This window comes from Ranitomeya imitator, chromosome 7 (genome assembly GCF_032444005.1).
Source record: "Ranitomeya imitator isolate aRanImi1 chromosome 7, aRanImi1.pri, whole genome shotgun sequence".
NCBI lineage: Eukaryota > Metazoa > Chordata > Amphibia > Anura > Dendrobatidae > Ranitomeya > Ranitomeya imitator.
The window spans coordinates 64,282,499-64,570,856 of NC_091288.1; the positions used below are offsets into that span (position 1 = coordinate 64,282,499).

The 288,358-nt window shown below is 44.0% G+C and overlaps 1 protein-coding gene and 1 pseudogene across 2 annotated transcripts; one reads left to right on the forward strand and one right to left on the reverse strand.

Moving 5' to 3' along the window:
* Positions 1-108,454: 108,454 nt before the first annotated feature.
* On the reverse strand, positions 108,455-139,416 carry LOC138646094 (uncharacterized; annotated as a pseudogene).
* Positions 139,417-139,999: 583 nt separating this feature from the next.
* Positions 140,000-234,165, forward strand: MREG (melanoregulin). 2 transcript variants are annotated; one of them, XM_069733394.1, is made up of 7 exons: positions 140,000-140,272; positions 144,597-144,671; positions 182,426-182,519; positions 190,054-190,207; positions 224,934-225,024; positions 232,114-232,277; positions 232,359-234,165. In XM_069733394.1, exons 1-7 carry the CDS (start codon positions 140,206-140,208, stop codon positions 232,458-232,460), a joined length of 747 nt encoding a protein of 248 aa, XP_069589495.1. In that variant the 5' UTR covers positions 140,000-140,205; the 3' UTR covers positions 232,461-234,165. The 2 variants fall into 2 exon arrangements, with proteins under 2 accessions (XP_069589495.1, XP_069589496.1); XM_069733395.1 differs by lacking the exons at positions 140,000-140,272; positions 144,597-144,671 and adding an exon at positions 182,294-182,348.
* The last annotated feature ends 54,193 nt before the right edge of the window (positions 234,166-288,358 follow it).

The following is a 288,358-nucleotide window of genomic DNA, read 5'->3' on the forward strand; positions in this document are numbered from 1 at the left end:
AACTCGTCCTGCAAAAAACAAGACCTCAGATGACTCTGTGGACCAAAATATGGAAACATTATAGGTCTCAAAATGTGGAGACGCAAAAACTTTTTTGCTATAAAAAAGCGTCTTTTAGTGTGTGACAGCTGCCAATCATAAAAATCCAATATAATAAATGCTATAAAAGTAAATCAAACCCCCCTTCATCACCCCCTTAGTTAGGGAAAAATAATAAAATTAAAAAAATGTATTTATTTCCATTTTCTCATTAGGGCTAGGGCTAGGGTTAGGGCTAGGGTTGGGGCTAGGGTTGGGGCTAGGGCTAGGGTTAGGGTTGGGGCTAGGGTTGGGGCTAGGGTTAGGTTAGGGTTGGGGCTAGGGTTGGGGCTAGAGTTGGAGCTAAAGTTAGGGTTAGGGTTGGGGCTAAAGTTAGGGTTAGGGTTGGGGCTAAAGTTAGGGTTAGGGTTTGGATTACATTTACGGTTGAGATTAGGGTTGGGATTAGAATTAGGGGTGTGTCAGGGTTAGGGGTGTGGTTAGGGTTACCGTTGGGATTAGGGTTAGGGGTGTTGTTGGATTAGGGTTTCAGGTAGAATTGGGGAGTTTCCACTGTTCAGGCACATCAGGGGCTCTTCAAACGCGACGTGGCGTCTGATCTCAATTCCGGCCAATTCTGCGTTGAAAAAGTAAAACAGGGCTCCTTCAGTTCCGAGCTCTCCGGTGCGCCCAAACAGGGGTTTACCCCAACATATGGGGTATCAGCGTACTCGGGACAAATTGGACAACAACTTTTGGGGTCCAAGTTCTCTTGTTATTCTTGGGAAAATAAAAATTTGGGGGCTAAAAATCATTTTTGTGGGAAAAATAAGATTTTTTTATTTTCACAGCTCTGCGTTGTAAACTGCAGTGAAACACTTGAGGGTTCAAAGTTCTCACAACACATCTAGATAAGTTCCTTGGGAGGTCTCTTTTCCAATATGGGGTCACTTGTGGGGGGTTTGTACTGTTTGGGTACATCAGGGGCTCTGCAAATGCAACGTGACGCCTGTAGACCAATCCATCTAAGTCTGTATTCCAAATGGCGCTCCTTCCCTTCCGAGCTCTGCCATGCGCCCAAACAGTGGTTTCCCCCCACATATGGGGTATCAGCATACTCAGGATAAATTGGACAACAACTTTTGGGGTCCAATTTATCCTGTTACTCTTGTGAAAATACAAAACTGGGGACTAAAAAATCATTTTTGTGAAAAAAAATTTTTTTTATTTTCACGGCTCTGCGTTATAAACTGTAGTGAAACACTTGGGGTTCAAAGCTCTCAAAACACATCTAGATAAGTTCCTTAGGGGGTCTACTTTCCAAAATGGTGTCACTTGTGGGGGGTTTTAATGTTTAGGCACATCAGGGGCTCTCCAAACCCAACATAGCGTCCCATCTTAGTTCCAGTCAATTTTGCATTGAAAAGTCAAATGGCGCTCCTTCCCTTCCGAGCTCTGCCATGTGCCAAAACAATGGTTTACACCCACATATGGGGTATCAGCGTACTCAGGAAAAATTGCACAACAACTTATGTGGTCTAATTTCTTCTCTTACCCTTGGGAAAACCAAAAATTGGGGGCAAAAAGATCATTTTTGTGAAAAAATATGATTTTTTATTTTTACGGCTCTGCACTATAAACTTCTGTGAAGCACTTGTTGGGTCAAAGTGCTCACCACACATCTAGATAAGTTCCTTAAGGGAAAAAAATGTATTAACTAAATACCCTGTATTTTTTTTCATTTTTTGACTAGCACTTGCTTATTTACTGTGACTTTTTTACAACAGAGTATTTTTTGACCTCTCTGTGCGCTTTTGTGTTTTCAAGTTCTTTGGTGGTGTGAACAGGTTCCTACAGACTTGTTCGCTATGCAGGTGGCTCATGTGTTTTTGGTTTTATAAAAGTTCCTTAAGGGGTCTACTTTCCAAAATTGTGTCACTTGTGGGTGGTTTCAATGTTTAGGCACATCAGGGGCTCTCCAAACACAACATGGCGTCCCATCTCAATTCCAGTCAATTTTGCATTGAAAAGTCAAATGGCGCTCCTTCCCTTCCGAGCTCTGCCATGCGCCCAAACAACGGTTTACACCCACATATGGGGTATCAGCGTACTCAGGACAAATTGCACAACAACTTTTGTCATCTAATTTCTTCTCTTACCCTTGGGAAAATAAAAAATTGGGGGCAAAAAGATCATTTTTGTGAAAAAATATGATTTTTATTATTACGGCTCTGCATTATAAACTTCTATGAAGCACTTGTTGGGTCAAAGTGCTCACCACACATCTAGATAAGTTCCTTAAGGGGTCTACTTTCCAAAATGGTTTCACTTGTGGGGGGTTCCAATGTTTAGGCACATCAGGGGCTCTCCAAACGCAACATGGCGTGCCACCTCAATTCCAGTCAATTTTGCATTGAAAAGTCAAATGGCACTCCTTCCCTTCCGAGCTCTGCCATGCGCCTAAACAATGGTTTACACCCACATATGGGGTATCATCGTACTCAGGAAAAATTGTACAACAACTTTGGTGGTCCATTTTCTCCTGTTACCCTTGGTAAAATAAAACAAATTGGAGCTGAAATAAATTTTGTGTGAAAAAAAGTTAAATGTTCATTTTTATTTAAACATTACAAAAATTCCTGTAAAACACCTGAAGGGTTAATAAACTTCTTCAATGTGGTTTTGAGCACCTTGAGGGGTGCAGTTTTTAGAATGGTGTCACACTTGGTTATTTTTTTATCATGTAGACCCCTCAAAATGACTTCAAATGAGATGTGGTCCCTAAAAAATAATGGTGTTGTAAAAATGAGAAATTGCTGGTCAAATTTTAACCCTTATAGCTCCCTAACAAAAACAAATTTTGGTTCCAAAATTGTGCTGATATAAAGTAGACATGTGGGAAACGTTACTTATTAAGTATTTTGCATGACATATCTCTGTGATTTAAGGGCATAAAAATTCAAATTTGGAAAATTGCAAAATTTTCAAAATTTTCGCCAAATTTCCGTTTTTTTCTCAAATAAACGCAAGTTATATCGAATAAATGTTACCACTATCATGAAGTACAATATATCACGAGAAAACAGTGTCAGAATCGCCAAGATCCGTTGAAGCGTTCCAGAGTTATAACCTCATAAAGGACAGTGGTCAGAATTGTAAAAATTGGCCCGGTCATTAACGTGCAAACCACCCTCGGGGCTTAAGGGGTTAAACAAATCATTTTTTTCATAAATTAGATAAAAAAGAACCTAGACATGTTTGGTGTCTATGAACTCGTAATGACCTGGGGAATTATAATGGCAGGTCAGTTTTAGCATTTAGCCCTTTAATCCCATTGGACGTACTATCCCGTCGAGGTGACCTGGGACTTAATTCCCAGGGACGGGATAGTACGTCCAGTGTGATCAGCCACGCTCACGGGGGGAGCGCAGCCAATCTTGGTTGGGTGTCAGCTAACTATCGCAGCAGACATCCGACACTATGTGCCAGGAGCGGTCACGGACGGCTCCTGGCGCATTAACACCCGGAACACTGCAATCAAACGTGATCGCAGCTTTCCAGCAGCATAGGGAAGCATCGCACAGGGAGGGGGTTCCCTGCATGCATCCCTGAGACCTTCGGAACAACGGGATGTGCTCGCATTGTTCAGAGGGTCTCCTACCTCCTTCTCCCTTCAGGCCCCGGATCCAAAATGGTCGTGGGGCTGCTTCCGGGTTCTGCAGGGAGGTGGCTTTCAAGCGCCTGCTCTGAGCAGGCACTGGTAAGCCAGGAGCACTGCCTGTCAGATCGCTGACAAAAAAACAACGCTTTATTATCATACCGCCTAACAAAAAGTGGACTAACACGCAATCAAAAAAAGGATATAAATATCCATGGTACCGCTGAAACCATCATCTTGTCCCGCAAAAAACAAGCCGCCATACAGCGACATCAGCGAGAAAATAAAAAGTTATAGTCCTCAGAATAAAGCGATGCAAAAATAATTATTTTTGATATAAAATTGTTTTTATCGTATAAAAGCGCCAAAACATAAAAAATGACATAAATGAGGTATTACTGTAATCGTACTGACCCGAGGAATAAAACTTCTTTATCAATTTTACCAAACACGGAACGGTATAAACGCCCCCCCAAAAGAAATTCATGAATAGCTGGTTTTTGGTCATTCTGCCACACAAAAATCGGAATAAATAGAGATCAAAAAATGTCACATGCCCGAATATAGTTCCAATAAAAACATCAACTCGTCCCACAAAAAACAAGACCTCACATGACTTTGTGGACCAAAATATGGAAAAATTATAGCTCTCAAAATGTGGAGAGGCAAAATCTATTTTTTGCAATAAAAAGCGTCTTTTAGTGTGTGACAGCTTCCAATCATAAAAATCCGCTAAATACCCGCTATAAATAGTAAATCAAACCCCCCTTCATCGCCCACTTAGTTAGGGAAAAATAATAAAATTTAAAAAAGTATTTATTTTCATTTTCCCATTAGGGTTAGGGTTGGGGCTAGGGTTGGGGTTAGGGTTGGGGCTAGGGCTGCAGTTAGGGTTAGGGCTAAGGTTAGTGTTAGGGTTTGGATTACATTTACGGTTGGGATTAGGGTTAGGGGTGTGTCAGGGTTAGGGGTGTGGTTAGGGTCACTGTTGGGATTAGGGTTAGGGGTGTGCTTGGATTAGGGTTTCAGTTAGAATTTGGGGGTTTCCAGTGTTTCGGCACATCAGGGGCTCTCTAGTGGCGACATGGGATCCAATCTCAATTCCAGCCAATTCTGCATTGAAAAAGTAAAACCGTGCTCCTTCCCTTCCGATCTCTCCCGTACGCCCAAACAGGGGTTTACCCCAACATATGGGGTATCAGCGTACTCGGAACAAATCGGACAACAACGTTTGGGGTCCAATTTCTCCTGTTATTCTTGGGAAAATACAAAACTGGGGGCTAAAAAATAATTTTTGTGGGAAAAAAAAAGATTTTTTATTTTCACGGCTCTGCATTATAAACTGTAGTGAAACACTTGGGGGTTCAAAGTTCTCACAACACATCTTGATGAGTTCCCTGGGAGGTCTAGTTTCCAATATGGGGACACTTGTGGGGGGTTTCTACTGTTTAGGTACATCGGGGGCTCTGCAAACCCAATGTGATGCCTGCAGACCATTCCATCTAAGTCTGCATTCCAAACGGCACTCCTTCCCTTCCGACCTCTGCCATGCGCCCAAACAGTGGTTCCCCCCAACTATGGGGTATCGGCGTACTCAGGACACATTGGACAACAACTTGTTGGGTCCAATTTCTCCTGTTCCCCTTGGGAAAATACAAAACTGGGGGCTAAAACATAATTTTTGTGGGAAAAAAAAGAATTTTTATTTTCACGACTCTGCGTTATAAACTTCTGTGAAGCGCTTGGTGGTTCAAAGTGCTTACCACACATCTACATAAGTTCCTTAGGGGGTCTACTTTCCAAAATGGTGTCACTTGTGGGGGGTTTCAATGTTTAGGCACCTTCAGGGGCTCTCCAAATGCAACATGGCGTCCCATCTCAATTCCAGTCAATTTTGCATTGAAAAGTCAAATGGCGCCCCTTCCCTTCCGAGCTCTGCCATGCGCCCAAACAGTGGTTTACCCCCACACATGGGGTATCAGCATACTCAGGACAAATTGCACAACAACTTTTTGCATCCAATTTCTCCTGTTAAAAATAAAAATAAAACAAATTGGAGCTGAAGTAATGTAAAAAAAATTAAATGTTCATTTTTTTTAAACATTCCAAAAATTCCTGTGAAACACCTGAAGGGTTAATAAACTTCTTGAATGTGGTTTTGAGCACCTTGAGGGGTGGAGTTTTTAGAATGGTGTCACACTTGGTTATTTTCTATCATATAGAGCCCTCAAAGTGACTTCAAATGTGATGTAGTCCCTAAAAAAAATGGTGTTGTAAAAATGTGAAATTGCTGGTCAACTTTTAACCCTTAACTCCCTAACCCCAACAAAATCTGGGTTCCAAAATTGCGCAGATGTAAAGTAGACCTGTGGGAAATGTTACTTAAGTATTTTGCATGACATATCTCTGTGATTTAAGGGCATAAAAATTCAAAGTTGAAAAATTGCGCAATTTTCAAAATTTTCGCCAAATTTCCATTTTTGTCACAAATAAATGCAAGTCTTATCGAAGAAATTTTACCACTGTCTTGAAGAACAATATGTTACGAGAAAACAGTGTCAGAATCATCAGGATCCGTTGAAGTGTTCCAGAGTTATAACCTCATAAAGTGACAGTGGTCAGAATTGTAAAACTTGGCACGGTCATTAACGTGCAAACCACCCTTCGGGGTTAAGGGGTTAGGGAACATGATGAAAAAAAAAATAATAATAAAAAACTGGGATTGCATTTTTTTGCAATTTCACCTCACTTGGAATTGTTTTCTAGTACATGATATGTTAAAACCAATGATGTTGTTCAAAAGTACAACTCGTACAGTAAAAAAACAAGCCCTCACATGGCCATATTGACCAAAAAATAAAAAAAGTCATGGCTCTGCGAAGAGGGGAGCAAAAACAAAACTACCTCTGGGGCTTAAGGGGTTAAAGGAAAATTCCAAATTCGGCATTACAATAGTGATTTACGCTCATCTCACATCACTTCTCCATATCTACTGCCATCATAAGCTGTGAAGGCTTGAAACAACGTTCATTCCACAGTTTTGGGAAATTGTTCTGCTCCTATCACACCAAGTGAACAAGGATGTTCAAAACGTGGAAATTAATGTTTAATAGTTGACGAAGTTCTCTAATCACTAGTAAAGGTCTTGATAGACCTGCGAGAACAGTTTATGTGAGCTAAAACCTCTCAACGTTTCTGAAAATGTTTGTGAGCATGTTGAAAAGCGTTTGATTTTCAGGAAACTTCAACCTGATGAGACATGTGATGGTGAAGTTTGTTTAAGCGGCAATAGCAACTTTCCACTCAATACATGTCTAATAACATTTTTCAAGGGTGGATTCGCAGAATTATGTGCTTTGACCTAGGGTAGACAGGTGTATTCCCAGCCCTGTGAACAGCCATTTATCTCTCCAAGATTCTGACAGTTTTCCTTTAACTGATGGCTTTAGAAAATGCTTTCTACTGGAATTCCAAGAAGTAGTTCCAGTTTATGTAACTCCTTTCTTTCCGGAGCTTCACTTTACATATTCATAGGTCACAAGTCAAACCAAGTGGTGTGACCTATGTATATGTAAAGTGTAAAATCACTTTGTATGATTTTTATTTTTTACATAATTAATTTTGCATTTTATTTCATGAAATAAGTAGAAAAACAGAATCTAATATTTGGTACGAAACCAGTGTTTGCAATTACAGAGGTCAGTGTTACACCCGGTCTGTTTACTGTACCTCCAGGGGGTCTCCGTCAGGACTCTCGCTCTGTGCTGGCTTCACCTGTCTGGACACGGCCCCCACCCCTCCTCCCTCTCCTGCTTCCTGGCATGCGGCCAGTAGGTTCCCTGGCAGGGTTCTTAGGCTGCACGCGCGCTCGCTCCCGGTCTCTTAAAGAGACAGTGTGCATTTTCCAAATGTTGCCTCTAACCAATGGCGTGTGTTTAGCTATTATTTCTAGCCCTTCCTCCATAGGGAGGGCGCCGGAGCAACAAGTATCTACTGTTGCTAACTTCCGGTTCCTGTTATCTTGCGCATCTGTTTCTGAAGTATCTGCAAGGAACTTCGCTTATTCTGTCTGTCTCCACAGATCTTCTGCTACCAGTTACCCGGTTTTTCTGGACTTCATCCGCAGTATCTACACTGGACCTGTCTAGTCCTGCCAGTCTGCCAGCCTCACTTCCGGACCACACCAGTACTCTCTGTGCCGGCTCCTACACCCGGTATCCTTCAGTCGGCTCTGCAATACCCACTAACCTTGCTGGTCCGTCTGTTCCGCTGGGACAGCTGCCACGAGTACGGGGTCTAACTGAAGGTAGCATCCGTGTCCTCCAGGCATTCCATTCTGTCCCTGTTGGAGGAGACATACTACGGGTGTCTGGGGCTCACGCAGTAACGCCCCCTTCGGAGCCCCCTGGACTGTGGTCTAGTGGTTCCACATCAAACCTTAATAAATACGAATGTGATCTTCTACATCTGTGCCTCCGTTTCCATTCGTTACAGTCAGACATTTCCTGTAGTTCTTGACCAAGTTTGCACACACTGCAGCAGGGATTTTGATCCACTCCTCCATACAAATCTTCTCCTGATCTTTCTGGTTTTGGGGCTGTCGCTGGGCAACACTGAGTTTCAGTTACCCCCAAAGATTTTTTTTTTATTGGGTTCAGGTCTGGAGACTGGCTTGAAATGCTTCTCACAGAGCCACTCCTTAGTTGCCCTGGCTGTGTGTTTCAGGCCATTGTCATGGTGGACGACCCAGCCACGACCCCTCTTCAATGCTCTTGGTGATGGAAGAAGGTTATTGTCAAAATCTCATGATACATGACCCCTTCCATTATCCCTTCAATACATTGCACAGTCATCCTGTCCCCTTTGCAGAAAAGCACCACCAAAATATGATGGTTCCCCTACCATGCTTCATAGTTGGGACAGTATTGTTGGGGTACTCGTCCTTCTTGCTACAAATATGGAGAGTAAAGTTGAAACCAAAAAGTTCTATTTTGATCTCATCTGACCATATTGCCTCCTCTGGATCATCCACATGGTCAATGGTGAACTTCAAACAGGCCTGGACATGTGCTGACTTGAGCTGGGGGACTTTGCGTGCACTGTAGGATTTTGATACAAAATATATATATACATTGTATGTAATGGCAGGGATTACCAATTAAGTGTAAGTAGTTTATTGTCAAAAAAACAGACCAAACAGAACAAGTTAAAATCAGTTAAAAAGCACAAGTAGCTATAAGAATTTAAAACACCATAACATGATAAAATATGGCTAACCCCTTCCTGACATTGGACATAATAATCCATCCATGTGATCTGGGTCTATGCGATCATGGATGGAAAATTACGTCATTTCGTAATTGCGATCGCTTGCGATCATGGGTGAGGGGGTGCGTGGACAATTGCCACCTGGTGTCAGCTGATTCTCTGATTCTGACAGCTGACACCTGGCACTAGGTACCAGAAGCCATCGAAGACGGCTCCTGCCACTTTAACCTCCCCGAAATACTGCTATTGAAAATGATCACAGCATTCCAGAAGCTGACAGAGGGCTGACAGACCCACTGCCTTAGGATCAGAGACCCCGAAGCATGACGTGGGATCCCGATCTTTGCCATGGTGATCCGATGTTGTCATGACGACATCCGGGTATCCAGACCTAGTAAACTTGCTGATCATGCTCAGTGCATATATATATATTAGGTTCTATAATTCTAGAGGATACACCGCTCTATTTAGTTTACTCGGTTTAGCAGCTATGATGGTCACCGTTTTCTCTACTGCAGATCTTGCTGTGCTGTGTATAACCCCACTAACACCACAGCTTTCTGTGTACATTGTATAGTTACAGAAAGCTGCTAATCAGCACTGCGGGTGTGGCTGGATTACGGAGCATGTGCCAAGTTCTGCTGTAGTGATCATCTCCTGCTGATAAAACACTGACTTGTATTGAAACAGCGAAGCATAGCTCAATAGGTGACACATCCCTGTAATAAGGGACTCTGCTACTTTATTGTGCTCTCAGATTACATAGCAAAACTTCCTGGTAGATTTCCTTTAAGAACTGCTGACGTTGTAGTGGTTCCATGCTATAAAGGAGAACATGGCAATTGTTAACTATACTGTAGTGTTAAAAGGTTATTAGGAGTTATACCATGCCTAAGGAAGGGAACTAAGATGTCCCGGAAGCTTGCTTTTGCAACATCCTTTATTTTATTTTTGTTAGCCTTTAAAAGGTGTCATCATAACTACAATCTTGTTTTTCACACTGAGAGCATTATTTAATGATAGTCTTAGCACTATGTTTCCAAAGTGGAAAAAAAACATCTTCTTGTTTTGGAGTGTCTTCTTGACTCTAAACTATGTGGAAAAAAAATGTAGTGAGATATCTACACATTACACCTACAGGAGCTTTTATAACCCCCCATTCCACACCCATACCCATTAATAATGGATCAGTCCCTTCTTTGCAGCTATGGCACCTTCACTCTTTTCGGAAGGGTTATTTTTACAAAGTTTTGGAGTATGTCTGTAGTAATGTTTGCTCTTTCATCCAGAGAATTTGTGAAGTTCGACATTAATGCAGGATGAGATGGTAGAATTTGCAGTCTTCTCTGTTGGAGGCATACAACGGCCCAAAATGATTTGCTGAAGAATTGAGTTTCGTTGAACTAAGGGGCGAATGCTGAAACCACAATCTCTTAGCATTATTCCTTCTTTAGCAAAACACAGACTCATCCATCAGACTGCCAAAAAGAGAAGTGTGATTCCGAACTCCAGAGAACATACAGTATTTCTTTTGCACCACAGTCCAATGGCAGCTTGAACTACATCACTCCGTGTGATGCTTGGCATTGTGCTTAGGCTACATTCACATTTGCGTTGTGTGGTGCTGCGTCGGCGACGCAATGCACAACGCAAACCAAAACGCATGCAAAACGCATTGTTTTGCGACGCATGTGTACTTTTTTGGCATGATTTTGGACGCAAAAAAAAATGCAACTTGCTGCGTCCTCTGTGCCCTGACACGTGCGCCAAAAAAGACGCATGCATCACAAAACGCTATGCAACGCATGTCCATGCGTCCCCATGTTAAATATAGGGGCGCATGATGCATGCGTCGCCACGGCTGCGCCCGACGCAGCCCGGCAGAATGCAAATGTGAACGCAGCCTTAGTGATGTAAGGATTACATGCTTTCTGCTCGTCCATGGAAACCCAAATCTGATGCTTCAGTGAGGGAGTGCCAGGGCCGTAGTCTTGGTTGAGAATATCGACTCTTGCGCACTCTGGTTTCCCTTCACATACAAAGACCGTCCTGTAGTCATTGTACTTGCCTCTCTGCACCTTCAGGATCTCCTCTGAATGATTGAAGGTCTTCTCCATACATTTGCGCACAAACAGAGACACAGTCCAATTGTAACTTAAAACGTAGAACTTTACTTTTTTTTCTGTTCGCAGCACATCCTTATTAGAAACAACATCAACATAGGGTTCCAAACAGAACTCATTCTCCACTTTCCCTGCACTTCTTCCTCCGGCCTTCAGTACGTGCCCAGGTCTTACCGTCTCTTGAGGTACTGCAGCATCCTCTCTGTTCAGCCTCTCTACACTCAGGAGTTCCCTCATTCGTTTTGCCCTTGATCTGAGGGCATCTGCCCATGCAGTAAGCTGCCACGTTATAGAGCCACCTGCCTCCCTGTACTGTTGTGACCTCCGCTGTAGCCTCCGTCCACCACTGCTATCACACTGCTGCTAAGGCTGTACTTCTGGCCCACTGGGCCCTGGATGGCTGGGTTCCAAGCTTATAATGTTACAGAGCTAATGGGTAGCTCGGGCTCTAAAGCCCATCCAAACAGTCCGGGCTCTCTAGCCCCTCTGACCCTGACCAGGAAACTGTTCCAGCCTTACCCCAGTTAGCCCCTCCTAAGTTAACTAGTTCCTAACTCTATGTCCCTACCTCTATAGCATTCTACCTCTTGTGGCTGAATTGTGTACTGCGCTTTCCCTTCATAACTAAACACAGTATTATAAAACATTCATATAGCAGCAAATGGTTGGCAAACACTATCTACATAGCAGATTGAAATCATTTACATAGTGCAGTCACACTGTCACTACATTAAGAACCGGGATGTGCTTAAAGAGGTAGGGGTGTGTACCAGTCTTTGTAACCCCCTTACACTTCCACCATACTGTTTTTGTGCTTATGTTAATGTCAGAGGAAATTTGGACTCTGCAGTTATGGAGTAAGCAGAGCATTGGTGATTTTTATGTCCTCTGCTCCTCCGCACTTGGCGATTCCAATTTGCAACTTTACTTCATGGCTGAGTTGCCCTGTCTCCTTCCACTTGTCAATAATAACAGGTGATTGTGGAATGTTTATTAGGTCAGAAATGTCATGAATGGACTTGGATTGCGCTGGTATCAGTGAGCGCTTTACAATGACCCATTCTTTCACTTTTACCCCTGTCGGCAAAATGACCGAATGAGAAACCTGAATTTTGAATACCTTGTGGTGAACATTACAGATGAACAACAGGACAAAGTGGGTAACTCCATCTTCCTGGTACAGGGCCACATGGGTTAATGTGATTCACTGTCACCACTGCACTCTTGTGAAATGTGTAAGGCAGCTGTAGAGATGGCCCTAGGGAGTTTCATCAAACATAATTTACTGCCTTGATTCATCAGGGGCTAGCAGTGTGCAGCTAGAATACTGAAGAGCAAGGATATATCATGCAGTCTTGGGGTTATGATCCTGTGACAGTGAATAGTGCTGTTAAGGGTCATTGAGCACCTCTTAACATATCAAAACAGCAATGGTGGCAAATGGCTATTTGTTGAACAATTAGTTGTCCGCCAATCTTATGGTTTAGTTATTGATCTAGATAGTATTGATTTATAGTGAACAGTTATTATATCGTTCAATATAGCTGATATCAAAATTTCAAACTTTAGGATAGTAGTTTCTAGTTTAATAGGAGATTTAGTGTCATTAATGTAAATAAGTGGTTATGTTTGACCAGGGTTATTGAGATCAGAATATTAATGTAAAAACCATGCCATATACTTGGGCTCAAATAATATCTTGTTACAGCAATAGGATCATTCAAAGTCTGTGTACTGTAAGATTTTTTTTGCACTTTTGCAAATATCTATTGATGATGAGGAAATGTGTGTTTATCCTTTTTAAAGTTAAATATTAGGTTAGGTTTTATAATTCTATTTTTTCCTCCAATTGGATTAGACAGTGAATTTTTGGTGATATTAAGATCAGGGCCGGAGTGCGACAAAAAAGCAGCTCTGCCACACAAACCCCACCAGCCCACAAACTATAACACTCCTCACCCCAATCAGTCTCACTCTCCTAAAAGGAGATATTTGAAGAACCACATGTGAATGGAGCCACAGTGCGTATGATCGACCATGACTGCATTTACGAGCTCGTACATGGTGCTCTACAGAGCTCCGATTTTCACAATCATGGATGTCCCAGCAGTCGGATCTCCTATCCAGAGGAGAAGGGATTACTTGGGATAATCCATTTAAACAACTTTTCCAATATTTTATTTTTATTTGGCCATAGTAATATTGAAAATACTAAACCAATATTGACCCTCCCAAAGTTCAATGTCGCCTGCCACAGGACAGGAGAAGTGGTTCTGTGCAGTGTATACAGTGCCGGATCCAGGTTTTTGTGGACACCACATAGCGCTCCATACAGTATTATGGGCACCACATTGCACTAAATACAGAATAGCATGCCCCATATATTGCTCCATACAGAATAATGACCCCCATATATTGCTCCATACAGTATTATGGGCACCACATAGTCCTCCAAACAGTATAATGAGCCAAATATATTACTTCATACAGAATAATAAGCCTCATATAATGCTCCATTAAGTATTGAGTACCACATAGCGCTCCATACAGTATAATGAGCCCCATGTATTGCTCCATACAGAATAATGAGCCCCATATATTTCTCCATGCAGAATAATGAGCCTCATATAATGCTCCATACAGAATAATGAACCCCATATATTGCTCCATGCGGTATAATGAGCCACATATAATGCTCCAAACAGTATAATGAGCCCCATACCTTGCTCCATACAGAAAGGGCCCCATATAATGTTCCATACAGAATATGATGGGCCCCATATAATGCTCCATACTGTATATGATGGGTCCCACATATTGCTCCAAACTCCAAACAGAATGGGCCCCATATAATACTCCATATATAATGGGCCCCATATGATGCTCCAGTATACTGTATAATGGGCCCCATACTATGCTTCAGTGTAATGGGCCCCATATGATGCTCCATATAATGCTCCAGCGTATGATGGGCCCCACATATTGCTCAAAACATTTAAAAAAAAATAACTGAAATCCTCACCTCTCCTTGCTGGCCTCTGCTCTGCTCTGGACTCCTCAACGTCGGCGTCTTCCGGCTGTCTGCACTGTGACTATTCAGGCAGAGGGCGCACAGACGTGACATCACTGCACCCTCTGACCTGAAACGTCACAGTCAGAAGACACCGCAGCGGAGGAGCTGGAAGAGGTAAGTATCGCAAGTGCTGGGGCCCTGAGAAAGCGGGGGAGGGGTGGACTCTTTATTAGCCCATGTTGCAACATTTCAGTTCCACAGCAGAGAAAGGTTATGTTATGGATCTGAAACATTGCCACATGGGCTAATAAAGAGTCCGACACTTTTTTACAAGCTATCGGAGTGACATATATCTGCAAAACCCTTAGTCCATGCCCTCATCACATCCAGCCAAAGCAAGAAAAAAGAGACTATGCAAACAGGGCGCACACCCAAAAAATACTATAAAGTTACAAAAGTACAAAACTTTATTGAGAGCAAGACAGAAAACACAATCGAAATAAAAACATGTTAAAATACAACTAACACACAACTGGTCCCATAGTGTGTAATCATATAAAGACGGCCCAAATAACAATAATGTATAACACAAGGCAAAAATACACCACTCATAAGTTGTTAATAAGACACCAAGAATACTACACATATATGGGTGAGCTATGGCTAAATTCTTATATAGACAAGGTATAACAATATATAAATATAAATAAATAAATCAAATCTGGGCGTCCCCAGAAAACCATATAATAAATAAAGTGCCCCTATATAAATAAAGAGGCTAATGCTATCTCTGGGGCCCCAATAAGCCTATTAGAAACAATGAGAGGTGAGTGTAGTACTCCTCCATACATCTGTGACCTCGTCTCCCGGTACTTACCTGCACGCAACCTCCGATCCTCACAAGATCTTCTATACTCCTCTTCCCACAATCGCATACAAGATTTCTCCCACGCACCCCCCATACTCTGGAACTCTCTACCCCAACACATGAGACTCTCACCTACCATGGAAACCTTCAAAGAGAACCTGAAGACCTACCTCTTCCTACAAGCCTACAACCTGCAGTAGCCACTGATAGACCAAACTGCTGCACGACCAGCTGAACCCTCGCCTACTGTATTCTCACCCATCCCTTGTAAATTGTGAGCCCTCGCAGGCAGGGTCCTCTCTCCTCATGTACCAGTCATGACTTGTATTGATTAAGATTATTGTACTTGTTTTTTATTATGTATACCCCTCCTCACATGTAAAGCGCTATGGAACAAATGGCACTAATATATATATATATATATATATATATATATATATATATATATATATATATATACTAATTGGTTGATTGCTGATTGGGACCATTTGGCTCCTGATGCTAGCAGTCACTCCATTTCATATATATTTAGTCTGGCTGGGATAGGACGCGTGCGGTTCGCCTTTGCAACAGATTTTAAGTGCAACAGTTTAAAGTGCTTAGCAGTTAGAAAATGGCATTGAAGCTGATGTTCCTCTCTTCTCTTCTTCACACAGGTATTTTATCCATCCATCCATTTGTGTGCTGACTGCAAGTGTGAACAGATTCATATCTAGCAAGCTTTGCTCAGGGTATTTTAATCCATCACTCCTGTGTTTTTTTTTATTTTTTCCCTCTGTTTTTGGTTTCTGATTTAAAGTATCCAAAGCTATTTTTTTTTTCTTTCTTCCTCTTTCCCACTGTTTTATGGCTTTGTTCAGCATTGGTGGTTTACCCTCCATAGTAATGCCTGCTCTGGCCTTATGCTAATTGGTTGATTGCTGATTGGGACCATTTGGCTCCTGATGCTGGCAGTCACTCCATTTCATATATATTTAGTCTGGCTGGGATAGGACGCATGCGGGTTCGCGTGTGCAACAGTTTAAAGTGCTTGGCAGTTAGGCAATGGCAGTTGGACAGGGCAGGAGACAGGCAAGGTGCATAAGTTTTTCAAACAATCATGCTTCTTGGTCAGTCATACTACATTATGCATTGATCATATCAATCTGCTTCTTATTTGTTTTTACTTCTGCTTTCTCACAACTCGCCCGCCCTTTAACACATTCTGGGCACTCTCTCTATATCCACCCCACCCTTCTCCCCTCTCCCATGTATAACTCTGAGGCTCTACTGACATTTCTTACCCACTTCAAACCAGCCACTACCGCCATGCAGCACTCAAAACGTTCATACAAATCATCCCACCACCTGCTTTTTCTGTTTTTTCTCCTTCTACTAGTTGCAGGTGACATCTCCCCAAACCATGGACCTCCCTCCACCAGCATACATTACTCTCCTCCAGCTACATATAGAAACCCTGCTAATCTTATTAACATTCAGTGCATGCCTTCTTCTATTGCTTTCCACTGTGCTCTCTGGAATGCACGGTCTGTGTGTAACAAACTAACTTACATTCACGATCTTTTCCTCTCTAATTCCCTTATCCTTCTGGCTATTACAGAAACCTGGATCCAGCACTCAGACAGCACCGCCGCTGCAGCTCTCTCGTTTGGTGGGCTGAAATTTTCACATACCACCAGACCTGAGAACAGACAGGGAGGAGATGTTGGTTTACTCCTTTCATCAAAATGTGCTTTCCAGGTCATCCCCCTTGTTCCCTCACTTACATTTCCTTCCTTTGAAGTCCATGCTGTCAGACTCTTTAAGCCCTTCCCCTTGCGGGTGGCGGTTGTTTATCGCCCTCCAGGCTCCTCCTGCCTGTTTCTAGACCACTTTGCCACCTGGCTTACTCACTTTCTATCCTGTGACATCCCCACTCTCATCATGGGAGACTTTAACATCCCCATCAATGATCCCCTCTCCCAATCTGCCTCTCATCTTCTCTCTCTAACTTCTTCATTCAACCTCTCACAGTTTACTAATTCTCCTACGCATGAGGACGGGAATACTCTGGACCTGGTTTTCTCCAGTCCCGGATCGCTGCACGACTTTACTAACTCCACTCTCCCGCTCTCGGACCACAACCTTCTTTTCTTCTCTGTCAAGAATTGTCTCCTCACCCGGGACACCGCCACTTACCACACTTATCGGAATACACGTACCATTAATACCCAGCAGCTTATGGACAACCTACACACATCTTTAGCCCCCATCTCCTCACTCTCCTGTCCAGACTTAGCATTGTCACACTTCAATATTAACGTAAAGAAAATCAGATATGTAATAGAGAAATTATAAACTGTGTAACATATTATCCCCTTAAAAAATATAATTTTTAATTAGATAACCTTAAAAATACCAATACCCAGTGAAACACAAAAAAAATACTCAAAAAGATCTAATAATGCACCTAGCCTAATACAATGACCCTACGCTTAACTGCTATCCCTTCCTATCAGTGGAGGTTGGCACCCTGATAGAATTTTTGGCGCCCCCACTCCGCGGCGGCTCTCACCTGCTCACCCTGTTAAATGACTAGCAAACTATAGGTGGGAAAACAATGAGCATATAAAAGAGATGAAACAAAGCGTAAGGTAAGAAAAACTAAGGTGCACAAAAAGTATATATAACAACCCCCTGTATTCAAGTCCCGTATAGCACAGTCAAAAATGCTGAAAAAAAATTAAAAAAATTTTCAGCATTTTTGACTGTGCTATACGGGACTTGAATACAGGGGGTTGTTATATATACTTTTTGTGCACCTTAGTTTTTCTTACCTTACGCTTTCTTTCATCTCTTTTATATGCTCATTGTTTTCCCACCTATAGTTTGCTAGTCATTTAACAGGGTGAGCAGGTGAGAGCCGCCGCGGAGTGGGGGCGCCAAAAATTCTATCAGGGTGCCAACCTCCACTGATAGGAAGGGATAGCAGTTAAGCGTAGGGTCATTGTATTAGGCTAGGTGCATTATTAGATCTTTTTGAGTATTTTTTTTGTGTTTCACTGGGTATTGGTATTTTTAAGGTTATCTAATTAAAAATTATATTTTTTAAGGGGATAATATGTTACACACACACTTCAATATTACACTGAAGAATACCCTGGATGAAGCAGCACCTTCTACACGCAGAAAGACCCGACACAGACAACGGCAGCCCTGGCACACTATGCAAACATGCTTTCTTCAGCGCTGCTCAAGGTGTGCAGAGCGGCAGTGGAGAAAATCTCTCTTAGCAGAAGACTTCATCCACTATAAGTTCATGCTCAAAACCTATAACTCTGCCCTTTCTCTGGCCAAACAATCCTACTTCACCACCCTCATCACCTCACTATCCAACAACCCAAAACGACTCCCTCCTGAAACCTAAAGTACAGGCCCCCATCTCCAATCTCAGTGGTGAGGATCTGGCCACTTATTTCCTAGAAAAAATCAACCACATCCATCAGGATATCTCAGCCCAATCTCCTCAGTGCCTGGATCCCCTTCCCTGCCGCACCTCAAGCTCATTAGACATCTTTGAGCCTGTTTCAGAAGAAGAAGTTTCCAAGCTCCTCACTTCTGCTCGGCCTACAACCTGCAATAGTGACCCCATTCCTTCACCTCTCCTGCAGTCTCTCTCACCAGTGGTCACCACTCACCTGACTAAAATATTTAACCTCTCTCTTTCCTCAGGCATCTTTCCCTCCTCATTTAAGCATGCCATCATTACCCCTTTATTTAAAAAGCCATCCCTAACCAGAACTGCACGGCTAACTACAGACCTGTCTCTAACCTTTCCTTCATCTCTAAACTCCTGGAACGCTTGGTCCACTCCCATCTAATCCGCTATCTCTCGGATAACTCTCTTCTTGACCCCTTACAATCTGGTTTCCACTCTTTACACTCCACTTAAACTGCCCTCACTAAAGTCTCTAATGATCTAATAACAGCTAAATCCAAAGGTCATTGCTCTCTGCTGATTCTCCTGGATCTCTCTGCCGCATTTGATACTGTGGATCACCAGCTCCTTCTCACCATGCTCCGCTCCATAGGCCTCAAGGACACAGCCCTCTCCTGGTTCTCCTCCTACCTCTCTGACTGCTCCTTCACTGTATCTTTTGCCGGCTCCTCTTCCTCTCTTCATCCCCTTACTATCGGGGTTCTGCAGGGCTCAGTCCTGGCCCCCTCCTCTTTTCTCTATACACTGCCCCTATTGGTCAAACAATCAGCAGATTTGGGTTCCAGTACCATCTCTATGCTGATGACACCCAATTATACATTTCTTCCCCTGACATCACCCCTACCCTAATTCAAAATACCAAGGATTGTCTGTCTGCTGTCTCTAACATCATGTCCTCCCTCTATCTGAAACTAAATCTCTCCAAAACTGAACTACTTGTGTTTCTCCCTTCTACTAACCTCACTCTACCCAACATCAAAATTACCCTGGAGGGTTCAACCATAACTCCCAAACCGCATGCCCGCTGTCTTGGGGTCATATTCGACACCGAACTTTCCTTTACTCCTTATATCCGATCACTCACTCGCTCTTGTCACCTGCATCTTAAAAACATCTCCAGAATCCGACCATTTCTCACCTTTGAAACTGCTAAGACTCTTACTGTTGCTCTTACTCATTCTCGTCTGGACTACTCGAACTCTCTTCTGATCAGTCTCCCTCTTTCCAAACTTTCTCCTCTCCAATCCATCTTGAATGCGGCAGCCAGGGTCATATTTCTGTCCAGCTGCTTCACCGATGCCTCCATCTTGTGCCAGTCATTATACTGGCTACCCATTCTCTACAGGGTCCAGTATAAACTCATCTCTCTCACCCACAAAGCTCTCCACAGTTCTGTACCGCCTTATATCTCCTCTCTCATCTCCGTCTATCGCCCTACACGTGCCCTCCATTCTACAAATGACCTAAGACTAACATCCCCCGTAATCTGAACTTCGCACCTCCGTCTCCAAGAGTGTTCTCGTGCTGCGCCAGCTCTCTGGAATGCACTTCCCCAGACGATCAGACTGATACCTAGCCTCGACCTATTCAAGCGCACTTTAAAAACCCATCTCTTCAAACAAGCCTACCACAAAAACTACTCAGTAAACTAACTTTGCCCTGTTCCCTCCTTCCAAATATTATCTGCATGTGAATCTGCACCCTACTATTCATCTGTCTCCACACCCTCCATGCACATGATAACTGCACTTGATACTTGACTATTGCACTTAAACACACGGGCTGATGACCGGATCATGCAGCTTCATATGAAAATCCCTATTTATTATAATTGCCAGACCTGAAATAACAAGCACTTACACCTATTGTGTCCCCCCATTTCCTTGTAGATTGTAAGCTTGCGAGCAGGGACCTCACCCCTAATGTCACTGTTTAAGTTGTCTTAACTTGTACTGAATTTATTGTCTGTACATGTCCCCGCTTAATTGTTAAGTGCTGCGGAATATGTTGGCGCTATATAAATAAAAATTATTATTATTATTACTGTAAACGTGATGGAAAACTGCTACGAATCCGCAGCAGCCGATCCGCTGCGGATCCGCAGCCAAATCCACACCATGTGCACATAGCCTAATTCTGACCCTAACCCTAGTTCTAACCCTAACCCTAGTTCTAACCCTAACCCTAGTTCTAACCGTAATTCTAACCCTAGTTCTAACCCTCACCCTAATTCTAACCCTTGTTCTAACCCTAACCCTAGTTCTAACCCTAATTCTAACCGTAGTTCTTACCCTAGTTCTAACCGTAACTCTAGTTCTTCTAACCCTAACCCTAGTGGAAAAATAAAACTAAATATATTTTTTTAATTTTATTAGTGTCCCTACCTATGGGGGTGATAAAGGGGGGGTTCATTTACAATTTTTTTTATTTTGATCACTGTGATAGGTTTTATCACAGTGATCAAAATGTACCTGGGATGGATCTGCCGACCGCATGCACCCGCCATTTTGGAAGATGGCGGCGCCCATGGAGAAGATGGGCGGACACCGGGAGGGACACGGAGCTCGGTAAGAATGGAAGGGTGAGATAGGAGCACGGGGGGAGCAGACAGGAGGATGGAGGGGAGCGGAGCACAGTACAGGACAGGATGGAGGAATGGGGAGGAGAACGGTGGCGGGGCAGATCAGGGTTTCCAGCCATGGCCGATTATATTGCAGCATCGGCCATGGCTGGAATGTAATATTTCCCCAATTTTTATTGGTGAAATATAACAATTGCTCGGATTGACTGTTTCACTTTCAACAGCCAATCAGAGCGATCATAGCCACGGGGGGGGGCGAAGCCACCCCGCTGGGCTGAAGTACCACTCCCCCTGTCCCTGTAGGTCGGGTGAAATTACAGTTAACCCTTTCACCCGACCTGCAGGGATGCGAACATTCTGTGACACAGCATATGCGTCACAGGTCGGATTGGCACCGACTTTCATGACGCATAAGCTGTGTCACGGGTCGGGAAGGGGTTAATTTTTCCTTGTGGGAGGACTGTCCAACAGTACTGTTTCCACTCATGAGCGAAGGCAAAAAGATACAGTCAGGATGTTATGGGACAGAGAAAAAATACATTTGCCAAATCAATTACTGTGAACATTTGGAGGTCACTGGGATCTGTGACAGTAAGGTGTGTGGGTTACGAACAATTGAGGTCACAATCTCTGTAATATCATTAACAGCTCTCAAATCATGAACCATTCTTTAAGTGTCAGGGGAACCTTTGGGTCCTGTTTTCTTGATGGGATACAAGGGTGTATTACAGGGGAAAGATTTTTGCACCTGAGTCCCTATCTTAACATACTCTTTCATATCCCTGGTCAGGGCCATTGATTTGGCTAGGCTTAAGGGGTATTGTTTTAAGAAAGGAGGAATGGTTCCCTCTTTTAATTTAATCTTGACCGAGGGGATGAGGAGCCTACCCATATCAGTTTTCCCTTTGCCCAAAAAGTGTCTGGCACATGACTCGTTTCCTTGTTTTGAGATATTCTGGTCCAGGGGCGTCCTCCATAGTTTGCGCACTATGTTCCGGAAGTATTTCTCTGTGTTCCGGGACACACACGGGGGACCTAGTGAATGACCTGGGACCACCGTAACAAAGGCTACCATCAGTAACACCCTACGCTGCCAGGGACACAGATCCTACAGTGCCAGACGTGTCCCCCTGATTAATCCAGTACATGTCCGGGCCCATCTGAAGTTTGCTAGAGAGCATTTGGATTATCCAGAAGAGTATTGGGAGAATGTAATATGGTCTGATAAAACCAAAGTAGAACTGTTTGGTAGAAACAGAAAATATTTTACGTGTTTTGGCACGATAGAGTGCAACCTTTTGTTGTATATTATATATGGAGGTAGCTGCTCCTGGTATGCACCTATTCACACTAGTTTGGATGTGCCAGTCGTTTTTCTGTCATTTCACTGTTGTGGAGAAGTTTAAAGCCGGATTTGGATAAAAAATAATTTCCAAAACTTTAAACAACCCAAGGAGCACTGTGCAAGCGATCATATTGAAATGGAAGGAGTATCATAACACTGCAAATCTACCAAGACCCGGCCATCCCTCTAAACTTTAATCTCAAACAAGGAGAAGACTGATCAGAGATGCAGCCAAGAGGCCCATGATCACTCTGGATGAACTGCAGAGATCTACAGCTGAGGTGGGATAGTCTGTCCATAGGAAAACAATCAGTCGTACACTGCACAAATCTGGCCTTTATGGAAGAGTGGCAAGAAGAAAGCCATTTCTCAAAGATATCCATAAAAGTGTCATTTACAGTTTGCAACAAGCCACCTGGGAGACACACCAAACCAAATATGGAAGAAAGTGCTCTGGTCAGATGAAACCAAAATCGAACTTTTTGGCAACAATGCCAAATGATGTGTTTGGCGTAAAGGCAACAAAGCTCATCACCCTGAACACACGATCCCCACTGTAAAACATGGTGGTGGCAGCATCATGGTTTGGGCCTGCTTTTCTTCAGCAGGGACAGGGAAGATGGTTAAAATTGATGGGAAGATGGATGGAGCCAAATACAGGACCATTCTTGAAAAAAAACCTGTTGGAGTCTGCAAAAGACCTGAGACTGGGACGGAGATTTGTCTCCCAACAAAACAATGATCCCAAATAAAAAGTAAAATCTACAATGGAATGGTTCACAAATAAACATATCCAGGTGCTAGAATGGCCAAGTCACAGTCCAGATCTCAATCCAATCGAGAATCTGTGGAAAGAGCTGAAAACTGCTGTTCACAAATGATCTCCATCAAACCTCACTGAGCTCGAGCTGTTTGCCAAAGAAGAATGGGCAAGAATTTCAGTCTCTCGATGTACAAAACTGATAGAGACATACCCCAAGTGACTTGCAGCTGTAATTGCAGCAAAAGGTGGTGCAGCAAAGTATTAAGTTAAAGGGGCCGAAGAATACTGCACGCCCCACTTTTCAGTTTTTGATTTTCCACAAAAATTTAAAATAACCAATACATTTAGTTCAACTTCACAATTGTCTTCCACTTGTTGATTCTTCACCAAACATTTTAATTTGGTATCTTTATGTTTGAAGTATGATATGTGGGAAAAGGTTGAAAGGTTCCAGGGAGACGAATACTTTCGCAAGGCACTGTATACTATATTCAGGGCTTGAGGATGACAAATTAATTGTTAATTATATTATATTATGTTAGATTTTTTTTCTTATTTAATGACTTCAGGTTAGTTATTAATAGTGTTGAGCGATACCGTCCGATACTTGAAAGTATCGGTATCGGATAGTATCGGCCGATACCCGAAAAATATCGGATATCGCCGATACCGATATCCGATACCAATACAAGTCAATGGGACATCAAGTATCGGAAGGTATTCTCATCGTTCCCAGGGTCTGAAGGAGAGGAAACTCTCCTTCAGGCCCTGGGATCCATAGGGATGTGTAAAATAAAGAATTAAAATAAAAAATATTGATATATTTACCTCTCCGGCGGCCCCTGAACTCAGCGCGGGTAACCGGCAGGCTTCTTTGTTCAAAATCAGCGCTTTTAGGACCTGAGAATCACGTCCCGGCTTCTGATTGGTCGCGGGCCGCCCATGTGACCGCCACGCGACCAATCACAAGCCACGACGTCACCGCAAGCTATTAACGCGCTCATTTTTAAAAATGAGCGCGTTAATGACTTTCAAAGACGTAGCGGCTTGTGATTGGTCGCGTGGCCGCGACCAATCACAAGCCGCTACGTCTTTGAAAGTCATTAACGCGCTCATTTTTAAAAATGAGCGCGTTAATAGCTTGCGGTGACGTCGCGGCTTGTGATTGGTCGCGTGGCGGTCACATGGGCGGCCCGCGACCAATCAGAAGCCGGGACGTGATTCTCAGGTCCTAAAAGCGCTGATTTTGAACAACGAAGCCTGCCGGTTACCCGCGCTGAGTCCAGGGGCCGCCGGAGAGGTAAATATATCAATATTTTTTATTTTAATTCTTTATTTTACACATCTCTATGTATCCGATACCGATACCCGATACCACAAAAGTATCGGATCTCGGTATCGGAATTCCGATACCGCAAGTATCGGCCGATACCCGATACTTGCAGTATCGGAATGCTCAACACTAGTTATTAATTGTCCGCTCAAATAATTCTCAATCTATTTTATGGACATTCTACCAAGACAATTTTTCAGATCTGTGTATCTGCAAAAGTAAAGCATGTTACATGTCATATCAAGCATCAGAGGTGAAATTAATCCTCATAATATATGGCACAACTGTAATGATATATTTATGTCATGCATTATAAAGATATATCAAATACTGTAGATAGTTTTAATACTAATGGGATATTAATAATTTCCTATATCATAATGGGAGTAAGGATCCCTATATCATCTCTATGTACACGACATTGAGATCCCCAATATTTGATATTAATATGATGTTACTGAGTGCATATACCAAATTTTATTGAATCTCTCACTTGAAATAATAATGATACATTTATTTGGACTTATTGGTCATGCATGTCATTTCCTTTCCCCTACACGATTGTTCACAAGAAGTAACCAAAATTGAAGTTCTCATTCAAACCGTAAAGGTTAACCATATTGAGTCAAAAGATCCACTCACTTTCTTTCTTTAAAAGTAGTGAATCTAGATCTCATCTCTGATATATAGTTTGATTTGGCAAATTGCCAATCCCGGGAGTTCTTTCCAGCATAACCCAAGCATATTTTTTAAATGTTTAGCGATAGGAGTAGGCTTAACTACCGCATTAACTATAAGACGCACCCCAAATTTTCAGAAAATAGGGCAAAATTAATAATGTGTCAAATGGGGTCTGTCTTACAGTGGAAATGCAGCTTACTGGGGGGGATTGGCACAAGTGGAGTCGTAGTCACAGGGGAACGTGGTCACAGGGGTTGTTAGGTGGTCCAGGCTGGGGCGGTGGCCTCCAGTAAATTCCATCCCAGGCGGTAGTGCTCTGGGGTTCCCGGTGGCTCCGCCGGCATTTTGCCACAGTGATGCTCTGTGGTGCGATGGGGCTCCACCGGCATTTTGTGAAAGCCCAGAGGCCCTCGCAGATCCATTGCTGTAATGCGGTGGCCTCCGGGAAAATGGCTGCCAGAGGCGGCACATGCTCAGATTCAGATCTCGGCACCAAGATCTTGTCCCGAGATCCTTCATTCTCAAAGAACTGCAGTTGCCTAGATTCTGTTCCATTATTGTCTCCTGTTATTGTTCATGTTTGAGCCCCTGAACCCACAACGACCTCTGTCGTGTAAAAAAAAAAAAAAGGTGCATCTGAGTTAGTAGTTGTTTAAATAAAAAATTCTCCTATGTCGATCAGGGGGTTTTTCAGAGTCTGATTCTGAGACATTACTGCTCTCCCCTTCAGTCGCAGAAAATTCCTGTCTGATCCGCTTGTCTTTTTGTCGAATATTTCCTAACCCACTGTGCTAAATTTTTATCCCAGTTGTAGATCTGGCCTTTCAGGTAATCTGATTTGTCTCTCAGGTATTAATTTCAATTTTATCAATATATTTTAGGGTTTGTTTTAATCCCGTTTCAAATTCTGATTTTCCTTCTGATTTGTCCTTTTGCGGAGTTATATCATCTAGTTCCATCTAGTTTTTCTATGATATATGTTTCATCTTCAATCAGGATGTTCATTAATTTTCTTGAACATTCCGTTAAAGTGGCCTCCCATTTTTCCTTAAGATCTGGTTTAGTAAGATCATAAGAGGAGAAAATAGAGATGTGTAGTCCCCTTGAGCTTAAATCCTGTTCTAGATATTTTTCCAAACTGGATTTCGCCAAGGTCACCTGCATATGTTTAACTTGAATGTCACTGAATTTTTTATAAAGATCATCTGTTTCAAGATTCTCTATGGGTATTTCCCCTCTCGCTTGTGGATCTTCATTGAAGATTGCTTTCATGTCATTTTTTGACATGCTAATCTAGATTGCACTTGATTAGATATTTTAGATGTAGCCATTGTAGAATTAGGTTTTGCCCAAGGTCACAAAATTATCACAAGAATAATTATTTAATACATATATTAATTTGATCAATTCCTCTAGTAATGTTTCTCCCAGAAAGAGAGATAGGAAGATGTGTCCAAGCAGGACACTATATACGTTATATGATTTAAATGTCAAATCTGACTGGATATAACTACACATTGGTGTACACCACCATTAAGTCATGGTTCATAAGAAAGGGGGAAAGAAGGGGAAAGGACGTGCATTAAAATCTATGCTTTATTTATAATTAGGTAAAATGCATAGCGCTAGGTCATGAATACTCCCATCAGCTGCCACCAACTCTCACTTTTACCTCTGGCAACAACTGCGGGCTCACGCTGTCATATGACAGAGCGGGAACCGCAGGCTTTGACTGGCGGTAATGATCTTAACTGGCAATCAGAGCTGTCAGTGTTTATTACGCTGTCACGCGAGAAACACTCGGTGTTCAGGGTTCTGAACCCAAACAGTAACACGGTCTTCCTGGTGAAGTCTGTGTTTGGGGTCCATGCCCAAACAGTAGGTGTTCGGTACGAGCCTCAAACTTTACTATTTGGGTTCACCCACCTCTACCTACAATAACAATTACAGACCTTTCCATTCTTTTCAGGGAGGAAAACTTGCAACAAAATCAGCAGTGTATCAAATATTTATTTTCACCATTAAGGTCAAAGATTAAGGTCAGGACTTTGACTAGGTCACTCCAAAGTCTTCATTTTACATAGTTACATAGTTACATAGTTATTAAGGTTGAAGGAAGACTTTAAGTCCATCTAGTTCAACTCATAGCCTAACCTAACATGCCCTAACATGTTGATCCAGAGGAAGGCAAAAAAAACCATGTGGCAAAGAGTAAGCTCCACATTGGGGAAAAAAATTCCTTCCCGACTCCACAAAAGGCAATCAGACTAATTCTCTGGATCAACGCCCTATCAAGGAATCTAGTGTATATATCCTGTAACATTATATCCGCGTCTGTTATTATGCTTAAACCTTTTTTCCTCCAGACGTAGAGGATGTCCCCTTGTCCCTGTCTCAGGTTGTTTTTCTTAAGCTGTTTAGAGGTGGACCTGCTGGTGTGTTTTGGATCATTTTCCTGCTGCATAACCCATTTGTGTTTCAGCTTGAGGTCACCAATACATGGCCAGACATTCTCCTTCACGCTTTTATGAAAGCCATCAGAATTCATATTCCCATTTACAACAGCAAGTCCTCCAGGTCCTGAAGCAGCAAAACATCTCCAGACTATCACACTACCACCACCATATTTTACTGTTGGTATGATGTTCATTTTCTGAAATGCTGAGTTACTTCTACACCAGATGAAATAGGACATACACCTTCCAAAAAGTTCAACTTTTGTCTCGTCAGTCCACAGAGTATTCACCCAAAAGCTCGATCACAGGCCGAGCTTCTCACAGTCTGCTCAGAATGTTCTGGCTGGTGTGGAGAGCAGTTGCATCACTGATGTTAGTGCTCTCCAAATCATACGGATTGTTGACGGACACATATAGATTATCTTCTCGTCGGACAGGTGAGGAATATGGTGTTTTATTATTTTTTGTCTTTTACAGGTGACAGGGTCATCGATGGATTATCTTCTCGTTGGACAGGTGAGTAAAAGAGGGTGGGGAGTTTAATTTTAAGTAAATACTTTATTCTTGCTGTCTTTATTACAATAAGACTATAGGGGTTAGTAATTGAAGCTTCTTATAGACGCCTTTCCATTACTAACCCCGGGGCTTGATGTCACCTGACAATACAAAGGTGACATCAACCCCCCCCAACTATCACCCCACTTGCCACCACTACAGGGCAAGTGGGAAGAGCGAGACTAAGTGCCAGAATTGGCGCATTTTAGAGATGCACCCTTTCTGGGGTTGCTGAGAGCTGATATTTTTAGCCTGGGTGGCAGTGTCCATGGCCCCTTTCTAGGCTATTAATATCAGCCCACAGCTGTCTGCATAGTCTTTGCTGGTTATTAATTATAGGGTGACCCCACCTCATTTTCTTTTTAGGGTCCCCATTTTAATAGCCAGTGAAGGCTATGTATACAGCTGTGAGCTGTCAGTGGCCATAAAACAACTGACATCAACCCCACAACTATTACCCTCCTTGCCACTGCACCAGCACAAGTGGGAAGAGCCAGGCAATGTGCCAGAATTGGCGCATCTAATAGATGTGCTTTATCTTGGGCGGCTACGGGCTGCTATTTTTAAGGCTGGAGAGGGCTAATATCCATGGCCCCTTCCCAGTCTGAGAATACCAGCCCCCAGCTGTCTACTTTAGCTTGGCTGGTTGTCAAAAATGGGGGGACCCCAACATTTTTTAATTTTTTTTAAAAGAATTAAAAAATATGGCGTGGGGACCCTTCTGTTTTTGATAACCAGCCAATAGAAATCTGACAGCTGGGGGATGCAACCCGCAGTTGTCAGCTTTACCTGTCCTGGTTATCAAAAAAGGGGAACCCACACAATTTTATTTATTTATTGCACAGGCACCAGGTGATGAATACTCTCGTCAGCTTCACCTTCTTTCACTGCTATCAGCGAGAGCAGATGTAGGATGATGTGTAGTACTCTCATCAACAAACCACTGTGATTGGCGGTAACTTTTTTACCTCCAGTCAGATCTGCTTAAAAAATACGGCGTGGGGACCCTTCTGTTTTTGATAACCAGCCCATAGAAATCTGACAGCTGGGGGTTGCAACCCGCAGTTGTCAGCTTTACCTGTCCTGGTTATCAAAAAAAAGGGGAACCCACACCATTTTATTTATTTATTGCACAGGCACCAGGAAATGAATACTCTCGTCAGCTTCACCTTCTTTCACTGCTATCAGCGAGAGCAGATGTAGGATGATGAGTAGTACTCTCATCAACAAACCACTGTGATTGGCGGTAACTTTTTTACCTCCAGTCAGATCCGCTCTGAGCAGCAGCATCGATCTTATCACCGATCAGAGCCAGTGTTTCCCCCGCTGTCACGCTGATTACTGCGTGGGAAACAATGGATGTCTATATTAAGTATATACTTTTTATAAATGTTAGGCCAAACCCACCGGATCCGAACATCCACAGGTTCGCCCATCACCAGTTATAATCACCATCTGCCCACACTTTAACCCCTTAATGACCGCCAATACGCCTTTTAACTGACCTGAGATATAAGAGAATAGCCTCCCCATACAGGTAACAATCCAGAAGCTGTCGGCTGTCCACTATAGCTGACAACTTGCTGCATCAGCCATGATCAGTGTTTGCACCATCCAACTCTGTTTAACCCCTTAGATGCTGCTGCCAATAGTGACTACATCATTATAAATGGTTAACAGAGTGTGGTGGCTTCCTATTTAACCAAATTGGTGCCCTCAGATCTTGATTTTGTGGTCCTGATGTTTGCCATGGCAATTCACGACCAAATAGCGGCCTTAGAGTCTGACGGCTATAGTAATCTGTTCAGAAGTTAGAGACATTTAGGTGGTAGAAATGCACATTTTCATTCCTATCATGCCACTTTGCATTAATTCCTGTAAAGCACTTAAAGAGTTAATAAACTACATGACTGCAGTTTTCAATATGTCAGGGGGTGCTGTTTTTAAAATGGTATCATGTTTGGGGGTTTCCCAATATATGAGACCCCTAAAGTCACTTCAAACATGGATAAGTCCCTAAAAAAATAAATTTTGTAAATTTCCTTGAAAAAAATGAAAAATTGCTGCTACATTTTTAATCCTCCTAAAATGCAACAAAATAAAATAACATTTTACAAATGGTGCTGATGTAAAGCAGACATGTGGGAAATGTTATTTATTAATGGTTTGCTGTGGTATGGCCATCTGGATTAAAGGGATAATCATTCAAAGTTTGAAAATTGCTAATTTTTTAACATTTTTCTCAAATTTTTGATATTTTTTAAAAATAAACACAAAATATATTGACCTAAATTTACCATTATCATAAAGTATAATGTGTCACGAAAAAACAATCTCAAAATCACTGGGATTTGTTGAAGCGTTGCAGAGTTATTACCACATAAAGTGACACTGGTCAGATTTCAAAAATTTGGCTCCGTCACTAAGGGGTTAAACCTTGGTTCATTAGACACATTAGTATTGACTAGAGTTGAGCGACCTTGACCTTTTTAGAGTCGAGCCGGGTTTTGCGAAACCCGACTATGTCCAAAGTCGGGTCGAGTGAAATCGGCCGATTATGACGTAAAGTCGGGATCGACCGAAACACGAAACCCAATGCAAGTCAATGGGGCAGCATAGTCGGCAGTGAGTGGGGACCAGGAAAACACCTAGAGTGCCCATTTTAATGTCAAAACCATCCATTCTTCTTAATGAAGCTTGTCAAGCGTAATTTACCTTATAATAATTGGAAGGCATTTGAAATTGGGGGTCATTTGGCTAAAGTTGTGGGGGGTAGGGCTGGTTCAAGTAATTAGTGGGCCCAGGAAATCTGGACCACGTCACGGCAGTGGAGCAGGGAGAGGTAAGTATTTCAACTTTGCAAGTGCTGTGAACCTGAGCAAGCAGGGGGGGCCCACTCGTTGGCATTGGCACTGGCACAGGGCCCCTCAAAGTACAGCGGTGTGTTTGCACGGCGGGGGCGCCTCCCACTGGCAGCAACACTTTTGCGTACTATGAGAGGCCCTGTGCCAGTGACGTCGCCAACTAGTATTCCTCCCCCCACCTGATGAAGGAACCTGCACTTTCATCTGCACCTTCCTCTTTGTCCCCGTGTAAGGTGGTATGGTATGCGGGAAGAGCAACCTGACTTTCAGCAGGGTCACAATGTTGTTGTGTAGCGTGCACGGGGAATGTTGCGTTATGGGTCAATGTACCAGCAGACTCATCTATCACTGGCTGGGCAATGGGCAGGATGAGGAGGAAACACAGATATAGACCCAAAGAATAAAGTTGGCTAAATGCAGTTCAAAATTGGTAACACAGGAATAACCAGGGGGCATTGCAGTGGAGGACAACTGGAATGAGAGGCTGACACAGAGAGTAGGGCCAAATCAGTAAGTAGTCGAAATGCAGTTCAAAATTGGCAACCGTAGTAAACAGGCGGCACAGCTTTGTTCAGTGGAGGAGAACAGCAAGGAGTGGCAGACACCGATAGTAGGCCCCAACCCAACTAGTAGGCCAAATGCAGTCTAACATTAACAACTACTTAACGAGAGGCTGAAAATGGTATTTCAGGACAGGAAACCAGGAGAACAGCAAGGAGTGGCAGACACCGATAGTAGGCCCCAAACCAACTAGTACGCCAAATGCAGTTGTTCCATTTAACCACAATTTAATGAGAGCCTGAAGATAGAAGCTCAGGAAAGGCAACCTGGGGAACACCTTGGAGTGTAACACACCATCTCTCTCCACCCCATACCCATTTTGTAGGCCTAATGCAGCCTACTTTCCGACACCTACTAAACGAGAGCATGAAGATCGAAGCTCAGGAAAGGCAACCTGGGGAACACCTTGGAGTGTAACACACCATCTCTCTCCACCCCATACCCAATTTGTAGGCCTAATGCAGCCTACTTTCCGACACCTACTAAACGAGAGCATGAAGATCGAAGCTCAGGAAAGGCAACCTGGGGAACACCTTGGAGTGTAACACACCATCTCTCTCCACCCCATACCCATTTTTTAGGCCTAATGCAGTGTACTTTTCTACAACTACTAAACGAGAGTCGGAAGACCGAAGCAATGGCAAGGAAACCTGGGGAACACCTTGGAGTGTAACACACCATCTCTCTCCACCCCATTCCCCATTTTTTAGGCCTAATGCAGCCTACTTTCCGACACCTACTAAACGAGAGCATGAAGATCGAAGCTCAGGAAAGGCAACCTGGGGAACACCTTGGAGTGTAACACACCATCTCTCTCCACCCCATACCCATTTTGTAGGCCTAATGCTGTGTACTTTTCTACAACTACTAAACGAGAGTCGGAAGACCGAAGCAATGGCAAGGAAACCTGGGGAACACCTTGGAGTGTAACACACCATCTCTCTCCACCCCATACCCAATTTGTAGGCCTAATGCAGCCTACTTTCCGACACCTACTAAACGAGAGCATGAAGATCGAAGCTCAGGAAAGGCAACCTGGTGAAAACCTTGGAGTGTAACACAACCTGTCTCTACACCCCATACACAATTAGTAGGCCTAATGCAGCGTAGTTTCCAACAGCTACTAAACGAGAGCCGGAAGATCGAAGCTCAGGAAAGGCAACCTGGGGAACACCTTGGAGTGTAACACAACCTCTCTCTACACCACGGAAGGGCTGATTCTTAGGAAGGAAGGCTGTTGTAAATAAGCATTGCGCGTCCGAGGGTGATTATATTCTTATTCGGTATCTACTCACCCTCGGACGCGCCATGCTTCTTGATTTGTAATTAATGTTTATTTGCAATGTGCTTTTGACTTACTCAATTATTTTTTTAATTATTGATTTTATTAAATTAATAGTTTAACATCTTATTGGAAATAATTTAAAGGAGACGCGACAGGACAACACTCGGTGGATGCCATATCTGTGTTAACAACTCCAAAAAACTTTCAGTTAACTTCTTGCAGGAGAAAGAAATTGTAGCTGTTGGACCTTTGTAGTACAGTTCCAGATATTTGTTGTGTGTTTGTTTTGATTGTTAAAATGTCTGCATTTGAGATCTCAACACGATCTTATTTTTTATAATCAAATTAATTTTTTAAATATTTTATTAGGTTGGTTCAAGGGGTACACGGGCCGCAGTAGACAGGTCAGTCGAGGCCTAGTGGAAGGAGGGACCGCAGATGCGCCACTGTTTCACCCATACACAATTAGTAGGCCTAATGCAGCGTAGTTTCCAACAGCTACTAAACGAGAGCCGGAAGATCGAAGCTCAGGAAAGGCAACCTGGGGAACACCTTGGAGTGTAACAACAACCTCTCTCTACACCACGGAAGGGCTGATTCTTAGAAAGGAAGGCTGTTGTAAATAAGCATTGCGCGTCCGAGGGTGATTATATTCTTATTCGGTATCTACTCACCCTCGGACGCGCCATGCTTCTTGATTTGTAATTAATGTTTATTTGCAATGTGCTTTTGACTTACTCAATTATTTTTTTAATTATTGATTTTATTAAATTAATAGTTTAACATCTTATTGGAAATAATTTAAAGGAGACGCGACAGGACAACACTCGGTGGATGCCATATCTGTGTTAACAACTCCAAAAAACTTTCAGTTAACTTCTTGCAGGAGAAAGAAATTGTAGCTGTTGGACCTTTGTAGTACAGTTCCAGATATTTGTTGTGTGTTTGTTTTGATTGTTAAAATGTCTGCATTTGAGATCTCAACACGATCTTATTTTTTATAATCAAATTAATTTTTTAGATATTTTATTAGGTTGGTTCAAGGGGTACACGGGCCGCAGTAGACAGGTCAGTGGAGGCCTAGTGGAAGGAGTGACCACAGACAGGCATCGAAGGCCTAAAATAATAACACATGGCTGTAGGCAATTTTAAATTGGTTCCAGGGGTACACGGGCAGCAGTGCCCTGGTCAGTGTAGTAGTAGTTGAAAGAATGGACCGCAGACAGGCATCGAAGGCCTAAAATAAAAAAATTGGGCTGGCTGTAGGCAATTTTAAATTGGTTCCAGGGGTACACGGGCAGCAGTGGTGTGGTCAGTGGAGGCCTAGTGGAAGGAGTGACCGCAGAAAGGCATCGAAGGCCGAAAATAATAACACATGGCTGTAGGCAATTTTAAATTGGTTCCAGGGGTACACGGGCAGCAGTGGTGTGGTCAGTGGAGGCCTAGTGGAAGGAGTGACCGCAGACAGGCATCGAAGGCCTAAAATAATAACACATGGCTGTAGGCAATTTTAAATTGGTTCCAGGGGTACACGGGCAGCAGTGCCCTGGTCAGTGTAGTAGTAGTTGAAAGAATGGACCGCAGACAGGCATCGAAGGCCTAAAATAATAACACATGGCTGTAGGCAATTCTAAATTGGTTACAGGGGTACACGGGCAGCAGTGGTGTGGTCAGTGGAGGCCTAGTGGAAGGAGTGACCGCAGACAGGCATCGAAGGCCTAAAATAATAACACATGGCTGTAGGCAATTTTAAATTGGTTCCAGGGGTACACGGGCAGCAGTGGTATGGTCAGTGGAGGCCTAGTGGAAGGAGTGACCGCAGACAGGCATCGAAGGCCTAAAATAATAACACATGGCTGTAGGCAATTTTAAATTGGTTCCAGGGGTACACGGGCAGCAGTGGTGTGGTCAGTGGAGGCCTAGTGGAAGGAGTGACCGCAGACAGGCATCGAAGGCCTAAAATAATCACACATGGCTGTAGGCAATTTTAAATTGGTTCCAGGGGTACACGGGCAGCAGTGGTGTGGTCAGTGGAGGCCTAGTGGAAGGAGTGACCGCAGACAGGCATCGAAGGCCTAAAATAATAACACATGGCTGTAGGCACTTTTAAATTGGTTCCAGGGGTACATGGGCAGCAGTGTATGGTCAGTGGAAGTCTAGTGGAAGGAGTGACCGCAGACAGGCTTCCAAGGCCTAACATAACAAACTTGGGCTGGCTGTAGGCACTTTTAAATTGGTTCCAGGGGTACACGGGCAGCAGTGGTCTGGTCAGTGGAAGTCTAGTGGAAGGAGTGACCGCAGACAGGCTTCGAAGGCCTAACATAATAACATAGGGCTGGCTGTAGGCACTTTTAAATTGGTTCCAGGGGTACATGGGCAGCAGTGGTGTGGTCAGTGGAGGCCTAGTGGAAGGAGTGACCGCAGACAGGCATCGAAGGCCTAAAATAATAAAACATGGCTGTAGGCAATTTTAAATTGGTTCCAGGGGTACACGGGCAGCAGTGCCCTGGTCAGTGTAGTAGTAGTTGAAAGAATGGACCGCAGACAGGCATCGAAGGCCTAAAATAAAAAAATTGGGCTGGCTGTAGGCAATTTTAAATTGGTTCCAGGGGTACACGGGCAGCAGTGGTGTGGTCAGTGGAGGCCTAGTGGAAGGAGTGACCGCAGACAGGCATCGAAGGCCTAAAATAATAACACATGGCTGTAGGCAATTTTAAATTGGTTCCAGGGGTACACGGGCAGCAGTGGTATGGTCAGTGGAGGCCTAGTGGAAGGAGTGACCGCAGACAGGCATCGAAGGCCTAAAATAATAACACATGGCTGTAGGCAATTTTAAATTGGTTCCATGGGTACACGGGCAGCAGTGCCCTGGTCAGTGTAGTAGTAGTTGAAAGAATGGACCGCAGACAGGCATCGAAGGCCTAAAATAAAAAAATTGGGCTGGCTGTAGGCAATTTTAAATTGGTTCCAGGGGTACACGGGCAGCAGTGGTGTGGTCAGTGGAGGCCTAGTGGAAGGAGTGACCGCAGACAGGCATCGAAGGCCTAAAATAATAAAACATGGCTGTAGGCAATTTTAAATTGGTTCCAGGGGTACACGGGCAGCAGTGGTGTGGTCAGTGGAGGCCTAGTGGAAGGAGTGACCGCAGACAGGCATCGAAGGCCTAAAATAATCACACATGGCTGTAGGCAATTTTAAATTGGTTCCAGGGGTACACGGGCAGCAGTGGTGTGGTCAGTGGAGGCCTAGTGGAAGGAGTGACCGCAGACAGGCATCGAAGGCCTAAAATAATAACACATGGCTGTAGGCACTTTTAAATTGGTTCCAGGGGTACATGGGCAGCAGTGTATGGTCAGTGGAAGTCTAGTGGAAGGAGTGACCGCAGACAGGCTTCCAAGGCCTAACATAACAAACTTGGGCTGGCTGTAGGCACTTTTAAATTGGTTCCAGGGGTACACGGGCAGCAGTGGTCTGGTCAGTGGAAGTCTAGTGGAAGGAGTGACCGCAGACAGGCTTCGAAGGCCTAACATAATAACATAGGGCTGGCTGTAGGCACTTTTAAATTGGTTCCAGGGGTACACGGGCAGCAGTGGTCTGGTCAGTGGAAGTCTAGTGGAAGGAGTGACCGCAGACAGGCTTCGAAGGCCTAACATAACAAACTTGGGCTGGCTGTAGGCACTTTTAAATTGGTTCCAGGGGTACATGGGCAGCAGTGTATGGTCAGTGGAAGTCTAGTGGAAGGAGTGACCGCAGACAGGCTTCCAAGGCCTAACATAACAAACTTGGGCTGGCTGTAGGCACTTTTAAATTGGTTCCAGGGGTACACGGGCAGCAGTGGTCTGGTCAGTGGAAGTCTAGTGGAAGGAGTGACCGCAGACAGGCTTCCAAGGCCTAACATAACAAAATTGGGCTGGCTGTAGGCACTTTAAATTGGTTCCAGGGGTACATGGGCAGCAGTGTATGGTCAGTGGAAGTCTAGTGGAAGGAGTGACGGCAGACAGTCTTCGAAGGCCTAACATAACAAAATTGGGCTGACTGTAGGCACTTTTAAATTGGTTCCAGGGTAACACGGCCAGCAGTGGCCTGGTCAGTGTAGTAGTTGTAGAAAGAAGGGACCGCAGACAGGCTTCGAAGGCCTAACATAACAAAAATGTCAAAACAATGGTATTGTCAGTGCCAGGCATTGAAGGATGTCAGCGCCTAGACTACACATTGGTGAAGCTGTGAGAGATAATTTTGCTAGTGGTAGAGCACTGTTTGAGCTGGGGGGGGGAACTGTCTTGTGGCCGGCGGTACAGGCACAGGGCCCCTCATATTACAACGGTGTGTCTGACGTTGGGTGCGCACCACCACCGCCAGAGACACTTTATTGTACTATGAGGGACCCAGTGGCAGTGCCGTCGACCAAAAGCGGCCACACCCACCTCTTCAGACAAACAGCACTCTCAAGGGTCCAAGCGCAAAGTGGCGATAGCACGGCCCCGTGTGGGGAGTTTGGCCATTTCGTGAGGTGGAAACATGTCGTATGCTGGACAATCAGGTGAAGAAAATTACGAGATTGGAAAAGTCATTCAGAATAGTCCACAGGCAAGACCTTTTCATAGGAAAGCTAGGTGTCAGCCGGGCAGGGTGGGGCAAAAGATTTTGAAATCCAGTTGTGGTTCATTTTAATGAAGGTTAGATCATCTACATTTTGGGTAGCCAGACGAGTCCTTTTTTCTGTTAGTATTGAACCTGCAGCACTGAATACTCTTTCTGATAGGACACTAGCTGCCGGGCAAGCAAGCTCCTGCAATGCATATTCTGCCAATTCTGGCCAGGTGTCTAATTTGGATGCCCAGTAATCAAATGGGAATGACGGTTGAGGGAGAACGTCGATAAGGGATGAAAAATAGTTTGTAACCATACTGGACAAATGTTGTCTCCTGTCACTTTGAATTGATGCTGCAGTACCTGTCCTGTCTGCGGTCATAGAAAAATCACTCCACAACCTGGTCAGAAAACCCCTCTGGCCAACGCCACTTCTGATTTCTGCCCCTCTAACACCTCTGGTCTGCTGGCCCCTGGAGCTCGTGTGAGAACGATCACGGGCGCTGTGTGCAGGGAATGCCAGAAGCAAACGGTCAACAAGAGTTGATTGTTTTGTTGCTAATATTAGTTCCAAGTTCTCATGTGGCATAATATTTTGCAATTTGCCTTTATAGCGAGGATCAAGGAGGCAGGCCAACCAGTAATCGTCATCGTTCATCATTTTTGTAATGCGTGTGTCCCTTTTGAGGATACGCAAGGCATAATCCGCCATGTGGGCCAAAGTTCCCGTTGTCAAATCTGCGGTTGTGCTTGGTTGAGGGGCAGTTGCAGGCAAATCTACGTCACTTGTGTCCCTCAAAAAACCAGAACCCGGCCTTGCCACGCCACCAATTTCCCGTGCCCCCGGGAAAGCTTCCTCATTAAAAATATACTCATCCCCATCATCCTCCTCATCCTCCACCTCCTCTTCGCCCGGTACCTCGTCATGTACACTGCCCTGACCAGACAATCGCTGACTGTCATCAAGGCTTTCCTCTTCCTCTGGTGCAGACGCCTGATCCTTTATGTGCGTCAAACTTTGCATCAGCAGACGCATTAGGGGGATGCTCATGCTTATTATGGCGTTGTCTGCACTAACCAGCCGTGTGCATTCCTCAAAACACTGAAGGACTTGACACATGTCTTGAATCTTCGACCACTGCACACCTGACAACTCCATGTCTGCCATCCTACTGCCTGCCCGTGTATGTGTATCCTCCCACAAAAACATAACAGCCCGCCTCTGTTCGCACAGTCTCTGAAGCATGTGCAGTGTTGAGTTCCACCTTGTTGCAACGTCTATGATTAGGCGATGCTGGGGAAGGTTCAAAGAACGCTGATAGGTCTGCATACGGCTGGAGTGTACAGGCGAACGGCGGATATGTGCGCAAAGTCCACGCACTTTGAGGAGCAGGTCGGATAACCCCGGATAACTTTTCAGGAAGCACTGCACCACCAGGTTTAAGGTGTGAGCCAGGCAAGGAATGTGTTTCAGTTGGGAAAGGGAGATGGCAGCCATGAAATTCCTTCCGTTATCACTCACTACCTTGCCTGCCTCAAGATCTACAGTGCCCAGCCACGACTGCGTTTCTTGCTGCAAGAACTCGGACAGAACTTCCGCGGTGTGTCTATTGTCGCCCAAACACTTCATAGCCAATACAGCCTGCTGACGTATGCCAGTAGCTGCCCCATAATGGGAGACCTGGTGTGCAACAGTGGCAGGTGCGGATGGAGTGTTTGTGCGACTGCGGTCTGTGGACGAGCTCTTGCTTCTGCAGGAGGACGAGGAGGAGGAGGAGGAGGAGGGGGTGCGAACGGCTACAGACAACTGTTTACTAGACCGTGGGCTAGGCAGAACTGTCCCAAACTTGCTGTCCCCTGTGGACCCTGAATCCACCACATTTACCCAGTGTGCCGTGATGGACACGTAACGTCCCTGGCCATGCCTACTGGTCCATGCATCTGTTGTCAGGTGCACCTTTGTGCTCACAGATTGCCTGAGTGCATGGACGATGCGCTCTTTAACATGCTGGTGGAGGGCTGGGATGGCTTTTCTGGAAAAAAAGTGTCGACTGGGTAGCTCGTAGCGTGGTACAGCGTAGTCCATCAGGTCTTTGAAAGCTTCGCTTTCAACTAACCGGTAGGGCATCATCTCTAACGAGATTAGTCTAGCTATGTGGGCGTTCAAACCCTGTGTACGCGGATGCGAGGCAAAGTATTTCCTTTTTCTAACCATAGTCTCATGTAGGGTGAGCTGGACTGGAGAGATGGAGATCGTGGAACTAGCGGGGGTGCCGGTGGACATGGCAGACTGAGAGACGGTGGGAGATGGTATTGTTGCCGCCGGTGCCCTAGATGCAGTGTTTCCTACTACGAAACTGGTGATTCCCTGACCCTGACTGCTTTGGCCTGGCAAAGATACCTGCACAGATACAGCAGGTGGTGCGCTAAATGGTGGTCCTACACTGCCGGAAGGGATGTTGCGTTGATGACTAGCTTCATTGGCCGAGGGTGCAACAACCTTAAGGGACGTTTGGTAGTTAGTCCAAGCTTTCAAATGCATGGTGGTTAAATGTCTATGCATGCAACTAGTATTGAGACTTTTCAGATTCTGACCTCTGCTTAAGGAAGTAGAACATTTTTGACAGATGACTTTGCGCTGATCAATTGGATGTTGTTTAAAAAAATGCCAGACTGCACTCTTTCTAGCATCGGATACCTTTTCAGGCATTGCAGACTGAGCTTTAACCGGATGGCCACGCTGTCCTCCACCAGGTTTTGGCTTTGCCACGCGTTTTGGGCAAGATACGGGCCCGGCAGATGGAACCTGTGGCGATGTTGATGCCTGCTGCGGCCCCTCCTCCTCCTCTGCTTCAGAACTGCTGCCGCCTGCACCCTGTTCCCCCAATGGCTGCCAATCGGGGTCAAGAACTGGGTCATCTAATAACTCTTCTTGTACCTCCTGCGCAACTTCGTCTGTGTCACCGTGTCGTTCGGTGGTATAGCGTTCGTGATGGGGCAACATAGTCTCATCAGGGTCTGATTCTTGATCAGCACCCTGCGAGGGCAATGTTGTGGTCTGAGTCAAAGGACCAGCATAGTAGTCTGGCTGTGGCTGTGCGTCAGTGCACTCCATGTCAGATTCAATTTGTAATGGGCATGGACTGTTAACTGCTTCACTTTCTAAGCCAGGGACGGTATGTGTAAAGAGCTCCATGGAGTAACCCGTTGTGTCGCCTGCTGCATTCTTCTCTGTTGTTGTTTTTGCTGAAGAGGACAAGGAAGTGACTTGTCCCTGACCGTGAACATCCACTAACGACGCGCTGCTTTTACTTTTACCAGTTTCACGAGAGGAGGCAAAAGAGCTAGAGGCTGAGTCAGCAAGATAAGCCAAAACTTGCTCTTGCTGCTCCGGCTTTAAAAGCGGTTTTCCTAATCCCAGAAAAGGGAGCGTTCGAGGCCTTGTGTAGCCGGACGACGAACCTGGCTCCACAGCTCCAGACTTAGGTGCAATATTTTTTTCCCCACGACCACCTGATGCTCCACCACTACCACTACCCTCATTACCAGCTGACAATGAACGCCCCCGGCCACGACCTCTTCCACTAGACTTCCTCATTGTTTTAAAAACGTAACCAAACTAACGTTATTTGTTGCAGTCACACAACTTACACGGTGAGCTATAACTTCAGTATGATTTAGCTACCCCTTTACAGGTTGGTGAGACCACAGCGAAAATCAGGCCCAATGTTACACACTCTTTTTTTGGTGGCTGCAAATTAGAGAGATGCCCCACACGCAGGACTGTCACTGAAGCACAAATGTTAATATTAATGTCACACTATTATTTTTTTTTTATTTTTATTTTTTTCAGGAACACTTTAGAAACCCCCCCCCAAAAAAAAATTGATTTTTGCAGGGAGAATTTAGAAAACAAATGTAACAAACTATATGCTTTCTATGGGCCACTGAGTGAGAGATGACGCACACAGGAATCAGGAGTGGCACACAAGCCCAGAGGCCAATATTTTTCTACCAATGATTGATGGAGTTATTTTCTCTGGTAGATTTTGGAACCCAAATCAAGGGAAAAAAATATAGGCTTTCTATGGACCACAATTGGAGAGAGAGAGAGAGAGAGAGAGAGAGAGATGGCACACCCAGGAGTCAAGACTGGCACACAAGCAGAAAGGCCAATATTAATCTCCCACTGTTTTTTTTGGTTGTTTTTTTTTTTTTTTTTTCAGGGAGACTTTAGAAAAAAAAATAATAAAAAAAATATGATTTTATCAGGAAGAATTTAGAAACCAAATAAAATAAAATGATTTTTTCAGGGAGAATTTATAAATCAAATAAAAACAAAAATAGGCGTTCTATGGCCCACTGACTGAGAGATGACGCACACAGGAATCAGGAGTGGCACACAAGCCCAGAGGCCAATATTTTTCTACCAATGATTGATGGAGTTATTTTCTCTGGTAGATTTTGGAACCCAAATCAAGGAAAAAAAATATAGGCTTTCTATGGACCACAATTGGAGAGAGAGAGAGAGAGAGAGAGAGAGATGGCACACCCAGGAGTCAAGACTGGCACACAAGCAGAAAGGCCAATATTAATCTCCCACTGTTTTTTTTTTTTTTTTTTTTTTTTTCAGGGAGACTTTAGAAAAAAAAATAATAAAAAAAATATGATTTTATCAGGAAGAATTTAGAAACCAAATAAAATAAAATGATTTTTTCAGGGAGAATTTATAAAACAAATAAAAACAAAAATAGGCGTTCTATGGCCCACTGACTGAGAGATGACGCACACAGGAATCAGGAGTGGCACACAAGCCCAGAGGCCAATATTTTTCTACCAATGATTGATGGAGTTATTTTCTCTGGTAGATTTTGGAACCCAAATCAAGGAAAAAAAATATAGGCTTTCTATGGACCACAATTGGAGAGAGAGAGAGAGAGAGAGATGGCACACCCAGGAGTCAAGACTGGCACACAAGCAGAAAGGCCAATATTAATCTCCCACTGTTTTTTTTGGTTGTTTTTTTTTTTTTTTTTTCAGGGAGACTTTAGAAAAAAAAATAATAAAAAAAATATGATTTTATCAGGAAGAATTTAGAAAACAAATAAAATAAAATGATTTTTTCAGGGAGAATTTATAAAACAAATAAAACCAAAAATAGGCGTTCTATGGCCCACTGACTGAGAGATGACGCACCCAGGAGTCAGGACTGGCACACAAGCAGAAAGGCCAATATTAATCTCCCACTGTTTTTTTTTTTTTTTTTTTTTTTTTTTCAGGGAGACTTTAGAAAAAAAAATAATAAAAAAAATATGATTTTATCAGGAAGAATTTAGAAACCAAATAAAATAAAATGATTTTTTCAGGGAGAATTTATAAAACAAATAAAACCAAAAATAGGCGTTCTATGGCCCACTGACTGAGAGATGACGCACCCAGGAGTCAAGACTGGCACACAAGCAGAAAGGCCAATATTAATCTCCCACTGTTTTTTTTTTTTTTTTTTCAGGGAGACTTTAGAAAAAAAAATAATAAAAAAAATATGATTTTATCAGGAAGAATTTAGAAACCAAATAAAATAAAATGATTTTTTCAGGGAGAATTTAGAAAACAAATAAAACCAAAACTAGGCGTTCTATGGCCCACTGACTGAGAGAGAGAGAGAGATGGAACGCTTAGTACTGGCACACAAGCCCAAAGGGCAATATTAATCTCCCTTTTTTTTTCCAGGGAGAATTTCTAAAACCCCCCAAAAAAAAAAAATTGGCTTTCTATGGCCCACTATTTGTGAGAGAGATGGGACGCTCAGGACTGGCACAGATGGCACGCTCAGGACTGGCACAGAAGCCCAGAGGCCAATATTAATCTCCCTTTTTTTCTGGGAGAATTTATAAAACCAAAAAAATATTTAAATAGGCTTTCTATGGCCCACTATTTGTGAGAGAGATGGCACGCTCAGGACTGGCACAGATGGCACGCTCACAACTGGCACACAAGCCCAGAGGCCAATATTAATCTCCCTTTTTTCAGGGAAAATTTATAAAACCAAAAAAAAAATTAAATAGGCTTTCTATGGCCCACTATTTGTGAGAGAGATGGCACGCTCAGGACTGGCACAGATGGCACGCTCACAACTGGCACACAAGCCCAGAGGCCAATATTAATCTCCCTTTTTTTCAGGGAGAATTTATAAAACCAAAAAAAAAATTAAATAGGCTTTCTATGGCCCACTATTTGTGAGAGAGATGGCACGCTCAGGACTGGCACAGATGGCACGCTCACAACTGGCACACAAGCCCAGAGGCCAATATTAATCTCCCTTTTTTCAGGGAAAATTTATAAAACAAAAAAAAAAATTAAATAGGCTTTCTATGGCCCACTATTTGTGAGAGAGATGGCACGCTCAGGACTGGCACAGATGGCACGCTCACAACTGGCACACAAGCCCAGAGGCCAATATTAATCTCCCTTTTTTTCAGGGAGAATTTATAAAACCAAAAAAAAAATTAAATAGGCTTTCTATGGCCCACTATTTGTGAGAGAGATGGCACGCTCAGGGCTGGCACAGATGGCACGCTCAGGACTGGCACACAAGCCCAGAGGCCAATATTAATCTCCCTTTTTTTCAGGGAGAATTTATAAAACCCAAAAAAAAATAAAATAGGCTTTCTATGGCCCACTATTTGTGAGAGAGATGGCACACTCAGGACTGGCACACAAGCCCAAAGGCCAATATTAATCTCCCACTGTATTTTTATCAGGGAGAATTTATACACCCCACAAAAAAAAATACAGAAAAATGAAAAGGCTTTCTATGGCCCACTATGTGAGAGAGATGGCACACACAGGGATGGCACTCTAGCAGAAATGCCAAATTGCCAATCTTAATCTCCCACCAAAAAAAAAAAAAAAAAAAAACAGGGAATGTCCTACAATTACTATCTCCCTGCCTGCAGTAATCTCAGCCAGGTATGGCAGGCAGCTACTATCTCCCTGCCTGCAGTAATCTCAGCCAGGTATGGCAGGCAGCAATAAGGAGTGGACTGATGCACAAATGAAATAAAAAGTGTGGACAAACAAAAAAGATAGCTGTGCAGAAAGGAAGGAACAAGAGGATTTGTGCTTTGAAAAAAGCAGTTGGTTTGCACAGCGGCGTACACACAGCAATGCAGCTATCAGGGAGCCTTCTAGGGCAGCCCAATGAGCTACAGCGCTGAGGGGAAAAAAAAAAAAAAAAAAACTTCCACTGTCCCTGCACACCGAGGGTGGTGTTGGACAGTGCAAATCGCTGCAGCACAAGCGGTTTTGTGGTTAATGGACCCTGCCTAACGCTATCCCTGCTTCTGACAAAGCGGCAGCAACCTCTCCCTAAGCTCAGATCAGCAGCAGTAAGATGGCGGTCGGCGGGAACGCCTCTTTATAGCCCCTGTGACGTCGCAGACAGCAAGCCAATCACTGCAATGCCCTTCTCTAAGATGGTGGGGACCAGGACCTATGTCATCACGCTGCCCACACTCTGCGTTTACCTTCATTGGCTGAGAAATGGCGCTTTTCGCGTCATTGAAACGCGACTTTGGCGCGAAAGTCGCGTACCGCATGGCCGACCCCGCACAGGGGTCGGATCGGGTTTCATGAAACCCCGACTTAGCCAAAAGTCGGCGACTTTTGAAAATGTTCGACCCGTTTCGCTCAACCCTAGTATTGACACCTTTCTGTATTCTTCCAGAATGGTTCTGAGTTCCTGCAGTAAGTTTAGGCAGAGGTTTTGTCTTTTGTGTAGAGACAGACATGTGGATGCAGATCTAACTAGTAATTTTCTTGATGTTATAGTTTCCCTTACACAATACTTCACTCAATAGCTTACCTTATTATCATACTTTTCCTTTCACAGAAGATAAAACTATATTAATAATTTCATCAGAAACTGAAATCATATAATTTTTTTTACGTTAAAGTGCCGACTTATTGAACAAGTTGTTCTGCCATGCTATGTGCTTGTTCTTGTTGTTGCTAGTTCTGATGTAAAAATCTGCTGAGTGCAGTGAAAACATTACTATTGCATTGCGCAAGTAGTTCCCTTTCCGTAATTTCAAAAGGTTTTCATTTGATTTATTTTTTTGTAGCTAGAGAACAGAGCACAAAAAGTACAAACAGTGCAGAGATAACAGAGAGCGAGGTTCAACAGTTTCAACTTATTAGAGATGTTGAGCTGCTATAATGACATTTTTTTTAAAAAGGGTTTTATTAAAATTAATTTTAAAAAACTATAGTTTAACACCGCAATCCAGTAGTGTTTGATATACTTTCATATCTTCATTTACAGAAACCTTATCATGTCTGGCACTCAGGTGAGTAAAAGCTTAGCTTCATTTTTCAGAATAAAATATGATGAACACACATGGACCAAAGCGATTCCAATGTGACGCGTTTCGGACACCCGTGGTGTCCTTAATCGCAACATAAGTAAGGACACCATTTGTATCCGAAATGTGGCAGATTGGAATCGCTCTCGTCCATGTGTGTTCATCATATTTAAATTCCCTCCTTTGATACACCCATAGATATTACATCTCTACAGACATATCATCCTCCAAACCCCGTTTACTCAATCACGTCAGATCTTGTGACAGACAAACCAATCCATGTCCTTACAGCACTATGTCATTTGAAGCAAGCCAACTTCCCCGTGTTTTTACAAATTTGTATGCACTCTTTACATATACAATTTTTTTCATTGGGACATATGTGTTGACCATTTGTATCTGGAGGGATAATATTCTAAGAAACTCTTAATTGCTCATGCGTGAACAGAAACACTTCCGAACAAAATGGAAACATAGCACTTTAAGAAATGACAGCACCGAGTGAATAAGTGACCCTGTTTTTGCCCTGCACCTACATCTCACATCAGGTGGAGAATCTCCTATCTACTTTAGCCTTTCAGCAGCATAGTTATCTCTATTTACGACCGGATATAAATATGTGCAGTATCAAACTGGGAATTGCATCGCAAGATGGAGCTGTGTGTATGGAATGTATAGAAAGTTGACATTTCCCTATCGCTTACAGAATTCATCAAATGGGAGTTCACAAGAGCCTGAGAAAATATGATAATACAGATAAGGTAGGCGACTGTTAAACCACACTAGTTAACTATATGTACAGTAGGAGCATAATAAATCCCCTTACATACAGTAGGAGCGTAATAAAGCCCCTCAGATATTGCTCAGATTAATATCAATCAACCAATCAGAGTAAACTAGCTGGAACGCAAATGCAAGAATAGTATAAATTAGAGGTTACTATAAATGAATCCTGTCTGATTGGACGAATTAAAGATTAAATTATACCGTTCAAATGAGTACTTATGCTAAAGGATTTTAATTTCTGTATTGAATAAAGATATTGGTAGATAGAATATGGAGATAGCGGATCCTTCCCATGCTTCAGCAGTACAACCACAAGACCCTCTCTCATGGAGTTAGGCAGTCTTCCTTGTTCAAAAATTGCTTTATAGAGCTCCGACAAATCATATCAAATGAATTATATCACAGTTGATCTTATATCAGTCGCCAATTAGTTGTTTTTTACTCCAGCTAGGATTTTGCCTGAAGGTAAAGATTTGATGGCATCCTTTGTCTTCCTCTGTATTTGGGGCATCCAGAGCTTCTGGTGGTTCACTTCTCAAGTGCCATAAGAGAAAAAACAAAGTTTAGGGTATGTTCACATGATGTTTTTTCAGGCAGGTTTAGAGAACATCCACTCTGAAAAATACCTGAAAAATCGCTCAGAAAACATTCCAAAGAGTTTTCTAGTTCATTTATATTTAAAAGCAACTTGCTGTTCATATATTCAGGCTTTTGAGCATTTCTTAAAAACTTCAAGTTACAAAAATGGAAAGCAGTTAAAAGTGAGTTGACCATTCTTCAGGTATTTTCTACTTGGACGGAGCTGCATACTTAACAAAAAAAGGCAATGACAAGGGAAAAAATGCCAAGAAGACACCTGAGCATCTACTAGAAGATTCTGTGAGTGTTTAAGCCTCAAAAAATTCTTGCACTTTAGTCGTTGCTAAATGGTCTTCAAAAAACAATTGAAAATTGCTAAACAAAATCACTCCCAAAAATGCTTTATAAAATGCCAATAAAAAACATTAACAAACTGCTTCAGGTATTGTTAACAAAACAGTAACAAAAATGCTTCAGGATTAAAGAAGTAGACATTTTCAGAAACATTGCCACTTTTCAACGTGTTGTATGCCAATTTTCTGGTCTAACACTTTGATGATTCATGCCATGGGCCAGACATGCCAATAGTTTCCTGATTTTTCCACCAACAACAAAAAGTGCAATCTTATCTCTATTTTACATAGTTTTTTCTGAAATTGTTCTTCGGCTAAAAGTAGTAACTCTCTATCAGCTTGAGCCCAAAATGAAGGTGGTTCTGACATGTTCAGTACTTAAATTTATTTTGTATTCCCTTTTCATGTATCGTGCAATTCTGCTGTATGATGCATACAACCATAAGCAACATGTAGCATATAGTAATAGTATATGTGTGACCCGGATGGAGAAATATAACAATATACCTTAATATGGACAGGTAAATTACAACATGTATACATTATACAGTGGGGCAAAAAAGTATTTAGTCAGTCAGCAATAGTGCAAGTTCCACCACTTAAAAAGATGAGAGGCGTCTGTAATTTACATCATAGGTAGACCTCAACTATGGGAGACAAACTGAGAAAAAAAAATCCAGAAAATCACATTGTCTGTTTTTTTAACATTTTATTTGCATATTATGGTGGAAAATAAGTGTTTGGTCTGAAACAAAAGTTAATCTCAATACTTTGTAATATATCCTTTGTTGGCAATGACAGAGGTCAAACGTTTTCTGTAAGTCTTCACAAGGTTGCCACACACTGTTGTTGGTATGTTGGCCCATTCCTCCATGCAGATCTCCTCTAGAGCAGTGATGTTTTTGGCTTTTCGCTTAGCAACACGGACTTTCAACTCCCTCCAAAGGTTTTCTATAGGGTTGAGATCTGGAGACTGGCTAGGCCACTCCAGGACCTTGAAATGCTTCTTACGAAGCCACTCCTTCGTTGCCCTGGCGGTGTGCTTTGGATCATTGTCATGTTGAAAGACCCAGCCATGTTTCATCTTCAATGCCCTTGCTGATGGAAGGAGGTTTGCACTCAAAATCTCACGATACATGGCCCCATTCATTCTTTCATGTACCTGGATCAGTCGTCCTGGCCCCTTTGCAGAGAAACAGCCCCAAAGCATGATGTTTCCACCACCATGCTTTACAGTAGGTATGGTGTTTGATGGATGCAACTCAGTATTCTTTTTCCTCCAAACACGACAAGTTGTGTTTCTACCAAACAGTTCCAGTTTGGTTTCATCAGACCATAGGACATTCTCCCCAAACTCCTCTGGATCATCCAAATGCTCTCTAGCAAACTTCAGATGGGCCCGGACATGTACTGGCTTAAGCAGTGGGACACGTCTGGCACTGCAGGATCTGAGTCCATGGTGGCGTAGTGTGTTACTTATGGTAGGCCTTGTTACATTGGTCCCAGCTCTCTGCAGTTCATTCACTAGGTCCCCCCGTGTGGTTCTGGGATTTTTGCTCACCGTTCTTGTGATCATTCTGACCCCACGGGGTGGGATTTTGCGTGGAGCCCCAGATCGAGGGAGATTATCAGTGGTCTTGTATGTCTTTCATTTTCTAATTATTGCTCCCACTGTTGATTTCTTCACTCCAAGCTGGTTGGCTATTGCAGATTCAGTCTTCCCATCCTGGTGCAGGGCTACAATTTTGTTTCTGGTGTCCTTTGACAGCTCTTTGGTCTTCACCATAGTGGAGTTTGGAGTCAGACTGTTTGAGGGTGTGCACAGGTGTCTTTTTATACTGATAACAAGTTTAAACAGGTGCCATTACTACAGGTAATGAGTGAAGGAAAGAGGAGACTCTTAAAGAAGAAGTTACAGGTCTGTGAGAGCCAGAAATCTTGATTGTTTGTTTCTGACCAAATACTTATTTTCCACCATAATATGCAAATAAAATGTTAAAAAAACAGACAATGTGATTTTCTGGATTTTTTTTTCTCAGTTTGTCTCCCATAGTTGAGGTCTACCTATGATGTAAATTACAGACGCCTCTCATCTTTTTAAGTGGTGGAACTTGCACTATTGCTGACTGACTAAATACTTTTTTGCCCCACTGTATATATATATATATATATATATACATACAGTGGGGAAAAAAGTATTTATTCAGTGACCAAGTGTGCAGGTTCTCCCACTTAAAAAGATAAAAAGATGAGAGAGACCTGTAATTGACATCATAGGTATGTGGTACACTTGGTACGGCTTTGTTCCCCCTAGCTGGTGGACCTTTTAGTTTACATCACTTAATTTTTTGACCACATTTTATGGCCTTTGCCACTTGGCCAGGAAACTTACTTTCAACAGTGGGGATCAACACCAGCACCCAGTCTCCAGGGCTAAACTGTCTCAGTCTCGCCATCCGATAATCAGGAAAGCCTGACACATCTCCCTCATCACTCTTGACATAAAAGGAGTTACTTGGTCTGTCAGGATCCCCTTTGGCAAGCCCATCTGGAGGAAAATATGGACCAACTCTTGCTCTATACTCCAGGCGGAAGAGTTTCTCAGTGGTACCGCCTCTGGGTACTGTGAAGCGATGGCCGGGGGACCACCACGGTGCAGGAAGACTATTATACACAAGATGAGGAGCAAACAACAAAGGGTAGATTTATTGGAAGGCAAAGAATGAAGGGAATGAGGAAGATGCAAACAGGGGTATACAATGACAAAAGACAATTTACTGTACAAGAGTAATAAACTTTTTCTTTTCCGTAAAATAGCACGGTGCTCCAACTATTGCAGACTCAAAATATGTCTAACAAGCAAATGTAAACAATAAACAAGTGATGATGCTACTCTACGTATAACCTCCCTGGCCTTTACTAAGCAGGCCACATGGCTCCCGTGTACTGACTATTGAAGCCTACACTAGGCCCTAACAGGTGCACCAAACAGGAACAAACTCACGGTGATGTTGGAGAATCAGGTCCAGTCCCAGGGGGGCCCCCAGCAGTCCAATACGGTGGTGCGCACGGCTTTCTGTCAACTCTGTGAAACGTGGTCTTCTCCTTGCTTCTGGATACTTGGGATGCTCCTGGAAACTGTAAATCCCTTTCCTGTATCTTCGTGGCTCTCTTGCAGCAATATCAGGACACAGTTCTCTCTTTCAGCTATCAGCACAAGTCCTCTCTCCAGCAGCCTCAGCTCACACACGCTGCTCCAGCTCCACACCTGCACTCTGTGCAGACTAGCTCATTACAACAATTATTGCAGGGGAAAAGCAGAACATTCCATCACGCCAGACAAGGGGGTGCAGCCTCTTAAAGTGACAGCGTGTTCCTTACTGTCCATAACTGCACCACCCTCTTACAACTGTGTTGCATAGTCCATCACCAACAGGATGTATTTGTGCCCCCTGGCAAACTTAATCAAGGGCCTGACAAGGTCCATGACAGTCTGCTCAAATGGGACTTCTAGTATGGGCAATGACACCATGGGACAATGACACCACGGGACTGCTGAAGTGGTATACGGGAGCAGTTAGCTGACAGATAAGGCAGGATTGGCAGAAATTAACAATGTCTCTGTGACACCCAGGCCAGTAGAACCTTTGAAGGACCCGCTCTTGAGTTTTGTCTACTCCCAGATGCCACCCCAAGACATGAGAATGGACCAGACCAAATACCCTATGCCTATAGGGACCTGGCACCAACAACTGCTCTATCGCTTCCACTCTTTGTTTAGTGACACGATAAAATAGCTCATCATTTAAAGGGAAATATGGAAACCTGGTGTCGGCCCCTTCTCTTGAGCAACCCCATTTTTCATAGTCACATTATCAAAAGCTCCTTTCAACATAAAATCTTGCATTTGAGCAGTCCCAAAATTCCTCCCAGACATATGAGTCATCACTTGGACTTGGGGGAGGGACTGCCAGCCTCCCCAAATGGCCTCTACGAGGAGTTCCATCTACCTTGTAAGCACCTCATGTTGCTGTCACTGCTGCTGCTGTTGGAATTGCTGCACCAAGAGTTTTTCTCCTGTTGCACCAGTTGCTGCTGTTGATGCTGCTGTTGCTGGACCTGGACAAGGTGCTTGATAAGCTCCTCCATGTTGTATGTCATCATCTCCTTGCTTATGTCAGCCTTTACCAAGGACATGCGGTTTGTCCACAGCTGCTATACATGTTCCTGGAACATTGCCAGCATTCTAAACATCACCTGTGGTTGATCGACTCACTCAGTTGTGCACGGAGGTAGACACAGGAACACTGTCTTCTTAAGTCCTTCACTGGTTTGAGATGTACATGCGGCATAAACCATGATGAAGTAAAAATAAACATGGCCCTTTGGGAAAAACAGGAAAACAAAACAAACTTGTGTATCACAATCCATACATCTGTGGGGATCCACCAGCTCAGGGTTAGGAAAACCACATGGTTCAGCTTAGCACCAATATGAGCATCTCTCTGGAGTTAGCCTCTCCAGACACACTTCTGGGCTTCACAACACTGAAGCTAATAGCCTCAGGGAAACATATCTCCCCTTCAGTACCTTGCCAGTGACTTTGCACAATATACAGTTAGGTCCATATATATTTGGACAGAGACAACATTTTTCTAATTTTGGTTATATACATTACCACAATGAATTTTAAACAAAACAGTTCAGATGCTGTTGAAGTTCAAACTTTCAGCTTTCATTTGAGGATATCCACATTAAAATTGGATGAAGGGTTTAGGAGTTTCAGCTCCTTAACATGTGCCACCCTGTTTTTAAAGGGACCAAAAGTAATTGGACAGATTCAATAATTGTAAATAAAATGTTCATTTTTAGTACTTGGTTGAAAACCCTTTGTTGGCAATGACTGCCTGAAGTCTTGAACTCATGGACATCACCAGACGCTGTGTTTCCTCTTTATTGATGCTCTGCCAGGCCTTTACTGCAGTGGTTTTCAGTTGCTGTTTGTTTGTGGGCCTTTCTGTCTGAAGTTTAGTCTTTAATAAGTGAAATGCATGCTCAATTGGGTTGAGATCAGGTGACTGACTTGGCCATTCAAAAATATTCCACTTCTTTGCTTTAATAAACTCCTGGGTTGCTTTGGCTTTATGTTTTGGGTCATTGTCCATCTGTAGTATGAAACGACGACCAATCAGTTTGGCTGCATTTGGCTGGATCTGAGCACACAGTATGGCGGCTCTGAATACCTCAGAATTAATTCGGCTGCTTCTGTCCTGTGTCACATCATCAATAAACACTAGTGACCCAGTGCCACTGGCAGCCATGCATGCCCAAGCCATCACACTGCCTCCGCCGTATTTTACAGATGATGTAATGCTTTGGATCATGAGCTGTACCACGCCTTTGCTATACTTTTTTCTTTCCATCATTCTGGTAGAGATTGATCTTGGTTTCATCTGTCCAAAAAGAATGTTCTTCCAGAACTGTGCTGGCTTTTTGAGATGTTTTTTAGCAAAGTCCAGTCTAGCCTTTTTATTCTTCATGCTTATGAGTAACTTGCACCGTGCAGTGAACCCTCTGTATTTACTTTCATGCAGTCTTGTCTTTATGGTAAATTTGGATATTGATACGCCTATCTCCTGGAGAGTGTTGTTCACCTGGTTGGCTGTTGTGAAGGGGATTCTGTTCACCATGGAGATTATTCTGCGAGCATCCCCTACTGTTGTCTTCCGTGGGCGCCCAGGTCTTTTTGCATTGATGAGTTCACCAGTGCTTTCTTTCTTTCTCAGGATGTACCAAACTGTAGATTTTGCCACTCCTAATATTGTAGCAATTTCTCGGATGGGTTTTTTCTGTTTTCGCAGCTTAAGGATGGCTTGTTTCACCTGCATGGAGAGCTCCTTTGACCGCATGTTTACTTCACAGCAAAACCTTCCAAATGCAAGCACCACACCTCAAATCAACTCCAGGCCTTTTATCTGCTTAATTGAGAATGACATAACGAAGGGATTGCCCACACCTGTCCATGAAATAGCCTTGGAGTCAATTATCCAATTACTTTTGGTCCTTTTAAAAACAGGGTGGCACATGTTAAGGAGCTGAAACTCCTAAACCCTTCATCCAATTTTAACGTGGATACCCTCAAATGAAAGCTGAAAGTCTGAACTTCAACTGCATCTGAATTGTTTTGTTTAAAATTCATTGTGGTAATGTCTGTAACCAAAATGAGAAAAATGTTTTCTCTGTCCAAATATATATGGACCTAACTGTATACAGCACTGGCAAAAATTAAAAGACCATTGCAAAATTTTCAGTTTGTCTGATTTTTCTCTTTATAGGTATATTTTTGAGTAAAATGTAAATTGTTCTTTTATTCTATAAACTACTGACAACATGTTTCCAAAGTTCCAAACCATAAATTTTGTATTTATTTTCTGAAAATGAGAAATGGTCAAAATAACAAAAAAGGCATTGCTTGCAGACCTCAAATAATGCAAAAAGAACCAAACAATTTTATGATCATTTAGAAACAACAATACTAATGGCCAGTCCAATCTCCAGACCTGAACCCCATTGAAAACCTCTGGAATGTAATCAAGAGGAAGATGGATAATCACAAGCCATCAAACAAAGAACTACTTAAATTTTTGTTCCAGGAGTGGCTTAAGGTCACCCAAAAGCAGTGTGGAAGACTGGTGGAAAGCATGCCAAGACGCATAAAAGCTGTGATTAAAAATTATGGTTATTCCACAAAATATTGATTTCTGAACTTTTTCCGCGTTAAAACATTAGTATTGTTGTTTCTAAATGATTATAAACTTGCTTTTTTTGCATTATTTGAGGTCTGCAAGCATGCATTTTTTTTGTTATTTTGACCATTTCTCATTTTCAGAAAATAAATACAAAATGTATTGCTTGGAACTTCGGAGACATGTTGTCAGTAGTTTATAGAATAAAAGAACAATTTATATTTTGCTCAAAAATATACCTATGTAGAGAAAAATCAGACAAACTGAAAATTTTGCAGTGGTCTCTTAATTTTTGCCAGAGCTGTATGTATGTATATATATATATATATATATATATATATATATATATATATATATATATATATGTATATATATATATATATGTATATATATACAGTGGGGCAAAAAAGTATTTAGTCAGTCAGCAATAGTGCAAGTTCCACCACTTAAAAAGATGAGAGGCGTCTGTAATTTACATCATAGGTAGACCTCAACTATGGGAGACAAACTGAGAAAAAAAAATCCAGAAAATCACATTGTCTGTTTTTTTTATCATTTTATTTGCATATTATGGTGGAAAATAAGTATTTGGTCAGAAACAAACAATCAAGATTTCTGGCTCTCACAGACCTGTAACTTCTTCTTTAAGAGTCTCCTCTTTCCTCCACTCATTACCTGTAGTAATGGCACCTGTTTAAACTTGTTATCAGTATAAAAAGACACCTGTGCACACCCTCAAACAGTCTCACTCCAAACTCCACTATGGTGAAGACCAAAGAGCTGTCAAAGGACACCAGAAACAAAATTGTAGCCCTGTACCAGGCTAGGAAGACTGAATCTGCAATAGCCAACCAGCTTGGAGTGAAGAAATCAACAGTGGGAGCAATAATTAGAAAATGGAAGACATACAAGACCACTGATAATCTCCCTCGATCTGGGGCTCCACGCAAAATCCCACCCCGTGGGGTCAGAATGATCACAAGAACGGTGAGCAAAAATCCCAGAACCACGCGGGGGGACCTAGTGAATGAACTGCAGAGAGCTGGGACCAATGTAACAAGGCCTACCGTAAGTAACACACTACGCCACCATGGACTCAGATCCTGCAGTGCCAGACGTGTCCCACTGCTTAAGCCAGTATATGTCCGGGCCCGTCTGAAGTTTGCTAGAGAGCATTTGGATGATCCAGAGGAGTTTTGGGAGAATGTCCTATGGTCTGATGAAACCAAACTGGAACTGTTTGGTAGAAACACAACTTGTCGTGTTTGGAGGAAAAAGAATACTGAGTTGCATCCATCAAACACCATACCTACTGTAAAGCATGGTGGTGGAAACATCATGCTTTGGGGCTGTTTCTCTGCAAAGGGGCCAGGACGACTGATCCGGGTACATGAAAGAATGAATAGGGCCATGTATCGTGAGATTTTGAGTGCAAACCTCCTTCCATCAGCAAGAGCATTGAAGATGAAACGTGGCTGGGTCTTTCAACATGACAATGATCCAAAGCACACCGCCAGGGCAACGAAGGAGTGGCTTCGTAAGAAGCATTTCAAGGTCCTGGAGTGGCCTAGCCAGTCTCCAGATCTCAACCCTATAGAAAACCTTTGGAGGGAGTTGAAATTCCGTGTTGCCAAGCGAAAAGCCAAAAACATCACTGCTCTAGAGGAGATCTGCATGGAGGAATGGGCCAACATACCAACAACAGTGTGTGGCAACCTTGTGAAGACTTACAGAAAACGTTTGACCTCTGTCATTGCCAACAAAGGATATATTACAAAGTATTGAGATGAAATTTTGTTTCTGACCAAATACTTATTTTCCACCATAATATGCAAATAAAATGATAAAAAAACAGACAATGTGATTTTCTGGATTTTTTTTTCTCAGTTTGTCTCCCATAGTTGAGGTCTACCTATGATGTAAATTACAGACGCCTCTCATCTTTTTAAGTGGTGGAACTTGCACTATTGCTGACTGACTAAATACTTTTTTGCCCCACTGTATGTATATGTGTATATATATATATATATATATATATATATATATATATATATATATATATATATATATATATATATATATATATATACTGTATATCTATAATATAATGCCGGGAGCATCACTCTGTCCGAAGCCTTTATAGACTGCGCAAGCGCCGACGCAGTCTGGGCCTCACAGAGTGACGCTCCCAGGAGATCGCGGTATGCGTAAGCACTGAATGCACATCGCGATCTCCACCGGAGAGTCAGGGACCGCCAGGAGGGTAAGTATGAGCTATATTCACCTGTCCCGTTCCACCGCTGCGCGCCGCCATCTTCCCGGTCCTCGGCCTCTGACCTTCAGTTTAGAGGGCGCGATGACACGCTTAATGCGCGTCGGTGCCGCCCTCTGACTAACCAGTCACAGCCAGAGGACCGGGAAGATGGCGGCGCGCAGCGGTGGAACGGGGCCAGGTGAATATAGTAAGTGCTGGGGGGCCTGAACTAACGGCGTTACCGGCACCTGAACCCCACAGCGCGCCACTGTCCCCGCCTGCTCAGGCCACCCAGCACTCGGGGGGACCCGGGACAAGTTACTGCGGCTCTAAGGTAAGAGCTCCCCGGCTGTGCTGCCCCGGCACAGAGCACTCGGTGTACTCACCAGGGCGGCTGTACGCCGGGCACACTGCTAACTACGGGAAACTTCTGGCCGTCACCGCCATGACTCACATCGTCATATGATCTCACTGTGACACTTGTTGTGGAACTACAACCCCCAGCATGCAGCACAGATCTACCCTACACTAATCAGAGTGCAGAGCACAGTAATGGAGTTTCCTTTCCACAGTCCTATATAATAACGCTGCAAAACCGGGAGCCACTGTGCCGTATGTACTGTGTCCATATACACCCGACTGCCCCCTGTATAGTGTATGTGTGGGGATTGCGGTGTGGCCCCCTATACACAGAGGAGCCCCCATTACTGCAGGAGGAGCCCACACAGCACGGGCTGGTGACCCCGGGAGATGATGACTGCAGATACCAGCATGGATGGCAGGAATATACACCCCTGCCTGCTGCTAGAATGATCCTATGTATTTCTATAGCGCCAACATATTCCGCAGCGCGTTACTAGAAATAGCAGGGGAGAAATATGTAGAGATAAGATAATGTGTGTGTGACATATGTAATATAGACCCATAGATTGTGTGTGTGTATATATGTATTTGTATATGTATGTATGTGTATATGTATGTATGTATATCTATAATATAACGCTGGGAGCGGTCACTCTGTCCGAAGCCTTTATAGACTGCGCAAGCGCCGGCGCAGTCTGGGCCTCACAGAGTGACGTTCCCAGGAGATCGCGGTATGCGTAAGCACTGATCGCACACCGCGATCTCCACCGGAGAGTCAGGGACCGCCAGGAGGGTAAGTATGAGCTATATTCACCTGTCCCGTTCCACCGCTGCGCGCCACCATCTTCCCGGTCCTCGGCCTGTGACCTTCAGTTCAGAGGGCGCGATGACGCACTTAATGCACGCCGGCGCCGCCCTCTGACTGACCAGTCACAGCCAGAGGACCGGGAAGATGGCGGCACGCAGCGGTGGAACGGGGCCAGGTGAATATAGTAAGTGCTGGGGGGCCTGAACTAGCGGCGATACCGGCACCTGACCCCCACAGCGCGCCGGTGTCCCCGCCTGCTCAGGCCCCCCAGCACTCGGCGCCCAGCGACCATAGGTGAGTATGGTATTTTTTTTTTTATATATTGCAGCAGCATACGGGGCATAAACAATGGAGCATCTTATGGGGCCATAAACCATAATGGAGCATCTTATGGGGCCATAAACCATACTGGAGCAGTGTACGGGGGCATATACTATGGAGCATTTTATGGGGGCCATAAACCTTTATGGAGCAGCGTATGGGGCATATGGATGGGAGCAGCAAATTAATGAACGGTGGCGCAGGATGGGAGCAGGACATGACAGAACGGGGGCGCAGGATGGGAGCAGCACATGACAGAACAGGGGCGCAGGATGGGAGCAGCACATGACAGAATAGGGCAGCACATGACAGAACGGGGGCGCAGGATGGGAGCAGCACATGACAGAATAGGGCAGCACATGACAGAACGGGGGCGCAGGATGGGAGCAGCACATGTCAGAATGGGGGCGCAGGATGGGAGCAGCACATGACAGGATGGGGGCGCAGGATGGGAGCAGCACATGACAGAATAGGGCAGCACATGACAGAACGGGGCGCAGGATGGGAGCAGCACATGTCAGAATGGGGGCGCAGGATGGGAGCAGCACATGACAGAACGGGGGCGCAGGATGGGAGCAGCACATGACAGGATGGGGACGCAGGATGGGTGCAGCACATGACAGGATGGGGACGCAGGATGGGAGCAGCACATGACAGGATGGGGACGCAGGATGGGAGCAGCACATGTCAGAATGGGGGCGCAGGATAGGAGCAGCACATGACAGGATGGGGACGCAGGATGGGAGCAGCACATGACAGAGTGGGAGCGCAGGATGGGAGCAGCACATGACAGGATGGTGACGCAGGATGGGAGCAGCACATGACAGGATGGTGACGCAGGATGGGAGCAGCACATGACAGGATGGGGGCGCAGGATGGGAGCAGCGCATGACAGAATGGGGGCGCAGGATGGGAGCAGCACATGACAGAATAGGGCAGCACATGACAGAACGGGGCGCAGGATGGGAGCAGCACATGTCAGAATGGGGGCGCAGGATGGGAGCAGCACATGACAGAACGGGGGCGCAGGATGGGAGCAGCACATGACAGGATGGGGACGCAGGATGGGTGCAACACATGACAGGATGGGGACGCAGGATGGGAGCAGCACATGACAGGATGGGGACGCAGGATGGGAGCAGCACATGACAGAATGGGGGCGCAGGATGGGAGCAGCACATGACAGAACGGGGGCGCAGGATGGGAGCAGCACATGACAGGATGGGGATGCAGGATGGGTGCAGCACATGACAGGATGGGGACGCAGGATGGGAGCAGCACATGACAGGATGCGGACGCAGGATGGGAGCAGCACATGACAGAACGGGGGCGCAGGATGGGAGCAGCACATGACAGAATAGGGCAGCACATGACATAACGGGGGCGCAGGATGGGAGCAGCACATGACAGAATAGGGCAGCACATGACAGAATGGGGGCGCAGGATGGGAGCAGCACATGACAGAACGAGGGCGCAGGATGGGAGCAGCACATGACAGGATGGGGATGCAGGATGGGTGCAGCACATGACAGGATGGGGACGCAGGATGGGAGCAGCACATGACAGGATGGGGACGCAGGATGGGAGCAGCACATGACAGAACGGGGGCGCAGGATGGGAGCAGCACATGACAGAATAGGGCAGCACATGACAGAACGGGGGCGCAGGATGGGAGCAGCACATGTCAGAATGGGGGCGCAGGATGGGAGCAGCACATGACAGGATGGGGACGCAGGATAGGAGCAGCACATGACAGGATGGGGGCGCAGGATGGGAGCAGCACATGACAGAATGGGGGCGCAGGATGGGAGCAGCACATGACAGAATAGGGCAGCACATGACAGAACGGGGCGCAGAATGGGAGCAGCACATGTCAGAATGGGGGCGCAGGATGGGAGCAGCACATGACAGAACGGGGGCGCAGGATGGGAGCAGCACATGACAGGATGGGGACGCAGGATGAGTGCAGCACATGACAGAATGGGGACGCAGGATGGGAGCAGCACATGACAGGATGGGGATGCAGGATGGGAGCAGCACATGACAGAACGGGGGCGCAGGATGGGAGCAGCACATGACAGAACAGGGGCACAGGATGGGAGCAGCACATGTCAGAATGGGGGCGCAGGATGGGAGCAGCACATGTCAGAATGGGGGCGCAGGATGGGAGCAGCACATGACAGGATGGGGACGCAGGATGGGTGCAGCACATGACAGGATGGGGACGCAGGATGGGAGCAGCATATGACAGGATGGGGACGCAGGATGGGAGCAGCACACGACAGAATGGGGGCGCAGGATGGGAGCAGCACATGACAGAACAGGGGCGCAGGATGGGAGCAGCACTTGTCAGAATGGGGGCGCAGGATGGAAGCAGCACATGACAGGATGGGGACGCAGGTTGAGAGCAGCACATGACAGGATGGGGACGCAGGATGGGTGCAGCACATGACAGGATGGGGTCGCAGGATGGGTGCAGCACATGACAGGATGTGGGCGCAAGATGGGAGCAGCACATGACAGAATGGGGGCGCAGGATGGGAGCAGCACATGACAGAATAGGGCAGCACATGACAGAACGGGGCGCTGGATGGGAGCAGCACATGTCAGAATGGGGGCGCAGGATGGGAGCAGCACATGACAGGATGGGGACGTAGGATGGGAGCAGCACATGACAGGATGGGGACGCAGGATGGGTGCAGCACATGTCAGAATGGGGGCGCAGGATGGTAGCAGCACATGTCAGAATGGGGACGGAGGATGGGAGCAGCACATGACAGGATGGGGACGCAGGATGGGAGCAGCACATGACAGGATGGGGACACAGGATGGGAGCAGCACATGACAGGATGGGGACGCAGGATGGGAGCAGCACATGACAGGATGGAGAAGCAGGATGGGAGCAGCACATGTCAGAATGGGGGCGCAGGATGGGAGCAGCACATGTCAGAACGGGGGCGCAGGATGGGAGCAGCACATGTCAGGATGGGGACGCGGGATGGGTGCAGCACATGACAAGATTAGAGCGCAGGATGGAGCAGCACATACCAGGATGGAGACCATATACCAATATAAATGCTCGCCACCCGGGCGTAGAACGGGTTCAATAGCTAGTGTATATATATATATATCAGTCAGTCTGAAAAATTGGGAAAACTTTAAAAGTGCAGTGGCAAAAACCATCAAGCGCTACAAAGAAACTGGCTCACATGAGGACCGCCCCAGGAAAGGAAGACCAAGAGTCACCTCTGCTTCTGAGGAAAAGTTTATCTGAGTCACCAGCCTCAGAAATCACCAACTCAGATTAGAGACTAGGTCAATGCCACACAGAGTTCTAGCAGCAGACACATCTCTACAACAACTGTTAAAAGGAGACTTTGTGCAGCTGGCCTTCATGGTAAAATAGTTGCTAGGAAACCACTGCTAAGGACAGGCAACAAGCAGAAGAGACTTCTTTGGGCTAAAGAACACAATTAGGGTTGAGTGAAATGGATCGGACAAATTCAAAAATCGCCGACTTTCAGCAAAGTCGGGTTTCATGAAACCCGACCCGATCCTAGTATGGGATCGGCCATGAGGTTGGCGATCTTCGTGCCAAAGTCGAGTTTTGTATGACGCTTTCAGTGCCATTTTTCAGCCAATGAAGGAGGACGCAGAGTGTGGGCAGCATGATGACATAGGTCTCGGTCCCCACCATCTTAGAGAAGGGCATGACAGTGATTGGCTTGCTCTCTGCGGCGTCACAGAGGCTATAAGGGGTGTGCATGCCGACCGCCTTCTTACTTCTGCCGATCGTAGCATAGGGAGAGGTTGCCGCAGCTTCATCAGAAGAAGGGATATAGTTAGGAAGGGAAGATTAAGCCCCAAAACTGCTTGTGCTGTAACGATTTCCACTGTCCAACACCACCATTTGTTTGCAGGGACAGTGGAGGCTATATTTTTGTGCATCAGCTCTGTAGCTTATTAGGCTGCCTTATAAGGCTCCCTGATAGCTGCATTGCTGTTTGCACGCCGCTGTGCAAACCAACTGCTTTTTTAAAAGCAGAAATCCTGTTGCTCCTTTCTGCATAGTTATCTTCTTTATTTGTCCACATTTTTGTGTGCAGCAGTCCTTTTTATTGCTGCCATACTTTTCCTGAGATCATTGTAGGGAGATTGAAATTGTACTACAGTCCTTGTATTTTTTTATATATCTTCCAGCCACTTTCTGCCACTTACATTGTGTTGCTTTATACACTGGGCCTGAGTTTTGCATCAGTCTCCCCCCAAAAAAGTGAGATTCAAATTCTCACAAAGTGGATATGAAGCGCCCCCAGACACAGGGCCACGCGTTTTCGGTATCGGGCCTCTCTGATTCGGTTCTGATGCAGTCACGGTGGCTATACCCAGTCCGTGACCCTGCTAAGGGGCATCCAATAAAGGTGGTACAGTCTGTCCGGGGTTCGTGACGCCACCAGTGGTGTTCGGTCAGGGTGACCGACGCTGCTGTGGGGTTCCGCTGGGGTGATGGAATGGCAGCTGGATGGTATACCTTCCCACAGGTGAAGTATGTCCCCAGGGCTTCCCAGTAAGGTGGATGGTGATGGTGTGAGGTGCAGGCAATAACGAGGACACAAGGTTGCAGTCTCTTTACCTCTTTACTGAAGACATCAGGATCCTCAATAAAGAGCACGTTTAACAGGGCTATCAGAGACCGGCCGGTCCGATGGGCACTTCCAGAATTCACTTTGCAGGTGGAAATCGTTGCCTACCACTAGCGCCTGTGTGTTGTAGTGCTACCCTGCTGAGCATTCGGAATAGTCCTCACAACTGCTGTTCTCGTTTTGCTCGTTCTTTAGAGCTCTCTCTCTCTTTAGTTCCAGATGTTGCTATTTTTTCGTCCCCCAGTATGTTTTGGCTATGACAGGAAGGCTTGGAGGTCTTCCGGGACCCTAGAGACGCCCCTCTCCCAATGTTGCCCCCTATGTCTTCTTAGAAAAAATAAGGTAGACAGCCAACCTATAATTAACTGTCCTGCGGAGTTTGAAGTAAGGCCTAGAGTCAGTTACTTCCGCGTTGTTCCGGACACCGGCTAGACGCCTCAGTAGGATGTTGCCTCGGTCTCACGGCATGACTCCTACTGGTACTCCTTTTTGCTAGATCTCGTTTACACTGTTCCACAATATCCTTCCTTTCTTGTCTCTTTCTTAGGATACCGCCGCAAGGAGGTGCAGGCGTGGTTTGGTAACATTCAGCTCTGTTCGCTAGGCACCTGCCAGGTTCCCACGCCTGACAGGGACCCCCCTGTGTCTTCTCCCTGCAACACCCCCTGCCACAGGATGTTGCCCGAATCCAACCCAGTCAGCTTCTGACTAACTTCCTCCCCAGCCCCTAGTTTTACCAGTGTGAGGAGGGGCCCAATAAATAAAGCCTTTTGCTCCCCCTAGTGGCCGGAGTGTGAAGTGTAATGTGTGCTGGTGATACCTGGTCAGTAGAATTCCTTCAGTGCCATCAGACGTACCATCACTGCCCTTAGTGGCAGAGTGTCATACTGCAACGACCAGATCTCTGGGGCGCTGCAGATATACTATCTGTCCTGTTAGTTTGTCGTATATAAGACAGCCACTTTCTGCCACTTAGATTGCGTTGTTACAGTATATACACTAGGCCTAAGTTGTGGTTCAGTCTCCTCAAAAAAGGGGAGATTCAAATTGTCACAAAGTGGATATACTTCTCTCCTGTTAGTTTGTCGTATGTCAGCCAGCCACTTTCTGCAACTTAGATTGTGTTGTTATATACACTGGGCCTAAGTTGTGGTTCAGTCTCCCAAAAAAAAGAGGGAGATTAAAATTCTCAAAAAGTAGATATAATTCTGTCCTGTTAGTTTGTCATATATCAGCCAGCCACTTTCTGCCACTTAGATTGCGTTGTTATATACACTGGGCCTAAGTTGTGGTTCAGTCTCCCCCCAAAAAAGGGAGATTCAGATTCTCACAAAGAGGATATACTTCTGTCCTGTTAGTTTTGTTGTATCCACTTTCTGCCACTTAGATTGCGTTGTTATATACACGGGGCCTAAGTTGTGGTTCAGTCTCCCCAAAAAAAGGGAGATTCAAATTCTCACAAAGTGGATATACTTCAGTCCTGTTAGTTTGTCGTATATCAGCCAGCCACTTTCTGCCACTTAGATAGCGTTGTTATTAGTGTTGAGCGATACCTTCCGATATCAGAAAGTATCGGTATCGGATTGGATCGGCCGATATTCAAAAAATATCGGATATCGCCGATACCGATACCCGATCCCAATGCAAGTCAATGGGACCAAAATATCGGAATTAAAATAAACCCTTTCTTTCCTTGTAGGTTCATTCTACATGAAGGAAAACAACAAAGAATAATGCAGGATGTATTTGGGGAGGTGGCGGAGACATTAAAGTCATAGAGGTTTAGCCCAATCAAATAGAATAGCCTTATTTTCTTTTTTTAAAGACGTTCGGAGTGACAAAGATATTGACTATGTAATTTTTTTTTTTTGTCAGATATTGATGTTTCACTATTCCATGCCCTTCCCCTTCTTTTTTTTTTACTTTTCCCACACTTTCATCTTCATCATCATCAGCATCTTTGACATCAACTTCTTCTTCACCTTATTCATCTTCTTCTTCATCTTCTCCTTTTTTTTTTATTACATTATTCATATTCATTTTCTTCAACTATTATTATTCTTCCTGTTCTACATATTCATTTTATTCAACTGCTATTATTCTTCCTATTCTACTTCTTCATCATATTCTCATTTGTGACAGGCATTCCCGTAGTTGTTATCTATAAAAGTTAGAAAATTACACCTTCCGTTCTGCCAGTCACAAAAGTTACATTTGTCCGCATTCAGTTTGGCCTGCAGCATCAGGCTTTATCCAGGGGCACCACGAGGAGGAACGGACTCACCCCCATACACTGCTTAGTCTTCTTCTGCATATAATTTAGATAATATCTTTTGCTCTGATATTAAGTGTTATGCTTAATGTTCTTCTGCTCTTTGTTCTGCAGCCTCTTGTTCTTCTGCTTCTCGGTCTTCCATGTCGTCGTCTCCAGGGTCGTCGTCTCCAGGGTCGTCGTCTACGCCGTCCTCGTCTCCGCCGTTGTCGTCGTCATCGGGGTGGTCTTCCGGGTCGTCGACTTTAGGGTCTTCAATGAGAATGAGATGACAGGTGTGTAAATAAGTATAAGGAATAAACATAAATCCCTGATTGATGAGGGGTTCCGTTAGGTGTGGTCCTCTGTATGTGACAGAAGACATTATTCAGCGCAGTTTGAGCTGAATTAGGTGGAGTGATTGAGATAAGGGATTTTCTTCTTGTAAAAATCAACTGAAAGTGGAAGGAAAAGAAACAACAATCCCTGAATGAGCATGTATGTATGAGGGATCACATAAGTATAATTACTTATCTAACTGTTGTTAATTGTCCAGGACGAATGAGTTGTGGATATTTTTAATGTACATTTAATTTACATCTGAGATTCAGTGAAACCCGTGTTATGTGTGGTTTGACATTGGATAGGTTTCTATATGTGTTTTGGCCGGACGCGGTCAGAATCAGCTTATTCAAGTTGTGCAGTGATCTGCCTGTATAGAGAAACTGTTTTTAATTCCGAGAGAATGAATGTTTTGTAGAGATTAAGTCTGAAAACTGCTGCATTCTGTTTGTGTGTGTGTAAGACAACAAGCCTATCAGAGCGAAATAGCTGATGGGAGGGGTAAGCTAAGCCCCTGCGCGACTTGCTTGAGATTTCTCCCTTTTGTGTTGTGGGCCAGAGAAAGGGGGGGGGGGGGCATACAGCCGCACTATAGAATACAGAGCTGTGCATATTTTATCCTCGGGTCAGTACGCGCTGAGAGATTTTGTGTTTAAAGCAATAGTACTGACTGTATGTATTGAAGTAGAAAGAAATATCGTAAGTTCAAGTTGGAATTTGAAAGTGAAAGAATTGTGCCTAGTATAGAGGAAAATTTGTAAGTGATTGAAAAGATTGGTAAAAGATTCTCCTGCTTCAAGTTGAGTGATTGATATAGCGAATTGAGGATCCACAGAGGAGGTAGCCAACTGCACGGCTGATGTAGTGTACGGAGTAACCTGCTACAGTCAGTCTACGGCAATAGGTGGTGTAACCTTGCCGTCCATGGAGCTGTGCTAGCCAGCTGATTTACTGAGTGGTAGGTAGTGAACCTGCTTGGTAAAATCCTTTAAGTCCACCGAGTGGTAGGTAGTGCACCTGCTCGGTGCCACCGAGTGGTAGGTAGGGAACCTGCTCGGTGTTGTTGAGCGGATAAGTTGAAGCCATGGGCAACTTATTCTGTGTGCAGTCAGGGCCCCCAATGGGATCCAAAAACCGCTGTACAGATTGGAAAAAGGAAGCAGTGAAAGATGTGAGACCAATATTGAAACAGGCAAAAATGCCAGTGAGTGGATGGATGTTTGGATGTTCAAAAAGGCACAGACAAATGAGGAAAATAGCATGTGAATAAATGGCATCTGAGAGAGTGCAGCAGGACGGAAGCAAGGTGTATTATGAATGTTTTGATGCTTAAAAGTCCGACTATGACCGACACATTACTGCTACGGTCATACCTTTGTATAACCAGAGACCAAGACAAGACAGATGGACTTGTAAACATTGCGGTCAGACAAACCAAGACTGGAGAAATACTTGTATGATCTGTGATGTAATCAGGTAGTGTAAGACAGATACAGGAGTATTATCCCTGGAAGCCCTCTGACTAGCTAGCTACGCTAAAACAATTGGCTGACCCTGAGAACAAACCTTTCCCATTTTACAGACAAAGACAATATGATGGACGTATAAGTGCACCTGAGCAGACCTAGAGAGTTGGTGAGCACCAAAGCAGGTGACATACTAGGATGCAAATTAAGACTTTTACAGATGTGACTAAAGGAGAGAGAGTAGAGATGTACTCTGGACGGTTACAGCTGAAATGGGCAGACATGGGGTACAGTCCAGTAAACCCACTCGATGTTAAAATATTGGTAAATACATTCATTGACGGTATGACAAAAGGCTTATGAGACGCAGTACAGACAGCCAGACCTAAATGGAGAAATGTAGATCCAAAGACCTCCTAAAGGTTGCTCAGGAGTTGAAGAAACTAGGACAATAAGACGACGTGTCATGTATGCTGGAAAACGAGGAAAACAGTAGAGACGTAGTAAGGGACCTAAGGACTTAGAAACAGTGAAGTGCTGGAATTGTGGAGAAAATGGACACTCAGACCAATCTTCCACCTCCTTCACCTTCAGACTAGGAAACTGACAACCCAGCGACAAATGTGTGCCCTGTTCTTGTCCCCTCCGGACCTGGTCCTGCCTTGATGACCACCATACCAATGCTGGGAGGGAAATAGACAGAATTCTTGACCGACACTGGGGCAGCTGGGACTAGTACACAAAGACTTGATACTGCCAGACATGATTACTGACGAGACTGTGGAATACGCGAGGGTAGGGGGACAAGCGACTGAAGCCCCTATGACTAAACAAGAAAAGACTAGAGTCACGAGACAGCCAAGAGGTGCTTACAAACTTATTGTTAGTGACAATACCCCTATGAATTTGCTGGGAGCAGAGTTGAGTGCTGTCTAGGCCACTATACAGTACTCTCCTGAGGGTATTACAGTCACAAGTCCACTTTCATATAAACACTTAGGGCAGAGGGACGCCAGGGTCTTCCACGTGCTCATTATACCACAGGTAAATCATGCCCTATTGTAGTTACACTTAATTCCATTCATTTGCCAGTTTTAGTAGTTTCCTTACACAAAGATGGTATAAAAAATGTGCAAATACTAAAGCGACTGCAGACAAACTCATGAAAAAAAAAAAACTGATCTGCAGGTATGGTGTCCTAGAAACCATAGACAGCGATAGGGACACACACTTCACGGGAGAAATAATGAGGAAAGTCATGCAGGCCCTGGGAGTACAGCAAGCATATCATGCACCATATAGACCACAAAGTAGTGGGAAAGTGATGAGACTAAACGGGACACTTAAACTGGAAAATCAAAGGCCATGGCAGACAAAGGAAAGAGCGGGGTAGAGTGTTGGTCTCTTGCACTCTTTTCAGTCACACACACTCCAAATAGAAAGACAGGCTTGTGTCCTTTTGAAGTCCTGTTTAGTAGTTTGCCAGAGGCTGGTCTGTACTTCCCACAGGTGCTACAAAAGCAACACGGTGCTATGACAGCCCATGTCCAGGCCGTACAGAAAAGACTTAATGTGGTGCATAAACATGTGTTTTCATCCATTCCAGATCCTAATGCCAGTGCAGACGTATATCAGCTGAATCCAGGTGATTGGTGGTCATACACAGATGTACATCAGCTGAATCCAGATGATTGGTGGTCATACACAGACGTACATCAGCTGAATCCAGGTGATTGGTGGTCATACACAGACACGTGAGAAGGAACCTAGATCCACGGTTTGACGGCCCGTTTTAAAGTCCAGCTGACCACATTCACCTCAGGGAAACTTGAGGGAAAGCCCACCTGGATCCATGCCAGTCACTGCAAAAAGATATTTTCACCAGCAGAATGACTGTTGTCCTAATCACCTTGCTGGCTGTGGTAGGATGTTTGCACCTTACAGAGACACTGGATAAACAAACTTATTCAACATCTTGCTTTTCTTATAAAAGACGCGGAAGGACAAAAACTGCTGGACTGTTGGATCTGTGCACACAGCCCAGTATCTGCAAGGACTATGCTGTACTTAGCCTTACCCCAGGACCCAAGGAAGGTATTAACACCACACTGCATGCACAAGTGAGACTTGGACTCAGATTTTCGTGGTTCCTTAAGGCTCTTAATGAGACTAATACAATATAGAGACTCCTTTTTAAATCCAGCCAATTGGCTTAGCGGCCTAGTGGGATGGATTATTTTTGGTGTTTTACAGACTTGTATGCAAATTTTGTTGCTTTGCTTATTCTTTTATGTAGCCGTAAAAGCGCTAATATATATATTACCTAAGCTATGGAATAATGTATGTGTAGAAAAAAAACCCTAAGGCTGAACCTTCTGTAGTATATCATAGGCCCCGTATGGCCACTGTTGACGGGGGAGGTGAGTGTCCACACTGAGGGTGGATGGGTGAAGCAGGTAGGAAGTCCCCTTGTGGGTACTAGACCCATGAGACAGGAGCTCCTTTGTGGACATCAGCTGACCCCGTAGCAGAGGTTATACCATTTACAAAAGGGGGAAATTGATATAGAAGGGTTAATAGTTTGCCTTTAAGTGCCTTTTGCCTTTAATTGCTACAATTGCTAGAATCTGTTGATGCAGTAGTCTTAATGTCTCCAATTCAAGGAGACCATACTTCTTATCATGTATGTTCCCAATATTCAGTCACAACATGCTCTGGGTACGTTAGAGAATAAAGGTCAGTATGACCCTGGGTGATGGAGGGGGCTACATGAATTACATTAGAGTTACAGTTGTTGTAAATGGTATATAATATTGCCTCTTGCTCTATTACTTCAGATAAAAGTGACTTGCTCACAGGATATGTGTGAGGTGTCTTTTTGTCTCCAAGCGCGCTTGTAAAATGACGGGCGTAACTCCACAATTTGGCCCTCACTGGTGATATGTCAGCTGACATTTGGGTCAGAACAAAAAACAGCTACGACAGAAGATTACACCTTCCGTTCTGCCAGTCACAAAAGTTACATTTGTCCGCGTTCAGTTTGGCCTGCAGCATCAGGCTTTATCCAGGGGCACCACGAGGAGGAACGGACTCACCCCCATACACTGCTTAGTCTTCTTCTGCATATAATTTAGATAATATCTTTTGCTCTGATATTAAGTGTTATGCTTAATGTTCTTCTGCTCTTTGTTCTGCAGCCTCTTGTTCTTCTGCTTCTCGGTCTTCCATGTCGTCGTCTCCAGGGTCGTCGTCTCCAGGGTCGTCGTCTACGCCGTCCTCGTCTCCGCCGTCGTCATCGGGGTGGTCTTCCGGGTCGTCGACTTTAGGGTCTTCAACTTGGAAATGTAGCAGAAGGTACAAGAAGGCTGAGAAAATGCCAAGAACCAGCTGATGGAACTGGAACTCGGATTGCTACACGAAGGTTCAAGAGCATATGGAACTACCGAGGACCAGCTGACGTTACTGGAACCCGGTTACTAAGCAGGAGGTACCCGTGCTAAAAAGCACTACCAAGGACCGCCTGACGTTGGCGGAACTCGGATACCCAGAAGGAGGCACCTAAGCCAAAGGCTCGGCCCGGAACCAGCTGACGGTGCTGGAACCAGGTGGTGGACCAGAAGGTCCACAGGAGAGGAGAGAACAGCTAGGCCGCGAGGCAGCCATAGTTACCGAACCCCAACAGTCCTACAGGGGGAGCTTGGCCTACTGGCACTACAGAACCAGCCTTGACTACCAATTCACGCAGCCCACATAGGAAGCTCCTAAACTGGAGGCACCATGGAGTTGGCTAACCCGACCACAACATGACGGGGCAAGCATAGGCGTCTCAGTGAGCTTGACACTACCCGGAAACAGCTGACGGTGCTGGAACCAGGATGCGTTGCCTATTAAAGATTGTCTTCCTACAGCCCCAACTAGCGGTGTTGGAGCAAAGGGTAAGCAGGGGGAGCAGAGTGTAGGCCGAAGCCTGCACTGGAGGCAGCTTTGTGTCTGCGTTGCGTTTGCAGGACACTTTGCCGGCTACACAGTGGGGGAACAACTGGCGTTGCTGAACCCCACTGACACAATGGCGGGTGTTTTTCTCTGTGCAGCTAGCACTTCCGGGCAAAAACTGGCGGTGTTAGAGCCCAGGGGCAGCAGGAGGAGGAGAGGAGCAGAGTGTAGGCCGAAGCCTAGTTGAACCAATTTCAAAGGTAACCTTTAACCCCCCTCAGGTGTTAGAAAGTACAAGAGACACACCTTGTGCAGCATTAATGCTGCACAAGTGAAAGGTTGCTTTATTAATTTGTCTACTTGCACACGCTGAATGAAAGACGCACACAATTTAGCCCATTCTACAGTCAAACTGTAGTGGAGGCGTGACTTGTCTTTTTAAGGAGACGCAGCACAGGTGTCCCAAATAACGCCTTGGTGCTTGGCGCAGCTTCCTGAGCGTTGTTATTTGCTGTACAGGAGTCTGCGCTCTTGTGTTATCCCTTGGAAATGCCCTGTTAGCGCTGCCCGTCTTATGACCTCATTTCATGTTGGCCGGTGCGGTTAACGATGGCCATAAATCCCAGACCCACAGTGCCTTTTCATAAAGTCACACTGCGGTGCTGGGATTTGTGGCCTTGAGCAGTAAATATTTTCGCTGCTCACACACGTCCTTACACCTGCTTCAGACTGGGCGGCCTCTGCTGATCCCTTCTCGCATGCCGCGGCCATGAGGCCGCACAGTCTGAAGAAGGCGGAAGGAGATGAGTGACGACAGGCAAACATATGCACTGCTCGTGCCCATAAACCACACCCTCGCAGTCAAAATCAGTAAGACAACGAGGAGCGTTGTTTCAGGCAGGGCGGACGCACAAGCGCAGCCAGCCAAACAATGATGTCAGAAGACGGGCAGCGCTACCAAGGGGGGTACTGCGTGTCATTAAAAAGGAAAGTCACACCTCAGGGACATTGTAATGGTCTGTAATGAGACACATTTTGTACGTGTTACGTTCAACGCGGGCAAGGAGAAAAAGTCAGCCACCTTGTACAAATGCAGCAGTACTGCTGTACAAGGTGGCTGTTATACATAGAAACACCTTGGGGTGGGTGGCAGGGTCCCTTTAATTTCAGTTCATGTGCCTGCGTGGCGTTTGCAGGTCACGTTGCCGGCTACACAGCAGGGGAACAGCTGGCGGTGCTGAACCCCACTAACACATTGGCTGGTGTTTTTCTCTGTGCAGCTAGCAGTTCCGGGCAAAAACTGGCGGTGTTAGAGCCCAGGGTCAGCAGGAGGAGGAGAGGAGCAGAGTGTAGGCCGAAGCCTGCACTGGTGGCAGCTTTTGTTCTGTTGTGCCAGCGTGGCTTGTGCTGGACACGTTGCCGACTACACAGCAGGGGAACAGCTGGCGGTGCTGAACCCCACTGACACATCAGCTAGTGTTTTTTCTATGTAGACAACACTTCCAGGTGGCAACTGACAGTGTTGAAACCCAGGGAATCAAAGAGGAGCAGAATGTAGGCCGAAGCCTGCAGTGGAGCAAGTTGAAAGGGAACCTTTAACCCCCCCCCAGGCATTTGTTGCTGAAAGAGCCATCTTGTACAGCAGTAATACTGCACATGGAAAATGGTGGCTCCTAACATTATGCTCCTTGCAAACGCTGAAGTACACACTCATATAATGTGTCCCCTCACACCGTCAAACCGTCACGGAAGTGTGACTTTCCTTTGTAATGTGACACAGCACAGCCGTCATTCCAACCCCCTTGGTGCCGTGCGCCACCTCCTCAACGTTGTTTGGTTCTGTCACGGAGCCCGCGCTGTAATTTTATCCCTTGGCCATGCACAGTTAGCGGTGCCCGTCTTCTGACATCATTTAGGTGTCAGGCTGGCAGTGCCTGTGTGTCAAAGCTGCCCGAGATACAACCTCACAGTGTCATCTAATGTAATCCCACTGCGGGCTAGGGATCCATGGGCATGCGCAGTGCATATCATCGCCTCTCACTCACCTCCTTCCTGCTTCTTCAGACTGTGCGGCGTCAACGCCGTGGCATGCTATCAGGGATCAGCTGACGCCGCCTAGTCTGAAGAAGCGTGAAGGAGGGGAGTGAGAGGCTAGTATATGCACTGCGCATGGGCATAGATACCAGGCCCACTGTGGGATCACATTAGACGACACTGCGAGGTGGCATTTCGGGCAGCGTGGACGCACAGGCGCAGCCAGGACGACAACAAATGATGTCAGAGGACGGGCAGCGCAAACTGTGCATGGCCAAGGGATAACATAACAGCGCAGGGTCCATGACGGAATCAAACAACGCTAAGGAAGCAGCGCACGGTGCCAAGGGGGTAGCAATGACGGCTGTGCTGCGTCACATTACAAAGGAAAGTCCCACCTCCGGGACGGTTGGACGGTGTGAGGGGACACATTACATGAGTGTGTAGTTCAGCGTTTGCAAGGAGTATAATTTCAAAAGCGACTTTTTCCTTGTGCAGTATTAGTGCTGCACAAGGTGGCTCTTTCAGTAACAAACGCCTAGGGGGGGGACAGGTCCCCTTACATTTTAGTTGTGCCAGCGTGGCGGTCGCATGACACGTTGCTGGATACACAGCTGGGGATCAGCTGACGTTACTGAACCCCAATAAAAGAGGAGCGACTGTTGACTGTGCAGACAGCACTTCCAGGCACCAACTGGCGGTGTTAGAGCCCAGGGACAGCAGGAGGAGCAGATTGGAGGTATTGCCGCACACACAGCTGGGGATCAGCTGACGTTACTGAACCCCAATAACAGAGGAGCGACTGTTGACTGTGCAGACAGCACTTCCAGGCACCAACTGGCGGTGTTAGAGCCCAGGGACAGCAGGAGGAGCAGATTGGAGGTATTGCCGCACACACAGCTGGGGATCGGCTGACGTTACTGAACCCCAATAACAGAGGAGCGACTGTTGACTGTGCAGACAGCACTTCCAGGCACCAACTGGCGGTGTTAGAGCCTAGGTACAGCAGGAGGAGCAGATTGGAGGTATTGCCGCACACACAGCTGGGGATCAGCTGACGTTACTGAACCCCAATAACAGAGGAGCGACTGTTGACTGTGCAGACAGCACTTCCAGGCACCAACTGGCGGTGTTAGAGCCTAGGTACAGCAGGAGGAGCAGATTGGAGGTATTGCCGCACACACAGCTGGGGATCGGCTGACGTTACTGAACCCCAATAACAGAGGAGCGACTGTTGACTGTGCAGACAGCACTTCCAGGCACCAACTGGCGGTGTTAGAGCCTAGGTACAGCAGGAGGAGCAGATTGGAGGTATTGCCGCACACACAGCTGGGGATCAGCTGACGTTACTGAACCCCAATAACAGAGGAGCGACTGTTGACTGTGCAGACAGCACTTCCAGGCACCAACTGGCGGTGTTAGAGCCTAGGTACAGCAGGAGGAGCAGATTGGAGGTATTGCCGCACACACAGCTGGGGATCAGCTGACGTTACTGAACCCCAATAACAGAGGAGCGACTGTTGACTGTGCAGACAGCACTTCCAGGCACCAACTGGCGGTGTTAGAGCCCAGGGACAGCAGGAGGAGCAGATTGGAGGTATTGCCGCACACACAGCTGGGGATCAGCTGACGTTACTGAACCCCAATAACAGAGGAGCGACTGTTGACTGTGCAGACAGCACTTCCAGGCACCAACTGGCGGTGTTATAGCCCAGGGACAGCAGGAGGAGCAGAGGAACAGAATGTAGGCCGAAGCCTGATTGGAGCAAGTTGAAAGGGAACCTTTAACCCCCCCCCCAAGACGTTTGTAGATGAAAGAGCAATCTTGTGCAGCACTAAGGATGCAAAAGGAAAAGGTTGCTCTTTTAATTATGCTCCTTGCAAACACAGAAGTAAACACTAAAAATGTGTCACCTTATACCGTAAAACCGTCCCGGAGGTGGGAATTTCCTTCGTAATGGGATGCAGCACAGCTGTCATTCCGATCCCCTTGGTGCCGTGCGCTGCCTCCTCAGCGTTGTTTTAAGCTGTCACGGAGCCTGCGCTGTTCTGTTATCCCTTGGCCATGCCCAATTAGCGCTGCCTGTCTTCTGACATACTTTGGTGTCAGGCTGTCAGTGCCTGTGCGTCCACGCTGCTCCAGATCTCACCTCGCAGTGTCGTCTAATGTAATCCCACTGTGGGCCTTGGATCCATGGGCATGCACAGTGCATATCCTCGACTCTCACTCCCCTCCTTCCCTCTTCTTCAGACTGTGCGGCGTCACGGCCGTGGCATGCTATTAGGGATCAGCTGACGGCGCACAGTCTAAAGAAGGCGGAGGGAGATGGGCGAGAGCCCGAGGTGAAGATATGCACTGCGCATGCCCATGGATCCCAGGCTCGCAGTGTGATTCAATCAGAAGACACTGCGAGGCGGGTTCTCGGGCAGCGCGGGCGCACAGGCGCAGCTATCCTGACACCAAATTATGTCAGAAGACAGGCAGCGCAAACTGGCCATGGCCAAGGGATAACAGAACAGCGCAGGCTCCGTGACAGCTTAAAACAACGCTGAGGAGGCAGCGCATGGCACCAAGGGGGTAGGAATGACGCCTGTGCTGCGTCACATTATGAAGGAAAGTCCCAGCGCCAGGACGGTATAACGGTATCAGTGAACACATTTTATAAGTGTTAAGTTCTGCGTGTGCAAGGAGCTAAAATAAAAGAGCTACCTTTTCCTTGTGCAACATTACTGCTGCACAAGATGGCTCTTTCAGTAACAAACGCCGAGGGAGGGGGGGACAGGTTCCCTTACATGTAGGTTGTTGTGCCAGCGTGGCGGTCGCAGGACACATTGCCGGCTACACAGCTGGGGATCAGCTGACGTTACTGAAACCCAATAACACTGGGTCGTATGTTTTGACTGTGCAGCCTGCACTTCTGAGCCGCAACTGGCGGTGTTGGAGCCCAGGAATAGCAGTTCAGGTGGTAGAAAGATGAACACATCAGGAGACCTGGATGACACCCAATTACTTAATCAGGCAGAGGAGTGGCAAATTCCTGCGAGACCCAGGCCTGGTTCATTTTCAGGAAAGTAAGCCGGTCAACGTTATTGGAGGATAGTCGCATGCGACGGTCTGTTAGTACCCCACCTGCGGCACTAAAGACACGTTCCGATAAGACACTAGCCGCAGGGCAAGCCAGCACCTCCAATGCATACTGGCTTAGCTCTGGCCATGTATCCAGCTTAGAGACCCAAAACTTGAACGGGGAAGAGCCATCTGGGAGTACACTAAGAGGGCAAGCCATGTAGTCTGTCACCATCTGACGGAACCGTTGCCTCCTGCTGACTGGAGCCACCGGTGATGGTGTAGACATTTGGGGCGGGCACACAAAAGTTTTCCACAGTTGTGCCATACTGGGCTTGCTTTGGGCAGAGGCACTGCTTCTGCTCCCTCTTTGTGCAGAGCCTCCTCCTCCACTGCCTCGACGCACTGAGCTGCTTTGTAAAGCACTAGCAGCACTCCTCTCAGTTGGACTGGAGAAGATGATGGAATTCACCAGTATGTCGTGGTACTCCCGCATTTTACGCTCCCGTGTCAACGCCGAGATGAGGTTTTGGACATTGTCACGGTAGCGAGGATCGAGGAGGGCGTACACCCAATAATCAGGCACGTTGAGAATGTGGTCGATGCGGCGGTCGTCTCTCAGGCACTGCAACATGAAATCAACCATGTGCTGCAGACTGCCAACTGGCCCAGAAACGCTGTCCCCTGCTTGAGACATGATCTCTGCCCGCTCGTCATCACCCCACCCTCGCTGTACACACTGACCACCTGACAATGGTGTAACTCCCTCCTCTGGACGTAGCTCTTCCTCGTCCATTGACTCCTCCTCATCCTCCTCACAAAGGGTCCCCTGCCAACCCCTTTGTGAGGAACCACGTGGCGCTGACTGTCCAGAAGCTGATGGAAAAGGTGACTCCTCATCCTCCACCTCTTCCACATCATCCCTTATCCCTTGCAGGGTTTCTTGAAGCAAGCAGATAAGGGGGACAGTCATGCTGGCTAGTGCATCATCTGCACTTGCCATCCGCGTGGAATAATCGAAAGGACGCAAAACCTGGCAGACGTCCTTCACAGTGGCCCACTCTGTGGTTGTGAAGTCTGAGCGGCGCTGACTGCGACTTTTTTGCGCCTGATGCAGCTGGTACTCCATTACTGCTTGCTGCTGCTCACACAACCGCTCCAACATATGTAACGTGGAATTCCACCTGGTAGGTAGGTCACATATGATGCGATGTTCAGGAAGGCGAAACCGACGCTGCAGAGCAGCAATGCGGGATCTTGCCAAGCTGGAACGCCGCAAGTGAGCACACTCTAGGCGGGCCTTCTGCAGAAGTGCATCAAGATCCGGATAGTCCCTCAGAAAACTCTGCACAACCAAATTGAGCACATGTGCCAGACATGGGATGTGAGTGAGGTTGCCAAGGCCTAAAGCTGCCACCAGATTTTGGCCATTGTCACACACTACCATGCCTGACTGGAGATTCGCTGGCACAAACCACACATCGCTCTCCTGCTTTAGGGCATTCCAGAGCTCCTGCGCTGTGTGGCTTCGATTCCCCAAAGAAACTAATTTCAAGACGGCCTGCTGACGTTTGGCCACGGCTGTGCTCATGTCAGTCGTAACAGGTAAACGTTCACGGGTCCATGTGGAGGTGGACTGTGACGGATCCTGCAGCGATGAATCTGAGGAACTGGTATAAGAGGAGGAGTCAATGCGTACAGACTGGATTCCTGCAATCCTTGGAGTGGGCAGGACACGTCCTGCGCCACTCGCATGGTCTGTACCCGGCTCAACAACATTAACCCAATGGGCAGTGACGGAAAGGTATCGCCCCTGTCCATGTTGACTGGTCCACGCATCGGTGGTGAGGTGGACCTTGCTACTGACGGCGTTCAGTAGCGCGTGTTTTATTTGTCCCTCCACATGCTTGTGCAGGGCAGGGACAGCTTACCTGCTGAAGTAAAAGCGGCTGGGCACCTTGTACTGTGGGACTGCCAATGCCATCAAGTCACGGAAGCTGTCAGTCTCCACCAGCCTGAATGAGAGCATTTCCAGGGACAGAAGTTTGGCAATGCCTGCATTCAGAGCCTGTGCTTGGGGGTGGTTTGCCGAGAATGCCCGCCTTTTCTCCCATGCCTGTACTACCGATGGCTGTAGACTAGGCTGGGAGTGTGAGGATGACTGGGAACGTGGTACTGTGGGTGGAATTACACTAGGTCTCTGGACAACAGTGCCAGAGGTTCTTCCATGGCGATCCAACGAGGAAGCCGAACCAGCTGTGCGTGAGCTGGAGGAAGAAGCAACACGAGCTGAAGAGGTGGTAGCTGCCGCTGTTGGTTGGCCTAGGTCTTCAGTGTGTTTTTGTAACTCCACCGCGTGCCTGGTCCGCACATGTTTCCACATATTTGTGGTATTGAGGTTGCTGACACTTTTGCCTCTTTTTACTTTCTGATGACACAGCTTGCATTTGACAAAACAAATGTCATCTGCAACTGTGTCAAAAAAGGACCAGGCACTGCAAGTCTTGGGAGCGCCCTTTTTGGCTTTTGAAAGAGACAGGCTCCTAACTGGTGCCAAAGTGGAGGCTACAGGCTCCGCAGTCTTCCCCCTCCCTCTCCCTTTTTGGCCCGTTAGGGGAATCTCTTCCTCTGAGCTGCTCCCACCACCTTCCTGTTCCTCACGCCACGATGGGTCAAGGACCTCATCATCTCCACTACCCTCTGCCACCAACTGCTCCTCCTGGGTAGTCTCGGCAGCACAGTACGCACCAGAAAGCGGCCCCTGAGTTTCATCATCAGATGCGTACTGCGCTGTGGTCACCGCAGGCACTGACCCACCCGCCTCTTCAGAGTCAGAGAGACAAAGCTGTTGGGCATCACTGCACACTGCCTCTTCTTCCATTTCTCCAATACTGCTTGGCTGGCCCCCTGTTTCCAATCCAAGAGATTCAGAGAACAGAAGTAGAGACGGCTCCTGTCCTGGGCTCTCTGACTGCCTGGCCAATTTGGCAGGTGGTGAAGAGACAGATGGCTGCTCTCCAGTGGTCTGTGCCTGAGAGGATGTGGCACTAATTGAAGTCGATGCGTTTGCTGCCATTCATCCGACAACGGCTTCAATTTGATCTTCACGCAGCAGCGGTGCACGGCGCTCTCCGACAAAGCTGTGCATGAAGGACTGTTCCCTGCAGAAACTAGGTGATGATGAGTCACCGGTGCCCGCAGCAGGCACAAAATCACCACGTCCTCTCCCTGCTCCTCTCCCTGCTCCACGCCCACGCCCACGACCCTTACTCCCTGCCCTCTTCATCTTGGTTGACAGATAAAGATAAGCAGAAAAGTACTAAGGCCTTAGTGTGCTTATTCCTGAAATGCTCCTCCTAACAGGTGTAAGAAGCACTAATGTTGTAAAGTGTGGACTAGACTTTATTATTGATAAAATGTGGCCTACACAAGTGTTAAGTGGTGTTTGGTGAACTTTACTTTTTTTTTTTGGGCAGATCGGGCTACAGAGCGAGTTTAACTCACACGGAGACCGTGCAGACAGCCGTAAACGGCGCTGCAAGGCCCAAAAACCCTCCTCTAGGTTATCCTATCTAGTGTTTTTCCACTATTTTGCTGGAGACGGGTGGAAAGACACTAATAGGAAATTGTTTACAAAATTTTCAACAGGCTGCACTAGTTGAAAAAAAGGACAAGTTATTTAACGGTATGAGGCAGTGACAAACCCTGAGCTGAATACAACGGGCTGTGGCTGCACACAGACTACAGGGCGAGCTGCGCTTACACGGAGACCGTGCAGACAGCCGTAAACGGCGCTGCAAGGCCCAAAAACCCTCCTCTAGGTTATCCTATCTAGTGTTTTTCCACTATTTAGCTGGAGACGAGTGGAAAGACACTAATAGGAATTTTTTTAATAATTTTTAAACAGGCTGCACTAGTTGAAAAAAAGGACAAGTTATTTAACGGTATGAGGCAGTGACAAACCCTGAGCTGAATACAACGGCCTGTGGCTGCACACAGACTACAGGGCGAGCTGCGCTCACACGGAGACCGTGCAGACAGCCGTAAACGGCGCTGCAAGGCCCAAAAACCCTCCTCTAGGTTATCCTATCTAGTGTTTTTCCACTATTTAGCTGGAGACGGGTGGAAAGACACTAATAGGAATTTGTTAAATAATTTTTCAACAGGCTGCACTAGTTGAAAAAAAGGACAAGTTATTTAACGGTATGAGGCAGTGACAAACCCTGAGCTGAATACAATGGGCTGTGGCTGCACACAGACTACAGGGCGAGCTGCGCTCACACGGAGACCGTGCAGACAGCCGTAAACGGCGCTGCAAGGCCCAAAAACCCTCCTCTAGGTTATCCTATGTAGTGTTTTTCCACTATTTGGCTGGAGACGGGTGGAAAGACACTAATAGGAAATTTTAAAAAAAAATTTCAACAGGCTGCACTATTTGAAAAAAGGACAAGTTATTTTACAGTATGAGGCAGTGACAAACCCTGAGCTGAATACAACCGGCTGTGGCTGCACACAGACTTTAGGGCGAGCTGCGCTCACACGGAGACCATGCAGACAGCCGTAAACGGCGCTGCAAAGCCCAAAAACCCCCCTCTAGGTTATCCTATCTAGTGTTTTTCCACTATTTGGCTGGAGACGGGTGGAAAGACACTAATAGGAAATTTTAGAAAAAATGTGCAGCAGGCTGCACTATGAGCAAAAAAGGACAATGGATAGAACTGTGTGAGGCAGTGTGAACCCCCCCTGAGCTGAATACAACCTGGTATATGGCTGCACACAGACTACAGAGTGAGCTGCACACACACACACACACAGAGACCTTGCAGAACGCTGTTAAAACAGCGCTGCAAGGCAAGAGCAAGGTGAACTGAACAGTGAACACAGCGTTTGCTAAATTAGCCTTGGAAAAGCAAAATAAAGCAATTAGCTATCTCAACTGGCCCACAGTTAGAACACAGCGTCCTGTCCCTAACTGAAATCACAGCAGAGTGAGTGCAAAATGGCGGCAGCGTTTTTTATAGTGCAGAGTGACATCATTTCAGCAGCCAATCACAGCCTTGCCAGTACTTACATGCCCACCATGCTAAACAGGATGTGCCCACACTTCCATTCATTCCTCATTGGCTGCTGCGTTCAGTTTGAATTCTGGGAACTTCCGATTCCGGTATCCGATACGCGGGAAGTATCGGAATTCGGTATCGGAATTCCGATACCGCAAGTATCGGCCGATACCCGATACTTGCGGTATCGGAATGCTCAACACTAGTTGTTATATACACTGGGCCTAAGTTGTGGTTCAGTCTCCCAAAAAAAAGGAGAGATTCAAATTCTCACAAAGTGGATATAATTCTGTCCTGTTAGTTTGTCGTATTTCAGTCAGCCACTTTCTGCCACTTAGATAGCGTTGTTATATACACTGGGCCTAAGTTGTGGTTCAGTCTCCCAAAAAAAGGAGAGATTCAAATTCTCACAAAGTGGATATACTTCTGTCCTGTTAGTTTGTCGTATATCAGCCAGCCACTTTCTGCCATTTAGACTGCGTTGTTATATACACTGGGCCTAAGTTGTGGTTTAGTCTCCCAAAAAAAAGGGAGATTCAAATTCTCACAAAATGGATATACTTCTGTCCTGTTAGTTTGTCAAATATCAGCCAGCCACTTTCTGCAACTTAGATTGTGTTGTTATATACACTGGGCCTAAGTTGTGGTTCAGTCTCCCAAAAAAAAGGAGAGATTCAAATTCTCACAAAGTGGATATAATTCTGTCCTGTTAGTTTGTCGTATTTCAGTCAGCCACTTTCTGCCACTTAGATAGCGTTGTTATATACACTGGGCCTAAGTTGTGGTTCAGTCTCCCAAAAAAAGGAGAGATTCAAATTCTCACAAAGTGGATATACTTCTGTCCTGTTAGTTTGTCGTATATCAGCCAGCCACTTTCTGCCATTTAGATTGCGTTGTTATATACACTGGGCCTAAGTTGTGGTTTAGTCTCCCCAAAAAAGGGGAGATTCAAATTCTCACAAAGTGGATATACTTCTGTCCTGTTAGTTTGTCGTATATCAGCCAGCCACTTTCTGCCACTTAGATTGTGTTGTTATATACACTGGGCATAAGTTGTGGTTCAGTCTCCCCAAAAAAAGAGGGAGATTCAAATTCTCACAAAGTGGATATACTTCTGTCCTGTTAGTTTGTCGTATATCAGCCAGCCACTTTCTGCCACTTAGATTGTGTTGTTATATACACTGGGCATAAGTTGTGGTTCAGTCTCCCCAAAAAAAGAGGGAGATTCAAATTCTCACAAAGTGGATATACTTCTGTCCTGTTAGTTTGTCGTATATCAGCCAGCCACTTTCTGCCACTTAGATTGCGTTGTTATATACACTGGGCCTAAGTTGTGGTTCAGTCTCCCAAAAAAAGGGGAGATTCAAATTCTCACAGAGTGGATACTTCTGTCCTGTTAGTTTGTCGTATATCAGCCAGCCACTTTCTGCCACTTAGATTGCGTTGTTATGTACACTGGGCCTAAGTTGTGGTTCAGTCTCCCCCCAAAAAAGGGGAGATTCAAATTCTCACAAAGTGGATATACTTCTGTCCTATTAGTTTGTCGTATATCAGCCAGCCACTTTCTGCCACTTACATTGTGTTGTTTTTTGCACAAGGGCTGATTTTTTGTTCAGTCTCCCCCCCAAAAAAGGGAGATTTAAAATCTCAACACGTTTATATACACCTTCTACCTTGTTTTACAGTACCATATAATGGTTGTTATTTTGGTTAGATTTTCCAAAAATGAGGAAGTCAGGTGGAAGAGGCCGTGGGCGGTGGTTGCGAGCTGGTACTGATGGTGGTGGTGGTGCATCTGGTGGTAGTGGCAAAAGCACAATAGCATCTAAGGCTGGAGGTGTTGAGCCAGCATCATCATCTGGCTACACAAGGCCTCGAAGGCTCCCTTATCTGGGAGTAGGAAAACGGCTTTCAAAGCCGGAGCAGCAGGAAAAAGTTTTGGCTTTCATTGCTGACTCAGCCTCTAGCTCTTTCGCCTCCTCTTCAGAAAGTTCCAAATATAAAGGCAGCGAGTCGTCAGTGGATGCTCCCGGTCAGGAACAAGTCGCTTCCTTGTGTCCTTCACCCAAATCAAAAGTGAAGGATGCGTCAGGCGACACTACAGGTTACTCCATGGAGCTCTTTACACACACCGTGCCTGGGTTAGAACGGGAAATTGTTAACTGCCCATTACAAGATGAATCGGACAAGGAGTGCACTGATGCACAGCCACAGCTAGATTATAATGCTGTTCCATTGACTCAGATCACTACATTGCCCTCGCAGTGTACTGAGCCAGAATCTGACCCTGATGAGACTATGGTGCCCCATTCCGAACACTATAGCACCTTACACGGTGACACAGAGGAAGGTGCACATGACATTGAAGAGGAGGTGGTACATGACCCAGTTGTTGACCCCGATTGGCAGCCATTGGGGGAAGAGGGTGTCGCTGCCAGTAGCTCAGAAGCGGAGGAGGATGATCCTCAGTAGCCATTTACATCGCAACAGCTGTCATCTGGCAGGCCCGTATCAGGCCAAAAACGTTTGTCAAAAACAAAAACAGTTGTAGGACAGCGTGGCCATCCAGTGAAAGTAGCACAGCGTGCAATGCCTGAAAAGGTATTCCATAGTAGGAAGAGTGCAGTGTGGCAATTTTTTAACCAAGATCCGAATGATCAGTCAAAAGTTATCTGTAAGAAATGGTCAAAGACCTTTAGCAGAGGGAAGAATCTTCAAAATTTAAATACAATGTGCATGCTCAGACATTTAACCAGCATGCACTTGCAAGCCTGGACTAACTACCAAACGTCTCATACCGTTGGTGCACCTGCTCAGAATTAAGGTAGTCAGCAACGCTACATTGCTTCCCTCACTGAAAGCCCACCGGTTAGGACACCACCAGCAGCAAATGTGGAGGTATCGTCGCAAGGCCAAAGCAGTAAGGGAATAACAAGGTTATTGGTAGGAAACACTGTATGTAGGCCAATATCGAGAATACCATCACCAACCCTCTCTCAATCCGCCATGTCCACCACCACCACCACCGCTAGTTCCACCATATGCACCTCTCCAGTCCAGCTCACCCTACTAGAGACTCTCTTTAGGAAAAGTAAGTACTCATCCTCTCATCCGCATACACAGGGTTTGAACACCCACATTGCTAGACTAATCTCATTAGAGATGATGCCCCACCGGTTGGTTGAAAGTGGAGCTTTCAAAGCCCTGATGGCCTACGCAGTACCACCCTATGACCTACCCAGTCGACACTTCTTTGCGAGAAAAGCCATCCCAGCCCTCCACCAGCATGTCAAAGACCCCATTGTCCATGCACTAGAGACAATCAGTCAGTAGAAAGGTGCACCTCACAACAGGTGCATGGACCAGTAGGCATGGCCAGGGATGTTACGTGTCCATCACGGCACACTGGGTTAATGTGGTGGCTGCAGGGTCCACAGGGGACAGCCATAGTGGGACAGTTCTGCCTAGCCCACGGTCTAGGAAACAGTTGGCTGTAGGCGTTCGCCACCCCTTCTCCTCCTCCAGAAGTGAAAGCTCGTCCACAGAGCGCAGTCGCACGACCACTCCATCCGCAGCTTCTAGTGTTGCACATGAGGTATCCCATTATCGAACAGCTAGTGGTAAGTGTCAGCAGGCTGTGTTAGAAATGAAGAGAGACACACCGTGGAAGTACTGGCCGAGTACTTGCAGCAAGAAACTCAGTCATGGCTGGGCAGTGTAGATCTTGAGGCAGGCAAGGTAGTCAGTGATAACGGAAGGAATTTTATGGCTGCCATAGCCCTTTCAGAACTGAAACATATACCTTGCCTGGCTCACATTTTGAACCTGGTGGTGCAGCGCTTCCTCAAAAATTATCCGGAGTTACCAGCCCTGCTCCTGAAGGTGCGAAGACTTTGCTCGCACATCCGCCTGTCGCCCCTTCCACACCAGCCGTATGCTGAACCATCAGTGATCACTGAATCTTCCCCAGCACCACCTAATAATCGACGTTGCAACAAGGTCAAACTCCACACTGCACATGGTTCAGAGGCTGTGCGAAGAGAGGCGTGCTAAAATAAATTTGTGGGAGGATATACATACACGGCAGGCAGTTGGATGGCAGACATGGAGTTGTCTGGAGTGCAGTGGTCGAAGTTCCAAGACCTCTGTCAAGTCCTTCAGTGTTTTGAGGAATGCACACGGCTGGTAAGTGCAGACAACGCCATCATAAGCATGAGCATCTCACTAATGCGTCTGCTGATGCAAAATTTGATGCACATTAAGGAGCTGGCATCTGCAGCCGAGGAGGAGGGAAGCCTTGATGACAGTCAGCCATTGTCATCTCAGGGAAGTCTCCTGGACGAGGTGGCGGAAGAAAAGGAGAAGGAGGAGGATGATGGGGATGAATATTTATGGGAGGAGGATGCTTCACGGGGGCAATAGAAACTGGTGGCGTTGAAAGGTCAAGTACAGGGTTTTTTGCGGGACACAAGTGATGTTGATTTGCAAGAAAGTGCTGCTCAACCCTGCACAAGCAGTGAATTGACACCTGGAACATTGGCCCACATGGCTGAGTATGCCATGCGTATCCTAATAAGGGACCCCCGCATTATCAAAATGATGACCGATGACGATTACTGGTTGGCCTGCCTCCTGGATCCACGATATAAAGGAAAATTACAAAATATCATGCCACATGAGAACCTTGAGCAAATATTGGCTACCAAACAAGCAACTCTTGTAGACTGTTTGGTTCAGGCATTCCCAGAACACAGCGGCGGTGATGGTTCTCACACGAGCCGTAGGGGGCAACATGGCAGAGGTTTTAGAGGTGCATAAATCCGAAGTGACGTTGGACAGAGGGGTTTTATAACCAGGTTGTGGAGTGATTTCGCAATGACCGCTGACACGACAGGTACTGCTGCATCGATTCAAAGTGACAGGAGACAGCATTTGTCCAGTATGGTTACGAACTACTTTTTCTCCCTTATCGATGATCTCCCTCACAGGTCATTCCCCTTTGATTACTGGGCATCTAAAATAGACACCTGGCCTGAATTGGCAGAATATGCATTACAGGAGCTCACTTGCCCTGCTTCTAGTGTGCTATCAGAAAGAGTCTTCAGTGCTGCTGGTTCAATACTAGCCGAAAAAAGGACACGTCTGGCTACTCAGAATGTTGATGATCTAACCATCATTAAAATGAACCAATCATGGATTTCAAATAATTTTGCCCCACCTTCTCCTGCTGACACGTAGCTTGCCTGAAAAATGTCTTGCTTTTGGCCTCCTCTTACTGACTTCTCCAATTCCGCCATTTGCAGCTGCTGAATGTCCACCATAGGCCATTTTTATACCTCCCTAAATGGGCTGACTTTCCCCACAGGGCTGTTGTCACCACGTGGCGCAAGCACCCGTGCGAGTGCCATTTGCCTGGACAGGTGGGTGCACCCACTCTTGGGCGACGGCACTGGCACAGGGTCCCTCATAGTACAATGAAGTGTCTCTGACGGTGGTGGTGCACAACCAACGTCAGACACACCGTCGTAATATAAGGGGCCCTGTGCCAGTACCGCCGCCCACAAGAGAGTGTTCCCCCCAGCTCGAACAGTGCTCTACCACTTGCAATACTTACCTCTCCCTGCTCCACCACTGTGTAGTCTGTTCTGTTAAATCCTTCAATGGAACTGCCAATACAAATTTGTTGAAATGATAGATGATAGTTAAAATATACAGGGGCCCTGGCCTCCATTTTGACCAGTTAATACTTTGCGCCTACTATCACTGTCTGCTACTCAGCAGAGGAGCCCACCCCAGTACCTAGCTATCCCGCCTGTGTAGTCCTGTTACCAATTTTCAACTGCTTTTAGCCAACTTTTGTATTTGGGCTTACTAACCGTGACTGCGCCACTCATTACAGTTGTCCTCCACTGAACAAAGCTAGGCCGCCTGTTTAGTCCTGTTACCAATTTTGAACTGCATTTAGCCAACTTTTTTATTTTGGGCCTACTAACTGTGTCTGCGCCACTCATTACATTTGTCCTCCACTGAACAAAGCAATGCCGCCTGTTTAGTCCTGTTACCAATTTTGAACTGCATTTAGCCTACTTTATTATTTGGGCCTATATCTGTGTTTCCTCCTCATCCTGCCCATTGCCCAGCCACTGCTAGATGAGTCTGCTGGTACATTGACCCAGACCACGACATTCCCCTTGCACTCTACACAGCCAGAATCTGACCCTGCTGAAAGTCAGGTTCCCCTTCCCGCATACTATACCACCTTACACGGGGACAAAGAGGAAGGTGCAGATGAAAGTGCAGGTTCCTTCATCAGGTGGGGGGGGCATACTCGTTGGCGACGACACTGGCACAGGGCCCCTCATAGTACACAAAAGTGTCTCTGGCAGTGGGAGGCGCCACCTGCCATCAAACACACCGCCGTACTGTGAGGGGCCCTGTGCCAGTGCCAACGAGTGGGCTCCCCCTGCTTGCTCAGGATCACAGCACTTGCAAAGTTGAAATACTTACCTCTCCCTAATCCACCACCGTGACGTATTCCGCATTTCTTGGGCCCACGAAAATCTTGAGCCAGCCCTACCCCCCCACAACTTTAGCCAAATGACCCCCTGTTTTCAATGCCTAACTATTATTATAAAGTAAATTAAGATTGACAAGCTTAAGAAATAAGAATTGATGTTTTTGGCATTAAAATCGGCACTGTAAGTGTTTTCCTGCCCTCCACTCAGTGCCGACTTTGATTCCTTATTGACTTGCATTGCGTTTCGTGTTTCGGTCGGCCCCCGACTTTTCGCAATAATCGGCCGATTTCACCCGACCCGACTTTTGAAAAAGTCGGATTTTGCAAAACCCGACTCGATCCTAAAAAAGTAAAAGTTGCTCAACTCTAAACACAAGGAATGGACATTAGAACAGTGGAAATCTGTGCTTTGGTCTGATGAGTCCAAATTTGAGATCTTTGGTTCCAAACACCGTGTCATTGTGTGTGCAACGCAGAAAAGGTGAACGGATGGACTCTACATGCCTGGTTCCCACCGTGAAGCATGGAGGAGGAGGTGTGATGGTGTGGGGGCGCTTTGCTGGTGACAATGTGGGGGTTTAATTAAAATTGAAGGTATACTGAACCAGCATGGCTACCACAGCATCTTGCAGCGGCATGCTATTCCATCCGGTGTGCGTTTGGTTAGACCATCATTTATTTTTCAACAGGACAATGACCTCAAACACACCTCCAGGATGTGTAAGGGCTATTTGACCAAGAAGGAGAGTGATGGGGTGCTACACCAGATGACCTGGCCTCCACAGTCACCAGACCTGAACCCAATCGAGATGGATTGGGATGAGCTGGACCGCAGAGTGAAGGCAAAAGGGCCAACAAGTGCTAAGCATCTCTGGGAACTCCTTCAAGATTGTTGGAATACCATACCCTGTGACTACCTCTTGATGCTCATCAAGAGAATGCCAAGAGTGCGCAAAGCAGTCATCAAAGCAAAAGGTGGCTACTTTGAAGAACCTAGAATATAAGACATAATTTCAGTTGTTTCACACTTTTTTGTTAAGTATATAATTCCACATGTGGTAATTCATAGTTTTGATGCCTTCAGTGTGAATGTACAATTTTCTTAGTCATGAAAATACAGAAAAATCTTTAAATGAAAAGGTGTGTCCAAACTTTTGGTCTGCACTGTGTATATATATATATATCTAATATATAAAGCTGAATGTGTGTGTGTGTGTGTATGTGTGTATGTCCGGGATTGGCATCTGCACCGTCGCAGCTACGGCCACAAAATTTTGCACAGTCACACGTCTGGACCCCGAGAGCATCATAGGCTATGTTGTGAGGTGAAATTTTAACCCCGCGCTTTCTAATTCACCAAACAATTTTGCCGCTATCTACATAATGGGGAAAAATGAAAGGAAAAGTGTAGGAGGCAAATTGACAGCTGCCAGATGTGAACAAGGGGGACTTAAAGAATGAGAGCGTTGGCGCCAAAGAGTATATACCGTACAGTTGCTAAGGTGGGGCCCCGACATGGGATACTCACCACACGGGGATATGAACACACACAAAATGCGCCACACACTACCACATGCTTGAACACATATTACCCTCAGCACACATTTCACCACAAATACACCAACCTCGCCACATAAAAGTCGAAACACAAAAGTCGCCACTCAAAACTCGCCACGCGCAGAACTCGCCACATGCAAAAACTAGGCAATTGCAAAACTCGCCACAAGTGCAAAACTCACCTCATGGAAAACTCGCCACACGCAAAACTTGCACACGTGGAAAAATTGCCACATGCACAAAAGTTGCAACACATGCAAAAGTTGCCTCACACCAAACTTGCACATACTCAAAAGGCACCACACATAAAACTCGCCACGCGCAAAACTCGCCATGCGCAAAACTTGCTGCACACAACTTGCTACACTAACCTGTCACATGCAACTCGACACACAAAAAGTTGCTACACGCATGTTGCCACACAAAACTCATCTCACAAAAGTCGCTACATGCATGTCGTCACACGCAACTCAACACACACAACTTGACAAACGAAACTCGCCCTAAAACACACACAAGTCTGGTATTATCCTTCAAAAATAAAAATCTGATTAATAAGCAGACAAACTACAAGAGCAACAAATGTACCATATAGGAAATGCGGCAGCTGTCAGTCACATGACCTGTCTATTATGTGTATGTGTGAGCTAATATATACTGCCAGGGGGAGGGCTTCCTGTTGGCTGGGGATTTATCAGGCTGCCAAATTAGCATACAAATACTGAGGTAAAAATACTGAGCAAATAACGTTTGAACGAGGTCTAATACAGTAGGAGATGACACACAGGTATATACTATATACAGGAGAGATGACACACAAGTATATACTATATAGAGGAGGAGATGACATACAGGTACATACTATATACAGGATGAGATGACATACAGGTATATACTATATACAGGAGGAGATGACACACAGGTATATACTATATACAGGAGCAGATGACCTACAGGTATATACTATATACAGGAGGAGATGACATACAGGTATATGCTATATATAGAAGATGACATACAGGTATATACTATATACAGGAGGAGATTACACACAGATATATACTATATACAGGGGAGATGACACACAGGTATATACTATATACAGGAGGAGATGACATACAGGTATATACTATATATAGAAGGAGATGACATACAGGTATATACTATATACAGGGGAGATGACACACAGCAGGTATATACTATATACAGGGGAGATTACATACAGGTATATACTATATACAGGAGATGACATACAGGTGTATACTATATATAAGGGAGATGACAAACATGTATATACTGAGGTGAAAATGAGAGGTGCGAGGTGAAAATGAAAAGGTGTGAGTGCAAAATGAGAGGAGTGAGGGAAAATAGTGGAGTGATCGGAAAATGACAGATGTGAGGTTGAAATGACAAGTGTTAGGGGGGAATGAGAGGAGTGAGGGAGAAAATGAGAGGTGTGAGGGAGAAAATGAGAGATGTGAGGAGGAAAATGAAAGATGTGATTGGGAAAATGAGAGGTGTGATGGGAAAATAAGAGAAGTGAGGTGCTATAACTAACCACAGATATTTACTATGCCCAGGCAACGCCGGGCTCTTCAGCTAGTATATATATATATATATATATATATATATATATATATATACAAAAATCCTTCTCCAAATAGCATACTACTTCATACTTGATGTAATTTTCAAGTTTTGTATAGAAAGACAGCAGTAAACAGTGCACAAAAATCCACAGAAGTTTGTTCCAATATATAACCAATTAATTGTGAGAGATTGTATAGTGTATTACGCAATTGAAAAATTAGAGATAGTATTATCTCTTTCCAAGTTAACAATGACAGATGTATTACATTGCAGTACACAATCTCCCCCTGGTGGTTTTTTAAAATAATACTAGCGTAAAAATGAGAAGGAATATACAGCAAGTGCATGTATAGCTGACATACTCTCTAAATGACAGTCTTAATACATGCTAAGTATCATAGAAGTATAAGTGTTCATGAGATTAGACCATATCATGCATACATCCACTTTCATAAATGGGTACACAGCTACTGCCTAAAGTAACCATAGTGAGTATAGGTATCACAAAAGAACATGACAGCATCATTACATGTGAATAATAATTATCATCTGTCTCCCTGGTGGGAATTTCACTCTTAGGGTAAGTTCACACAGGGGTTTTTTTCTGCATTTTTTTCTGCAGCAAAACCTGATCATCTTGGCAGGAAAGAAACTGCGCCAAAAACACAGGTTTAGGTGCATTTTTGGTGCATTTTTTGCGGTGTTTTTGCTGCTTTTTTGGTGAGTTTTTTTCATGTTTCATTTTCTCTTGTGCATGCCAAAAAAGTTGAGTGCACACAGAGAAAAAAAGAGCTTCCTGTGGATAGAATGAATAGATAGAATAGATAGATTGATAGAATTGATTGATTGATAGAATTGATCGATTGATAGAATAGATAGATTGATAGAATATAGATTGATAGAATAGATAGATAGAATAGAATAGATACATTACCTGTGGTATCCTCTTCCCCGGCATTTTCCCATGGTGTAGAGGTTACCTCAGTTCAGGCCGTGAGGGAGCGCAGACTCAATGACGTCATCGCTAGTTACTGAGCCTGCACCCGCTCCGTCTCATTTATTCCCCAGTACTTACAGCAAGGATCGGACGCATTAGCAGCGCTCCCGGTTGTAAGCTTTACCTCCCCCAGATACTAAAGAAAAAGAACACAAAAAACCGAACTAATGCCCAAATGATAAATATAAGTAAATTTATTTTGGAATAAGTACACCAAATGGTAGGGGGGAAGGAAACCAAAAAGGCGATAAACAATCCTACTGTAATAATGGACACATAGTACAATTATGTTTATATATAGCCCTGCAGTAGGGTTGAGCGACCTTGACTTTTTTAGAGTTGAGTCGGGTTTCGCAAAACCCGACTATCTCAATAGTCGGGTCGAGTGAAATCGGCCGATTATGACGTAAAGTCGAGATCGACCGAAACACGAAACCCAATGCAAGTCAATGGGGCAGCATAGTCGGCAGTGACTGGGGGCCAGGAAAACACCTAGAGTGCCCATTTTAATGCCAAAACCATGCATTCTTCTTAATGAAGCTTGTCAATCTTAATTTCCCTTATAATAATAGTTAAGGTAAGGTAAGTATTTAAACTTTGCAAGTGCTGTGATCCTGAGCAAGCAGGGGGGGCCCACTCGTTGGCATTGGTACTGGCACAGGGCCCCTCAAAGTACGGCGGTGTGTTTGCACGGCGGGGGCGCCTCCCACCGGCAGCGACACTTTTGCGTACTATGAGGGGCCCTGTGCCAGTGACGTCGCCAACGAGTATTCCTCCCCCCACCTGATGAAGGAACCTGCACTTTCATCTGCACCTTCCTCTTTGTCCCCATGTAAGGTGGTATGGTATGCGGGAAGAGGAACCTGACTTTCAGCAGGGTCACAATCTTGCTGTGTAGCGTGCACGGGGAATGTTGCGTTATGGGTCAATGTACCAGCAGACTCATCTATCACTGGCTGGGCAATGGGCAGGATGAGGAGGAAACACAGATATAGGCCCAAAGAATAAAGTGGTTTAAATGCAGTTCAAAATTGGTAAGAGGACTAACCAGGGGGCATTGCTTTGTTCAGTGGAGGACAACTGTAATGAGAGGCTGACACAGAGAGTAGGCCCAAATCAGTAATTAGTCTAAATGCAGTTCGAAATTGGCAACAGTAGTAAACAGGCGGCACAGCTTTGTTCAGTGGAGGAGAACAGCAAGGAGCGGCAGACACCAATAGTAGGCCCCAACCCAACTAGTAGGCCAAATGCAGTCTAACATTAATAACTACTTAACGAGAGCCTGAAAATGGAATTTCAGGACAGGAAACCAGGAGAACAGCAAGGAGCGGCAGACACTGTTACTAGGTCCCAACCCAACTAGTAGGCCAAATGCAGTTGTTCCATTTAACAACTATTTAACAAGAGCCTGAAGATAGAAGCTCAGGAAAGGCAACCTGGAGAACACCTTGGAGCGGAAGACACCTACACGTCTCTACAACCCAGACCCAACTTGTAGGCCGAATGCAGTGTTGTTTTCAACAACTACTTAAGAAGAGCCTCAAGATTGAAGCAATGGAGAGGCAACCTGGGGAACACCTTGGAGTGGAACACATCGTCTCTACACCCCAGTCCCAACTTGTAGGCCGAATGCAGTGTTGTTTTCAACAACTACTTAAGAAGAGCCTCAAGATTGAAGCAATGGAGAGGCAACCTGGGGAACACTTTGGAGTGGAACACACCGTCTCTACACCCCAGACCCAACTTGTAGGCCGAATGCAGTGTTGTTTTCAACAACTACTTAAGAAGAGCCTCAAGATTGAAGCAATGGAGAGGCAACCTGGGGAACACCTTGGAGTGGAACACACCGTCTCTACACTCCTGACCCAACTTGTAGGCCGCATGCAGTGTTGTTTTCAACAACTACTAAACGAGAGCCAGAAGATTGAAGCAATGGAGAGGCAACCTGGAGAACACCTTGAAGCGGCAGACACTGGTAGTAGGCCCCAACCCAAGTACTAGCCCCACTGCAGTTAGATTTACAAAAAAATACTAAACGAGAGCCTGAAGATCAAAGCTCAGAAAAGGCAACCCGGAGAACACCTTGGAGCGGCAGACACTGGTAGTAGGCCCCAACCCAAGTACTAGCCCCACTGCAGTTAGATTTAAAAAAACTACTAAACGAGAGCCTGAAGATCAAAGCTCAGAAAAGGCAACCTGGAGAACACCTTGGAGAGGCAGACACTGGTAGTAGGCCCCAACCCAAGTACTAGCCCCACTGCAGTTAGATTTAAAAAAAACTACTAAACGAGAGCCTGAAGATCAAAGCTCAGAAAAGGCAACCCGGAGAACACCTTGGAGCGGAAGACACTGGTAGTAGGCCCCAACCCAAGTACTAGCCCCACTGCAGTTAGATTTAAAAAAAACTACTAAACGAGAGCCTGAAGATCAAAGCTCAGAAAAGGCAACCCGGAGAACACCTTGGAGCGGCAGACACTGGTAGTAGGCCCCAACCCAAGTACTAGCCCCACTGCAGTTAGATTTAAAAAAAAACTACTAAACGAGAGCCTGAAGATCAAAGCTCAGAAAAGGCAACCCGGGGAACACCTTGGAGCGGCAGACACTGGTAGTAGGCTTTAAACCCAAAATTTTGGTCAATGGAGTTTATAAAATGTTCCAGGGGTACACAGGCAGCATTGGTGTGGTAAGCGGAGGACAATTTCTATTTGGGACTGCAGACAGACTTAGTAGGCTGTCCCCTGTGGACCATGCATCCACAACATTAACCCAGTGCGCCGTAATGGACATGTAACCTTTCGTGGACATGCCTACTGGTCCATGCATCTGTTGTCAGGTGCACCTTTCTACTATTAGATAGCCTGAGAGCATGGACAATGCGGATTTTTACATGATGGTGGAGGGCTGGGATGGCTTTTCTCGCAAAAGAAGTGACGACTGGGTAGCTCTTACCGTGGTACAGCGTAGTCCATCTGGGCTTTATAATTATAAATTAAAGAAAAAAAGTAGGCTGTATGCACTTTGAAATAGGTTCCAGGGGTACACGGGCGGCAGTGGACTGGTCACTGGAGGACTAGTGGAAGGAGGGACCGCAGACAGGCGTAGTAGGCCTAACATTATAAAATTGGGCTGTAGGCACTTTAAAATAGGTTCCAGGGGTACACGGGCAGCAGTGGTCTGGTCAGTGGAGGACTAGTGGAAGGAGGGACCGCAGACAGGCGTAGTAGGCCTAACATAATAAAATTGGGCTGTAGGCACTTTAAAATTGGTTCCAGGGGTACACGGGCAGCATTGGTCTGGTCAGTGAAGGACTAGTGGAAGGAGGGACCGCAGACAGGCTTCGAAGGCCTAACATAAAAAAAATTGGGCTGTAGGCACTTTAAAATTGGTTCCAGGGGTACACGGGCAGCAGTGGTCTGGTCAGTGGAGGAGTAGTAGAAAGAAGGGACCGCAGACAGGCTTCGAAGGCCTAAGATAATAAAATTGGGCTGTAGGCACTTTTAACTAGGTTCCAGGGGTACACGGGCAGCAGTGGTCTGGTCAGTGGAGGACTAGTGGAAGGAGGGACCGCACACAGGCTTCCAAGGCCTAACATAAAAAAAATTGGGCTGTAGGCACTTTAAAATTGGTTCCAGGGGTACACGGGCAGCAGTGGTCTGGTCAGTGGAGGAGTAGTAGAAAGAAGGGACCGCAGACAGGCTTCGAAGGCCTAACATAATAAAATTGGGCTGTAGGCACTTTAAAATTGGTTCCAGGGGTACACGGGCAGCAGTGGTCAGGTCAGTGGAGGACTAGTGGAAGGAGGGACCGCAGACAGGCTTCGAAGGCCTAACATATTAAAATTGGGCTGTAGGCACTTTGAAATAGGTTCCAGGGGTACACGGGCAGCAGTGGTCAGGTCAGTGGAGGACTAGTGGAAGGAGGGACCGCAGACAGGCTTCGAAGGCCTAACATAAAAAAAATTGGGCTGTAGGCACTTTAAAATAGGTTCCAGGGGTACACGGGCAGCAGTGGTCTGGTCAGTGGAGGAGTAGTAGAAAGAAGGGACCGCAGACAGGCTTCGAAGGCCTAACATAATAAAATTGGGCTGTAGGAACTTTATAATTGGTTCCAGGGGTACACGGGCAGCATTGGTGTTGTCTCGGAGGCCGATTGTAATGAGTGTCTGCCAGTTAGTAGTCCCAAACAATAAATACATGTTAATCTCTCGCATGACAACAAAACGAAACCACCAAAGGGTGCAATCATTCGGTACTGGGGTGGGCTCCTCTGCGGAGTTTCAGACCTAGTAATTTGGCGCAAAGTATTTACTTGGGTAAATATAGGACACTGCCCCGGACTATGTTAAGTACCATCATACATGTCAATACAATGGTATTGTCAGTGGCTGGAATTTAAGGATGACAACGCATAGACTAAACATTGGTGGAACTGTGAGAGATAATTGTGCAAGTGGTTTAGCAATGTTTGAGCTGGGGGTGGGGGAACTCTCTTGTGGCCGGCGGTACAGGCCCAGGGCCCCTCATGTTACAACAGTGTGTCTGACGTTGGGTGCGCACCACCACCGCCAGAGACACTTTATTGTACTATGAGGGACCCAGTGGCAGTGCCGTCGACCAAAAGCGGGCACACCCACCTCTTCAGACAAACAGCACTCTCACGGGTGCTGGCGCCAAGTGGCGATACCATGGCCCCGTGTGGGGAGTTTGGCCATTTAGGGAGGTGTAAACATGTCGTATGCTGGACAATCAGGTGCTGCAAATTACGAGATTGGAAAAGTCATTCAGAATAGTCCACAGGCAAGACCTTTTCATAGGAAAGCTAGGTGTCGGCCGGGCAAGGTGGGGCAAAAGATTTTGAAATCCAGTTGTGGTTCATTTTAATGAAGGTTAGATCATCTACATTTTGGGTAGCCAGACGAGTTCTTTTTTCGGTTAATATTGAACCTGCAGCACTGAATACTCTTTCTGATAGGACACTAGCTGCCGGGCAAGCAAGCTCCTGCAATGCATATTCTGCCAATTCTGGCCAGGTGTCTAATTTGGATGCCCAGTAATCAAATGGGAATGACGGTTGAGGGAGAACGTCGATAAGGGATGAAAAATAGTTAGTAACCATACTGGACAAATGTTGTCTCCTGTCACTTTGAATTGATGCTGCAGTACCTGTCCTGTCTGCGGTCATAGCAAAATCACTCCACAACCTGGTCAGAAAACCCCTCTGTCCAACGCCACTTCTGATTTCTGCCCCTCTAACACCTCTGGTCTGCTGCCCCCTGCAGCTCGTGTGAGAACGATCACGGGCGCTGTGTGCTGGGAATGCCTGAAGCAAACGGTCAACAAGAGTTGATTGTTTGGTTGCTAATATTAGTTCCAAGTTCTCATGTGGCATAATATTTTGCAATTTGCCTTTATAGCGAGGATCAAGGAGGCAGGCCAACCAGTAATCGTCATCGTTCATCATTTTAGTAATGCGTGTGTCCCTTTTGAGGATACGTAAGGCATAATCCGCCATGTGGGCCAAAGTTCCAGTTGTCAAATCTGCGGTTGTGCTTGGTTGAGGGGCAGTTTCAGGCAAATCCACGTCACTTGTGTCCCTCAAAAAACCAGAACCCGGCCTTGCCACGCCACCAATTTCCAGTGGCCCCGGAAAAGCTTCCTCATTAAAAATATAATCATCCCCATCATCCTCCTCGTCCTCCTCCTCCTCTTCGCCCGCTACCTCGTCCTGTACACTGCCCTGACCAGACAATGGCTGACTGTCATCAAGGCTTTCCTCTTCCTCTGCTGTAGACGCCTGATCCTTTATGTGCATCAAACTTTGCATCAGCAGATGCATTAGGGGGATGCTCATGCTTATTATGGCGTTGTCTGCACTAACCAGCCGTGTGCATTCCTCAAAACACTGAAGGACTTGACACATGTCTTGTATCTTCGACCACTGCACACCTGACAACTCCATGTCTGCCATCCTACTGCCTGCCCGTGTATGTGTATCCTCCCACAAAAACATAACAGCCCACCTCTGTTCGCACAGCCTCTGAAGCATGTGCAGTGTTGAGTTCCACGTCTATGATTAGGCGATGCTGTGGAAGGTTCAAAGACCGCTGATAGGTCTGCATACGGCTGGAGTGTACGGGCGAACGGCGGATATGTGAGCAAAGTCCACGCACTTTCAGGAGCAGGTCGGATAACCCCGGATAACTTTTCAGGAAGCACTGCACCACCAGGTTTAAGGTGTGAGCCAGGCAAGGAATGTGTTTCAGTTGGGAAAGGGAGATGGCAGCCATGAAATTCCTTCCGTTATCACTCACTACCTTGCCTGCCTCAAGATCTACAGTGCCCAGCCACGACTGCGTTTCTTTCTGCAAGAACTCGGACAGAACTTCCGCGGTGTGTCTGTTGTCGCCCAAACACTTCATAGCCAATACAGCCTGCTGACGCTTGCCAGTAGCTGCCCCATAATGGGACACCTGGTGTGCAACAGTAGCAGCTGCGGATGGAGTGGTTGTGCGACTGCGGTCTGTGGATGAGCTCTCGCTTCTGCAGGAGTTCGAGGAGGAGGGGGTGCGAATGGCTACAGCCAACTGTTTCCTAGACCGTGGGCTAGCCAGAACTGTCCCAAAATTGCTGTCCCCTGTGGACCCTGCATCCACCACATTCACCCAGTGTGCCGTGATGGACACGTAACGTCCCTGGCCATGCCTACTGGTCCATGCATCTGTTGTCAGGTGCACCTTTGTGCTCACAGATTGCCTGAGTGCATGGACGATGCGCTCTTTAACATGCTGGTGGAGGGCTGGGATGGCTTTTCTGGAAAAGAAGTGTCGACTGGGTAGCTCGTAGCGTGGTACAGCTTAGTCCATCAGGGCTTTGAAAGCTTCGCTTTCAACTAACCGGTAGGGCATCATCTCTAACGAGATTAGTCTAGCTATGTGGGCGTTCAAACCCTGTGTACGCGGATGCGAGGCTAAGTACTTCCTTTTTCTAACCATAGTCTCATGTAGGGTGAGCTGGACTGGAGAGCTGGAGATCGTGGAACTAGCGGGGGTGCCAGTGGACATGGCAGACTGAGAGACGGTGGGAGATGGTATTGTTGCCGCCGGTGCCCTAGATGCAGTGTTTCCTACTACGAAACTGGTGATTCCCTGACCCTGACTGCTTTGGCCTGGCAAAGAAACCTGCACAAATACTGCAGGTGGTGCAGAAAATGGTGGCCTTACACTGCCGGAAGGGATGTAGTGTTGCTGACTAGCTTCATTGGCCGAGGGTGCTACAACCTTAAGGGACGTTTGATAGTTAGTCCAGGCTTGCAAATGCATGGTGGTTAAATGTCTATGCATGCAACTTGTATTGAGACTTTTCAGATTCTGACCTCTGCTTAAGGTAGTTGAACATTTTTGACAGATGACTTTGCGCTGATCAATTGGATGTTGTTTAAAAAAATGCCAGACTGCACTCTTTCGAGCCTCGGATCCCTTTTCAGGCATTGCAGACTGAGCTTTAACCGGATGGCCACGCTGTCCTCCAACAGGTTTTGGCTTTGCCACGGGTTTTGGGCCAGATACAGGCCCGGCAGATGGAACCTGTTGCGATGTTGATGCCTGCTGCGGCCCCTCCTCCTCCGCTTCACAAACTACTGCCGCCTGCACCCTGTTCCCCCAATGGCTGCCAATCGGGGTCAACAACTGTGTCATCTATAACCTCCTCCTCTAGCTCGTGCGCAACTTTGTCTGTGTCACCGTGTAAGTCGGTGGTAGAGCGTTCGTGACGGGGCAACATAGTCTCATCAGGGTCTGATTCTGGATCAGTACCCTGTGAGGGCAATGTTGTGGTCTGAGTCAAAGGACCAGCATAGTAGTCTGGCTGTGGCTGTGCATCAGTGCACTCCATGTCAGATTCAACTTGTAATGGGCATGGCCTGTTAACTGCTTCACTTTCTAAGCCAGGGACGGTATGTGTAAAGAGCTCCATGGAGTAACCCGTTGTGTCGCCTGCTGCATCCTTCTCTGTTGTTGTTTTTGCTGAAGAGGACAAGGAAGCGACTTGTCCCTGACCGTGAACATCCACTAACGACGCGCTGCTTTTACATTTACCAGTTTCAAAAGAGGAGGCAAAAGAGCTAGAGGCTGAGTCAGCAAGGTAAGCCAAAACTTGCTCTTGCTGCTCCGGCTTTAAAAGCGGTTTTCCTACTCCCAGAAAAGGGAGCGTTCGAGGCCTTGTGTAGCCAGACGACGAACCTGGCTCCACAGCTCCAGACTTAGGTGCAATATTTTTTTTCCCACGACCACCTGATGCTCCACCACTACCACTACCCTCATTACCAGCTGACAATGAATGCCCCCGGCCACGACCTCTTCCACCAGACTTCCTCATTGTTTTAAAAACGTAACCAAACTAACGGTATTTGTTGCTGTCAAACAACTTACACGGTGAGCTATATCTTCAGTATGATTTAGATACCCCTTTACAGGTGGGTGAGACCGCAAGGAAAAGCAGGCACAATGCCACACACGCAGGACTGTCACTCAAGCACAAATGTCAATATTAATCTCCCACTGTTTGTTTTTATTTTTTCAGGGAGAATTTAGGAACCCCCCCCAAAAAATGATTTTTTCAGGAAGAATTTAGAAAACAAATAAAAAAAAAAAAAAAAAATAGGCTTTCTATGGCCCACTTTCTGAGAGAGAGAGAGATGGCACACCCAGGAGTCAGGACTGGCACACAAGCAGAAAGGCCAATATTAATCTCCCATTTTTTTTTTTTCAGGGAGAATTTAGAAACCCCCCCAAAAAAATTATTTTTTAAGGAAGAATTTAGAAAACCAACAAAAAAAGTGATTTTTTTTCAGAGAGAATTTAGAAACCAAATAAAAAAAAAAAATAGGCTTTCTATGGCCCACTATCTGAGAGAGAGAGATGGCACACCCAGGAGTCAGGACTGGCACACAAGCCCAAAGGCCAATATTAATCTCCCACTGTTTTTTTTTTCAGGGATAATTTAGAAACCAAAAAAAAAAAAATATTTTTTCAGGAAGAATTTAGAAAACAAATAAAAAAAGTGATTTTTTCAGAGAGAATTTGGAGACCAAATAAAAAAAAATAGGCTTTCTATGGCCCACTTTCTGAGAGAGAGATATGGCACACCCAGGAGTCAGGACTGGCACACAAGCAGAAAGGCCAATATTAATCTCCCACTGTTTTTTTTTTTTTTCAGGGAGAATTTAGAAACCCCCCAAAAAAATGATTTTTTCAGGAAGAATTTAGAAAACAAATTAAAAAAAGTGATTTTTTCAGAGAGAATTTAGAAACCAAATAAAAAAAAAAATAGGCTTTCTATGGCCCACTTTCTGAGAGAGAGAGATGGCACACCCAGGAGTCAGGACTGGCACACAAGCAGAAAGGCCAATATTAATCTCCCACTGTTTTTTTTTATTTTTTCAGGGAGAATTTAGAAACCCCCCCAAAAAAATGATTTTTTCAGGAAGAATTTAGAAACCAAATAAAAAAACAAAAACAAATAGGCTTTCTATGGCCCACTATCTGAGAGAGATGGCACGCTCAGGACTGGCACACAAGCCCAAAGGCCAATATTAATCTCCCACTGTTTTTTTTTTTTTTCAGGGAGAATTTAGAAACCCCCCCAAAAAATGATTTTTTTCAGGAAGAATTTAGAAAACAAATTGAAAAATAAGTGATTTTTTTCAGAGAGAATTTAGAAACCAAATAAAAAACAAAAAACAAATAGGCTTTCTATGGCCCACTATTTGACAGAGAGATGGCACGCTCAGGACTGGCACACAAGCCCAAAGGCCAATATTAATCTCCCACTGTTTTTTTTTTCAGGGAGAATTTATAAAACCAATAAAAAAAAATAAATAGGCTTTCTATGGCCCACTATTTGAGAGAGAGATGGCACGCTCAGGACTGGCACACAAGCCCAAAGGCCAATATTAATCTCTCACTGTTTTTTTTTTTCAGGGAGAATTTATAAAACCAATAAAAAAAAATAAATAGGCTTTCTATGGCCCACTATTTGAGAGACAGATGGCACGCTCAGGACTGGCACACAAGCCCAAAGGCCAATATTGATCTCCCACTGTTTGTTTTTTTTTTCAGGGAGAATTTATAAAACCAATAAAAAAAAAATAATTAGGCTTTCTATGGCCCACTATATGAGAGAGAGATGGCACGCTCAGGACTGGCACACAAGCCCAAAGGCCAATATTAATCTCCCACTGTTTTTTTTTTTTTCAGGGAGAATTTATAAAACCAATGAAAAAAAAAAATAGGCTTTCTATGGGCCACTATTTGAGAGAGAGATGGCACGCTCAGGACTGGCACACAAGCCCAAAGGCCAATATTAATCTCCCACTGTTTTTTTTTTCAGGGAGAATTTATAAAACCAATAAAAAAAATATAAATAGGCTTTCTATGGCCCACTATTTGAGAGAGAGATGGCACGCTCAGGACTGGCACACAAGCCCAAAGGCCAATATTAATCTCCCACTGTTTTTTTTTTTCAGGGAGAATTTATAAAACCAATAAAAAAAAATAAATAGGCTTTCTATGGCCCACTATTTGAGAGAGAGATGGCACGCTCAGGACTGGCACACAAGCCCAAAGGCCAATATTAATCTCCCACTGTTTTTTTTTTTTTTCAGGGAGAATTTATAAAACCAATAAAAAAAAATAAATAGGCTTTCTATGGCCCACTATTTGAGAGACAGATGGCACGCTCAGGACTGGCACACAAGCCCAAAGGCCAATATTAATCTTTTTCTTTTTTTTTATTTTTCAGGGAGAATTTATGAAACCAATAAAAAAAATATAAATAGGCTTTCTATGGCCCACTATTTGAGAGAGAGATGGCACGCTCAGGACTGGCACACAAGCCCAAAGGCCAATATTAATCTCCCACTGTTTTTTTTTTTCAGGGAGAATTTATAAAACCAATAAAAAAAAATAAATAGGCTTTCTATGGCCCACTATTTGAGAGAGAGATGGCACGCTCAGGACTGGCACACAAGCCCAAAGGCCAATATTAATCTCCCACTGTTTTTTTTTTTTTTCAGGGAGAATTTAGAAACCCCACAAAAAAAAAACAGAAAAAAAATTAGGCTTTCTATGGCCCACTATGTGAGATGGCACACACAGGGATGGCACTCGAGCAGAAATGCCAATCTTAATCTCCCACAGCTTTTTTTTTTTAGGGAGAATAAAAAAAAACAAAAAAACACAGGGACTGTCCTACAATTACTATCTCCCTGCAGTAATCTCAGCCAGGTATGGCAGGCAGCAATAAGGAGTGGACTGCTGCACAAATTAAATAAAAAGTGTGGACAAACAAACAAGATAGCTGTGCAGAAAGGAAGGAACAACAGGATTTGTGCTTTGAAAAAAGCAGTTGGTTTGCACAGCGGCGTACACACAGCAATGCAGCTATCAGGGAGCCTTCTAGGGCAGCCCAATGAGCTACAGCGCTGAGGAAAAAAAACTGTAGCTTCCACTGTCCCTGCAAACAAAGGTGGTGTTGGACAGTGGAAATCGCTACAGCACAAGCGGTTTGGTGGTTAATGGACCCTGCCTAACACTATCCCTGCTTCTGAAGAAGCGGCAGCAACCTCTCCCTAAGCTCAGATCAGCAGCAGTAAGATGGCGGTCGGCGGGAACGCCCCTTTATAGCCCCTGTGACGCCGCAGACAGCAAGCCAATCACTGCAATGCCCTTCTCTAAGATGGTGGGGACCAGGACCTATGTCATCACGCTGCCCACACTCTGCGTCCACCTTCATTGGCTGAGAAATGGCGCTTTTTGCGTCATTGAAACGCGACTTTGGCGCGAAAGTCGCGTACCGCATGGCCGACCCCGCACAGGGGTCGGGTTTCATGAAACCCGACTTTGCCAAAAGTCGGCGACTTTTGAAAATGAACGATCCGTTTCGCTCAACCCTACCCTGCAGCACTAAAAAAATATGTACACACAAAAAAAAATAAAAAAAAAATAAATTGCACAAAATACAAAGAAGCAAGTTATAATATATCATGCATGGCCGTGCACCTTTAAAAATGGCCTGGGATACTAAATAGGCTAAGGTGCATTATAAAGGAATAACAAATGCCATAAAAAATATATATATATGTGTGATTTTACACTGGCATAAAGTGCAACTAGTGCTTAACAGGTGCAGCCAAGATATAAATATATATGAATATAAAGTGCTGGTGTGCGGCCACCGATAATTGTGTTGATAACACAGATAACATAGATAGAGACAGGTACCTGCTGAGTAAGCACAGGCCACTAGAATTAACATATAATTATAATAATCTCTATGAGAAAATAGTAATGGGCCGGGAGCAGGTATTACCTGTGGTGCTGCCGTCTCTTGGATGTGCCGCTCCCCGACGCGCGTTTCGGCGTAAGCCTTTCCCAGTTTTTTGTGGCAAAATTAGGGGGGTCGGGTTATACTCGGGTCGGCTTATACTCGAGTATATACGGTAACCTGATCACTAAATGGCATAACGAGAAAAAAAGTCAAAACACAAGAATTACGTTTTTTTGGTCACTGTAACATTGCATTAAAATGCAATAACGGGCGATCAAAAGATCATATCTACGCAAAAATTGTATAGTTGAAAACGTAAGTTCAGCACACAAAAAATAAGCCCCACCCAGACCCAGATTTTGAAAAATGGAGACGCTACAGGTATCGGAAAATGGCACAATCTTTTTTTAACAAAATTTGGAAATTTTTTCACCGCTTAAATAAAAAAGGACCTAGATATGTTTGGTGTCTATGAACTCGTAATGATCTGGAGAATTATAATGACAGGTCAGTTTTAGTGAACATGGTAAAAACAAAAACAAATGAGCAATTGCACTTTTTTTTGCAATTTCACTGCACTTGTAATTTTTTTCCCGTTTTCTAGTAAAAGATATGTTAATACCAATGTGTCATTCAAAAGTGCAACTCACCTCGCAAAAAACAAGCCCTCACATGGCCATTTTGATTGAAAAATAAAAACATTATGGCTCTGGGAAGAAGGACAGCAAAAAATCAAACCCCAAAAGCAAAAATACCTCCGGGGGTTAAGGTTAAAGGTGTTTATCATATGAGTTAAATAATTTTATATTTCGATAGACCAGACTTTTAGGGAAACGACAATACCAGATATGTTTGTCTTTTGTGCTTAAAGATTGAACATTAAAACATGAGAATAGTTCTTGTTGGGTGGGTCAAATTCATATCCATCTCAAGGAAATCTGAAAGAAAAAAAATAGAGAAATGGAAAAAAGTTACATAATCTATATAAAAACTAACCTCACTGAAAAGGGCAAGTACAGAACAAATGTTGGCTTAAAGGAAAACCCCTTCTATGATGAAGCCATGTGTTAAGGTGCGCTCACTCATAATTTCATTCCATTATCCTTTTTTTTCCATCCTGTTGATCTATTCTTACTATTTCTTGAGCAATCCATATGGTCAAAAATCATATTGCTCCCTTCAATAAATTATTATTATTTATTGTTATAGCGCCATTTATTCCATGGCGCTTTACATGTGAGGAGGGGTATGCATAATAAAAACAAGTACAATAATCTTAAACAACACAAGTCATAACTGGTACAGGAGGAGTGAGGATCCTGCCCGCGAAGGCTCACAATCTACAAGGGATGGGTGAGAATACAGTAGGTGAGGATAGAGCTGGTCATGCAGTGGTTTGGTTGATCGGTGGTTACTGCAGGTTGTAGGCTTGTCGGAAGAGGCGGGTCTTCAGGTTCTTTTTGAAGGTTTCGATGGTAGGCGAGAGTCTGATGTGTTGTGGTAGAGGGTTCCAGAGTAGGGGTGATACGCGAGAGAAATCTTGTATACAATTGTGGGAAGAGGAGATAAGAGGGGAGTAGAGAAGGAGATCATGTGAGGATTGGAGGTTGCGTGTAGGTAAGTACCAGGAGACGAGGTCACAGATGTATGGAGGAGACAGGTTGTGGATGGCTTTGTACGTCATGGTTAGGGTTTTGTACTGGAGTCTCTGGGCAATGGAGAGCCAGTGAAGGGATTGACAGAGGGGAGAGGCCGGGGAATAGCGGGGGGGACAGGTGGATTAGTTGGGCAGCAGAGTTTAGAATAGATTGGAGGGGTGCGAGAGTGTTAGAGGGGAGGCCACAGAGCAGGAGGTTGCAGTAGTCAAGGCGAGAGATGATGAGGGCATGGACTAGGGTTTTTGCAGATTCTTGGTTGAGGAATGAATGGATTCGTGAAATATTTTTTGAGTTGAAGTCGGCAGGAAGTGGAAAGGGCTTGGATATGTGGTTTGAAGGAGAGATCAGCGTCAAGGATTACCCTGAGGCAGCGAGCTTTTCGGGACTGGGGAGAGTGGGCAGCCATTTACTGTAATGGATAGGTTCATTGTGGTAGATGGTGGATTAGTCTGAATGTATTGGGTTCATTTTTTGGCACAACTCCACACGGGGGTACCACTATGTCTTCTAAGGAAAGTGTTCTGAATGGACACGCCGCCATTCTGCCTAAAGATATTTATTTTATTTTTTTTGTCAAGATGTCTGGGTGTTGGTATAGTGAGTTTAGATTTTTCTCCAGCCTTGCTTGATTTTAGAAGGGCATGACATGCCTATATTTGTGTCTCCTCCTCCTTTTACTCCTCCAACTCTTTTCTTTTTGCATGACTATATATAGTTGTGACTTTTCCATGTGTTTGTTATGTCTTCTGAGCAGTTTGTCAGCTTTTGGACACCTTTTAAGGTGTTTTCTATGTGTTTTCTATGTGTTTGTATGTGTTTGTGTTTGCCTGCCATTGGTTTCAATGGGGTTCGACGGTGTTCGTCGAACGTTTGACGAACAGTTCGTCGAACACGTCCCTGTTCGACGAACCGAACCCAAACACTAGGGAGGTGGCTCAACACTATTCACAACATTTGTGTACACTACCGCATTACACAAAAATGTTGTAACGTTTCAATTCAATTTACACAAGAAATCAAAGTGTCATCTCTTTGAAGCGAGGTCCAGGTGTTCAGAGGCTTTTTTTTTTTTCAAAAACACATCAGTCTTAATTTACCAATGCTCTCAAGTACAATGTTTCATGAAAAAAACTCACATGTGTGAACAAGGATAAATGGAAGAATTCCAAATTTGACTTAAGTCAGATTTTAATGGGAATCTGTTGCTAGGATTTTATCCCCCCCACCCCCCCCCCCCCCCCCACCCCCCCCCCCCCCCCAAAAAAAAAAAAAAAAAAAACTACAGTATTTAGATGCACACACAGTATTTTCAAAGACAAGTCCAACAATACCTTTACATGGCCGGTCTGATACTCCATTACTAACATAAGCAAATGAGGCTGAAGAGCTATGGTAGATCTGAAGTTTTTATCACTCCAGCTCTATTGTTTGCCATGTGCACCCTCCTAATGATTGACTGATAGCCTCTATGCTTTGTGACTTCAGTCAAAAGAGCCATCAGTCAACATGAGGAGGCAACACCGGGTGAAGAATAAAGCTGGAGTGACAGAGGCTTCAGATCTACAGCCTCATTTATATATTAATTCAAACGCTAATTTCTCATAAATAATAGAACGTCCATGTAAGGTAATTGCTGAAGTCTTTCAAAGAACTACATCCAAATATAAGTAACTTGGGGTGTGAAATTCTGGGTTTAAAAAGTCTACCTGTAGCCTTTGAATTCTGGAGTCCAAAGATTCCAAAATACTTACTATGCTACTATGTCATTATATGAGAAAACCCTTTCTTTAGGTGATCTTCTCTTTTTAATAACATTAATTTGTAATTAATTTGTAACAATACTCATGTTTGGTCTGTTACAGATAATAATAATAATCTTTATTTATATAGCGCCAACATATTCCGCAGCGCTTTACAGTTTAACAGTTTCAAACACAACAGTCATAGGTAACAATGTTAACAATACAGTAATAAAGCAAAATAAGACAAAATAAGACGACCCTGCTCGTGAGAGCTTACAATCTACAATGAGGTGGGGGAGATACAAAGTACAGGTGTGTATTTACAATGATGTATTTACAATGATGGTCCAACCATCTTCATGGAGTGGGGGGTAGATGGAGATACTGAATGGGCTACACACACACACAAACATAAAATGAGTTTGATTAGGGAACGTGATAGGCCGCTCTGAACAAATGAGTTTTGAGCGAGCGCCTAAAACTATGAAAGTTGTTGATGGTCCTAATATCTTGGGGTAGAGCATTCCAGAGGATTGGCGCAGCACGGGAGAAGTCTTGTAGTCGGGAGTGGGAGGTACGGATTAGTGCAGAGGTTAGTCGAAAGTCGTTTGCAGAGCGCAGTGGTCGGCTAGGCCGATAGACAGAAATGAGGGAGGAGATGTAAGGGGGTGCCGCACTGTGTAGAGCTTTGTGGGTGAGAACAAGTACTTTGAATGGTATCCTATAATGAATGGGCAGCCAGTGTAACGACTGGCGAAGAGCGGACACGTCCGAGTAACGATTAGCCAGATGGACGACCCTGGCTGCCGCATTAAGGATAGACTGGAGAGGGGAAAGTCGCGTGAGGGGGAGGCCAATTAATAGAGCGTTACAGTAGTCCAGACGGGAGTGGATTAGGGCTACAGTGAGAGTTTTTGTTGTTTCCATGGTGAGAAAAGGGCGGATTCTAGAGATGTTCTTTAGGTGTAAGCGGCACGAGCGGGCAAGAGATTGTATGTGGGAGGTGAAGGAGACATCAGAGTCAAACATAACACCCAGACAGCGCACCTGCTGCTGGGGTGTTATTATGGTGCCACCCACGGAGAGGGAAATGTCAGATTTAGGGAGGTTAGTAGAAGGCGGGAGCAGAAGAAGTTCAGTTTTGGAGAGGTTGAGTTTCAGATAGAGAGCGGACATGATGTCAGAGACTGCGGACAGACAGTCAGTATAAGAGAAAAAAGAAAACTTTACTTTGAATAGTCAGATTCCTCAGGTTTCCACATTATTGCTTGCAAGCAAGGACACAGTAGTATTTCATATACATGTTCATGCAGGCAGTATCAGCCTCTTCTCCAAGTACCTCCTGTAGCCTGTAACAATACATGTTATTTAGTAATAGAAATGTAGCAAATGCCTTCTATAAACTAAACTGCGACATACTGCAAGTCTTCTATTATATTTCTTTATAAATTATTTGGAACATATTTAATTGGATGATTTCCCAGCAAGGTGGAGATGGTGCAGTGGTATCCAGCACAAATGACAAAATTCCCCTCCTTCCAAAATCCCAAATTTTCCATAATTTATTAATGTAGTGCCAAAGCTTGTATGTTGCTTACTGTAGTATTGGTGATCTTTTACAGGTGTAAGGGACCTGTCTCTATAATACCAGATGTGTACCCCAGATTTATAACTTCACACGTAGAAGAAATTACATGAATTCCTATGAATCTATGGCAGCAAAATACAAGTTCTGCTAAAATTAAATATAATTCTCTGTCAATAGTACAGTGGTCAGCATATAGTCTTTATTTGACTTTCAGTGGCATGTAAAAGTTTGGGACCCCCTCGTTAAAATTAATGTTATTGTAAACAGTTAAGCTAGTTGAAGAAAAAATGATCCCTACTAGAGCTAAAGTTCAAGATGACACATTTCCTTTTTACTTTAGGCAAATATATATATATATATATATATATATATATATATATATATATACATCTTTCACATTTTAAAAACCTCAAAAAGGAAATTGGACCGATGTAAAGGGCACCCTTGGAGATTTGTGTGCATAGAGAAATTTGACCAAGGGTTCAGACCTTAATTAGCCTGTTAAGGTTATGGCTTATACACTAACATCAATAGGAAACGCCAAGTGATGCAAATTTCCCAGCTTTATAAAATCCCAGCCTCCTCTAATCTTGTGCCAAAAAACAGCAGCCATGGGTTCTTCTAAGCAATTGTCTTGCACTCTGCAAATGAAAATGTTGCAGCCAATGGCACAAGGGACATTTCATGGGTAGAATAAAGCATGGATTCTATGAAATTTCACCAAATTCTTGATGCAAACGTAACACTATCTATAGAAAAGCTGAGGTAGAAAAGAGGATGGCTTCTACAAATGGATAATGATCCACAATCCCCAACAGACTGACTCAAAAGGCGCAAGCTGAAGGTTTTACAGTTGCCCTCACAGTTCTCTGATCTGAACATCATTGGAAATCTGTGGCTAAACCTCAAAATAGCAGCGCATGCAAGAAGACTCAGGAATCTCACAGAATTGGAAGAATTTTCCAAGGAAGAATGGATGAAAATCCCTCAAACAAGAATTGAAAGACTCTTGGCTGGCTACAAAAAGCATTTACAAGCTGTGATCATTTCAAGGATGCACCCAAACTCTTGCACATTTTTCTTTTTGTATGTTTTAAAATGTAAAGGATGAAAAAAAAAATATATATATATATACACTACAGACCAAAAGTTTGGACACACCTTCTCAATTAAAGATTTTTCTGTATTTTCATGACTATGAAAATTGTATATTCACACTGAAGTCATCAACACTATGAATTAACACATGTGGAATTATATACTTAACAAAAAGTGTGAAACAACTGAAAATATGTCTTATATTCTAGGTTCTTCAAAGTAGCCACCTTTTGCTTTGATGACTGCTTTGCACACTCTTGGCATTCTCTTGATGAGCTTCAAGAGGTAGTCACCGGGAATGGTTTTCACTTCACAGGTGTGCCCTGTCAGGCTTAATAAGTGGGATTTCTTGCCTTATAAAAGGGGTTGGGACCATCAGTTGTGTTGAGCAAAAGTCTGGTGGATACACAGCTGATAGTCCTACTGAATAGACTGTTAGAATTTGTATTATGGCAAGAAAAAAGCAGCTAAGTAAAGAAAAATGAGTGGCCATCATTACTTTAGGAAATGAAGGTCAGTCAGTCCAAAAAATTGGGAAAACCTTGAAAGTGTCCCCAAGTGCAGTTGCAAAAACCATCAAGCGCTACAAAGAAACTGGCTCACATGAGGACCGCCCCAGGAAAGGAAGACCAAGAGTCACCTCTGCTTCTGAGGACAAGTTTATCCGAGTCACCAGCCTCAGAAATAGCAGGTTAACAGCAGCTCAGATTAGAAACCAGGTCAATGCCACACACAGTTCTAGCAGCAGACACATCTCTACAACAACTGTTAAGAGGAGACTTTGTGCAGAAGGCCTTTATGTTAAAATAGCTGCTAGGAAACCACTGCTAAGCACAGGCAACAAGCAGAAGAGACTTGTTTGGGCTAAAGAACACAAGGGATGGACATTAGACCAGTGGAAATCTGTGCTTTGGTCTGTTCTTTGGTCTGTGCTTTGCTACCACAGCATCTTGCAGCGGCATGCTATTCCATCCAGTTTGAGTTTAGTTGGATCATCGTCATTCCACATGTGTTAATTCATAGTTTTGATGCCTTCAGTGTGAATTTACAATTTTCATAGTCATGAAAATACAGAAAAATCTTTAAATGAGAAGGTGTGTCCAAACTTTTGGACTGTACTGTATATAAATATGTATTTCTTTGGTTTTCAGGCTATATATATATATAGCCTGAAATCGAAAGGAAAGGTTTCATATTTAACTTTAGGCCTTTTAGAGATAATTTCATCTTCAACTTGCTTGACTGATCACAATGACAGTAATTTTGACCAGGGGTGTCCGCACTTTTACATACCACTGTACATTTCTTTATAGTTCACATCATGCATGTAATATTTCTAACCTCTGAAGATTATTGTATGTCTTTATATAGAATATTTGTCTGATTTGACATGTTTCTTTTTCAGTAGAGCTAACAATCAAATTTATTATTGTTAGCAATTTTCAAGTAAACCCACAAGACCATAGGAAAACACACACATACATATATCATGTAATTGCAAAAAAAACGAGTCTACCCACCTTGCAAATTAGATATACTGGCAAAATGTACTAACTTTCTACTGTTTCCAATAAACCTATCAAATAAGAGCAATATAAATATTTCAGCACTAGTGATGAGCGAACGTGCTGGGATAAAGGGTTCTCTTAGCATGTTCAGGTGTTAACGGAGTGACTTCGTGGTGATCGAACAATATGTTTGCGTCCCCGTGGCTGCATTACCTCACAGCTGTTCGACAGCTGCAACACATGCAGGCACAGGGACTCTAGCATATTATAAAAATTTTTTGCCCAAACTCCAAAACATCCCAGTCTACTGACCCCAATATGCCTAAAATCATACAAATAAGTCACAGTTAATTTGAGATTCTGTTTGGTGGAATGAGTAAACAAAACACCTTTCAGAACAGTAGATCAGCTGTATATTTGGAGACGGAAGAATGATGCTTATGCTGAATATAACGCCCTACTTATTGTAAAGCATGGCTTGTGATGCTCTGGAGCTGCTTTGCCTCCCTCTGGTATTGGAAACTTAAAATGGGTGAAGGGCAAGATGGATTCAAAATAGTATCAGGAAATTCTGGGAGAAAACATTACTTCTTCTGTGAAGGAGCTGAAGCTTAGGCATCAGTGGACTTTGTGGTATGATTGAGAATATTGTAATGTTTTTCAAGTCCACCAAGGGTTGGATTCAGAAGAAATCCTGGAAGATTCTGGAATTGCTGACTTGAACTCCAAACAAAATTTTTGGTGGAATTTGAAAGGGAGTTGTAGCATGCAAACCCAAGATTATTGGTGAACTGAGTCATTATCCATTAGGAATGAGGTAAGATTTCTCAAGAAAACTGCCAGAAGCTGAAGCCTGGTTATTGATCATGTTTGAAGCAGGTGATAACAGCCAAAAGATGATCTATAGAGATGAGTGAATTGATCCATGACAAATCAAATTTGCCTCAAATTTCACAGAAAATTTAGATTCACCAGAACCTGAACACAAAAATTATACCCACATAGCATATCACACTATCAGAATGAGTTTTTGCTATTTGATTCTCATAACTGACCCTCATCTTCTCACAGTTCCAAACACAGACCTCACAGTTGTGGTCCAGACATCTCCTCACAGCACTTTGATTTTCACAGCCTATCCTTGCTACTGACTAGGCTACATGTCATTGCAGGTCGATACAGATCATGACATCACTTGAGGCTTTGTCCATCGCTAAGCCTTACAATGTCATATTGTGCCTCGCCCCATGACAACATGACACTGTGAGGCCTAGTCGGTTTCAGAGATGCAGAAGAGTGGAATTTGTTTCCTTCAGCAAAATAGTGCAAGCACTTGCACATTAGCATCTATTGGAACACAATAGATGCTACTGCACAGTCACTGGCGGCAATTTAATGAAAATAATTTATTTATTTTTTTACCTCACAATAGTATAGGCATGTAGGCGTGTATAGGCATAAAGCATAAATGCATATAGGCCTGAATCATGCTACAGTAAAGGCGCCACTGCCCGTGCCATTTTGATAAAGCTACATTTTTTCTAACCCCATAATTGTATGTGCAGTATGTAAAATGGGGGCAGGTCACTGAAGGATCCGTGACCTGTCATAATCCAATACAGATGAATATGTTAGCAGAGCACCACAGAAGCTCAAGAATCTCATTAACTGAAAACTACAGATACAGATTAAACAATAACCACAAGATGGATTTCCTCAATCAAGGTATCATTTTAATCAGTAGAACAGCACCAATATGACAGTATCTGTAGTTTACTGAGCAAAATCCTGGTGACAGGTTCGCTTTAAATGTATTTGATTGGGATTGTACGTGATATACCAACACAAAGCTGCAAGTGTCTGTGTAGTGTAAAATGAAATCATACATGGCTTTCTAAATATTTACAAAAATATAAATCTGAAAATTGTGATGGGCATTTGTATTCAGCCCTCTGTAGTCTTATACCCCTGAACAAATTGACCAATTTCCAGAGGCGACCTAACAAATAAAGTGAGTCCAACTATTATAATTTATTCTAACTATAACTACAGCTGTTCTGTGAGGGCCTCAGAGATTTGTTTTAGAACATCAGGGATCAAACGGTATCATGAAAACCAAGGAACATACCAGTGAGGTCAGGAATTAAATTGTGGAGAAGAGTAAAGTTACCTTATAAAAAAAATTGACCATACTTTGAACATCTCATGAACCACTGTTCAATGCATCATTCAAAATTGGAAGGGGTATGGTACCACTGCAAACCTATCAAGACATGGCCGTCTTCCAAAACTGACATCCCAAGCAAGGAGAACACTAATTAGAGAAGCAGCCAAGGAGACTCATGGTCATTCTGGAGGAGCCTTAATGATCCACAGCGCAGGTGAGAAAATCTGTCTACAGGACAAATATAAGATATATAAGCCACAAATCAGGTCTTTATGGAAGCATGGCAAAAAGAAAGCCAGTTTTGAAAGCAAGGCATAAGAAGCCTTTTTAGCAGTTTGCAAAAAACAATGTAGGGGACATAGCATGCGGAAGAAGGTGATCAGGTCAAATGATAACAAAGTAGACCATTTTTGGGGTAAATGCAAAATGGTATGTGTAGCGGAAAACTAGCATTGCGGTCACCGTGAATACACAATCCCCACCATCAAACATGGTGATGGCAGCATCATGCTGTTGGGATGCTTCTCTTCAGCAGAGACAGGCAAGCTGGTCAGAATTGATGGGAAGATGTATTGAGCGAAATATAGGGAAATCCAGGAGGAAAACACGTTAGAGGCAAAAGATTTGAAAGTGGAGCGTAGGTTAACCTTCCAGCAGAACAACAAGCATATACATACAGCCAGAGCTGCAATTAAATGGTTTAGATTAAAGCACATTCATGTGTTTAAATGGTCCAGTCAGAGTGCAGACCTGAATCCCATTGAGAATCTGAGGAATGACTTGAGAATTGCTCTTCACAGACACTGCCCATCCAATCGCACAGTTCTAAAGATATTTTACAAAGAAGAATGGGCAAAAATTCCAGCCTCTAAATGTGCAAAGCTGACACATACATGGTTCCAAAGACTTGTTACAGTAATTGCAACGAAAGGGGGTCCTACAAAGTATTGACTCAGGGGGACTGAACACAACTGCATGTCACAATTTTCAGTTTTATATTTTTTTAATTATTTAAAAAACCACGTATCATTTCCTTTACAGTTCACAAATACTTGATACTTCGTGTTGGCATATCACAGAAAGTCCCAATAAAATACATTTAAGTTTGCGTAACCTGGTAAAATGTAGAAAGGTACACAAGTTATGAATACTTTTTCAAGAAACTATATATCTCTAAGAGCCCAAGAGGATGTAATAAAAGCTTGTATTTATATTTCACCTTTTTTCAGTTTGTATTAGAAATTGCTCTGCTTTTTCCACATCTTTTTCTTTGAAATTTTGACACATATAAAGTGACTCGATGAATCCAATAAATTCTGGAATAGACATCGGAACCTTCTGCGATATTTCGGTGATACTGTAACAGAAGAGATGTTTATGATATATTTTATCTGGCAAAGTACACAATTAAATATTTTTACATATACTGTATTAACAATAGTATGAACAAGACAATAATATTTTGCATCGGTGGACAAAGAACTGGGTGCAGTTGTAAGCCGTGGTCCGAGGTGGGCTCCCCAGGATACAGCAAATCCTTGGACAGCAGTAAACACTAACATTTGAAAATTAACTTTTAATGTTAAACTCAGACTTGTTACGCTTCCACCAACCAACAAAATGTTACAGGACAATTCAGAAATGGTCGGAGCCACTGTGCTGCGTCACTCAGTAGGCACAGAAATGTTGACTACGTTACTATAATTTACCTAATGGTGCACATGCCTAATGAATTACTGAGCATTTACCTGGAAAACTGTAGTCAAATGAATCCCAGGGGTGGCCTATTGGTGATGCAGCATGGCAGCTTCCAAACTTAACAAAACAACTCTAAACCCATAAGGTAGAACCCGGCTATTGAATTACAGTGGGGAAAAAAGTATTTAGTCAGCAACCAATTGTGCAAGTTCTCCCACTTAAAAAGATGAGAGAGGCCTGTAATTGACATCATAGGTAGACCACAACTATGAGAGTCAAAATGAGAAAACAAATCCAGAAAATCACCTTGTCTGATTTGGCAAGAACTTGTCTGGTTGCTACAAGTGTAGCAGATGTGTAGCATGTGGTAAGGCTTCTTTCACACTAGCGTCGGGCCGAGGTTAGCGACGCTAGCGTTGTCTCCACCGCACAACGGGTGCAGCGGATGCTACTTTTCAGCGCATCCGCTGCCCCATTGTGAGGTGCGGGGAGGTGGGGGCGGAGTTCCGGCCGCGCATGCGCGGTCGGAAAAGACGGTCCGTCGGCTGCAAAAAAGTTACATGGAACGTTTTTTGCAGCCGACGGTCCGCCACAACACGGCGCAACCATCGCGTAATGTTAGTCGTTTTCTGCAAAACGACGCATTGTGACAGATTGCAGTTAACGCTAGTGTGAAAGTAGCCTAATACTGAAGTTGGAAAATTCTTATATGCCACTATTAACGGTGATCTGCCCCTCGCAACGTACTGGAAGCACCTTCTTCAGGTATAACGGAAGCAGTATATGGGTTTCATCACTCGTGAGGTTCACGCATGTGCCCAGCCGTGGGTGCACCGGATATTGATGCAATTATCCATATATCATCATGATTGGGCGAGAGGTGTTCCCCCTCTATCCAACTGACTGCCTATTGGATATTTGTTGAACAGGTGACTAATGCCATGTGTTTTGGGTTATGCAAATGTCTATATAAGTGGATCTTGCCATGAAGTTTTCCATATGGGAGGCTCTTTCTTTCTAGCTGACATGGTGGAGCCCTCCTTTTTTGGCTGCCATATCCCATGATGATTCCTGGTTGGATGAAACGCATCGGGCATGGTTCTCTTTGAAATGGCACAAAGATCCTGACAGCTGATTGCTGCACTTCAGGTTTTGACCGCAAGTTTACCACGCTCGCGCACCACCGCAGAGAAGCCCCAGGGAGCGTGTGTCACTGTCCAGGACAGCGCTCCCGAAGAAAATTTATTCCTGAGCTGCTACTATAATTTCTACAGAGGAGGACTTGAGTGGAAACCCTTTGATTCAGACTGCAACATTGCCTCTAGCAGGTGAAATAAAGGTAACTTCAGCACTATGCACTTTCTTCAGTTTGATATGTGACTTTGCAAAACTTAAGACTTTTGTACACCAATTGCTTCATCTGGATATTCTTGGACTATATGGACTCTTCTTTGGTCTAGAGCATTGTTTCCAAAACTCCAGTCCTCACGGACCCCACGGGTCATGTTTTCAGGATTTCCATAATGTTGCACAGGTGAGACAACTCCTGATGCCTTGATGATACTTCCACTACTTGCACAATACTAAGGAAATCCTGAAAACATGACCCATGGCGTCCATGAGGACTGGAGTTTGGAAAACACTGGTCTAGAGTATAATTATACAGATTCTGTGACATTTTTATGATGTTTAATCTTACAGTTCTATTTTAAACTTTATTTCTATTAAACATTTTTTCACTCTTTCTCAATTTAATGAAAGGGTTTTTATGGTGCAGACTTTGGTATAATTGACTTTGGTTTATGAAGACGTTGTGGTATTGTCCTGTTTGCAGCTAATATCCTTTTCTCATTGATTAGACTAGCGCCTGTCTATAGATTTATACTTTATATGTAAAAACTTACTGTTTCTTGTCTTTTAGTGGAATCGCCTCATAGATGTTTTGGTACTGACAAATCATTTCATCTGTTGTATTATCAACATGGTCGAACAAAGTAACCCATGCCTGCAAAAAATGTTTTCATAAAAATGTGGTTATTAGCTATATTTGTTGACATGGTTTCGGTTTCGCATCTTCACTAAGCAATAGGTTTCTGAGATTACCACTTTTTTCACAGGTGCTTCTCTTTTGTGATTCCTACTAAAGATTTGGCTTTTTATTGACTACATTTTTCTGGTCACTGCTTGCATGGTGACAGATTATTCTCTTTAAAGTCTTATAAATAGTCCCATGGAAGGGATTTTTTTTAAATTCATATTAACCTTCTGGACTATCTCTATTCTTCAATACTTAGCACTCACTTGACATTCACATTTTTCCACCTCCCCTGTATTCACTTATATGCGGTTGTCTAGTAGTTAATACCCCTTTAAAAAACATTTTGTTTTAACATACAAACTATATTTTGTACACAGACTTCCATTATATAGCCGCTGTCACACTTGCAACTGCAACTTGCAACTGCGAGAAACTCGCGCAAGTCTCTCGCCTCAATACCCGTAACTGCCGCCAGCGGTTCAGACTGGAGCGTTCAGCTGCATAGAAATACATGCAGCCGCACACTCCGATCCCGGGTATTGAGGCGAGAGACTTGCGCTAATTTCTCGCATTGCAGTTGCAAGTGTGACACCGGCCTTTGACTGATTCTTCAGCCGTTGCTCATACACTTCTTTTGAGCACTGATCTCCAGCTATGTCAACCCAGTAGGCCCACCATTCATGCAGGTCTTGTGTCAGGCCAACAATCTTTTAGAGGGCCAAGGCTCTGACTCAGCACTTAACCCTAATTTAACATATCACTAAAATTACCGTACACAACAATCTTATTTGGGCTGAATTGTGAGCCTGTGACTTGCTACTAGAGGGTATTTGTTAAAGAATAATTCACAAATTACATATTAGATCTTAGTAATAAAAAGTTTAGTATGTAGTATACCGTAATTACAAAAATTGCACTTGAAAGTGGAATTGAGTATGTTCTGTGTAGACAAAACAGTGGACCTTCTTCTGGTGGGCCTCGGAAACCTCAGTATAAGATCCCTTTCACACGTTTGCTTAAAATAAAGTACACGTGAGAAGTTTTGTTTTTACTATCCGTGTCGTTTTCTGTTGGCTGTCCATGTGTACGCGTGTACAATCCCTGTGTAGGTTGCGTACTCTCCGTGTGACACCCAAATGCCGTCCATGTGCACGTGCTTATCATCTGTGTGACATCCAAGTGCCGTTTGTGTTACACACACCAGAATAGGATACAGAATAGAAATTACAGATTCTAGGTATTAAAGATATGCAAAAATATAGACAAGTAGCATTCAAAAACAGCATAATTGAACTATACTATTCAAAAGGATAAGAGTAGACTATAAATACTACATACATTATATCCAAACTACATCAGTAAGTTACCTCTTTCAAAACTACATTCAGGTCATCATGAGACAAATGTTTGTATTCAAGCTCAAAGAATGGTACAAAAGCGTGGAAAGCCAGGCATCCTCTCGTCTTCAGCACTCAAACTGATTCATTGATAAACTTGTCTAATGTGAACCAATGGGCAGCAAGTCCAGAATGTACCAGGTCTACAGAAGCATCCATCAGTGGTAACTTCTCAGCCGGAGCCACCCTACAAAAGACAAATGTCACTTATACCATCTAATCCTCTCATTACACCAACAAAATTAGGAAATCCAGTCTAGTACTCACAAGTACGACACATTATTTGCGAGAGTCATTCTTTTTGCCACACTTATTTGGGATTCACTGACGTCTAGTCCAAGGACCTTCTTGAAGTGAGGAGCTAGAGGTTTAGTGTAACGTCCGGTCCCACAGCCAACACCCAGCGCCATGTCAAGGGGCCGCCAATTTGTCTAAAACAAAATTAAAATATACCCTTAAGTAAGTAAATAAGTAAATAGTAACAGTATAAGTAAATGTCACAGGGTACTTGGTTGCCACTATTTTGCCAAAAAATGTGTAAAAGGCATCCCACCGTGACAAAGGTGTACCGAATTGGGACGGTCCTATCCTATCCTGTCTCTTACCTTTTGTTAGCTGACCTCAATGTGAAGGGTAGAGCAGGACAAGGACCCGACTGTTCAGACACCTATCCATGGGAAGCTATATAGATGAAATGCCTAGCTCAGGAGGGGGACCATGCCCCTTTTTGTATAAAGTGCAAGAAACTATAGCAAAACCAAAGAATTGAGCTTGAACATAAGTTGGTATACGAGCAACTTGTCAGTGCAGGTTCAGACTGTGGTCATTTCATGCTATGGGCTGTGGGGAGGCTGAGCGTACTTGTCAGAAAGCCTAAAGGGATCGAATGAGAATCCTGAAGTGTGATGCACACATTGCTTATTTGTGACTTGCAGATTTGGTGCAGATTCAAGTCTGAAGCATGTCAATTCTTTCAGCATTTTTGCTGCATTTTTAACCCATCTTTCTTTTTTCATAAATTCAGGTGCTTCACAGGAACTGAAGCAGTGTGGAAGGACAATGAATATTTTTCCCTTTTTTCACAAAAATTTTACTTCAGCTCCAAATTTTTTATTTTCACAAGAATAGGAAGAAAACAGAACCTAAAATATATTGTACAATTTCTCCTGAATACGCCGATACCCCATATGTGGGGGAAAACCACTGTTTGGTTGCACGGCAGGGTTCGGAAGGGAAGGAGCACCATCTGACTTTTTGAAACCAAAAATGGAATTGAGAGCAGACATCACGTCGCGTTTAGAGAGCCCCTTATGTGCATAAACAGTGGACACCCCCAACAAGTGACCCCATTGTGGAAACTAGACACCTTAAGGAATGTATTTAGATCTGTCATGAGCACCTAGAACCTCCAGGTGTTTCACAGAGGTTTGTAACGTAGAGCTATGAAAATAAGAAAAATCACATTTTACCCACAAAATTGTACTTTTAACCCAATTGTTTTATTTTCACAAGGGTAACAGGAGAGAATGGACTCCAGAATTTGTTGTACATTTTCTACTGAGTATTCTGATGCCCCATATGTGGGAGAATACTACTATTTGGGAGCATGCCAGGGCTCAGAAGGAATGGAGCATAGCTTGACTTTTTGAATGCAAAAACAGCTGGAATGGAGAGCGGATGCCATGTCTCATTTGAAGGGCCCTTGATATGCCTAAACAGTGGAAACTCCCTACAATTGATCCCATTTTGGAAACTAGACCTCTTAGGGAACTTATTTAGATGTGTCATGAGCACCTTGAACCCCCCAGGTGTTTCACAGAATTTTATAACGTAGATCTGTAAAAAAAATGTTTTATTTTCACAAGGGTAACAGGAGAAAATGGACCCAAACATTTATTGTACAAGTTCTCCTGAGTATGTTGATACCCCATATGAGGAGGAAAACCACTGTTTGAACCCACGGCAGGGCTGTGAAAGAAAGGAGTGACGTTTTGGAATGCAGACTTGATGGAATGGTCTGCAGGTGTCATGTCTCGTATGGAGATCCCCTGATGTGCCTAAGCAGTGAAAACCCATCAAGAGTGACCCCATTTTGGAAACTATATCCCTCAAGGATTTTATTCAGGTGTATAGTGAGCATTTTGAACTCACAAGTATTACACAGAATTTTCTAACATTAGGTCATGATATCGAAAATTTTTCATTTTTTTCACAAAAATGTTGTTTTAGCCCCAAATTTGTAATTTTTTACAATGGATAATGGAGAAAATGAACCCCATAAATTGTTTCACAATTGTCCAGGAAGCAACTATACCCCATACGTTGTCAAAACGTCTGCTTGGGCACATGGCAGGGCTGGAAAAGAGCTCTATTTGCCTGGGATAGATTGTGAATGTTATGTAGCATTTGAAGAGCCCATGACATGTGAAACAGCAGAAACCACCAACAAGTGACCACATTTTGGAAACTAGACCCCTCAAAGTCTTAATCTAGGGTTGTAGTGAGTATTTTGAACCCATAGGTGTCTCACAGAATTTTATAATATTGAGACGTGGAAATATAACATTTTAGTGGTAAAAATGTAATTTTTGTATTTGCTGCAAATTTGTCAGGTACACAAGGGTTAATAAGTGAAATTATACCCTACAATTTATTGTGCAATTTGCTATGCTGTCCCATATGTTGTCAGAAATTATTGTTAGGCCGCACATCAGGGCTTTGAAGGAAGAAGCATTATTTGAGTTTTGGAGCCCAGATTTTGTTAGAATAGTTTGCGGAGCCCTGAAGGTGCCAAAATAGCAAAAAAAATCCCAAATTGCAAATCTGCCAGTCTAGTGCATACACATTGTGTACCCAGATAGTGTAGAGCCCCCATATATTGTAGCGCCACCATACATTGTGCCCAGCTTGTGCTTCTGGTGATACACACCCATAAATTAAGTGCCTTCTCTCAATTACTATAATGCCAAACATGTGACCATTTACTGTGGCTTAGGCACAGTGGGACTCAGAAGGAGGGAGCGTTTGGATTTGGGAGCACAAAATTCACTGGATTTTATTTGAAGTGGTGGGAGACATCACTTTTCCAGAGTCTTTGTTCTAGCAGTAATGTGGGAACCCCCTATAGTTCCACTGACAGATGACGAACCTGAGAGGGGGCTGGATTTGTGCGGGAAAAATTATGGTTTTTATCGGTAACATTTTGGGGTACGTAATATTTTTCTGTCACTACCAGAATAAGGCTGGATTGCATTCTTGTGTTCTACGCTGAGCACTTTCCTCGGGGTTTCCATGTAAATCCCACAAAAAAGGAATTCAGACAAAACTCCGTTTAGCATCTGCTCCGGTAGTATCCATCTTTTTAGGCCTGCACAGATCTGTGGTCATCCACATTTGTGCGCTAAAAAGACACTTAAAATGATGAAACACGGAATACAGACCAGTCCATAGTTACTTCATCTGCCTCCTAAGTGAGTGGTTCCACCCAAATTCTGTCTGAATCGCAGTTTTGGAGAATTTACACGGAAACCCCGGCATAAGCGCTCACCGGAGAGTGTAGGATAAATGTGAGCAGTGCCTTATTCTGATTTTGGGAGGTAGAATGAACAAGTAGACAGGAGTACAAAACAGTTCTTAGGCTGGTTTCACACTTGCGTTTTTGAATGCATGCGTTTTAAAAAAAAAACGCATGGTGCAAAAACGCATGTAAACGCGTGTAAACGCTGCGGTTTTTTGACGCACGCGTTTACCGCATGCGTCAAAAAACGCAGCGTTTACACGCGTTTACATGTGTTTTTGCATGCGTTTGCGTTTTTTAGAGCATTTTACAAAAAAAAAAAAAAAATACAAAAAAAAGGTAACCAGACACAACCAATGGGAATAGAGAGGGTGTATATGATTGTCTCTCAATATATAGACCCTATGGGTACAGAAATTTTCACAGCTTGCTACTGTTTCCGGTGTCATGATGGATCTTTCAATGGAGAGCTTTTATTTCAAACTGGAGTTCAGCTTCAAGATTTTCCTTGCCTGTGTTTTTGCTTGGGAGCAAGACCGAAACCGCCAAAGATGGAGAAGGAGACAGCGTCGGCGTTTTTGGAGGCACCCCATCATTGAAGTGCGTGAGAGCCGTGGAGCATATCACACGCTCTATGCGGAGCTGAATGCCAACCCGGAGAAATTCCAGGAATACACGAGAATGTCTCAAGAATCTTTCCGGGATTTACTGTCTCGTGTCGAAGGATCCATACGACGACAGGACACACGGCTCCGTAGAGCGATTCCACCCGAGGAACGTCTGTTAGTGACATTACGGTATGTTCCAAAACTAAACCAATGACCGTCAAATTTTTTGTTATGACATGTATTTTATGTTGTTTTTTTCTTTTTCTTATTTTTAAACACACCATTAAAAGAGCCGATTTTAAATGTTTTTTTTTGTTTCTTTTTCTTCTAGATTTCTTGCCATAGGAGAGAGTTTATCTTCCCTCCACTTCCAATACCGCCTTGGAATCTCAACCCTGTCTGGAATTGTTGTGGACACTTGTCGTGCGTTATGGAATGTACTCCGTGAGGAGTTTATACCAGTACCCACCGTGGAGATTTGGCGTGAAATTTCTGAAAAATTTTTGAATGTGTGTGATTTCCCCAACTGTATAGGCGCGGTGGATGGAAAGCACATCCGCATTATAAAACCTGCCAGAACCGGATCTGAGTTTTTTAACTACAAAAAATATTTTTCGGTAGTTCTCATGGCAATAGCGGATGCGGAGTGTCGCTTCATCGCCGTGGACATTGGAGCTTTTGGCCGTGGCAATGATTCCCAGACTTTTAAGAGCTCGGATATGGGCCGTCGTGTGTATGGCAACAATTTTAATTTTCCCACTCCACAGCCTCTCCCCAACACTCAAGGCCCACCGCTGCCATTTGTTATGGTTGGGGATGAGGCCTTCCAGATGTGTGAAAATCTCCTGAAGCCATATTCTCGTAGGGACTTGGACCACACTAGAAGAATATTCAACTACAGACTGACCAGGGCCGGAAGAATTGTAGAGTGCACCTTTGGCATTCTGGTTGCTAAATGGCGCATTCTTGCAAACAGCCATCAATCTAAAAGTGGAAACAGTGGACGAGGTGGTCAAAGCCTGTGTGGTTCTACACAATTACCTCATTGCTAAGGAGCGACCCCACATTGAACTTGATGAACCAGTTTCACACCCATTGCCTGATTTTCAGCATCACCCGATGCGGTCAACTGCAGCCGTTGGTCTTATGCGGGACCAATTTGCGGCCTATTTTGTGTCCGATATTGGACGGGTGTCATGGCAGGACAATGTTGTATAAATGTCCTGTTGTATGTTTCTCTTTACCAATTATTAAATACTGATACAAATTTTTAAAATTAATAAACTTGATTGTTGGTTGTGTTGACCATGTCTCCTATCTTTTTCCTCTCTAAACAAAGGTTGACCAAAGATGGGCAGTAGATATGTATATCATATTTTGTAATCCAAAACCAGGAGTGGGTGATAGATGAGGTAATATATATATATATTTTTTATCATATTTGACCTCTTATATTGTTGCACTCCCTATTTTGGTTTACAAATAATGATATAAAACACAGGCCACATACTTATAATAATGGAAAAAAATGTTGGTAATCTTCTTGACATCATTGCGTCAAGACTGTCACGCTCTCTATACCCATCAAGTCAAGTGTAAGAAATAATGAATTCATGATAAACATATACATGCTCATGAATTCACAATTTCTTAGACCTGGCCAGGTGAGCATAGATATGTAGCGTGTGACAACCATTGTCCCATCAGTTTGACAACCATTGTCACATAATGTGCTATATAAATAAGAGAATATGGTGAATATACAAGGCAGTATTCAACTCAATAGGTCAGGTGTCTATTTTGACATCTGACCGGTTCAGTTGAGTACTGAACTTGATTTCCACCATTTTCTCTTTGTACAGTGACACTACACTAGGTACAAAAATTAGAGTATGGAAATAACTAATATTTTTTTGGCCAACTCATATCTGTATACTGAAGAAACACATATAGATGCAGTCTTGTATTTTATACTACTGGAGATATGTTTTGGCTAAAAGAATAAGTGTGTGGTGAAGTTTATTGGTGTGTATTGAGAGCGGTGAAAGACACAATAAACCAAGCATAATTGTTGCAAATAAACTTTTCTTTTATTGAGTTAACAACCAAATTTATTTTTTTGTACCGTGACGGGTTGTACCGCGACGGCTTGGGGTAGAGTGACGTAACCGGGGGGTGTTGAGAACTGAAGCCTGGCTCACCGTGGAGGAGGCAGAGGTGGCAGGAGAAGGGGCAATAAAACTGGAAGGGTCTGGAAGTTCGGGGATGGGGCTTAAAACATGAGGGGCTTGAGACACACTGGAAGGGTGAGACACAACAGACAATACAGACACATCGGTAGGTGATGGGGGAGGAATACTCAGAGTTTTTTGTTTTTTATGTGTTTTGGGGGTTTTCCTTTGGGTTTTCCTTGTAGGGGGATGTCTTCTTTGGCTAATTGGATGTTGAGTGTTGGCGGGAGACACGTCAGGATCCGGCTCCACAATAACACAGTCCGTCTCCATTGTGGAGCGCTCGGCAACGTCAGAGTCCAACTGCATCATAGTGGGGGGGGGAAGATAAAGCCCTGCCAGGGTCCTGGTGCCTCGTTGGGGGGGGAACATAAAACCCTCCCAGGATCCTGGTGCATCGTTGGGGGGGAACATAAAACCCTCCCAGGGTCCTGGTGCATCGTTGGGGGGGGGAACATAAGCCCATACCAGGGTCCTGGTGCATCGTTGGGGGGGACCTAAACCCCTCCCAGGGTCCTGCTGCATTGCTGGTGGGGGGAACATAAAGCCCTGGCAGGGTCCTGCTGCATCGGGGTGGGTCCTGCCCGGAAAGCCATGGCTTGGTCCTGCTGCATCGTGGGGGGGCCGGTGCGATACGCCATGCCTGGGTCCTGCTGCATGGGGGGGGCCATCCTATACGCCTGGCCTGGGTCCTGCTGCATTGGGGGGTGTCCTGCCCGGAAAGCAATGCCTCGGTCCTGCTGCATCGGGGGGGCCTGTTATGACCTGGTGGTTAGGAGCACCCGGAATGACCTGATAGTTAAACCTCATACAGGACGAGCTCTGGGATGTGGGAACTCTGCTGACCGCAAGCCCTAATCCTTTCACACACACTTGAAGTTGCCGTGGAGCGCTCCTGACCAGACCTAGGCGCCTCGTCACAGCCTAAGAACTATCTAGCCCTAGAGATGGAAAATAAAGCCTACCTTGCCTCAGAGAAATTCCCCAAAGGTAAAGGAAGCCCCCACAAATATTGACTGTGAGTAAAGATGAAAGTCACAAACGCAGAAATGAAACAGGTTTCAGCAAAGGGAGGCCAGACTTACTAAATAGACAGAGGATACGAAAGGTAACTTTGCGATCAACACAAAAACCTACAAAAGACCACGCAGAGTGTGCAAAATAGACCTCCGCACCGACTCACGGTGCGGAGGGACCACTCTGCATCCCAGAGCTTCCAGCTAGCAAGACAAAATCATGATAACCAGCTGGACAAGAAAACAAAGAACAAATAATGACTATCAGGAACTTAGCTTCTGCAGGAGAAGGCAGGTCACCAGAGAGATCCAGGAGCGAACTGAACAAATGCAAAAACATTGACAGCTGGCATGGAGTAACGATCTGAGAGGAGTTAAATAGAGCAGCCAACCAAAGGATAAACCACGTCACCTGTGTAAGGAACCTCAGAAGCCGCAGCTTCACTCATAGCCACCAGAGGGAGCCCATACACAGAACTCGCCGAAGTACCATTCACGACCACAGGAGGGAGCTCGACAACAGAATTCACAACAGGAGCTGGTCCGATATGCCATGCCTGGGTCCTGCTGCATCGGGAGGGGGCCGGGCCGATAAGCCACGCCAGGGTCCTTAGTCATCGTGGTGTCAGCGAAGGAGGTCCAAGCCAGAGCAGCGGTTGTCACGGTGGTGGCGGTGGGATGTCCAACAGCACTCGTCATCGTGTTGGCGCTGTAGTGGAGTACACCTGTGGAGTGAATAGAGGTGGCCGTGCAGTGGTATGCAGCAGAGGTAAGAATGGTGGTTAATCGTGACAGTGAAGGCACAGTTGGATATGCCGCCACATTACGACTCTGACTCTGCTGCATAGCCTGCACAAAAGCAACATTGCAGGCCTGCATCACACTCAGCTGGAGATCAGGGCTAAGGTGTTCCGACATGCCCTGTTGTATTTGATTAAAAAAATGATGAGCTGGCTTCTGGAGGTTGGCTTTAACTTGATCAACGCTTTTGGTGACATCCTGGATGCGGCAATCTAAGAGGTTATGGCACACATCCATTCTGTCACCTAAAGCCTTGATTGCTTCGTGTAAAACCGAGCTCAAGTGCAAAAACTCGGGCATGAGGGACCTATCCGAAGCCCTCTATCGCTGCCAGGATGAGCCCGCAAAAATGGGTGCAGTGAAAGAGGACTGCGAAAGGGGAAGACCTGATGGGCCAGCCCCCTGGTCTCCAGTGAGTGTGGAAGACCCACCTGCTGCTGCACTGCACGATTCTCTGCACGAAGGTCCTTGTTGAAGCGGTCCTTCATGGAACGCCAACGTGTTCTTATTTTGTCCACTGTGAAATAACAAAAACATATAATGGTCAGAAAAAGTACTTTTGGCCGTGCTCTCTTGACTGTGTGTGATGACAGAAACTCCGAAAAGTTTCTTTCATCACACACAGTCAAGAGAGCCCGGCCAAGGTCTCTGCTGCTTCACACTGCAGTGCAATACTTACCAAATGCATTACGGACCCGTGGCGGGGCATTCTCCCAGCCATCCCACAACGCTTGGGCCACCTCACTCCACAACCGACGGAGCGTATTATTGACTGCGTGCTGTGGATCCCGGCTGCCCCACAATGGGACTCGCTCCTGGACCAGGGTGATCAGGAGGTCATTATCGATCCGGTCGTCGTCCCGTTGTGAAATCTAAAAGTAAAAGAAAATCATATAAGTTTGCTCAATCACATTGGGAAAAAAAAAAACAGAAGATGAGAAAGGGCAGGAATATGAAAGTCAACTTTCAGAAAAGGATCATACAAGAAAAATTAAAAGAAAATCAAGGATACAGAAAGGAAGATTCAAGAATATTACAATGAGGACAGTCTGCCTTGTATACATACCCGCTGCCGTCTTCCCACCGGACCTTGACTCCGCTGCTCCGTCCCTCTCTGTCCCTCAGTTGAAGTGCTCTATAAAAAAAAAAAAAAATCAAATTGTCTCATGTGTCGATGTGACAGTCAATACTTACCAAGCTGAAGGACAAAAAACTAACCTCACTGACATGATCCACTTCTGACTGACGTGGCTCAAACTCCTCATCAGATGAAGACTCCGCAGAAGACATTCTGATGCATGTTGAAATAAAAAAAAAGAAGAAATTAGGACATGTAGATCCAAAAAATTAAAAATAAATGCATTGGCTAGGATATACTCACATTGCTCTGGGTCTTGTCCACCAATGCGTCCGAGCAGGGTCTTGTCTTCTTTGGAGTCTGATGAGAAGTGACCAGAAACTTCCCCCAACCTTCCTTTTATAACCCTGCTGCTATGGGGGAGGCTTATCAGTGTCTAGACAACCTTATCTACAGTCTATTCAACATTTGTTAAAAAAAAACGCATGCGTCAAAAAAACGCATGCAAACGCATGTACAAAAAAACGCATGCGTCCCCATTGACGCCAATGTATTTTTGGTCCAAAAAAAAACGCATGAAAACGCATGCGTTTTTTTGTGTCCAAAAAACGCCTCTCAAAAATACTACAAGTTGCATTTTTGAAAATGAACGCATGCAGTAAAAAAAAACGCATGCGATTGAAAATGCGACCGAACGCGTACACAAAAAAACGCATGCATTTTCAATGTTAAATATAGGGAAAAAAACGCATGCGTTTTTTTTGTGCAAAAAACGCTGCAGACAAAAACGCAAGTGTGAAACCACCCTTATATATATTTTTGCGCAGTTCACCATGCGTAATAAGTGATAAGGTGGATTTATTCTTTGGGTCGATGTGATTACAGCGTTACCAGATTTTTATAGTTTTTTTTAAGGTTTTGTTGCTATCACAGTAAAATGCTTTTTTTATTGCCATATTCTGAGAGCTGTAACTTCTTTATTTTTTGGCAAACAGAGCTGTACAAGGGCTTATTTTTTGCAGGTTGGGTTGCAGAGGTTTTTGGTACCATCATGGGGTACATAATATTTTTGGGTTGCTTTTTATTCAAATTTTTTCAGATATAAAAAAGTCAAAAGACCAAAGTCAAAGTAAGCACAGAAAAATACCAAGGCCGAGGAAGGCTAAAGCCTTGCTCCCTAAATAAATGCATAAATGCAAAGAAATACCTTAGTTAGTGTAATACTCCTTAGCTATAACAACACAGAGCACCATGGAGTACAAAGAACACCAAAAGGTAAAATAAAACCAAAAAATAATTTATTGAGTCAAAAATACATACAGATAATGCTAGCCAAATAATTTAGGCATCAAAGAAAAGAGGGGAATAAGTACAAGAGACATGCTGGCACAGCAGGAGGACCAAACAGTATGAACAATAAAATCGCCAGAGGTGGGAGAAACAATACCCCGATCAAGACATAGTGAGTATTTTTGACTTAATAAATGATTTTTCAGTTTTATTTTACCTTTTGGTGTTCTTTGTACTCCATGGTGCTCTGTGTTGTTATAAAATGATCAAAACCCAGTAATTCAGTTATTGTTTTTATTTTATTTTTTGTGTGCTGTTCACCGTGTGGTGAAAGTGATAAGACTGATTTGTTCGTCGGGTCGGTATGATTACAGCGATACCAGATTTACAGTGCCTTGCGAAAGTAGTCGGCCCCCTGGAACTTTTCAACCTTTTCCCACATATCATGCTTCAAACATAAAGATACCACATGTAAATTTTTGGTGAAGAATCAACAACAAGTGGAACACAATTGTGAAGTTGAGCGAAATTTATTGGTTATTTTAAATTTTTACGGAATATTATTCGGCTCCTTTACTTAGTTAGTACTTAGTTAATACTTAGTTAATACTTTGTTGCGCCACCTTTTGATGTGATTACAGCTGCAAGTAAGCAGTTGAATGATTTACAGCTATTAACCAGGCTGAGTACATGTGGGGGTTGCTTGGTTGCTAGTGAATCCCCACATGAAATCAAGCAGGCTAGTAGCTGTAAATCATTCAACTGCTGTGATGAAAACTAAATCTCTGAGCAGTCATAAATACTCCGAGGTCACCTGAGCGTGCTCTGGAAAACCCGAGCAATGAGTACACTCGCTCATCACTAGAGTTGAGCGACTTTTACTTTTTTTGGATCGAGTCGGGTTTCGCGAAACCCGACTTTGTCAAAAGTCGGGACGGGTGAAATCGGCCGATTATTTCGAAAAGTCGGGGGCCAACTGAAACATGAAATCCAATGCAAGTCAATGGGGAATCAAAGTTGGCAGTGAGTGGACAGGAAAACACCTACAGTGCCCATTTTAATGCCAAAAACATCAATTCTTATTACTTAAGCTTGTTAATCTTAATTTACTTTATAATAATAGTTAGGCATTGAAAACTGGGGGTCATTTGGCTAAAGTTGTGGGGGGTAGGGCTGGCTCAAGATTTTCGTGGGGCCAGGAAACGCGGAATACGTCATGGCGGTGGAGCAGGGAGAGGTAAGTATTTCAACTTTGAAAGTGCTGTGATCCTGAGCAAGCAGAGGGGGGCCACTCGTTGGCACTGGCACAAGGCCCCTCATAGTACGGCGGTGTGTTTGACGGCGGGTGGCACCTCCCACTTCCAGAGACACTTTTGTGTACTATGAGGGGCCCTGTGCCAGTGATGTCGCCAACGAGTATGCCCCCCCACCTGATGAAGGAACCTGCACTTTCATCTGCACCTTCCTCTTTTTCCCTGTGTAAGGTGTTATAGTATGCGGGAAGGGGAACCTGACTTTCAGCAGGGTCAGATTCTGGCTGTGTAGAGTGAAAGGGGAATGTAGTGGTCTAGTTCAATGTACCAGCAGACTCATCTAGCAGTGGCTGGGCAATGGGTAGGATGAGGAGGAAACACAGATAAAGGCCCAAATAATAAAGTAGGCTAAATGCATTTCAAAATTGGTAACAGGACTACACAGGTGGCATTGCTTTGTTCAGTGGAGGAAAACTGTAATGAGTGGCAGACAGTTAGTAGGCCCAAATAATAAAGTATGCTAAATGCAGTTCAAAATTGGTAACAGGACTAAACAGGCGGCATTGCTTTGTTCAGTGGAGGAAAACTGTAATGAGTGGCAGACACAGTTAGTAAGCCCAAATAATACAGTAGGCTAAATGTCTGCCAAAAAATTGTTCATAAATAAACAGGTGGGTGGGCTCCTCTGCTGAGTAGCAGACAGTGGTAGTAGGCTCAAAGTATTAACTGGTCTAAATGGAGGCCAGGGCCTCTGTATATTTTAACTATCATCTATCATTTCAACAAATTTGTATTGGCAGTGCCATTGAAGGATTTAACAGCACAGACTACACAGTGGTGGAGCAGGGAGAGGTAAGTATTGCAAGTGGTAGAGCACTGTTCGAGCTGGGGGGAACACTCTCTCGTGGGCGGCGGTACTGGCACAGGGCTCCTCATATTATGACAGTGTGTCTGACGTTGGTTGTGCACCACCACCGTCAGAGACACTTCATTGTACTATGAGGGACCCTGTGCCAGTGCCATCACCCAAGAGTCGGCCCACCCACCTGTCCAGGCAAACGGCACTAACACGGGTGCTTGCGCCAGGTGGTGACCTCGGCCCTGTGGGGGGAGTCAGCCCGTTTAAGGAGGTATAAAAATGGCCTATGGTGGACATTCAGCAGCTGTAAATGGAGGAATTGGAGAAGTCAGTAAGAGGAAGCCAAAAGCAAGACATTTTTCAGGCAAGCTACGTGTCAGCAGGGGAAGGTGGGGCAAAATAATTTGAAATCCATGATTGGTTCATTTTAATGATGGTTAGATCATCAACATTCTGGGTAGCCAGATGTGTCCTTTTTTCGGTAAGTATTGAACCAGCAGCTCTGAAGACTCTTTCTGATAGCACACTAGAAGCAGGGCAAGCGAGCTCCTGTAATGCATATTCTGCCAATTCAGGCCAGGTGTCTATTTTAGATGCCCAGTAATCAAAGGGGAATGACCTGTGAGGGAGAACATTGATAAGGGAGGACCGTGTAAGGTGCTATAGCGTTCGGGATGGGGCACCATAGTCTCATCAGGGTCCGATTATGGCTGCGAGGGCAGTGTAGTGATCTGAGTCAATGGAACAGCAAAATAATCTAGCTGTGGCTGTGCATCAGTGCACTCCATGTCCGATTCATCTTGTAATGGGCAGTTAACAATTTCCCTTTCTAACCCAGGCACCGTATGTGTAAAGAGCTCCATGGAGTAACCTGTAGTGTCGCCTGGCACATTCTTCACTTTTGGTTTGGGTGAAGGACAGAAGGAAACGCCTTCTTCCTGACCGGGAGCATCCACTGATGACTCATTGCTTTTATATTTGGAACTTTCTGAAGAGGAGGCGAAAGAGCTAGAGGCTTAGTCAGCAAGGAAAGCCAAAAATTTTTCCTGCTGCTCCGGCCTTAAAAGCTGTTTTCCTACTCCAAGATAAGGGAGCCTTCGAGGCCTTGTGTAGCCAGACAATGACGCTGGCTCAACACCTCCAGCCTTAGGTGCTATTGTGCTTTTGCCACTACCACCAGATGCACCACCACCACCATCAGCACCAGCTGGCAGCCGCCGCCCACGGGCTCTTCCACCAGACTTCCTAATTTTTTGGAAAATCTAACCAAAATAACAACCGTTATATGGTACTGTAAAACAAGGTAGAAGGTGTATATAAACTTGTTGAGAATTTAAATGTCCCTTTTTTGGGGGGAGACTGAACCAAAACTCAGGCCCTGTGCATAAAACAACACAATGTAAGTGGCAGAAAGTGGCTGGCTGATATACGACAAACTAAGAGGACTGAAATATATCCACTTTGTGAGAATTTGAATCTCACTTTTTTTTAGGGAGACTGAACCAAAACTCAGGCCCAGTGTATATAACAACGCAATCTAAGTGGCAGAAAGTGGCTGGCTGACATACGACAAACTAACAGGACTGAAGTATATCCACTTTGTGAGAATTTGAATCTCAATTTTTTGGGGGGAGACTAAACCAAAACTCAGGCCCAGTGTATAAAACAACACAATGTTAGTGGCAGAAAGTGGCTGGAAGATATATGAAAAAATACAAGGACTGTAATACAATTTCAATCTCCCTACAATGATCTCAGGAAAAGTATGGCAGCAATAAAAAAGACTGTTGCACACAAAAGTGTGGACAAATAAACAAGATAACTGTGCAGAAAGGAGCAACAGGATTTTTGCTTTTAAAAAAGCAGTTGGTTTGCACAGCAGCGTGCAAACAGCAATGCAGCTATCAGGGAGCCTTTTAAGGCAGCCTAATAAGCTACAGAGCTGATGCACAAAAATATAGCCTCCTCTGTCCCTGCAAAAAAATGGTGGTGTTGGACAGTGGAAATCGCTACAGCACAAGCAGTTTGGGGGTTAACCTTCCCTCCCTAACTATATCCCTTCTTCTGATGAAGCTGCAGCAACCTCTCCCTATGCTAAGATTGGCAGAAGTAAGATGGCGGTCAGCGTGCACGCCCCTTTATAGCTCCTGTGATGCCGCAGAAAGCAAGCACTGTCATGCTCTTCTTTAAGATGGTGGGTACCAAGACCTATGTCATCACGCTGCCCACACTCTGCATCCTCCTTCATTGGCTGAAAAATGGCACTGAAAGCATCACATGAAACGCGACTTTTGCGAGCAGATGGGCGACCTCATGCCCGATCCCACACTATGATCGGGTCGGGGTTCATGAAACCCGACTTTGCCGAAAGTCGGCGATTTTTGAATTTGTCCGATCCGTTTAGCTCAACCCTACTCATCACTAGTTCCTATACTACAAAAAGGGGTGATTATTGCGTCTCTATGCTATGATCTGGAAAAAGAGTTTGTTGATGCTCAGGGGGATTCCCCTGCTGCTTTTCCGTTAGGTAAACTGTGCCTGTAAATTCCCATCTGAGAGTTCCTAGTGAATATCATGATATCATTCCTAGTGAATATCATGATTCCGCCTTGGCCAGACATCTTGGTGGTCAGAGGTAAATTGGGATGTCCGGGAGAATGTACCCGCTTGTAGTGTCTGTGCATGTTCTAAACCCTCTCATGCTCATCTATTGGGGTCTCTCCAACCATTGGTGATTCCCTGTAGACCTTGGACTCATTTAGCAGTCGATTTTATTACTGATCTACTCAGGTTGGCGAGTAATACTGTAATTTTGGTGGTGGACAGATTCAGTAAAATGTCTCATTTTATTGTGCTAGCGGCTTTACCTAACGCTAAGACCTTGGCGCATATTTTCATCAGAGGGATTATAAAATTACATGGGATCTCTACAGATATTGTTTATGACCAGATTGTGCAGCTTATTTCCAAATTTTGGAGGGCATTTTGCACTTGTTTGGAGATCCATCTGTCATTCTCTTCAGCATTTCACCCGCCGTCTAATGAGCAAACTGAATGGGTTTACCAGAATCTTGTCACTTATCTGAGAATCAGGAGGATTGGGTTACCTACTTACCTTTAGCTGAATTCGCAGTAAATAATCGTTGTCATGAGTCTACTGGTAAGTCCCCTTTTTTTGGAGCATATGGGTTTCATCCTCAGTTCAGCTCATTTAACAGGAGTCTTTCTTCTGGAATATCTGAAGAAGAATGGTCTTCATCATCAATTACTTCTGTGTGGCAAGCGGTTCTTGATAATTTGAGGAAGATGGGGTCCAAATATAAAAGTTTGGCTGATTGGAGATGTTTGGTGGGTCTGGCCCTGTGTGTTGGTGACTTGGTGTGGTTGTCCTCAAGGAACATTAAGTTGAAGGTTTGCACTTGGAAACTGAGTCACAGGTTCATTGGTCCTGAGGAAAGATTGAGGCCGTCGTCAATCCCGTAGCATTCCGTCTTGCTTTGCGGCCCACCTTTAGGATACATAATATGTTTCATCGATCTCTTCTCAAAAATATGTTGTGTCCTCTGTACCATCACTGCCACTGCCATCCCCTGTCATTGTGGATAGAAATGTACAAATTTCAGATAGCAAAGATCATTTATTCTTGCTTAGTTTGTAGGTCGCTTCAGTATCTGGTACACTGAAATGGTTAGAGTCCTGAATAGAGTATGTGGGTACCAGCATCTGACGTTAATGTGCCAGGCTTGGATCTTTTAATGTGGCACACACTGATAAACCCAGTTTCCAGAGGTCCCTTGTAGAAGGGGGTTACTGTCACAGGTTTACCGCAACAGAGAGGAGCCAGAGGACCAAAAAGTCTAATTCCTCCTACTCGTGCACTGAATAGAAGCACTTCACATTTATATTAAACAGTGTTAATTTATTTTGCCAGTGCAAAGGTTAATCTACTCTGTTGAGAGCTCTTGGAGTTAAGACTCTTAGCTGAGCACTGTTAGCCACTCCCATCTCCTATATAATCTTTGTCCTGACTAATACACATTGTCAGAGCTAGCTTTTGCTGCATGGTTAAGAGGTTGTTGGTGGTTATTTGAGTAGGTGGTTGCTAGGTTTTGAGTGTGTGATAATTCACTTTCTTCTCCTACTTTGGTTTAACCACATCCTCCACTCCCTGGTTCATACCTTGGGGCAGCACGGTGGCGCAGTGGATAGCACTGCAGCCTTGCAGCGCTGGGGTCCTGGGTTCTAATCCCACCCAGGACAACATCTGCAAAGAGTTTGTATGTTCTCTCCGTGTTTGCATGGGTTTCCTCCAGGCACTCCGGTTTCCTCCCACATTCCAAAGACATACTGATAGGGATTCTAGATTGTGAGCCCCATCGGGGACAGTGATGATAATGTGTGCAAACTGTAAAGCGCTGCGGAATATGTTAGCGCTATATAAAAAATAAAGATTATTATACCTTTGTTATATGTCTGTGTGTATTTCTATGTTTGGTATTTTCCATTTAATCCCTGTTCATATTACCTTGTTAAGTCTGGTTGGTGTATTGCAGTACACTACTACTCCCCTCTTACCTGGGTGGGAGAAGGGTACAGACAGAGGATAGATTTAGGAGCTAAGGCAAGGTAGGTGGCCCCAGCATCTTCACCATCAGAAGTAATCTGGGGAGCAGTGCCAGCTAGGGCCCCCCTGGTGTTAGGACCAGGAAAGAGGCCCCTGGTCCCTGGACACCCGACAACAGGGTTTTGACAGCCGTGCTTGAATGTTTTTCTTTGTAAGAAAGGGATTCCGTCTTGCCACCCTACTGCATATGAACAATATGGGATATTGTTGTCACATACAGTACACAGCTAGTAGAAGACAGAGAAAAAAACAGCTCACCTGATGCAGCTTAAGGTGTGGGGAAGCACGGAGCACGTGTAGTTGCACGCTGATAACATCAAAGTAAAAAAGAGAGATTGTTCCAGTGTCCAAATAGTCCAAAAATAATGATTTATTTACTTGCATATAAAACCAGACGTAAAGGCAAGTTCACATACCATATAGCAGTGTATAGCAGCTATGCATTTCAAACACACAAGGTGTTCTTTGTCAAAACTTTATTTAGGCAAATAAATAAATCATTCTTTTTAGTACACAACTAGTAATTGCCAGAAATTCCTGCAGATACTTTACTGTTGCTTTATGCCTCTTTTATTAATTTATTTTTTTATAAAAAAAATCATTTCATCTTGCCAGTGCAAGGGGTTCTTGAAGTTGGTGAAAAATTGTAGTGATGGGTTTGTACATCAAGTAGATGGCACCCTGTAAATGTGTTCGGAATTTAGTCATAGCTTGGCGGAGTTTTGTGACTCTTCAGGTTGAGATCCCTGGGGACTCGGTGGAATGGAGAAGGTTTTCTGACAATGGAGGTGCTCCCGAGCTGGTGGTTGTGGCTGGGGGTAATGCTGGAAGAGTTCAATATTCGGATACCGCCAGACCTATGGGACTCCAAGATCCTCCTTCAACCAAAAAGTGATTATTTATTGTTAAGTTTGTTATAATAAAGGTTGACTTGGCCATTTAATCCAAAACAATGGGTCTACTTTTATTTGGGGGAAAACAAGGAGTTTCACAGCTGGGTATTTGATAAAAGGTGGTCGAAGGACGGCCCCTATAATACTCGAGTCAAGAGATTCAGTGAGGAAAATCTTTGACCAGTCCGGTCATCATGGTCTGTGCTAAGAATATGAATGTCGGATCTGTGAAACCAGCCATTGTTAGATATTTCTAGATTGAGTAATAAGGAAATGGCACCATTTGGATTTCATGGAAAAAATGCTCCAGAATTATGTTATGGGAAATGCAAGTCTATAGAATTGCAGACTTTTGAGGAGAACAGACATTACATATAAATAGGATTGGTATGCTTCACTCATTGCATAACTTCTTTTTATACTTACTTTTCCTTTCACGTAGGATAAAACAACATTGGTGAGTTCATTGGAGATTGGAACCATATACTTTTGATATTTTAACCCCTTAATGACCGCCAATACGTCTTTTAACTGACCTGAGATATAAGAGAATAGCCTCCCCATACAGGTGACAATCCAGCATCTGTCAGTTGTACACTATAGCTGACAACTTGCTGTACCAGCCACGATCAGTATTTGCACCATCTAAATCTGTTTAACCCCTTAGATGCTGCTGTCAATAGTGACTACATCATTATAAATGGTTAACAGAGCGTGGGGGCTTCTTCTTTGTCCCAATTGGTGCCCTCAGATCATGATTTTGTTGTCCTGATGTTTGCCATGGCAATTCATGGCCAAATAGCGGCCTTAGAGTCTGACGGCTGTAGTAATCTGTTTAGAAGTTAGAGACATTTAGGTGGTAAAAAATGCACATTTTCATTTCTGTCATACCACTTTGCATTAATTCCTGTAAAGCACCTGAAGGGTTAATAAACTACCTGACCGCAGTTTTTGATATGTCAGGGGGTGCTGTTTTTAAAATGGTATCACGTTTGTGAGTTTCCCAATATATGGGACCCCTAAAGTCACTTCAAACATGGATAAGTCCCTAAAAAAATAAATTTTGTAAATTTCTTTGAAAAAATGAAAAATTGCTGCTACATTTTTAAACCTCCTAAACTGCTAACAAAATAAAATAATATTTTACAAATGGTGCTGATGTAAAGCAGACATGTGGGAAATGTTATTTATTAATGGTTTGCTGTGGTATGACCATCTGGATTAAAGGGATAATCATTCAAATTTAGAAAATTGCTAATTTTTTAACATTTTTCTCAAATTTTTGATATTTTTTATAAATAAACACAAAAAATGTTGAACAAAATTTACCATTATCATAAAGTATAATGTGTCACGAAAAAACAATCTCAAAATCACTGGGATTTGTTGAAGCTTTGCAGAGTTATTACCACATAAAGTGACACTGGTCAGATTTCAAAAATTTGGCTCGGTCACTAAGGGGTTAATGAAAAATCCATCTTCTTGAACAAGTGGACTGTCATGATGATCTGTGCTTGCTTTGGCTTTTGGTTAGTCCTGATGTAAAAATCTGTCAAATGAATGGATACATTATGCATTGTAGAAATGTTTACCTTTTTAACTATTTTACAATATTGTTTTGTATTTATTTATCTATTGTTAGAAATAGAATGCATCATGAAAAGTAGAATAAAGTAGAATAATTACAAACATTAAAAACATGCATGAGATAATGTAAATCAAGGTTCATCAGTTTCTTTTTTATAACTTGAGTATTTAAACACTGTGCAACTAGGGAGTATGATGATTGCAGGAATGATTAGGAGGGAAAAGGGTTAATGTCAGGCATGGTCTAGTTCAAGGACTGTTATACTGGATATGCCCATGCAGCCAAGTGGACTAGGCTTTTATATAAGCAGTTCCAGCTTCTCTGGCCACAAGAGGTATAGCAGAAGATTCAGAAAAAGAAGTTACAGTTAAAGGAGTGGTCCAAAGTTATAGGGACTCTGTCACCTGAATTTGGAGGGAACAATCTTCAGCCATAGGGGCGGAGTTTTCGGGTGTTTGATTCACCCTTTCCTTACCCGCTGGCTGCATGCTGGCTGCAATATTGGATTGAAGTTCATTCTCTGTCCTCCATAGTACACGCCTGCGCAAGGCAAGATTGCCTTGTGCAGGCATGTCCTACAGAGGACAGAGAATGAACTTCAATCCAATATTGCAGCCAGCATGCAGCCAGCGGGTAAGGAAAGGGTGAATCAAACACCCGAAAACTCCGCCCCTATGGCTGAAGATTGTTCCCTCCAAATTCAGGTGACAGGTTCTCTTTAAAGGGACACTATCATCAGGATTTTATATCCAAACTAATAGCATGTAAATATATAGGGGTCTCATGTTGATTTAAATCCTCACATTTCTTTTAACAATCTGTTTTGCTGTTTTACAGAAATTCATAGTTGAAATTGTATGGCAGTGACTTACAAGTGCAGTGGGGTGGACACTGCAGTTACAGGTCTTCTGCATCCTCTCTTTATTCCCGTCTTTTGCCGTCCTCATGTCCCTGACTATCAGGTCACTCATGTTTCACAGATGTGTCAGTCACTCACACAAGGCAGGCAACAAGATGGGAAAAGGAAGAGAGGCCGGAGAACTGTAAGTGCAGCGCCCGCCCACTGCACTTGTAACCCGTTAGCATATCATTTCAACTATGGCTTTCTCTAAAACAGAAAACCATATTTCTACAAAAAAAATGAAAGGAATTAATCTACATGTACGCTCCGTTACATGCTTGCCATTCTTTTGTGGTAGAAAATACTAATGACAGGGTCTCTTTTAAGTTCATTTTCCTTTTTGGGGTTACTAGGAGGTTCTTTATAACTGCTGGTTATGCCCAATAATGTTTTTTTTTAATTAATGTAATGTGTAATTTCGGATAATTCTAGAAACATGTGAAACATAGTGTTATGTCAGCAGACTTTTCATGATGATCCTTCCTTCAGTTGTTTGACCAACTTCAAACCCTGAGCTGTCCCTTTCTGAGATACACTTACCCCTAGTCTGTGATTTATTTACATATATAATTTAGGAGGTCCGACCATGTTAATATATGAAGACACAGAGCTGTACGGAAAGCAATTTCTAAATGACACTTGTCCTAATAAATGAATCAATTAAGAGCAACCCATAGCCTAGGAAATAGGTTGGCAGTCAGGATGTACCAGTTGCAATATATGAGGAGTGGATGTACCACCACATATCCCCCCTGCTCGCTCCCTCTCCCCACCTGTGTTGGTTCAGCTGCTGCCTGTGCAGTTTTGCAGGCAATCATTGAGCATCAAGTGATTTCAGCACAACCTTCGATTGCAGAAAATGAAGGATCCTCAAAATGCCGAAAATTCTGCTTTGCAGAAACAAGGATCCAATCTAAAGACAAAAGGTATCGGTAGGACTGTGCAAGTACATCTATCTATCTATCTATCTATCTATCTATCTATCTATCTCTCTCTCTCTATCTATCTATGTGAAGCTATATTTTATGTCTCTATAATATAGCATCTTTAGACAGTGCTAGCTTGCTTTATATGTCTAGCACTGTAAGAAAGCATGTGTCTAATTCTATTTAACCTATGTCGTTTTCATAAAATAATATATTCTAGAATTCTATTCTATTATTAGAAATCTCTACAATATTAGATATGCAGATTAAATCAGAAGAGAATAATCTGCCTTTGTTTTTGTCGTTCTCATTAAGGCCGGTTCAGCAAATTTCCTTGACAATGAATGTCACATCAGAACGGATTATTATCAACGTCATTGTTCGTGTTGTGCTATATCTTTGTACCAGTTAAATTGTATCTTATTAATTAGGATGATTTTAATTCTGAACTAGGGAGATTATTCTTAGAAATTAGAAGAAGGTAACTAGACTAGTTGATGATGTAAATGCTGCAGCGATAGTTTATATATGTTATATGAATTACTAGTATTAAATAGACCTTGTATCTTAATTGTATCCTTGTCAGATTTACTCAATCTTTGACTTTACAAGTGAACAAAATGTAGGCAATGTGACAATGACCTCTAGAAATGTCAGATTAATGGATTTCTTTTGGACATGACATGGAGTTATCTATATTAAATATACATTTAACACTAAAAATTATTTAAAAAATATATATTTGAAGTCAAATGGTGCAAGCGTTGGGTGACTGCAGACCTGTATTACGGAAGGGGTCAGAACAGACGTATGTAATGACGTAGGAGGTAAATATAGACCTGAAGTCTAGAGGGAGCAAAAAAAAAAAAGACGAGGCTGAAGCAGCACGTAGCAATGACTGGATAGTAAAATGAATAAATAATGATGCGTTGTGTGAATGTGATAGCTGGTAACACTAGACGCAGCTGTGTGAGCAGATGTTACTCTATAGAGAGGTGAAGCAGTAGAGGGAAGGTGTAAAGCTGCAGGGCTCAGGCTGCTGTGGTTAGAGAATGATGCAGCTAGGTCGTAACTGAGTGATTTCCAGACTAATAGGCTTGTACATTTCTAAAAAAATATATATATATATTTGCATGAAGGCTGGAGTTATTACGGCATCCCGACCCATGATCCACACATTAGAGGAGAACAATACAATATATATAAAATAAAAAAAGTATTCAGTGCTGTAATTTTCACGTTAGTGTCTGCAGGGCTACTGCAAAATGTATGAAATTCTGCAGTATTTCTGATGCTATTTCGGCTGATTCTGCAGTGTATAGCTGTGCCAAGCAGTCTGCACTCCAATTAGGCAGAGCGATGCTATAGATCACATTCTCCTGTGATGCTGGAACACCCAGTGTGATAGCTGTGACTATATTATCCCCATGGTAACTGTATTTCTTCAACGCATAGGATCTTAGATGATAAATGGCAGTGTATAAATAAAATATCAGGCAGAGAACAGTTGTACTTTATTGCATTGTAGAAGTGACACTAGATTTCACAATAAAATGTAATATATTACTAGATAGATCTTAGACCTGATTAGGATGCTATGATTGCTTTTTAATTCCATGTCAGAATGGCTGTATAATCCTTTATGAACCATCGTGAAAGTCTGATTCTACTTCCTCCCGTCTTTTCATTGTCCCGCCTCCCTGCTGCTGAGATCTCCCTCTGCACAGTATAAGCTGCAGCTGAGTGGGTGGAGATGGAATACACTGGGACTCCCCAGGAGCTCTCTCTTTACCTGAACCCATACAAATGTTTATCTTTAAACAGGACCTGTCATTTGGTCAAATCTAACGAGTTTTTGTTCTTATTTTATTCTTGCTGCAACCCTGAGAATTCCATTTTTTGTGTTTCCTTAAAATCCATCATATGATTCTAGAGATATGGGCATTTTAACTAAAGCTAAATTTTATGGGGGCATGGCACAAAGGTAATGCAAAGCAGCCTAAAGACATGCCCCCAGAATCCTACAAGCACCGCCTCTTGGTAAGGGCTATAAAAATTAGCACTAAATAAAAAGGACCTATATCTTTGGAAATGTATGGCAGATTTAGAAAAGAAAAAAACTGCATAATCAAGAGCAGTAAGAATAAAAGAAAATAAAAAGTTGCCATTTTTGGACTGGTTATAGATCGTCTTTGAAAATCAATGTCATAATGGCTGTATGATTTTGATATTTAAGTAATCATACCAGCCTTATCAGACTTAAGAGATCTATTTAATAATATATTATTATTATTATTATTATTATTATACATTTTTATAGCGCCATTTATTCCATGGCGCTTTACATGTGAATAACTAGTATGCATATGCAGCTATATGCAGCTTGTTTTGTGTAATCCGGTGACTGACCCACCTTAAAGTGTAACTAAACGTTTAGATAATTTTTAATATGTTGTAGTAGGCCCTTTAATTCTGTGCAGTTTGGTGAGTGTCTGGTTTCAGAGATCTCCATGGCTTGCTCAAAAGACAGCTTAGAAGTGTGCAGCTGAGGAGGCAAGATCGCCCAGCCTCCCATCTGAGAGCTTGTACAGATAAAATAGAAAGTCAAGGTTTACTACTAATCTGTACTCTGTTGTGTGCAAGCTCTCTTTCAAGAGTTGAGCGCTCCAGCCTTCTGAGCTGCACACTTCTAAGGCTACTTTCACACTAGCGTCGGCGTTTGCCCGTCGCAGTGCGTCGGGCCGACGTACCGACGCATCCTGTGCCAACGCAGCACAACGGGGCAGCGGATGCATTATTACAATGCTTCCGCTGCCCAATTGGGAGTTGCGGGGAGGAGGGGGCGGAGTTCCGGCCGCGCATGCGCGGTCGGAAATGGCAGACACAACGCACCAAAAAACGTTACAAGCAACGTTTTTTGGTGCCGATGGTCCGCCACAACACGACGCAACCGTCGCATGACAGTTGCGATGTGTGGCAATGCGTCGCAATGCGTCGCTAATACAAGCCTATGGAGAAAAAAACACATCCTGCAAACAACTTTGCAGGATGCGTTTTTTCTGCAAAACGACGCATTGCGACGTGCGTCGTACGACGCTAGTGTGAAAGTAGCCTAAGGGGTTTTTTGAGTAATCAATGTGGATCTCAGGAAAAGTACCACAACGACCTGCAGAGAGTTAAAATAGAGATAATTATCAAACGTTTTGTTACTCTCTCAAGGGGTTGTCCACTACTAGGACAACTCTTTCTCGATCCAAATGTTTGGCCTTACCAAATTGTCAGTGTGTATGAGTGGCTCCCCTCTTAAAATAATGTAGACCTCTGCAGTTGAACAGTCCTCAGCCTGGAATTGCGAACCAGCCCACCAGATTTAAGTTGCACTCAAAGTTTCTGCCAGCTTTGACCCGACCAACAGCTGTAGGTCCCTGGCGGATTTCTGGAGGCTACAACCTGTTATGCATCTATGGGTAATTGTGGCTGCTATGCCACCTTTCATGGATTTCACCCACTTGCAGTGAGCATGCAGCATTTCTGTTACTGAATACTCTATGCACCCAAGAGTAGAGATCAATTGCTCCTTACAAAGCAGGATACTGTCACTTAAAGGTTTTGTCTGGTATTTAGATGCTATGTGATTACAGACTTGTAAATCTTCACATTATGCACACCGCATGCTATGACGATTCTACAGTGCCAGGAGGGGGCAGTCATGTGACCACAAGTATGCAATTTGCTTACTTCTGGATACATTCCGACTAACTGTATCTGCTGGTCTTGGTCAATAGACTTGGATTGAACAAGACCACTCCTATCTTGTCGGCACATGGCTGCATGTGTGCAAATCACATACTTGTGGTCTACGCCCGCTGCCCAGTGCACACAGTGTGAAGATTCAAAAGCCTGCAGTCACATAAAGTGACTACAGACTTAAGGCTTAAAACCCCCTTTAAGGACTGCTCATCAATGTTAGTAAAGATGTACTTGCACAAATCTTTTTCTGGCCTCCCTCGTGGTGGCGTCATCTAATGATAATGGCTAATATTATAGTATTATTACAGTATAACCTCTAACCACTGAACAACATGCCAAATGCAATATGGCAGAAAAAAGTCTCATTAGTAAGGGGTGGTAAGGCTCAGTTACATACGGCCTACTTAGCTTTGTTCTTCTAATAATATAAATATAAAAAAGTACTTTAGCACCAAACTTTGTAAAATCTGTATAGTCCTTAATTTTGGTTAAGTAGCAGATAATATGTGAATGCAAAACTATAATCTATGATTTATGAGTAGTCACTAAATATTAACTTTGTTTTTTTTTCTAGGATTCAATCTTAATGAAGCACTCCTGGTGCCCAAGCAAATTATCAATAAAGCCCTGTGTGTCAATGCCCCATATGGTGAGTGTGATAGCTGATATTTTCTGTAAACTTCTGTAAAGTTTATTATGTGTGTACATGAGAAATAACACTATTTCTGTTCATTATGACTTATATCTTGCATTTTCAATATATTTAATCTTTGAAGACTCTATATTTAATTCCTTGCTGACTTATGATGTACCGTAAGCGCAACCTGGTACTTTGACTGACAGCCAGCAGCTCCAGGGATGAATAAAGTTTGTTTTCTCCAGGGAGCTACACTTTCAATGAGATGGCCTGACACTTCTGGAGGTTATCTATCTGTAGGTTAATACATAGTTCCCAACCGTTCTGGATCCAGGTAGAAAGTCACGAATTTGGGTATCTGTCTTGTTATCCCGAGCGGTGAGCCAAGTGTCCTGCACTGCCGTCATCAGTGGAACATTGGACAGCGTGAACCCTGACCGGCTGAGCTCACACTGTGCAGAACTGCACAGATGAGCAATCCTTCTTCTCTTTTGTAGATACAAAGTCCTCAGTGAGGGCTGTGTTCTGAATACATGCTTCTAGTGATGGGTCGTTCCAGACCAATCAAAGACAAAGAGCCAAATCCATGCTGGGAATGATGGGAGCCATCACTCTAGTGAAAGCTACTAACTCATATATTCAGAAATATTGGATGTGAATATGTGTTTGTCTGAATGACATCTTGGTTTATTTATCTGATATTTAAGTCACACATCTGTTTGTACTGTACTCCAAAGATTCTAAAACAATACCCTACTTACTAAACCCCAAAAACGTGTGTTTCTGGTGCAGGAGGTATATTTCTTGTCCTCTAAAGATTTCTGAATGGACCACTCTAAGGTCCAAACTTTTAAAGAGTGGACACATCCCAAGTAACTTAAAGCCTTTCAGCATTTGCTAATTATTATTGCAAATTTAATAGAGATTTTTCCAAGATGGCTAAACAACTGATTGACATGATTAAGAAGGAGTCAGACAAGGCTAACTGGCAGACTGAGTCTATCCATGTCTTCACTAAATTAAAAGAACATTTTTCAGCTGACTCTTTATAGTATAACCCAATCTAGAGCATTCTTTTTATTATGGAGGTCAATGTCTCTGAGATTGGAGTGGGAGTGGTACTTTCAGAAGATTTCCCATCTCTCACTCAACTTTGTCAATATGCTCACAAAAATTTTCATTTGAAGCATTCTGACATTGTTAATTATGAATTGTTAGCAATACATTGGGCCTTTGAGGAATGGCACCAATTCATCGAAGGTGCCAAATTTCTAGCCATGGTTATCGCCGACCACAAAGATCTGACTTAGAATCAGCTGAAAGACTCAACCCTAGGGCTGAGATCTTTTCAAGATTTGATTTTGTTGGGATATTAAGACCCGGTACTTAAAGTATACAATCTCTAGTAGTTTCTGTCTATCTCAGGCTACACTCACACTTGCATATTGGGCTTTGCGGACAGCTGCGGACTTCCTCTGTTAATCTCCGCCCACTTACACACTTCTTCCGTTTAGGTCTGCCTACTTCTGCATGCGTCCTGCATACCTGCCTTTAACATTGGGTATGTAGGACATGCGGATGCGTCGTTTTGACGAGGCCGATCGCATGGGAATGCAACAAGCGTGCGGTCGGCGGGCACGTGCGGTCGGCGGGCATCCGCATACATCCGCATACATCAGCATGTCCTCCCCCTGAAGAAGTGCAGAAGTGGGCGGAGCTTAACAGAGGAAGTCCGCAGCCCTCTACAGCTCAGCCGAATGCTAATGTGAATGTAGGGTTAATCTGAGGACCCTGAATCATTTCCAATTATTGCCAAAGGTATAATGGTGTCTTCTGTTTATCTAGATCTTATAGAGGAGATTCATAGATCCCAAGAGTTAACCTTTAGTAAAGTTCCCAACTAAAAATTGTTTGTTCAGTTTCATCCATGAATTCTACACGGAATCCCATGAGTCAGTTCCTTTATAATAGATGAAATGTGGATTACATCCGCGCTGCTGCGACAAATAATAGATCCAGATATACTTATAAGGTGTTCGGGTGGTTTATTCAACTCGTTTCGAAGCTCATGGCTTCTTCTTCAGGAAGTTTCCACACAAAGATATGAGCTTCGAAACGCGTTGAATAAACCCCCCGAACACCTTACAAGTATATCTGGATCTATTATTTGTCGCAGCAGCGCGGATGTAATCCACATTTCATCTATTATAACGGTTCTGAGAGGTCGCAGCGCCAACCTGTGGATTTGCAGCAGCTGACAAACTACACGCTTGTACTGTGTACCACCAGGTGAGCAGTTCTCTCACTGTTGATTAGAAACAATCCTGGGGATAAGACCCTATTTGCGCTTTTTTTGTCTCCTATTTTTCTATACCAATGACTCCGTTCCTGCAAGCCCCTCTGGATTAATAATACAATCTCACTTGTGGCCGGATATGTTTGGTGGCCAATTGTAGTTTGAGACTTTAAGGGAAATCTGCTTGTTTTTAAAATTTGTTGCTGAGCCAAAACGCTCCGTGCCTGTCACTTTGGACTCCTCCAGACCATACCAATTCCATAAAGCCCTTGCACCCATCTCTCCATGTATTTTTTTACTGACCTCCCATCTCCGGTAGGAAAGGCTGTAATTTGGATAGATTGGATAGTTGTGGACTCATTTTGCAAACAGTAGAATTTACTTCCTCTGTCTGGGTTGTCTAACTTTCAAATCTTATGTTGTTTATTTAACACATTGTATGTCTACAAGGGATTCTGGAAAATGTTTCCGATTGGGGAATTCAGTTTGTTTCCAAATTCTGGTGGGCATTCTGTTAAACAAAACGAAATACAATTGTTCTTTTTATCAGTTATACAAAAAAGTCCAACTATATAAAACGAAGGGTACTTCCCAAATACTGTACATAAGTGCCGTAGTGCCGATGTTATACCAAGTGAACAGAACTAGATAAAGAATAAATGCAATAGGAGTCCAATCTCCTATTGCATTTGTTTAATATCTAGTTCTGTTCACTTGGACAGAGTCCATACTCCTATTGCATTTATTTTGTATCTAGTTCTGTTCACTTGGACAGAGTCCATACTCCTATTGCATTTATTTTGTATCTAGTTCTGTTCACTTGGTATAACATCGGCACTACGGCACTTTTTTCACTTATAAGTTTTTCTGTGGCTTGTTACTTCCATACCAGTCTTCTGGATGATTGTGCGCATGCGCGGGTCTCCCTCTCCGTACGCTTCAGACAGCGTCACTGGTGGTATCCGCTTGCGTTCCTGCTTGCGGTCCACTCAGCGTATGTCTTGAAGTGTTATTCCATCCGGAGTAGAGTGGATCTGTGCATGCGCCGCCGGGTCATTCACGGAGTCTGGCAGCAATACTTTGGGGAATGGCGGCATGGGATTGGACCAGGGGCACTATATATACATGTCACTCTGCCTGGGTATAGACACGCCCCCGGAAGAAGCCAGGGCGAAACGCGCGACGGGGCGCTGGGAAGAGCCGTGGGAGGACGCACACTATCCAGACTTTATTTAGGTAACCGCACTTGTACCTCCCTTCTTACTTACCTTATGTTGTTATACGTCACATGGTTGGTTTATGGTAGTATGGTAGGGTAGTATTGTTCTAAGGGTTGCTTCTATATATGGGACACTGTTATTTAGAAGGGATGCTGTCAGCACCTTATATATGTTCATGTGTTCATTAAGCAGCATAGGCGGTTTGTGATATATGCACCTTACTTCTCTGAAGATATCCATTAGTGGGCTTCTCACGGCGTTCCCATGGGGTATTACCGGATAGAATGTAGTAGCTTTTTTATATATGTATATGCATTGTCTATATTTTTTCTGTAATAAAATTTATTGGAGTTTTTATCTATGGTCGGCTTCTTTATAGATGACAGGGATTTTACTGCCATCTTGTGGTTGTTTCATATGTTCTTTTTATCAGCCTACCACCCAGAGACTAATGGTCAGACTGAACATGCTAATTAGACACTCAAGCAGTTTCTTTAGTGTTAAATCTCTGACCATCAGTCTGACTGGTTGGAAAATGTGCTTTTAGCCAATTCCCTATAAACAATCAGTATCAAGAATTTATCAAGACCTCCCAGTTCTTCAGCAATCTTGGATATCACCCTCAGTTTAGTTCCTTTAAAATTTCTGAACTGGACATCCCTGAGGTTGGAAAATCCATAGACAAACTAAGACTAATTTGGTCTGAGTTCAGAGAAAACAAGAGGAAAGTAAAGAATAGACAGGCTTCTTCTGACAATAAATGATGCTCTGATGGACCTTGTTTTGGAGTTTGGGACCAGATGTGTTTGTCCACCAGAAATATTACACTTAAGGTTCCCTCTGGTAAGCTAGGGCCCAAACTAATTGGGCCATATGAAATTGAGATCATCAACCCTCTAGCCTTCCGTGTAAAACTCCCCTTTACATTTCGTATGCCCAACATATTACATAAATCCCTGCTCAAGATATACCATTTGCCTGTTCACCCTATCAGTAATCCTCTTTCTCCCATCCTGGTCACAGGCAGTCTTGAGTATGTAGTACAAAAGATCTTTGTCTCTCAGGTTTGTGAGAGGATCTCTTCAATATCTCGTTCATTGAAAGGGTTATGGCCTGGTAGAAAGATCGAGATGTCGGCTATCTGATTAAACAATCCAATTAATGTTTTCCTAATTAACCATGTCCGGAGGCCCTTTGTAAAAGAGTGGGGTATTGTGCAATCTAAATTGGTGTCTGCACGTGCTTCACACTCCCCTTGAGAAAGCACGTGATTGGCGAAACGCGCATCGGGGCACTCCTGCAGCGATATTCAACATGGGTAAGCATTAACTTTATCTACTATATTTCCATGGGTATCTAAGTGAAATTAGGCTGATAATATCCGGGTTTATTTACAGAATATTAGGACCTTAAAGGATTTGTATGTGAGCCTTTTTTACTAGACCAAGGTTACAATTTTTTATGATACTAGTATGCTTCCCAGGAGATATATAAGTACATTCTTGCTGCTTAAAAATGGAATTTTGTCAGAGTCTTTTTGATATCCTCATATCGTATTTTTGTACTGTTTTAAAATTGTTTTTCAATAAACTTTATTGATTTTATCATGCTTTTGTGTACTATAGTGGTCTGTGAGTGCTTCTATGCACTCATATTTTGGTGATATGTGGTATGACTATCTAGCTTAAAGGGATAATCATTCAAAGTTTGAAAATTGCTAATTTATTAACATATTTCTCATATTTGGATTTTTTTTTATAAATAAGCACAAAACATGTCGACCTAAACTTACTATTATCATAAAGTATAATGTGTCACGAAAAAACAATCTCAAAATCACTGGGATTTGTTGAAGTGCTCCAGAGTTATTACCAAATAAAGTGACACTGGTCAGATTTTAAAAATTTGGCTCCGTCACTAAGGGGTTAAATGTATTTTAATTTCACTAAGAAACCCTTTAAAAGGTTCTTGCCTTCAGCTTGCAGCCTAATTCTTTAACATTATTGTTAAGGATCCTCCACCTATCACCTATTCTCTGATTTACTCACACATGGACCATGAACTGCTGGATCATCACCAGTCCCGGCAGTAATTTTTTAGCCCGTTCCAGAAAATGCTAAATCCTGGCACCGGGATACAGCAAATCATTTGGTTAATCAGTGTTGGCTACAATTTATTCTATTTTCCTTATTATAGAATGCAATATATATACAACTGTTTTAACCTACCATACCACCTTCCTGGCTACCAGCTAGGTTATTCTTACAGCTGTTGGTAGAGCCATCTCCACTAGGATGGCCATTTCTGTGACATACAACCTTGAATCTTTACAAAATTTGTACATTTTGCTTGAAAGTACAGAAACAGGAGAGTTATTTCTTTATATAGAACCCTTTCCACTGCTAATTATTACATTAACCCAGTTTCATGCTTGTTTTGCCTGATCCATACTGTACATTAAAGGAAACCTTTAATCCTCCTATCCATTATCCAATCCAGAGAAAAACAGTAATGAATAATAAAAAGTAAGGTAAAGTTAATTACTTACAGGTATTGAACTTCTTTCAAATCCTATTTTTTTACCCACCGCTTTCCTTTTATAGCACCTTAGTTCAGCCACATCAGAAAGCAAAGCAAACCCATTGGGTGGGCAAAGGAGGGACACAGAATTCTATGAAATTAACTGGGTGGATTTTTAAAAGACTTACAGGCAATTGGAAATATCAAGTGAATGATACAAAAAACATCACAGGCATGATACAATTCCAGGAACTGTGATGTGTAGAGGCTTTCTGAGGCAGGTGCTACTTATTAGAGTTGAGCGACCTTGACCTTTTTAGAGTCGAGCCGGGTTTCGCGAAACCCGACTATCTCAAAAGTCGGGTCGAGTGAAATCGGCCGATTATGACGTAAAGTCGGGATCGACCGAAACACGAAACCCAATGCAAGTCAATGGGGCAGCATAGTCGGCAGTGAGTGGGGGCCAGGAAAACACCTAGAGTGCCCATTTTAATGTCAAAACCATCCATTCTTCTTAATGAAGCTTGTCAAGCGTAATTTACCTTATAATATTTGGAAGGCATTTGAAATTGGGGGTCATTTGGCTAAAGTTGTGGTGGGTAGGGCTGGTTCAAGTAATATGTGGGCCCAGGAAATCTGGACCACGTCACGGCAGTGGAGCAGGGAGAGGTAAGTATTTCAACTTTGCAAGTGCTGTGAACCTGAGCAAGCAGGGGGGGCCCACTCGTTTGCATTGGCACTGGCACAGGGCCCCTCAAAGTACAGCGGTGTGTTTGCATGGCGGGGGCGCCTCCCACCGGCAGCCACACTTTTGCGTACTATGAGAGGCCCTGTGCCAGTGACGTCGCCAACTAGTGTTCCTCCCCCCACCTGATGAAGGAACCTGCACTTTCATCTGCACCTTCCTCTTTGTCCCCGTGTAAGGTGGTATGGTATGTGGGAAGAGCAACCTGACTTTCAGCAGGGTCACAATGTTGTTGTGTAGCGTGCACGGGGAATGTTGCGTTATGGGTAGGGTTGAGCGAAACGGGTCGTTCATTTTCAAAAGTCGCCGACTTTTGGCAAAGTCGGGTTTCATGAAACCCGATCCGACCCCTGTGCGGGGTCGGCCATGCGGTACGCGACTTTCGCGCCAAAGTCGCGTTTCAATGACGCGAAAAGCGCCATTTCTCAGCCAATGAAGGTAAACGCAGAGTGTGGGCAGCGTGATGACATAGGTCCTGGTCCCCACCATCTTAGAGAAGGGCATTGCAGTGATTGGCTTGCTGTCTGCGGCGTCACAGGGGCTATAAAGGGGCGTTCCCGCCGACCGCCATGTTACTGCTGCTGATCTGAGCTTAGGGAGAGGTTGCTGCCGCTTCGTCAGAAGCACGGATAGCGTTAGGCAGGGTCCATTAACCACCAAACCGCTTGTGCTGTAGCGATTTCCAATGCCCAACACCACCTTCGGTGTGCAGGGACAGTGGAAGCTACATTTTTTTTTTTTTTTTCCTCAGCGCTGTAGCTCATTGGGCTGCCCTAGAAGGCTCCCTGATAGCTGCATTGCTGTGTGTACGCCGCTGTGCAAACCAACTGCTTTTTTCAAAGCACAAATCCTCTTGTTCCTTCCTTTCTGCACAGCTATCTTTTTGGTTTGTACACACTTTTTATTTAATTTGTGCATCAGTCCACTCCTTATTGCTGCCTGCCATACCTGGCTGAGATTACTGCAGGGAGATAGTAATTGAAGGACACTCCCTGGTTTTTTTTTTTTTTTTGTGGGAGATTAAGATTGACATTTCTGCTAGAGTGCCATCCCTGTCTGTGTCATCTCTCACTCAGTGGGCCATAGAAAGCCAATTTATTTTTTTGCTTGATTTGGGTTATAAAATCTACCTGAAAAAATCACTACATCAATCAGTGGGAGAAAAATATTGGCCTCAGGGCTTGTGTGCCACTCTTGATTCCTGTGTGCATCATCACTCACTCAGTGGGCCATAGAAAGCCTATTTATTTTTTTGCTTGATTTTGGTTCTAAAATCTACCTGAAAAAATCACTACATCAATCAGTGGGAGAAAAATATTGGCCTCAGGGCTTGTGTGCCACTCCTGACTCCTGTGTGCATCATCACTCACTCAGTGGGCCATAGAAAGCCCATTTTTTTTTTTTGCTTTATTTGGGTTCTAAATTCTACCTGAAAAAATCAATAAATCAATCAGTGGGAGATTAATATTGGCCTTTGGGCTTGTGTGCCAGTCCTAAGCGTGCTATCTCTCTCTCTCAGATAGTGGGCCATAGAAAGCCTATTTATTTATTTTTTTTTTAATGGGTTTATAAATTTTCCCTGGAAAAAAAAAAAAAAAGTGGGAGATTAATATTGGCCTCTGGGCTTGTGTGCCAGTCCTGAGCGTGCCATCTCTCTCACAAATAGTGGGCCATAGAAAGCCTATTTATTTATTTTTTTTTGGTTTTATAAATTCTCCCTTAAAAAAAAAGGGAGATTAATATTGGCCTTTGGGCTTGTGTGCCAGTCTTAAGCGTGCCATCTCTCTCTCTCAGATAGTGGGCCATAGAAAGCCTATTTATTTTATTTTTTTTTTAATGGGTTTATAAATTTTCCCTGGAAAAAAAAAAAAAAAGTGGGAGATTAATATTGGCCTCTGGGCTTGTGTGCCAGTCCTGAGCGTGCCATCTCTCTCACAAATAGTGGGCCATAGAAAGCCTATTTATTTATTTTTTTTTTGTTTTATAAATTCTCCCTTGAAAAAAAAGGGAGATTAATATTGGCCTTTGGGCTTGTGTGCCAGTCCTAAGCGTGCCATCTCTCTCTGTCTCTCAGATAGTGGGCCATAGAAAGCCTATTTATTATTTTTTTTATTGGGTTTATAAATTTTCCCTGGAACAAAAAAAAAAAAGTGGGAGATAAATATTGGCCTCTGGGCTTGTGTGCCACTCCTGACTCCTGTGTGCGTCATCTCTCACTCAGTGGGCCATAGAAAGCCTTTTTTTGTTTTATTTGTTTTCTAAATTCTCCCTGAAAAAATCATTTTATTTTATTTGGTTTCTAAATTCTTCCTGAAAAAATCATTTTATTCTATTTTTTTTTTTTCCTAAAGTCTCCCTGAAAAAAAAAAAAAAAAAAAAACCAAATCAGTGGGAGATTAATATTGCCCTTTCTGCTTGTGTGCCAGTCTTGACTCCTGGGTGTGCCATCTCTCTCTCACTCTCTCCAATTGTGGGCCATAGAAAGCCTATTATTTTTTTAGCTTGATTTGGGTTCTAAAATCTACCTGAAAAAATCACTACATCAATCAGTGGGAGAAAAATATTGGCCTCAGGGCTTGTGTGCCACTCCTGACTCCTGTGTGCATCATCACTCACTCAGTGGGCCATAGAAAGCCCATTTTTTTTTTTTTGCTTTATTTGGGTTCTAAATTCTACCTGAAAAAATCAATAAATCAATCAGTGGGAGATTAATATTGGCCTTTGGGCTTGTGTGCCAGTCCTAAGCGTGCTATCTCTCTCTCTCAGATAGTGGGCCATAGAAAGCCTATTTATTTATTTATTTTTTAATGGGTTTATAAATTTTCCCTGGAAAAAAAAAAAAAAAGTGGGAGATTAATATTGGCCTCTGGGCTTGTGTGCCAGTCCTGAGCGTGCCATCTCTCTCACAAATAGTGGGCCATAGAAAGCCTATTTATTTATTTTTTTTTGGTTTTATAAATTCTCCCTTAAAAAAAAAGGGAGATTAATATTGGCCTTTGGGCTTGTGTGCCAGTCCTAAGCGTGCCATCTCTCTCTCTCAGATAGTGGGCCATAGAAAGCCTATTTATTTTTATTTTTTTTAATGGGTTTATAAATTTTCCCTGGAAAAAAAAAAAAAAAGTGGGAGATTAATATTGGCCTCTGGGCTTGTGTGCCAGTCCTGAGCGTGCCATCTCTCTCACAAATAGTGGGCCATAGAAAGCCTATTTATTTTTTTTTTTTTGGTTTTATAAATTCTCCCTTGAAAAAAAAAGGGAGATTAATATTGGCCTTTGGGCTTGTGTGCCAGTCCTAAGCGTGCCATCTCTCTCTGTCTCTCAGATAGTGGGCCATAGAAAGCCTATTTATTATTTTTTTTATTGGGTTTATAAATTTTCCCTGGAACAAAAAAAAAAAAGTGGGAGATAAATATTGGCCTCTGGGCTTGTGTGCCACTCCTGACTCCTGTGTGCGTCATCTCTCACTCAGTGGGCCATAGAAAGCCTTTTTTTGTTTTATTTGTTTTCTAAATTCTCCCTGAAAAAATCATTTTATTTTATTTGGTTTCTAAATTCTTCCTGAAAAAATCATTTTATTCTATTTTTTTTTTCCTAAAGTCTCCCTGAAAAAAAAAAAAAAAAAAAAACCAAATCAGTGGGAGATTAATATTGCCCTTTCTGCTTGTGTGCCAGTCTTGACTCCTGGGTGTGCCATCTCTCTCTCACTCTCTCCAATTGTGGGCCATAGAAAGCCTATTATTTTTTTAGCTTGATTTGGGTTCCAAAATCTACCTGAAAAAATCACTACATCAATCAGTGGGAGATAAATATTGGCCTCTGGGCTTGTGTGCCACTCCTGACTCCTGTGTGCGTCATCTCTCACTCAGTGGGCCATAGAAAGCCTTTTTTTGTTTTATTTCTTTTCTAAATTCTCCCTGAAAAAATCATTTTATTTTTTTTTTTGGTTTCTAAATTCTTCCTGAAAAAATCATTTTATTCTATTTTTTTTTTCCCTAAAGTCTCCCTGAAAAACAAAAAACAAAAAAACAAATCAGTGGGAGATTAATATTGCCCTTTCTGCTTGTGTGCCAGTCTTGACTCCTGGGTGTGCCATCTCTCTCTCTCTCTCCAATTGTGGGCCATAGAAAGCCTATTATTTTTTTTAGCTTGATTTGGGTTCCAAAATCTACCTGAAAAAATCACTACATCAATCAGTGGGAGATAAATATTGGCCTCTGGGCTTGTGTGCCACTCCTGACTCCTGTGTGCGTCATCTCTCACTCAGTGGGCCATAGAAAGCCTTTTTTTGTTTTATTTCTTTTCTAAATTCTCCCTGAAAAAATCAATTTATTTTATTTGGTTTCTAAATTCTTCCTGAAAAAATCATTTTATTCTATTTTTTTTTCCTAAAGTCTCCCTGAAAAAAAAAAAACAAAAAAAACAAATCAGTGGGAGATTAATATTGCCCTTTCTGCTTGTGTGCCAGTCTTGACTCCTGGGTGTGCCATCTCTCTCTCTCTCTCCAATTGTGGGCCATAGAAAGCCTATTATTTTTTTAGCTTGATTTGGGTTCCAAAATCTACCTGAAAAAATCACTACATCAATCAGTGGGAGATAAATATTGGCCTCTGGGCTTGTGTGCCACTCCTGACTCCTGTGTGCGTCATCTCTCACTCAGTGGGCCATAGAAAGCCTTTTTTTGTTTTATTTCTTTTCTAAATTCTCCCTGAAAAAATCATTTTATTTTCTTTGGTTTCTAAATTCCTCCTGAAAAAATCATTTTATTCTATTTTTTTTTCCTAAAGTCTCCCTGAAAAAAAAAAACAAAAAAAAACAAATCAGTGGGAGATTAATATTGCCCTTTCTGCTTGTGTGCCAGTCTTGACTCCTGGGTGTGCCATCTCTCTCTCTCTCTCCAATTGTGGGCCATAGAAAGCCTATTATTTTTTTAGCTTGATTTGGGTTCCAAAATCTACCTGAAAAAATCACTACATCAATCAGTGGGAGATAAATATTGGCCTCTGGGCTTGTGTGCCACTCCTGACTCCTGTGTGCGTCATCTCTCACTCAGTGGGCCATAGAAAGCCTTTTTTTGTTTTATTTGTTTTCTAAATTCTCCCTGAAAAAATCATTTTATTTTCTTTGGTTTCTAAATTCTTCCTGAAAAAATCATTTTATTCTATTTTTTTTTTTCCTAAAGTCTCCCTGAAAAAAAAAAAAAAAAAAAAACAAATCAGTGGGAGATTAATATTGCCCTTTCTGCTTGTGTGCCAGTCTTGACTCCTGGGTGTGCCATCTCTCTCTCTCCAATTGTGGGCCATAGAAAGCCTATTATTTTTTTAGCTTGATTTGGGTTCCAAAATCTACCTGAAAAAATCACTACATCAATCAGTGGGAGATAAATATTGGCCTCTGGGCTTGTGTGCCACTCCTGACTCCTGTGTGCGTCATCTCTCACTCAGTGGGCCATAGAAAGCCTTTTTTTGTTTTATTTGTTTTCTAAATTCTCCCTGAAAAAATCATTTTATTTTATTTGGTTTCTAAATTCTTCCTGAAAAAATCATTTTATTCTATTATTTTTTTTTCCTAAAGTCTCCCTGAAAAAAAAAAAAAAAAACAAATCAGTGGGAGATTAATATTTACATGTGTGCTTCAGTGACAGTCCTGCGTGTGTGGCATCTCTCTCATTTGTTGCCACCAACAGCAGAGTGTGTAACATTGTGCCTGATTTTCGTTGTGGTCTCACTCACCTGTAAAGGGGTAGCTAAATCATACTGAAGTTATAGCTCACCGTGTAATTTGTGTGACAGCAACAAATACCGTTAGTTTGTTTACGTTTTTAAAACAATGAGGAAGTATGGTGGAAGAGGTCGTGGCCGGGGGCGTTCATTGTCAGCTGGTAATGAGGGTAGTGGTAGTGGTGGAGCATCAGCTGGTCGTGGGAAAAAAAAATATTGCACCTAAGTCTGGAGCTGTGGAGCCAGGTTCGTCGTCTGGCTACACAAGGCCTCGAACGCTCCCTTTTCTGGGAGTAGGAAAACCGCTTTTAAAGCCGGAGCAGCAAGAGCAAGTTTTGGCTTATCTTGCTGACTCAGCCTCTAGCTCTTTTGCCTCCTCTCGTGAAACTGGTAAATGTCAAAGCAGCGCGTCGTTAGTGGATGTTCACGGTCAGGGACAAGTCGCTTCCTTGTCCTCTTCAGCAAAAACAACAACAGAGAAGAATGCAGCAGGCGACACAACGGGTTACTCCATGGAGCTCTTTACACATACCGTCCCTGGCTTAGAAAGTGAAGCAGTTAACAGTCCATGCCCATTACAAGTTGAATCTGACATGGAGTGCACTGATGCACAGCCACAGCCAGACTACTATGCTGGTCCTTTGACTCAGACCACAACATTGCCCTCGCAGGGTGCTGATCAAGAATCAGACCCTGATGAGACTATGTTGCCCCATCACGAACGCTATACCACCGACCGACACGGTGACACAGACGAAGTTGCACACGAGCTACAAGAAGAGGTAATAGATGACCCAGTTCTTGACCCCGATTGGCAGCCATTGGGGGAACAGGGTGCAGGCGGCAGCAGTTCTGAAGCGGAGGAGGAGGGGCCGCAGCAGGCATCAACATCGCAACAGGTTCCATCTGCCGGGCCCGTATCTTGCCCAAAACGCGTGGCAAAGCCAAAACCTGTTGGAGGACATCGTGGCCATCCGGTTAAAGCTCAGTCTGCAATGCCTGAAAAGGTATCCGATGCTAGAAAGAGTGCAGTCTGGCATTTTTTTAAACAACATCCAATTGATCAGCGCAAAGTCATCTGTCAAAAATGTTCAACTACCTTAAGCAGAGGACAGAATCTGAAAAGTCTCAATACAAGTTGCATGCATAGACATTTAACCACCATGCATTTGCAAGCCTGGACTAACTACCAAACGTCCCTTAAGGTTGTAGCACCCTCGGCCAATGAAGCTAGTCAGCAACGCAACATCCCTTCCGGCAGTGTAGGGCCACCATTTTCCGCACCACCTGCAGTATCTGTGCAGGTTTCTTTGCCAGGCCAAAGCAGTCAGGGTCAGGGAATCACCAGTTTCGTAGTAGGAAACACTGCATCTAGGGCACCGGTGGCAACAATACCATCTCCCACCGTCTCTCAGTCTGCCATGTCCACCGGCACCCCCGCTAGGTCCACGATCTCCAGCTCTCCAGTCCAGCTCACCCTACATGAGACTATGGTTAGAAAAAGGAAGTACTTAGCCTCGCATCCGCGTACACAGGGTTTGAACGCACACATAGCTAGACTAATCTCGTTAGAGATGATGCCCTACCGGTTAGTTGAAAGCGAAGCTTTCAAAGCCCTGATGGACTACGCTGTACCACGCTACGAGCTACCCAGTCGACACTTTTTTTTCCAGAAAAGCCATCCCAGCCCTCCACCAGCATGTTAAAGAGCGCATCGTCCATGCACTCAGGCAATCTGTGAGCACAAAGGTGCACCTGACAACAGATGCATGGACCAGTAGGCATGGCCAGGGACGTTACGTGTCCATCACGGCACACTGGGTAAATGTGGTGGATGCAGGGTCCACAGGGGACAGCAAGTTTGGGACAGTTCTGCCTAGCCCACGGTCTAGGAAACAATTGGCTGTAGCCGTTCGCACCCCCTCCTCCACCTCTTCGTCCTCCTGCAGAAGCGAGAGCTCGTCCACAGACCGCAGTCGCACAACCACTCCATCCGCAGCTGCCACTGTTGCACACCAGGTCTCCCACAACAGACACACCGCGGAAGTTCTGTCCGAGTTCTTGCAGAAAGAAACGCAGTCGTGGCTGGGCACTGTAGATCTTGAGGCAGGCAAGGTAGTGAGTGATAACGGAAGGAATTTCATGGCTGCCATCTCCCTTTCCCAACTGAAACACATTCCTTGCCTGGCTCACACCTTAAACCTGGTGGTGCAGTGCTTCCTGAAAAGTTATCCGGGGTTATCCGACCTGCTCCTCAAAGTGCGTGGACTTTGCTCACATATCCGCCGTTCGCCCGTACACTCCAGCCGTATGCAGACCTATCAGCGTTCTTTGAACCTTCCCCAGCATCGCCTAATCATAGACGTTGCAACAAGGTGGAACTCAACACTGCACATGCTTCAGAGACTGTGTGAACAGAGGCGGGCTGTTATGTTTTTGTGGGAGGATACACATACACGGGCAGGCAGTAGGATGGCAGACATGGAGTTGTCAGGTGTGCAGTGGTCGAAGATTCAAGACATGTGTCAAGTCCTTCAGTGTTTTGAGGAATGCACACGGCTGGTTAGTGCAGACAACGCCATAATAAGCATGAGCATCCCCCTAATGCGTCTGCTGATGCAAAGTTTGACGCACATAAAGGATCAGGCGTCTGCAGCTGAGGAAGAGGAAAGCCTTGATGACAGTCAGCCATTGTCTGGCCAGGGCAGTGTACAGGACGAGGTAGCGGGTGAAGAGGAGGAGGAGGACGAGGAGGATGATGGGGATGATTATATTTTTAATGAGGAAGCTTTTCCGGGGCCACTGGAAATTGGTGGCGCGGCAAGGCCGGGTTCTGGTTTTTTGAGGGACACAAGTGACGTGGATTTGCCTGAAACTGCCCCTCAACCAAGCACAACCGCAGATTTGAGAACTGGAACTTTGGCCCACATGGCGGATTATGCCTTACGTATCCTCAAAAGGGACACACGCATAACTAAAATGATGAATGATGACGATTACTGGTTGGCCTGCCTCCTTGATCCTCGCTATAAAGGCAAATTGCAAAATATAATGCCACATGAGAACTTGGAACTAATATTAGCAACCAAACAATCAACTCTTGTTGACCGTTTGCTTCTGGCATTCCCTGCACACAGCGCCCGTGATCGTTCTCACACGAGCTGCAGGGGCCAGCAGACCAGAGGAGTGAGAGGGGCAGAAATCAGAAGTGGCGTTGGCCAGAGGGGTTTTCTGACCAGGTTGTGGAGTGATTTTGCTATGACCGCAGACAGGACAGGTACTGCAGCATCAATTCAAAGTGACAGGAGACAACATTTGTCCAGTATGGTTACAAACTATTTTTCATCCCTTATCGACGTTCTCCCTCAACCGTCATTCCCATTTGATTACTGGGCATCAAAATTAGACACCTGGCCAGAATTGGCAGAATATGCATTGCAGGAGCTTGCTTGTCCGGCAGCTAGTGTCCTATCAGAAAGAGTATTCAGTGCTGCAGGTTCAATACTAACAGAAAAAAGGACTCGTCTGGCTACCCAAAATGTAGATGATCTAACCTTCATTAAAATGAACCACAACTGGATTTCGAAATCTTTTGCCCCACCTTGCCCGGCTGACACCTAGCTTTCCTATGAAAAGGTCTTGCCTGTGGACTATTCTGAATGCCTTTTCCAATCTCGTAATGTTCTGCACCTGATTGTCCAGCATACGACATGTTATCACCTCACTAAATGGCCAAACTCCCCACACGGGGCCGTGGTATTGACACTTGGCGACAGCACCCGTGAGAGTGCAGTTTGTCTGAAGAGGTGGGTGAACCCGCTTTTGGTCGACGGCACTGCCACTGGGTCCCTCCTAGTACAATAAAGTGTCTCTGGCGGTGGTGGTGCGCACCCAACGTCAGACACACCGTTGTAATATGAGGGGCCCTGGGCCTGTACCGCCGGCCACAAGACAGTTTCCCCCCACCCCAGCTCAAACAGTGCTCTGCCACTTGCAAAATTATCTCACAGCTCCACCAATGTTTAGTCTATGCGCTGACATCCTTCAATGCCTGCCACTGACAATACCATTGTATTGACATTTTTGTTATGTTAGGCCTTCGATGCCTGTCTGTGGTCACTCCTTCCACTAGGCCTCCACTGACCACACCACTGCTGCCCGTGTACCCCTGTAACCAATTTAAAATTGCCTACAGCCATGTGTTATTATTTTAGGCCTTCGATGCCTGTCTGCGGTCACTCCTTCCACTAGGCCTCCACTGACGACACCACTGCTGCCCGTGTACCCCTGGAACCAATTTAAAATTGCCTACAGCCATGTGTTATTATTTTAGGCCATCGATGCCTGTCTGCGGTCACTCCTTCCACTAGGCCTCCACTGACCACACCACTGCTGCCCGTGTAACCCTGGAACCAATTTAAAATTGCCTACAGCCATGTGTTATTATTTTAGGCCTTCGATGCCTGTCTGCGGTCACTCCTTCCACTAGGCCTCCACTGACCACACCACTGCTGCCCGTGTACCCCTGTAACCAATTTAAAATTGCCTACAGCCATGTGTTATTATTTTAGGCCTTCGATGCCTGTCTGCGGTGACTCCTTCCACTAGGCCTCCACTGACCACACCACTGCTGCCCGTGTACCCCTGGAACCAATTTAAAATTGCCTACAGCCATGTGTTATTATTTTAGGCCTTCGATGCCTGTCTGCGGTCACTCCTTCCACTAGGCCTCCACTGACCACACCACTGCTGCCCGTGTACCCCTGGAACCAATTTAAAATTGCCTACAGCCATGTGTTATTATTTTAGGCCTTCGATGCCTGTCTGCGGTCACTCCTTCCACTAGGCCTCCACTGACCACACCACTGCTGCCCGTGTACCCCTGGAACCAACATCAGAAAATATAAAAATAAGTATTTTGCTTATAAAAAAGAAAATACTGGAGAGATATCAAATGCAGACATTTTAACATTAAAAACAAACACATACAACAAAAATCTGGTACAGTACTAAAAATGGCCACCAGCTACAATAACTTTCTCCTGCAAGTAGTTAACTGAAAGGTTTTTTCAATTTTAAACACAGATATGGCATCCACCGAGTGTTGTCCTGTCGCGTCTTCTTTATATTATTGCCAAGAAGATGCAAAACAATGAAAATAATAAAATCATTATTTACCAAAAAAATAGAGTAAGTCAAAACCACATTGCAAATAAACATTCATTACAAATAAAGAAGCAGGGCGCGTCCGAGGGTGAGTATATACCTAATAAGAATATAATCACCCTCGGACGCGCCCTGCTTCTTTCCGACAGCCTTCCTTCCTAAGAATCAGCCCTTCCGTGGTGTAGAGAGAGGGTTTGTTACACTACAAGGTGTTCCCCAGGTTGCCTTTCCTGAGCTTCGATCTTCCAGCTCTCATTTAGTAGTTGTTGGAAACTACGCTGCATTAGGCCTACAAATTGGGTATGGGGTGTAGAGAGATGGTGTGTTACACTCCAAGGTGTTCCCCAGGTTTCCTCTCCATTGCTTCGATCTTCCGGCTCTCATTTAGTAGTTGTTGGAAACTACGCTGCATTAGGCCTACAAATTGGGTATGGGGTGTAGAGAGATGGTGTGTTCCACTGTAGAGAGATGGTGTGTTCCACTCCAAGGTGTTCCCCAGGTTTCCTTGCCAATGCTTCGATCATCATGCTCTCGTTTAGTAGTTGTTGGAAACTACGCTGCATTAGGCCTACAAATTGGGTATGGGGTGTAGAGAGATGGTGTGTTCCACTCCAAGGTGTTCCCCAGGTTTCCTCTCCATTGCTTCGATCTTCCGGCTCTCGTTTAGTAGTTGTTGGAAACTACGCTGCATTAGGCCTACAAATTGGGTATGGGGTGTAGAGAGATGGTGTGTTACACTCCAAGGTGTTCCACAGGTTTCCTCTCCATTGCTTCGATCTTCCGGCTCTCGTTTAGTAGTTGTTGGAAACTACGCTGCATTAGGCCTACAAATTGGGTATGGGGTGTAGAGAGATGGTGTGTTACACTCCAAGGTGTTCCCCAGGTTTCCTCTCCATTGCTTCGATCTTCCGGCTCTCGTTTAGTAGTTGTTGGAAACTACGCTGCATTAGGCCTACAAATTGGGTATGGGGTGTAGAGAGATGGTGTGTTACACTCCAAGGTGTTCCCCAGGTTTCCTCTCCATTGCTTCGATCTTCCGGCTCTCGTTTAGTAGTTGTTGGAAACTACGCTGCATTAGGCCTACAAATTGGGTATGGGGTGTAGAGAGATGGTGTGTTACACTCCAAGGTGTTCCCCAGGTTTCCTCTCCATTGCTTCGATCTTCCGGCTCTCGTTTAGTAGTTGTTGGAAACTACGCTGCATTAGGCCTACAAATTGGGTATGGGGTGTAGAGAGATGGTGTGTTACACTCCAAGGTGTTCCCCAGGTTTCCTCTCCATTGCTTCGATCTTCCGGCTCTCGTTTAGTAGTTGTTGGAAACTACGCTGCATTAGGCCTACAAATTGGGTATGGGGTGTAGAGAGATGGTGTGTTACACTCCAAGGTGTTCCCCAGGTTTCCTCTCCATTGCTTCGATCTTCCGGCTCTCGTTTAGTAGTTGTTGGAAACTACACTGCATTAGGCCTACAAATTGGGTATGGGGTGTAGAGAGATGGTGTGTTCCACTGTAGAGAGATGGTGTGTTCCACTCCAAGGTGTTCCCCAGGTTTCCTCGCCAATGCTTCGATCATCATGCTCTCGTTTAGTAGTTGTTGGAAACTACGCTGCATTAGACCTACAAATTGGGTATGGGGTGTAGAGAGATGGTGTGTTCCACTCCAAGGTGTTCTCCAGGTTGCCTTTCCTGAGCTTCTATCTTCAGGCTCTCATTAAATTGTGGTTAAACGGAACAACTGCATTTGGCGTACTAGTTGGTTTGGGGCCTACTATCGGTGTCTGCCGCTCCTTGCTGTTCTCCTGGTTTCCTGTCCTGAAATTCCGTTTTCAGGCGCTCGTTAAGTAGTTGTTAATGTTAGACTGCATTTGGCCTACTAGTTGGGTTGGGGCCTACTATCGGTGTCTGCCACTCCTTGCTGTTCTCCTCCACTGAACAAAGCTGTGCCGCCTGTTTACTACTGTTGCCAATTTTGAACTGCATTTCGACTACTTACTGATTTGGGCCTACTCTCTGTGTCAGCCTCTCATTCCAGTTGTCCTCCACTGCAATGCCCCCTGATTAGTCCTGTGTTACTAATTTTGAACTGCATTTAGCCCACTTTATTCTTTGGGCCTATATCTGTGTTTCCTCCTCATCCTGCCCATTGCCCAGCCAGTGATAGATGAGTCTGCTGGTACATTGACCCATAACGCAACATTTCCCGTGCACGCTACACTGCAAGATTGTGACCCTGCTGAAAGTCAGGTCCCCCTTCCCGCATACCATACCACCTTACACGGGGACAAACAGGAAGGTGCAGATGAAAGTGCAGGTTCCTTCATCAGGTGGGGGGAGGAATACTAGTTGGCGACGTCACTGGCACAGGGCCTCTCATGGTACGCAAAAGTGTTGCTGCCGGTGGGAGGCGCCCCCGCCGTGCAAACACACCGCTGTACTTTGAGGGGCCCTGTGCCAGTGCCAATGCCAACGAGTGGGCCCCCCCTGCTTGCTCAGGTTCACAGCACTTGCAAAGTTGAAATACTTACCTCTCCCTGCTCCACTGCCGTGACGTGGTCCAGATTTCCTGGGCCCACTAATTACTTGAACCAGCCCTACCCACCACAACTTTAGCCAAATGACCCCCAATTTCAAATGCCTTCCAATTATTATAAGGTAAATTACGCTTGACAAGCTTCATTAAGAAGAATGGATGGTTTTGACATTAAAATGGGCACTCTAGGTGTTTTCCTGGCCCCCACTCACTGCCGACTATGCTGCCCCATTGACTTGCATTGGGTTTCGTGTTTCGGTCGATCCCGACTTTACGTCATAATCGGCCGATTTCACTCGACCCGACTTTTGAGATAGTCGGGTTTCGCGAAACCCGGCTCGACTCTAAAAAGGTCAAGGTCGCTCAACTCTAGTTATGGGTCAATGTACCAGCAGACTCATCTATCACTGGCTGGGCAATGGGCAGGATGAGGAGGAAACACAGATATAGGCCCAAAGAATAAAGTTGGCTAAATGCAGTTCAAAATTGGTAACACAGGAATAACCAGGGGGCATTGCAGTGGAGGACAACTGGAATGAGAGGCTGACACAGAGAGTAGGCCCAAATCAGTAAGTAGTCGAAATGCAGTTCAAAATTGGCAACCGTAGTAAACAGGCGGCACAGCTTTGTTCAGTGGAGGAGAACAGCAAGGAGTGGCAGACACCGATAGTAGGCCCCAACCCAACTAGTAGGCCAAATGCAGTCTAACATTAACAACTACTTAACGAGCGCCTGAAAACGGAATTTCAGGACAGGAAACCAGGAGAACAGCAAGGAGCGGCAGACACTGTTAGTAGGCCCCAAACCAACTAGTACGCCAAATGCAGTTGTTCCATTTAACCACAATTTAACGAGAGCCTGAAGATAGAAGCTCAGGAAAGGCAACCTGGAGAACACCTTGGAGTGGAACACACCATCTCTCTCCACCCCATACCCATTTTGTAGGCCTAATGCAGTGTAGTTTTCTACAACTACTAAACGAGAGTCGGAAGACCGAAGCAATGGCAAGGAAACCTGGGGAACACCTTGGAGTGTAACACACCATCTCTCTCCACCCGATACCCATTTTGTAGGCCGAATGCAGTGTAGTTTTCTACAACTACTAAACGAGAGTCTGAAGATCGAAGCAATGGCGAGGAAACCTGGAGAACACCTTGGAGTGTAACACACCATCTCTCTCCACCCCATAGCCAATTTGGAGGCCTAATGCAGTGTAGTTTCCAACAACTACTAAACGAGAGCATTAAGATCGAAGCTCTGGAAAGGCAACCTGGAGAACACCTTGGAGTGGAACACACCATCTCTCTCCACCCTATACCCATTTTGTAGGCCTAATGCAGTGTAGTTTTCTACAACTACTAAACGAGAGTCGGAAGACCGAAGCAATGGCAAGGAAACCTGGGGAACACCTTGGAGTGTAACACACCATCTCTCTCCACCCGATACCCATTTTGTAGGCCTAATGCAGTGTAGTTTTCTACAACTACTAAACGAGAGTCTGAAGATCGAAGCAATGGCGAGGAAACCTGGAGAACACCTTGGAGTGTAACACACCATCTCTCTCCACCCCATAGCCAATTTGGAGGCCTAATGCAGTGTAGTTTCCAACAAATACTAAACGAGAGCATTAAGATCGAATCTCTGGAAAGGCAACCTGGAGAACACCTTGGAGTGGAACACACCATCTCTCTCCACCCTATACCCATGTTGTAGGCCTAATGCAGTGTAGTTTTCTACAACTACTAAACGAGAGTCGGAAGACCGAAGCAATGGCAAGGAAACCTGGGGAACACCTTGGAGTGTAACACACCATCTCTCTCCACCCGATACCCATTTTGTAGGCCTAATGCAGTGTAGTTTTCTACAACTACTAAACGAGAGTCTGAAGATCGAAGCAATGGCGAGGAAACCTGGAGAACACCTTGGAGTGGAACACACCATCTCTCTCCACCCCATAGCCAATTTGTAGGCCTAATGCAGCCTACTTTCCGACAACTACTAAACGAGAGCATGAAGATCGAAGCTCAGGAAAGGCAACCTGGGGAACACCTTGGAGTGTAACACACCCTCTCTCTACACCACGGAAGGGCTGATTCTTAGGAAGGAAGGCTGTCGGAAAGAAGCAGGGCGCGTCCGAGGGTGATTATATTCTTATTAGGTATATACTCACCCTCGGACGCGCCCTGCTTCTTTATTTGTAATGAATGTTTATTTGCAATGTGGTTTTGACTTACTCTATTTTTTTGGTAAATAATGATTTTATTATTTTCATTGTTTTGCATCTTCTTGGCAATAATATAAAGAAGACGCGACAGGACAACACTCGGTGGATGCCATATCTGTGTTTTAAATTGAAAAAACCTTTCAGTTAACTACTTGCAGGAGAAAGTTATTGTAGCTGGTGGCCATTTTTAGTACTGTACCAGATTTTTGTTGTATGTGTTTGTTTTTAATGTTAAAATGTCTGCATTTGATATCTCTCCAGTATTTTCTTTTTTATAAGCAAAATACTTATTTTTATATTTTCTGATGTTGGTTCCAGGGGAACACGGGCAGCAGTAGACAGGTCAGTGGAGGCCTAGTGGAAGGAGGGACCGCAGACAGGCTTCGAAGCCCTAACATAATAAATTGGGCTGGCTGTAGGTACCGGTAATTTAAAATTGGTTCCAGGGGAACACGGGCAGCAGTAGACAGGTCAGTGGAGGCCTAGTGGAAGGAGGGACCGCAGACAGGCTTTGAAGCCCTAACATAATAAATTGGGCTGGCTGTAGGCAATTTAAAATTGGTTCCAGGGGAACACGGGCAGCAGTAGACAGGTCAGTGGAGGCCTAGTGGAAGGAGGGACCGCAGACAGGCTTCGAAGCCCTAACATAATAAATTGGGCTGGCTGTAGGCAATTTAAAATTGGTTCCAGGGGAACACGGGCAGCAGTAGACAGGTCAGTGGAGGCCTAGTGGAAGGAGGGACTGCAGACAGGCTTCGAAGCCCTAACATAATAAATTGGGCTGGCTGTAGGCAATTTAAAATTGGTTCCAGGGGAACACGGGCAGCAGTAGACAGGTCAGTGGAGGCCTAGTGGAAGGAGGGACCGCAGACAGGCTTCGAAGCCCTAACATAATTAAATGGGCTGGCTGTAGGCAATTTAAAATTGGTTCCAGGGGAACACGGGCAGCAGTAGACAGGTCAGTGGAGGCCTAGTGGAAGGAGGGACCGCAGACAGGCTTCGAAGCCCTAACATAATAAATTGGGCTAGCTGTAGGCAATTTAAAATTGGTTCCAGGGGAACACGGGCAGCAGTAGACAGGTCAGTGGAGGCCTAGTGGAAGGAGGGACCGCAGACAGGCTTCGAAGCCCTAACATAATAAATTGGGCTGGCTGTAGGCAATTTAAAATTGGTTCCAGGGGAACACGGGCGGCAGTAGCCAGGTCAGTGTAGTAGTAGTGGAAAGAATGGGCCGCAGACAGGCTTCGAAGGCCTAACATAACAAAAATTGGGCTGTAGGCAATTTAAAATTGGTTCCAGGGGAACACGGGCGGCAGTAGACAGGTCAGTGGAGGCCTAGTGGAAGGAGGGCCCGCAGACAGGCTTCGAAGCCCTAAACATAATAAATTGGGCTGGCTGTAGGCAATTTTAAATTGGTTCCAGGGGAACACGGGCAGCAGTAGACAGGTCAGTGGAGGCCTAGTGGAAGGAGTGACCGCAGACAGGCTTCGAAGGCCTAACATAAGAAAAATGTCAATACAATGGTATTGACAGTGCCAGGCATTGAAGGATGTCAGCGCATAGACTAAACATTGGTGGAGCTGTGAGAGAAAATTTTGCAAGTGGTAGAGCACTGTTTGACCTGGGGGGGGGACTGTCTTGTGGCCGGCGGTACAGGCCCAGGGCCCCTCATATTACAACGGTGTGTCTGACGTTGGGTGCGCACCACCACCGCCAGACACTTTATTGTACTATGAGGGACCTAGTGGCAGTGCCGTCGACCAAAAGTGGGCACACCCACCTCTTCAGACAAACCGTACTCTCACGGGTGCTGGCGCCAAGTGGCGATACCACGGCCCCGTGTGGGGACTTTGGCCATTTAGGGAGGTGTTAACATGTCGGATGCTGGACAATCAGGTGCTGCAAATTACGAGATTGGAAAAGTCATTCAGAATAGTCCACAGGCAAGACCTTTACATAGGAAAGCTAGGTGTCAGCCGGGCAAGGTGGGGCAAAAGATTTTGAAATCCAGTTGTGGTTCATTTTAATGAAGGTTAGATCATCTACATTTTGGGTAGCCAGACGAGTCCTTTTTTCTGTTAGTATTGAACCTGCAGCACTGAATACTCTTTCTGATAGGACACTAGCTGCCGGACAAGCAAGCTCCTGCAATGCATATTCTGCCAATTCTGGCCAGGTGTCTAATTTTGATGCCCAGTAATCAAATGGGAATGACGGTTGAGGGAGAACGTCGATAAGGGATGAAAAATAGTTAGTAACCATACTGGACAAATGTTGTCTCCTGTCACTTTGAATTGATGCTGCAGTACCTGTCCTGTCTGCGGTCATAGCAAAATCACTCCACAACCTGGTCAGAAAACCCCTCTGGCCAACGCCACTTCTGATTTCTGCCCCTCTAACACCTCTGGTCTGCTGGCCCCTGCAGCTCGTGTTAGAACGATCACGGGCGCTGTGTGCAGGGAATGCCAGAAGCAAACGGTCAATAAGAGTTGATTGTTTGGTTGCTAATATTAGTTCCAAGTTCTCATGTGGCATTATATTTTGCAATTTGCCTTTATAGCGAGGATCAAGGAGGCAGGCCAACCAGTAATCGTCATCGTTCATCATTTTTGTTATGCGTGTGTCCCTTTTGAGGATACGTAAGGCATAATCCGCCATGTGGCCCAAAGTTCCAGTTCTTAAATCTGTGGTTGTGCTTGGTTGAGGGGCAGTTTCAGGCAAATCCACGTCACTTGTGTCCCTCCAAAAACCAGAACCCGGCCTTGCCGCGCCAACAATTTCCACTGGCCCCGGAAAAGCTTCCTCATTAAAAATATAATCATCCCCATCATCCTCCTCGTCCTCCTCCTCCTCTTCGCCCGCTACCTCGTCCTGTACACTGCCCTGGTCAGACAATGGCTGACTGTCATCAAGGCTTTCCTCTTCCTCAGCTGCAGACGCCTGATCCTTTATGTGCGTCAAACTTTGCATCAGCAGACTCATTAGGGGGATGCTCATGCTTATCATGGCATTGTCTGCACTAACCAGCCGTGTGCATTCCTCAAAACACTGAAGGACTTGACACATGTCTTGAATCTTCGACCACTGCACACCTGACAACTCCATGTCTGCCATCCTACTGCCTGCCCGTGTATGTGTATCCTCCCACAAAAACATAACAGCCCGCCTCTGTTCACACAGTCTCTGAAGCATGTGCAGTGTTGAGTTCCACCTTGTTGCAACGTCTATGAATAGGCGATGCTGGGGAAGGTTCAAAGAACGCTGATAGGTCTGCATACGGCTGGAGTGTACGGGCGAACGGCGGATATGTGAGCAAAGTCCACGCACTTTGAGGAGCAGGTCGGATAACCCCGGATAACTTTTCAGGAAGCACTGCACCACCAGGTTTAAGGTGTGAGCCAGGCAAGGAATGTGTTTCAGTTGGGAAAGGGAGATGGCAGCCATGAAATTCCTTCCGTTATCACTCACTACCTTGCCTGCCTCAAGATCTACAGTGCCCAGCCACGACTGCGTTTCTTTCTGCAAGAACTCGGACAGAACTTCAGCGGTGTGTCTGTTGTCGCCCAAACACTTCATAGCCAATACAGCCTGCTGACGTTTGCCAGTAGCTGCCCCATAATGGGAGACCTGCTGTGCAACAGTGGCAGCTGCGGATGGAGTGGTTGTGCGACTGCAGTCTGTGGACGAGGTCTCGCTTCTGCAGGAGGACGAGGAGGAGGAGGAGGGGGTGCGAACGGCTACAGCCAACTGTTTCCTAGACCGTGGGCTAGGCAGAACTGTCCCAAACTTGCTGTCCCCTGTGGACCCTGCATCCACCACATTTACCCAGTGTGCCGTGATGGACACGTAACGTCCCTGGCCATGCCTACTGGTCCATGCATCTGTTGTCAGGTGCACCTTTGTGCTCACAGATTGCCTAAGTGCATGGACGATGCGCTCTTTAACATGCTGGTGGAGGGCTGGGATGGCTTTTCTGGAAAAAAAGTGTCGACTGGGTAGCTCGTAGCGTGGTACAGCGTAGTCCATCAGGGCTTTGAAAGCTTTGCTTTCAACTAACTGGTAGGGCATCATCTCTAACGAGATTAGTCTAGCTATGTGTGCGTTCAAACCCTGTGTACGCGGATGCGAGGCTAAGTACTTCCTTTTTCTAACCATAGTCTCATGTAGGGTGAGCTGGACTGGAGAGCTGGAGATCGTGGAACTAGCGGGGGTGCCGGTGGACATGGCAGACTGAGAGACGGTGGGAGATGGTATTGTTGCCGCCGGTGCCCTAGATGCAGTGTTTCCTACTACGAAACTGGTGATTCCCTGACCCTGACTGCTTTGGCCTGGCAAAGAAACCTGCACAGATACTGCAGGTGGTGCAGAAAATGGTGGCCCTACACTGCCGGAAGGGATGTTGCGTTGATGACTAGCTTCATTGGCCGAGGGTGCTACAACCTTAAGGGACGTTTGGTAGTTAGTCCAAGCTGGCAAATGCATGGTGGTTAAATGTCTATGCATGCAACTTGTATTGAGACTTTTCAGATTCTGCCCTCTGCTTAAGGTAGTTGAACATTTTTAGGCACATAAGCTAGGAGAACAACTCATATATATAAATCTAAAATATAACTTTTATTAGACCATGTTAAAATATCTAATGGATAATGACGTCGCTTGTGAACAGTGCCAAAAAAAAAGTGCTCATATAACCAGTGCTCTATTAAAAAAATGGTTTTTTCTCACCAAATAGTCCTTATTCCGGGAGTATCCACTGCAATACCTCGGGGGGAGGGGGAGAAAAATGTCTCTATACTACCCCAGTCGTGCCCCTGCGTGGCTCCCGCCCTGACAAGGGCAGTTCCCAAGTCAGTCTAATGTATTGTACCCACCACGATAAGGTAACCTTCCCTACGCGTTTCCTCTCCCATAGGGGAGAATCCTCAGGGGAACTAGCTGAAATATATATATGTGGGGAATTTTCTTTTCAAGATGAAGGGAGTCCCTGCGTCGGCAGGTAACACCCGTGTCCAGTGCTCCCAGTTATGGGCACAGACTTCTGGTAAGTCTGTGCCCATAACTGGGAGCACTGGACACGGGTGTTACCTGCCGACGCAGGGACTCCCTTCATCTTGAAAAGAAAATTCCCCACATATATATATTTCAGCTAGTTCCCCTGAGGATTCTCCCCTATGGGAGAGGAAACGCGTAGGGAAGGTTACCTTATCGTGGTGGGTACAATACATTAGACTGACTTGGGAACTGCCCTTGTCAGGGCGGGAGCCACGCAGGGGCACGACTGGGGTAGTATAGAGACATTTTTCTCCCCCTCCCCCCGAGGTATTGCAGTGGATACTCCCGGAATAAGGACTATTTGGTGAGACAAAACCATTTTTTTAATAGAGCACTGGTTATATGAGCACTTTTTTTTGGCACTGTTCACAAGCGACGTCATTATCCATTAGATATTTTAACATGGTCTAATAAAAGTTATATTTTCGATTTATATATATGAGTTGTTCTCCTAGCTTATGTGCCTATTGTTGTTTGAGGACCTCTAGGGGTATTATATTTGTATACACCCTATACGTGGCTTAAGTTGAACATTTTTGACAGATGACTTTGCGCTGATCAATTGGATGTTGTTTAAAAAAATGCCAGACTGCACTCTTTCTAGCATCGGATACCTTTTCAGGCATTGCAGACTGAGCTTTAACCGGATGGCCACGCTGTCCTCCAACAGGTTTTGACTTTGCCACGCATATTGGGCAAGATACGGGCCCGGCAGATGGAACCTGTTTCGATGTTGATGCCTGCTGCGGCCCCTCCTCCTCCGCTTCAGAACTGCTGCCGCCTGCACCCTGTTCCCCCAATGGCTGCCAATCGGGGTCAAGAACTGGGTCATCTATTACCTCTTCTTGTAGCTCGTGTGCAACTTCGTCTGTGTCACCGTGTCGGTCGGTGGTATAGCGTTCGTGATGGGGCAACATAGTCTCATCAGGGTCTGATTCTTGATCAGCACCCTGCGAGGGCAATGTTGTGGTCTGAGTCAAAGGACCAGCATAGTAGTCTGGCTGTGGCTGTGCATCAGTGTACTCCATGTCAGATTCAACTTGTAATGGGCATGGACTGTTAACTGCTTCACTTTCTAAGCCAGGGACGGTATGTGTAAAGAGCTCCATGGAGTAACCCGTTGTGTCGCCTGCTGCATTCTTCTCTGTTGTTGTTTTTGCTGAAGAGGACAAGGAAGCGACTTGTCCCTGACCGTGAACATCCACTAACGACGCGCTGCTTTTACTTTTACCAGTTTCACGAGAGGAGGCAAAAGAGCTAGAGGCTGAGTCAGCAAGATAAGCCAAAACTTGCTCTTGCTGCTCTGGCTTTAAAAGCGGTTTTCCTACTCCCAGAAAAGGGAGCGTTCGAGGCCTTGTGTAGCCAGACGACGAACCTGGCTCCACAGCTCCAGACTTAGGTGCAATATTTTTTTTCCCACGACCACCTGATGCTCCACCACTACCACTACCCTCATTACCAGCTGACAATGAACGCCCCCGGCCACGACCTCTTCCACCAGACTTCCTCATTGTTTTAAAAACGTTACCAAACTAACGGTATTTGTTGCTGTCACACAACTTACACGGTGAGCTATAACTTCAGTATGATTTAGCTACCCCTTTACAGGTGGGTGAGACCACAACGAAAATCAGGCACAATGTTACACACTCTGTTGTTGGTGGCAACAAATGAGAGAGATGCCACACACGCAGGACTGTCACTGAAGCGCAAATGTAAATATTAATCTTCCACTGATTTGTTTTTTTTGTTTTTTTTTAAAGGGAGACTTTAGAAAAAAAAATAATAAAAAAAAATGATTTTTTAAGGAAGAATTTATAAACCAAATAAAATGAAATGATTGTTTCAGGGAGAATTTAGAAAACAAATAAAAAAAATAGGCTTTGTAGGGCCCACTGAGTGAGAGAGGACGCACACAGGAGTCAGGAGTGGCACACAAGCCCAGAGGCCAATATTTTTCTCCCACTGATTGATGTTGTGATTTTTTCAGGTAGATTTTGGAACCCAAATCAAGCAAAAAAATAAATAGGCTTTCTATGGCCCACTGAGTGAGAGATGGCACACACAGGAGTAAGGAGTGGCACACAAGCCCTGAGGCCAATATTTTTCTCCCACTGATTGATGTAGTGATTTTTTCAGGTAGATTTTATAACCCAAATCAAGCAAAAAAATAAATAGGCTTTCTATGGCCCACTGAGTGAGAGATGACACAGACAGGGATGGCACTCTAGCAGAAATGCCAATCTTAATCTCCCACAAAAAAAAAAAAAAAAGGAACTGTCCTTCAATTACTATCTCCCTGCAGTAATCTCAGCCAGGTATGGCAGGCAGCAATAAGGAGTGGACTGATGCACAAATTAAATAAAAAGTGTGGACAAACCAACAAGATAGCTGTGCAGAAAGGAAGGAACAAGAGGATTTGTGCTTTGAAAAAAGCAGTTGCTTTGCACAGCGGCGAACACACAGCAATGCAGCTATCAGGGAGCCTTCTAGGGCAGCCCAATGAGCTACAGCGCTGAGGAAAAAAAAAAAAAATGTAGCTTCCACTGTCCCTGCACACCGAAGGTGGTGTTGGGCTGTGGAAATCGCTACAGCACAAGCGGTTTGGTGGTTAATGGACCCTGCCTAACGCTATCCCTGCTTCTGACGAAGCGGCAGCAACTTCTCCCTAAGCTCAGATCAGCAGCAGTAACATGGCGGTCGGCGGGAACTCCCCTTTATAGCCCCTGTGACGCCGCAGACAGCAAGCCAATCACTGCAATGCCCTTCTCTAAGATGGTGGGGACCAGGACCTATGTCATCACGCTGCCCACACTCTGCGTTTACCTTCATTGGCTGAGAAATGGCGCTTTTCGCGTCATTGAAACGCGACTTTGGCGCGAAAGTCGCGTACCGCATGGCCGACCCCGCACAGGGGTCGGATCGGGTTTCATGAAACCCGACTTTGTCAAAAGTCGGCGACTTTTGAAAATGTTCGACCCGTTTCGCTCAACCCTACTACTTATGAAACATGAACAGATAGGCATCACTGATGAAGAATCACTGCATGCAAATTGCTAGTCTGTGAACACAATAATGAGCAAAATAAATGATAATAATAATAATAATCTTTATTTATATAGCGCCAACATATTCCGCAGCGCTTTACAGCTTAACAGTTTCAAACACAACAGTCATAAGTAACAACGTTAACAATACAATAATTAAAGCACAATAAGACGACCCTGCTCGTGAGAGCTTACAGTCTACAAGAGAATACAATAAAATACAATAAATCTATACACTAAAGATATGGCACAACACAATCCAAATTCATATTGCTCTACAGATCTTCATAGTATCAAAAAAGGGAAGAAAACAGAAACCATAAAAAAAAACCTTAAAAAAGACCTATCAAATTGCTCCAAAAATTAAACTAAATACCTCATAAAATATCCTTCAACTCCCCGTTTCCGCTACTTTTTTTTCTTGTTTTGCCCTGCCATTTCAGAAATATTAACATTTATTGCTTTTGAATCACATTATGTGAATTCTCTGGTTGTAGACCAACTGAGCATGTTTTCAGAGTCTTTTCTGGGGGAATGCGCTTTCATCCCAGATACTGCCACTCACACCTCAGCAGCTGTTCAAGGAGACTCAGATGCTGACAAGCTGTATTTGGCTGCATCTTGGAAGAAAGGGTGAAAGTGCCAGACTGTGAAGAAATGCTCAATTAGTCTGCATTCATAGATTGCACATACTGTTACCAAAAGCAGCAAATGGAGTGATGCAACGCAAAATGGAAAATAGCAGCAGAATCACGGAAACTTTGGAGTTTTACAAGGTATTTAACTCCTGTTTCTGAGTGACAGCTCTTCTTTAAAAATAGAAATAACTGAGGACAACAACAAAACACCTGCTAAAGAATGCTCTGACCCATCATGTACATAAGGATCATACAAGACTGAAGATGAAGAAATAAACACAAGTCCTGACCCCACCAACAGAGATTCCAGGCACTATTGAGGCTCCTCTACCAACAGCAAGTGTATCATCACCCGCTCCAGAGTTGATCAAAGAACAAGCAGATTTTGCTCCAGAGGATCCTTTAACCCCTTCATGACCTTGGGATATTTCATTTTTCCGTGTTCGTTTTTCACTCTCCTCCTTCCCAGAGCCATAACTTTTTTATTTTTCTGTAAATTTGGCCATGTGAGGGCTTATTTTTTGCGGGATGAGTTGTCCTTTTGAACGACATCATTGGTTTTAGCATGTCGTGTACTAGAAAAGGGAAAAAAATTCCAAGTGCGGTGAAATTGCAAAAAAAGTGCAATCCCACACTTGTTTTTTGTTTGGCTTTTTTGCTAGGTTCACTAAATGCTAAAACTGACCTGCCATTATGATTCTCCAGGTCAGTACGAGTTCATAGACACCTAACATTACTAGGTTATTTTTTATCTAAGTGGTGAAAAAAAATTCCAAACTTTGCTAAAAATAAAAAATAAAAATTGCGCCATTTTCCGATACTCGTAGCGTCTCCATTTTTCGTGATCTGGGGTCGGTTGAGGGCTTATTTTTTGCGTGCCGAGATGATGTTTTTAATGATAGCATTTTGGTGCAGATACGAGTGACGTCACCGCTGTGCTTTACGGCCGGTGCTCACATTCAGTGTGGGAAGCTGACGGCGAGGGACATGACAGACACCGGAATGTGAGTATGTACTGTTTTTTTTTTTTTTACATTTACAATGGTAACCAGGGTAAACATCGGGTTACTAATCGCGGCCCTGCGCTTAGTAACCCGATATTTACCCTGGTTACCAGTGAACACATCACTGGATCGGCATCACACACGCCGATTCAGCGATGACAGCAGGTGATCAGCGACCAAAAAAAAGGTCCTGATCATTCCCAGCGACCAACGATCTCCCAGCAGGGGCCTGATAGTTGGTCGCTGTCACACATAACGATTTCGTTAATGATATCATTGCTACGTCACAAAAAGCAACGATATCGTTAAAGAAATCGTTATGTGTGACGGTACCTTTAGCCACACATTGTCACTGCTAGTATTTCTAATTTAAACCTTTTTAAAGTATTTAAATCTAACACCTTAATCCTCTGATGACATCACATCCTTGGCACCCCTCACTGGTTCCTAGGTCTTATCCACCACAAAATCATGATCACCTGGATTTGGATGATAGCTTCCTCCATAAGTTTTGTCCCTGTAGCATTATGGAGTGGCCATCCAGAGATAAGCTACCAATGTGTTGACTGACAGCTCAGTCATCCAATCAGAGACTTGGATGTGCCGGGCTTCTTGCAGGGGCTTACTGTTTCTAATTAACACCTTGCTACTTAGCTGAGTTCTTACGCATAGATCTCTGCCAATTGTAGCATTTGCTCTATTTGCTTGTTATTTTGTGCTCTGTTCATTTATCTATTGCTGCCCGATTTTGCACTTCATTCTGACTAGAGATGAGTGAACCTTTTAAGGTTTGTTTCGGTTTGGAAAATTTCACAATGTTCGCCAAACAGTTTGCTGAACAGTTCGCTGAACTTATTCGAGCCCCCTTGAATTCAATGGGAGGCCAAACCAAACGCATAGACAACAACTTCAGGGGGGTGATCAGCCATCAGGTTAATCCTTTTTTTAATATTGATAGATCGCACGATTCTGAAAGCGGCGACACCAAATATGTGTATATTTGATTTTTTTATAATTGCTTTATTTTGAATGGGGTGAAAGGGGGTTGATTTGAATATTTATTTATTTTTTTCTTTTATATTTTTTTAACCCCTTAATCCCATATGACATACTATCCCATCAAGGTGCCCTGGGACTTAATTCCCAGTGACAGGATAGTACGTCATATGCAATCGGCCGCGCTCACGGGGGGGAGCGCGGCCGATCGCGGCCGGGTGTCAGCTGGCTATCGCAGCTGACATCCGGCACTATGTGCCAGGAGTGGTCACGGACCGCCCCCGGCACATTAACCCCTGGCACACCGCGATCAAACATAATCGCGATGTGCCGTTGGTACAGGGAAGCATCGCGCAGGGAGGGGGCTCCCTGCGGGCTTCCCATAGGGGTGGAGCCGCATATTCATAACTGTAATAAGCAGCACCACGTGACCGCTCATACAGGAAGAGCTGCGACGCTGAGAGGAGTTACAGTCTTGTCCCACACTGTAAATCCATCTGAAGGGGTTAAATCATTTTACACCCAGGAGCTCTGCTAATGCAGCTGTGCTCCTGACTGTGAAACTTCGTGAATAAATGGAATGCAGGGAAATGTACTGTAGTTGCCTTGAGTCGCGGTGATGTGCCCCCTGCTGGATGAACTCATATGAACTCGAGCGTGGGATTCTGAAAAAGTTCCCAGGCTCGATTGCCTTGCGCAGGCGTGTACTACGGAGGACAGAGAATGAACTTCAATCATATATTGCGGCCAGCATGCAGCCAGCGGGTAAGGAAAGGGTGAATCAAACACCCGAAAACTCCGCCCATATGACTGAAAACCGGTCCCACCAAATTCAGGTGACAGGTTCCCTTTAATGAATGTAAATGAAATCATACGCATGTCATCACCCAGTCCACTGAAGCCAATGTCTCCTGTAACAAAAATTAAATAATAAAGCAACCTAATCTCCAATTCTCTGACAAGAAGATAATAATCCAATTGTCACGTGACACGTCTAGCTCTATTACATCTAGATGGCAGCATGAATTGTTGCTTCACAATACAGGCTGCCATCCAGCAGAGACACTGAGCAGCATGTGCTAGCACTGCTCACAGTCTTGTGGTGATGGACTCCTATAACCGGTGAACTTTTCCTTTTCTTTTGTCTTTAGGCATTTGCTAAGATTTTAGGCATTAGCTAAAGTTTATTCTGCCAAATTCATCAAAGTGGCGTATGCTGCGCATGCATTTGGCGGAAAGAAAAAAAAGGTTGCTTTCCTGAAATCATTAAGTTCTATCCACAAAGTGGGAAAATAGGCGAGCACATATAAAATAAACTTTTAAAAAAGGTAAATAGAATAATAAATTGAGTGCAAACAAAAAATAAGGCACAAAATTAGACAAAAAAGTAGGCCTAAAGGAAATGATAAATCGGCGCCGATGTCCTTTAGACACCAGCGTACCCGCTCAGTTATTAAAGCAGAAAATACTTCAGGAAAATTCAGGCTTTGTTTTTCATGAAGCTTTTTCTTTGGCTTCTCTCTGGCTGTGTTTGCTGGCAGCATTGGTTCCTGAAAATGGTCAGAAGGTACCTACTTTCATCGCTATAGGCCATATGATGAGCATTTGATGAGTTTTTGATGCTGCGTATTTTATGCTGTGTCAAAAACACACTGTCTTACGGTTCCAGCAAAGTGGATGTGATTTATGGAAATCTCATGTCCACTGTGTTTTCTTTAAATGCAGATTAAAATGACCTACGAACCGTGTTTCAAATTCGCAACACGTCAATTTCTTTTACAGGTGTGCTGAGCTTTCTGTGCAGAATTTCCCTATACACTTACATTAGGTGTGCAAAATTCTGCAGGTGAAGGCTCATATGTTTTAACTGCATTTCCACAACAGAAACATGCATGTAAGACACTCCTAAGTATATCAATGAAGTTTTGCCAAAGTTAAATTCCAGAAAGTATCAAAAACCAAGCAGCTTTATGTAAATCCGGTTTCACATGTCAGTGTCTCCGGTACGTGTGGTGACAGTTTTCTCACGTACCGGAGACACTGACACACGTACACCCTTTCAAAGGAATGGGTCTATGCACATGTCAGCGTGTGTTCACGGACCGTGTGCAAAACATGCAGACATGTCCATTTTCACCTGAACACAAGGACCGCAAAACATGCTACACACACGCACACGGAGAAAAGTGCACACTGTCCTCCGTGTGCACGAAGGGCCATTGGGGAAGGAGCGCATTGGTAAGCTGCTATTCCCCGGCGACTGGTGCTGAACACGGCTTTCATCCATTCTCCCTTGCTCTGCCGGCGAATAGCGTGAGCAGTAGAGAGTGAATGAATGAAAATCTCGATGTGGGGTCCCCCTATGTTTTTAAACCAACCTGGCAAAACTAACAGGTGCGGGCTGCTATTCTCAGGCTGGTAAGGGGCCATGGATATGGCCCCCCCAGCCTAAAAATAGCAGCCCGCAGCTGCCCAGAAAAGGTGCATATATTAGATGCGCCAATTCTGGAGCTTTGCCCGGTTCTTCCCACTTGCCCTGTAACAGTGGCAAATGGGGTAATGGGGGTTAATATCACCTTTCTATTGAAAGGTGACATTAAGCCCGGTTTAGTAATGGAGAGGTGTCAATAAGACACCTTTCCATTACAAATCCTATAGTTAATAAAGGGTTAAATAAACACCACACAGTAAGAATAACGTATTTTAATGAAATCATACACCACACAGTTTTGCTCCACATTCATTCTTCTCTGCTCACGCCGATCACCAGCAGAGCAGGGGAGAATGGATGACAGCCGACTTTAGCACCAACCGCCGGGGAACAGCGCTTACAGTAGCGCTACTTCCCCGGCGGCCGTCCGTGTCGTACTGATGCAGCACACAGTTAACACATGGGAGAATGAATGAATGAGAAGCAGCAGGCACAGGCTCAGTAACTAGCGGTGACGTCTATGAGTCTGTGCTCACTGCCGGCATGAACTCCTGTGACGTCAGGACCATGGGAGAATGCAAATGATGAGGTCACAGCAGTTCAAGCTCTGGCTCTGTCACAGTGACCTTATCACTTGCATTCTCCCATGGTCCTGCAGTCACAGGAGTTCATGCTGGCAGCGAGCACAGACTCAGTGATGTCACAGCTAGTTACTGAGCATGTGCCTGCTGCTTCTCATTCATTCATTCTCCTCTGCTCACGCTGATCACCAGCAGAGCAGGGGAGAATAGATGACAGCCGGCTTCAGCACCAACTGCTGGGGAACAGCACTTACAGTAGCGCTACTTTCCCGGCAGCGGTCCATATGGTACTGATGCGGCACAGAGTTGACACATGTGTGCCGCACATAGTACACACACGGACACTGATATCTCCGGTACGGATATATCAGGACATGTGAAACCGGCCTAAAGCAGACACGCCAGAGACAAAAACTGCAGTGTATAAAATGCACTAAAAATGCACGTCAAAAAATGCACACAAAAAAGTAATAAAAAACACAAGTAAACTTAATTTAAATAATAGGTGCAGAAATGGTGCAGAAATTCTGCAACATCAAAAATTCAACAACAGCTCATTGTGGGAGTGTAGGGAATGTAGCCTTAGGCCGGCGTCACACTGACGTTTTAAACGGCCGAGTGCAATGCGATAAAAAATCGCATTGCACTCGGACCAATGTTAAGCTATGGGGCAGCTCCCAGCAGCCGACTTTTTGTCGGCTGTTTTCTTCGGTCCAAGACAATCGCAGCATGCTGCGATTGTCTCGGACTGAGGAAAACTCTCGGCTCACTCGCACCCATATGAGCCTGTGGGTGCGAGTGAGACAGCGCACACCACTCGGATATCATCCGAGTGATGTGCGTTATAAGCGGATCCCAGCAATGGAGGAGATGGAGAAATTCATTTCTCCGCCTCCTCCGCAGCTGTGCTGCGGTCCTCCCTGTGCGAGAGAATCGGAGCACAGATGCATGACACTCGGCTCCTGCTCTGCTGCGAGCAGGAGCCGAGTGTCATTAGCATATCGCATCCGATGATCTCGCATCGGATGCAATACGCCAGTGTGACGCCGGCCTTACTAGTTTTGAAGCCTGAAGTTGAACTAAAAAAACTGAACATGTGTACAGAGAGTAATTTGGATACTGCAAAGCATATGTTCATTCTTTTTAGCCCATTTAGGATATTTTTTTTTCACTGGATTTCAGGCAGAATCCTTGAAAAAAGGACGTCATATGCACATACCCTAAATCTGCCCAAAAACTGTACTTTAAAATGCATGATGAATAATACTCCTATGTATGTTGTCACTCAAGTGCTAATGCTCAATTAACATCTGACTAATGTGGTCAATCAAGGCAGTTTGTGTTATAAAATGTATGACTGGAGAATAGGGTTGTTTTGCTTTTTTAACTTTCTACTCTGCATGATCCTCCAAGGGAATGTTAAATCCCCTGCAGAGGAGGATGAATAATGTGGAGTCCTGCACTTTTGCTGAGTTTCTTAGCCTCTGAAGTGTGTAATTTATGTGTCAGCAGATAAAGCTGAATGGTCAGTATATTGTGATGGTGAGCGAGGGCCAGGTGAACACTTTATTTCTGACTGCATGTCTCTTTATTTTATGTCAGAACCCATGGGTATGAAAGATTGGCTGTGTGCCTTTTGTTGCCTTAGACTTGGATGCATTGATTACCCTAAACATGAGAAGCAGCCTCTTGTAAAGTAAGTGCATTTTCTTTTCTTTAGTTTTATACATTGTATTATAGCTTAAAATATTTAACATAAAAATATATATATATATATATATATATATATATATATATATATATATATATATATATATATATATATAATGAGTAAGCTGTGTGCCAGAAGCAGTGGTGATATATTGTATTCATTATAGTGCCAGGTGCCCAGGCATGCAGTGCTGGAAATGCCACAGGAATGGTTTTTTTTTTTTCATTTTTTACCAATAACTCTTTTCAATTGAAATGGCCGCATGAGGGCTGGATGTTTGTTTGTGTGGTTTTTTTTTTTTTTTTTCCTTAACTGAGATGCATTTGTTTTATTGGTATATTTTGTAGAAAACATATATAAAGTGTAACTATTTGGGGATTACAAGGCTACGTTCCCATGTTGAGTTTTTGACGTTGCAGATTTTCTGCATCCGTTAAATAAAATAGGATACTTGCATTTTTTTTCAAAACTACACAGCATAGTAAAATCTCTAAAAACTCATCATAGGAACCTAAGGCTATGTTCAGACGATGAGATTTTGGTGAGTTTTTGCAGCGTCAAAAACGCAGCATCTTGGGTTACATTCCACGTTTTTGGTGAGTTTATTGATGTTGCGTATTTTCGAAAAAATGCAAGTAACCATTTATACTGAATGGGTGCATTAGAGGTGGAAAATCCGCAAATAAAAAAACCTACATGCATGTTTAGTTTGTTTCCGTGGTGGAAACACATAAAAAGATATGTAATCTGCTTCATATCAAAGTTTTGTGAAAGCCAGATACAAAATGTATCAAAAACATAGCAGCTTTAGACACATCAAAAAGACACCAAAAAAGCAGTATAAAGAAAAAAAAAGGAAAAAACCAAACACAAACGAAATTAAAAAGCACAACCTAATAGGTGCAGAAATTCTGCAACATCAAAAGCTCATCGTATGAACGTAGCCTGGGGGGGAGAAAAGGTAATTCGTTCATTGATTTTTGGGGATTTGTTTTTCAGTGATTATTATGCGATATAAATAACACAATTTTTTGTTTTATTATATGTATGACAGTAAATTTTTGCAGGATGACTTTTAGTTTTCCATTGTACCATTAGAGAGTATATAATGGGGTAACAGGTGAACTCTCCGTTCCTTCTGATCTTTTTTTTTTTTTCCAAAGAAACTTTATTGAATTTTGTATTTAACCGGGAAGGGTAAATGAGGGAGGGAAGGGATATGAGACTAGGGAAAGACCCCTATACAATAGGGGAGACAAGCAGACATTTAGTTCAGTAGAATTAAACATGGTAGCTGTATCGTAAGAGAACCACTTAAGAGTAGGTTAGGTAAAATATGCATAGACAAGAATAGTATATGTAGCTCTCTAAACTATGTAATAACGGATGACTTTAAAGGTGCAGTAGGCTACGAAGTTAACTAAAAATAGTGTAGGCCAGCGGCTGAAATTATGTATGAAGCTGCATATTAAAATAAGTAGCATCACTTAATTAATATTGCGAAAATTTAGTAACCAAAATTTGTGTAACTGATGGGAAAAAATGACAGCCTGTCAAGGTAGGACCATCGTTAATGGTCCAAGACTAATTGAGCAACAAGTTCGGTTCAATCACATGTTGTGACCTGGACTATACAAAGAGAAGAGAAACGTTCAGGAGTTAATTTTGGGTTTGGAAGTAGGGTCAGAAGAAGATCCGGGATGTCCTATACCCGCACGATCTAGGAAGTCCATCGCCTCTGCTGGAGAAGTAAAAGTACGCCATTTTGCCGCGAAGAGGAATCTCAGGCTAGAGAACTGGTGCCAGTTATATTGCATTCCAGCCTGATGCAGTCTATTGGTGGCGAGCTGAAACAATTTACGTTTTTGTATAGTATCTTTGCACAGATCCCTATACAATGTCAAGTGTCCATAATGAGACGAGAGGAACCTTGGCTCCCTTGCGGCGACGAGCAGCGAGTCTCTAAGCCAATTGGGGTATAGTGAGACGATGACATCCGCGGCAGTATTAGGCGGGAGAAAGGGAGGTCTCCGTATCCTAAATGCTTTTACTATTAGGTTTTTACCTTTAGTTTCGGGGAGCATGTAAGATATCATAGAGGAAATATATTTTTCTAACTGGGATTTCCCCACCGATTCCGGGATACCGCGGACTTTCAAGTTGTTTTTTCTTTTGTAATTTTCAAAATCAGATAATTTGGCCCTGAAGGAGTCTATATCGTTTTTTAGATTGACCAGGGGATCTGGACGTGCAGGCTCGCCCTCCGCATTATTACAAGACGCCAACCCTTGGTGTTTGCTTGGAGAGTAGGATTTATTCGGGATGTTGGGGGAATCATCAGCGGTCGTGTTGACGTTAGAGAATGGGGCTCCGCCAATTTGCGAAAAAACTTCTCTGAATAGTTTTTTGAATATTTTTTCAGATGACCTAGTTCCCTTTAGCTCCATAGATGACAGAAGAGCCTTACACAGGTTGACCATGAATTTCATAGAGGGATACTCATCAGAGGCCACAATTTTATCAATCAGGAAGTAATTAAGGACCTCAGTACAAGGCTGCTCCTGCTCCATGTCGCTCACATCTGAGGTTTTTGATGTGTCATCTGAACCACTTAAGTCCACCATATCACTGGACTCCTCTGAGCACCCCTCTGAATCTGTTAACCCCTCATTGTCACAGTCATCCATAAGATCTTTATAATCGCGGTCAGAGGAAGCTGAAGAAATTGTGTGATTGTCTGATTGTGTATCCCTCTCCACCAGAGATGTCATAGAAAGGTCAGGGGTCAAATAAGGGTTATCAAAAATAGGCTGTTCTTTAAGTTTCTCTTCAAGCCTAATGGCGAAAGATTTAATAAGTGATTTGGGCAGCAAAGCAGCATGTTCAGCTATTTTTCCAAATGAAGTGTATTCATTATCATATAGGCACTCATTGGTGGTGTTCATTTGATTGCCCAATTTCATTTCTAATGCCTCCTTCCCATCATAACTCCGTAATGGGGGTGAGAGGGAGCCACAACTGAGGCTGGGTCACTGCTGTCAATATGGCTCTGCCCCATCCCTCACAAACCTGCCCCCTCCTTGAATATCTTTTTCAATGTCACTTTTAATAACGCTATTTTTATTGGGGAGCAACCTCCCCCCCCTTACTCTGGGGGGGCGATCGCCTCCCCAAGCACTCTCCCTCAAGAGCCAGTGCAGCAGGCGAGACCCGCCGCTTCTCTGTAGATTCTCTTTCCCCTGCTGCAGCTCCCGGCGTCTGGCGTCTCCTGTCACTTCCGGGTACGAACTCCTTCGCATCGTACCTCAGTGAGCCGCGCTGCATCTGCAGGATTACTCCGCGGCCGGTCTGTCGCTCCGTCCGATTCTCCGCTCCTGGCTCCCATAGCGGCGCGGCGGCTTGCGCCGCTGACAAGGATCCTTGGCTCCCTCTCCTTTCCTCATCGCCCATCGTCGCTGACTTGCCCGGTGTCACTGGCTTGACAGGCGTCAGGATCCTCGTAGCCGGCACCTCTGTGCCGTTCAGAGTGTCCCTCCGCTGCGTCGCTGCATTGTGATTCTCAGTGGTCCCTCTGCCTCCTGTCATGATTCCAATGGCAGGGAATCACAAAAGGACAAGCACCAACGAGCTCTAGGGTGATGGAACCTGAGCTGACCGCGACCCTAAACCTGAACACACAAATAACAATAGCCGGGGAACGTGCCTACGTTGATCCTAGACGTCTCACACCAGCCGAAGATCTAACTTCCCCTATTAGAAGAAACACAGACCTCTCTTGCCTCCAGAGAAATACCCCACAGAAATAGCAGCCCCCCACATATAATGACGGTGAAATGAGAGGAAGGCACATACACAGTATGAAATCAGATTCAGCAAAATGAGGCCCGCTAAAACTAGATAGCAGAGGATACAAAAGTAAACTGCGCGGTCAGCAAAAAACCCTTCAAAAAACCATCCTGTAATTACTTGAACTCATGTTCCAACTCATGGAACATGAGGAGCAATTACAGCCCGCTAGAGCAACCAGCAGCAAAGAAACAATTATATGCAAGCTGGACAAGACAAAAATAAATCAAAACGTGGAACAAGAAAATCAAAAACTTAGCTTGTCCTGAAGATTACTGAAGCCAGAAGCTGAGGTAACAAAACACTCTGATAACCTTGATAGCCGGCGGGGAAATGACAAGAAAGCCCGGTTAAATATGAAACTCCCAAATCCTAATAGAACAGGTGGACACCAGAGACAGCAGAACACAAATCACCCAGTACCATCAGTAACCACCAGAGGGAGCCCAAAAACAGAACTCACAACAGCCTCCCACCGATGTACCTGCAGTCTTTGTCAGAGTTGGTGCAGGGGCAGGGGACCTCGGAGCTGCTGTCTGGGTGATTTTCTGTGCACTTTGGTGCCGCAGGACCGCTGGTTTTCGGCTGTTAGCTCCACTGCTTAGGCTCCCGGGACTTCTTTCTTCCCCACCAGGGGGAAGCCTGCTGCTGCCGCCATTGTTTTTCTCCCGGGTACTTCACTGCCCAAATGAGGGAGAATTCTTAGGTGTGCCAGCGATTTTCCTCTTCCCTCTTGATCCTGGCATGTTTATAGGTGTTGAGGAATAGAATAGTCCAGATTTACGTAGGCTAAATTAGTAGCAATTAAGGGATTAGCAGGAGCCCTGCAAAAGCACGTCCACTCCTGTCCCTTGGCAAACCACGCCCCCGTTCCTTCTGATCTATGACTGCAGCATCTAAGGGGTTAAACTGCTGGTATCAAAGTTATCTTAAATACTAGCTAAGGCTAGTTTCACATTTGCAGATGAGGGCTTTGCAAAGGACTGCGTAGTTCCTCCATTAAGCTCTGCCCACTGCCGGGCCTCTTCCTTCGCCTACATCAGCATGCATCCTGCGTACCCTATTTTTAACATTGGGTACGCAGGACATGCAGATATATGCGGATGCCTCAGCATGCTTCGCTTTCACGCTGCACCGACCGCAACAAAATGCAACATGTTGCATTCGACGCAGGTCTGCGCAGAGTGAAAGCGATGCATGCAAAGGTATCTGCATATATCTGCATGGCCTGCGTACCCAATGTTAAAGATAGGGTATGCAGGACACATTCCAACGTAGGCAGAGCTGAAGGAAGAGGCGCGGCACTGGGCAGGGTGTAGCGGAGGAACTATGCAGTCCTCTACAAAGCCCTCGTCTGCAAATGTGAAACCAGCCTTAGAGAAGAGGGGGTGTCAATTGTAAAATACAGCTGGCACATGCAAATAGCCTGTATAATTCCTGAGACATACTAGTCTAGAGTGAGGGAACTTAGGCTACTTTCACACAAGCATCGGGCCGACGTACCAACGCATGCTGTGAAGAAAAAGCACAATGGGGGCAGCGGATGCAGCTTTTCAACGCATCCGCTGCCCCATTGTAAGGTCCAGGGAGGAGGGGCGGAGTTCCGGCTGCACATGTGCAGCGCCCCAGAGTCCTGGTCGTTGCAGTAATGTCGTTCTTCCACCAGGGGGAGCGATGTTACATCTGATGGCACCAAAGGAGTTCACCCTGCCAGGTATCACAGCCACACACACACTTCACACGCCGGCCACCAGGGGGAGCAAAAGGTTCTATCTATTAGGCCACTCCTCACACTTGGGTAAAACTGGGGGTTGGTTAGGAAGTCAGGTCAGTTGGAGGAGAAGCTGACTGGAGGGAGAAGGAGATAGTCAGTAGGAGAGAAGCAGACTGGGCTCGGCCCAGGAAAGAAAGAAGGATACGGAGCTGCGCCTGCAACCCATGCTGCAGCCTCCCAAGAAAGGACAAGAAAGGAAGTGTGCCGTAGTGAGTGAGCACAGAAGTCGTAGCAACAGGAGTAAAACACCATTGGAGACCAGCTAGAAGCAGGCTGCCTCCCACTGAGCGCAGATCCAGTAGCCGGAACACCGAGGGAGTAATAGACTCTACGCTTTACTTCAGAGACCGGCAGGACAGTCGATTCCAAGTTGGCTGCCCAACCTAAGAAGCTAAGCAGACAAGGTGGCAACGCGGAGGAGGGGCGACGCTAGGGTCCCTATAAAATAGCCTCAGGCCACCACCGTCATACGGGTTGTTCCTATCCATCTGGGGGACAGAGAGAAGAGTAACAAGAGTGAGGACCCTATGGGATCTAATGCACGTAGGGACCTACTATGTTACTGTGCGCAAGGGAAAGGCTACTGATTTCTACCTGGATAAGGGGACTCTGGAATTGCCATCAGACCGGCCGGACTCTGCCTACCCTGACATCCGGCACCCTGGACTGTGGATGCTGAAGCCTTCAGTAAAGGTAAAGAGACTTCACCCATTGTGTCCTCGTTATTCACCGCACCTTGCACCATCCACCATCTACACTTCTGGGAAGCCCTGGGGATATACTTCACCTGTGGGAAGGTATACCATCTAGCTGCCATTCCATCACCCCAGCAGACCCCTAAGCAGCATCGGTCACCGACTGAATACCACAGGTGGCGTCACGAACATTACCATTATCTAAAAACTCTACCTCTTTTATTGGGCGCCCCTCATAGGGCCTCGGTCCGGGTCGGGCCACCGTGACATCCCAGTGGAGGGAACTGAATGACCCGGTACCGAGTACCCCATTGCCCTTACGTGGGGGCTATCCACATGCACAGTCGGAAATGGCGGACACAACACACAAAAAAAGTTACATGTAGCTTTTTTTGTGCCAACGGTCTGCCAAAACACGACGCATCTGCCTTGCGCAGGCATGTACTACGGAGGACATAGAATGAACTTCAATCCAATATTGCGGCCAGCATGCAGCCAGCAGGTAAGGAAAGGGTGAATCAAACACCCAAAAACTCCGCCCATATGACCGAAAACCAGTCCCGCCAAATTCAGGTGACAGGTTCCCTTTAACTAGATTAATTAAGGCTCTCTTGGTTTAGGCCACTTTTAGCGTTTTTCTAGATCAAATTTTGATCACACCACTTTTAAAAAAGTATAATGTTGCTATTCTGAAATCTTTATGGACATAATATAAAGTAACCCTGACCTACAAGACCGTCCATAAGCTCCATATATCTTCACACAATTAACCTCCAGTCCTCCCAAGACCTCCATATCCATATCTCTTCTAAACCTATATGTAAGTATTCCCCGTTCTATGGAATTCTGTACCCCAGCACATCTGATTATCCACCACACTCAGAACTTTATGACTGAACTTGAAAACCCATCTCTTCAAGAAAACATGCAGCCTGCAATGACCCCGCAGCCACCTCTCCACCACTGGAGCTGCTGCAACCCGCAACCTACTGTCTCCTTCCCAATTATACTGTAAATTGTAACCCTAATGAGGGCATGGTCCTCTCCCCTCTTTACCTGTCTGTCATTGTGTTTGTTCATTGTAATTTTATTTGTATTTTTTTTTTATGTAAGCCCCTTTCATATGTACAGTGCAATGTAATCAATGGTGCTCTCAAAATAAATAATAATAATAACTCGTATAATGAATCTTTTGTTTTATTAGTAATAACAACCACATCCAGAATTACTCTGTGATCAATGATGATGAGAGAAACCTGTGGAGCTCACCTCATGACCTGTCTCACACAGAAGCTGTGGATGATAGAATGCTACATTCCTGGATTCAGACCAGATGCCAACTGGAAAAGGACTCAGAGGTGGGTTGAGAGCATTAAAAAGATATAAGGGATCATGCAAAGCCGCATGCATAAGCCATACAGTTAGATTGGGTTCCGTCTTGTCGATTAAAAGGTTTTTCCAACAATGTAATAAAATGGCCCCATCATGTTCAAATGGTCATGGGTCAGAATGGGCTGCAGTTTGAAGACCTTCAGCTCCCAAGGCTTGCGTCATTACTTTCAGGGGAGTTGTACTGTAAGCACATCTGCTGGAGAAGTGTATGACGGGAGAAGAAATAAATCTTTGCCATGGCTGACTGAGCACAAAGGACTTCTTTTTCTCCAGTGTAACTCCTCCAAGCTCAATCAGCCAAGGAAAAGATGTATTTCTTCTCATGTCAAACAGGAGAAAAGGGTGTCCACTTCGCCTAGTGTGATACTGTGATGCAATAATCTGCCATAGGTCACACACCATGTGGTGTATGGATGTTAAAACTTCCTTGTGGCAGGGACAAAAATAAAAGAAAATAGTTTGATGTCGGGGTGCATGTAATTAACCTTTGTTTCCTGTTAGTGTGGTGTAATGTGGTGCACTCCAAATAGTCCAGAAAACAGGTAGGCAATAGGGCTGTTGATAATCTTTACTTGTTGCACAAATACACAGGTACATCCAGATAAATGATGATTTAACAGATATTCAATTCCAATGCATCAAGCATAGTTACTTCCCAGTATAGTAATGCATACATATAAATGGTGCACTGATTCCTGAGTTTCAACTTCTGTTTCTATGCACAGACTTTATCATACAGCTGTCTGCAGCTGAGGCTGTGGTTTCTGATATATACAGGAGCCCGGGCTGTTTTCTTGGACAAAATGTCTCCTTCCTTCAGGACCTTGTTATGTGTTCTAAGGTTCATATTGCGTTAGTGCAACCCGTTTAGCGCTAGCGCTAGCGGATTGCGCTAACGCAATGTTTTTAATGGGGCCGCGTTCCGTGGTCGCGGTAACGTCCCCGCGGGGAACGGACCGCAGGCGCGCCTCGGACGCTGCAAGCAGCGTCCGCGGCGCGCCAGGAAACACCGGGGCGTCGCTAGCGCGTGCCGAACATGGCACTCGCTAGTGCTGCGCGTTCCCATTGCCGTGAATGGGCGCGCTAACGGACGCGTTGCACGGCGTTAATTTCGCCGTGCAACGCTGTCCATTAGCGCTTTCCCATTAACGCAATGGGAACCCAGCAACCTCCTGATAACAGAACATAAGTACATCACTTCATGCATGTATAAGGCACGTCTATGTACTGAATTCTAATGTACATTATCTGCGCAGGGAAATGTGATCGCTATATTTGCACAATGAGGTAGCAGATAGCTCTGCTACATCTTAAAGGCACATACACAACAACTTTGGGGCATTACACAAGTACTCTCTGGGTAGTTCAATATTGCTGATTGTAAGCTGTAGTATTTTAACTCTGTCATGACCTATCACACATGCATCATAAGTTGCGTCTCTGCACTTCATGCGGGCTCGGAACTGAGTCCACATGTTTTCAGGCACAAGATAGCTGATCTGATCAGCTGACATGTGCCGCCAACAGCCATGGGTTGAATCGCGATTCACATGTCTGTTAACATGTTAAATGCCATTGCCAATCTTCGCCATAAAACCCATCGATCGCCGGCCTGTCACATGATCCAGGTTGGTAATGGGTCAGCATAGCAACCCGGGGTCTGAAAGAGACCCCTGTAGTTGTCATTGCCAATCTGCTATGAGCACCGCCCCGTGACAGGCGTTCATAGCAGATGATCATTTTTGCTGCACATAGCAAGGCTGAAACCTTGCTGTGTGTAGTTAAGGCGAACTGATGATCGCAGCTTCAAGTATCCTAAGGAGACTACTGAAGCAGGTAAAAAGTAGAAAAAAAGTTTTAAAAAATATAAAAGTTTGAAATATGCGCAGGCATGTACTACGGAGGACAGAGAATGAACTTCAATCCAATATTGCGGCCAGCATGCAGCCAGCGGGTAAGGAAAGGGTGAAACAAACACCTGAAAACTCCGCCCATATGACCGAAAACCGGTCCCGCCAAATTCAGGTGACAGGTTCCCTTTTAATTGCAAAAACTGAAAATCCCAAGGTCATGAATGGGTTAAATTATGTGGATATTTCACTTATTAGTTTTGTCCCATGTTCTGAAGTAGGCTGGGGTCACCCTGGCGAGTGCAATGCGAGAAACTCGTGTGAGTCTCTCACTACAATACTCGGCACTGCCACCGGCACACGGGATTTGAATGTTTCTTAGTATATAAGTAGAGGGCTAAATAGAAAATGTATTTATTTTGTAAAATCACTTTAGTGCTCACTTGTCCAGTTGAAGACCACCATTCAGTCTCCGACTCCATCCAAAGCAGAGTGAGTCTCTGTTATGGCACATGTTGTAACACTGTAGAGATGGTTGAAGAGGATGGTGGAAAGGAGGACACAGATGTAGCAGGAGCCTGAATGGTGTGCTATGGTGGCAGGACAGGTGAGCATCTATGTTTTTTTTCTTTAACCCTTTAAGCCCTGAGGGTGGTTTGCACGTTAATGATCAGGCAAATTTTTACAATTCTGACCACTGTCCCTCTATGAGGTTATGGAACTCTTCAAAGGATCCCAGTGATTCTGACGTTGTTTTCTGGAGACATATTGTACTTCATGATAGTGGTAAAATTTATTTGATATTACCTGCGTTTATTTGCAAAAAAAATGGAAATTTGGTGAAAATTTTGAAAATTTCGCAATTTTCCAACTTTGAATTTTTATGCCCTTAACCCCTTCAAGTCGCGGCCCTTTTTAGTTTTTGCGTCTTCATTTTTCACTTCCCTCCTTCCCAGAGCCATAACTTTTATATTTTTCCATCAGTATGGTCATGTGGGGGCTTATTTTTTGCGGGACGAGTTGTACTTTTGAACGACACCATTGGTCTTACCATGTCTTTTACTAGAAAACGGGAAAAAAATTCCAAGTGCGGTGAAATTGCAAAAAAAGTGCAATCCCACACTTGTTTTTTGTTTGGCTTTTTTGCTAGGTTCATTAAATGCTAAAACTAACCTGCCATTGTGATTCTCTAGGTCATTATGAGTTAATAGACATCTAACATGTCTAGGTTATTTTTTATCCAAGTGGTGAAAAAAAATTCTAAACTTTGCTTAAAAAAAAAAAAAAAAAAAAGTGCCATTTTCGATACTCGTAGCGTCTCCATTTTTCGTGATCTGGGGTCAGTTGAGGGCTTATTTTTTGCGTGCCGAGTTGACGTTTTTAATACCATTTCGGTGCAGATACGTTCTTTTGATCGCCCGTTATTGCATTTTAATGCAATGTCACGGCGACCAAAAAAAACGTAATTCGTTTCGGATTTCTTTCTCACTACGCTGTTTAGCGATCAGGTTAATGCTTTTATTTTTGATAGATCGGGCGATTCTGAACGTGGTGATACCAAATATGTGTAGTTTTTTTTTTTTTTTTTAATTGTTTTATTTAGGATGGGGCGAAAGGGGGGTGATTTAAACTTTTATATTTTTTTCATATTTTTAAAAACATTTTTTTTTTACTTGTGCCATGCTTCAATTTCCTCCATGGGAGGATAGAAGCTGGCATAGCCTGATCGGCACTGCTACATAGCAGCGATCATCAGATCGCTGCTATGTAGCTGAAATGCAGGTGTGCTGTGAGCGCTGACCACAAGGGGGCGCTCACAGCAGGCCAGCATCAGTAACCATAGAGATCTCAAGGACCTCTATGGTTACCTTCCTGATGCATCGCCGACCCCCGATCATGTGACGGGGGTCGGCGATGACATCATTTCCGGCAGCCCGGCCGGAAGAGCCGGTTAAATGCCGCTGTCTGCGTTTGACAGCGGCATTTAACAGGTTAATAGCGGCGGGTGAATAGCGATTTCACCCGCCGCTATTACGCGCACATGTCAGCTGTACAGAGGTGACACGGCATGCGCAGTAATAGTACGGCGCATGTCGTGAAAGGGTTAAATCACAGAGATATTTCACACAAAATACATAATAAGTAACATTTCCCACATGTCTACTTTACATCAGCACAATTTTGGAAACAAAATTTTTTTTTGTTAGGGATTTATGAAGCCGGCATCACACTAGGCGTAGGGAAATATGGTCCTTATTATACAGGCGTAATACGCAGAAATGTTCCCAAAACACTGATCCGCATGTAATCCGTAGGCAGGGTGTGGCAGCGTATTTTGCGCATGTAGACCTCTGTATGGCATCTGTACAGCGAGATTTTCTCGCCGGCTTGCAAAACTGACATAGAATTGATCCATGAGCTCAAATATTCATGAAAACATATATACAGTCCATATATATATATATATATATATATATATATATATATATATATATATATATATATATATATATATATACAGTGGGGCAAAAAAGTATTTAGTCAGTCAGCAATAGTGCAAGTTCCACCACTTAAAAAGATGAGAGGCGTCTGTAATTTACATCATAGGCAGACCTCAACTATGGGAGACAAACTGAGGAAAAAAAAATCCAGAAAATCACATTGTCTGTTTTTTTAACATTTTATTTGCATATTATGGTGGAAAATAAGTATTTGGTCAGAAACAAAATTTCATCTCAATACTTTGTAATATATCCTTTGTTGGCAATGACAGAGGTCAAACATTTTCTGTAAGTCTTCACAAGGTTGCCACACACTGTTGTTGGTATGTTGGCCCATTCCTCCATGCAGATCTCCTCTAGAGCAGTGATGTTTTTGGCTTTTCGCTTGGCAACACGGACTTTCAACTCCCTCCAAAGGTTTTCTATAGGGTTGAGATCTGGAAACTGGCTAGGCCACTCCAGGACCTTGAAATGCTTCTTACGAAGCCACTCCTTCGTTGCCCTGGTGGTGTGCTTTGGATCATTGTCATGTTGAAAGACCCAGCCACGTTTCATCTTCAATGCCCTTGCTGATGGAAGGAGGTTTGCACTCAAAATCTCATGATACATGGCCCCATTCATTCTTTCATGTACCCGGATCAGTCGTCCTGGCCCCTTTGCAGAGAAACAGCCCCAAAGCATGATGTTTCCACCACCATGCTTTACAGTAGGTATGGTGTTTGATGGATGCAACTCAGTATTCTTTTTCCTCCAAACACGACAAGTTGTGTTTCTACCAAACAGTTCCAGTTTGGTTTCATCAGACCATAGGACATTCTCCCAAAACTCCTCTGGATCATCCAAATGCTCTCTAGCAAACTTCAGATGGGCCCGGACATGTACTGGCTTAAGCAGTGGGACACGTCTTGCACTGCAGGTTCTGAGTCCATGGTGGAGTAGTGTGTTACTTATGATAGGCCTTGTTACATTGGTCCCAGCTCTCTGCAGTTAATTCACTAGGTCCCCCCGCGTGGTTCTGGGATTTTTGCTCACCATTCTTGTGATCATTCTGACCCCACGGGGTGGGATTTTGCGTGGAGCCCCAGATCGAGGGAGATTATCAGTGGTCTTGTATGTCTTCCATTTTCTAATTATTGCTCCCACTGTTGATTTCTTCACTCCAAGCTGGTTGGCTAATGCAGATTCAGTCTTCCCAGCCTGGTGCAGGGCTACAATTTTGTTTCTGGTGTCCTGTGACAGCTCTTTGGTCTTCACCATAGTGGAATTTGGAGTCAGACTGTGCACAGGGGGTGCACAGGTGTCTTTTTATACTGACAACAAGTTTAAACAGGTGCCATTACTACAGGTAATGAGTGGAGGAAAGAGGAGACTCTTAAAGAAGAAGTTACAGGTCTGTGAGAGCCAGAAATCTTGATTGTTTGTTTCTGACCAAATACTTATTTTCCACCATAATATGCAAATAAATTGTTAAAAAAACAGGCAATGTGATTTTCTGGATTTTTATTTCTCAGTTTGTCTCCCATAGTTGAGGTCTACCTATGATGTAAATTACAGACGCCTCTCATCTTTTTAAGTGGTGGAACTTGCACTATTGCTGACTGACTAAATACTTTTTTGCCCCACTGTATATATATATATTATATATATTTCATACAGCGCTAGATAGCAGAAAAGCCGGTAATTCAATTGCCGGTTTTGCTATCTCCTTCTTAAACCCGACAGGATATGAGACATGATTACATACAGTAAACCATCTCATATCCCTTATTTTTTTAAAATATGGGGGCTCTAGCTGTTAAAATAAAGGGTTAAATCCCGGAAAAATTGGTGTGGGCTCCCGCTCAATTTTCTCCGCCAGAGTGGGAAAGCCAGTGACTGAGGGCAGATATTAATAGCCTAGAGCGGGACCATGGTTATTGCCCCCCCCAGCTAAAAACATCTGCCCCCAGCCACCTCAGAAAAGGCAGAGCTTGGAAGGGAAGGAGCGCCGTTTGACTTTTCAATGCAAAATTGGCTGGAATTGAGATAGGGAGCCAAATTGCGATTGGAGAGCCCCTGATGTGCCTAAACATTGAAACCCACCACAAGTGACACCATTTTAGAAAATAGACCCCCTAAGGATCTTATCTAGATGTGTTGTGAGAGTTTTGAACCCCCAAGTGTTTCACTACAGTTTATAATGCAGAGCCGTGAAAATAAAAATTCTTTTTTGTTTCTCCACAAAATTATTTTTTAGCCCCCAGTTTTGTATTTTCCCGAGGGTAATAGGAGAAATTGGACCCCAGAAGATGTTGTCTAATTTGTCCTGAGTACGATGATACCCCATATTTTGGGATAAACCCCTGCTTGGGCGCACGGGAGAGCTCGGAAGGGAAGGAGCACTGTTTTAATTTTTCAACGCAGAATTAGCTGGAATTGAGATCAGACGCCATGTCGCGTTTGGAGAGCCCCTGATGTGCCCCAATTCTATCTGAAACCCTAACCCAAACACACCCCTAATCCCAGCCACACCCTTAACCCCAACACACCCCTAACCCTAATTTCAACCATAACCCTAACCACACCCCTAATTCTGACACACCCTTAACCTTAATCCCAACCGTAAATGTAATCCAAGCCCCAACCCTAACCCTGGCCTTAACCCTAAACCTAGCCTTAACCCTCGCCCCCAACCCTAACCCTTACCCTAGCCCCAACCCTAACCCTAGCCCTAACCCTAATGGGAAAATAGAAATAAATTATTTTTTTTAATTCTCTTTATTTTTCCCTAACTAAGGGGGTGATTGTTAAATATGCTTATTTTGCTCATTTATTTAATCAGGACTATTCACCAGGTGCATTATTTTTAAAGAAAAATGTCATGATATTTTCATAAAAAATGTAGTGGTTTATTGAATTGTCCACAGAAAAACCACATTGCAAAAGAAACTTAAAGATACAGTTAGGGCCAGAAATATTTGGACAGTGACACAAGTTTTGTTATTTTAGCTGTTTACAAAAACATGTTCAGAAATACAATTATATATATAATATGGGCTGAAAGTGCACACTCCCAGCTGCAATATGATAGTTTCCACATCCAAATCGGAGAAAGGGTTTAGGAATCATAGCTCTGTAATGCATAGCGTCCTCTTTTTCAAGGGACCAAAAGTAATTGGACAATGGACTCTAAGGGCTGCAATTAACTCTGAAGGCATCTCCCTCGTTAACCTGTAATCAATGAAGTAGTTAAAAGGTCAGGGGTGGATTCCAGGTGTGTGGTTTTGCATTTGGAAGCTGTTGCTGTGAGCAGACAACATGCGGTCAAAGGAACTCTCAATTGAGGTGAAGCAGAACATCCTGAGGCTGAAAAAAAAGAAAAAATCCATCAGAGAGATAGCAGACATGCTTGGAGTAGCAAAATCAACAGTTGGGTACATTCTGAGAAAAAAGGAATTGACTGGTGAGCTTGGGAACTCAAAAAGGCCTGGGCGTCCGCGGATGACAACAGTGGTGGATGATCGCCGCATACTTAATTTGGTGAAGAAGAACCCGTTCACAACATCAACTGAAGTCCAGAACACTCTCAGTGAAGTAGGTGTATCTGTCTCTAAGTCAACAGTAAAGAGAAGACTCCATGACAGTAAATACAAAGGGTTCACATCTAGATGCAAACCATTCATCAATACCAAAAATAGACAGGCCAGAGTTAAATTTGCAGAAAAACACCTCAAGAAGCCAGCTCAGTTCTGGAAAAGGATTCTATGGACAGATGAGACAAAGATCAACCTGTACCAGAATGATGGGAAGAAAAAAGTTTGGAGAAGAAAGGGAACGGCACATGATCCAAGGCACACCACATCCTCTGTAAAACATGGTGGAGGCAACGTGATGGCATGGGCATGCATGGCTTTCAATGGCACTGGGTCACTTGTGTTTATTGATGACATAAGAGCAGACAAGAGTAGCCGGATGAATTCTGAAGTGTACCGGGATATACTTTCAGCCCAGATTCAGCCAAATGCTGCAAAGTTGATTGGACGGCGCTTCATAGTACAGATGGACAATGACCCCAAGCATACATCCAAAGCTACCCAGGAGTTCATGAGTGCCAAAAAGTGGAACATTCTGCAATGGCCAAGTCAATCTCCAGATCTAAACCCAATTGAGCATGCATTTCACTTGCTGAAATCCAGACTTAAGACGGAAAGACCCACAAACAAGCAAGACCTGAAGGCTGCGGCTGTAAAGGCCTGGCAAAGCATTAAGAAGGAGGAAACCCAGCGTTTGGTGATGTCCATGGGTTCCAGACTTAAGGCAGTGATTGCCTCCAAAGGATTTGCAACAAAATATTGAAAATAAAAATATTTTGTTTGGGTTATGTTTATTTGTCCAATTACTTTTGACCTCCTAAAATGTGGAGTGTTTGTAAAGAAATGTGTACAATTCCTACATTTTCTATCAGATATTTTTGTTCAACCCTTCAAATTAAACGTTACAATCTGCACTTGAATTCTGTTGTAGAGGTTTCATTTCAAATCCAATGTGGTGGCATGCAGAGCCCAACTCGCGAAAATTGTGTCACTGTCCAAATATTTCTGGCCCTAACTGTAGATGAAATAGTTACAAACAGATTGTCCATTTGTAAATATCAGCGCTTGTTACTCGTTGTTTCTGAGATGTAGTAGAAGTCATCTTTCTTTCATGGAGTAGAATCATGGCTACCAGCTGTTCCTTCCTTGTGTGACTTGTCTAACGTCCATGGACAATGATGGTGAAGGCAGGAGGTGACAGCCCCCACGTGACCTCCACCTCCTAAGAGGCGTTATTTATATGTCCCACAGATCACGTGTTCTCTCTGTATGGTGTTAACTTATACTCTGAGCTATATATACATAAATAGCATTTGTAATGTCAGCGAGAGGCAATGTGTTCAGTACAGAATTGAGAATAAGAATAATTCAATTAATAATTAATATTTAACAGTGAAGGGGTTTGATTTACTTTTATAGCAGTTTTTTTAGCAGATTTTTATGATTGGCAGCTGTCACACACTCCACAGAGTCATGTGAGGTCTTGTTTTTTGCGGGATGAGTTGACGTTTTTATTGGTAACATTTTCGGGCACGTAACATTTTTTGATCGCTTTTTATTCCGATTTTTATGAGGCAGTATGACCAAAAACCAGCTATTCTGGATAAGACTGATATGTTCACCTCTGAATTACAGGAATTCCTTCGGTTTAATGAGAACTCAGCCTCTAGTCTGGTGGTGTGGGAGTCTCTGAAGGCATGCTTGCATGGTGTGTTTCTTCGTGAGATTTCAAAGATTAAGACTAGTTCAAGACAAAAATCTAAACTTGTACTTCAGGAGTTGGAGGATGCAGAGCCGGCCGGCAAAGCACAGCGGTGACGTCACTGCTACTTTGCGGCCGGCGCTGACACAGTGCAGGGAAAGCTCTCGGCAGCAGCGCGTGCATTAGCAGCGCTCCTGCCGAATCAGTTTTAACCCTGTGGACGCCGGGGGACGTGACAGACATCAGAATGTGAGTATGTACTGTTTTTTTTTTTTTTTTACTTTTAAAATGGTAACCAGGGTAAATATCGGGTTACTAAGCGTGGCCCTGCGCTTAGTAACCCGATGTTTACCTTGGTTACCCGGGGACTTCGACATCGTTGAAGACAGTTTCAATGATGCCGAAGTTGTTCCCCGGATCGTTGGTCGCTGGAGAGAGCTGTCTGTGTGACAGCTCCCCAGCGACCACACACCGACTTACCAACGATCACGGCCAGGTCGTATCGCTGGTCGTGATCGTTGGGTAAGTCGTTTTGTGTAACGGTACCTTAACTGTCTGTCTCAACTGTATATCATTTATAGGGTTTATAGGACCCCTAAGTGGCTGTTTGATTTGGGTCTAAGGCCAGATTCAAAATGTCCCAAGTGTACGCTCGATAATGCAGATATCCTACATATGTTCTGGACGTGTCCCTGTATACAAATATTCTGGATTATGGTTCTCAACTTAATATATATGGCCACAGAGCAGTATATTCCCAGAGATCCTATTGTCTGTGTGCTTGGATATATTGAGGAGGCGGGAGGAGATGATTATTCACAAATAGCTGTTGCCAGAATGCTTTTTACTGCTAGAAAATGAATAGCATATCACTGGATCTCAGATAAAGTTCCCACGAGGAAAGAATATGTAAATAAGCTAAACCTCATACTATGCAGAGAGAAGGCCATTTATCTTAAACGGGGTAGCCCGGCAGTGTTTAAGAAAATTTGGGCAGGATGGTTGAATATTCCGGGCTTATTGTCTAAGTTTATTCTCGTGATACCCTGTTTATATCACCCTGAAAGTGATTTAGGCTACTTTCACATTTCCGTCGGTACGGGGCCGTCGCAAACCGTCAGCCCGACGTACCGTCGGACGTTGTGCAAAATAGTGCACAACATGGGCAGCGGATGCAGTTTTCAGACGCATCCGCTGCCCATTATGAGTTCCGGGGAGGATGGTGCGGCGTTTCGGCCGCGCATGCACGGTCGAAAATGGCAGACGCGTCGCACAAAAAAAGTTTAATTGAATTTTTTTGTGACGACGGTCCGCCAATTACCGACACATCCAGTGCACGACGTATGGAATGTGTGTCCATACGTTGCGATGCGTCGGTAATACAAGTCTATGTGCAAAAAACGCATCCTGCAGGCAACTTTGCAGGATGCGTTTTTTGCACAGAACGACGCATTGCAACGTCTTTATAAAGACGGAAGTGTGAAAGTAGCCTTAGTTGTACTCCATGACTGGTGCTTTGGGATATGTGCCTTATCTATGTCTGTATTTTTCTTGTGATATATTTTATCATTGGACCAGGGTTGGGTATGGGGGGAATAGTTGGGAATGGGGAAAAGATTGTGGGGTATTTTGGAGAAAATACTGTTATGTTCTGAAAACTTTAATAAAAAATATCTGATTTAAAAAAAACAGCTATTCATGAATATCTTTTATTTTTGGGCGAGGGGGCATTTATACCGTTCCGCGTTTGGTAAAATAGATAAAGCAGGTTTATTCTTTGGGTCAGTACAATTACAGCGATACCTCATTTAGTTTTTTTATGTTTTGGTGCTTTTATACGATAAAAACTATTCTATAGAAAAAAGAATTATTTTTGCATCGCTTTATTCTGAGGACTATAACTTTTTTATTTTTTCACTGATGATGCTGTATGGCAGCTCATTTTTTTGTGGGATAAGATGAATTTTTCAGCGGTACCATGGTTATTTATATCTGTCTTTTTGATCGCGTGCTATTCCACTTTTTGTTCGGCAGTATGATAATAAAGGGTTGTTTTTTGCCTCGTTTTCTTTTCTTTCTTTTTTACGGTGTTTACTGAAGGGGTTAACTAGTGGGACAGTTTTATAGGTCGGGTCGTTATGAATAGCTGGTTTTCGGTCATTCTGCCTCACAAAAATCGGAATAAAAAGCGATCAAAAAAGTCACGTGCCCGAAAATGTTACCAATAAAAACGTCAACTCGTCCCGCAAAAAACAGGACCTCACATGACTCTGTGGACCAAAATATGGAAAAATTATAGCTCTCAAAATGTGGTAACGCAAAAAATATATTTTGCAATAAAAAGCGTCTTTCAGTGTGTGACAGCTACCAATCATAAAAATCCGCTAAAAAACCCGCTATAAAAGTAAATCAAACCCCCCCTTCATCACCCCCTTAGTTAGGGAAAAATTAAAAAAAATGTATTTATTTCCATTTTCCCGTTAGGGTTAGGGTTAGGGCTACAGTTAGGGTTAGGGCTACAGTTAGGGTTGGGGCTAAAGTTAGGGTTGGGGCTAAAGTTAGGGTTAGGGTTTGGATTACATTTACGGTTGGGAATAGGGTTGGGATTAGGGTTAGGGGTGTGTCAGGGTTAGAGGTGTGGTTAGGGTTACCGTTGGAATTAGGGTTAGGGGTGTGTTTGAATTAGGGTTTCAGTTATAATTGGGGGGGTTTCCACTGTTCAGGCACATCAGGGGCTCTCCAAACGCGACATGGTGTCCAATCTCAATTCCAGCCAATTCTGCGTTGAAAAAGTAAAACAGTGCTCCTTCCCTTCTGAGCTCTCCCGTGTGCCCAAACAGGGGTTTACCCCAACATATCGGGTATCGGCGTACTCAGAACAAATTGGACAACAACTTTTGGGGTCCAATTTCTCCTGTTACCCTAGGGAAAATACAAAACTGGGGGCTAAAAAATAATTTTTGTGGGGGGAAAAAAAGGATTTTTTATTTTCACGGCTCTGCGTTATAAACTGTAGTGAAATACTTGGGGGTTCAAAGCTCTCACAACACATCTAGATGAGTTCCTTAGGGGGTCTACTTTCCAAAATGGTGTCACTTAAGGGGGGTTTCCACTGTTTAGGTACATTAGGGGCTCTACAAACGCAATGTGACGCCTGCAGACCATTCCATCTAAGTCTGCATTCCAAATGGCGCTCCTTCCCTTCCGAGCTCTCCCATGCGCCCACATATGGGGTATCAGCGTACTCAGGACAAATTGGACAACAACTTTTGGGGTTCAATTTCTCCTGTTACCCTAGGGAAAATACAAAACTGGGGGCTAAAAAATAATTTTTGTGGGAAAAAAATTTTGTTTTATTTTTATGGCTCTGCATTATAAACTTCTGTGAAGCCCTTGGTGGGTCAAAGTGCTCACCACACATCCAGATAAGTTCCTTAGGGGGTCTACTTTCCAAAATGGTGTCACTTGTGGGGGGTTTCAATGTTTAGGCACATCAGTGGCTCTCCAAATGCAACATGGCGTCCCATCTCAATTCCTGTCAATTTTGCGTTGAAATGTCAAATTGCCCTCCTTCGCTTCCGAGCTCTGTCATGCGCCCAAACAGTGGTTTACCTCTACATATGGGGTATCGGCGTACTCAGGACAAATTGTACAACAACTGTTGGGGTCCATTTTCTCCAGTTACCCTTGGTAAAATAAAACAAATTGGAGCTGAAGTAAATTTTTTGTGAAAAAAAGTTAAATGTTCATTTTTATTTAAACATTCCAAAAATTCCTGTAAAACACCTGAAGGGTTAATAAACTTCTTGCATGTGGTGTTGAGGACCTTGAGGGGTGCAGTTTTTAGAATGATGTCACAATTGGGTATTTTCTATCATGTAGACCCCTCAAAATGACTTCAAATGAGATGTGGTCCCTAAAAAAAAAAAATGGTGTTGTAAAAATGAGAAATTGCTGGTCAACTTTTAACCCTTATAACTCCCTAACAAAAAAAAATTTTCTAACAAAATTGTGCTGATGTAAAGTAGACATGTGGGATATGTTAATTATTAAGTATTTTGTGTGACATATCTCTGTGATTTAATTGCATAAAAATTCAAAGTTGGAAAATTGCGAAATTTTCAAAATTTTTGCCAAATTTCCGTTTTTTTCACAAATAAACGCAGGTATTATCAAAGAAATTTTACAAAGATCATGAAGTACAATATGTCTCGAGAAAACAGTGTCAGAATCACCAGGATCCGTTGAAGCGTTCCAAAGTTATAACCTCATAAAGGGACAGTGGTCAGAATTGTAAAAATTGGCCCGGTCATTAACGTGCAAACCACTCTTAGGGGTAAAGGGGTTAAGTGGCAATGACAACTTTCCACTCAATACATGTCTAATAACATTTTTCAAGGTTGGTTTCGCAGAATTATGTGCTTTGGCCTAGGGTAGACAGGTGTATTCCCAGCCCTGTGAACAGCCAAACATTTATCCCTCCAAGATTCTGACAGTTTTCCTTTAACCCCTTCAAGTCGCGGCCCTTTTTCGTTTTTCACTTCCCTCCTTCCCAGAGCCATAACTTTTTTATTTTTCCGTCAATATGTTCATGTGAGGGCTTGTTTTTTGCGGGACGAGTTGTACTTTTGAACGACACCATTGGTTTTACCATGTCTTTTACTAGAAAAGGGGAAAAAAATTCCAAACGCGGTGAAATTGCAAAAAAAGTGCAATCCCACACTTGTTTTTTGTTTGACTTTTTTGCTAGGTTCGTTAAATGCTAAAACTGACCTGCCATTGTGATTCTCTAGGTCATTACGAGTTCATAGACACCTAACATGTCTAGGTTATTTTTTTATCCAAGTGGTGAAAAAAAATTCAAAACTTTGCTTAAAAAAAAAAAAGTGCCATTTTCCGATACCCGAAGCGTCTCCATTTTTCGTGATCTGGGGTCAGGTGAGGGCTTATTTTTTGCGTGCCGAACTGACGTTTTTAATGATACCATTTCGGTGCAGATACGTTCTTTTGATCGCCTGATATTGCATTTTAATGCAATGTCACGGCGACCAAAAAAAACGTAATTCTGGCGTTTCAGATTTTTTTTCTCGCTACGCTGTTTAGCGATCAGGTTAATGCTTTTTTTATTGATTGGGCGATTCTGAACGCGGCGATACCAAATACGTGTAGGTTTTTTTTTTTTTTTTTTTAATTGTTTTATTTAGGATGGGGTGAAAGGGGGGTGATTTAAACTTTTATATTTTTTTCATATTTTTAAAAACATTTTTTTTTTACTTGTGCCATGCTTCAATTTCCTCCATGGGAGGCTAGAAGCTGGCATAGCCTGATCGGCTCTGCTACATAGCAGCGATCATCAGATCGCTGCTATGTAGCTGAAATGCAGGTGTGCTGTGAGCGCCGACCACAGGGGGGCGCTCTCAGCAGGCCGGCATCAGTAACCATAGAGGTCTCAAGGACCTCTATGGTTACCATCCTGATGCATCGCCGACCCCCGATCATGTGACGGGGGTCGGCGATGACATCATTTCCGGCCGCCCGGCCGGAAGCGCCGGTTAAATGCCGCTGTCTGCGTTTGACAGCGGCATTTAACAGGTTAATAGCGGCGGGTGAATAGCAATTTCACCTGCCGCTATTGCGCGTACATGTCAGCTGTACAAAACAGCTGACATGTCGCGACTTTGATGTGGGCTCACCGCCGGAGCCCACATCAAAGGGGTTGACACGGCATGCGCAGTAATAGTACGGCGCATGTCGTGAAAGGGTTAACTGATGGCTTTAGAAAATACTTTATTCTGGAATTCCAAGAAGTTGTTCCCCCCACGGTACAGTTTACGTAAATCTTTTCTTTCCAGAACTTCTTACAACAGTTACAGTATAGAGTCCTAATCCAAGCTCTGCTGCTCTCAGTCTGAGTCGGCTTTCTGAGCTGATGGAATTTGTATTATCCGTAAGCTTGGTTCTAAATGAATCACCTGAAGCAGAGGCTGTTGTGCATTGATTATATGAAAAATGCATAAATAAAAATACAATCACTTTACATATACATAGGTCACAAGTCAAACCAAGTGGTGTAACCTACAGTACAGACCAAAAGTTTAGACACCTTCTCATTTAAAGATTTTTCTGTATTTTCAGGAGTATGAAAATTGTAAATTCACACTGAAGGCATCAAAACTATGAATTAACACATAATTATGAATTATATACTTAAAAAAAAAGTGTGAAACAGCTGAAAATATGTCTTATATTCTAGGTTCTTCAAAATAGCCACCTTTTGCTTTGATGACTGCTTTGCACACTCTTGGCATTCCCTTGATGAGCTTCAAGAGGTAGTCACCGGGAATGATCTTCTAACAATCTTGAAGGAGTTCCCAGAGATGCTTAGCACTTGTTGGCCCTTTTGCCTTCACTCTGCGGTCCAGCTCACCCCAAACCATCTTGATTGGGTTCAGGTCTGGTGACTGTGGAGGCCAGGTCATCTGGCGTAGCACCCCATCACTCTCCTTCTTGGTCAAATAGCCCTTACACAGCCTGGAGGTGTGTTTGGGATCATTGTCCTGTTGAAAAATAAATGATGGTCCAACTAAACGCAAACCGGATGGAATAGCATGCCGCTGCAAGATGCTGTGGTAGCCGTGCTGCTTCAGTATGCCTTTAATTTTGAATAAATCCCCCAACAGTGTCACAAGCAAAGCACCCCCACACCATCACACCTCCTCCTCCATGCTTCACGGTGGGAACCAGGCATGTAGAGTCCATCCGTTCACCTTTTCTGCGTTGCACAAAGACACGGTGGTTGGAACCAAAGATCTCAAATTTGGACTCATCAGACCAAAGCACAGATTTCCACTGGTCTAATGTCCATTCCTTGTGTTCTTTAGCCCAAACAAGTCTCTGCTTGTTGCCTTTCCCTAGCAGTGGTTTCCTAGCAGCTATTTTACCATGAAGGCCTGCTACACAATGTCTCCTCTTAACAGTTGTTGTCGAGATGTGTCTGCTGCTAGAACTCTGTGTGGCATTGACCTGGTCTCTAATCTGAGCTGCTGTTAACCTGCGATTTCTGAGGCTGGTGACTCCGATAAACTTCTCAGAAGCAGAGGTGACTCTTGGTCTTCCTTTCCTGGGGTGGTCCTCATGTGAGCCAGTTTCTTTGTAGCGCTTGATGGTTTTTGCAACTGCACTTGGGGACACTTTCAAAGTTTTCCCAATTTTTCGGACTGACTGACCTTCATTTCTTAAAGTAATGATGGCCACTCATTTTTCTTTACTTAGCTGCTTTTTTCTTGCCATAATACAAATTCTAACAGTCTATTCAGTAGGACTATCAGCTGTGTATCCACCAGACTTCTGCACAACACAACTGATGGTCCCAACCCCATTTATAAGGCAAGAAATCCTAGTTATTAAACCTGACAGGGCACACCTGTGAAGTGAAAACCATTCCCGGTGACTACCTCTTGAAGCTCATCAAGAGAATGCCAAGAGTGTGCAAAGCAGTTATCAAAGTAAAAGAGAGCTACTTTGAAGAACCCAGAATATAAGACATAATTTCAGTTGTTTCACACTTTTTTGTTAAGTATATAATTCATAATTGTGTTCATTCATAATTTTGATGCCTTCAGTGTGAATATACAATTTTCATAGTCATGAAAATGCAGAAAAATCTTTAAATGAGATGTCCAAACTTTTGCTCTGTACTGTATATGCATACATACATACATACATACATACATATTTGTATCTCCGAAAAAAGATGATGTTTAGTCAGATTGTAGAAACCATCAATAAACTTTATTATTAAAATAACAACAGGTGTAAAGCGATAAAATACAGATAAGGGTCTAAAAGTAGTGCTGCACAAACATGGCAGGAGACGTGTGACAGGAGGTCAGATAGTTAATATAAACTGGTGGGGTATACGGACGGTGTGACCTAAATATTAGCCGCACAGAGTAATCGGCTCACACACATCGTCTAATAGACTCCAGTATAAGTGCTGGGCGCTGCCGCCTGCGAGAGTCTAATGATCGGTAACTACATGATAGAACACAGGCACAGCGCCACAGAGAACAGTGCAAGGAGAACAAAGCGCATAATAAATGATTACACACCGCAATCCGACTGGACACTCCTGGCACGCGTCTCCGCCCCAATGCGCGTTTCGGTAGAAAATCTTCGTCAGGGGGCAGAGAATGTACGCCACAATGTGTCTTAAAAAGGACGTACACCGGAAGTGTATGATGAGGTATGCACCGGAAGTGACGGAGTGCTACCATAGCCACCACAGACGCGCGGCGCGCACAGATCCTACGGTAGGGCAAAGAGACCACGGGGGCCCCACGTGATCATCCATGCCCATCCGGGGACCGGACGCGCACACGCGCAGTGCGGTATGCCGGAGCGATCAGTAAGTATATTAGTATAGAAAAAATAATTACTAATAAAGATAAGTAGCTGCGCAATGCAACTCAAGAAGCTGAAACTGATAACTGGGCTGCGACCTAATAAGACTAAAAGCCGCCTCATGGACTGTAGAGGCAAAGATACTGGCCACAGAATGCTAAATGTGACAAACGGAAGCCGGTACCACAGAGTGTAAATGACCAAAGGGAACAATAAGAAAAATACATAGCACGGGATACAGGCAGGTGGTACTAATCACTGAGATCCAGATAGTGACTATGTATAAAAAAATAGGAGAAATACAATGATATATTAGATCAATCACATATGGCCATGGGCACAATGTAGTACGGCCCAAAAATAACACAATAATAATATCGCCGAAACATCAGAACAAAAGCATAATAATAGTTATACTAATAATAATCATAGTGAATACAATAACCAATATACACACATATCATAGTAGGTAATAATCAGATTACGTCCCAAAGTTAGGGAAAATTCAATAGATGAAATATTAGCACTAACAGTCCATAAACAGTTAGATCTCAATCAAGTTGAAGTTAGAGTTGATAGTAGGGGCCATCGAATTCTTCACCCTAGGGAAAGTCCAAAAAACGGAGGGCAGCCTGATAGCATCACACACATCGCGATAAAGCACAAACCGAAACTAGAAAACCAAAAGATAAGGAATTAAAAACAAGCATAAAAACAAAGACAAAAATAATAGTGCTGCCCATTTCAGACCGCATATCTGAACACAAACAGGACCAATGTTCACAGAAATGGGGCATAACTAATGTTATCATTTAACCCTGCTGGATAGACCGTCTTTAGGGTCCAAATCCATTTAGATTCAATCTGAGAAAGGCGTTGAAAGGTACCACCACCCCTAATGCCAACTTCCAATGAGTCAATCCCCCTCACTTTTAGGAGCCCGGCATCACAGTTGTGAAATCTCCTAAAATGGCGCGGCAGCGTCTTTAAGGTGGAGATATCGGCCACACCGGCCGCTGCGCTGATGCCCAAAACATGTTCTCTAACGCGTATCTTAAGCTGTCTCGTAGTCATCCTGATATAGATCTTATTACATGGACAAACCGCATAGTAAATCACATTCTTACTGGTACAGGTGATTCTCTTGCGGATAGTATATTGACGGGATCCCTCAGAGTTGGAAAAAACATTAGTACGCTCAATGTTAGGGCAAGCAACGCAGCGGCCGCAGGGACCACACCCCACCCTAGCTGCCGCAGAATCTAGAAAGGTGCGCACCGGAGTACCGGTATAATGACTATGCACCAGTATGTCTTGCAGATTCTTAGCACGTCTCACTGCAATACTCACATTTTTGGGGATGTATCGTGCAACTATAGGGTCCGCCATCAGAACATGCCATGATTTGGACAACATTTTTCTCATAAGGTCAAATTGCGAATGATAGTTTGTAACAAATCGAACTATATCCCTATCCTGCCTTGGTCTAGTTTCATAAAGGAGGGTATGTCTGGAGGTATGTCGAGCCCTATTGAACGCCTTCTTGATATTACGCTTACTGTGTCCGCGTGCCAATAATCTCTCCCTTAGATCATCTGCTTGTTCCAGAAATGCCCTATCAGTGGAGCATATTCTGCGAAGGCGAAGAAACTGGCCTGTCGGAATGGCCCGTATAATATGGCCAGGATGCGAGGAGGAGGCATGCAGTAAGGAGTTCGTAGCTGTAGGCTTACGATAAATGTCCATCTGCAATTCACCATCAGAATCCCTATTAATTGTGACGTCAAGAAATTCATACATATTTGGTATAGCCGCGTTTGCAACGACCCGACTTATAAAACTGTCCCACTAGTAAACCCCTTTAGTGAACACCACTGGGAATGGAGCCTCAGTGGTTGGAAGTAACCTCTATGATGTCACCATCAGTCACTGACGCTGCCAGTGTCACCAGTGGTGAATTTTAGATATTGATAGCATAACCCCATATCTTGTTAATTCTATTTTTTTTAGGATATCTTCTCCCTTACTGCTTTTACTCCTGAAAATATGTAATAAAGAAATAAAGATTTGAGGGGAAAAAAAACATACTATATATAAAATATATATAGCTAGAACCTAATATATAATAGGTTCTATAATTCCAGAGGATACACCGCATTATTTACTTAATTGTGTTAGTTTACTGGGTTTTTAGTTTACTGGGTTTATCAGCTATGATGGTCGCAGTTTACTGCAGATCTAGCAGAGCTCAGTTGCTGTGCTGTGTATAACCCCACTAACACCATAGCTTTCTGTGTACATTGTATCAGCACTGTTGGTGTGGCTGGATTACCTAGCATGTGCCAAGTTCTCCTGTAGTGATCATCTCTTGCTGATAAAACACTGACTTGTATTGAAACAGCAAAGCATAGCTCAGTAGGTGACACATCCCTGTGATAAGGGACTCTGCTACTTTATCGTGCTCTCAGATTACATAGCAAAAACTTCCTGGTAGATTTCCCTTAAGAACCGCTGACGTTGTAGTGGTTACATGCTATAAAGGAGAAAATGGCAAATGTTAACTATAGTGTTAAAAAGGTAATTAGGAGTTATACCATGCCTAAGGAAGGGAACTAAGAAGTCCCGGAAGCTTGCTTTGTAACATCATTTATTTTATTTTTGTTAGCCATTAAAAGGTATCATCATAACTACAAGATTATCTTGTTTTTCACACTGAGAGCATTATTTAATGATAGTCTTAGCACTATGTTTGTAATGTGAAGAAAAATCTTCTCCTAGTCTTGGAGTGTCTTGACTCTTCAACTATATGGGGAAAAAAACGTAGTGAGATATCTCCACATTACACCTACAGGAGCTTTTATAACCCCCCATTCCACACCCAGACCCATTAATAATGGATCAGTCTTTTCTTTGCAGCTATGGCACCTTCACTCTTCTGGGAAAGGTGTTTTTTTTTTTTTTTTGTTACAAAGTTTTGGAGTATGTCTGTAGTAAGAATTTGGTGAGAATTTGTCAAGTTCGACATTAATGCAGGATGAGATGGCAGAACTTGCAATCTTCTCTGTTGGAGGCATACAACGGCCCAAAATGATTTGCTGAAGAATTGAGTTTCGTTGAACTAAGGGGCGAATGCTGAAACCACAATCTCTCAGCATTATTCCTTCTTTAGCAAAACACAGACTCATCCATCAGACTGCCAGATAGAGAAGTGTGAATCAGAACTCCAGAGAACATACAGTATTTCTTTTGCACCACAGTCCAATGGCAGCTTGCACTACATCACTCCGTGTGATGCTTGGCATTGTGCTTAGTGATGTAAGGATTACATGCTTTCTGCTCGTCCATGGAAACCCAAATCTGATGCTTCTGTGAGGGAGTGCCAGGGCCGTAGTCGTGGCTGAGAATATCGACTCTTGCACACCCTGGTCTCCCTTCACATACAAAGACCATCCTGTAATCAGTGTACTTGCCTTTCTGCACCTTCAGGATCTCCTCTGAATGATTGAAGGTCTTCTCCATACATTTACGCACAAACAGAGACACAGTCCAATTGTAACTTAAAACATAGAACTTTACTTTTTTCTGTTCACAGCACATCCTTATTAGATACATCAGCATAGGGTTATTTTTATAATTATTATTATTATTTATTGTTATAGTGCCATTTATTCCATAGCGCTTTACATGTGAGGAGGGGTATACATAATAAAAACAAGTACAATAATCTTAAACAATACAAGTCATAACTGGTACAGGAGGAGAGAGGACCCTGCCCGCGAAGGCTCACAATCTACAAGGGATGGGTGAGAATACAGTAGGTGAGGGTAGAGCTGGTCATGCAGTGGTTTGGTCGATCAGTGGTTACTGCAGGTTGTAGGCTTGTCGGAAGAGGTGGGTCTTCAGGTTCTTTTTGAAGGTTTCAATGGTAGGCGAGAGTCTGATGTGTTGTGGTAGAGGGTTGCAGAGTAGGGGTGATACGCGAGAGAAATCTTGTATACGATTGTGGTAAGAGGGGAGTAGAGAAGGAGGTCTTGTGAGGATCGAAGGTTGCGTGTAGGTAAGTACCAGGAGACGAGGTCACAGATGTATGGAGGAGACAGGGTGTGGATGGCTTTGTACGTCATGGTTAGGGTTTTGTACTGGAGTCTCTGGGCAATGGGGAGCCAGTGAAGAGATTGACAGAGGGGAGAAGCTGGGAAATAGCGGGGGCACAGGTGGATTAGGCGGGCAGCGGAGTTTAGAATAGATTGGAGGGGTGTGAGTGTTCGAGGGGAGGCCACAGAGCAGGAGGTTGCAGTAGTCAAGGCAAGAGATGATGAGGGCATAGACTAGGGTTTTTGCAGATTCTTGGTTGAGGAATGAACGGATTCGTGAAATATTTTTGAGTTGAAGTCGGCAGGAAGTGGAAAGGGCTTGGATATGTGGTTTGAAGGAGAGATCAGCATCAAGGATTACCCCGAGGCAGCGAGCTTGTGGGACTGGGGAGAGTGGGCAGCCATTTACTGTAATGGATAGGTTCGTTGGGGGGGTCACGTGAGATTGGGAAAGATGATGAATTCTGTTTTGTCCATGTTAAGTTTTAGAAATCTAGCGGAGAAGAAGGATGAAATATTGGATAGACATTGAGGGATTCTGGTTAGTAGGGAGGTGATATCTGGTCCAGAGATGTAGATCTGTGTGTCATCAGCATAGAGATGATACTGAAAGCCATGAGATTCTATGAGCTGTCCCAGGCCAAAGGTGTAAATGGAGAAGAGCAGTCCTCATTCTCCACTTTCCCTGCACTTCTTCCTCTGGCCTTCAGTACGTGATCGGATCTTACCATCTCTTGCGGTACCTCAGCATCCTCCCTGTTCAGCCTCTCTACGCTCAGGAGTTCCCTCATTCAATTTGCCCTGGATCTGAGGGCATCTGCCTGCGGCGCCTGGTCGTCGCAGTGGTATTGCTTTCCTCTCGGGGAGAGTGATGCTACGTTTGGAGGCAAATAAAGATAACTGCATCCAGGTACCACAAACATGCAACACATTTCACATTCCAGGCCACCAGGGAGAGCTCTTGCTCCTATTTATTAGGTCACTCCCCACATAGGTAAAATTGGTCACCTGTAGGGGAAGTTAGTTAGTTACTGGCTGAGCTCCGCTCAGGTAGTTGGTCCCTGACAGGGGTGGGATCCTGTCAGAGAATGAGGGAGAAGGACACGGAGCTGTGCATTCCCTCAGAGCTGCAGCTAACAGAAAGAGGCATTGAAAGCCGAACTGTATTGCAGCGAGTGTGCAAGGAAGTCGTAGCAAAGGAGTGGATAACAGAAGGGGACCAGCACCGAGGGAGTAATGACCTTTATGCCTTTCTCCAGAGACCGGTAGGACAGCTAATTTCACGTTACCTGTCCGCCCTACACCCAGGAGGCACGGTGGCATGATAGTCCCTATAAACCGCCTCAAGCCACCAGTCATACGGGTTTGTCCTATCCTATATGGAGGACAGAGAGAGAGACATTACATCTGTGAGGACGTTATGTGAAGCCTTAGGCAGTAAGGAACTACAACACTGCAGCGCAAGGGAAGGCTACTGATTTCCATCTGGACAAGGGGTCTCTGGACTTGCCTCCAAACCGTCCGGACTCTGCCTCCCCTGTGATCTGGTGTCCTGGACTGTGGATGCTGAAGTCTTCAGTAAAGGTAAAGAGACTGCAACCTTGTGTCCTCGTTCTTCCCTGCGCCTCACCATCCACCATCTACACACCGGGAAGCCCTGGGGATACACTTCACCTGTGGGAAGGTATGCCATCTAGCTGCCATAACATCACCCCAGCGAACCCCTTAAAGCAGCGTTAGTCACCCTGACCGAATACCACAGATGGCGTCACGAACATTTCCCCTTTAAAGACCTTCCCCTTTTACACGGACGTCCCAGGGCCACGGACCGGGTCAGCCACCGTGACATGCCCCTGTGAACCGCAGGACCCGGTACCGAGTACCCCATGGCCCCATGGGGGCGCTCCATGCCCATGCAGTAAGCTGCCACATTATAGAGCCACCTTCCTCCCTGTACTGTCGTGATCTCCGCTGTAGCCTCCGTCCACCACTGCTATCACACTGCTGCCAAGTCTGTACTTCTGGCCCATTGGGCCCTGGATGGCTGGGTTCCAAGCTTAGAACTCTACAGAGCTATTGGGTAGCTCGGGCTCTAAAGCCCACCCAAGCTGTCCAGGCTCTCGAGCCCCTCTGACCCTAACCAATAAACTGTTCCTGCCTTACCTCAGTTAGCCCCTCCTAAGTTAGCTAGTTCCTTACTCTATGTTCCTATCTCTATAGTATTCTATCATGCCCCCCTCTTGTGGCTGATTTGTGTACTGTTCTTTCCAAACATAACTAAACACAGTATTAAAAAACATATAGCAGCAAACGGTTGGAAAACACTATCTACACAGCAGATTGAAATCATTTACATAGTGCGGTCACACTGTCACTACATTAAGAACCGGGATGTGCTTAAAGGGGTAGGGGTGTGTACCAGTCTTTGTAACCCCCTTACACTTCCACCATACTGTTTTTGTGCTTATGTTAATGTTAGAGGAAATTTGGAGTCTGCAGTTATGGAGTAAGCAGAGCATTGGTGATTTTTATGTCCTCTGCTCCTCCGCATTTGGCGATTCCAATTTGCAACTTTACTTCATGGCTGAGTTGCCCTGTCTCCTTCCACTTGTCAATAATAACAGGTGATTGTGGAATGTTTATTAGGTCAGAAATGTCATGAATGGACTTGGATTGCGCTGGTATCAGTGAGCGCTTTACAATGAGCCATTCTTTCACTTTTACCCCTGTCGGCAAAATGACCGAATGAGAAACCTGAATTTTGAATACCTTGTGGTGAACATTACAGATGAACAACAGGACAAAGTGGGTAACTCCATCTTCCTGGTACAGGGCCACATGGGTTAATGTGATTCACTGTCACCACTGCACTCTTGTGAAATGTGTAAGGCAGCTGTAGAGATGGCCCTAGGGAGTTTCATCAAACATAATTTACTGCCTTGATTCATCAGGGGCTGGCAGTGTGCAGCTAGAATACTGAGAAGCAATGATATATCATGCAGTCTTGGGGTTATGATTCTGTGACAGTGAATAGTGCTGTTAGGGTATGTGTCCACATTCAGGATTGCATCAGGATTTTATGCAGGTAAAATCCTGACCAAATCTGCACCTGAGGTCACTGGCAGGTCACCTGCGCTGTCCTTGCGTTGTTTCTGCAATGTAAGGACATCCTGCGTTCTCAAAAGACGCGCCGCATGTCCGTTTTCGCGGCTATGCCACATGCGTCTTTTAATGCATAGTGGAGACTGGATTTCTTGAAATCCCCTCCACTGTGCTGTAACATCTGGACGCTGCGTCAATAACGCAGTGTTTCCTGAACGTGGAAACATACCCTCAAGGGTCATTGAGCACCTTTTTAACATATCAAAACAGCAATGGTGGCTAATGGCTATTTGTTAAACAATTAGTTGGACGTCAATCTTTTGGTTTAGTTATTGATCTAGTTATATTGTTCATTATAGCTGATATAAAAAAGGATAGTATTTTCTAGTTTGTTGATGGGAGATTTAGTGTCATTAATGTAAATAAGGGGTTATGTTTGACCAGGGTTATTGAGATCAGAATATTAATGTAATAGCCATGCAATATACTTGGGCCCAAATATTATCTTGTTACAGCAATAGGATTATTCACAGTCTGTGTACTGTAAGATTTTTTTTTGTATTTTTGCATATTTGTATTGATGATGTAATGTGTGTTTATCCTTTTTAAAACTAAATATTAAGTTTAGGTTTTATAATTCTATATTTTCCTCCAATTGGATTAGACGGTGAATTTTTGGTGATATTAACCCCTTCAACCCCAGAGCTGTTTTCGTTTTTCGCTCCCCTTATTTCCAGAGCCATAACTTTTTTTTATTTTTCCATCAATATGGCCATGTAGGGGGCTTATTTTTTGCGGGACGAGTTGTACTTTTGAAAGATACCATTGGTTTTACCATGTCGCGTAACAGAAAATGGGAAAAAAAATTCCAAGTGCAATGAAATTACAAAAAAAAGTGCAATCCCACACTAGTTTTTTATTTGGCTTTTATGCTAGGTTCACTAAATGCCATAACTGACCGCTAGGGTTGAGCGAAACGGATCGTTCATTTTCATAAGTCGCCGACTTTTGGCAAAGTCGGATTTCATGAAACCCGACCCGATCCCTGTGTGGGGTCGGCCATGCGGTATGCGACTTTCGCGCCGAAGTCGCATTTCAATGACGGGAAAAGCGCCATTTCTCAGCCAATGAAGGTAAACGCAGAGTGTGGGCAGCGTGATGACATAGATCTCAGTCCCCACCATCTTAGAGAAGGGCATTGCAGTGATTGGCTTGCTTTCTGCGGCGTCACAGGGGCTATAAAGGGGCATGCACACCGACCGCCATCTTACTGCTGCTGATCTGAGTATAGGGAGAGGTTGCTGCCGCTTCGTCAGAAGCAGGGATAGCGTTAGGCAGGGTCCATTAACCCCCAAACCGCTTGTGCTGTAGCGATTTCCACTGTCCAACACCACCTTTTGTTTGCAGGGACAGTGGAGGCTAAATTTTTTTTTCCTCAGCGTTGTAGCTCATTGGGCTGCCCTAGAAGGCTCCCTGATAGCTGCATTGCTGTTTGTACACCGCTGTGCAAACCAACTGCTTTTTTCAAAGCACAAATCCTGTTGCTCCTTTCTTTCTGCACAGCTATCTTGTTTGTCCACACTTTTTACTTTTTTGTGCATCAGTCCACTCCTTATTATTGCTGCCTGCCATACTTTGCTGAGATTACTGCAGGGAGATAGTAATTGTAGGACAGTCTCTTTTTTTTTTTTTTTCGTCATATCTCTTCAAGCCACTTTCTGCCACAGAAAATATACTCTAATACAGTGGCCCAGATTTATTCACTAGTCTCCCTGAAGAAAAAAAAAAAATAAAGGGTGCAGATTAAAATTGACAAATCTGCATCAGTGGCAGTCCTGTGTGTGGTATCTGTGTCTCATTTTCTGGCACAGAAAACATACAGTTTAACAGTGGGCCTGATTTCTTGCCAATTCTCACATAAATAGAAAAAAATAGTGGGAGATTAAGATTGGCATTTCTGCTTCGGTGCCAGTCCTGTGTGTGCCACCTGTCTCTAATTTTGTGCCACATTAAACCTAGTGTGCAACACTGGGCCAGATTTTTTTCAAATTCTCCCTGGAAAAAAAAATTATGGGAGATTAAGATTGGCATTACTGCTTCGATGCCATTCCTGTGTGTGCCACCTGTCTCTAATTTTGTGCCACAGAACATATACTGTATAAGAGTGGGCCACATTTCTTCAATATTCTCCCAGAAAAAATAAAAAGGGGGAGATTTGAATTGTTAGTGTCTGCATCAGCGTCAGTCCTGTTAGTGGCATATCTGTCTGCCTGTTATGATCAGGTGGCCTTGGAGCAGCATGAAAACCTTCTCTGGAGTAGGTGGTAACTTATACTGACCGCAAACCCTGATCCTATCACCGCAACTAGAAGTAGCCGTGGGGTGTACCTAACAAAACCTAGACACCTCGACACAGCCTGAGGACTAAATACCCCTAAAGATGGAAATAGGAAAACTATCTTGCCTCAGAGTAGACCCCCAAAGGATAGGCAGCCCCCCACAAATATTGACTGTGAGTTGGAGAGGAAAAGACACACGCAGGCAGAAAACAGGCTTAGCAAAGGAGGCCACTTCTAGCTAAATAGAAAAGGACAGGACCGAGTTCTGTGCGGTCAGTAATAAAACCCTTCCAAAATATCCACAGCAGAAAATACAAAAACTCCACTATCTAACTAAAGACGTGGAGAGTATAACTGCAACTCCAGAGAATCCAACCAGACTGAGAAAAACAGCTGACACAGTCTAAGCTGGACAAATAGAAACAAAAGATCAGCACTGAAAATAAGCACACAGCAAATGTGCTTCAGAAAAAGGAACAGACACTTTTATCTTTGCTGAGCTGGCAGCTAAGCAGGTGAGGCCAGGCAGAGATCCAATACTTCCAAAGAAACATTGACAACTGGCAAGGGCTAATGAATCCTGCACACTTAAATATCCCAGTCAGAACAGCAATTAGCAAAAACACCTGGCCAGGCCTCTGACTCAGAGACAACTGCATTCCCACCTACAACCACTGGAGGGAACCCAAGAGCAGAATTCACAACAGGGGCATGACGGAAGGATCGAGAGCCCCCACCAGGGAGAAGCGATCCCCATACCAGGAGCAGCACTACACTGGTAGGCCGAGGGACCCTCGGGCGGGTGTCAGCCAGCAGGTGCCTCATGGAGGGAAGGGTGAGGCAGAGCCCGCCCAATCCACATCCCCCCCGCACAGAACGGTAGATTTTCCTCTCGTCCGTTCCTATCCATGATGGTATAGGAAAAACACTGAAGGGTGGTAGGGGGAGGGTCCTTTTAACCTCTCATGTTTCCTGTCCCATCAAGGATATGAAGGACGTCCTCCAGTATGCTGTCAGGTGGTGACCTGGAAAAACATTCTTGGGATGAACAAAATTGTTTATTCTACTGATCTGTCTGTGCAAATAGTGTGTAGAGATGAGCGAACACTGAAATGCTCCAGTGCTTGTTACTCAAATTGAGCAATTCCTAATGCTCATAAGCTCGTTTACAGTAACTAGTATATTGGGAGTCAATGGGAAACTCGAGCATTTTTATGGCAGACCTTACAAGGAGGTCTGGGGGCAGTGAAAATGTTCAAATGGAAGGGAAAAGTGCTGATTGGAAGGAGAATAGCATGGGGAAGATCCCTGGCAACAACTTTAACTCTCATATCACTGCTGAGAACAATCCTGTCACACTTTTACTCCACTTTAAAAACTGATAATAAAACATCCAAATCAACGAGAAATTGCAGTTGACAGGAACAAATTAAAAAAAAAACATTTTCCTGTATAATGACTGGTACATAAGGCAAAATGTAAAAAGTATTTGGAAAAAAAATACATAACTCAAGTTAAAACTCAAAATAAAGTTCTTTAAGAAAAAATACAGGAAAGAAATATATCTTGGTACCGTGCTAGCCAGTAGATAGAAAAATATTTAGAATTGAGAGTCCTCAGTTTGAATTTGACAAGATCTATCTACAGGAGACTGGCACAGCAATGGGAAGTAAAATGGCCCCACAGTATGCAAATCTTTTCATGGCCAAGCTTGAAAGCGACTTTTTGTCCTCATGTCCCATCAGGCCTCTGGCGTACTACCGCCACATTGATGATATTTTAATCATCTGGACGGAGTCTGAGCCACAGCTAAAGACGTTTCATGAACAGTTTATTCAATTTCATCCTACCATCAACTTGACACTCAACTACTCCTGCACTGAAATTAACTTTTTGGACACCATCATTAGGCTGCAGAACAATATAATAGAGATATCCCTGTATCAGAAGCCAATCGACCATCCAACATACCTTAAATGGGACAGTTTCCATCCAAAACACATAAAAAAACTCTATTGTCTACAGCCAAGCCATCATATACAATCGTATATGTTCCAACCCAATGGATAGGGATGAACACCTTGGTCGCCTCAGAAAGACCTTTTTGAACCAGGGCTACCTGTTATGATCTGGTGGCCTAGGAGCAGCATGAGACGGATTCTGGAGAAGGTGGTCCCTATACTGACCGCAAACCCTGAACCTAGCAGCCCAACTAGAAGTAGCCGTGGGGGGTACCTAACACTCCCTAGACCCCTCGACACAGCCTAAGAACTAACTTCTCCTAAAGACAGAAACAGGAAACCTATCTTGCCTCAGAGAAAATCCCCAAAGGATAGATAGCCCCCCACAAATATTGACTGTGAGAGGAGAGGGAAATAACATACGCAGACATGAAATCAGAATTTAGCATAGGAGGCCATACTAGCTAAAAAGAAAGAATAGAACAGAGTACTATGCAGTCAGTATTAAAACACTAGAAAATATCCACCACAGAAAATACAAATAATCACATCTGACTAAAGACATGGGGGGTATATCTGCATCTCCAGAGACACAGCTGGCTGCAAAAAATCCTTCACAGACAAAGCTGGACAAAACAAAACATGAAAATGCACAGAACTATATGGTCCACAGCAGGTGGACAGCAAAAACAAGGCAGAACTTATCTTTGAAGAAATGAACAGCAGACCAGGAGAGACCAGGTATGGATGTGAATCCTCCAAAAACAATGGACAACTGGCACTGACTAAAGGATAAAGCAGGACTTAAATAGCCCAGCCCAGATTGCAAAAAATGGATACACCTGATAAATGCTGTGATCCAACTACCGCAGCACTACCACTCATAACCACCGGAGGGAGCCCAAGAGCAGAATTCACAACAGCTACCATCCAAGAACAATTGAAAACCAGATCACAAGAGCCACCAGAATATCAAGGAATCACCTGCTACATTACAAAGCTAAAGAAGAAAATAACCGGGTACTTCTAGTAGTTACCTACAATCCAAATCTGGAGGTGCCAGATTTGCTACCTTTACTGCAAAAAGATGCCCGCTTACAATCCATTTTTCCAGACTCCCCACCACTGTGTTTTAGGCAGCCCCCAAATCTAAGAAGCATCATTGCCAAGAGCTCCCTGTCCTCTCCAACAGCTGCAGGTACCTTTCCTTGCAACCAGAAAAAATGTAAAACCTGTCCATTTATAATGACCACGGACAAGATAAAGATCCCCAATTCACATCAGGACTACAAGATACCAGGTAGTTTCAGCTGCGTCACTTCTAATGTGGTGTACCTAATTATTTGTACTAAATGTCCAACTGGGGGTCTGTATTTGGGGGGGACAGGGCAAAAGCTTAGAACAAGAATGAATTCTCACCTCCACACAATAAGAGGAAAAAAAAATGGATCTACCTGTAGCAATACATTTTTGTCTCCCAAATCATAACATTATGGACATGAAATTACTTCTGTTTAAAAGGTAGCTTCAAATCTCAGAGAGACAGAAGAGTCTGGGAATATAAACTGATGACGACCTTTGACACTCTCACTGCAGGAATGAATGTGTCGCACATCAACTAAGGAACTTGCCCGTCAGACTATGAGGGGTCATCACAACAGAACCAGACCCCAATAAAACAATCCTTATCTAAGAACTGGCCCAATATTTATGGACCTAACTGTTTATCACTCATGGTAATTCTGCTTCATGTCACCTGTCTTATCCATGGTTTTTCCCCCTTTTTTTTCTGTGCTATGTTGTGCATAAATATGTGATTCTTCAGAATTTGTTTGTCTTTGCCTGATGAAGAAACCTGTGTAGTCTCGAAAGCTTTCAATTTGTTACCATCTTTTCAGTTAGCCATTAAAAGGTATCAACCACTGAGGACTCTCAATTCTAAATATTTTTTTAAGAAAAAATAGAAATTTTAGTATAATTTAGGAAGGAAGCAAGAATTGCCAAAAATTAGGGACTCTGATACACCATGAATTATACATATAAAAGAGGACCTCATAGACTTTATGTTCAAATTGTCAAGTAGTGGTATTCTTCCACTTTCTTCATAGCCTCAATGAATAGAGATCATGCCAAAAATTACAAGTGGGGTCATCCATACACCCTTGAAAGCAACAACCATAGTGCCTCGATCAAATGTTGTGGACAAAGTGTAGGTGTGGTACTCCTACACGCATAAAGTGCAAAGCCAGGAAGAAAAATATAAGTAATGTAGGAGTGAGAGCTCTCACAAATGTTAAAAGAAAAACTAAAGCCAAAACATATGCTAAAGGGGATGTATCATTTTTTTTATTTTTATTTTGCCTTATATACATGTAATTATGAAGGAAAAAACGTTTCTTAGCATTTTTTCCCTTAAAAAAAAGGTTGGTTTGGTTTAATAGGTCTTTTTAAAAATCCATAAAACCAGCGCAATAGGATGACATTATTCCCAGATACCATATGTGAGTCAGAAAGGCATGTAGACATCTTCTCCATGCTGTTCCCATTTAGTTTTAGCTTTTTTTCCCCGTCCATTTCAGCCTTTTTTTCAGGCTCCCATACCTGTTTGTTGGGTCCAGCAGAAAAATATTCAGCTTTCCCATGGACTTTCACTGGATTAGTTATTCGGTACGAATTTCACAAATCAAAATATTTCACTATTCGATCATTTTATAGATTGCATCACATACCTTTACATTTAGTGATGGGGTGGCGCTTTTCACCTGTTCAGTCGCGGTCAGTAATTGTCCGTTTTTCAAACTTGTTCATGCCCACTGCATTGTGATTGAATGCCTGAGGTGCCTGAAGTCACGGCAACTGCCTCAGAGATTCCGCGCTTTTGAACTGCCCATTGGCTTCCTGGGCATACACACTGTGTCTGGGTGTATATCCCCAGCTTCTTTTCCCATGTGCACATGCTCCATGGGAAAGACAGTGGCGCGCATAGCAGCACACTCACAAACTATGTGGCCACTGTAGCACATCGGCACCACAGCATGTGTACAAGCAAAAAGAAGCTGGGGTCCTACACCAAGATTCAGTGCGCTTGCCTAGGAAGCCAATGGGCAGTGCACAAGCGCGGGATCTCTGAGGCCATTGCCATGACGTCAATCAACTCACGGCATTCAATCACAATGCAATGGGCGTGAAGAAATTTGAAGAGAGCCATGACTGCAAGGGTAAAAAGCGCCAACCATATGACTGAATCTAAAAGTATGTGATACAATCTACTAATGATATAAAATGTTTTTTTACACATACAGTGGGGCAAAAAAGTATTTAGTCAGTCAGCAATAGTGCAAGTTCCACCACTTAAAAAGATGAGAGGCGTCTGTAATTTACATCATAGGTAGACCTCAACTATGGGAGACAAACTGAGAAAAAAAAATCCAGAAAATCACATTGTCTGTTTTTTTATCATTTTTTTAGCATATTATGGTGGAAAATAAGTATTTGGTCACAAACAAACAATCAAGATTTCTGGCTCTCACAGACCTGTAACTTCTTCTTTAAGAGTCTCCTCTTTCCTCCACTCATTACCTGTAGTAATGGCACCTGTTTAAACTTGTTATCAGTATAAAAAGACACCTGTGCACACCCTCAAACAGTCTGACTCCAAACTCCACTATGGTGAAGACCAAAGAGCTGTCAAATGACACCAGAAACAAAATTGTAGCCCTGCACCAGGCTGGGAAGACTGAATCTGCAATAGCCAACCAGCTTGGAGTGAAGAAATCAACAGTGGGAGCAATAATTAGAAAATGGAAGACATACAAGACCACTGATAATCTCCCTCGTTTTGGGCTCCACGCAAAATCCCACCCCGTGGGGTCATAAAGATCACAAGAACGGTGAGCAAAAATCCCAGAACCACGCGGGGGGACCAAGTGAATGAACTGCAGAGAGCTGGGACCAATGTAACAAGGCCTACCATAAGTAACACACTACGCCACCATGGACTCAGATCCTGCAGTGCCAGACGTGTCCCACTGCTTAAGCCAGTACATGTCCGGGCCCATCTGAAGTTTGCTAGAGAGCATTTGGATGATCCAGAGGAGTTTTGGGAGAATGTCCTATGGTCTGATGAAACCAAACTGGAACTGTTTGGTAGAAACACAACTTGTCGTGTTTGGAGGAAAAAGAATACTGAGTTGCATCCATCAAACACCATAAATACTGTAAAGCATGGTGGTGGAAACATCATGCTTTGGGGCTGTTTCTCTGCAAAGGGGCCAGGACGACTGATCCGGGTACATGAAAGAATGAATGGGGCCATGTATCGTGAGATTTTGAGTGCAAACCTCCTTCCATCAGCAAGGGCATTGAAGATGAAACGTGGCTGGGTCTTTCAACATGACAATGATCCAAAGCACACCACCAGGGCAACGAAGGAGTGGCTTCGTAAGAAGCATTTCAAGGTCCTGGAGTGGCCTAGCCAGTCTCCAGATCTCAACCCTATAGAAAACCTTTGGAGGGAGTTGAAAGTCCGTGTTGCCAAGCGAAAAGCCAAAAACATCACTGCTCTAGAGGAGATCTGCATGGAGGAATGGGCCAACATACCAACAACAGTGTGTGGCAACCTTGTGAAGACTTACAGAAAACGTTTGACCTCTGTCATTGCCAACAAAGGATATATTACAAAGTATTGAGATGACATTTTGTTTCTGACCAAATACTTATTTTCCCCCATAATATGCAAATAAAATGTTAAAAAAACAGACAATGTGATTTTCTGGATTTTTTTTTCTCAGTTTGTCTCCCATAGTTGAGGTCTACCTATGATGTAAATTACAGACGCCTCTCATCTTTTTAAGTGGTGGAACTTGCACTATTGCTGACTGACTAAATACTTTTTTGCCCCACTGTATCTACTGGGAGCTTTTCTTTGAGAAAACAGTGTTAGTAATGCACATTGCACCACTTACCACTCACTGGGGGCAGTATAAAACGATAAAAGGACATGACGGGTTCCATTTAATTTGACTAATTTAAATGGTTACCTTGTGACTCTGTGACAGAACGATGTTGACATTTCTATTTTCAAAATACCGTGTTGTGCATTGTATGTTTATCTCCTCTTTCATCCGCTTACTAGAAATAATTGTATTTACTTTATAATCTTTATCTAGGAATGGCAAAAACTCAACTATGAAATTTATACCCTACGGCAAGCAAGAAGAGAAGTAAGATCCAGGTGGAGACGGATTCTAGAAGACTTGGGTATGTTCGAATAAAATAAAGTAAAACATTTATAAATATTTTGTTTCCTCAACCAAATCTTCCACCATCACAAGTGAGTTATGCTGGTCACTTTTGCGCATCAATAGTGATACTTGCCTCTTATTTAAATGCCAGCATAGGTGTTTTGATGATATGAAAGCTATCACGATCTTTATTATGATAAAAAAGGTTTTATCTTGCAATTTTCACACTGGGGTTTTTTAGACTCCTCCTTTCCGTCCTCTCAGGAAGGGTTTACATCATGTTTCCATATTATAAGAGTCAGGATTACAATAACGGGTAAAACTGGTTTCACATTTGCGGATGGAGGTGCTGTGGAGGGCTGCATACGTCCTCTGCAAAGCTCCGCCCACAACCGCACCTCCTCGGTCAGCTCCGCCTATGTCGGCATGCGGCGTGCGTACCCTATCTTTACCATTAGGTATACAGGCCATGGCAATGTATGCAGATGCCTCCGCATACATCGTTTTGACAGTGTGGTGACCTGCGCCGAACGCAACGAGTTTCAATTCGGTGTGGTCGCCGCACTGTCAAAACGGCGCAACACCTCCATCCGCAAATGTGAAACCAGACTAAAGCCTCTATTTACAGCCAATTACAATAGGTGAAATCACAGCTGACCCTGCTACCCCTTCAACACTGACCATTGTGGATGTGTACATGTGTTGAAGAAAGGAAGGGAAGGAGGGAAAGAAGGACGGAAGGCTTGAAGGAAGTAAGGAAGTCTCGAAAAAGATGGAAGGAAGGCTTGAAGGTAGATTCAAAAGAACGAAGGCTCCAGCGGCCAGTGTGAAAATTGCAAGATAAAAAAATATTAAAATTTGAGTCCTCAGTGGTTGATGCCTTTTAATGGCTAACTGAAAAGATGGTAACAAATTGCAAGCTTTCGAGACTACACAGTTCTCTTCATCAGGCATAGAATAACACAAAATCTGAAGAGTCACATATTTATACATAACAGGGCACAGGAATAATGAAACACTGTAGATAAGACAAGTGACGTGAAGCACAACTGTCAGTTTGAGAGAGGAATAAACAGTTGTGGACATAAATATTGGAACACTTCATAGATAAGGAGTGAAAATTGTATTGTCCTGTGATTGAGGTAAGGTCCGTGGTTGTGATTCCCCAACATTGTCTGAGGAGCATATTCCTTAGTTGGCATACAAAGACCTAGATCTATGGGACACATTAATTCCTGCACTGAATGTGTCAAAGGTTGTCATAAGTTTATACTCCCAGACTCTTCTCTCTCTCTGATATTTGAAGTTACCTTTTAATACTAGTAATTTCATGTCCATTATGTTGTCATCAGGGATACAAAAATGTTTGGTCACATGTAGATCTATTTTTTTTTTCTTGTATGGCAATGAGAATTTATCTTTGTACTAAGTTTTTGCCCTGTCTCCCCCACATACAGACTCCCAGCTGGCCGTTTGGTACATATAATTAAGTACACCACATAAAATGTGATGCAGCTGAAAGTACCTGACTTATTATTATTATTATTATTATTATATATAATAATACTTTTTTATTTATATAGCGCCAACATATTCCACAGTACTTTACATTATAGAGGGGATTTGTACAGACAATAGACATTACAGCATAACAATAAACACAGATCAAAACAGACATCAAGAGGAAAGAGGGCCCTGCTCGCAAGCTTACAATCTGTGAGGAAAAAGGGGAGACATTTGATACATATAATTAAGTACACCACATAAAATGTGATGCAGCTGAAAGTACCTGACTTATTATTATTATTATTATTATATATAATAATACATTTTTATTTATATAGCACCAACATATTCTGCAGCACTTTACATTATATAAAGGATTTGTACAGACAATGGACATTACAGCATAACAATAAACACAGATCAAAACAGACATCAAGAGGAATGGGGGCCCTGCTCGCAAGCTTGCAATCTGTGAGGAAAAAGGGGAGGCATGAGATGTGGATGGTAACAATTGCTTTCTTGTTCGGACCAGTCATAGTGTAAGAATCGGGTGTTCATGTAATGCTGCATCAACCGGTTATCAGCCTAAGTATGTAACAGTGCAGACACAGAGGGCTATTAAATACATAAGGCAAATGAGAACATGATGCGAGGAATCTGATTATGGTTTAAGTTTTTTTGAATGGGCAACACAGGGAAAGTTAGGCTAGCGCGTTGAGGTGGTAGGCCAGTCTGAACAAATGCGTTTTTAGGGCACGCTTAAAACTGTGGGGATTGGGGATTAATCGTATTAACTTGGGTAGTACATTCCAAAGAATTGGCGCAACACGTGAAAAGCCCTGGAGACGGGAGTGGGAGGTTCTAATTATTGAGGATGTTAACCTCAGGTCATTAGCAAAGCCGAGGGCACGGGTATGGTGGTAGTCTGAGACCAGGGAGGAGATGTAGGGTGGAGCTGAGCCATGGAGCACTTTGTGGTTGAGGGTAATAAGTTTGTACTGGATTCTGGAGTGGATGGGTAACCAGTGTAATAACTGGCACAAGGTAGAGGCATCGGTGTAACGGTTGGTGAGGAATATGATCCTGGCTGCAGCATTCAGGACAGAGGGGAGATTTTGGTAAGAGGGAGGCCGATTAGTAGAGGGTTGTAATAGTTCAGACGAGAATGAATAAGATAAACAGTAAGAGTTTTTGCAGAGTCGAAAGTAAGAAAAACTCTAATTCTAGAAATGTTTTTGAGGTGCAGATAACAAGAGCGAGCCAGTGATCGGATGTGAGGGGTGAATGAAAGCTCAGAATCAAGTATGACCCCAAGGTGCAGGCATGTCACTTGGAAATAATGGTAGAACCACACACGGAAATAATGTCGGGCAATGGTAGGTTAGTAGAGGGAGTAAACACGAGGAGTTCAGGTTTTGACAGGTTCAGTTTCAGCTAGAGGGAGGACATGATGTAAGAATTTCATCACCTTTCCCTGCAACCAAAAAAATGCAAAATCTGTCAATTTATAATGACCACAAACAAGATTAAGATCCCTTACTCTCATCAGGACTACAAGATCCCGGTCAGAAGCCTCTCACACCACCAAACCAGATCTCACACCACCAAACCAGATCTCACACTGGAGGGGCAGTACACTGAAACAGTGTCTGCAAATTGAGATTCTGTTTTGGCTTTTATCCTAAGTCATGTGACAAGGCTCGTTAAAGGGTTGACATTGACTTTTAGGATTGCTATTTCAAATAGGAGGCACTAGAGTTCTAGTCCTCTTCCTCTCTGAAGAGAAAATGTGCATGTATTAACTAAGGAATGTTCTCCTCAGACCATTTGGGGCATCACAGTCATGTACAGACTTCAATCACAGGACAATGAAACTTTCACACTCCTAATATATGAACTATTCCAATATTTACGGCCACAACTGTTTATCCAACTCCCAAAATGACAGTTCTGCTTCACATCACTTGTCTTATCTATTTCATGATTCCTGTACCCTGTTGTGTATAAATATGTGACTTTTCAGATTTTGTGTTATTCTATGCCTGATTCAAAGCTTGCAATTTGTTATCATCTTTTCAGTTAGATATTAAAATTTATCAACCACTGAGGACTCTCAAATCATAATTTTTTGCCTGAAAAATAAATCTTCATTATGACCTTCAGGTCTGGTTATACTTGGACTGCTTATCTTGTATAGATAACGCTTTCAGTAGGCAAGTAAGCAACTTGACACTTGATGCTTAAGAACTTGCTACCTGATTAGTCTTCTCTCATTTCCACACACAACACCACTCTCATCAGTGTCTGAATATGCTGTCGTAACCCCTGCCCTAGATACTTGGCTGCATCGCAGTAACACTACAGTTACTGCTGGTAGTGTGTTGGTATTTAGGTTTCAGAATGTTGAGACTCCTTTCACCTTTGCTATTCACTTGTGTTTTGCTGCAATGAGCTGGTAGGTAATTGGCTCTCTGCTGGGAGCAATGGGCAGGGCTCCCTTTATAAACCCTGCAGAATGACTTTAGCTGCCAGTTATTAGTTTGTGTCCAGCTAGTGACACAGGCTCTCTGACTTGGCTCTTGTGCTCTCTTTTCTATCTCCCATGTTCTGACTCCAGCTTATATTTTGACTATCTGCTTGTCTCCTCATTTTGGCCTTGACATGACTTCTCAGCTCTGACTTTGATTGGCGACCATTCCTGCATCTAGTTCAAACTCCTAGACAACAGCCCTTCTGTGTAAACAATCCACCGGATCCCATTGTAAGACCAGATCCTTACACAGAGGTTAAAGGGTGGTCAGAGTTTATTTGGAGGTTGTCAGATTGGAAAACCACACTAAATCATTATGATTATAAGTAATACATGTCTGCAGCTCATAATTTTAATATGAAAACTAGACTGGACTAGATTAGCGGCATTCACAATGAACTTAAATTTAAAATGATGATCAATCAAAATAATCAGTATAAGTTGCTTCAGCTTTAAAAAAACAAAAGCCCTTTTTACGGACAGGTAAAAAAAAGTCCTATTTTTGCGGACTCCTCCTGGAATTTCTGGACGATTAACAACCCTGGCAACAACTGTTGTTTTATATTATGATTGTTCTGATGAATGAGGCCCAATAAACATTACACTGTCCAAACCACACAAGGGAAATGATGTTCTCCTTGTGTCCCACCCTGTACAATCTATACAACCCTTAATCTCCGTGTTTAGAATAAGACTCCTGCGATCTTCATTCTCCATCAGCTTAAGCCAGTTTCTAAAAGTGAAGCCAAATGCACTAAGACCTTGGTTGAAAAAATAGGCTTTCATAAAGATTTTTGTCACATCGCCTAAGATTATGGGAGTGTATAGGGTCTGAAAAATGGTACTTACATGCATTGTACAGCACTAAAACACGGCAGATACTCAACTGTGGGCAGCCTTTGCCGTGTCAGACCAGGGAGGGAAGAACCATAGGTGACTGGAGACTAAATGGCTCTCTGACAAGACACCTGACAGGACAACAAGACTTATTACAAACAATATTGAACTTGTTTCACATTTCTTGAAATATGGAGGTTTATGTATTGGAACGCTACAGTAGAATGGGCACAATTTGGAAATCTTTTCAACAGCTCTGTTCTTCCCTCAGTGAAATGCTGTGCACCGATTTGAGACCTCCTATACCTTCTTTGTTTACCCGCGCACGCGTCGTGCTTTGGCACTGACTCACTGCTTTGGCACTGACTGAGTTATACTGCGGAAACACTCCTCGGTAGAGGCACAATTCTCCAGTCTCTTCTGCAGCCCCAATAGGTTGCTCACCTACCTTATTTGTTTTCTTGTGACCCTATCCTGGTTGCTGCTTTCCAAGTTCTAACCTTGACAGCTGACTGTTCTCAGATATGCTGATGCAATTTCATGTCGCTCCCTTGGTGATATTTAGTACCATAACCACAGATCTGCACCTAAAATTACTGTCAGGGAAACCATGCTGTCTGCTAGGATGCCACTTTTCATAAGTTTATTTCTTATCTTCCTTCACCTAATCTCTGGGCTTTCGAAACCTGTAAACACTGAGCAGTGCCTCTCTGCCCTTTCTGGTGAACACACTCCATCTGCTGAGGCCTTCATCACGCTGCCAGTGACTCGGTATAAAACAAATTATCTCTTATCCACCGGACCCACCCAGATTCACAGAACTGGGCACTTTTATCCACAATGGAATGGACATGCTCCTCCACTGCTACATTCATTCCCTATAGGGCTGCCAAACACTATGATCAGCTTTTAGCTGCAGTTTCATAGAGAATGAATGTCGTGGCGTGGCGTTGCTCTGCTGAACAGGTAGAAAAGTTCCCTGATCTACCACTCCTGAGTGAGTCCCACCTGTGGGACACTCACCAACTCAAAAGTTATCACCTATCCTGTTTAAACTTGTTTTTACTAGACAACCACTTTAGCCCCAAAGCTGTAGTAGAGTTGGAGTGACACAGCATTAGCACTCATGCAGACATCCATGCTAATCAGTCCGATCTCGGACCACAATGCACAGACTGACCCCGGCTCTCTCGATGGAGCATGACAGCAAAATATATTTCTACAAGCTGTAGAGCTCAGAGCAGGAGAGCTTCGGCCAGTCTGTGCATTGTGGTCCAAGATTGGACCGCTTTGCACAGATGCCTGCATGAGCCATAACTCAAAGTTCTCCCCAGAGTTGTCTCCGTGTGAGGGTATGTGCACACGTCAGGATTTCTGGCAGAAATTTTCCTGACAAAAACCGGACATTATTGCCAGAAATCCGCATGCGTTTTTTTTTTGCGTTTTGATGCGTTTTTTGTGCGGTTTTGATGCTTTATTGATGCGTTTTTTCCACATGCATAGAATAGCGGGAAATACGTGAAAAAAAATGCAAAATTAATGAACATGCTGCTTTTTTTACCGCGATGCGTTTTTTCGCGGAAAAAAATGCATTATGTGCACAAAAATTGCAGAATGCATTCTAAATGATAGGATGTATATGTCTGCGGTTTCTTATGCGGTTTTATCGTGTTTTTATCGTGAAAAAACCTGAACGTGTGCACATAGCCTGGGTCTTGTCTCACAGAAAGAAACCCGGTCATGGAGCAGCATCAATGTATCACAAATTAATAATAAACCTATCAATAGATGATTACATATGGACTGGTTGTGGTCCCAAAAATACAGAAACAGTTATCACCGAACATTATTTCCCTTAACATGAGGATGACCCCAAATTTTCTGCCCTCCTACTGCAGTAGGTACTGCATTCCATATAATCATATCTGGCCATGTTAGATTATGTATTTTGGTGGTAGTTTAGTTTTATGCATGTGTGTTCTTTCCCAAACAGAGACATATAAGAATACATGAATGTAATTCAGGCCTCACCCATAACTTGTAAATGTCATCATACATCCTCGAATGGAGCATTACTTCCACCTAGTGGCATAAATGGCTCAAAGGACACTCACACATGGACACATACACACCTCCACATAGTTCAATGCTGTTTGCCTATCTGTAGTTACTATTCAAAATTTCAACTGTTTTTTTTTTCTATTATTATTATTATTATTATTATTATTATAGGTTTCCAGAAAGAGGCTGAATCCCTCTTGTCTGTTACAAAGCAAAGTACTATCAGTAACCCTAAAAATATGAAGAAGGCAATGGAGCTCCTCCTGCGACTTGCGGATGATACAGCCATCTTCCCAGCTGGGTGGGATCTGCCAGAGAGATACCTCTATATAATGGTAACCTCGTTCTACCAATGGTGATCTACAAAGCTGGAAATAATGGAGTAATGCATTCTAACTCTCTGTTTCCATGCACAGGACCGACTGATCTGTCTTGATGCAGTGGAAGATTTCCTTAACATCGCCCACAGGAGATTTCCTAAAGCACATGAGCAAACGGGAACTAAGAGGATAAAGTGATGATCCATTGGCACTGCCTTCTACCCAACCTCCGAACAAATGAGGCTTTTCTGTATTTTGGATGCAAGTGCTGATCTGAATCAAAGATAACTTGTCAATTTGCATCTTGCATAGAAACCGGTCCTTCCGTATTTTGGGTGCAGAATCCTTATTGCTCATCCCAGGATTTTCTGTCTGTTCAGCAGATATGACATCAATACTATTTACTAACTGAAACTACGTTACTCGTTGCCCCTGCTGCTGCATTTCTGGCATACTTGCCGCTAACCTCTAAGAAGCTTCCATAGACTTGACACTTGTTCGTCTTAAGACCTCGACGTTGTTTGAAAATATGTATTCCAAATATTTTAGAAAAAAAATGTAAATCATTTCTGTTTCATTGATTCGAGGCCAGAAACCTTGACCACACTTGACTTTTTACCTTCTGATTGTTCTTCCTGGTATCAGAAGTTTCCTTAATGTGAGTTGCAACTATGAAAAAATGTTAATATCTACCTCCTTTATCTCTCTTGATTAAATTTATAGACCCTATGGTGGACCATATTCCAAATTTTATCCAACCTTTACATTGCAGATAATCTCTGCCGGTGGCCTATAAAAACTTTCAACATGCCAAAAAAAATCTATAATGTTTTACCATATGGTTATAGACAAGGGTGTAACAATAATAGGTGCAACCTGGTGTGGCGAGTTCATATAACAGACTGCACATCTGGCAGAACTAACATTAGTTGGGTCTCGCCTCCCATGTGAAGTGGGCATGCTTGTGAAGTGGGCATGCTCAGTTCAGGTGTTGGGGGTGCTCCCCTGCAGTTTCACTACTTGTGCTCATCAACAAGTTGCCAAACTAATGAAATTGCAGAGGTGACAACTTTTTTGATTAGCCTCATGCGCCATGCTGTGCTTTTCACTGTGCGTGCATGTGACTGTTTTTATAAAGTGTGCTGACTGTCTGCTGTCCCTGGTGGTGTCCATGGGGTATTTTAGTAAAGTGTGCCAATGCCAGCTGAGTGTATGTTGCATAAAGGGAGTGGGTGGTTCTGTAATAAAATATGCCATCTGGGCACTGACTAATGGTATGCTGTAGAAGGGGCAATCCAGTGCACATTTATGCTGGACCCATAAGACACGAGTTACACCTCTAGTTACAGATATTGACTTTTTTTAAAGAAGGATTTAATCACTGCCAAAAGGCAAAGTGGCCGCTCTTAGTCATGATGTATATGGCTAAAGAAAACGGATACCATGCTTTTTAGCTATTCACTGTATAAACTTGCAATGTTTATAATTTAAATATTTTTTTAATATTAATTATTGATTATGACCATGGTAAAGCTGCAGAAATGAATGACTGACTACATTATAGGTGCACATCATCACTTCAGACCTGGCAAAGTCTTGATGCATAGTCATCTGCTGCAAACCTCCGTAAATTACTGTTACAGCCATGAACAAGGCCCTATAAACAATTTGTTATAATTATTATGTTCTTGTGTTTGCTAAACTGCCCTAATAATACATATATTTAGGACATAATATTGCAAAGATTCTACTTCTTGTGCATTGCAGATATTTTAGATTTCTTGTTATACAGTTGTGTATCAATGAAAGAGTCAATTAACTAAAGTGTGACCATTACCTTACTTGTTTCCCAAGGTCAGGAAAAAGGTGCCAAATCTGTAATAAAGCTAGTGTTTACAGGAAACCATAGTGTTTGTGCTCTTTGTTTTTCTATAGATGTTTCACTTTAAATAAAAGATCTTCATGAGATGGTAAGTTTTATATATGTATTTTAATGCTGAAACTGCACACTTATGCACGTATTATTCCACATGCTAATAAGAAGAGTATGCTTGGGGATATCCACCACTAGAGGGCTGTTATGTGCTATAAGACCTGTAAGAAAATGGAATTTATTTTAGTGCATGTATATGCTTATATACAGTAATTTGCAATACTGAACTTTTCCAACACTCCACCGTGCCTTTCAATGAGTTGTGTGGTATTGCTTACCCCAAGTAAAGGGAATGTGACAAATTTCTTATTGTTTTAAATAATTTTTATGTTTAAAGGGATTGTCCAGTCTTGAGACAAAAGACTACCTAATCGTGCAGACTAGATTTGTCCACCTTCTCTCATTTCACATTTTTATTGATTAGAAGTCTAACAAGTCTATCTGGCACATGATCAAAAGTATGCAAATCACACATTCTGCACACGCTCACTGTGACTGTAGCAATTAAAGGGTCGATGGCCGGCACAACGTGGCCTTCAGTCCAAGCACTGCAGTCCCCAGGGCTGCAGAAAAAAAGACAGCTTCCCCATGAAACACTTTAAAAAGTCCATTGAATGCATTTACTGAACATACATTTCAGTAGGCCAACATTTCGGATTTTAAAATCCTTTCTCAAGCTGGTGATATAAAGTATGCTAATTTACTGAGATATTGACTCTTGGGTTTGCATTGGCTGTAAGTCATAATCATCAACATTAATAGAAATAAACACATGAAATAGATCACTTTGTTTGTAATGACTCTATATAATATGAGTTTCACTTCTTGTATTGAAGAACTGAAATAAATTAACTTTTTGATGATATTCTAATTTTGTGAGAAGCACCTGTAGCTCTTTTTAAAAAGACATTTTAAACCAAGGCTGCCACCCCACATCTATTGATGATCAGTTCAAAAGAGCCACCAGGGACTCCTAGAAGTCAGCTGCTTCAATATGGAGAAAAAGAGGAGAATAATAGTGTACCTCTGGTAGAGACCTACAGCCCACAGCTTGAAGTGCACAGAAAAACTGCCAAAAAACTTCACTACATCCTACACAAAATTACCGTCTAAAAATATTCAAACACCCTCCCTTGCTATGCTAAAGACAACCCCACATTTAAGCAATATTGTGATCAGAAGCTCAATGCCCTCTGATATGTAAGGCGATGGACATACTGCCCATGCTTCCCCTTGAAGACGCGAGTATTGATGTGGAATATAATGTGAATTGAGATGTGCATTATTGAGGATAATGTTGTGTTCTGCCCAACAGTAGGGAGAGTTGGAGTTAATGTTTGGGGCTGTCCCCGAGTGGGAGCTGAAGGCCATCGCAGTCCCCCAGTACCAGTTGCCCAGTCACCATTACTTCTCTAAGAAAGATGTGCCTGCACTACATCAGCAAGTCATAGACAACATCACTCATTCACTGAAAAAATTCCATGTCTGTCAGGGTGCATTTCAACAGTACCAACTGGACGAGCAAGCATGGACAGGGGAGTTACATCTCAATGACTGGGCACAAGGATGACTCTGGTGGCTGTGGTGGCAGTCAGGGAAAAGGCTGCTACACAAGGCTTGAAATCCCCAAAGCTTGCAGGACACTTAGAGATGGAGAAATAAACCACTACACACCAAAAGATGGATAACTAAAGTAATAGACAACAGGGGTTGGAGAGCTAAACAGCTATGATTGCAGAAAGAAAGAAATACACACCAAAACATGGAGAACTAAACTAATAGACAACAGGGGTTGGAGAACTAAACTAGTACACACCAGGGGATGGAGAACCGCAACAGTAAACACCAAGTCTTGGAATCCCCAGGGCTTGCGGAGCAAACCTCTGTATGTAACAGTTCCTGCTGTGCTTCTGCCTCTGCCACCTCTGCTAGGGCTTCCACCTGCGCCCTCAACCTCTGCCTTAATGAAAAACATGTTCCAACACTGCAGAGAGAATCCCCCTACCTGTGCAGCCAAGGCTCAACGAAATCAGGCAGTGTTTACATTAATATGCCTTGGAGATCGCAGTCATACAGATCAACAGTTGTGGATAGCTATTGGACCACCCGCTAGGGCCTAGTAGATACTCGTTACAGGGTCCAGTGGTCATTAAAGGGGTGGTCACAGTGGCAGCAACCCGGTCCGTGGCCCTGGGCATCCAAGTTAAAGGGAAGGTCTTTAAAGGGGTTGTTGTTAATTAAGAATAAAGTTTGTTCGTGACGCCACCTGTGGTATTCGGTCAGGGATGACCGACGCTGCTTAAAGGGGTCCACTGGTAATGATGGTACTGCAGTAGGGATGGTATGGCTTCCCACAGGTGAAGCTGAATCCCCAGGGCTCCCAGTGTAATAGGCAAATATGGTGTGGTGCTAGAAAGAATCAGAAGACACAAGGTTGCAGTCTCTTTATCTTTTACTGTAGTAATCAGCCATAGTCCAGGGTATGAATCACGGATGATGGTAAGTTCCGGCCAGCTTGGAATCCCCCTAGCCAGGTGGAGTTGTAAGCCTTCCTCTCTGTGCCATGTTGTAGTCCCTTGCTGCCTTACGCTTCACACAAGGTCCTCAATTTCTCTCTGTCCCTTTTAAGTAGGACACTACTCACATGACAGGCAACTCGAGCCTTTTTACACGTGCCTCTAAGTATGACTCCGGGCTCTATGTGCTGCTGTGCTTTCGGGTGATAATGGTGGGCAGGCGACCTGCAATCTTTTTTCCCCGGTTTCTGCTGTGGGGCATACTGTTACCCCCACAACCTCAGAGTTGTGGCCTCTGGTATTCTGCTCTTCTGCGTGGAGGAAGCTCAGTTGCAACTGCCCTACAGCTCTTTACTTCTCCTGTGCTTCTCCTCCCCTATCATTCTCCTACAGACTGCTCTGTTTCTCTTCTCTCCATCCAGGAGCTGCAGATCCACTTGTCTGCATGGCCCCAGCTTTCCTCTCTCAGACTTTCTCTGTCTCACTCATCTCTCCTCTGTCCCTCTGACAGACTGACCAACTAACTCCTCTTCCAGCCAGAATATATAGGGAAGTTCCCCTGAATCCAGGTCTCAGCTCCCCCTTCTGGCCTGGAGTCAGAACAGTGTTGCATGTACTGGTTACCTGTTGAAGGGATCCTTCCTCGCTTCCAAGCATGGCATCACCCTCCCCGTGAGGAAGGCAATACCACTGTAACAACCGGTTACCTGGGGTGTTACACTATCCATACTGAGTTAGAGCAGCAGCTGCATACATTCAACCTGGAGCCAGGGAAGTCTGAGTGCGATAATGATGCAAATCTGTTGGTGGCCCTACACCAGGCTAACCTTACACACATGGCTCGCATCCTCAACCTGATTGTACAGCAATTCCTTCACCACTGTTCCAGCCTGGATGCGCTGCTGCAGAAAACACTGTCATTGTGTCCTCACTGCCACCATTCCACTTCAGTAGGTATAAAGATCTTTTGGGTTACCGGTTAAGCAATTGTTGTGACCACACCGTGGAATTAAACTCTGCACATGTTGCAGCGACTCTGGTAGCAGTGCTGAGATATGGTGCAGTATGAAATTTTTCATAGCCTGGGACAATGCAGTATGGACGTGGTGTGATTCACACATACATAGTGGACACAGATGAAGGACCTCTGCACCCTTCTGCATGTTTTCTTAATGGCTACTGTTGTGAATTCTGTTGTCGAACTCCCTCCTGTGGTCGTGAGTGGTACTTCGGCGAGTTCTGTCTATGGGCTCCCTCTGGTGGCTATGAGTGAAGCTGCTGCTTCTGAGGTTCCTTACACAGGTGACGTGGGTTGTCCTTTGGTTGGCTGCTCTATTTAACTCCTCTCAGATTGTTACTCCATGCCAGCTGTCAATGTTTTTGCATTTGTTCAGTTCGCTCCTGGATCTCTCTGGTGACCTGCCTTCTCCTGCAGAAGCTAAGTTCCTGATAGTCATTATTTGTTCTCTGTTTTCTTGTCCAGCTGGTTTTCATGATTTTGTCTTGCTAGCTGGAAGCTCTGGGATGCAGAGTGGTCCCTCCGCACCGTGAGTTGGTGCGGAGGTCTTTTTTGCACACTCTGCGTGGTCTTTTGTAGGTTTTTGTGCTGATCGCAAAGTTATCTTTCCTATCCTCTGTCTGTTTAGTAAGTCTGGCCTCCCTTTGCTGAAACCTGTTTCATCTCTGCGTTTGTGACTTTCATCTTTACTCACAGTCAATATATGTGGGGGGCTTCCTTTACCTTTGGGGAATTTCTCTGAGGCAAGGTAGGCTTTATTTTCTATCTCTAGTGCTAGATAGTTCTTAGGCTGTGACGAGGCGCCTAGGTCTGGTCAGGAGCGCTCCACGGCTATTTTTAGTGTGTGTGATAGGATTAGGGCTTGCGGTCAGCAGAGTTCCCACATCCCAGAGCTCGTCCTGTATGAGGTTTAACTATCAGGTCATTCCGGGTGCTCCTAACCACCAGGTCATAACAGGCTACTAAGATGGTTAGTGGTGACGATGTCATCATCAGCATCACTTTTACTGTCATCTACATGCTGGAGCATACTTTCAATAATCTGCCTGAGTAGGTGGTGGTACCAAAGGAAGAGGAGGAAACAGAGGATGATACCTTTAGGGTTAACAATATAATCTCAAGTCTGTTGTCTCACAGGCAGTTGACATGGGAGGAACAAATGCAGAAGGACCATAAAAAGGACAAGATGGAAGAGGTGATGGACTCGCAACAGTTAGGAGATGACGATAATAATGATTCCTTCTATGTTTTCCATGGTTGTCAGGAAGGGATGGAGGAAGAAAGCTTGAGTTTTATCTTGCCACCAACACACTGTGGAGTTGGGCCTCATAAAAGAGACCGACCCATGAGCGTCTTCTTGCCGCACTATCTGCAACATGATTGTTACCCGTATAGTTATGATTTAGTGCTCAATGTTGGGTTGCCAGTGTGTTCTATCAACAATACAGAAGTAAATTTTGCCAGTTGCTTCCCCCCTCAAAAGGGTGCACCCATGCTGCAGTATCAAAACATGCTGGAAGACAATCTTGAACAGTGGTTTACCCCAAGACAGCAGTGAGGCACACAGTTTGCATTGCAGTGATAGCTTTCCAACCTGAGAAACGTTTAGCTGAGAACGCAAATACATTAGTAGCCTTGCAGCGCTGTAGTCCTGTGTTCCAACCCCACCAAGGACAGTATCTGCAAAGAGTTTGTACGTTCTACCCCTGTTTGTGAGGGTTTATTACTCCCAGTAATTAGTTTTCCACCCACACTACAAAGACATACAGATAGTAAATTTAGATTGTGAGTCCTAGTGGTCACAGTGTCAGTAATGTCTGTAAAACGAATGTTGATTTTATTGGTGCTATATAAGTGACAAAAAAAAATAGAAAAAAATAAAAATATGTAAAAGTTCATATCACCTCCCTTTTGCCCCATTAAAAATAAAGCAATAAAAAAATCAAACATACACATATTTTGTATTGCCGCTTTCAGAATTGCCCGATCAATTAAAAAAAAGATTAACCTGATCGCTAAACGGCGTTGCGAGAAAAAAAGTAAAAACGCCATAATTACGCATTTTTTTAGTTGCCACGATATCGCATCAAAATGCAATAACGGGCAATCAAAAGATCATATCTCCACCAAAATGGTATCACTAAAATGGGCAGCTCGGCACACAAAAACAATAAGCCCTCACTCAACCACGAAAAATCACGAAAAATGGAGATGCTATGGGTATCGGAAAATGGTGCATTTTTTTAAACAAAAATTTGGAAATTTTTTTCACCCCTAAAATAGAACCTATGCATGTTTGGTGTCTATGAACTCGTAATGACCTGAATAATCATAACCACAGGTCAGTTTTAGTGCTTAGTAAGCATGGTAAAGAAGCAAAACAAAAAACAACTGTGGGATTGCAATTTTTTTTGCAATTTCACAGCATATTTTTTTTCTGTTTTCCAGTATGCGATATGTTAAAACCAATTGCATCATTCAAAAGTACAACTTGTCCCACAAAAAACAAGCCCTCACATGGCCAAAAAAAAGTTATTGCTCTGGGAAGAAGGGAAGCAAAAGAACAAAAATGCAAAAACTAAAATACCTCCAGTCATGAAGGTGTTAACTTGTATTAGGTCTGCCGACAGCTCCATATCACTGCCACAAAATGACAATGTGGAATGCGGCAGAATGTATTACATTTAACACCAGAAAAACTGTATATATATATTTTTTTTAATGTGCATGAACTATGCACACTGTGGAATTTCACTGCCACAAAATAAGATGAGACATGTAATGGTGAATCACGGTAACAACTGCCCTCAAAAAATATTTCTTCATACACAACAGCTCAAATCACAGAACAATGTAACCACACCACTAAATGACATGGCAGGATATGCCATGCTCTTTCACATTTAGCTAGCAAAAAATAAGATTTAGAATGCTATACTTGTACATGGAGCACAATAGAAGCAATGCACAACACACTTGTATGACATGTGCCCTGCTGTCTTTGTCTGTGGACCTCAGTAATATCTAAAAAAAAAGTGCTGGAAGGTCGATTTCACAACCACACAGGACACTACCTAGCCAAATTATCTGAATAAGAAACAACTGCCTAGGTAACTAGCTAAAACCTAGCTGCTCCTGATGCAGGCAGTGTCAAAATGGCGATAAAACAAGATATCCGCTCTTTATATGGAGAGGGACATGTGATTTCAGCAGCCAATGACACAAGCTGTTGTGCCGGGACATTGTGGATGTTTCCTGAGCTCTGCTTGGCTAGCTGCAATGTGCACACATAAACTTAGGGGGAAAAAATTGCTGTTTACAAGAACGACGTGCCTCTGAGCTCTGCAAACCCTTTCCCCTCATCAAACACGTGCCCTATGCTCATGATACACCACAATTATCGCTGTAAAAGTGCTGAAAATACTTTTGTGGCAACACAAATATTTTCATTCACTTTTTACCGACAGTTACCAAGTTTTCCCGGCTTTAAAAAATTTTGCTCATGTTTCCCATCACTAATCCGAATGTGCCATATTCATGCTGAATTTATGTTTGCCGATCATTTTCCAAACAAATTTGCTTATCACTATCCCTAAGCTAGCATCCTGTGGAATGTCAAATCTGTGCCCCTGGTGATGGAGCCATGATGTCCTGGCTGCTTACTTGTAGAGTGTTCCTTGCTGTAGTTCTGTAAAGTGTCTCCGGTTCTTTGGATCTCTTTTACAGAGACATATCCACCTTATATAGTTCACAACTGTTTTCCTTCAAGCCATCATCCAGAGGTCAAGAGGAAGGTGTAATGAGAGATTAACATGCATTGTTTGAGTATTTAACCAATTTGCATAGCTTTAGTCCTCAAGGTCAACAAGGCTCTGGACCCACACAAAGGTCAATCAACATATTAAGCAAACATCCAACTTTGAATCCCTGCCTTGCGAAATTAGCAGACAATAAGTAACAATAAACAACAACTGGAAAGTTAACATAAAGATAATAGTCTATGCCTCCTGGCTTAAGGTACTGTCACACTCAGCAACTTTGCAAGGAGAACGACAACAATCCGTGACGTTGCAGCGTCCTGGATAGCGATCTTATTGTGTTTGACACGCAGCAGCGATCTGGATCCCGCTGTGCCATCGCTGGTCGGAGCTAGAAGTCCAGAACTTTATTTCGTCGCCAGGTCGGCGTGTATCATCATGTTTGACATCAAAAGCAACGACGCCAGCAACGTTTTACATGGAGCTAACAACCAGCGAGAACGATAAGTGAGTCGCTGTTACGTCACTGGATCACTCCTGCATCGTTCTGGAGTTGCTGTGTTTGACGTCTCTACAGCGACCTAAACAGCGACGCTCCAGCGTTCTAGTTTAGGTCGGCTCGTTGTCTATATCGCTGCAGCGTCACTGAGTGTGATGGTACCTTTACTGAAAATAGATAACTGGATAATTAACATTAAATGATGTGTTGTCATACAGAAAAAAGAGAAGTGACCAAAGGACAGAGTGATAAACAGGAGATGGTCCTGGGACACAATGCTTAGTATAACGGCCCCGAGTTTAAAACTCAAAGAGATAACGGGCCAGGACAGAACAAGGAAGAAGAGTGCCCAAGGCAAGAGCTCCAAGGCATCAGAAATGGAGAAACTAAGTACCAGCCATATTGGCAAATTAGTTCCTTTAAGAGGAAGGGAGGATGCATAACTGTGGGTTGAGAATAGGACTCTGTTACTGTACTGTAGTGCTGTGCTGAGTAGGGATGAAGATATAGGATAGAGAGAAATATAGAACCGAGTCATTCGGAGAAGGACAAAGAGCATGTATGTGAAGACGCTACATGTGTTGAAGGAAACGTTCATGAAGTATTGCAACTGCTATCTACTGTACATGTTGCGCCTCTGGGTCCTGGTCATCACAGTAGCATTGCTTTCCTCCCAGGGAGAGTGATGTTACGCTTGAGGGCAAGAAGGGATAACTGCAACCAGGTACCAGAAACATGCAACACATTCACACTCCAGGCCACCAGGTGGAGCTTTTGATCCTACTTGCTAGGTAACTCCCTATATATATATATATATATATATATATATATATAACTAGTAGTCTGTAGGGAAGGTCAGTCAGTTTTCCAGAGGGTTCCTGCCAGGAAGGAGACAGGAGCCATCTGAGGGAGACAAAGGTTTTACGGAGCTGTGTAGTCCCAGTGCAGCAGTTCCTGGAAAGAGACATTCAGAAAGTCAAATTGATTGCAGAGAGCGTGCAGGAGAGCAAAGCACAGGAGTGGATATCCGAGGGAGACCAGCTATGAGCAGGCTGCCTCCTTCTGAGGTGCATGACCGGTAGCCGGAACACCAAGGATTCTAAGGCACTCTATGACTTACATCAGAGGCCGGAAGGACAGCTGAACTTTGCGTTACCTGTCTGACCTAACACCCAGGAGGCACGGTGGCACCCCTCCGAGGCAGGGGCGTGCTAGAGTCCCTATAAACAGCCTCAAGCCACCAGTCATATGGGTTATGTCCTATCCTACCCGGGGACAGAGAGAGACAATATCTGTGTGGACCTTATGTGAGCTTTTAGCAGTAAGGAACTACAACACTACGGCGCTAAAGGAAGGCTTTTGATTTCCACCTGAGTAAGGGGACTCCTAACTTGCCTTCAAGCCGGCTGGACCTTGCCTGCCCTGTGATCTGGTGCTCTGGACTGTGGATGCTGAAGTCGTCAGTAAAGGTAAAGAAACTGCAAACCTGTGTCCTTATTCTTTACTGCACCATTCCTCATCTTTCATCTACACCACGGGAGCCCTGGGTATACACTTCACCTGTGGGAAGTTATACCATCTAGCTGCCATAACATAACCCCAGCGGACTCCTTAAAGCAGCGTCTGTCCCCACTGACCGAATACCACAGGTGGCATCACAAACACAAACTTTATCCCCTTTAAATACCTATCCCCCTTTAACGTTGATGCCCATGGCCACGGACCAGGTTGCCACCGTGACATCCCCTTTAAGTACCGGACCCGGTACCGAGTACCCCAGGGCCCTGTGGGCGCGTCATACATAGTTCCCATCAAGTCGCTGTTTATTTTTGAGTGGTGGTCTCCCTCATTGAACCGTTCAACAACCAGTCATGGACAGGGGATGTCACCGACATCATGCAGCATGCAAGGACATAGAGCCCCATAACACAAGTCTACACACCCAGCCAGGACCCCATCTTCATGTAACATGTCGGGGTGTAAGAGACGGGTACCTTGCCCACGGCTAACACCCGCGCCAGATTACACTTGGCGTAGTCGGCAGGATCAAGACGACACACCAGGAAAAATGAAGATATGTGGGGAAGACTCTAGTTGCATGGAGGATGTCGACCTTTACACAGTCTAAATGGCACAGTGTATAAACTTTGAAATGGCGGTTAGTGGCGCAGTACAACAAAAAGGTCCTGTCCTTCGTGGTCATACAAGGTACGAAAGTGCATGAAGAACTGTCCAGACCTCTAGAGGTTAGGTCTACCAATGGAGGATAAAACTTTCACATGTCTTAGCTAAGCTAATGAAGGATTCATTCTCTGAGCTCAGTTTGTTTTTTCTAAATGTCCATTTATTGTCATGTCTCTGCTCTTTTTGTGTATACATTTATGTTTCTTGAGATACTTTTTTATAATTTGCCTGTTGAGACCTAAATACTCTTGAAAGCTTGCTTTGTCACATCACTTATTTTATTTTTGTTAGCCATTAAAAGGTATCATAATAACTGCAAGATTATGACATTGTATCGGGAGTTTTAATCAGGTTTTCAGCAGAGGGCAGTGTTGTATATTAAATCCGAGTACAATCAATGAGACTGTATGGTAGGACAATAATCATTCTGTATGTTTGAAAAGTAAGAAGAATGGTGTAAATTTGGAACAGTGAACAGGAGGGTGAAGCAACAAGTATATAAGGTGATGGAAGAACCCAACAGAAAGTGGAAGAAAAGATTATTCCAAGAAGAGATTATTGGGTCAGTTGAGACTGGCTAACCTCTGAAAGGTGTAGGTGAGATGGGATGAAAAATGTGTGGATACTTGGTTCAGGGAGCCCGTACCTGCTTGCCTATCGACCCTGTCTTTCCATAGAGCTGTGAGTTTTTCACTGATCATGCACAATGAAAGCCACCTTTTCAATTTTGAGAAATCTGGTCCTGGTTTCTTCCAAGCCTAGTGAATAGTTTGCTTTAGTCTTGGGACTCCCTGATCTGTTTAAGTAAGGGTCCCAGGGTTGTTTGACTAGGCTGTGGCCAGTGATAGAAAAAATAAGGGAGTGGACCCTGATTTATGGTCTGCATACTTCTGGGAATAGCGACCAGATATGATGCATATCATCTGTAACATGACAGTCTCTGAAACAGGAGAGTAATTGAGGAATGGGGACAGCCTTGGCACTTCTGGCAGGAGTTAAGCACCATCATACCAGGACCTTGAAATTAGTTTGAAAGGGGTTATCCGGTACCATAGTTGCTAACTCCCTGCATGTTGTGCCCAGCTCTGATGTCTGTCGGCACAGAGGTGTCACAGACTGCTCCTGCAATAATTTCCCAATCACAAGGAGTCTACCCTTTTTGAACTTAACTGATCTGATCTGAAATGCCCCGGTCGATCATGTGTGCCTCCACCCCATTCATTCTCTATGGTAGTGCTGGAAATAGCCGGGCACTGTGCTCCTCTGGTCTTCTCCACTTCCATTAAGTTTAAAAGGAACAGAGGTGTGCATGATGAACCACCACTCTGTTCACATTGTCTGGATCGGCAGGGGTTCCAGATATCGTAAACCCTGCGATTAGGAAGTTATCGCCTAACCTATGGATAGGGGACAACTTTCAAACATTGAAAAAAGACCTTTAACATTGAGTAAATGATGAACTCTTATTAAACCTGCAGCAGTCCATCAGCCGATGGGGTTGGTGTCTCCCCAGCGCAGGTTTTTTTATTTGAATAAAGTCAGCACATTTTTTTTAGTATCGGGTGCCCCTAATTCCTACTTGAATTTATGGACTTTTACTTCTTTGTGAGTAATGTTGTTATTGAACGGTCTTGTTATCCTGCATTCCTTATGCAATCTCTAAGTAGAATGCACCATCAAAGACCATTGCTTCTTATATATTTCGTAAGGGACACATCATAAAAGCTCCTGGAAAAGAAAGGAGACGGGATTTCAGCTAGTGTTTGTATATTTTAAAGGTGTGAGCATCTTTTTCTGCCCAAACATTCAAGAAATCAAAATTTAAAGTCTTAGCCTGGAGTCACACTAGCGTATGGCATCCGATGTGAGGAACATCGGATGCGATATGCTAATTACCGTCGGCTCCTGCTCTACTGCAAGCAAGAGGCGAGTGTCAGTGCTCTGTGCACCAATCCTCTCGCATGACATGATCGCAGCACAGTCTCCTCTGCTGCCGGCGTATGAGTGCAGGTGAGCAGAGTCTCGCTGCCAAACGCTGCATGCTGTGATTGTTCTCGCATGCCGAATTGGCATGAGAAAATAATCACAGATGTGAGCCACCCCATAGAATAACACTAGGTCAAGCGCTATGCAATGTTTCATCATGTAGCACTCAGGTGTGTTATACAGTAGTGTGACTCCAGCCTTATACTGAGCACGGAGCGCACTTGTATCTTGTAAGATGTGTATGAAGCTTTACAGCTATTGCTATAATAGTAACAGTAATAATCTTTATTTTTTTATATAACGCTAACATATTCCGCAGCGCTTTACAGTTTGCACACATTATCATTGCTCTCCCCGATGGGGCTCACAACTCACAATCTAGATTCCCTATCAGTATGTCTTTGGAATGTGGGAGGAAACAGGAGTGCCCGGAGGAAACCCATGCAAACACGGGGAGAACATACAAACTCCTCGTAGATGTTGTCCTCGGTGGGATGTTGCCAAGTTAAGTGCACTGTGATAATCCTGAGAAGTTTTCTTCTGTTTCAACTGGACAAGATATTTGACGGGCGAGTGTTTAAGGACTAGTTACATTCACACCTAGGAGTTTGAATGAACTATACAAGAGACCAGAAAGTCAATAATTGTTGTTCTCAAATTACTGTGCCAAATATTGTCTGTAGCGTTCATGTAGCGAGTCGTTTACCACACTGTGGATTATGTTTTGCCATTATTTCTGTCTTTTCAAATGCATCTGCAGGTAAAAGATGCCACAATATAGCCAGACACTGATACTAAAGCTCTAAACCCTCTTGAATTCATATTTTAGCGGATCACTCCTGCCAGGCATGCACTGGCCCACAGGAGAACAGGAGAATCCTCTGGTGGGCCCCTGTGCAGGAACGGGCTACCACCTTCTTATATGAGAAGTGCCTGGCACAATACACTTAAATTATTATGTACAGACAGAGGCAGCATCTTATTCATTATTATTATTATTATTATCATTTATTGTTATAGCGCCATTTATTCCATGGCGCTTTACAAGTGAGGAGGGGTATACATAATAAAAACAAGTACAATAATCTTAAACAATACAAGTCATAACTGGTACAGGAGAAGTGAGGACCCTGCCCGCGAAGGCTCACAATCTACAAGGGATGGGTGAGGATACAGTAGGTGAGGATAGAGCTGGTCGTGCAGCGGTTTGGTCGATTGGTGGTTACTGCAGGTTGTAGGCTTGTCGGAAGAGGTGGGTCTTCAGGCTCTTTTTGAAGGTTTCGATGGTAGGCGAGAGTCTAATGTGTTGTGGTAGAGGGTTCCAGAGTAGGGGTGATAGGCGAGAGAAATCTTGTATACGATTGTGGGAAGAGGAGATAAGAGGGGAGTAGAGAAGGAGATCTTGTGAGGATTGGAGGTTGCGTGTAAGTAAGTACCGGGAGACGAGGTCACAGATGTATGGAGGAGACAGGTTGTGGATGGCTTTGTACGTCATGGTTAGGGTTTTGTACTGGAGTCTCTGGGCAATGGGGAGCCAGTGAAGGGATTGACAGAGGGGAGAGGCCGGGGAATAGCGGGGGGACGGGTGGATTAGTCGGGCAGCAGAGTTTAGAATAGATTGGAGGGGTGCGAGAGTGTTAGAGGGGAGGCCACAGAGCAGGAGGTTGCAGGAGTCAAGGTGAGAGATGATGAGGGCATGGACTAGGGTTTTTGCGGATTCATCTAACAATCTAACATTTATTCATCTAACAATCTAGTTTATTGTTATATAAATTTGTGATTGAAGATAATGTCACATTTGCATGAAGCTGAAAAGTGGGGCCCTGGAGTTGATTATTGGTTGTCCCTTGGCTCCCCAGTCCGACACTGAATCCTGCTATGATTGGTCATGGTTTACCCGCCTTCCAATTACACAGAAAGTGGGTGCCTGACGGGAAAAAAAAAATCAGGAGGGTCTAGACTGCTGTGCCATTTTAAACTTGTGATTAGAATTATTATAGGCCGAAAGTTGAAGAAAGTTGTCCTTAAGCATTTCTCATTTTCTATTGTTATTAAAGCAGAATTGAACTTCCATCTGTGTGGTCCTGTTACACAATGACAGATGAATCTGCTAGGAGGAGGGATAGGAAAAGGCTTAGAAGCGCTATATAAATCAAGTAAAAACACTTACTGCTACTAGCCAGGGATAATAGAGATCAACAGGGAGGACATATGTGACGGTAATTTTAGTGAGCACTATGTTGATGCCACTATTATTGGACCACATGATTGGCACTGTTATGGAAGTACTTTGTGTTGTTAAAGTCATTAACTTTGATTTTAACTTATAAATCAAAAATAGGCAAAGCACTTTTTCTCAATAAAATGTAATAAATATCATATATTTTGTCAATATAATATTAAACTTACCTTTAAAACCCCATCAGCGACAGATTGACTTTTTGGATTCTAAAATGGAAGCAAAGATTGATGGTCTAATTCAAACAGATGTTTCCACAAAGAAAAATCTGTGAATTCCCTTTGACATGCTACACCTGCGTATAACAGCTAAAGACAAATGACCAATGAATGTAGCAACAACAGTCCTCCCAAGAAAGGAAATGTGTGTGCAGAAAACATAATGAATCAGAAAAGGAAGAAGAAGAGTCCTCATATCATAGAGTGGTGAGTAAGAGTCTGATGGTAAAATATTGAGTCATCTGTGGGCAAAAATGGAATGTTCAGATATTGTCCCAAGGTTCACATTAAGGCTTCAGACATGTAAGGGTCAACAAGGGTGAATGCACACTGTTCTAAAACAAACACTTTCCAAACATATTTTATACTGTTTGTTACCAAGTTAATGGGGAAATACCAGACCACCAGACCTACAGACGTATCATATAACCGCAGGATACTCTAAACCACAGCAACAAAATGTCCAGCATATGAATGGTAACTTTAGAAATTTCCACTCTCTGAGGATGAAAAAAAAAAATATTACGGTAACAAAACTGCGACATGATATGGATTGTGAAAACCATCCTAATGGAGACCTGCTATTTTCCACATACTGCTAGGCTGATCAGGATTAGTCCTGACTCGTGATTCTTGAACCTCCAGCTATGATGGTCGTATACGATCATCTAGAGCAAATGTGGCCAAAGTGCTACCTGGGACCCATATTAAGCCCTCTGGCTGTTCATTGACTGGGGCAGCGAATCAATAGTTTCTGTTCCAGCAGTGCTGGGGTGCAATGATGGAGTTCTATGGCAGTGTACTGTACACCTGACCAATAGTGTTGAGCGATACCTTCTGATATTTGAAAGTATCGGTATCGGATGTTATCGGCCGATACCGGCAAAATATCGGATCTCGCCGATACCGATACCCGATACCAATACAAGTCAATGGGACACAAATATCGGAATGTATCCTGGATGGTTCCCAGGGTCTGAAGGAGAGGAAACTCTCCTTCAGGCCCTGGGATCCATATTAATGTAAAAAATAAAGAATAAAAATAATAAATATGGCTATACTCACCCCTCCGAAGGACCCTGGCTGTCACCGCTGCAAGCGTCCGCCTCCATTCCTGAGAACTGCAGAGAGTGAAAGACCTTCGATGACGTCGTGGTCAGGTGACCGGTCACCTGACCGCTCACGTGACCGCTCACCTGACTGCGACGTCATCGAAGGTCCTTCACTCACTACATTCTCAGGAACGGAGGCGGACGCTTGCAGCGGTGACAGCCACGGTCCTTCGGAGGGGTGAGTATAGCCATATTTTTTATTTTTATTCTTTATTTTTTACATTAATATGGATCCCAGGGCCTGAAGGAGAGTTTCCTGTCCTCCAGACCCATGGAACCATACGCACCGCACATTCCGATTTCCGATATCACAAAAATATCAGAACTCGGTATCGGAATTCTGATACAGCAAATATCGGCCGATACCCGATACTTGCAGTATTGGAATGCTCAACACTACTGACCAGTATAGATACTCATGTCAGGTGCACACAGTACGACACACACTGTGTGCCCCTATCTTCTGAGGGTATCCTCAATGTGTGTCCTGTCTCTCAGTGCTGGTTCCATTGTGTGCCTGCTTCCAACTGCAGCACACAGAAAATTCATCTCTATGCAGCCAGAACAGCACATAGTGAATTCCCCACAATGCTGCCTGAACAGCAGATACCGTGTTTTCAAAAACTATTCATACCCTGGAACTTTCCCACATTTTTTTCACCTTACACCCACAAATTTAAATGTAACCCCTACCACACAAATAAAAATCTAAAATCTTTTAGATTGTAGCAGGTCCATACAAAACATCCAATGAAACATATTTAATGGCCAAAATATCTTCACTCCTGGCCCATAGTGTGATTCTGGAACATGGAGTGAATATATGTCACATGTGCATGGGGCTGTAGTATGGTGATGTTTTTCTATCATAAACAGTGATGATGCAGTAATTTAATCCTGATGTTTTCTGTTCTTAACAGTGATGATGCAGTAACTTTATTCAGCCCCCGGAGGTCCAGAGCTTGAGGCATTCCTGTTTGGGAACCGTGTGATTTCAAGACCGGTCACCGACTGTGTAGTTAGCTAGGGATAGCTAGATAGGAATCACAGCCTAATTAAGGACAGTCTTGTATTAAGGATTAGGGTTGAGCGAAACGGGTCGAACATTTTCAAAAGTCGCCGACTTTTGGCTAAGTCGGGGTTTCATGAAACCCGATCCGACCCCTGTGCGGGGTCGGCCATGCGGTACGCGACTTTCGCGCCAAAGTCGCGTTTCAATGACGCGAAAAGCGCCATTTCTCAGCCAATGAAGGTAAACGCAGAGTGTGGGCAGCGTGATGACATAGGTCCTGGTCCCCACCATCTTAGAGAAGGGCATTGCAGTGATTGGCTTGCTGTCTGCGACGTCACAGGGGCTATAAAGAGGCGTTCCCGCCGACCGCCATCTTACTGCTGCTGATCTGAGCTTAGGGAGAGGTTGCTGCCGCTTTGTCAGAAGCAGGGATAGCGTTAGGCAGGGTCCATTAACCACAAAACCGCTTGTGCTGCAGCGATTTGCACTGTCCAACACCACCCTCGGTGTGCAGGGACAGTGGAAGTTTTTTTTTTTTTTTTTTTCCCCTCAGCGCTGTAGCTCATTGGGCTGCCCTAGAAGGCTCCCTGATAGCTGCATTGCTGTGTGTACGCCGCTGTGCAAACCAACTGCTTTTTTCAAAGCACAAATCCTCTTGTTCCTTCCTTTCTGCACAGCTATCTTTTTTGTTTGTCCACACTTTTTATTTCATTTGTGCATCAGTCCACTCCTTATTGCTGCCTGCCATACCTGGCTGAGATTACTGCAGGCAGGGAGATAGTAGCTGCCTGCCATACCTGGCTGAGATTACTGCAGGCAGGGAGATAGTAATTGTAGGACATTCCCTGTTTTTTTTTTTTTTTTTTTTTTGGTGGGAGATTAAGATTGGCAATTTGGCATTTCTGCTAGAGTGCCATCCCTGTGTGTGCCATCTCTCTCACATAGTGGGCCATAGAAAGCCTTTTCATTTTTCTGTATTTTTTTTTGTGGGGTGTATAAATTCTCCCTGATAAAAATACAGTGGGAGATTAATATTGGCCTTTGGGCTTGTGTGCCAGTCCTGAGTGTGCCATCTCTCTCACAAATAGTGGGCCATAGAAAGCCTATTTATTTTTTTTTTTTGGTTTTATAAATTCTCCCAGAAAAAAAGGGAGATTAATATTGGCCTCTGGGCTTGTGTGCCAGTCCTGAGCGTGCCATCTGTGCCAGCCAGCCCTGAGCGTGCCATCTCTCTCACAAATAGTGGGCCATAGAAAGCCTATTTAATTTTTTTTTTTGTTTTATCAATTTTCCCTGAAAAAAGGGAGATTAATATTGGCCTCTGGGCTTGTGTGCCAGTTGTGAGCGTGCCATCTGTGCCAGTCCTGAGCGTGCCATCTCTCTCACAAATAGTGGGCCATAGAAAGCCTATTTAAATATTTTTTTGGTTTTATAAATTCTCCCAGAAAAAAAGGGAGATTAATATTGGCCTCTGGGCTTGTGTGCCAGTCCTGAGCGTGCCATCTGTGCCAGCCAGCCCTGAGCGTGCCATCTCTCTCACAAATAGTGGGCCATAGAAAGCCTATTTAATTTTTTTTTTTGTTTTATCAATTTTCCCTGAAAAAAGGGAGATTAATATTGGCCTCTGGGCTTGTGTGCCAGTTGTGAGCGTGCCATCTGTGCCAGTCCTGAGCGTGCCATCTCTCTCACAAATAGTGGGCCATAGAAAGCCTATTTAAATATTTTTTTGGTTTTATAAATTCTCCCAGAAAAAAAGGGAGATTAATATTGGCCTCTGGGCTTGTGTGCCAGTCCTGAGCGTGCCATCTGTGCCAGCCAGCCCTGAGCGTGCCATCTCTCTCACAAATAGTGGGCCATAGAAAGCCTATTTAATTTTTTTTTTTGTTTTATCAATTTTCCCTGAAAAAAGGGAGATTAATATTGGCCTCTGGGCTTGTGTGCCAGTTGTGAGCGTGCCATCTGTGCCAGTCCTGAGCGTGCCATCTCTCTCACAAATAGTGGGCCATAGAAAGCCTATTTAAATATTTTTTTGGTTTTATAAATTCTCCCAGAAAAAAAGGGAGATTAATATTGGCCTCTGGGCTTCTGTGCCAGTCCTGAGCGTGCCATCTGTGCCAGTCCTGAGCGTCCCATCTCTCTCACAAATAGTGGGCCATAGAAAGCCTATTTTATTTTTTTTTTGGGTTTTAGAAATTCTCCCTGAAAAAAGGGAGATTAATATTGGCCTCTGGGCTTGTGTGCCAGTTGTGAGCGTGCCATCTGTGCCAGTCCTGAGCGTGCCATCTCTCTCACAAATAGTGGGCCATAGAAAGCCTATTTAAATATTTTTTTGGTTTTATAAATTCTCCCAGAAAAAAAGGGAGATTAATATTGGCCTCTGGGCTTCTGTGCCAGTCCTGAGCGTGCCATCTGTGCCAGTCCTGAGCGTCCCATCTCTCTCACAAATAGTGGGCCATAGAAAGCCTATTTTATTTTTTTTTTGGGTTTCAGAAATTCTCCCTGGAAAAAAAAAGGGAGATTAATATTGCCCTTTGGGCTTGTGTGCCAGTACTAAGCGTTCCATCTCTCTCTCTCTCTCAGTCAGTGGGCCATAGAACGCATATTTTTGGTTTTATTTGTTTTCTAAATTCTCCCTGAAAAAATCATTTTATTTTATTTGGTTTCTAAATTCTTCCTGATAAAATCATATTTTTTTTATTATTTTTATTTCTAAAGTCTCCCTGAAAAAAAAAAAAAAAAAACAACCAAAAAAACAGTGGGAGATTAATATTGGCCTTTCTGCTTGTGTGCCAGTCTTGACTCCTGGGTGTGCCATCTCTCTCTCTCTCTCTCTCTCTCTCTCTCTCTCTCCAATTGTGGTCCATAGAAAGCCTATATTTTTTTTCCTTGATTTGGGTTCTAAAATCTACCAGAGAAAATAACTACATCAATCATTGGTAGAAAAATATTGGCCTCTGGGTTTGTGTGCCACTCCTGACTCCTGTGTGCGTCATCTCTCAGTCAGTGGGCCATAGAACGCCTATTTTTGGTTTTATTTGTTTTCTAAATTCTCCCTGAAAAAATCATTTTATTTTATTTGGTTTCTAAATTCTTCCTGATAAAATCATATTTTTTTTATTATTTTTTTTTCTAAAGTCTCCCTGAAAAAAAAAAAAAAAAACAGTGGGAGATTAATATTGGCCTTTCTGCTTGTGTGCCAGTCTTGACTCCTGGGTGCGTCATCTCTCAGTCAGTGGGCCATAGAACGCCTATTTTTGGTTTTATTTGTTTTATAAATTCTCCCTGAAAAAATCATTTTATTTTATTTGGTTTCTAAATTCTTCCTGATAAAATCATATTTTTTTTATTATTTTTTTTTCTAAAGTCTCCCTGAAAAAAAAAAAAAAAAAACAACCAAAAAAAACAGTGGGAGATTAATATTGGCCTTTCTGCTTGTGTGCCAGTCTTGACTCCTGGGTGCGTCATCTCTCAGTCAGTGGGCCATAGAACGCCTATTTTTGGTTTTATTTGTTTTATAAATTCTCCCTGAAAAAATCATTTTATTTTATTTGGTTTCTAAATTCTTCCTGATAAAATCATATTTTTTTTATTATTTTTTTTTCTAAAGTCTCCCTGAAAAAAAAAAAAAAAAAAACAACCAAAAAAAACAGTGGGAGATTAATATTGGCCTTTCTGCTTGTGTGCCAGTCTTGACTCCTGGGTGTGCCATCTCTCTCTCTCTCTCTCTCTCTCTCTCTCTCTCTCTCTCTCTCTCTCCAATTGTGGTCCATAGAAAGCCTATATTTTTTTTCCTTGATTTGGGTTCTAAAATCTACCAGAGAAAATAACTACATCAATCATTGGTAGAAAAATATTGGCCTCTGGGTTTGTGTGCCACTCCTGACTCCTGTGTGCGTCATCTCTCAGTCAGTGGGCCATAGAACGCCTATTTTTGTTTTTATTTGTTTTATAAATTCTCCCTGAAAAAATCATTTTATTTTATTTGGTTTCTAAATTCTTCCTGATAAAATCATATTTTTTTTATTATTTTTTTTTCTAAAGTCTCCCTGAAAAAAAAAAAAAAAAAAAAAAACAAAAAAAAAACAGTGGGAGATTAATATTGGCCTTTCTGCTTGTGTGCCAGTCTTGACTCCTGGGTGTGCCATCTCTCTCTCTCTCTCTCTCCAATTGTGGTCCATAGAAAGCCTACATTTTTTTTCCTTGATTTGGGTTCCAAAATCTACCAGAGAAAATAACTCCATCAATCATTGGTAGAAAAATATTGGCCTCTGGGCTTGTGTGCCACTCCTGATTCCTGTGTGCGTCATCTCTCACTCAGTGGCCCATAGAAAGCATATAGTTTGTTACATTTGTTTTCTAAATTCTCCCTGCAAAAATCTATTTTTTTTTTTTTGGGGGGTTTCTAAAGTGTTCCTGAAAAAAATAAAAATAAAAAAAAAATAATAGTGTGACATTAATATTAACATTTGTGCTTCAGTGACAGTCCTGCGTGTGGGGCATCTCTCTAATTTGCAGCCACCAAAAAAAGAGTGTGTAACATTGGGCCTGATTTTCGCTGTGGTCTCACCAACCTGTAAAGGGGTAGCTAAATCATACTGAAGTTATAGCTCACCGTGTAAGTTGTGTGACTGCAACAAATAACGTTAGTTTGGTTACGTTTTTAAAACAATGAGGAAGTCTAGTGGAAGAGGTCGTGGCCGGGGGCGTTCATTGTCAGCTGGTAATGAGGGTAGTGGTAGTGGTGGAGCATCAGGTGGTCGTGGGGGAAAAAATATTGCACCTAAGTCTGGAGCTGTGGAGCCAGGTTCGTCGTCCGGCTACACAAGGCCTCGAACGCTCCCTTTTCTGGGATTAGGAAAACCGCTTTTAAAGCCGGAGCAGCAAGAGCAAGTTTTGGCTTATCTTGCTGACTCAGCCTCTAGCTCTTTTGCCTCATCTCGTGAAACTGGTAAAAGTAAAAGCAGCGCGTCGTTAGTGGATGTTCACGGTCAGGGACAAGTCACTTCCTTGTCCTCTTCAGCAAAAACAACAACAGAGAAGAATGCAGCAGGCGACACAACGGGTTACTCCATGGAGCTCTTTACACATACCGTCCCTGGCTTAGAAAGTGAAGCAGTTAACAGTCCATGCCCATTACAAATTGAATCTGACATGGAGTGCACTGACGCACAGCCACAGCCAGACTACTATGCTGGTCCTTTGACTCAGACCACAACATTGCCCTCGCAGGGTGCTGATCAAGAATCAGACCCTGATGAGACTATGTTGCCCCATCACGAACGCTATACCACCGAACGACACGGTGACACAGACGAAGTTGCGCAGGAGGTACAAGAAGAGTTATTAGATGACCCAGTTCTTGACCCCGATTGGCAGCCATTGGGGGAACAGGGTGCAGGCGGCAGCAGTTCTGAAGCAGAGGAGGAGGAGGGGCCGCAGCAGGCATCAACATCGCCACAGGTTCCATCTGCCGGGCCCGTATCTTGCCCAAAACGCGTGGCAAAGCCAAAACCTGGTGGAGGACAGCGTGGCCATCCGGTTAAAGCTCAGTCTGCAATGCCTGAAAAGGTATCCGATGCTAGAAAGAGTGCAGTCTGGCATTTTTTTAAACAACATCCAATTGATCAGCGCAAAGTCATCTGTCAAAAATGTTCTACTTCCTTAAGCAGAGGTCAGAATCTGAAAAGTCTCAATACTAGTTGCATGCATAGACATTTAACCACCATGCATTTGAAAGCTTGGACTAACTACCAAACGTCCCTTAAGGTTGTTGCACCCTCGGCCAATGAAGCTAGTCATCAACGCAACATCCCTTCCGGCAGTGTAGGACCACCATTTAGCGCACCACCTGCTGTATCTGTGCAGGTATCTTTGCCAGGCCAAAGCAGTCAGGGTCAGGGAATCACCAGTTTCGTAGTAGGAAACACTGCATCTAGGGCACCGGCGGCAACAATACCATCTCCCACCGTCTCTCAGTCTGCCATGTCCACCGGCACCCCCGCTAGTTCCACGATCTCCAGCTCTCCAGTCCAGCTCACCCTACATGAGACTATGGTTAGAAAAAGGAAATACTTAGCCTCGCATCCGCGTACACAGGGTTTGAACGCCCACATAGCTAGACTAATCTCGTTAGAGATGATGCCCTACCGGTTAGTTGAAAGCGAAGCTTTCAAAGACCTGATGGACTACGCTGTACCACGCTACGAGCTACCCAGTCGACACTTTTTTTCCAGAAAAGCCATCCCAGCCCTCCACCAGCATGTTAAAGAGCGCATCGTCCATGCACTCAGGCAATCTGTGAGCACAAAGGTGCACCTGACAACAGATGCATGGACCAGTAGGCATGGCCAGGGACGTTACGTGTCCATCACGGCACACTGGGTAAATGTGGTGGATTCAGGGTCCACAGGGGACAGCAAGTTTGGGACAGTTCTGCCTAGCCCACGGTCTAGTAAACAGTTGTCTGTAGCCGTTCGCACCCCCTCCTCCTCCTCCTCCTCGTCCTCCTGCAGAAGCAAGAGCTCGTCCACAGACCGCAGTCGCACAAACACTCCATCCGCACCTGCCACTGTTGCACACCAGGTCTCCCATTATGGGGCAGCTACTGGCATACGTCAGCAGGCTGTATTGGCTATGAAGTGTTTGGGCGACAATAGACACACCGCGGAAGTTCTGTCCGAGTTCTTGCAGCAAGAAACGCAGTCGTGGCTGGGCACTGTAGATCTTGAGGCAGGCAAGGTAGTGAGTGATAACGGAAGGAATTTCATGGCTGCCATCTCCCTTTCCCAACTGAAACACATTCCTTGCCTGGCTCACACCTTAAACCTGGTGGTGCAGTGCTTCCTGAAAAGTTATCCGGGGTTATCCGACCTGCTCCTCAAAGTGCGTGGACTTTGCGCACATATCCGCCGTTCGCCTGTACACTCCAGCCGTATGCAGACCTATCAGCGTTCTTTGAACCTTCCCCAGCATCGCCTAATCATAGACGTTGCAACAAGGTGGAACTCAACACTGCACATGCTTCAGAGACTGTGCGAACAGAGGCGGGCTGTTATGTTTTTGTGGGAGGATACACATACACGGGCAGGCAGTAGGATGGCAGACATGGAGTTGTCAGGTGTGCAGTGGTCGAAGATTCAAGACATGTGTCAAGTCCTTCAGTGTTTTGAGGAATGCACACGGCTGGTTAGTGCAGACAACGCCATAATAAGCATGAGCATCCCCCTAATGCGTCTGCTGATGCAAAGTTTGACCCACATAAAGGATCAGGCGTCTGCACCAGAGGAAGAGGAAAGCCTTGATGACAGTCAGCGATTGTCTGGTCAGGGCAGTGTACATGACGAGGTACCGGGCGAAGAGGAGGTGGAGGATGAGGAGGATGATGGGGATGAGTATATTTTTAATGAGGAAGCTTTCCCGGGGGCACGGGAAATTGGTGGCGTGGCAAGGCCGGGTTCTGGTTTTTTGAGGGACACAAGTGACGTAGATTTGCCTGCAACTGCCCCTCAACCAAGCACAACCGCAGATTTGACAACGGGAACTTTGGCCCACATGGCGGATTATGCCTTGCGTATCCTCAAAAGGGACACACGCATTACAAAAATGATGAACGATGACGATTACTGGTTGGCCTGCCTCCTTGATCCTCGCTATAAAGGCAAATTGCAAAATATTATGCCACATGAGAACTTGGAACTAATATTAGCAACAAAACAATCAACTCTTGTTGACCGTTTGCTTCTGGCATTCCCTGCACACAGCGCCCGTGATCGTTCTCACACGAGCTCCAGGGGCCAGCAGACCAGAGGTGTTAGAGGGGCAGAAATCAGAAGTGGCGTTGGACAGAGGGGTTTTCTGACCAGGTTGTGGAGTGATTTTTCTATGACCGCAGACAGGACAGGTACTGCAGCATCAATTCAAAGTGACAGGAGACAACATTTGTCCAGTATGGTTACAAACTATTTTTCATCCCTTATCGACGTTCTCCCTCAACCGTCATTCCCATTTGATTACTGGGCATCCAAATTAGACACCTGGCCAGAATTGGCAGAATATGCATTGCAGGAGCTTGCTTGCCCGGCAGCTAGTGTCCTATCAGAAAGAGTATTCAGTGCTGCAGGTTCAATACTAACAGAAAAAAGGACTCGTCTGGCTACCCAAAATGTAGATGATCTAACCTTCATTAAAATGAACCACAACTGGATTTCAAAATCTTTTGCCCCACCCTGCCCGGCTGACACCTAGCTTTCCTATGAAAAGGTCTTGCCTGTGGACTATTCTGAATGACTTTTCCAATCTCGTAATTTTCTTCACCTGATTGTCCAGCATACGACATGTTTCCACCTCACGAAATGGCCAAACTCCCCACACGGGGCCGTGCTATCGCCACTTTGCGCTTGGACCCTTGAGAGTGCTGTTTGTCTGAAGAGGTGGGTGTGGCCGCTTTTGGTCGACGGCACTGCCACTGGGTCCCTCATAGTACAATAAAGTGTCTCTGGCGGTGGTGGTGCGCACCCAACGTCAGACACACCGTTGTAATATGAGGGGCCCTGTGCCTGTACCGCCGGCCACAAGACAGTTCCCCCCCCCAGCTCAAACAGTGCTCTACCACTAGCAAAATTATCTCTCACAGCTTCACCAATGTGTAGTCTAGCCGCTGACATCCTTCAATGCCTGGCACTGACAATACCATTGTTTTGACATTTTTGTTATGTTAGGCCTTCGAAGCCTGTCTGCGGTCCCTTCTTTCTACAACTACTACACTGACCAGGCCACTGCTGGCCGTGTTACCCTGGAACCAATTTAAAAGTGCCTACAGTCAGCCCAATTTTGTTATGTTAGGCCTTCGAAGACTGTCTGCCGTCACTCCTTCCACTAGACTTCCACTGACCATACACTGCTGCCCATGTACCCCTGGAACCAATTTAAAGTGCCTACAGCCAGCCCAATTTTGTTATGTTAGGCCTTCGAAGCCTGTCTGCGGTCACTCCTTCCACTAGACTTCCACTGACCAGACCACTGCTGCCCGTGTACCCCTGGAACCAATTTAAAAGTGCCTACAGCCAGCCCAAGTTTGTTATGTTAGGCCTTGGAAGCCTGTCTGCGGTCACTCCTTCCACTAGACTTCCACTGACCAGACCACTGCTGCCCGTGTACCCCTGGAACCAATTTAAAAGTGCCTACAGCCAGCCCAAGTTTGTTATGTTAGGCCTTGGAAGCCTGTCTGCGGTCACTCCTTCCACTAGACTTCCACTGACCAGACCACTGCTGCCCGTGTACCCCTGGAACCAATTTAAAAGTGCCTACAGCCAGCCCAAGTTTGTTATGTTAGGCCTTGGAAGCCTGTCTGCGGTCACTCCTTCCACTAGACTTCCACTGACCAGACCACTGCTGCCCGTGTACCCCTGGAACCAATTTAAAAGTGCCTACAGCCAGCCCAAGTTTGTTATGTTAGGCCTTGGAAGCCTGTCTGCGGTCACTCCTTCCACTAGACTTCCACTGACCAGACCACTGCTGCCCGTGTACCCCTGGAACCAATTTAAAAGTGCCTACAGCCAGCCCAAGTTTGTTATGTTAGGCCTTCTAAGCCTGTCTGCGGTCCATTCTTTCAACTACTACTACACTGACCAGGTCACTGCTGCCCGTGTACCCCTGGAACCAATTTAAAATTGCCTACAGCCAGCCCAATTTTTTTATTTTAGGCCTTCGATGCCTGTCTGCGGTCCATTCTTTCAACTACTACTACACTGACCAGGTCACTGCTGTCCGTGTACCCCTGGAACCAATTTAAAATTGCCTACAGCCATGTGTTATTATTTTAGGCCTTCGATGCCTGTCTGCGGTCACTCCTTCCACTAGGCCTCCACTGACCACACCACTGCTGTCCGTGTACCCCTGGAACCAATTTAAAATTGCCTACAGCCAGCCCAATTTTTTTATTTTAGGCCTTCGATGCCTGTCTGCGGTCCATTCTTTCAACTACTACTACACTGACCAGGTCACTGCTGTCCGTGTACCCCTGTAACCAATTTAAAATTGCCTACAGCCATGTGTTATTATTTTAGGCATTCGATGCCTGTCTGCGGTCCATTTTTTCAACTACTACTACACTGACCAGGTCACTGCTGCCCGTGTACCCCTGGAACCAATTTAAAATTGCCTACAGCCATGTGTTATTATTTTAGGCCTTCGATGCCTGTCTGCGGTCACTCCTTCCACTAGGCCTCCACTGACCACACCACTGCTGCCCGTGTACCCCTGGAACCAATTTAAAATTGCCTACAGCCAGCCCAATTTTTTTATTTTAGGCCTTCGATGCCTGTCTGCGGTCCATTCTTTCAACTACTACTACACTGACCAGGTCACTGCTGCCCGTGTACCCCTGGAACCAATTTAAAATTGCCTACAGCCATGTGTTATTATTTTAGGCCTTCGATGCCTGTCTGCGGTCACTCCTTCCACTAGGCCTCCACTGACCACACCACTGCTGTCCGTGTACCCCTGGAACCAATTTAAAATTGCCTACAGCCATGTGTTATTATTTTAGGCCTTCGATGCCTGTCTGCGGTCACTCCTTCCACTAGGCCTCCACTGACCACACCACTGCTGTCCGTGTACCCCTGGAACCAATTTAAAATTGCCTACAGCCAGCCCAATTTTTTTATTTTAGGCCTTCGATGCCTGTCTGCGGTCCATTCTTTCAACTACTACTACACTGACCAGGTCACTGCTGCCCGTGTACCCCTGGAACCAATTTAAAATTGCCTACAGCCATGTGTTATTATTTTAGGCATTCGATGCCTGTCTGCGGTCCATTTTTTCAACTACTACTACACTGACCAGGTCACTGCTGCCCGTGTACCCCTGGAACCAATTTAAAATTGCCTACAGCCATGTGTTATTATTTTAGGCCTTCGATACCTGTCTGCGGTCACTCCTTCCACTAGGCCTCCACTGACCACACCACTGCTGTCCGTGTACCCCTGGAACCAATTTAAAATTGCCTACAGCCATGTGTTATTATTTTAGGCCTTCGATGCCTGTCTGCGGTCACTCCTTCCACTAGGCCTCCACTGACCACACCACTGCTGCCCGTGTACCCCTGGAACCAATTTAAAATTGCCTACAGCCAGCCCAATTTTTTTATTTTAGGCCTTCGATGCCTGTCTGCGGTCCATTCTTTCAACTACTACTACACTGACCAGGTCACTGCTGTCCGTGTACCCCTGGAACCAATTTAAAATTGCCTACAGCCATGTGTTATTATTTTAGGCCTTCGATGCCTGTCTGCGGTCACTCCTTCCACTAGGCCTCCACTGACCACACCACTGCTGTCCGTGTACCCCTGGAACCAATTTAAAATTGCCTACAGCCATGTGTTATTATTTTAGGCCTTCGATGCCTGTCTGCGGTCACTCCTTCCACTAGGCCTCCACTGACCACACCACTGCTGTCCGTGTACCCCTGGAACCAATTTAAAATTGCCTACAGCCAGCCCAATTTTTTTATTTTAGGCCTTCGATGCCTGTCTGCGGTCCATTCTTTCAACTACTACTACACTGACCAGGTCACTGCTGTCCGTGTACCCCTGGAACCAATTTAAAATTGCCTACAGCCATGTGTTATTATTTTAGGCCTTCGATGCCTGTCTGCGGTCACTCCTTCCACTAGGCCTCCACTGACCACACCACTGCTGTCCGTGTACCCCTGGAACCAATTTAAAATTGCCTACAGCCATGTGTTATTATTTTAGGCCTTCGATGCCTGTCTGCGGTCACTCCTTCCACTAGGCCTCCACTGACCACACCACTGCTGCCCGTGTACCCCTGGAACCAATTTAAAATTGCCTACAGCCAGCCCAATTTTTTTATTTTAGGCCTTCGATGCCTGTCTGCGGTCCATTCTTTCAACTACTACTACACTGACCAGGTCACTGCTGTCCGTGTACCCCTGGAACCAATTTAAAATTGCCTACAGCCATGTGTTATTATTTTAGGCCTTCGATGCCTGTCTGCGGTCACTCCTTCCACTAGGCCTCCACTGACCACACCACTGCTGTCCGTGTACCCCTGGAACCAATTTAAAATTGCCTACAGCCATGTGTTATTATTTTAGGCCTTCGATGCCTGTCTGCGGTCACTCCTTCCACTAGGCCTCCACTGACCACACCACTGCTGTCCGTGTACCCCTGGAACCAATTTAAAATTGCCTACAGCCAGCCCAATTTTTTTATTTTAGGCCTTCGATGCCTGTCTGCGGTCCATTCTTTCAACTACTACTACACTGACCAGGTCACTGCTGTCCGTGTACCCCTGTAACCAATTTAAAATTGCCTACAGCCATGTGTTATTATTTTAGGCATTCGATGCCTGTCTGCGGTCCATTTTTTCAACTACTACTACACTGACCAGGTCACTGCTGCCCGTGTACCCCTGGAACCAATTTAAAATTGCCTACAGCCATGTGTTATTATTTTAGGCCTTCGATGCCTGTCTGCGGTCACTCCTTCCACTAGGCCTCCACTGACCACACCACTGCTGCCCGTGTACCCCTGGAACCAATTTAAAATTGCCTACAGCCAGCCCAATTTTTTTATTTTAGGCCTTCGATGCCTGTCTGCGGTCCATTCTTTCAACTACTACTACACTGACCAGGTCACTGCTGCCCGTGTACCCCTGGAACCAATTTAAAATTGCCTACAGCCATGTGTTATTATTTTAGGCCTTCGATGCCTGTCTGCGGTCACTCCTTCCACTAGGCCTCCACTGACCACACCACTGCTGTCCGTGTACCCCTGGAACCAATTTAAAATTGCCTACAGCCATGTGTTATTATTTTAGGCCTTCGATGCCTGTCTGCGGTCCATTCTTTCAACTACTACTACACTGACCAGGGCACTGCTGGCCGTGTACCCCTGGAACCAACATCAGAAAATATAAAAATAAGTATTTTGCTTATAAAAAAGAAAATACTGGTGAGATATCAAATGCAGACATTTTAACATTAAAAACAAACACACAACTCTAATCTGGTACAGTACTAAAAATGGCCACCAGCTACAATTACTTTCTCCTGCAAGTAGTTAACTGAAAGTTTTTTTAAATTGAAAACACACATATGGCATCCACCGAGTGTTGTCCTGTCGCGTCTTCTTTATATTATTGCCGAGAAGATGCAAAATAATGAAAATAATAAAATCATTAATTACCAAAATAATAGAGAAAGTCAACACCACATTGCAAATAAACATTCATTCCAAATAAAGAAGCAGGGCGCGTCCGAGGGTGAGTATATACCTAATAAGAATATAATCACCCTCGGACGCGCAATGCTTATTTCCAACAGCCTTCCTTCCTAAGAATCAGCCCTTCCGTCGTGTAGAGAGACGTTGTGTTACACTCCAAGGTGTTCCCCAGGTTGCCTTTCCTGAGCTTCGATCTTCCGGCTCTCGTTTAGTAGTTCTTGGAAACTACTCTGCATTAGGCCTTCAAATTGGGTATGGGGTGTAGAGAGATGGTGTGTTCCACTCCAAGGTGTTCCCCAGGTTGCCTTTCCTGAGCTTCGATCTTCCGGCTCTCGTTTAGTAGTTGTTGGAAACTACGCTGCATTAGGCCTTCAAATTGGGTATGGGGTGTAGCGAGAGGGTGTGTTACACTCCAAGGTGTTCCCCAGGTTGCCTTTCCTGAGCTTCGATCTTCCGGCTCTCGTTTAGTAGTTCTTGGAAACTACACTGCATTAGGCCTTCAAATTGGGTATGGGGTGTAGAGAGAGGGTGTGTTACACTCCAAGGTGTTCCCCAGGTTGCCTTTCCTGAGCTTCGATATTCCGGCTCTCGTTTAGTAGTTGTCGGAAACTACGCTGCATTAGGCCTACAAATTGGGTATGGGGCGTAGAGAGAGGGTGTGTTACACTCCAAGGTGTTCCCCAGGTTGCCTTTCCTGAGCTTCGATATTCCGGCTCTCGTTTAGTAGTTGTCGGAAACTACGCTGCATTAGGCCTACAAATTGGGTATGGGGTGTAGAGAGAGGGTGTGTTACACTCCAAGGTGTTCCCCAGGTTGCCTTTCCTGAGCTTCGATCTTCATGCTCTCGTTTAGTAGTTGTCGGAAACTACGCTGCATTAGGCCTACAAATTGGGTATGGGGTGTAGAGAGAGGGTTTGTTACACTCCAAGGTGTTCCCCAGGTTGCCTTTCCTGAGCTTCGATCTTCCGGCTCTCGTTTAGTAGTTGTTGGAAACTACGCTGCATTAGGCCTTCAAATTGGGTATGGGGTGTAGCGAGAGGGTGTGTTACACTCCAAGGTGTTCCCCAGGTTGCCTTTCCTGAGCTTCGATCTTCCGGCTCTCGTTTAGTAGTTCTTGGAAACTACACTGCATTAGGCCTTCAAATTGGGTATGGGGTGTAGAGAGAGGGTGTGTTACACTCTAAGGTGTTCCCCAGGTTTCCTTGCCATTGCTTCGGTCTTCCGACTCTCGTTTAGTAGTTGTAGAAAAGTACACTGCATTAGGCCATACAAAATGGGTATGGGGTGGAGAGAGATGGTGTGTTACACTCCAAGGTGTTCCCCAGGTTGCCTTTCCTGAGCTTCTATCTTCAGGCTCTCATTAAATTGTGGTTAAATGGAACAACTGCATTTGGCGTACTAGTTGGTTTGGGGCCTACTATCGGTGTCTGCCACTCCTTGCTGTTCTCCTCCACTGAACAAAGCTGTGCCGCCTGTTTACTACGGTTGCCAATTTTGAACTGCATTTCGACTACTTACTGATTTGGCCCTACTCTCTGTGTCAGCCTCTCATTCCAGTTGTCCTCCACTGCAATGCCCCCTGGTTATTCCTGTGTTACCAATTTTGAACTGCATTTAGCCCACTTTCTTCTTTGGGCCTATATCTGTGTTTCCACTTCATCGTGCCCATTGCCCAGCCAGTGATAGATGAGTCTGCTGGTACATTGACCCATAACGCAACATTCCCCGTGTACGCTACACAACAACATTGTGACCCTGCTGAAAGTCAGGTTGCTCTTCCCGCATACCATACCACCTTACACGGGGACAAAGAGGAAGGTGCAGATGAAAGTGCAGGTTCCTTCATCAGGTGGGGGGAGGAATACTAGTTGGCGACGTCACTGGCACAGGGCCTCTCATAGTACGCAAAAGTGTTGCTGCCGGTGGGAGGCGCCCCCGCCGTGCAAACACACCGCTGTACTTTGAGGGGCCCTGTGCCAGTGCCAATGCCAACGAGTGGGCCCCCCCTGCTTGCTCAGGTTCACAGCACTTGCAAAGTTGAAATACTTACCTCTCCCTGCTCCACTGCCGTGACGTGGTCCAGATTTCCTGGGCCCACTAATTACTTGAACCAGCCCTACCCCCCACAACTTTAGCCAAATGACCCCCAATTTCAAATGCCTTCCAATTATTATAAGGTAAATTACGCTTGACAAGCTTCATTAAGAAGAATGGATGGTTTTGACATTAAAATGGCCACTCTAGGTGTTTTCCTGGCCCCCACTCACTGCCGACTATGCTGCCCCATTGACTTGCATTGGGTTTCGTGTTTCGGTCGATCCCGACTTTACGTCATAATCGGCCGATTTCACTCGACCCGACTTTGGACATAGTCGGGTTTCGCAAAACCCGGCTCGACTCTAAAAAGGTCAAGGTCGCTCAACTCTATTAAGGATTACATACAAACTAATAGAGAATGTGTGGATTCCTGCGCTTCAAGATTCTGGCTGTGGGATATTCCTGGAATTATTTGTGAACTTTATCTGGATCTGCATCAGAAGATTTGGCGGCTCAAAAAGCTATTTAATCAACTGCTGGACGTCTGTATAACAAATTCAGTTATTGACTGTTGAAGCATATTTCGTGAAGGAGTACACTCTGAGCGATAAACGATAAGACAGTGCACTGGGTATACATTGAGTTTATACTGTGATATATATATATATATGTATATATATATATATATATGTTTGGAAAAATGGGGTACCCGTGATTTATTGTAAATCAGGTGGGAAGCGGGTGTAAGATTGTATTCCTGTGAGGACCACGTGTCACAGGCACAGTATAACCCATGTAGGCCCGTTACAGATAAGGGTGGGAGTGGTATAGTCTTGGGGTAGTCTGATTCCTGTCTGTGAAGCTGGCACATGGGATCTCTCAGGCTCCATAACTTGTATTGTGTGAGTTGTGGCTCATATTGTGTTGGGAGAGAACATTCTGTCATTCTTTGTAGTAGATATAAAGAAAAAGTTGGTTTACCTTCAAGTTGAGTTCTGAGTCCTTCATATTAGCGCCGTATTCCCAAGCAACGACTGACGTACCGGTCATTACAGGGCCCATATATCTTTTAAGTTGAAAAACGCACGTGTATGTTAATTACATAATCATAAGTGTAAACACACCCGTAAATATCTCCCAGACCACTACACTAAATGAAAAAATAAGTATACCCGCCTCCAACACAGCCTCCATTTATCTGCACTGAGTCCTACGTCTCCCTCCAGTGACCGCATATGCTGATCTCTGCAGCTATCTTGTGACATTGTATATGTGACAGGAGCCACGGGGAAAAGTCTCAGAGCTGCTCAATGGTGCAGGAGGACAGTGTACTTGTTTTATTCGATGATGTTTTCCAGTTGGAGACTTCCGGCATCTAGTTGCCAACACTGGCTTAAAATAATAAAACTATTTGTCCCTGAGTCTAGCACTGGCTCTGTCGCTGCTACAGTTTCTACTTACTCTCTGCAGTGGTGATGCCATTTACTGAGCTCAGCGGCTCTGTCAGTAAGACAGCATGAGCGTCTGAGATCAGTGATTGGCAGCAGCGGTGGCGTGCTCAGAGCTTGCAGGAGCAGCAGATAGGCAGCACTGGTCAACACTTTTAAAAGATTTCTCTCATCGTCAGCTCATGCAAATCTAGCGCATGCACAATGTTCATTTCTGCAGTGATAATGTGTCTCTGAAGTCGGGTGTACACTTTCCAGCTTAAGAGCTTAAATGCGCCACTGAAGCTAATAAGCGTACACACAGCTTCAGAGACACATTGACGCTGCCGAAATGAGCGGCACACATGCACTCGATTTGTATGAGCTGACGATGAGGCCGGCTCATGCAAATTATGTTATTATGCCCACAGGGGTGTGATAACAAGGAAAGAGAGCTGACTAGTCAGGGGAACTAACGACCCATCGACTAGAGAAAGCCTTCATTAGCATAGGGAACGAGGACATTATACCGTATATACTCGAGTATAAGCCGAGATTTTCAGCCCAAATTTTTGGGCTGAAAGTGCCCCTCTCGGCTTATACTCGAGTCACTGTAGCGGTGGGGTCGGCGGGTGAGGGCGCTGAGGTATACTTACCTAGTCCCAGCGATCCTGACACTCCCCCTGCCATCCCACGGTGTTCTGTGCTGCAGCTTCTTCCCCTCTTCAGCGGTCACGTGGGACCGCTCATTACAGAAATGAATAGGCGGCTCCACCTCCCATAGGGGTAGAGCCGCCTATTCATTTCTCTAATCAGCGGTGCCGGTGACCGCTGACAGGAAGAGGCTGCAGCACAGAAGACGGAGAGGAAGGCGGGGAGCGCCAGGATCGCTAGGACTAGGTAAGTATGGCATATTTACCTGTCCACGTTCCAGCCGCCGGGCGTCGCTCCATCTTCCCGGCGCCTCCATCTTCCCGGCGTCTGCGCTCTGACTGTTCAGGCAGAGGGCACGATGACGCATATAGTGTGCGCGGCGCCCTCTGCCTGATCAGTCAGAGCAGAGACGCCGGGAAGATGGAGGCGCCGGGACCGGACGCCGGGAGCTGCAATCAAGAGAGGTGAGTATGTGTTTTTTTTTTTTTTATTGCAGCAGCAGCACAGATTTATGTGGAGCATCTATGGCGCAGTATGAACGGTGCAGAGCAATATATGGGGCATCTGTGCAGCATCTATGGGGCAATATGAACGGTGCAGAGCACTGTATGGGGCATCTGTGCAGCATCTATGGGGCAATTTGAATGGTGCAGAGCACTGTATGGGGCACAGATATTGGGCAAAAATGAACAGTGCAGAGCATATATGGGGCACAGATATGGGGCAATATGAACGGTGCAGAGCACTATATGGCACAGCTATGGGGAAATAATGATCTATTTTTATTTTTGAAATTCACCGGTAAATGCTGCATTTCCACCCTAGGCTTATACTCGAGTCAATAAGTTTTCCCAGTTTTTTGTGGCAAAATTAGGGGGGTCGGCTTATACTCGGGTCAGCTTATACTCGAGTATATACGGTAAATGCCTTTTAAATTATTTAACTAACTGAATTACGTTATACACTGCTTAGGCAGGGAATGTAATCATACATAGGTGAATTCTGCTGTTGGAGGGCATGGGGGACCTTACAGGTTCCCTTTAATAATGTCCCCCATCCTGGTCACTATCTTTAATGGCTCCTAACAGTAATAATGCCCCTTGTCTTCACCCCCAGTCAGTAATAATTTCCCCCATTCTGGTCCTCATCCTGTAATAATGTCCCTGTCCTGGCCCATTCCTGTAATAATGTCACTTGTCCTCTGCCCCATCCTGTAATAATGTTCTCAATGCTGTAATAATTGCCCCTGTCCTGGCACTTTTCTTTAACAAGTCCTTCGCCCTTGCCCCTCTCTTTAGAATGTGTTCCTCATCATCTTCTCCAACACATTTGAAAAACAAATGCAAAAAACTATTCTTCATACCTGTCCTCACTCCCATGGCAAGATGTCCTCTTCACCCTCCATAGCTGGAACAGGGAGCGACCACACATGGTAAGCCGACGTCAGCTCCCAGCTTCTGATTGGCCAGCAATGTGTATAGTGATTGCGGTGCAGAGAGTCGGTGGCTCTCTACACCACAATACATTTCAGCTGATGGTGTATCTGAGTATGCATTCAGCTGAAAATGGCATTTGTATTGGCTTGCCCCCCTCCTGCATAGGCCCCTGCAAAACGGTTAAATGAGAGTTGTAGTTTTAAAGGAGTTGTCCACTACTAGGACAATATCTTCTTAATGTAAATTTTATGCCCTGATAACATTATAAAACCTATACTCACCTCCCATGCCATCTTTTCCAGCTCTGTCGGCACTTGCAATCCTGGAGCTGTGATGTGGTGGAAAGACACGTGATGCCCGGCGCCCAATCAGCGCTGGTGTCACTGTCTCCGCCTTCGGACAAACTGAGCATGAAGAGAAAATCCAGGCTGCAGATGATCTCTGGCTTCCTCTTCATGTTCAGTTCATTCGAAGGCAAAGACAGTGACACCAGCGCTTATTGGGCACCGGCATCATGTGTCATAAACACCTCATCACAACCCTGGGGAGCGCGAGCGCTGACATTGCAGGCATGGCGCCTGCACGGAAGGTATAGGCTTTATTATTTTATTGGGGCCAACATTTAGTTTAAGAAGGTATTGTTCTAGTAGTGGACAATCAACACCTTTAGGCTATGTGCCCACGTTGCAGAATTGAAGCAGAATTTTCTGCTTCAAATCCGCACACCTTTGCCAGTAAAAACGCATGCCATGCAGATTTAGACGCATTTTATATGTATTTTTGATGTGTAATTCATGCGTTTTGCATGCATTTTTCATGCGATTTTCATGCGTTTTTCTAATGCATGTCTATGAGTGCAGAATTGCCACGATTCCGCAAAAATAATGAACATGCTTTGTTTTTTACCGCAATGCTTTTCCACCGTTTAAAAAAATGCAACATGTTCACATCAATTGCGGAATGCATTAGAAATTAATGGGATGCTGTTTGTAAGCATTTTTTAAGCATTTCCGCAGCGGAAAATTGCAGCAAAAATGCTTAAAAAAAGCAACGTGGGCACATAGCCTTAAAGTATTCTCATGATCGCTTGTTTTATGGCTAAAACTTTTATATGCCATATATGTAATAAAGTTCTGATCTTTTCTTGTAAATGTATTATGAGTTAGATATAATTCCTATGGAGCGCCCCCATGGGGCCGTTGGGTACTCGGTACCGGGTCCTTCGGTTCATAGGGGGATGTCACGGTCGCTGACCCGGTCCGTGGCCCTGGGGCGTCCGTGTAAAAGGGAAAGGTCTTTAAAGGGATAAAGTTTATGTTTCTGACGCCACCTGTGGTATTCGGTCAGGGTGACTGACGCTATTTTAAGGGGTCCGCTGGGGTGATACCTTCCCACAGGTGAAGTATGTCCCCAGGGCTTCCCAGTGTGTAGATGATGAATGATGAATGGCATGGTGAAGTACGAGGACACAAGGTTGCAGTCTCTTTACCCTTACTGAAGACTTCAGCATCCACAGTCCAGAGCACCAGATCACAGGGCAGGCAGAGTCCGGCAGGTTTGGAGGCAAGTCCAGAGTCCCCTTGTCCAGGTGGAAATCAGTAGCCTTCCCTTGCGCTGCAGTGTTGTAGTTCCTTACTGCCTAAGGCTTCAGATAAGGTCCTCACGGATGTAATGTCTTTCTCTCTGTCCCCCATATAGCATAGGACAAACCCATATGACTGGTGGCTAGAGGCTGTTTATAGGGACTCTAGCACGCCCCGGCCTCCAAAGGTTGCCACCGTGCCTCCTGGGTGTAGGGCGGACAGGTAACGTGAAATTAGCGGTCCTGCCGGTCTCTGGAGCAAGGCATAAAGGTCTTTTTCCATCGGTGTTCCGGCTGCCGGGCTTCTGCGCCTCAGAAGGAGGCAGCTTGTGTAGGGCTGGTCCCCTTCTGGTATCCACTCCTTTACTTCGACTTCCTTCACGCTCGCTGCAATACAGTTCTGCCTTCTGTGTGTCTCTTTCTAAGAGCTGCAGCTCGGAGGGCATGCACAGCTCTGTGTCCTTCTCCTTCGTTCTCTGACAGGATCCCAACCCTGCCAGGGACCAACTAACTGAGCAGAGCTCAGCCAGCAACAAACTAACTTTCCCTACAGGCGACCAGTTTTACCTATGTGGGGAGTGACCTAATAAATAGGAGCAAGAGCTCCCCCTGGTGGCCTTGAGTGTGAAATGTGTTGCATGTTTGTGACACCTGGATGCAGTTATCCTTCATTGCCTCCAAACGTAGCATCACTCTCCCCGAGAGGAGAGCAATACCACTGCGATGACCAGGACCCTGGGGCGCCGCACCTATATAGACATTAATTGGCATGAATACAATAAATACAGTGTAATTCATAATACGCTTACTTGATTTACGGGTATTGGGCATGAGGAAGGGGCTGTGTCTTCCCGAAATGTTGAGTCCTGTGACACCATGTATACTCTTGGCATGTCAGTTAATATGAAGTAACTGGACTGTGACCAATGAGCATTTGTGAGCAGTCTGTGTGGAGCTTATTGAAGATTGTTTTATACACCATACATTTATTTTGCATTAGCACCTTACGTCCATGTTTATTGGCAACGATTTTGCAAAATTACCAGCACAAAAAAAACATGAAATAAAAGGACCATTTGGTGAATACACCATTTGAATTATCTGCAATCTTGTACATTTTTTTCAAAGACATGTTGTTTTCTACTATTCCTTTTTTTTTTCATCACAGCCACACGTTCCATAAAAGTACAAAGCAAATATTTTTCAGCAAGACCCAGAAGACCAGTGCTATTCCATGAGCCTGGGGCTGATGTAGCCAAAGATTTATATGAACTTTTCCCATAAATCCAGGCTAAGTTTTCCTTTCTCTTTGTTTGAGCAGTGTAATTTACTGGCAATGGTGGAAACTATTCAGTGCCCTCATGACATCACTATGTGCAACATAACTATACTGTATTGCTTATGAGGCCATTGTAAATTAGTATGGAGCATGACCAGACAAAATAGCTAACAATATTTAGGGAAGGTTCCTAGCTGTCCGTAGAGGGAAACCGATCACATAAAATTAGAGGCTTTGTGAAGCTTTTCAAGGACTGTTTTGTCTGTCCCTTGAAGCGTATAAACATTTATTTATTTTATTGAGGGTGACGTGGGGTCCCCCTTGTTTGACCTCCATCCACATTAAATTTGAAATAAAATGAAAGAGCTGAGGAGGGTTTTGGTACAGCTGCTACAAATTAATCGCCTCTTGCTCAGCTTTCACCCCATCCACATCTCTGGTTTTTCCCCTTTTTTTTTTAACTGTTTCCAGTAATGACAAACAGATGCTCTGCCTTTTGTTCCATTGCTTCACCGACAGTAATGTAACCCTTGGAGCCGATGAGCTTATATGACATACACAATAGTAAATAACATTGATAAACTGTTGCCATCACGTTTGATTTAGACTGTAGGTTGTTTTTGTTGTCTTTGTTTTTTAAAGGTCCACATTTGCAAAGGAGAAGAGCAGCAGAAGAAAGAGGTTGTCCAGGACTGTGATAATAATGTTCAATCCTTAGGATAAGTCATAAATATCAGATAGGAGGGGTCCAGCACAAGCTTCATCTGCTTTTTGCAGGTTCTATGACTCCAAGAAGTAAACAGTGTACGCTTCCTGAACATCATAACTTTGTAGTCTTTGTTAGGGTGGCTGCAGACAAGCGTATGAGAAATCACACTAGATTAGAGAAGATACAGATTAGATATTAGAAAAAACTTTTTGACAGTGAAGGTGATCAATGAGTGGAACAGGCTGCCATGAGAGGTGGTGAGTTCTCCTTCAATGGAAGTCTTCATACAGAGGCTGGACCTACAGTTGTATTCAAAAGTTTACATACCCTGGCAGAACTTTTGCTTTCTTGGCCTTTTTTTCAGAGAATATGAAATATAACACCAAAACTTTTTCTCCACTCATGGTTAGTGGTTGGGTGAAGCCATTTATTGTCAAACTACTGTGTTTTCTCTTTTAGAATCATAATGACAACCCAAAACATCCAAATGGCCCTGATCAAAAGTTTACATACCCCATTTCTTAATACCGTGTATTTCCCTCTCTTACATCAATGACAGCTTGAATTCTTTTGTGGTAGTTGTGGATGAGGTTCGTTATTTTCTCAGATGGTAAAGCTGCCCACTCTTCTTGACAAAAAGCCTCCAGTTCCTATAAATTCCTGGGCTGTCTAGCATGGACTGCACACTTGACATCCCCTCAGAGTGGCTCAATGATATTGAGGTCAGGAGACTGAGATGGCCACTCCAGAACCTTAACTTTGTTTTGCTGTTGGCAATGACAGGTCGAATTGCCTTTTGTTTTGGATTGCTGTCATGTTGGAACGTCCAAGTCCGTCCCATTGTTCAGTTTTGCGGGGCTGATGATTGCAAATTTGCCTCCAGTATTTGGCGATAACGTGCTGCATTCATCTTTCCTTCAACTTTGACCAAGGTCCTGTTCCTTTGTGGCTCGCACATCCACAAACCATCAGCGATCCACCTCTGTGCTTTACAGTAGGAATTGTGTTCCTTTCATCATAGGTCTTGTTGACCTCTCTCCAAATCTAACGTTTATGGTTGTGGCCAAAAAGTTGAATTTTGGTCTCATCATTCCAAATTACCTTGTTCCTGAAGTTTTGAGGCTTGTCTCTGTGATGTTTTGCATATTGCAGGCGAGAAACTTTGTGGCATTTGAGCAGCATTGACTTTCTTCTGGTGACTCGACCATGCAGCCCATTTTTCTTCCTTATTGTGCATCTTGAAACAGCCACACCGCTAGTTTTCAGAGAGTCCAGTATTTCAGCTGATGTTATTTGTGGGGTTTTCTTTGCTTTCCAAACTCTTTTCCTGGCAGTTGTGGACACATTTTTTGTTGGTCTACCTGATCATGGTTTTGTTTTTACAGAGCCCCTGATTTTCCATTTGTTAATCACAGTTTGAACACTGCTAACTGGTATTATCAATTTCTTGGATATCTTTTTGCATCCCTTTCCAGTTTTATACATTTCAACTACCATTTCCCGTAGATCCATTGAAAATTCTTTTGCTTTCCCCATGATACACAATCCAGAAACAGCAGTGGCTGGATGAAAGATGCAAGAGTCTGTCTGGGTCCAAGAAACTCACTCAGCTTATTTGCATACAGAGTGATTACAAGCAAACAGGTCACAGGTGAGGATATTACCTTTAGTAGCCAGTCAAACCCATTTGTGTCAACTTCTGTGCATATTATCAGGCCGAAATCACCAGGGTATGTAAACTTTTGATCAGGGCCATTTAGATGTTTTGGGCTGTCATTATGATTTAAAAAGAAAAAACACAGTAGTTTGACAAAATTAAAGGCTTCACCCAACCAATAACCATGAGTGGAGAAAAAGTTTTGGTGTCATCATTCTTATTTTCTCAAAAAGGACAAGGAAGCAAAAATTCTGCCGGGGTATGTAAAACTTTTGAGCACAACTGTACATCTGTCTGAGATGGTTTACTGAATCCTGCATTGAGCGGGGGGTTGGACACGAAGACCCTTGAGGTCCCTTCCAACTCTGACATTCTAACTTTCATCCGATTTTCATCCACATACCAGCTTGGTTGTTGGCATTTTAGCTCACCTACAGTTGGACCGAGAAAAAAATCCTTTGTCTGACCAAACCTATTGATAACGTTGGACACAGACGTGTGCTATCCGATTAAAAAGCAGATTGCACAAGTCTGTTTCATATGGTTGTCTGCATGAGCCCTAATAGCCATTCTCAGGTGCTGGAGCTCAGCTCTTTATTTACTTTTATAGTGATAGCTTATTGGAGCTATTCACACATCCATTTTTTTTTTTACAAATCCATGCCTTTTTTTCCATTAAACTTACTGCATATCCTATCCTAAACAGTTTCTGTGGATCAGAATAAAGGCTCATTCAGATCTTAGTTTTTTACGTACGAGTAGTATCATTGTTTAGCCTGAGGGGCTGTTCACATATCCAATTTCTTTTATCAGACTGAGTGATCTGCACAAAATCGCAGAGACATGTACAATATTGATTCGAGTGATGGATCAATTCTATATTTCCATGACAAAAACAAACTCCAATGATTTTCATATTGTCATGGGTTTACCATGACAGAGGAGCCAGAAGACTGCAGCATCTGATTTCTCCTACTCCTGCACTGGTTAGAAGGACTTCACCTTGGTATTAAATGGTGTATTTTTCTTTTAGCAGTGCAAGGGTTAGTCTGCTCAATTGAGAGCTCCTGGAAGCTTTCCTGCATCAATGCTTTCAGCTGTGCACTGTTAACCACTCCTATCTACTGTATACACTGGGTTCTGGCTAGCATTCAGTGTCAGACCTAGCTTATGCTGCATGATTGGAGGTTGTTGGTGGTTATTATAGGAGAAGGCGTTTGGTGGACTTATCTGTGCTAGGTTTTGAGTGTGTGATAATTCTCTTTCTTCTCTTACTTTGTTTAACCTCCTCCTCCACCCACCGATGTATTCCTCTGTTGTATGTGTGTGTATCTTTGTATGTTTGGTATTTTTGTTACCCCTCCTGTTCATATTACCTTGTTAGTTTGGTTGGTGTATAATGGTACACTTCAACTCCCCTCTTCCTTAGGTGAGGGAAGGGTACAGACTGAGGGCAAATTCAGAAGCTAAGGCAAGGTATGCAGCACCAGCATCTTCACCATCAGAAGTAATCCAGGGAACATTGGTTTCTTTCCAGCATTGTAGCCTATCACTAACTCCGGCCAACTGTACCCAAATTTAGTTTAGTATTAAACTGCCCCCATATGAGCTAAACAAGGATATGTATGTGGGTGTGGTTTTATCTAATAAAAAAAGATTTTTCGTATTTGTCATTGTCAGTCCTGGAATACAAAGTTTGCTATGGTTCTGTACCATTTCCTTAAAAGAAGTGCTTACCTCTATAAAAGTTATATGCCATTTCCATGTAAGAAGATGGACATATTGCCCACTTTCCACTTTGAAAAACAAATGTAATGTTATATTGTATATGTGAATTGTGGTATATTATTATTATTATTATTTATTGTTATAGCGCCATTTATTCCATGGCGCTTTACAGGTAAGTAGGGGTATACATAATAAAAACAAGTACAATAATCTTAAACAATACAAGTCATAACTGGTACAGGAGGAGAGAGGACCCTGCCTGCGAAGGCTCAGTATATGTTAATGATGTTGGTAATTTGTGTTACCCTATGGTAGGGAAAGTTAGGGTAAAAGATTGGGACTAGCCCAGAATAGGAAGGGCTAAGTTTAAGTGACAAAAACAGTTATCTTTTAGAAAGACAGATAGGGCCCAGTGTGTGAAGAAAGATGATTATTACATAAAGTAAGCGACATATGGTGGCACTATATAAAATATACTGTACATAGTAAATATATATATATTGCTTCTAACGTGTTAATAATTCTTAATACTGTATATTGATTAAAACATGATAATAACAATAATGTCTACAGAAGAGATTTGAATACTTGTATCTCAATGATTAGCAGCACTTTTAGACCTAATACTATCTAATAGACCTGACAGAATAACAAATCTGCAGGTGGTTGGGCATTTAGGAAATAGCGACCACAATATTGTGCAGTTTCACCTGTCTTTCACTAGGGGGACTTGTCAGGGAGTCACAAAAACATTGAACTTTAGGAAGGCAAAGTTTGAACAGCTTAGAGATGCCCTTAATCTGGTAGACTGGGACAATATCCTCAGAAATGAGAATACAGATAATAAATGGGAAATGTTTAAGAACATCCTAAATAGGCAGTGTAAGCGGTTTATACCTTGTGGGAATAAAAGGACTAGAAATAGGAAAAACCCAATGTGGCTAAACAAAGAAGTAAGGCAGGCAATTAACAGTAAAAATAAAGCATTTGCACTACTAAAGCAGGATGGCACCACTGAAGCTCTAAAAAACTATAGGGAGAAAAATACTTTATCTAAAAAACTAATTAAAGCTGCCAAAAAGGAAACAGAGAAGCACATTGCTAAGGAGAGTAAAACTAATCCCAAACTGTTCTTCAACTATATCAATAGTAAAAGAATAAAAACTGAAAATGTAGGCCCCTTAAAAAATAGTGAGGAAAGAATGGTTGTAGATGACGAGGAAAAAGCTAACATATTAAACACCTTCTTCTCCACGGTATTCACGGTGGAAAATGAAATGCTAGGTGAAATCCCAAGAAACAATGAAAACCCTATATTAAGAGTCACCAATCTAACCCAAGAAGAGGTGCGAAACCGGCTAAATAAGATTAAAATAGATAAATCTCCAGGTCCGGATGGCATACACCCACGAGTACTAAGAGAACTAAGTAATGTAATAGATAAACCATTATTTCTTATTTTTAGTGACTCTATAGCGACAGGGTCTGTTCCGCAGGACTGGCGCATAGCAAATGTGGTGCCAATATTCAAAAAGGGCTTTAAAAGTGAACCTGGAAATTATAGGCCAGTAAGTCTAACCTCTATTGTTGGTAAAATATTTGAAGGGTTTCTGAGGGATGTTATTCTGGATTATCTCAATGAGAATAACTGTTTAACTCCATATCAGCATGGGTTTATGAGAAATCGCTCCTGTCAAACCAATCTAATCAGTTTTTATGAAGAGGTAAGCTATAGACTGGACCACGGTGAGTCATTGGACGTGGTATATCTCGATTTTTCCAAAGCGTTTGATACCGTGCCGCACAAGAGGTTGGTACACAAAATGAGAATGCTTGGTCTGGGGGAAAATGTGTGTAAATGGGTTAGTAACTGGCTTAGTGATAGAAAGCAGAGGGTGGTTATAAATGGTATAGTCTCTAACTGGGTCGCTGTGACCAGTGGGGTACCGCAGGGGTCAGTATTGGGACCTGTTCTCTTCAACATATTCATTAATGATCTGGTAGAAGGTTTACACAGTAAAATATCGATATTTGCAGATGATACAAAACTATGTAAAGCAGTTAATACAAGAGAAGATAGTATTCTGCTACAGATGGATCTGGATAAGTTGGAAACTTGGGCTGAAAGGTGGCAGATGAGGTTTAACAATGATAAATGTAAGGTTATACACATGGGAAGAGGGAATCAATATCACCATTACACACTGAACGGGAAACCACTGGGTAAATCTGACAGGGAGAAGGACTTGGGGATCCTAGTTAATGATAAACTTACCTGGAGCAGCCAGTGCCAGGCAGCAGCTGCCAAGGCAAACAGGATCATGGGGTGCATTAAAAGAGGTCTGGATACACATGATGAGAGCATTATACTGCCTCTGTACAAATCCCTAGTTAGACCGCACATGGAGTACTGTGTCCAGTTTTGGGCACCGGTGCTCAGGAAGGATATAATGGAACTAGAGAGAGTACAAAGGAGGGCAACAAAATTAATAAAGGGGATGGGAGAACTACAATACCCAGATAGATTAGCGAAATTAGGATTATTTAGTCTAGAAAAAAGACGACTGAGGGGCGATCTAATAACCATGTATAAGTATATAAGGGGACAATACAAATATCTCGCTGAGGATCTGTTTATACCAAGGAAGGTGACGGGCACAAGGGGGCATTCTTTGCGTCTGGAGGAGAGAAGGTTTTTCCACCAACATAGAAGAGGATTCTTTACTGTTAGGGCAGTGAGAATCTGGAATTGCTTGCCTGAGGAGGTGGTGATGGCGAACTCAGTCGAGGGGTTCAAGAGAGGCCTGGATGTCTTCCTGGAGCAGAACAATATTGTATCATACAATTATTAGGTTCTGTAGAAGGACGTAGATCTGGGTATTTATTATGATGGAATATAGGCTGAACTGGATGGACAAATGTCTTTTTTCGGCCTTACTAACTATGTTACTATGTTACTATGTTACTATATTCATAATGCTGCTACTAGAAAATTGGAAACTTATGACAGATGCTCAAAAAACTTGTCACGTAGGAATAAGGCAAAAAACAGTTAATGAAATATAGAAGAAAAAAGAGATGTGGCACTCACCAAATCGTGTACTTAAATGTCCTTTTATTCTCCCATTCATTGGGGTGAGGACATTACCTCAAGGGCGGCTGGTGTATACGAGGGTGCAGGGAAACTGAAACAGGATGACGGCCGTTTTGCGCCGATTGCGCTTCAAGGTGTGTGACTAAAACTCATGTCAGTTCCTTTATAGGGAACCGTATCCAACCTATGTAGAACAAATCTTAACATCATACATAATTCATAAAAAAATAATATAAAACATACCTGAAAAGAGGGAGTGGAACCGAAAGTGATTTTCAACTTTAGACACAGTCCAATGGATAGAGCTGTTCATACAGCCATTAGAAAAAACTGGCCTATCCTGCAAACGGATTGTGATTTAACCAAAATAAGTATTGTCAATCCACAATTTGCTTATAGACGCACACAAAACCTGGGGGATATTTTGGGGCATAATCGCGTCACACCGGAGGAAAGAAATTGGTTAAAAACCACCTTCAGGCCAGGAAATTATAGGTGAAGTAATTGCAACTATTGCCAATACCATTTAACACATAATCCGCTTAAAATAGGTCCCCTTGAACATAGAACTAAAGACTTTATTTCATGCAAAAGTAAGAACGTGGTTTATATCCTCTATTGTCCCTGTTCTTTTTATTATATAGGGAAGACAATTCACCCTATGTCCTTTAGGTTTAGAGAACATTTCAGTTCAATAACCTCAGTGAAGGGCTCCTTGCGTCTTATTAATCATATGCAAGAAAAGCATGAAGCAAGTTCCAGATTGCTGAGCTTTGCAGGTTTAGAGGTAGTTAATTACCCCGTAAGGGGAGGAAACCACAATAAGATTCTCTTGCAGCATGAGGCAAAATGGATCATGAGAGTGAATGCTCAGGGTTCAATGGGTTTGAACGATAAGTTGCACATGTCTGTCTTTTTATAATTTTTGCTTGTGGATTTCTTCATGTATATATGATTATTTGCTGTTTTTATGTCATGTATTTTTTATGAATTATGTATGATGTTAAGATTTGTTCTACATAGATTGGATACGGTTCCCTATAAAGGAACTGACATGAGTTTTAGTCACACACCTGGACCCGTTGAAGCGCAATCGGCGCGAAACGGCCGTCGTCCTGTTTCAGTTTCCCTGCACCCTCGTATACACCAGCTGCCCTTGATGTAATGTCCTCACCCCACTGAATGGGAGAATAAAAGGACTTTTAAGTACACGATTTGGTGAGTGCCACATCTCTTTCTTGTTCTATATTTGGTTACATACTGCCTTTCTTGTTGAGCGCCACAACGTGGAAAATGATTACCTTTGCCGAATGGTCAGATGAGTTATATGCCAGCGTGATTTGATTTTCATGATCCGTCATCTATCGCTAGATCTAGTGCCGTTCTACTTTTCTCTTTTTGGACCAAAAACAGTTAAAATTTAGTGAAGGATTTCTACTGAGAAAATACCACAGCACTGAGTAATATGACTGACCAGCGGGAGCTTTATGGCTATTTTAGGAAGTTTGCTGTCTCATATAGGAGGTGTATCAGTGGTGACATAGAAAAACATTGAGCAGCAGAATAGTTTGTGAATTGAAACATTGTGTGCCCAAAAATAAGAGGTCTCCTCACAGTCTCTAGTGTCACGTGTGTGGGAGTGGGAACAGTAGGGGAGCAGTCTTGCAAAACAAGGAAATAATTGGGACTATCCTGGGAAATGTCTAATAATTCAAAGAAAACACAAAATGTAAAGATACAGTAGATGAAATAAGAGTGAGCTAAAAAAATAATTTACAGCTTGAAAAATAATAATAATCTTATTTTATATCACGCCAACACATTCTATAGGGTTTTATAGTTGGTGACAACTCACCAGTACAATGACAAGTTACCAAAACAAATGAATAAACAATGAAATAAAAAGATAGGTGGGATCTTCTCCATGTAAAGTCACAAATAATGTTCTTTAGATGGGAAGCATATAAATGTTACTATTTAGATATTAATTGGAATGGCTTTCTGTTTTAACTTGGGAATATCTGAAAGCAGTAACATACTGTTAAGGATAAAAGCCAGGAGCGTCATACAGATCCCACCGCTGCCACCAAAATAAATACTTAACTTTACGGAACAGTTTCAAGGCTGCCAACACATTCGAACATGACTGTACCCTAGAACAGTCACTGCCAACTCCACAATAACAAAAAGAAACCATTAGCTGCCACCCCCAATTGTTTATATAGACTGATTCGACATCCATTACAAGGTACCATATGGCTTCAAGGGTGTGGTTTACAGAGCAAGAGGAACAGAGCCATTACAGTTTAGATATTTAATCTGGAAAAGTAGGCAACAAAATATACAAAGATATTACAAAATGGGAACAAAATGATAAGATATGTCATGATCCCAATGGCAGGGGATCACTAAAGGACAAGCACAGATACAAACAAGCTCTAGGGCGATGGAACCTGAGCTGACCGCGACCCTGAACCTAACACACAAATAAAAGTAGCCGGGGAACGTGCCTACGATGATCCTAGACGTCTCGCTCCAGCCGAAGATCTAACTACCCCTATTAGAAGAAACACAGACCTCTCTTGCCTCCAGAGAAATACCCCACAGAAATAGCAGCCCCCCACATATAATGACGGTGAAATGAGAGGAAAGCACATACGCAGTATGAAAACAGTTTCAGCAAAATGAGGCCCGCTAAAGCTAGATAGCAGAGGATACAAAAGTGAACTGCGCGGTCAGCGAAAAACCCTTCAAAAAACCATCCTGAAATTACTTGAACTCATGTGCCAACTCATGGTACATGAGGAGCAATTTCAGCCCACTAGAGCAACCAGCAGCAGAGAATCACATATCTGCAGGCTGGACTAAAAACCAAATAAAGCAAAACACCAAAACAGGAAAATCCAAACTTAGCTTGACCAGAAGGTTCTAGGAGCAGGGAGCAGAGGTAACAAGACACACTGGATACATTGATAACCGGCGAGGAAATGCCAGCAAAGCCAGGTTAAATAGGAAACTCCCATATCCTGATGGAACAGGTGGAACCCAGAGACCCAGGAAAGACAAGTCACCCAGTACCATCAGTAACCACCAGAGGGAGCCCAAAAACAGAACTCACAACAGTACCCCCCCCTTGAGGAGGGGTCACCGAACCCTCACGAGAACCACCAGGGCGACCAGGATGAGCCCTATGAAAAGCGCGAACCAAATCATCAGCATGAACATCAGAGGCAACCACCCAAGAATTATCCTCCTGACCATAACCCTTCCACTTGACCAAATACTGGAGTTTCCGTCTGGAAACACGAGAATCCAAGATCTTCTCCACAACATACTCCAATTCTCCCTCCACCAGCACTGGAGCAGGAGGCTCAAGCGAAGGAACAACAGGTACCTCATACTTCCGCAACAACGACCGATGGAACACATTATGAATAGCAAACGATGCCGGGAGATCCAAACGAAACGACACAGGGTTAAGAATTTCCAAGATCCTATAGGGACCGATGAACCGAGGCTTGAACTTAGGAGAAGAGACCTTCATAGGAACAAAACGAGAAGACAACCACACCAAGTCCCCAACAAGAAGTCGAGGACCCACGCGGCGACGGCGATTAGCAAACTGCTGAGCCTTCTCCTGGGACAACTTCAAATTGTCCACCACATGACTCCAAATCCGATGCAACCTATCCACCACCATGTCCACTCCAGGACAATCAGAAGGTTCCACCTGACCAGAGGAAAAACGAGGATGAAACCCCGAATTACAAAAGAAAGGAGAAACCAAGGTAGCAGAACTAGCCCGATTATTAAGGGCAAACTCGGCCAGCGGCAAAAAGGTAACCCAGTCATCCTGATCAGCAGAAACAAAACACCTTAAATAAGTTTCCAAGGTCTGATTAGTTCGTTCAGTCTGGCCATTCGTCTGAGGATGGAATGCAGACGAAAAGGACAAATCAATGCCCATCTTAGCACAGAACGTCCGCCAAAATCTAGACACAAACTGGGATCCCCTGTCAGAAACGATGTTCTCAGGAATCCCATGCAAACGAACCACGTTCTGAAAAAACAGAGGGACCAACTCAGAGGAGGAAGGTAACTTAGGCAAGGGGACCAGATGAACCATTTTAGAAAAGCGATCACACACAACCCAGATGACGGACATTTTTTGAGAGACAGGGAGATCCGAAATAAAGTCCATGGAAATGTGCGTCCAAGGCCTCTTCGGGATAGGCAAAGGTGACAACAATCCACTGGCCCGAGAACAGCAAGGCTTAGCCCGAGCACAAACCTCACAAGACTGCACAAAAGAACGCACATCCCTCGACAAGGAAGGCCACCAAAAAGACCTGGCCACCAAGTCTCTAGTACCAAATATTCCAGGATGACCTGCCAACGCAGAAGAATGGACCTCGGAGATGACTCTACTGGTCCAATTATCCGGAACAAACAGTCTTTCAGGCGGACAACGATCAGGTCAGGCGGACAACGATCAGGTTTACCCGTCTGAAACTCCTGCAAAGCACGTCGCAAGTCTGGGGAGACAGCAGACAAAATCACCCCATCCCTAAGGATACCAGTGGGTTCAGAATTTCCAAGGGAGTCAGGCACAAAACTCCTAGAAAGAGCATCCGCTTTCACATTCTTTGAACCTGGCAGGTATGAAACCACAAAATTGAAACGAGAGAAAAACAGTGACCAACGAGCCTGTCTAGGATTCAGACGCCTGGCAGACTCAAGGTAAATCAAATTTTTGTGATCAGTCAAGACCACCACACGATGTCTAGCACCCTCTAGCCAATGACGCCACTCCTCAAATGCCCACTTCATGGCCAAAAGTTCCCGATTACCCACATCATAATTCCGCTCAGCCGGCGAAAACTTTCTAGAAAAAAACGCGCATGGCTTCATCACTGAGCAATCGGAGCTTCTCTGTGACAAAACCGCCCCCGCTCCAATCTCGGAAGCATCAACCTCAACCTGAAAAGGGAGCGAAACATCTGGCTGACGCAACACAGGAGCAGAAGAAAACCGGCACTTAAGTTCCTGAAAGGCCTCCACAGCCGCAGGAGACCAATCAGCAACATCAGCACCCTTCTTAGTCAAATCCGTCAAAGGCTTAACAACACTAGAAAAATTAGTTATAAAACGACGATAGAAATTAGCAAAGCCCAAGAACTTCTGTAGACTCTTAAGAGATGTAGGCTGCGTCCAGTCACAAATAGCCTGAACCTTGACGGGATCCATCTCAATAGTAGAAGGGGAAAAAATATACCCCAAGAAAGAAATCTTCTGGACTCCAAAGAGACACTTTGAGCCTTTTACAAACAAGGAATTGGCCCGCAGGACCTGAAACACCTTCCTGACCTGCTGAACATGAGACTCCCAGTCATCAGAAAAAACCAAAATATCATCCAAATACACAATCATAAATTTATCCAGATATTCACGGAAAATATCGTGCATAAAGGACTGGAAGACTGAAGGAGCATAAGAAAGTCCGAAAGGCATTACCAAATACTCAAAATGGCCCTCAGGCGTATTAAATGCGGTTTTCCACTCATCACCTTGCTTTATTCGTATAAGATTATACGCACCCCGAAGATCAATCTTAGTGAACCATTTAGCCCCCTTAATGCGAGCAAACAAATCAGTCAACAATGGCAAAGGATACTGATATTTTACGGTAATCTTATTCAAAAGACGATAATCTATACAAGGCCTCAAGGAACCATCTTTTTTGGCCACGAAAAAAAAACCTGCTCCCAAAGGGGACAAAGATGGACGGATATGTCCCTTTTCCAAGGACTCCTTAACATAATCCCGCATAGCAGTATGCTCTGGCACTGACAGATTGAACAAACGACCTTTAGGAAATTTACTGCCTGGAATTAAATTTATAGCACAATCGCAATCCCTGTGAGGAGGAAGCGAACTGAGCTTAGGCTCCTCAAAAACATCCCGATAATCAGACAAAAACACAGGAATCTCAGAAGGAGTAGATGAAGCGATAGAAATTGGAGGTGCATCATCATGAACCCCCTGACAACCCCAGCTTAACACAGACATTGATTTCCAGTCAAGGACTGGATTATGAGTTTGTAACCATGGCAGACCAAGCACTAGGACATCATGCAAATTATACAGTACCAGGAAGCGAATCACCTCCTGATGAACGGGAGTCATACGCATGGTCACTTGTGTCCAGTACTGAGGTTTATTCATAGCCAAAGGTGTAGAGTCAATTCCCTTCAAAGGAATAGGGACTTCCAGAGGCTCCAGACTAAACCCACAGCGATTGGCAAATGACCAATCCATAAGACTCAGGGCAGCGCCTGAATCCACATAGGCATCGACGGAAATGGATGATAATGAACAAATCAGAGTCACAGACAGAATGAACTTAGACTGTAAAGTACTAATGGCAACAGACTTATCAACCTTTTTTGTGCGTTTAGAGCATGCTGATATAACATGAGCTGAATCACCACAATAAAAGCACAACCCTTTTTTCCGCCTATACTTTTGCCGTTCACTTCTGGACTGAATTCTATCACATTGCATTATCTCAGGTGACGGTTCAGACGACACCGCCAAATGATGCACAGGTTTGCGCTCCCGTAAACGCCGATCAATCTGAATAGCCATAGTCATAGACTCATTCAGACCAGTAGGCGCAGGGAACCCCACCATAACATCTTTAATGGCCTCAGAAAGGCCATCTCTGAACTTTGCAGCCAGAGCGCACTCATTCCACTGAGTAAGCACCGACCACTTCCGAAATTTTTGACAATAAATTTCTGCTTCATCTTGCCCCTGAGAGAGGGCCAACAAAGCTTTTTCAGCCTGAATCTCTTGGTTAGGTTCCTCATAGAGCAAACCCAATGCCAGAAAAAACGCATCCGCATTAAGCAACGCAGGGTCCCCTGGTGCCAATGCAAATGCCCAATCCTGAGGGTCACCCCGCAGGAAAGATATAATAATCTTGACTTGCTGAGCAGGGTCTCCCGAGGAGCGAGATTTCAAAGAAAGAAACAACTTGCAATTGTTCCTAAAATTCAGAAAACGAGATCTATCTCCAGAAAAAAACTCTGGGACAGGAATTCTAGGTTCAGACATAGGAGCATGTACAACAAAATCCTGTATATTTTGAACCTTAGCGGCAAGATTATTCAGGCTGGAAGCCAAACTCTGGACGTCCATGATAAACAGCTGAGATCAGAGCCATTCAAAGATTAAGAGGAGGAGGAAGTAGCCAGGCTGCAATAAGGCTAGGCAGCAAACTCTGAGGGAAAGAGGGAAAAAAAAAAAAAAAAAAACTTCCTCAGACTACTTATCCTCCTACTTCAGCCAATACAATTAACACTTTGTGGCCGGTTATACTGTCATGATCCCAATGGCAGGGGATCACTAAAGGACAAGCACAGATACAAACAAGCTCTAGGGCGATGGAACCTGAGCTGACCGCGACCCTGAACCTAACACACAAATAAAAGTAGCTGGGGAACGTGCCTACGATGATCCTAGACGTCTCGCTCCAGCCGAAGATCTAACTACCCCTATTAGAAGAAACACAGACCTCTCTTGCCTCCAGAGAAATACCCCACAGAAATAGCAGCCCCCCACATATAATGACGGTGAAATGAGAGGAAAGCACATACGCAGTATGAAAACAGTTTCAGCAAAATGAGGCCCGCTAAAGCTAGATAGCAGAGGATACAAAAGTGAACTGCGCGGTCAGCGAAAAACCCTTCAAAAAACCATCCTGAAATTACTTGAACTCATGTGCCAACTCATGGTACATGAGGAGAAATTTCAGCCCTCTAGAGCAACCAGCAGCAGAGAATCACATATCTGCAGGCTGGACTAAAAACCAAATAAAGCAAAACACCAAAACAGGAAAATCCAAACTTAGCTTGACCAGAAGGTTCTAGGAGCAGGGAGCAGAGGTAACAAGACACACTGGATACATTGATAACCGGCGAGGAAATGCCAGCAAAGCCAGGTTAAATAGGAAACTCCCATATCCTGATGGAACAGGTGGAACCCAGAGACCCAGGAAAGACAAGTCACCCAGTACCATCAGTAACCACCAGAGGGAGCCCAAAAACAGAACTCACAACAAAGATATATACAACTACATAAAATAAAAAGGAATAACAAAAGAAAATAGCTAAACCTGTGTTAAAGAAATGGTTCAGAGCTTATAGGAAGGAGGTACTCCTTATGAAAATGGACAGAACCTCAGCAAGCTGTTCCTTCCCGAACTGACACGTGACCAAACCAAAGTTCTGTTTTTTATTAGATCAAGGTTATGCACACATTCCTCCCTTTTGGTGAGCTCATATGGGGGTTGGTTATGGGATATGCTAGGTCTTTTAGAATTTTCTGAGATCCTCAACTTACAGGATACCATCGCCTCTGGAGTTCCGAAGTGGAAGATTTTGTCATCCTGTTTGTTATCGTAATTTTGCCTGTCTATTGAGATGAAATATGTGTCATGGTTTGGACAGGGTTAATGACCTGCCCTCTCAGGGTTAATTGTTGTGACCTCCTTTTGGATCTGCGAAAGATATTTATACCCACACTGGACTAGGATTCTCGGTCAGTTATACTTTCGTGTTGTCTTTGTGACTGACCCCCTGGTGTGCGTGTATATACTGTGTTGTTAGTTTGCTCTCCATGCTCGATCTGGTCTGTTTGATTCTCTCAGCTTTCTAACCTCCAGCTTCCACTACTATCCTTCTGCCTCACTCTCCTGTACATCGCTTATCT

Excerpts from the sequence above, each read along its gene's own strand:
- MREG (XM_069733394.1), top strand. The coding sequence starts at position 140,206 with ATGAAGGATCCTCAAAATGCCGAAAATTCTGCTTTGCAGAAACAAGGA. Across the intron at positions 140,273-144,596 it reads ATCCAATCTAAAGACAAAAG|GATTCAATCTTAATGAAGCA; the intron begins GTATCGGTAGGA and ends TTTTTTTTCTAG. Across the intron at positions 144,672-182,425 it reads GTGTGTCAATGCCCCATATG|AACCCATGGGTATGAAAGAT; the intron begins GTGAGTGTGATA and ends ATTTTATGTCAG.